At 43.7% G+C, this 288358-nt stretch overlaps 1 protein-coding gene across 1 annotated transcript; it reads left to right on the top strand.

The window, feature by feature from the left end:
* The first annotated feature begins 142476 nt into the window (after positions 1 to 142476).
* On the top strand, positions 142477 to 261582 carry LOC123394807. The gene is made up of 6 exons (XM_045089501.1): positions 142477 to 142511; positions 142596 to 143421; positions 164708 to 164905; positions 260332 to 260565; positions 261146 to 261254; positions 261458 to 261582. Exons 1-6 carry the CDS (start codon positions 142477 to 142479, stop codon positions 261580 to 261582), a joined length of 1527 nt encoding a protein of 508 aa, XP_044945436.1.
* The last annotated feature ends 26776 nt before the right edge of the window (positions 261583 to 288358 follow it).

Here is a 288358-nt window from a genome sequence, read left to right as displayed (position 1 = left end):
CATGCCCCATGAGGTCACAACTGCACCACCATGTGATCCCAACATGCCCCATGAGGTCACAGCTGCACAACCATGGGATCCCAACATGCCTCATGAGGTCACAACTGCACCACCATGAGATCCCACCCACGTTCCCTTCTCTCCTCCACAATTCAACATGCTCCTTGAACTTCATAAAAATCATGGGGAATGCAAGGACACGTGGTTGGCTCAGTCAGATGTTTAACTGACTCTTGATTTCGGCTCAGATCATGATGTCAGGATCGTGAGATCGAGCCCCGCGTCAGGCTCCATGCTCGGTGTGGAGCTTGCTTAAGATTCTCTCTCTCCCGCTTCCCTTCTCTCTCTAAAAAAAGAAAATCATGGTGAGTGCATTTTTAAAACTACTTGAATACATGTTTTTTAATGTTATTAATTCACAAATTCAGAGAAAGTGACTTAACTCATGAGGTGCCATGAGTCAAAAAGCAGAACTCTTGGGTGGGCAGACCTCTATCAGATTCTGTTATAGAGAAATAGAGAATCTGGGACCACAGTGTCCCGGACAGTGTTTGGTGTTAAAAACAGAGGCCAGCAAACACAGAGGATGCCGGCCCTCAAAGCACTTCTGTGACGTGTATGCGAGTGTTGAGAACCACATCGGAGATTTCGTGTGCGGGGGACTCCATCTTAAAAGGAAAGCCCAGGGCGACTTTGTATTTCCCTTTGTAATCAGCATTAAAGACATTTAAGAAGTATTAAATCGAGGTAGCTTTATTTAATGCTCAAGTCAGTCTAATCTCCTACCTGTCCACCTCCCACTGCCTTCTTCCAGCACATCCACTAGTAAGGATAATTCCTTTTAAATTAATTCCTCTGTGGGCACCATTTCTTTCCTTGATACCAATGCATCCTGCTCTGTGAGCTCTTAGACTCGAGAGCATTGTAATCAACGAAGGTACAATCAGCTCCACCCAGTGCAGAAATCGGATTATGTAGTGTGTGGAGGAGACTCTGCTCCCCTGAGCTGTGCTCTAGGAGCAAACTCAACAATGGGGACCCTTCTCTCATGTCCAGCCAGGGTATTTGTGGAGCCCGGAGAGGTTGGGACCTCGATTTGGGAGAGTCTGAGTAGAACTTCCCTGGGAGGGTGGGTCCGGGAGCCACCAGAGGGTTCTCCTGAGTGGCTGGGGTGCCTGTGGGAACAGAACACTTCTAGAGGGATCGCGACGCTGGGTCTGGAGGAACCACCCTTCCAGAGATCTCTTGTGGGCCATCTGCAGAATGTCCCAGTGTCAAATTCCTGTCTCCTACTGTCTTTATTCTGTGGCCCGGCCCTACCCTGGGGGACACCTTTCCTGGGGTCCTGTAATCTTAAGTGAAGGACAGTCAGTAACGCATATGTGCGGTGCCTTTCCGGAGTGGATATTTCTAGATTCTGTCTCCACAGCTTGTGACCCTCCATCTTACAGGGCTTATTCCAGGGGCCTCTGAGTCTCTGATCTCTTGGTGGCACCATCATCACCAGGGAAGCATTTCCTAAGGTCCTCTTGCCCAACACAGTCTTTACTTTTTCTTAGAGAAGAAATCACTGTTACATGATTTGATGAGCAGAACTTTCATCCGTGTCTTATAAGAGCGTGGTCTCACACTTTTATAAGAAAACATCAAAGAAGCTCCCAACAAAGGCCAACACTGGGCCTTACAAAAGCAGAGCAGAATCACGTTCTCCCTAGATGAGAACAACTCTGTTGTTAGAGACCACCCTTTTCCCCTGGTCATTCTCCCCCGGATCTTCTATCTGCTTCTCATCCACAACCCTCCATCCCGTTTCCTTGTTCCACCCGTCAGGGGGTGGCAGGGGCCAGCTGCATCCGTAAAAATGTCACACACGTCTCGAACAGAATCTTTCCTAGCTTAGCCCTCAGAGTTCCCAGAATACTCAAAAAGAGCGGAAGTCCAGCCCAACCTGATGATTTTGGAAAACCCAATTAAAAAATAAACTGTGATCTGGAGAAAGATGAAATGTATCCAGCAAACACTAATTCAGCTCTGTCACTGGTAAAAACAAAAGGATTCATGGTGAATCAAAATACCTCTTGCTACAGAAATTGTTATGTCTGCTTGGTTGAACATGGACTGACACCTTCTACAAAGTTTAATTGCCTCTATGGCTTGATCTCTGGGATTGGGTTTGCTGTTTGTTTTATCACAGCAGTAAGGTACACCGTGTATTCTCCTGGCCAGGCATATCTTGTTTCACCAGCTAATTGTTGAGATTGGGGAAAAGGTCAGCTAAGCTTATCTAAACACCGACTACAAATAAAAAATTTTTGAATGAGTTCTTTCCTACAAGATGGCATAAATCAAAATGCATACTAATTATAAAATATCTTAGTCTGCCTAATAATCTTGCCTGAGGAACTCACATTTCAAACATAATATTAAGGCCCTCATGACATTTTTATTCATGTTTTACAGATTAGAGAGTATGTGTATATATGTAATCTTATTTACTTTTAAACACCATTGCGGGGGGATCATTTGGAGATAGGTAATATTATTTTCTTGTTTTATTACAGATGGCAAAATTGTAGTTTAATCAAGGTACGTAACTGACTCACAAGCATTTAGCCGAAGTGGCAAAGCCTATCCTGAGTTCTTAGCTTGACCAGTGGATAGTTCGTGGACTCATAATGAGTGATACACACAAGAGAAACAGATGGGCTCTTGATATTGTATCTGAGGCTTGACCCCCCCTTTTCTTTACGGGCTGGAACAGCATTACATCACGCCCAAGGCATCAGGAGCCCATAAGCAGCACCGAGCGAGAACCCCAAGTTACAGAGAAAGCCCGAAGGTGCCATCCCCGCTGTGTATGTCTTCGTGGCACATAAGACCAGGAAACAAAGCAACGGTTTCGGCCACCTCGAGTATCGCGGCGCAGGAGGACGCAGATTCTCAAAACTAAGACTTTTTCCATCTCTTTTTTTGTTGCTCGAATTTAACAGATACAGAATTTGAAGGCATTCAGTGCAGAGATTAGAGACGGTCATCTTTGTATATTTTCTGAACGCCGCTCTTCCGCCCATGAAGCTGCCTGTGTCAGAGGTACACAGACGATTGGGTCTGCTCCCACTCCTTGGTTCAGTCACGGGAGGACGAGGCTTGTTCACCCTCTGTGCCAGTTCTGGTGGAACGTTGGCCTGACTGGGACGCCTGAGTGCTTCATTCAGTTAAGTGTCTGCCTTTGGCTCAGGTCATGATCTTAGGGTCCTGGGTTCAAGTCCCGCGTTGGGTTCAGCGGGGAGCCTGCTTCTCCCTCTGCCTGCTGCTCCCCTCACTCATTCTCACTCTCTAATCAATACACAAAATCTTAAAAAAAAAAAAAAAGTTGGCCTGATCCTGAGGGTAAAAATAGCTATCATTTGTTAGAAATTAAGCTCTGAGAAGCTTTGTGAGGACAGGGAGGTTTTTTGTTTTTGTTTTTGTTTTTTTCTGTTTTGTTTCCTTATATTGCCTCTAAAAGTGCCTGGTAGAAGATACGGTGGGGTATGTACGTTTTGGTTAGAGTAAATATCTAACTATCTGTCTATCTGCTCAAATCTGACCACCTTAATTTTAAGGGGCATGTATGGTGGAGATTTATTATTGCCCCTCATACTCATTCTCCCCATTCCTCCCTGTTCAGAAAGCCTTTCATTTTTATCAGGGCGCCTGACTATTCAGAAGAAACACTGCATTTCTTCCTTTCCCTGGCAGCCAGGTTCTGGACAGTGGATGGGACGGGGAATATCCTGCCCCCGTTCAGGCAGGTCTGCCTGCCGCCTTCCTGCTGCCGGGGGTGCCTGTGCGATGGCTGGAATGCCAGAGCCCATGACGGGGAGCCGCATGTGGGGGACAGTGGGGCAACTGCCCAGATAGTGTCTGGGATCCTGACAACCGCGGTGCTAGGAGCAGCCCCACAAAGCTGCCCTCTGGATTCTTTCACACTAGAAATAAATAAACCGATCCTGAATAAGCCACTGCTATTCGGGGTTTTTACCACTCCCAGGGAAAACAAATCCTAGTGCATACAAAGGAACCATCATACAGATTAGTGATGGGGAAATGAACACGTCTTTCCAAAATAGATTTATAAAGTTAGTGAACAGTTGGGCTAACACAGCATTTTATTTTATTAATATATTGTTAGTTTTGTGTTTCCTGAAAATAAGCCGAATGATGTGTTGCTCAGACTTGTAGTCAATGCCCGGGGGTCCCTAAGAAACCCAGTCACTCAACTGCATTGGATGGTGGAGGGCATCTACAGAGCACCTCAGCGCGTCTTCTCAATCTGACTCCTGCTTCAGAGCTTTACTCTTGGGTTTGGAGGAAATTCAGAAGACCAGGGCTGTGCTTTTTCAGAGCATGGCAACGGGCCATGCTACAGAATAATGATTTTTCCAGTAATCTGACATGCTTTGTGTGAGCAAACTGAACCCTACCCAGACTGCAAGAACCATCTCGACCCTAGTGACCCCATATGCTTCTGTTGCTCTATCTACCTTGTAATAATTCTTAAGGCCAGTATGGGATTGAAATTAATTTCATATATTTATTTATTTATTGCTTTCCAAAATTTTAATTTCTTACTCAATAAGCAACTTAGAATAAATTTATTAATTTTTTTTCCTTTGTATTATGTTATGTTAGTCACTATACGGTACTTCATTAGTTTTTGGTGTAGTGTTCCATGATTCATTGTTTGTGTAATTCCATTTAATTTAAGGTAAAACACCACAATAAATAAGTTTTTTCACCACCGCCTTTGTCATGATTTTCTTTCCTCCAATCACAAGGGGGTTGTTTCCCATCAGTACTTTTTCCTTGTTGAGAATTACTGGCTTCGTCTTGATATGTTCAGTTGTATCGTAGACTGCCTGTAGCTTCCTCCAGCTCAGCCTTTTCCTGTTTGAAGCAATCAAGCTCCTCCTCCCCATCTTCTCCATCCTTGTCACACGGGCTCCCTGTCCTCTGTTCCTCATGCTGACGAATCCACCATAACCGTCTCAGTAACCTGAGCCAGAAACCTGGGAGTTAGTCAAGACTTCGGGTTCTACATTCACTTGGTCAGCAACTCATCAGCGTCAACCCACCCGGCTCGCTTTTCATTTTTTGGCTGCTCCCTTATTTCATTCCTCATCACTTACCTGGACACAGCCTCCAATCTGAGCCCATGTCAGTCTCTACTCCAGCCTGCAGACCCAGAGTCCTGTCTACGATGGAAGTCGGGATTGTTCACCTCTTAACTCCGGAGCTGAGCAAGGCTGAGCAGAGGACCTGGCCATGGCCTCACTCTTTTGCCTCATCAACCAGCCTTCCTTTTGTAGCCTACACTTCTGTCTCTATGGCAGTGTGTAGCTGTGGCCAGCTGGGACATGGACTTTCAGCTTATTAGGTCTGCGGCCACCTCCATATGCTCATTTTTATGTGGATGGCCTTCAGAACTCTGCAGAATGGGATATTTGGGGACATTCTCTTGACCCCTGACCCTGGCTAGGTGTCAAGTATTAATTCATGGAATCTATTCAAGTAGACCGTGAGCAATATCTTAGCTGAGACCTCACTTCCCTCCGTCTCCAACATCGGTATCCGAGTGACATATAGAGAGCTCTTGAAAGTTAGTTGCTTGAGTGAATACGTACACCTCAATTCAAATCACCCAAGTCCCTTAAGACAGAGCCATGGATTATAAGAATAGGATTCTTCCTCTCCATTCTCCACTTATCTATTCAACTGCAGAAAATTAAAAAAAAAATGGTCCATGCAGATAGACTAACTCATTTCTAGAGAATATCTGCTTTTCTTAAACACATAGTGCCTTCAAGTTCTACCTGATATTTCTTCTCTCCAAAACCTGGAACAGGGCAACATTGAAACCGTGTTCTTTTTGTTGTTGTTTGTTTTGTTTTATTTAAAGCTTCTAGCTTTGTGTGCAGATAATTCACAGATAATTAAAAATTGAACATTAAAGAATTTCTTTCTTATGGTCCAACCACACATGGCATAACCAAAATTATTTTAACAGTTGATCAAGTACTACAAATCTAAAGAAAAGAGAGAGCGTGACTAATTCTATATTGAAAAGGAAGTGAAAAGGAGTATGAAAGGCGTTTATACTGCCTACTTTACACAATGTTATGTGTCAGACATTGTGTGGAGGTTCGCCAATGTTGAATTAAATCCTCTGAGACAACCTGTGAAGTAGTTATTATGGTGAAGTAGTTATTATTAGTAGCTAAGCTACAGTTTAACAACCAAATACAAGGAGTTTCGGAGAGATATACAACCGTGGAGACAGGCTTACTCTTTCCAGTTAGTCCCGGACCACAGAGCCATTGTCAGTCGTGGGGAGTCCTTCACATTAAAGCCGTGGTAGATGCTTGAGATCATAATTGTCTGTGAACATGTTTTTTCTTTAATTCCACTAGCTAAACCACTTGTTTTCATTTAGTCACGCAACCTTTTTAAACCTAAACTTTTTATTTCAGAAAAGCGTTGGCTCTACTGGAAAATGATGAGGGTTGGAGAATTCTCCCACACCCTCCACCACATTTCCCTCTAGTATTAGCATCTTCGCTCAGTGACGTATACTTGCCACAGTGAGCCAATATTGAACCGTTTTTATTAACTAAAGTCCACACTTTTTCTGTATTTCCTTCATTTTCACCTGATGTTCCTTTTTGGTTTGGGACCCCCATCCGGGACCCCACATTACATGGAGTCATCATGTCTAGTTGGGCTCCTCTCCGTGGTGATCATTTCTCAGACTTCCCTTCATCAGACGGCCTTGACTGCCTTGGTCAGTATTTCACAGAACATTCCTCATTTGGTATTCATCTGTTTTTCACACAGTTGGTATTTGTCTGCTTTTCACATAGCTCTTCCACCAGTGAAACACGAGGATAGAACCGAACGTGAAACGGGCAGCTTCCGTGTCCCCAGTACCCATGCTCGCATGTGCAGAGGAGCTTACATCGTGGACCTTCTGGAAGCCATACAGAATATAAAGACGGACAAACACTGTACCAGGGACTATTGTAGCTTGGCCCAGTAGGGACACGTTTCAGAGAGAGCCTGAGCAAGGGCGGGCGTAGGCAGTCAGCAGCCTTTTCCTTTCAAACACGTTAGGGCAACCATATGTGCTCAACAAGAAACATGACAGTTCCTCACAGCTGTTATCAATCCAAACACGCATTCGGACTTTTAAGTCCTTTCTTCTCCCATTTCTTATTACACGCCTATAATGCTACTGAACGTCAACGGCTGGGTGCTGAGTAAGAGAGCTCTTTTAATGTTCCATTGCTCTCAGTTTTAAACAACTCAGAATTTTTGAGTGCTGGTGATTGCCCTTTGGGTTTGGAATCTCCAGAAATGAGAGGTGAAGGAAATGTTCAAAGACTGTGGCAGTGAGTTCAGGATATCCTGCTTGTCATGAGGGTTTGGGGGACTCTATGGATTAATGGCTAGAACTCAAGGAAGAAGTAAAGTAGGGCGGTGTCACGCATGCTAGCAAGACAGAAGCTAACCTGCTCAATGGCAGAGAGCTGGCTTTCAATAAACATTTGCCGATTTGAAGACACAACTGCCCCGATTTTATAACAACAACAGCAAATAATAAGACAAACACTTATTGAAAACGTGCTATGGTTCAGTCTCTGTGCCAAGTGCCTTCCAGGTATGCTTTTCTTTAATCCTTATGAAACCGGTGCATGGCAGGTGCTGTAAGTTTTCCCATTTTAAAATGAGGAAGGGGAAGCTTGCAGAAGTGGAAATGACTTGCGGAAGGTCACACAGCCAGTAAGGAGTGAAGCTTCTGGGAGCCGCACTCCTTCCCAGAGAATATTGTTTACTCTCCAGGTAGGACCAAGGCAGCTGATCAAGAGCACAAACTAAGGGCGAGGGAAACTCCTTGGAAAATCTCACAGCACAGAGATGAACACTTCCTTCCAGCTCCAGAACTAGGGAGCCATACCGTTAGCCGAAAATGGCTCCGGAGCTTTACTCAGCTTCCAACATCACGATCCAAAGACCCAATTGACCTGCTTTTCACAGAACATGTGTGTCCCACCCCAAATCCTGGATTATTCTCTGTACACAGAGTCTTGAAATTTAACTGTTCTCAATTTTTGTAAAAGACAAACAAGACTTCTCATAACATTCCATCATTAGCTGAGTGTCTATTTTCTGACCCATTTTAAAGTCCGATGTGAGAGGATCAGATGCCTGGCAGGACAGCCCAAGGCTCTGAAGAACCCAAATCTTTCATGTCTTAGACTACAACCCAACCCATATTTGCTTGTCACACAGAAAATTGTATTTTCCATTTTCTGCTTGCTTAGCATAAACTGTTGGCTGGTTTTCACATCTCACTAGGGTTAATAATATTATTAACCTTGCAGTTCAGTCTTAATGGAATACAAAGGGTGGTAATTCTTACTACTATCAAAACCCTAAATTGATGGGCTCCGAATCTAGGCTACTTGAGTAATGGCCATCCCCACCCATAAAACTTGGAGAGCTGTTTTGCACACTGCAGCGGGTGAGCTGTGATAAGTGAGTTTCCACACTTGGAAACATTATGCAAATTTTAATAGCCAGTGCAATCATTTGTAATAAATTTGGCAAAACGAGATGCTCTTTGTTTAATATTCGAGTGCATTTAAAAAACCTGGCATCAACACAGGAGGAAAATTTGCTCTTGAGATTCAGTAGAGAGATTCAGTGTCACAAAATCATTCCAGAAATTTCAAAACGGTTTCTTTGTGTGCAATGCCAAGAAGTGCCTCCCTTTAAAACCTTCCTATGAAGCTTCATCCCAAGTCTCCTATATATTGTTTTAAGTTGCACAGACATCTCTATTGTCTGGACTGTTGGAGCTCAAAATTATGTTTCTTTTGAAGCACTACCAGTTACCTTCGGTGTTCTCTAGATCTTCCTATATGTGCCCATTTTTGTCAAATTGCCATTCGTAAGAGGAAGGTACAGGTTGTGCTTAGTTTTACAGTTCTGAGCTCGTAAAGATTAAACTGGGCTTCCTTTCTGAGAGCACAGACTGGCTGCTTTTGTTTTCTTCTTTCTGTCCTTCCCCATCCTTCATAATGCCCCGTCCTCCACAGAAGCCTCATGGCCCACATGGGTGAGGTCCTGTAGTCAAGCCTGAAATGTGCACTTTCCTCCTACTGTAGCTACACACACACACACACACACACACACACACACACACGAATCAATTTGCATTAAATAATTTAAAACCCAAAAGTGTGTTTGATTTAGCTACAGATGCTTTTTTTCTGGGCTTCTGAGTATAATCGGATATAGTGATCTGTTCAAGATAGAAACACTTTACAAAGAGGGAAAAAAGCAAATAATAGGCAAGACAGGGTACTAAAGTCAGCAGAGATGCGTGGAATCCAGCGTGGCCAGGCAGAGCGTGGCCCCGCAGAGAAGCAGGAGGGAAAGAACAGCACCCGCTCGTCACAGGAAGTTTGGCTCGACGGTGATGGGGACGGAGATTTCTCGTTTTTTCTGTTTTCTCAGTGAGATCAGGAACAGGACCATCAGCTGAGGCTAAGGAGAGAAGTTGGTGTTGAGGTTTAAGAAGAACAGGCCTGAACTAGTTTCTCTGGGCCTGTGAAAACAATTCTTAAAGGAAATATAGCGTGACTTCTGGGCAGTGCTAAGGATCTATTTAGAATTTGTGGTCATAAATGAAAAAGCAAAAGCACTCATCATCACGATGTATTTTTCTCAGTCCACATCAAGCTTTTCAGGTGCAGGCGCAAAGAATATGGAGAATTGGATTTAACCACTGTCGAGATTCTGCCAGGTAAATCTGGAAAAATCACAAGTTGGTACCATGGCATCCAAGTCTTGGGAGGAGGACACAGAAATAAAAAGTCAAACCAAAACCCTGAAGGCCCCAATACCAACAGAGACTATTAGAATTGGGGTACAATGGAGAGTGGTCAGGTTCAATTAATAAAAATACAGGATTCAAGTTAACTTGAATTTTCAAATAAAATAAATAATATTTTAGTATGATTGCTCCCCAAATGTTGTATGGACATGGTTATTTTTTTAAAAATTACCTGAAAATGTGTGTCTAATATTCAAATTTAACTGGGAATCCTGTATTTGATCTGAAGACTCTGGCCTAAGAGAAATTGAGTTGGGATGTCATTGTCTGAGAACCAAAGTCCTTACTGAGAGGACAGGCAGTGATCTGAACACTGGCTCCCAAGACGAAGGTGTAGGGGTGGCCTGGTCATGGCGGAGAGGCTTAGTGGAGTGCTAGGAGCACCCCAGGAATTAGAAGTCCAAGGCTGAGAATTTAACGGACAGGAAGAGTGAGAGATGAATCAGAAAATAGTCCTGCTTCTCATTTATTCTTAGAAAGCATGGGCTATGGGTTACGCGCCCCAGTGGCTCAGTGTGAGACTCTTGATTTTGGCTCAGGTGGTGATCTGGGGGTCCTGAGATCAAGTCCATACTCCCCACTGGACGTGGATTCTGCCCCAGATTCTTTGTCTCCCTCTGCCTGCTGCTATAAATAAAAAATAAAATAAAATAAAATAAAATAAAATATAAAATTGCAGGATATAAATGAGCAGATTTTATATTCTATAACATTTTTTGCACTAAATGGTTTCGTTCTTTGCTGACCTTGGCACCCTGTCACAGACTGCAATCAGGGTTTGTGTTTTAAGCAGACAGCACCTCCCCATTTTGTACAAGCATAGGCAGTTTGCTCAGGAGAAACTTGTCTCTCTCTCTGTGGCTTTAATCCAACAAAAGCATTTAGGATCCAACCACTGTGATTCCATACACGTCCTGCAGGCCCTTGTCCCACTGGAGCTCAAAGCTCAGATTTGGGAGACCGACGACAGACAGAGGACAGCAGGAAAGGTGCCGGTGACCCTTGGCGGAGTGTGGTTATTTGCGTTTTGGTGATTATTCGGTTGAGTAACCATTTACAGAAATAAATGGAAATGCCACGTGATCTCAGGAGCTGTGGGTGCCAGGGAGGGGGGCCTCTGTCCTTCAGTGTTCTTTTCTAAGCAAAAGTTGTCACTGAGATACACTTTCTGGATTCAAGCTAAGAATTCCAATCTTTCCTTTTATGTCACCAGTAGCTCAGTCCTCCCTTCCAGGGCGGTGCCGCACGGAAGCACCCACACCCAGTGCGGACCGGGAAAGGCCCGTCTTTGTTCCGTGGCCACTAACCCAGGACTCATCTGCGGTCCCAGGGAGATGAGAACCAGGAGCTCCAGGTGGTTCGGTGCCCCCAGGCCACGCCGGGGATTCCGCTCTGGTCTCCTTGTCTTGGAGGACAGCATGGAAAGTGTGTGTGTCCCTGTCCCACTGCCCCGCAGCCCCTCACCAGCCTCCGCGGGGTCCAGAGTTGCACCCCGCCAGCTGGCCTCGTGGTGTCGGTCTGCGGGGCCCCATCCTAGGCCCTGTGCCTGCTCCCTCCGCTGATAGACTGGGGGGCGTGGGGTGGGGTGGGGGGTGTGGGGGGTGGAGGGAGGGGTGGCCGGGCTGTGACCGGGGTGGGACTTGATCCCTCTGTGGTGCCTCTGGGTTGCTTGCAGGTGTATGTGTGTATGTTGGGGGGAGGGGCCCGTGTGCACCCCCGTCCGGACGGGGGTGCAACCTCACCGCAGCCATGGATCCTCGACCCCGGGGTGGGGGCGTCCCACGGGATGCTCTCAGAGCCGCGCTCCACGTCGAGCTGCACAGTGGAGCTCAGAAGCAGCATATGCTCCGTAGGAGAAATATTCTTATTCTTATGAGAATAAATGCCTGGAAGACAGTAAGGAGGGAAAGGAGAATGGAAAACCAAGCCCGGAAAGCCAGGCTTCTCTCCCCAGCCCTATTTTTAGATTTGAGTTGCTTATTAAGGAGCCGCGTTCCGCAAGCCCCGGCTGGGCGCTGTGAGCCCCATGCTGGCGCGCGCTCCCCCGTCTCGGCTCCCCCGGGTCCCACCGCTGCGACCAAGCTCTCAGGTGCCCGCCCCGCTTCCCGTTCCAGATGCGATTTCTGGGACTAAGTGTCCTATTCCTGAAAAACACGGAGTTATTTGATCTTCAGTCACTGCGTGGAACTGCCATATCTCGGAGGACATAAATCACTTAAAATTGGCTTTGACCATCAGCTGGAACCAAGCGGTGCTTCCTTCTGCTCACCCCCCATTTGGAGCTCACGTGTACTGTAATTAAGGCCATTATGGGCCACTTGGTTTGGGAGGAAAGGGGGAGACACTGAACAAGCGGTGAGTGAAGCGGCTGAAATTTCAGAACCGCTCCAGCAGCCGGCAGCTCTGGGACATTATCACCATTTTTTTTTTTAATATTTTATTTATTTGACACAGAGAGAGAGAGAGAACACAAACAGGAGGAGTGGCAGGCAGAGGGAGCGGGAGAAGCAGGCCTCTCCGCAGAGCAGGGAACCTGATGTGGGGCTCGATCCCAGGGCCCTGAGATCATGACCTGAGCCGAAGGCCGTCGCTCAACCAACAGAGCCACCTGGGGGCCCCTGACATTATCACCATTTTAAAGGATGCTTTATTCGCACGTTCCTCCTGACCATTCAAAGCGAGTTTCTCCCCTCAGGAGACCCATACCTGGTTTCCATTGATTTTACAAGTTACGAATACAGCCGCTTTCCAAAATCAGCACTTAGGCTTTGCTCAGTTTCATAGGGATCATCTGGAAATCAAGTACAAAGTTTACGCGTTTAATGGAAATTACGCTTGCAATAAGAGGCCACGACTTGGCCTTGTGTCCGTGGACAGATGCTTTGCTTCCCCCGCGTCCCTGTCCAGCTTCAGTTAATGTTTTCAGGAAGGTTGAGTGAGCAGGGTTAATTACTCCTGCTCCGAGCCAGGAGCTGCAGAGTCAGAAACCTGAGCCACGGTGTTCACAAATCACAAGAAATGAAAGGCAGACGCAGAAGACGCGGGAGCAAGGGGGGCCCAAGGACGCGCCAGCTCTCAGGAGGTGGAGGAGCCGCTTACCTTCCAGATTTGCTGCCACCTCCCAAACATCACCAAGACCACAAAATCCCTCTTCCCTTGTCAAGAATAGGCCCAAGATTTACAATTTGGGAAAATGGTGGTGTTTGATCCCCATTGTCTAGCATTCCGAGTTCACTAGGTAACCAAGTGGGAAATGTGTTCAGCATTTAGATAGGCATCGTACCTGCAAAGTCTTGAGTGGCTCTCTTTTTCATAAAGCGGGTCTTGCATGAAACAGGGTGGCTCGGAACCTCGCACAGAATGACTCTGACAGCCGGGCGTCGATTTCCAGTGAACCCAGAGAACACGCAATCGAGCTGCAGACTTCATCCGTTTGATTCAGGGGGTGAAGCAGTACCCTTGTAGGTTTCTGTATGACAGGGAGGGCGATAGCTGTGTGTGTGTGTGTGTGTGTGTGTGTGTGTGTGTGTGACTTATTACCCTCCGTATCACACTGCAAACTTGAGAGGGGATTTTACTCGTCCGTGAGCTCCCTGCTGCCCCGGGTCACTGGAGCAGCGACCCTGTGAAGCCCACTGAGGCTCTAGAGAGGTACATCTTAGCACATGTCTGTCAATATGCCAGCGTTTGGTTCTGTTTTCTGCAGGCACCCGCTGTGCACGGGATGACCATCCCCACGGCGATAATGTTCCAGAATTTTCTCACTCAGGCGGCCTTCACTTGTCCCCTGGGCCTCCTAAATCTGAGGCAGCAAGGCTCAGGTCCCCCAGGGAGGCCATTGGGGCCACTCTGGTGAGGCACCCACCCTACCCCGCCAGTGACCACTGTGTCCCCCATGTCCTCCCTTAAGTGACTGCGCATGTCCTCTTATTTTTCTCTCCTGATGGCTGAAGCGGACATCCTCTCTCCGCAGCCTTCACTCTAGATACTGGACTGAGGCTTCTGCACCCCTTAATGGCGGCAGCAGGCAAAGTGCGAGCTTTCCCGTGGTCGGATTTCAAACCTCTTCCACTGCGTTCGCAGCTCAGGAAGACATCTCTGCCGGAGCTCAGTTCTTCGTTTGGCTCAAATGGAGACCAGAGCTGCCTTCTGGGTGATGGTGAGAATTCCCGGGGTCCGACGCGGCCAGCGCTCAGTCCTAGCCGGACTTCAGTAGGTAAAATTAAAATTGGCTTTGACCATCAGCTGGAACCAAGCGGTGCTTCCTTCTGCACCTTCTGCACAGGAAGGGGAGGCCCCTTCCTGGGTGTCCACTCCCGAGTCCCATTTAACACCAGGATCAGCCTGGGCTGCCGAAACCAACTGCCACAGTCCTGGCGGCTTGAAACGACACACGTTTTTTCTCTCACAGATTGAAGCTAGAAGTCAAGTCAAGTCAAGGTGCCAACAGGCTCCAGACTTTTCTCTGAGGACTGCAGGGAAGAATTCCTTCTTGCTCTTTGAGCTTCTGCGGTGGTGGGCAATCCCCGGCCTCCTGCCGTCGGTCTCTGCCTCTGCCCTGACTGACCTTCTTCCCTATCTCTGGAAGGACACAAGTCATCAGATCTGGGACTCAAACTAACGCAGCATCATCTTGACTTCATTAATTACCTCTTCAAAGACCTTATTTCCAAGTGAGATCCCATTCTCAGGCTCCAGGTGGATATGAATTTTGGGGGAACAGTATTCAATGCACAAAAACACTATAGCTTTGGACAATTTTTTTTAGAAGGATAAGACATTAATTTTCCTTGAAAGGTCCAAAACACTTTCAAAGCATGTGTCTTTTATAAACACCTACCTTATAGATTTTTTCTGCAAAATACTCCGCTTGACATTTTCATCATTACGAAGGAACGGTGGCCTACGGTTGTTCTGATAGTACAGAACGTGTTTTGCACCTTTGTGCCGTCCAGCTGGCTTGCGGCACAGCTTTCCACCCAGTGTGGATGTGATTATCAGGTTACAAATCTGCGGGGAGGTTTTGAGACCATTCAAATCCTGTGATCTGCTCTATGCCCAGCCCTTTCAAAAGATACATTGTGTTCAAACTGTGTTCTAAGTACAAAAGATCTAAAGTTTGGCATTCCTGGTTTTTACTCCAAGACATACTTTTTTAAAAATAAAATTTTGAAGGGTTATGGACATTGGGGAGGGTATGTGCTTTGGTGAGTGCTGTGAAGTGTGTAAATCTGGCGATTCACAGACCTGTACCCCTGGGGATAAAAATATATGTTTATAAAAAATAAAAAAATTATTTAAAAAAATAAATAAATAAAAATAAAATTTTGAAAAAACCCAGCCGCTAAGTGGCTGTTTCAATATGAAGCAAGTTTAGTATTTATCATAAATTAGATTTTTTAAACTCTAAATAAGAAATATTTAAAATCAGAGCCATAGAATCTCAAGGATCAAATGGTCCCAGAGATAGTGACTCACATCCTCTCAGTTTACAGCTGGGGAAACTGCCGCGCATGAGGGTCAGGAGATGACTGTCGCATGATAGACAGCTGGTTACTTGCAGAAGCCACGTTACTGTTCAACCTCCAGTTGTGAGTCCCTCCCCCCATACCAATATCAGATCTGTAGGTTGCATTTTTAGAGAATTCTTCCAGATGGTATCACTGTCTTAAAAGTCTCCCCCAGTTCCAGACTTGGGATACTGATCATGCTTCTTGCTTCCTGATTTGTCACTTGGCAACGCCAATTTTTAACAGATACACTTGAATATAAAAGATTCAGAAACCATTTGGCTTACTTAATGATGATTCTTGTGTAGTCATAATACAAATCAATGCTGTGCCAGAAAAAAAGAGACTTGATACCGTATTAAAATATTTATTGAGCAATGCTCTAGGATGGGAATTTTGATGTTTGATTTCTAGATGAAGATGATCTAGAATGACTTCTCCAAGATTCACAGCCAGGGCTTATCAATCAGTCATTAAAACACTGCATGCTGAATTTAACAAGACGAGCAAGAACGTGTATAATGTTAGCCGAGATGGGAAATGTCAAGAAAGGATTCACATATTATCTGAGGCAACCACATAATTGTTGGAAGTATAGAAATAAATGTTAGGTTATGAAAGCATCAGGCAAGCTGAGTGCCCAGAAGTCATAGTTTGACCATAGCTCATTTAACTGATTCATTCAAAAGGCTTTTGGGGGTCTTACTCTTGTCTAGGCACTGTTGGGCACAAGGCATAGAGCAAAGAAGACATGATGTCCGCCATCAAATGGAGTGGATCCTTCTATCCTGATTTAGGATTTGATCGGCTCTGAAAAATTGATAATCCAACTCCACACATTAGTCTGCCAGAATGAGGAGCCTGCCACCTGGATTTCCATTTGGTGGACAGCCACAGGATAGAGGGTCCACGGGAAGGAAATCTGGACTACGGGTGAGGAAGCATGAGGAGGGAGTGTCTGGGCACATGAATGAGGAGAGCAGGACCTCTGCCATATTTGCAGGCAGATGACTTTAATGATGCTAATTTTTCTTAAATTGATGCCAGGATTGATTGAGACATAACAAGACCCAAATCTCAAAGAGCTATTTAAGAGCAGAAACTAAAAGGAGATTCTTTAAAGAACCCATTGTCCAGTTCACCACTGTGTTGTTTTCTATTGCTGTATGGGCAAAAACTTAGTAGCTCAGAACAGCACAAATTTACTAACTTTTTCCTTTGGCAGAAACAATAAGAAAATTACCTAATGACTTGTTCTAAGGAACAGAAGGCCCCCCCCAACTTGTGCCAGCGTCAACAAAATACTATTAACCACACCGGGGACACTAAATATACACAGATCCACACCCTTCTCATATTTCAAGTTCATTAAGTTACTTGAAAGTTCTAGAGATGCACTGAACACTGTTTCTACAATGGACAATGCTTCTGTTGGACACTTACGAAGTTCTAAGAGAGTAGATGTCATGTTAAGTGTTCTTAACACACACACACTCACACACACACGTATACACACATGCATACAGAGACACGTTCACAGACATAAACACACACAACCCATAGAAAGACACAGGAAAGATTTGGACGTGATGCATGTTTATTCCCTTGGCCATCGAGGTGATATCATGACTGCATGCGTTTGCCCAAACTCACCAAATTGTACACATTAAATATGTGCAGTGTTCTGTTTATACATTATAACTCAGTGAAGCTGTGTTTGGAGAAGCTTGTCATTGTCATAATTCTAGGATCATTAATTTCTGCTATCAAATACTCTTGTGTTTACATTCTCCCTTCACACAGTCCTCTCTGATTTATGCTTTTATCTGCTTTGACACTAATACACCTTCCATACCTTCCTCCCCCCAAAAGTTAGAAAACTCACCCATTTCCATGTGTTCTTATGAAAGAACATTTCCTCTGAGAAAACCACCCATTTGAGCTTGAATGAGAAAAAACTATTTAAGACACTCACTGGGGTCCACTAAAGCCTTTTTCACACCTCTCAGTCACTTTGATGATTTCTGATGGTGATATAGGTATGGGCTTTCATGAGATGTAGCTGCAGCATACCGCTGCTATTGCCTCTGGCCCCAGAGTCCCTGAGTTCAAATCCTACCCCAACAGACAAGCTGTGGAACTTCAAGTTATCCACGCTCTCAGGAAGAACACACGATCAACCTATTTGTTGCTATTATTTCTTCCATAGCTAGAAAGGTAAAGATGTGTGAGTCAGTAAGATAAATGTAGTTACCTTTCTAAAAGCAAAAACTTGTGTTGTTGGAGGTATTCTTAGCTTCAAAAATGTATCAAGTGAAATAAATCAAGCAGAGAAAGTCAATTATCATATGGTTTCACTTACTTGTGGAGCATAAGGAATAGCATGGAAGACACTAGGAGAAGGAAAGGAAAAGTGAATTGGGGGAAATCGGGGTGGGGGAGATGAACCATGAGAGACTGTGGGCTCTGAGAAACAAACAGGGTTTCGGAGGGGAGGGGAGTGGGGGTTGGGTGAGCCTGGTGATGGGTATTGAGGAGGGCACGGATTGCATGGAGCACTGGGTGTGGTGCATAAACAATGAATCTTGGAGCATTACATCAAAAACTAATGAGGTACTGTATGGTGACTGACATAACATAATTAAAAATATATCACATCTAGGAGCCTTGGCTTATCAGGCCTGTATTCTTCTGTACCTTGGGGGAAAACAGATAATGTTTCTCTTTCTTTAGATAGTAGCTTCTAAGTCTTGAATGGCTCAGGGGGTTATTTATAGACACACTCAGAGGATGATCCTAAGTTACCACTGAAGGGTGCTGAGATCAGACAAGACAAAAATTCTTCATAAAGACATTCTTGTACAATACAGGTGTGGAGTTCATGTCACTCTTCTCCTCTGTACAATGAGATGAGCAAATGTACCTATCTCTTAGAGAACTCATGAGGGTCAAGGGGCCAAGAAACATGAAGTTCATACCTTGACTCAGAGTATCTGCTCTTCCAGTGTTACCTGCTCCTATTACCAACATCCTCATCCTCAATGTCATCCTCATCCTCTCCATCATGCTCACCATTGCCATCTTTACTACCACCGACACCATCACCACCGCCATTACCATCATCACCAGCATCCTCAATCACCATCGTCACCATCATCGCCATCATCACCACGACCATCACCATCACTAACACCATCTCATCATCTAGCATTTGTTAGGCTTTCTTTCTGACTCCAAAGGTGTTCTCCTTTTCTCCAGGGAACTCCATGTTGACCCTCCGTCTTTAAGCACCACACAAATTCCTACAGCTCTGACTGCTATTCAGACCCCTTCTACCCATACCTCTGGCATCATCTCTCAATGATTATCCCCCAACAAAGCCATTTTGACCTTTTTTTTTTCCATTTTGACCTTTTATTCTCTTTTTTTATTCGCTCTGTCCCCCAAAATTGCATTCATCATAAACTTCAATGAGCTCATTTGTTAAAGGTATCTATTTTCAGTCTTTTCTCTTTTTCACTTACCAATAGGATATTCACTTTGGATATCCTACATGTAGAAAAATGTATTTCAGATAGATTTCAGTATTATTTCTCCAAACTAAAATTTTCAACCTGGGTTCACTGATTTCTGTTCATTAAGAAATGTAAGGAAAAAAAAAGAAATGTAAGACATAATGTAAGTGGTCACAGTGGAAAAGAGCCAGAATATTCTGTGAAGCTGTGTTAGGAAGATCTAAGGACATTCCTACTGGCCAGGACCATTGTCTCAGCCCATGGAAGAGAAATTGCAATGGTGAACAGTGAGAATCACGGAGTCAAACAAGACTCCTGGGACTACTGGGACAGGCTAGGCTTTGTTCCTAATCCATGGCAGTGACCCTTCAAGACTGGTAACAAAGGTATCAACAAACTTACTTTGTAAAGATTGGGAGTGGGACCAGGAAAGGGAGGCTGATGTCTCATTTCCTCTCAGTCTGCAGCTTACTGCTAGTGTAGCAGGCTGAACTCTCATCCCTTGCTGATACAGGGATGATTGGGTTTCCTGTGGGTCAAGTGGCCTTGGTGGGAAATGGACTGGCTTAGAATGTTTTTCCAGGGCTCCAGCAAGAGGATCATTTGTAGCAGGCCAGCAAAACCAGAACTAGGGGTCACTGGAAGAAGGCAAGTCAAGTGCAATGTTCTACATCAAGGAGATGTGCAATGGGGCCCCTTATAGAATCTCTGGAAACAAATCACACCATGCCACAAGACTGCAAGCAAGCAGATGCTGGCATAAAGATGGCCTCAGTGCCAGTCTGGGTTACCAGAGAAGCAGGGAGCACAGGAGAACACTACTTCCCTGTCTTCCCTCCCTCTTTTTAGTTTCAGCCTGGGAAAGGAGGAGGAGGGGCCAACCCACATTTCGTCTTTTCACCCTAAGGAATAGCATGGGTATTAGTCTGCTCCAGCTGCTATAACAAAATACCACAGACAAAATTTATGTCTCATAGACTGGAAGCTAGAAGTGCAGGGTCAGGTTGTCAGCAGGGCTGGTTTCTCCAGAGGCCTCTCTCCTTCCCTTGTAGATAGCTCCTTTCTCACTCTGTCCTCATATAGACTTTCTTCTGTGAACGAGCATCCCTGATGTCTCCTCCTCTTCTTATAGAGACGCTTGTCCTATAGGACTCCAGCTTTATGACCTCATTTAACCTTAATTCTCTCTTTAAAGACCCTATCTCCAATACAGTTATTTTGAGGGTTAGGATGTCAATTTATGAATTGGAGTGGGACACAATTCATCCCATAATATCACTTAAAGAACCGTCATAGACCTATCATGAGTAGTCCTTATAGTGAACTTGATTATAACACCAAATGATGACAGGGTATCAAGAAGGAGACTCATCCCAACTCTTAGACCCAAGTCACAGCACTTAGTGCCAACCCTCATATCCCCCATCCAAAAATACTCTGAACTTCCTTCTATTTATTTTACTTTCATGAAGATGGGACTGTGCCCACTGATTTAGTTCAATCAGGAGCAAGCTCTGGAGGGTGGGCGGCCACAGGCAAGGGTAGGAGAGTGGAACAGTTGCTGGGGACATCACGGGCAGTGACCATATGATTTGCTTAAACATTTAATATCATCTATGCCCTGTTTCATTCCTAAGTTGATTTGCACACAGGTTTCGTTGTCTAATTAGATCAGCTAGGGCATTGTGATGCTCTTCTCCTTAACTAAGCAGCTCTTGAATCTATCTGTAACGTCAACCAGTTTACTGTTTTTAATTTGTTCACCCGTGTTCAGAAGCAAGAAGTTACCTAAAGTTCTTTGGAAAGAACCGCTCTGCATAGAGGGACTTAAGTATTCTCTCTTTGAATAAAATCCCTGCAAGAGATGGTGATGCTAGTGTGGCAGTAAGCCTTTCGTCTTGTGATGCCCACAAGAAAGGACCAAATAAGGCCCTTGGCCCTGTCATCAGTGTGATTGTCATGGAGTCTTCGGAAGGCCCCAAGACCATAGGCCTGGAGCCCACCCATCAGCAAACTGTGCTCCCCACTCTGCCTCCTACTTTGTGCATGACAGGGAGAGGAGTGTGGCACTATCGTATAAGACTGATGAGTCCAAAAAGATCAAGGCTGAGTATGGAAGAAGAACCTCGGGCAATACCCACCTGCAGCTTGGAATCCAACACTCTCCAACGCAATGGCCCCTGTGTTCTGCAGGATCATGCGCTGCCTGTGGGCCCTCATGCAGGCATCTTCTGAAGCCCAGACCCAACCTTCTGTGTCCTAAAGAGCTGTGTGCACAGCTTCTGCCTCATTGCTTCTCTGCTTTGGCCATTCCTCAGCCTGAAGTGGTTTGTCCCCTTCCTGGTTACCTCTGGTCTCCTCCACAACCTCAGAGACCTGTTCCACAATGTGTGGCCCCAGGTGACCTCCCCAACCCTGCTGACTGAGGTGGAAACCCACCCTCCCATGGCTCCAGTGGCCCCTCGTCTCTCTCTGTTCTTGAAATCCTCTGGCTGACGCATCTGTGACCTCTAGTGACCTGAGAACCCTCACGGGCAGGGCGTGTCACACCTGTGCACCTGGAAGACTCTCTCGGGCTTGTGATGAACGTTCCAATAGTGGCCAAGACAAGATGTATCCGAAAGGCATCCTTGGAACTGAATGACTGAGCTGGTCCCTCGCCATGACGGCTGCATGGAAGAAGTAAGGACTAAGACCCAGCTCATGTTTAGCTGGACAATGAGAGCGTTTGTGAAACCCTCGTTCTATAATATTTTGAAACCCATTCCAGGAAGTCCCTTTGCTCGTTCCCCGGAGAGGTGCAGACATCATATGAGAGCAGGTGTGTCAGGGCTGCACAGAGCGCGCAGTGCCTCTGGACCACGCCTGTGGGCTATGCATGTGGAAGGACCACGGGTGGACAATTGGGAGAGTTCAGCTGCCTGTGGTATTCTGCAGGAATGAGCTTCACTTCCATGGACACATTCTGGCTTCTTCTGCTCTACAGCTGCACATGCTCCTATGGCTGGGTGACATTGTTTCCTCTAATTATAGAATTTTTATATAAATAGAGCTCAGCTGGTGGTTCAATTTGAGTTATAATGCTAGGATTTTTAACATGACTGTAGGAGTCTGGTACCAAAAAAAAAAAAAAAAAGTTTAAAATATTTCAGTGGAAATGCAGCTATCAAAGGAATAAGTTCATATACAAATATCGACAAGTCATTTTCTTGTCTAAGTGCAATCTTCTTTGGGAAAGGACAAAAGGTGTCCGGAGGTATCATTTTGCTGGCTTAATTGTGTGTGTTCTAGGTTTAAGGGCACTCTAACGCATCACTGGGAAGGATGGCCATGTCTCCCCCACTGTAACTGACCATCTGAATGCGTATGGGTCTGGAATGCCAAAAAGACCAGGCACCGGAGACAGAGGACACAATCTCTCCATTGTTACTTCCCACGAGGTAACTGGCCCGATCCTTCATCTAAAAAGTGGGATAACTGAATTGGGAACAATCTTTTTTCACTCTCAGATTTGAGTTCTCTCTCTATTTGGCTGGGACCAGAAATCTGCTTCCCATGCACATGCTGGTATTCAGTTGTACAAAACAGAGACTAAAAAAAAGTTAACCTAATTTTGACAACCAGAGCTGTCACATTCTCCATGCTGCTACAGCACACCAGAATGACAGTAGGAAAGCACCCCAGCCTGGTTGCTGATGTCATTTTCTGAATGGCCACACCCCACCCAACGTCGCTTCTGTCCAATCGACCCACCACACTGTTGCAGGTGATCTTTGCTTTTTCTTTTTAAATCGTGAAATATTTCAAATATGAAACATCATAGTCACCCACAAACCCAAGGACGTGGGCTCAATAAGTCTTCAAGTTTGGAAAGTTAGTGGTAGAGTCCTACCAGTTTTCTTAGAAGAAATAAAATAATAAAGAGCCATTAATACCCCTGTCCTTCTCTCCCACCTGTAATTCCCTCCAGGGTTTAAGATATATCACTCCAACACGTGTGCATGTTTACATACACACACATATGCATATGTAAAGTATGAACGATATATATTATATATGAACATATATATGAATATGCTTAGATCCATGATAGTGATTGTGATTATATAAACGCATATATTTATATAGACATATGTAGAGAATTCAAGACACTCTATAAATTTTTAAGCTTTTTTCTTTGTGATACCCAATAATTTATGAGCCGTGCATACAATAGAATACTTAATAGAAGAGAAAGTAAATAAAGAAGCGTAACACTTATCACCGGCGTGACTCAACAGATTTTATCTGGTTTTACAATTTACATTCCTTTTTCATTCCAGGACCCAAAACAGGGACACGCATTAAATTTAGTCGTCACGCCTTCGTACTTTCTTCAGTCCTCACAGGTTCTCAACATTCCTTGTGTATTAGTTTTAGATGTATAGCATATTGATTCAACCATACTAACTCAATACTTTTGAAAAGCAGCAATTTTATTTTTAAAGAACTTCCTTTGATTTGATTTGTTTGTTTCAAAATTGCTTACCAAAAGCCTGCGAGAAACCGAATTACTAACTGGGGGGAATTTTTTAATTTTCTCTCTCTCTCTTTTTTTTTGTTTTTCATAGTTTCTTAAGGTGGAAGCTTAGGGGTTTTCTTAAGATTTTATTTATTTATTTATTTGACAGAGAGTGACAGTGAGAGAGGGAACACAGGCAGGGGGAGTGGGAGAGGGAGAAGCAGGTTTGCTGCTGAGCAGGGAGCCCAATGCAGGGCTCGATCCCAAGACCCTGGAACCATGACCTGAGCCAAGGCGGACGCTTAATGGCAGAGCCACCCAGGCGCCCCCTTTCTTCTCTAATATGAGTAGTTTTTACTTTTGCATCAGAGCGTTCAACATCAGCTTGCCAGTGATCATTAGTCTCAGTTCCCCGTCCCTCATGTCTGCGTCAGATCTGAATTCAGCTTTGTTTATCGTTTGTCTCTTAGGAGCGCATGGCTCTTCTCTCTCCTTCTTGTTGTTTATGCTTCGTAGGTTTTGCTGGAAGATTCCTATGGTAGAAACTAGGAAATGGTTTCATGCTCAGAAATGGGCACATCTTTCCTTTTACTTGTTTTTTCCTGTGGCGTTTTGAGTTAATCTAGTCAAACAGTCTCTGCAAAAGACCAACTAAGAAGTGTTTTAAAACCCATGAGTTGTGAGTTCTCCGCCAACTCTGCCATTGTAGCTTGAAAGCAGCCTCTGACAAATAAGGGAGACGAGAGGGTGTGGCTGTGTCCCCAAAACGTCCATCACCAAGGGAGCAGTGGGCTGGGCATGGCTTCTGGCCTGTGGCTTATTGACCCCTGATTTACTTAGGGCTTGAGTTGGGTCTGAGGTTGTTCCATTAATTACCTTCCGCGCACGGCAGGTCTAAATTTTTGTAGCAATACCTTGTGTTTTGTATGGGGGTTGGTGTTCTAGAGGCTTCTCCTCATGTCTGCTCCCTATTCAGGTTTTAGGCTTCCTTTTCTCTGACAAAGGCTCTTGTATCTTTCCCAGCAGTATTTCACGAGTACTTTTGACCGTGGCTTGTGATCTCTTGGGGGTGGAAGTGGTTCTCTGATGTTCCGGCCAACCCTGTCTTAAAGGTGCTTGTGTTCCTGAAGCTCAGGGACAAAGACTTCATGAGTGGGTTTCCTCTGGTTGTATTCCTGTCCCCTTCGTCCAACTGCAACACTGTTGTGTTGCCTACCCCATGCCCAGTGGATCCAGACGTTTATTCCATGGGGAAAATGGGCAGCGGCATCCAGGGGGAGTTTGGTGCCCCTGCCACAGTGGCTTTCTTGGGACTCCCCAGTCTCTCCCCCAGCATGTGCTAGGGGTGTGTGGTAAAAAGCCTCTTGCCCCAATTGTCCCCTCCCCCAGAGGCTGCCTGCACTTGGCCTTCACCAGTTTATAGAAAGTTCTAGAGAAATTCTACCTACCAGGGTCCAGCCTCTTCTGACCCAGATCAACAACAACTAGAGTTTTGGGTCTTCCTAGAGGCACTGGTCTCTGCAAATCTGGGTTTATTTGGTTGCTCTGTGACCTTTGCTCTCTGATGGGTGCAACTTGATGTGGAGTTTGTATAATTGTAAAAATATGAGGGACATTTTTTCCAGCTCTTTACATCCCCAGATAGGAATCAGAACTGTCAAAACTTTAGTTTCACAGTTACAAGTAGATTTTTTTTTCCATCTAGATGTTTCGATATTGTAGGAGGTAGAGAGCTAAATTTTTGTTCCCTTATGGTTAATTTTTTTTCTTAGCACATTTTTTTCTTTTTAAAAAAATGGGCTTTTTAATGGTTTTTATAACTTACCTTCATGTTCTTAATGGTTTAAAGCCTATTTATTCAAACATACTTCAATTTGGTATTTTACAATTTCAGTCCTACAGGATTTTCATAGAGCTTACCATGGGTGTTGTAAAACTTGGAGACGGCACTTGTTTAATTGTCAGTCCTCAGATCCTCAATGGATAAAGCGTGCCTCCATTTAGTTTTGGCGTCCATTTGATTCTTCCAGATGGCTCAGCGGGATGACTGGCCTAGGACCAAGTTTTATATTAATCCCGCTAATTACATTTTCCTTCACCTCGTGTGTACAGTAAATTTGGACCCCTCACTCAGGCAAAATTCTGGCCTGGAATTTTCATTTCTCCAAGAGAACAGTACGCAGAGGCAAGGCAGGCACAAGCCATTCCCCATCTAGGTGGACAGGGTGTCCCAGCCCCCTGTCCCGGGCTTACGCCTCTGGCATCTTTGGTCTGTGCAGCGGCTTTAAACCTGCTTCCCCTCCGCGACCAGGCACCAGACACGAGGACGATGGCTGAGCCAGCTCTGGACACGTCTCCGCTTCTTTGTCCCATCGAGCTTCAAGGTCTTTGTGTCCTCGGTTCTTTCTCAGAAACACCCTCATTTAAAACTAGAAATGCAGGGGCGCCTGCGTGGCTCAATGGTTAAGTGTCTGCCGTCAGCTCGGTCGGGATCTCAGGGACCTGGAATGGATCCAGCGGGCACCGGACTCCACGGGACTCTGCTCCTCCCTCTGACCCTCCCCCCTCTCATGCGCGCTCTCTCAAATAAATAAATAAAATTTTAAAAGTACAATTTAAAAAAAAAAACCCACAGATACCACCTGGGTGACTCAGTCAGTTGGGTGTCCAACTCTTTATTTTGGTTTAGGTCACGATCTGGGGGTCCTGGGATCGAGCCCACCGCCCTGTGCTCCGCGGGGCGTCTGCTTGAGGATTCTCGCTCTTCTGTCCCTTCCCCCCACTCGCCCTCTCCCTGTCTTTCCCTAAAAATAAATGAAAGTAAATAAATCTTTAGAAAAATGGAAACACACATATGCATTACTTGGATTAAAAATCAAAACAAAACAAAAATCCCAAAAAACAAACTATCTCTAAAATGTTTCTGGCCAGACGCCGTGTTGCTCCGGACAGCCCACAGGAGGGCATCCCGGGGCCTCCCTCCCAGCCGCCGCGTTCTGGGGTCCAGCCTCTGCTTGCGCCCGTCGTCCCAGCGACCCACCGCGGGCGCTTCTGGTCCCCCACGTCCGTGTCACTTGCCGCAGCTTCCGAAGCTGCTCCCCGGCTGCTCCCGTCTGGGCGTCTGTGGCGCTGGAAGTCCTGATCTGGATGAGGCTCCCCGCCCGCCACGCGCGCAGGACGCCCCGGGCCGCCGCAGCCCCCCACCCTCCCGTGGGACCTGCACATCCCCACGCGTGCGGAGATGGGTTTCCAAGGCAACTCTCTGCCAGAGGCAACGTTTTCGGGGTGGGAGCGAGGGGGCCACTCTCTTCTGTCCTCTGACCTGGTCCCCAGCCCCATGACCCGGCCGCCCTGCCCCACACCCTGCCCGAGTCTGGCCGGACTCAGGGACAGGGACGGCGCCGGCCTTACTCGGGACTGCGCGGAGCCCGAAAACGCACAGCCGCAGTCGCGGCGCCCGTCCTGCTTCCCAGCGAACTCGCAAGAGAACCTTCTGCAGCCTCTAGGTAACCTGTGGTTTCTGTTTCTGCTGGGCAAAAGGCAGCACGAAATGTTCACCTTGACTTACGGAAGGCATGATAAAGCAGTTAAGAAGAAATGAAGACGTACTACCAGATAGAAATTGTTAGTATTAACCTGCAAACTGCAATCTTCTTACCTTTTTCCCAAAGTGTGCGATGATTTTGAAGTCATCGCCACCCTCTGCCTATCTTCCTTAAACCGTGGTTTGCATAAGGAAATCACATTCTTCTTTCCACAGCCAGGTATCCCTGCCGGACTCTTGTGTCTGCCTTTCTCGTTTCTACATTGGGTGGAGGAAGTGAAACATGGTGCGTTTCGCTAGGGATAGGAGCCGTCTCTCTGCAACCTCTGCAGGGCCCTCCCCAAAGTCACCAGGACTAATTGTCCCACCCCCAGGAGGCTGCAAATGGTCCCACCACAGCCTCCTCATTTTGTGCCATTCTCGTGCACACACGTATGGAGCTGCTGTCCCCAGAGTGCCTCGGACTGTCAGAGGCCTTCTCCACAAACCCACACCACTGGCCTCTGTTTATGAGCCATCCTTGTGCATCAGGGAAAGAATCTGACATCGTACCTGGGAGGCATCAGCTGACACCGCAGTCTCGAGCCGGTCTTGTAGGTGCTTCTGGACTGGGTTTAACATGCCTCCGCAGGGCAGGTCCAGTGAGTGTGGGACTCAACCAAGATGGGTTTCATGGGGGTGAGCTCATCCCCGAGATGTTCCGGCTGCCTTCGGGATGAGCTCCATTGGGCCTCAGGAATGACACGCTCCCATTCCAGGAGCGGAAGCACTGGAGAAGGAGGTACCCAGATAGGGTCTTGGTTGGTGCTTCATCTGTGGGGGTGAGGTATGTACCAGGCTGGAACAATGGCACGAACACTCACCCCAAATCTGCCCATGTCAGAAGTTTCCTGCTGGGACTTTTGCATTAAATCTGTAGATCAGTTCCGAGAGAATTTAAATCTCTCTTCTGTTGAATCTCTCAACCCACAAACACAATGTATGTCTATTTCTTTCAAGCTTCTTTGATTTTTTTCACCAGGCTCTGCAGTCTTCAACACAAAGATCTTGTATGTATTTAAGTGTGTATCTCACTGATTACTTTTTACTGAAACAAAATCAGCAACTAGTTGGAAAGAGTGACCAGAATTCTATCAACGTTAAAATCATTAAATCAAAACTGTAACAAGATTTCAAAACATCAGTTCTCCAGCCTGACTGTTCACAGTGGTCAGGACTTGTTCTAGATACCAGGGCTCAGGCTATACACTTAGATAATTGTGAGCTCTGAGTCCTGTATCAGTCTATCTCCCTGTCGTCGTCTATCATCTACCTACCAATCCATCATCTATTTGTACACCTGTTGTCGTCTTCTACCGCACATCTACTCGTCCCCCTACTGATTTATCCATCCATTTCCCGATCATCCATCTGTCTCCAACTTCAATCTTAAAAGCACTTTTATCGGTGGTTCCGGATGAATGAAGGGATAATTTGCATTTCATTCACTTATCTTCTGTCGCTGTTACTATTCTGCTTTCCCAAACCTTTACACCTCATCTAAATTATCAGTATGTACATTTTTCAAAAACACACACTTAATTGGAAAGTAAAGGTCATTCGCCTCCACATTTTGACAGCAGGGACCTTAGCTAAGTCAGCGTTAATGTTCTTTGAGTTCACAGGAAGATGCGTCCAGTGAGTGAATGCTTCTCCCGTGTTCAAGATCATGAACACAGTAGAAATGACACTGTAATTCAAATATGTAAACATTCACGGAGCTTTCATTTAGTAAGTAACTCTCTCGAATGAGACACTGTATCTTAAACAACATAAGATTAATTAGAAATAATAGAGACTGATTTTTTTGCGTGTTACACAGTGTATTCCTGATGGTCATGATTTCTTAAATCCTGGCAGAGATGTTACTAGTTCCGTTACTGAGGATCTACAACATGTGAATGTTGTATGAATGAAAGGAGGCTTACTATAGAGGAATAGGAAAGAGTAAAAAATAGATTCGTTAAAATCCAAAAGCTTCTGCACAGCAAAGGAAACAGTCAAAAAAACAAAGAGGTAACCCACGGAATGGGAGAAGATATTTGCAAATGACATTACAGACAAAAGGTTGATATCCAGGATCTATAATGAACTCCTCAAACTCAACACACACAAAACAGACAATCATATCAAAAAATGGGCAGAAGATATGGACAGACACTTCTCCAATGAAGACGTACAAATAGCTGTCAGACACATGAAAAAATGTTCATCATCACTAGCCGTCAGGGAGATTCAAATTAAAACTACATTGAAATATCACCTTAAACCAGTTAGAATGGCCAAAATTAGCAAGACAGGAAACAACATGTGTTGGAGGGGATGTGGAGAAAGGGGAACCCTCTTCCACTGTTGGTGGGAATGCAAGTTGGTGCAGCCTCTTTGTAGAACAGTGTGGAGATTCCTCAAGAAATTAAAAATAGAACTTCCCTATGACCCTGTCATTGCACTCCTGGGTATTTACCCCAAAGATACAGATGTAGTGAAAAGAAGGGCCTTCTGTACCCCAATGTTTATAGCAGCAATGGCCACAGTCGCCAAACTGTGGAAAGAACCAAGATGCCCTTCAGCAGATGAATGGATAAGGAAGATGTGGTCCATATACACTCTGGAGTATTATGCCTCCATCAGAAAGGATGAATCCCCAACTTTTGTAGCAACATGGATGGGACTGGAAGAGATGATGCTGAGTGAAATAAGTCAAGCAGAGAGAGTCAATTATCATATGGTTTCACTTATTTGTGGAGCATAACAAATAGCATGGAGGACAAGGGGAGTTAGAGAGAAGGGGGTTGGGGTAAATTGGAAGGGGAGGTGAGTCATGAGAGACTATGGACTCTGAAAAACAATCTGAGGGGTTTGAAGGGGCAGGGCGTGGGAGGTCGGGGTACTAGGTGGTGGGTATTATAGAGGGCACGGATTGCATGGAGCACTGGGTGTGGTGAAAAAATAATGATACTGTTATGCTGAAAATAAATAAATTTTTAAAAAATCCAGTAGGATTGAGAAGAGGAAAAACCATAATAGGCATGCTGAGAACATTCTTTTTTTTTTTTTTTTTTGAGTAAATTCCCTATCACCCAGTATAAAAAACTTCTTACACTGTTCCAATGTTTTCTTTTATAACCCATGCCAATGCAAATTGCAGTACATGCGTGACTTCATAACCCTCATTGTGGACAATACTGGAGCAAATTAAATTTGTATTACCACAGCCACCTCTCCTAAACTTCCTGATACTTTAGGAAATGGACTGAATCCTGGAAAAAAGCAGTTGCTCAAGATACATTGTGTGTGTGTGTGTGTGTGTGTGTGTGTGTGTGTTTTGTTTTGATTTATTTTGTTTTTGTTTTTTTCAGGTTAAAAACTAAACTATCTTTTGACAGAGAGAGCACAAGCAGGGGGAGCAGCAGGCAGAGGGAGAAGCGGACTCCCCACTGAGCAGGAAGCCCTGATGTGGGGCTCGATTCCAGGACTCTGGGATCATGACCTGAGCCAAGGGCTAGATGCTTGACTGACTGAGCCACCCAAGTGCCTAAAAGCTAAACTATCTTAAACTGAGAGAGGTATAGAGCTTTGTTTTCCTGGAGAACTCAGACATATTTTGATGCCTTCTAATTTAAAAATAAATGTTATATTACATTGTAAACTACTAACTTTATTATTCAGACATTGCCCGCCCTCTTCTAGATTTCTTAATTACAAACTTATGATCACCTATCAATTAAGCACTTCAAGTATAAGATGACTCTTTTTAGTAAAGAAACTGACCCTTGAACTACATCCACACTCCAGCACAAGTTTTGCAGTGGCGTCAAGGGATGCATGTAGGTAGGACTGTTTCTATGTGCTGGCATTGTGATTCCCTCAAGGCCAGCATGGTGCCATTAATTTTGACTTGCTAACCCCCAGCATCAGCTTCACAACTGACAGAAGATACTAAATTCTTATCTGTTGAGCGGAGCAAGCCCGGATGGGTGAAAACCAGCAGTCATTGGAGTCACACAGACATACACAAATGTCTGTACAAACAAAGCAGAAGTCAAGAGACAAGAACACAATGGTAGGGTATTCACAGAAGGTGGAGACAACAAATGATCAATAAAGGTTAGGAAGAGCTTGATGGAGGAAATGGCATTCTTACCTAACGTTGAATGTGTTCTGAGAGATAGAACAATAGGTTCTGACAACCTTGGAAAGAAAGAGTACAACAGAGACAGTTTTATTGATGGCTGTAGCTGAGAGGAAGTCGGCCAAGGGTCAGGGCCAGAAGAACCAAGCCGTGAAGAGGAACTGCAAGAAAAGGCAACTGGACTCAGCAGTGCTGAGATGCAAAGAGAGGTGATGGACGGAATTAATATGCTAGCACAAGTCTTCTCTGTTGCCTCCGACAGGTGGTCCTTGAGCACCCACTGCCAGCCTGGAGACAGGATGGAGAAAGGAAGCCTTCCACTCTGCCTACCGCATCACACAGTTTGGTGGGTGAGACAGGTGACCGGTCGTCTCTCAGTTGAGTCACATAAAGCTGCTGAAGCTGGGCATGGTAAGAGGCAGTTTGCATTTCTCAACATTCCCCGGGCTGGAAGGGCAAGAAGGGCAAGAAGAGGAGGGGCACCCAGGAGGCTCCACCCAGGAGGCTCCACCCAGGAGGCTCCACCCAGGAGGCTCCTGGCGGCCCAAGCAAGATGGGAAAGAGGGGCACAGAGAAGCATCTTTGTACAGAAGGTACATTCTCGACATAATCAGCAGGTCTTGGTAAGGTACATGAGAAGATGGGGTGCTTCAGAGCATGGGGCCTGAGAAACTTGGGGTGTCATTTGCTGGTGAGGAAAAGCCTGAAAAGGAGCGATTTGTGGCAAGAGAAAAGAATAACAATGCTACTGGAAACAGCTGGCCTCTCAGTTAAGACCTGCAAATCTGGACGGCTCTGGGTACTTGGCATGTTTTCTTCCTACAACCCCACTGCCATCTGAATTTTACAAAAAAGAAAACTGAGGTAAAATGAAGATAAGTAATTTGCTTAAGATCACACAGCCAATGAGTGGCGGAGTCAGGTGCTAACTCAGAAAGGCTGAGTGTGTTTTAGGAAATGACTACTTTGAGGTGCATGTGGGACGTGGAAGTGGAGAGGTCAGCTCAGCATGTAGATGTGGGTCAGGAGCTCAGAGATTATCTTCAGGGGAGGTAGGCAGTTGGAAATCTCTGGAATGAGTGAAGGTTAAGGACATGAGACAGGTGTTGTGGAGTCTTCTCCACAGCTTGAGACCTAAGGTCTCTCTCCACAGTGGGAAGGAAGGTGTTTAAGACCAGGGCAATTAGAAGCAACAGGCCCCTGCCCAGGGAAAGTTGAAGATGTAGGGTGTAATGGAGCTGGAGCCCACGGGCTGCAGAACACAGGGGTGGGCACCTGGGAGCCGTGATCTCTCGTGAGCATCTTGCAGAGACCTGCCTGTGCAGGGACGGACCATGAGCAGAGGAGCGCCTCCCCCCACGACCCCCTCCACGCTGCCTCGTCCACGAGTCTTGGCAACTGCGCCCTGTCTTCCACCGCAGGTGAGGTCACCTTGCAGATTCCTAAGGCTTTTAAAGCACCACGAACCTATTTATATAATATATTTATGCAAATAGTAAACATACTATATCATCAAGTGTAAGAGCATTCAAACAAATTCAATCTGACATTCCATTTCAAGGTGCACTTAAGGTGTCCTGACCCTTGTTTTTGAAAGCTACAAGTATTCATGACAGATAGTTCTCCTGGGTCAAGACACAAAGTTTAACTTATGGTCCTATCTTTATCGCCACAAGAAGAAGAAAAGCAATCATGGCAGAGTGGAGAAGAAGGGAAGTTATTTGAAATACTGGAAATGGAAAAAAATCCCTAACAGAACTTAGCATTATCAGCCTGCAGAGGTATGTAGGGGCCTCTGCGCAGGTGACCTCATGTGCTGGAGGAAAAATGGGATTGAGCTGTGTGTTAGGTGTCACCGATAATGAGTTTCCTCTCCCACACCAGCACTGGCCCTGGACCACGGGGACCACCGGCACATTGCACCATGGAGCCCCCCGGGCTCTGCTTTGTGATGTCACCTTGCCATATGGGACTCCCTGGTTCCTCCTCTTGGGCTGACAGGTGGAGCACGTGCCCGGCAACTCGTCTGCTGCCACAGGGGATCAGTTCTGGCCACCAGCACGGAACTAATGGAATTCAGTTTTGAGGTGACCACAGCTCTGTGCCAGCAATCTTCTTTCTCTCTCACTATTTGCCTAGCCGGAAGTCAAGAAATCCACAATTACAAAGGAGGGGGACACACCAGATGGCTGAATTATAGGAAGATGAGGCTGCCGGAGCTGTGCCAACCACAGCAGGAGCAAAATTGTGCCACACTATGGAGAGCTCTGATTTTTCTTACTGCAACATTGCCCATCATGAGCCAGGCAACTATAGTTTGAAGCTGCAAATTTGACCCTGTGATACTCTGCTACAGTAGCCAACACATGAGGGTATATGTCACTGTGTTATTGGGTCTTCCCTGTGCTATCATACTGCAACATTATATTATCACACAAACACACACAAAGCACTGATTACATTGATGTATATTACAGGACACACTTGACGGGCGGCCCAATTTTCAGTAGCTCTGCCTTGCCTCTCTGGTTTATGATTCTAAAAATACTCGAAAAGTTCCTTTAACGTTACCACCAAACACTGCATAAAGAAGGGAATCTATAAAACTGCTGGCAGGTTCATCAGTAATATCCATCATTCATTCATTCATTCATTCCACAAACATTCCTTGAATTTCAATCATGTGCATATGAAGACCCTAGAGAGGAATCCATGTACCCTGAGGGGATGACAACCACTTGTAATTACCATTATCATGGAACACAATAGCAGCACCAAGTATAAATAATTTGAGGGAAGGCAGAGAGGTAGTATTGTAGCCCGGAGTGGGTGGATGCAGGAAAGTCAGGACGTTTCCTGGAGGACATATTTTCCGAGCTGAGGTTTTAATGGTTGGGTGAGGGTAACCAAGCAAGAGAGTTAAGGAGACCCATGGAGCTGCTGGGAGCCCGGGACCCATGTGGGCAACAACCGGGGGTTCGATGCTGGGGTTGGAGATTTCCCGTAGGGCGGAGGAGGGAGGGCTGACAAGGTGACAGGAGGGCCAGATCAAACAGAAGGTGGGTTAGAAGCTTGATTGTTTTTATTTTATAAGCAAAATGAAGTCACCGGAGAAAAGGTTTGCCCGGGATTACAGCAACAGTAAGATAATGGACTTTCAACAGACTGTTCTGTCAGTGCGGAAGGAGGGAGAGAAGGAATGGCCCCGAATCAAGGAGAAGGTGTGAGCCACAGTCTGGGGCCAGGGGGCTGGAGAGCGAGCAGTTGTGAAAAACCCCAGAGGAGGGAAACCTACAGGAATCGTAGGTAGAAGGATGTAAGGAAGGATGAATGCCTCTCGGGTTCTGATACAAAGGTAGAAGAAGAAAATCACAATCATCCATAGTACACTCACCCTACAGCCACTACAAAGATCTGATAGGTAGCCCCTGCTGCAAGCATCCGAAAGCACAGAGAACAGCAATCCCTGGGGTGGTTCGCAATAACAACAGTTATTGCAATAACAACAGTCCTCAACCAACCGTCACTGTCTGTTACCAACAGCGGGTTTTCTAGGTTCAACGTCTGCCAGCCCCAGGAACCTCCCAGCAGCTGGTGGGCAAGAGCCCCAGTGTTTCAGCAGGACCAGCTCTCTGGTAAATGATCCTTAATAACAGGCCAGATAGTGGGATATTCTACAAAGTATTTTACTTTATTGAGGTACAAGATTCTCAGATTCCTTTGCTGAGAATTCTTGCTAACTGTTCATTATTTCTTTTATTATATCTAAGATGCAAGGAATTGTCTAAGTGACTTATGGTTTATAATTAGAAGCTATGATGAAAACTGCTCTAACATGATCCTGGGGCTCTCTCTTCAACGTGGAATTATTTCTATAAAAGTGTCAGTGGGTGATTATGTTGGCCTTCTCTCTAGAAACTACTTCTCCACTTACAGGACTGCTCAAATTTAATGGGAAGAATCCCTAAAGACCCAGCTCTGTTAATTAAATGAAATGAAACCATCTTACACCATGACTGTTGGGCATTCACTCACAGACTATCCAAAGGAGATAAGAATGAGAAGAATCAGCAGCCCATTGCATTTTAAGATCCAAAATAAAAAGAATTTTTAAAAAATATTTTATAATTCCCTTAATAAAAGTCTTAGGAATTTTTCTAAATTTTTACTTATCATATATAAAAATTAGCTCCCAGTATTATAAATGACAGCTCCCTATAAAAATTTGTATTATTATTTTCAGAAAGATAAGCACAGACCAATGTTAAACCTTTTCAGTGCTTCGCTGATTTCTGTAAAAGAGCACAAGAAAAATGGCTTCTCCCAAAGCAGCTTGTCTCTTGATAGCCCTCGAATGAGAAGAGTGGTTTACATGCAGGAATGCTGGGTGAAATAAGTCTAGCAGAGAGTTATCAATTATCATATGGCTTCTCTTACTTGTGGAACATAAGAAATACCGCAGGGGATGTGGAGGGGTGGAGAGGAGAAGGGAGTTGGGGGAACTCGGAGGGAGACGAACCATGCGACTGTGAACTCTGAGAAACAAACTGAGGGTTTTGAGCGGGGGGAGGAGGTTGGGGGTACCAGGTGGTGGGTATTCAGGAGGGCACGGATTGCATGGAGCACTGGGTGTGGTGCATAAACAATGAATCTTGGAACACTGAAAATAAAATAAAATTAAATTAGATTTAAAAAAATAATGAAAGGGAATAAAGAAGCCACATGCTCTGAGAAAAGTCTGCCTATTTAGACTACTATGTGTTTGATCTGATTACTTAGTCCTGTGATACTTGGCATTTTTATTTGTCAGGATTTAGGAAAACCAATAACCAGTTAGAGGAGGGTGAGTGTCAGGCCCTCAGCTACTTGCACATCTGTCATTTTCTCCCCTTCACCACTTGGTGTTGGGGTGAAAGGCAATGGGCTGGCCGGAGGCTCCATGGTTCGGGTCTCCCAGGGGGCTGCAGTGTTCTTCTCAAAGGGGTGCTGGGGATGGGGGAGTGGGATTTTTGTCCGGAGAAGGATTAAGATTGGAACTGTGATCGTCGTTGACAGTTGCCTCTGATGTGTCTTCTTCACGACTGAGAAACCCTCTCTCCCCACAGCTGGGTCATTTATTCCTCAGGATGCGCAAGAGAATGCAGACTTGTGCCCCCATCAAATTTTCAGATCCCACGAAGAATGATTTGTATCAGAAAGAACAAGAAAAGAAAATCACCAAGATTGCTTTTTTTTTTTTTTAAGATTTTATTTATTTGACAGAAATCACAAGTAGGCAGAGAGGCAGACAGAGGGGTTGGGGGGGGTGGTAAGCAGGCTCCCCGCTGAGCAGAGGGCCTGATGCGGGGCTCGATCCCAGGACCCTGGCATCATGACCTGAGTCGAAGGCAGAGGCTTTAACCCACCAAGCCACCCAGGCGCGCCCCACCAAGATTGCTTTTTTTTTTTTTTTTTAAAGATTTTATTTATTTATCAGAGAGAGGTGGGGGGGAGAGCGAGCACAGGCAGACAGAGTGGCAGGCAGAGGCAGAGGGAGAAGCAGGCTCCCCGCTGAGCAAGGAGCCCAATGTGGGACTCGATCCCAGGATGCCGGGATCATGACCCGAGCCGAAGGCAGCTGCTCAACCAACTGAGCCACCCAGGCGTCCCCCAAGATTGCTTTTAACCTGAGTCCGCCACCACGAGAAAATATTTATATGGACGCTTCTATCTTCTTACTTCCTGTTTGACAGCTCTGCAGACCTGCAAATAATTCTTCACTGTGTTTTCCTCCCTGGTTAGAGACTCGCCACAGGGGTGGAAAACCTCTTGTAGAAACCAAAGAGCTGAGCAGGTGCTGGGCAAATTTGGGGAGCAGTTCGGGTACCCATCCTTGCCTCTCTGTCGCGGGGCTTCAGCCATCTGAGAGCAGGTCCCAGAGAAATAGAACAAACTTCTTGGTGCGAGTTGTTTTGAACTAAGGAATCCACCAGCCATCGGAAGAGTTATTTTAGAGGATAAAAGAGAATAGAACACCATGGTCTAAGACTCTTAAAATTAACAAAAACGTGGACCTGTTACCCATATTTTAGAATTAAAGACATCAATTAGACTATTGTTACCCAGTTGGTGGCCAACTTGGATAAAAGGCTTTAAGAAATGAAATGCTGTATTTCCACAATAGAGACATTAAAACTCTGAAACCCACATATTCAAAATGGACTTTGACAAACAACCTTATGAAGTAATTCTATGCAGAATGGAATTTTTGTGCTTATTAAATATGAAAAAGAATTATGTTCTTGTCATTTTTTTTCTGACTTCAGCTCTTAAAACAGTCTCCTTATAAGGCTTTACTGCTTAGAATTTGATCTCCTTCTGCATCAACAGACCTGCCCTTGCCTGTCAAGAATTCCTCCAAGCAAACAGGAGAGCTTAACTTTTTCAAGACTTCTAGCATATTAGAGAGCATACGGTCTACTAAACATAGTATTTTTAATAATAATAATAATAGTAATAATAAGTTTCAGGCAGGTCTATGAAACCTGTGATATTCTGGCTCTAAAAATGTAAGGCTATTTGATTTTTGGTTCGTTTTGAATCTGCTGTGCTGTTGAGCATGAACTCCCAGGTACTAAGTTTTTGTTCTGGTTCCCATGAAATAGACCCAACTTCCTTAGGAGAGGTTTGCTCACCTCCTGCTTTCACAGAATAAATAACAAAGATTAAAGAAGCCATCTAGATAAAGGATTGTAACCCATCATCCGGGAAGGTTAATTCTCAACATGATAAAATGCTTTGTGGAAGATATTAAAGTAGGAAGCCTAGTTTCTCTCTATTTGGGAGATAAGAGGGAAATGGGAAGGAAGCAAGGCTTGTGGCCGTTGAGAAGAAAGAAGGTGGAGCTATGTAGAGAGGCCGTAGTTCCGCGAAGCAGCACAACAGGACAAAGGAAGTCAGATGAAGAGGCGAGGCGTCCTACGGAGGGAAGAGATGGAAAGGATGCCCACCCCTACCTGCACTGGTGAAACACGCCGATGGGGACCCAGAAGCTCTCATTCTTCAGAAACCACAGGAAATGTAAGTTCTAGAGTGCTACACACCAGGAAATACGGTCCCACCATTTAGTGGACAAAAATCCCAGACACCCGCCAACTGGAAACCAGAAACAAGATTTCCCATGATAAATCTAGAAGGTTTGATTAAAATCATATACAAAATGATAGCCCAATTTTGCATGGCACTTTAAAAGAGCCCATGACAAAGAAATCTCACGTTTTCTTTCTTTTTTTTTTTTTTAAGATTTTATTTATTTATTTGACAGACAGAAATCACAATTAGGCAGAGAGGCAGGCAGAGAGAGAGGAGGAAGCAGGCTCTCCACTAAGCAGATGGCCTGATGCGGGGCTCGATTCCAGGACCCTGGGATCATGACCTGAGCTGAAGGCAGAGGCTTTAACCCACTGAGCCACCCAGGTGCCCCACATGTTTTCTTTAAAGAGTCATGTTGATATGTTAGACAGGTGTCACAGGCATCAATTACCTGTATTTCTTTAAAGCCTCTTAAAGGACAAAATCAAGAAACATACGCAGGTTCAAAACTCATGGAAGTTGAGCTGAAATCAGTAAGAAGCTGTTGACTCACATGTACAAAGATCCGGCCCCACTCTCCTCCACGCCCCCACCCCCAGCAAAAACCTTATAATAAACAAGCACAGAACTAAGACATGAACCCCCTTCCCCCTCCTGGGTAACGCCGTGCAGTCCCCGTTAGCCACCTCAGGTGACAGAGTCCTTAAAATGGCCTGGTCCAAACTGAGCTGTATGTAAAATCCACACAAGATTTCAGAGACTTAGAGTGAATAAAATAATTGATATCCTGCGGAGCATAAGGAATAGCATGGAGGACATTAGGTGAAGGAAAGGAAAAGTGAGTTGAGGAAAATCGGAGGAGATGAACCATGAGAGACTGTGGACTCTGAGAAACAGACTGAGGGTTTGGACGGGAGGCAGTGGGGGGATGGGTGAGCCTGGTGGTGGGTACTGAGTTGGGCACGGATTGCAGGGAGCACTGGGTATGGTGCATAAATAATGACTCTTGGAACACTGAAATAATAAAATCAAGTTAATAAAAAACAATTAATATCCTATTAATTTTTAAATTTTGATGATATGCGGAAATGATAATATTTTAGATGTACCAATTTAAGTAAAGAATATTATTAATATGAATTTTGAATTTCTGAATGTAGTTACTAGAAAATGTAAAATCCCATCTGTGGCTCAGACGTGCTGGTTGAAAAACTTCTGAGACTTGCGGGGAAGGAGCTTGGCCTCTGTGCACCCCACATGGCCTCTTCACTGGGCTGAGAACATCAGGTTGGCTACTTCTATGAACTTTACTTTACCTTGAAGATCTGTTTTGCTCAACAAATTATTTTTATACAATTCCAGATTTTCAAAAATATCTTAAAATTGAAATATTCTCTAGAGTGTTCATGAGATGTGTATGACATTCATAGGCTACTATAACTTTGGGGTTAAAGAAACAGATTTCTGGCACCCTTGGAAAGCTGTACTCCCAAAGGTTACCACAATCCCGACCCCGTAAACATCAGTTCACACTGAGTTTTTGTTTTGTGTTGATCTTGTTTGCTTTGCTTTTACCTCATATGAATGGAATTATAGAGTATGTGATTTTATTCATGTGATCTTTTTCACTTAGTAATATATTTGAGAGCTTCCCATATTCTTCATTTACCAATAAATAATTTTTTTTTCTTTATCCAATAGTCCTCTGGGTATTAGTTTTTACTCACTCACTTGTTGGATAGTATCTCAGTTTTTTTCCTACTTTTTGACTCATAGGTATAAAGTTTCTATGAACATTTCAATAAATGCCTTTTAGAATACACTTACATTCATTTATATATATTTAAGAGTAGATTTATTCCAAGGTATCTTACGGGTTTTGGTGCTATTGTAAAGTGAATCGATTGTCTAACTTGGATGGGACTGGAGGAGATGATGCTGAGTGAAATAAGTCAAACAGAGAGAGTCAATTATCCATATAGTTTCACTTATTTGTGGAGCATAAGGAATAGCATGGAGGACATTAGGAGAAGGGAAAAAATGCAGGGAGAGAAACCGGAGTGGGAGACGAACCATGAGGCACTATGGACTCGGGGAAACAAATGGAGTTTTTAGAAGCGGGGGATGGGTGAGCCTGTGATGGGTATTAAGGAGGGCTCGGATCGCAGGGAGCGCGGGGTGTTACACGCAAACAATGAATCGTGGAACACTGCATCAAAAACTAATGATGTACTGTATGGTAATTAACATAACACAATTAAAAAAGTAGAATTTTTGGGTCAATTAATGCTAATATCATTTTTAATGGCAATTGCCAGACAGGTTTCCAAACAGCTTGAGTATTTCCCACTCCTGAGGGCACTAGCAAGAGCTCAAGCACTTACGATTCTTGCAAACATTTGTCTTTGTAATCATGGCCTTCTGGTGGTGTGGGGCTCTGACCCCTGTACCTTTAGCTTGCATTTCCCTAATGAGTATTGAAGCCAAACTGGTTTTTTTTTTTTAAATTTATTATTGTATTTTATCATTTATTTAGGTTTTCTTTATTTGTCCCAATGATATTCTGTGGTTTCCATTAATGAGATCTGCCACATTTTGCTTAAAATGAGCACCGTGTGTGGTGCATAAATAATGAATTCTGGAACACTGAAAAGGAATTTAAAAAATAAATAATTTTTTTTAAATTAAAAATAAATAAATAAAATGAATCAGTAAGTTTTTTAATATTTTTATTCAATTGAGAATATTATTTGAAATTTAAAATATTTATTTTTTCAATCATTTATTGATGAACTTCAAAATACACATTATTTGTATATGTTCACCTTGTAGCCTCTGGCTTTGCTAAATTTTCATATTGGTTTTAGCTGGTTTTAGATTATTTGGATATCTATGTGCATAGTCATATCATTTGAAAACAAAAGAAGTTTTGTTTATTTCTTTCTGATGTTTATACATTTTATTCTGTCCATGTTTGACTGCACTGGCTAAGATAACCTATACACGGTTGGGGTGCCTGGGTGGCACAGTCAGTTGAGCCTCTGGCTCTTGGTTTCAGCTCAGGTTGTGATCTCATGGTTATGAGATTGATAGAGGCCGCCTTGCGGGCTCTGTGTTCAGCAGGGACTTTGCTCAAGACTCTCCCCTCTCCCTCTGCTTCTCCCGCTCATGCTCTCCTTCTCTCTCAAATAAATAAATACATCTTTAAAAAAAAAAAAAAGATTACCTATACAAGGTTGAAGAAAATGAAGGATAGTGAACATTCTATTCATCAATTTAGGGAGAAAATTACTGAATATCTCATCATTAACTGTGATGTTAGCTCTAGATCTATTGGACATGACCCTGTATCAGATTTCTTATGCCTATTTTTTCTGAGAATTTTATGATGATTGGGTATTAAATTTTATCAACTTCCTTTTCTATATCTATTAAGATTAGTTTATACATCTTCTCTCTTATCCGTCCAGAAGGTGAATTATACTGATTAAATTTCAAATGCAGAACTAAGTTGCTATTCATGGAATAAACCTTGCTTGATCATGAATTGTTATCCTTTTAATTTATCCCTAGATCTGATTTGTTAATATTTTATTAAAAATTTTGCACCTATTCACAAGATATTAATCTGTAATTTTCTCTACTTACAATGTCCTTGTCAGATTTTGCTATGAAGCAAAATTTTGCATTATGAAATAAGTTAGGAATTGGCTCATATTTTCTTTCGAAACATTTTTTAATTAAAGAAGCAATATGGACACAGGAATATAGGGAGTTTTAAATTTCTTTTTGTGACATATTTTTTTTAAGATTTTATTTATTTATTTGGCAGACAGAGATCACAAGCAGGCAGAGAGGCAGGCAGAGAGAGGGGGAAACAGGCTCCCCACCGAACAGAAAGCCCGATGAAGGGTTCAATCTCAGGACCTTGGGATCATGACCAGAGCCAAAGGCAGAGGCTTTAACCCACTGAGCCACACAGGTGCTCCTTTTTTTTTGCCAAATTTTTGAAGAAAGAACTATGAACCAACTAGCCCTAGTTAATTTCTATAGAACAATAAAACACAATAGAATACAACTTCTTCTCAATTATACATGAGAACTTACAAAGATAAGCCATAATCTTGACTATAAAACAAGTCTCAATAAATTTTATAAGATCTGAGTCACATAAAATATCTTCTTTGGGGGTGACTGGGTAGCTCAGTGACTGACTGTTGATTTCAGCTGGGCAGTTGTGGGATCAAGCCCTGTGTGGGCTCCATGCTCAGTGTGGAGTTTGCTTGAGATTCTTTCTCCTTCCCTCTGTCCCTCCCCACACTCACATGGCACACACACTCTCTCTCTCAATAAGAGAAAATCATATATATATGTATATATACATACATATATATATATATATATATATATATATATATATGCTTTTCCAACATATTTGAAATCTCAATAACATACTCCAATGTGGTTCAAAGAAGTCTAAAGGGAAATTAGAAAGTATTTTAGTCTGAATGAAAGAAAAACCGAGGGACACCTGGTGGCTCAGTCGGTTAAGTGACTGTCTTCAGCTCAGGTCATGATCCCAGGGTCCTGGGATCAAGCCCCACATCAAGCTCCCTGCTCAGCAGGGAGTCTGCTTCTCCCTCCCCTCTGCCTGCCTCTCTGCCTACTTGTGCTCTGGATCTCTCTGCCAAATAAATAAATAAAATCTTAAAGAAAAGAAAAGAATAGAAAAGAAAAACTGAGGGGGTGGTGTGGCTCAGCCAGTTAAGAGCCTGTCTTCAGCTCAGTTCATGATGACAGGGTCCTGGAATCGAGCCCCAAATCGGGCTCCCTGCTCAGCAGATATTCTATGTCTCCCTCTCCCTCTGTAGCCCTCCCTGCTTGCACTCAATCTCTCTCTCAAATAATAAATAAATCTATAAAAAAGAATAAAAGAAAAATTGAATATACCAAAATTTGTAACATGCCACAAGTAACATTAGAAGAGAAAAAATAAGATTTCAAATCAATAATCTCAGTTTCCACTCTAAGAAATTAGAAGAATAAATCGAATGTAAGCTGGTTGAATAATGTACATGGAGGTGAAAATTAATGAAATGAAAAATAAAAAAAGGAAAAAAATCAAATGAAACCAAAGGTCGTTCTTGAAAAGATTAATAAAGATGATAAACCTCTAGCCAGACAGATGAGAAGGAAGAGAGCAAAGGAAGGTAGGAAAGAGAATACAAAAACACATTATCAATATTGGAAACCAGGAAGCTGACATCATAACAGATTCTACAGATGTAAAAATGATAGAATGAACATCTTAAGCTTATAACTTCATCAACTGAGATAAAATAAGCAAATACCTTTAAAGATAAACTCCAGAAATTTAACTTTAACCCACTGAGCCACCCAGGTGCTCCTTTCTTTTGCCAAATTTTTGAAGAAAGACTATGAACCAACTAGCCCGAGTTAATTTCTATAGAACAATAAAACACAACAGAATACACCTTCTTCTTGAGAAGAAATAAGAAGAAAAAAGATAGCCCTGTATCTTTTGAAGAAATTGAATTTGTCCTTAAAATTCTCCCCTACCCCCCAAAATTCTAACCCTGGTGTCTTCACTGGTGAAATCTACCCAACACATAGAAAACACAGAGAATCTTATGGGATCTACAGATAAAGTTACTAGAACTTCTATGTGAGTTCAGCAACAGATTAGAAAAATGAATACACAAAAATCAATAATATTTCTATACACTAGCAACAAAAAATATAAATTAAATTTAAAATACCATTTATAGAAGTGTTGCAAGTATAAAATACCCAGACATAAGTCCAATAAAGTAGTCTAGTCCAATGAAAACTACAAGTTATTGTGAGAAGGAAAGGAAATCCTACATAAATTAGAGGGCAAGCATGAGTGGATGCCAGCTGGAGTTCAGGGACCCGATGCAATTTTTAAATTTTTTTAAAATTTTTGAAATTTTTATTATTTTCTAAATAATAAGCTGTGTAAAATGTTGAGTTTGTTGCTAGCAGGCTTTTGGGCTAACAGGTTTCAGCCTGCAGCAAAGAAACAACCTGAAGGTTTGTTGGGGTATTTTAAAAATAATTAGGTGTGTGAAACTTTGAGTTTGGTGCTGGAGGGTTTCTGAGCAAACAGGTCTCAGCCTGCAGTGAAGACATAAGCTGCCTATGGGCCAATACTCAGAGGTCATTTTTGGTTCATTTAGGTAACAAAGACTCACTATGATGAAGATGTCTATTCTCCCAAACTATTCTGTGGATTCATCACAATCCCTATCAAAAGTCCAACAGGTTGATTGTAACAATTGTCAAGCTGATTATAAAATTCATATGGAAATGCAAAGGACTTACAGAAGTCATAAGTAATGTAGAGTAAAAAACAAAGCTATAGAACTTAAATTATCTCAGCTTCAAGCCTTATGGTAATTAGTAAAGTTGTTTTTTAAAATGTTATATGTTTATTGATTTTTATTTAGTTGATCACATACACATATCTGAAAATAGTTGCTTCAGCTCTGTACCCTCCTAGACTTCCATTCTACGACCATGTTTGCTTATATGCTTTGAAGCTCTGTGTAAGATACATGTCTATTTAGGATTACTACATCCTCTGGTTCAGTGTCTTCTACTTCTTGACTTAAGAGTCTTTGTCTGTTAGGAGTATGATCTCGGTAGCTATCTGATGAGATGTACTTTTCATTCCTTAAATTTTCACCCTGTGCTCTCATACAAACAGTGTATCTGCTGTGAGGGTCACATAGTTTGAGCTACACTTTTGTATCCAAATGAAAATGTGTGTCTGGGACTTGTGAATCCATTTGTGTTATACTTTATTCCCGATATGGTTAAGCTTCAGTTTGCTTTCTTGTTATTTGTTTCCAAACGGTCTCATCTCTTCTTTGTTCTTTTGATTTTTCTTCTTTCCAATTTAGAAAATACCTATTAAATTTTGCTTTATCTCTTCCTCAGCCTTTTTGTATCAATTTAGTACTAAATTGACTAGGGAAAAAAAACTGGCTATCTTCCTTGCCTATGAAAGCAACAGATAATTATAGGGAAAAACACATTAAAATACAGAGGGAAATGGATAGGTTTTAACAGTATTATTTCCTGAAAATAGGAGTTGGTTGAACTTTCAACAGTTTTGCATGATTCCCATATTTATCTCTTCAAATATCACTTCTGGCCTCCACTCTTCCTAGTCTTTTTTCCCTGGTATTCCAATCATCCAAATGTCCTGAAAGTATAGTTGTATGGCATTTCAGTCACAATGGGAGAACCATATCTTACTTCCTAGACATATGTGGAAATCCTTTCATATAAAATTGAAATAGGGTCTTACCTTATTTACTTCCCTAATACCTTATTTGAGCAGAGCAGATTAAATAATTCCTTTCAAAAGCCAACCTTTAGGATTTTTAGATGGTACTTTGAGAAAATGTCTATTTCTGTCAGCAGAATGATTCCTATTCTGGAACGTGCTGGAAGGAACCAGAAGCAAACTTCTTTGGGCATACTTAGAATTTTTGCATGATTCAAATCATTCAGAAAGATTTCAATATTCTAAGAAGAAAACAAAATGTCATTAATTATAAGGTTCATGGTCATGGGATTGGCATGATAGTTCATGATAGTAATATATTGTAAAAGCATAGAGGTATCAAACAATAGCATATATTTTTCATGCAATTTGAATGCTATAAAATAAGAGCATCCTGCCAGCAAATTTCACCAGTGTATCTTAAATAAGCCCTGCTTCTATTAATTTTGGGAATTATCACTGTGTCTCCATTTTCTTTGTAGCAAATGTCCATTTTTCATTGCTATTAAAGCTCCTTAGACAAAACCTCTTTTGTAACCAGAACATCAAGGCAACACTATCAAAGTAGACAAATAACATATATTGCAAAGTCCTGTTTTCAGGAAATAATACTGTTAAAACATAGCCATTTCCCCCTCTGTATTTTAATGTGTTTTCCCCTGTAATTATCTGTTGGCTTTCATAGGCAGGGAAAAATAGCCAGTTTTTTTCCTAGTCAATTTAGTAGTTGTGTTTTTTCCCCTTAAATCACTTATAAAGATGGTAGTCCCCACGATATAAAAGCTTAGAGTTCAAAAGTCGTCTTAACTTTAAATCGTTACTTTTGAGTTATTGGAGTGATTAGGTTGATGTATGTCTTTACCACAGTGAAAATCCTTTCAACTGTGCACAGGTCAGATGTGGTTTGTAGGAACATAATAGCGATTTCAGTCACCTGATTTTAGAAGTAGGTATTGAATTCCAGGAGCAGGAAGTTCTACTAATGGGATGACTTTAAAGAACAACACTATGATTGGCTTTTTTTCTCACTGCCAATGTATTACACTTCTAACACAAGAAAGTTGTAAAACACAGAGGCACAGAAGAAATATAAATGACAAAAGTCCTGCGTAAACCGCCATTCTAAGATAATTATTATGGTATATATCTATGGAGATTATACAAACTGTGGACACAAATGAACAGACTTTTTTGAATCTCTAAAAGAAGGAAAGACAGTGCAGGCCGCTTCCCCAGGGAAATGTGCTCTTCGCAGGGAAGAAAGTGTTCCAGAAAATGAGCAGCTTTTACAGAGTTGTATACTTTTTTTTTTTACATCTTGTAAAATCTCAAAAGATTATAGATTAACATATGGGTGAGAATCATGAGTTTAAACATCAAGGAATGCAGAGTAGCAGCACTGGTGGGTATCTCAAGGTCAGGGTGATTTTCCTATAGGCTACTCATTCACAAAGATGTACAATGCATGTGTGGCAGGACCATGAGGAAGTGGAGATGCAATGTGGGGGGTTTGGGGGGTAGGAAGGAAAAGAATAAATCAAAGAAGATGGAATCGGGAGGGAGACAAACCATAAGAGACTCGTAATATCACAAAACAAACTGAGGGTTGCCGGGGATGGGGGATCTGGAGAGGCGGGTGGGGTTATGGACATTGGGGAGGGTATATGCTATGGTGAGTGCTGTGAAGTGTGTAAACCTGGTAATTCACAGACCTGTACCCCTGGGGCTAATAACACATTATATGTTTATAAAAAAATAGAAAATATTTAAAATAAATAAATAAATAAAAATAAGACAGTTAAAAAAAAAGGCTTTTGCTTTAAGCAAAGTTTATGTATAGCCATGTTGACTTAGAAAGAAATCTAAAATGGCGTCCATTGTATATCAGGCATTTAGAGAAGCTTTATCTCATCAAAGCATAGATATACACATATTTTAGATGTCATACTCTACACATCACTTTGTAGCTGCTGTGTCCTCCTTTTGCAACTTATGAGGAGTGTTTTCCCATGTTGATAAGTCTTTTCCTTAGGATATTTGTAATGACTATTTTGAAATTTATCATATGCACATACCAAGTTGGTTTAACCAAATTCTTATTTTGGAACATCAGAGTTTGGCTATGATTTACCAAACCTTTGACATTTTCCATTCAAATCCCAAAGCTAAAACTGTTCATTAGAGAAAGTTAATAGTGTATTTTTAAGAACGAAACATAACACAAATAGTCTCCTTTTTCAAAATTCTCAATAATAATCATAAAGAATACTGAAAAAACAAAACCTAACAAAAACCCAATTTTAAAAATTAAACCAGTGGTACTCCTCAGGGACAATTTTTGATTTCCAGGGGATATTTGGCAATGACTGAAAACATTTTTGATGGTCACGAGAAGAGGGATACAAAGGCATCTAGGACATAGAAGCCAGGGATGATTCTAAACACACATAAATGCACGGGACAGACTCCCACAACCAAGAATTATTTCATCCAGAATATCAGTAAGCCTGGAGACTAAATCTTGTCCACATGTACAGAGACTGGTTTACATCCTCTCAGTGGCATGAACTTGCATCATAGCTGTGCTTGAGAAGTCACAGCTGCTGAAAATTCCCCACCAGTCTCGTCTACTGGGATCCACACCAGTGGGGGCAGAGGGTGGTTTGTAGCAGTGGTCAAAGTGTTGGATTTCTGAAAATGCAGATATGCCCATAGAAGCAGATTATCAAACTGGGGCTGAGAGAGAACCACTTTCCGAAGGCCTGTTCCTTGGGTAGATACTGTGGGAACCATGTCCTTCCCCAGCGCAACACCATTTCCACAAGGAAAATGAGGTAGAAATTCTTTCTGTTTTTCTGATCTGGGCTCAGCAAGATGTCATGACTTTGGCTTTTGAACCTAATGTGTATTTACAGTCTCTATCCTGTAGCACCCAATTTGCTTAAAATAGCTTGGTTTCCTGAACTGAAGGTATTCTAACCAAGACTTCTAAAGATTTAAATTTGACGCAAATGTTACGGCTTTCCTCCCCTAGCTTTCTGTCTATCCCATACTTTTCATTTTATTCTCAACGTCCAAGACATTTTCTCAGCTGCATGGATTTTATCTCTTTTGTGTAGCTCAAATTAAGCGGTGCTCACAGCAGATCGACACAAACCCAGCTCATCTTACTCTCCTCTTGTCTTTTAGAGCAGCTAATAACTTACTATTATTGCTTCCCTTCCAATTTAGCTCTCCATACAAAACCAGAACAATCATTTTCAAATGCAAATGAGAAGATGTTATCGCCCTGCTTAAAAACACACAAATGCTCCACTTACCGCTGTGAAATATCAAGCAGGAATCTGCGTGTGGCCTGCAAGACCCTGGTGGCCTTGCTCTCCACACACCTCCTCAAGGTTGGGTCCCCTGGCTTTCCCTGCAGACTTCCAATGCATGGTCCTCCTTCAGCTCCTCAAAAGGAAGTGCCACTCTTTCCTGCCCCGAGACATTAACACACAGTATTGGTTCTGATCCACTCAGCTTAATTCCTGCATTTCTTTTTTTTTTAAAGATTTTATTTATTTATTTATTTGACAGACAGAGATCACAAGTAGGCAGAGAGGCAGAGAGTGAGGAGGAAGCAGGCTCCCCGCTGAGCAGAGAGCCCGATGCAGGGCTTGATCCCAGGACCCTGGGATCATGACCTTAGCCGAAGGCAGACACTTTAACCCACTGAGCCACCCAGGAGCCCCTAATTCAGGCATTTCTTCTTCAGAGAAGCCGTCCCTGACACACTGTCCCACTGGGTTATGAGTCTTCATTTTCACAGGCCAGAGATTAGTATTTATCATATACACTTACCAGAATGATGAGAAGCATTTCTAGAGTCTATAAAGCTAATGCCTCTCCCTCATTCCAGATAAAATTATCTTTCTGTGCTGCAAAATCCATAGGTGTCTACCAAGAATCTATCTGCATTCCAAGTATACTAGAATGGCTAATTTTGAACTGGGATTTTGTAGCTTAAAAAAATAATTATACTCTTAACAAAAGTATAACTAAGCAAAAAAAAAAAGTATAACTAACCAATTACAGAGAGAGTATCATGGAGAATTGTCAAATATCAATACCTGTAGGTTGTAAGACTTTATTCCTATATTGATTTAGGGAATCAGAAAATAATACCTGTAGCTTATTAAATTACCACCTTACTAAAAGCATTCAGCAAGCTGTATTTTGATATTATCCTAGTGACTTTTTGAGTTTGGCACCAAAGGGCTTTTGCTGTAACTGTCCCAGTCTACCAAAAGAACTAAACAATGTAGGGCCAATATATAGAAGCCATCTTACCTCATTTATTTAAAAAAAAAAAAAAGCTATAAATATGCCTGTGCTAGTTTCTTTTTCCTTCTACTTCTTTAAAAGACATAATTATATCGTAGCAATTGTAGTAACATGCTATCAGGTTGTACATTTCTATGTACATACATATATCTATGTACAGATGTATTTAATACCAGTAGCACACAAAGAAAGGGAAGAATATATATGGGTTTATATATTTATATCTTCCTGGAGTTAAGTTAATATGAATCTAAAGAAGTTGCTGAAAAGTAAGCCTTAGAGCAGTCACTAAGAAAAAAATTCAAAAATACAGTAACAAAAATCATTAAAGGAATTAAATTATTGCCCTAAAAGTGTTCAGTTAATTCAAAAGAAAGCAATAAAGGAGGAAGAGAGGAACAACAACAACAATAAAAAAAGACTTGATGTACAGAAAACAAAAAAAAAAGGCAAACATAAACCAAAAATTATAACATTAAATGTAAATGCATGAAACAACCCAATCAAAAGTCAGAGATTGTTGTATCATACTAAATTAAAAAAAAAAATAAGGACCAACTAACCATCTACAGGAGACACATTTTAATTCAAAGACACAAATAGGCTTAAAACAAAGTGATGAGTATAGATATCCTATGCAAACAGCAACCATAAAAGATCTGGAGTACACAGAGGAAATAAATGTTAACCAAACAAAAAATATTGCTAGAGATAAAGAAGGAAATTTTATAGAGGAAAAAGGATCAAATCCATGAGTGAGATGTAACCACAGTAAACAGGTGTTTATAAAAGCAAAGTTGCCAAAATACATGAAACACAAAAAACAACAAAATGAAGGGAGAAATAAACAAGTCAACAATAACAGTTGGAAACTTTAATGCTTCACTTTCAATGACGGGCAGAAAAAGATAGGCAGAAGACCAAAACAGTAAACTAAATGGATCTGACCAACTTGTGTAGAACATTCTACTGAAACACAGCAAAACATACATTTTCTCAAGGGCACATGAAACATTCTCCAGGATAGACCTTTTTAAAACCATTAAGACAAGCGAAATAAATGTACATGATTGAAGTCATGCAAAGCGAATTCTCCAACCACAACTGAATGATATTAGAAATCAGTAACAGGAAAATATTGGGGAAATTTATACTTACATGGAAACTTAAGCAACACACAGTTAAATAACCAGTGGATCAAAGGGGAAAGAAAATCACAGGATGAATTAGAAAATATTGTCATAGGGATGAAACAAAGACACAACACACCAAATGTATGGAGCACTGCTAATGCAGGGCTTGGAGAGATATTTATAGCTGGAAACCCCAATATTTTAAAAAGATCTCAGGTGCCCACATGGCTCAGTCAGTTAAGCAGCCCACTCTTGATTTCGGCTCAGGTCATGATCTCTGGGTCCTGGGAAGGAGCTCCGTGTTGCACTCCTCACTCAGCAGAAGTCTGCTGGAGAGTCTGTCTTTCCCTCTCCCTCTGTCCCTCCCCCCCCCCCGATTCTCTCTCTGAAATTAATAAATCTTTAAAAAAAGAAGAAGAAGAAGTATCTCCAATCAATTACAAATATTTCCCCTGATGGCACCAGAAAAAGAATAGATATTATACGTGAAGAAGCAACAGGAAGGAAATAGTAAAGATTAGTCTGGAAGTGAGTGAAATAGAGAATATAAAAATAAACAAAATCAATGAAAGAAAAAGTCAGTTCTTTGAAAAGCATCAACAAATTGACAAGCCTTTAGTTAGACTGACCAGGGAAAGAGAGAGTGAAGACTCCAGTACTAAGAACAGAAATGAAAAAATGGGAAGGGGAAATCGTTACCAACCTTAGAGCAAATAAAAAGACTTAGCAAGAAAAGCTTTGAAGAGCTGAATGTGAACAAATCAGATTAACTGGATGAAACAGACAAATTTCTAGAAAGACAAAGAACACCAAAATTGACTCAAGAAAGACGTTTGAATGTGAATAGACCTACAAAAAGGGGTCGAAATAATAATTCTCTAGTGCCATATTTTCCAAAGTTCAGTCACTCTCTGACAGTGCCTCTCAGTTACTTCATTGTCTTGTTTTTAAAATTGAATTTCTTGCTTCAATAACCGTATGTTTCAACGAATTTTTTGTCACAACCAAAATCAGAAAGCCACTGTCTTCTGTCCTATAAATATAGTCAATGTAAAAATGAGTACATCAGAAGCCAAAAAGTGTGATTAAATTCTCTCAAATGTCCTTGCCTGCTGGAAACAGAGTCAAACCCAACTCTCGCACAGTGCCAAAGGGCCAGAATCCAGACTTGCCAGGTTTCCTGGATGATCCATTCCAGCCAATTGCTCAGGCTGCCTGTCATGGTCTATAAAGATAATGTGGCTGCTTCCTTTTCAACCACACAGTTTGAAGAAAATATCTCAGGTGGAACAGGACTCTTCCCTGAAAGTTTAGACATTATGGGAAGGTAAATCTGATGATGTCCATTGGGAAAACTAAACATTCTACAGATAAAACATTGAGCCATGATAATTCCTTTCTTGGTCACCACTCTGCTTTCTTGTGGTGCCCCCCACATCCATAAATTCTGAACCCAGACAAGGACAGATCCGTCACTGTGGTTGTTGTCTAGAGAAGATTTCAAGATGAAGGCTGCTCTTGCTGGTAGCTGAGAACAAAAGTGGTTATGCTGGCTAAGTTGAAAGCTAAAGACATGTCTCTCTCCTACTGATACAATTAGATAAGGCTAATGAAGGCAGAAAGAAAGTCGTAGAGGAAAAGAGATGTGTACATTCATCTCATAAAATCACATTTATTGATAATGCAAAGTCATATGTTAGTGAGGAGACTCTTCAAAAGAATATTAGGCCAGTCTGATGGCAAAGTAGGAGAAAAACCTAAGACAGCACTTCCTCTGGGCGCTCTGAGGCATCTTGCTTTTACACTCAGCTAAAGGATTCCAGGTCACTGACTGGTACCTGTGCAAGGTACAAAGGTTACAAATACGTCACTAACAGTTTCACATGGTAAAAGCAGAGTTTCTGTTGTTAGCATTCTGTTAGGAGTTGAACTGTATCCCCTCAAAAGATAGGTTGATATCCTAGTCATCTGGTACCTATGAATATGACCACATTTGGAAATAGGGTCTTTGAAGATATTACCAAGTTAAGATGCTGCCGTTCAGGTGGACAACTAACCAACATGACTGATGGCCTTAGAAGAAGAAGGAAATTTGGACACACACATGCACAGGAGAACACCATGTGAACACACACACACACACACACAGGGAAGACAGCACTGTGAAGATGCCAGTGGAGACCGGGGGAGGCAGTCACAAGCCAAGGAACGTCCATGTACCAGAAACTGCAAAAGGTAAGTCATGGTCGTCCCTGGAGTGTTCAGAGGGAACCTGCCCCTACAAAATGTCTTGATTTTATATTTCTTGCCTTTACGACTGTGAGGAGGTAATTTTCTATTTCAAGAATAATGTTTTTAAAAATTGGGGCATCTGGGTGGCTCAGTTAGTTGAGCATCTAGCTCTTGGCTTTGGCTCAGATTGTGATCTCACGGTCCTGGGATCCAGCCTTGCATCAGGCTCTGCACTCAGTGGAGAGTCTGCTGAAATTCTGTCTTTCCCTCTTCATCTGTCCTCCCCCCACAAATAAATAAATATTTTTAAAAAATAAAATAAAATAAAATAAATTTAAAAATTTCTAATTCCACATAAATTTTAGGATTATTTGTTCCAGCTCTTTGAAAAATACTGGTGGAATTTTGATCAGAATGGCATTAAAAGTATAGATTGCTCTAGGCAGTATAGACATTTTAACAATGTTTATTCTTCCAATCCAAGAGCATGGAATGGTCTTCCATCTTTTTGTGTCTTCTTCAATCTCTTTCATGAGTGTTCTGTAGTTCCTCGAGTATAGATCCTTTACTTCTTTGGTTAGGTCTATTTCCAGGTATCTTATAGTTCTTGGTACTATAGTAAATGGAATCAATTCTCTAATTTCCCTTTCTGTATTTTCATTGTTAGTGTATAAGAAAGCCACTGATTTCTGTACATTGACTTTGTATCCTGCCACGTTACTGAATTGCTGTATGAGTTCTAGTAGTTTGGGGGTGGAGTCTTTTGGTTTTCCATGTAAAGTATCATGTCATCTGTGAAGAGAGAGAGTTTGACTTCTTCATTGCCAATTTGGATACCTTTTATTTCTCTTTGTTGTCTGATTACTGTTGCTAGGACTTTTAATACTATGTTGAACGAGAGTGGTGAGAGTGGGCATCCTTCTCGTGTTCCTAATCTCAACGGGAAGGCTGTGAGCTTTTTCCCATTGAGGATGATATTTGCTGTGAGTCTTTCAAAGATAGATTTTATGAAGTTCAGGAATGTTCCCTCTACCCCTATACTTTGAAGCATTTTAATCAGGAACGGATGCTGGATTTTGTCAAATGCTTTTTTTCCATCAATTGAGAGGACCATGTGGTTCTTCTCTCTTCTCTTATTGATTTGTTCTATGACATTGATTGATTTGCGAATGTTGAACCATCCTTGTAACCCAGGGATGAATCCAACCTGGTCATGGTGGATAATCTTTTTAAAGTGCTGTTGGATCCTGTTTGCTAGGATCTTGTTGAGAATCTTAGCATCCATATTCATCAGTGATATTGGTCTGAAATTCTCCCTTTTGGTGTGGTCTTTGCCTGGTTTGGGGATCAGGGTAATGCTCACTTCATAAAAAGAGTCTGGAAGTTTTCCGTCTGCTTCAATTTTTCTGCTTCAGGAGAATAGGTGTTACTTCTTCTTTGAAAGTTTGGTAGAATTCCCCAGGGAATCCATCAGGTTCAGGGCTCTTGTTTTTTGGGAAGTTTTTGATCACTGCTTCAATCTCGTTACTAGATTGGTCTATTCAGGTTGTCAATTTCTTCCTGATTCAATTTTGGGAGTTTTTAGTATTCCAGGAAAGCATCCATTTCATCTAGGATTCTTAACTTATTTGCATATAACTGTTGATAATAACTTCTGATGATTGTTTCTACTTCCTTGGTGTTAGTTGTGATCTCTCCCTTTTCATTCATAATTTTATTAATTTGAGCTTTCTCTCTTTTCTTTTGAATGAGTGTGGCCAATGATTTATTGATGTTATTGATTCTTTCAAAAAACCAGCTTCTAGTTTCATTGATACGTTCTACTTTATCTCTAGTTTCTACCTCATTGATCTCTGCTCTAATCTTGATTATTTTCCTTCTTATGTGTGCAGTTGGTTTAATTTGTTGTTGATTCTCCAGTTCTTTAAGGTGTAGAGACAGCTGGTGTATTCTGGATTTTTCAATTTTTTTGAGGGAGGCTTGGATGGCTATGTATTTCCCCTTTAGGACCGCTTTTGCTGTATCCCATAGGTTTTTGTTTGTTTGTTTGCTTTTGTTTTGTTTTGTTTTTTCATTGTTTTTTGTTTGTTTGTTTGTTTTGTTTGTTTGTTTGTTTTTGCTTTTTGTTTTTTGTTTTCTTTTCTTCCCATAGGTTTTGGACCGAAGTGTCTTCATTCTCATTAGTTTCCATGAATTGTTTAAGTTCTTCTTTGATCTCCTGATTGACCGAAGCATTCTTAAGCAAGGCAGTCTTTAGCTTCCAGGTGTTCCTTCCAAACTTTTCCTTGTGATTGAGCTTCCAAACTTTTCCTTGTGTTCCTTCTAAACTTTTCCTTGTGATTGAGCTCCAGTTTCAAGATATGTCTCCAAAGGCAAAGGAAACAAAAGCGAAAATGAACTTTTGAGACCTCACCAAGATCAAAATCTGCGCAGCAAAAGAAACGGTCAACAAAACAAAGAGGCAACCCACAGAATGGGAGATGATATTTGCAAATGACAGTACAGACAAAAGGTTGATATCCAGGATTTATAAAGAACTTCTCAAACTCAACACACACAAAACAGAAAATGATATCAAAAAGTGGGCAGAAGATATGAAGAGACACTTCTCCAATGAAGACATACAAATGGCTAACAGACACATGAAAAAATGTTCATCATCACTAGCCATCAGGGAGATTCAAATTAAAACTACATTGAGATATCACCTTACACCAGTTAGAATGGCCAAAATTAGCAAGACAGGAAACAGCATGTGTTGGAGGGGATGTGGATAAAGGGGAACCCTCTTCCACTGTTGGTGGGAATGCAAGTTGGTGCAGCCACTTTGGAGAACAGTGTGGAGATTCCTCAAGAAATTAAAAATAGAGCTTCCCTATGACCCTGCCATTGCACTCCTGTGTATTTACCCCAAAGATACAGATGTAGTGAAAAGAAGGGCCCTCTGTACCTCAATGTTTATAGCAGCAATGGTCACGGTCGCCAAACTGTGGAAAGAACCAAGATGCCCTTCAACAGACGAATGGATAAGGAAGATGTGGTCCATACACACTATGGAGTATTATGCCTCCATCAGAAAGGATGAATCCCCAACTTTTGTAGCAACATGGACGGGACTGGAAGAGATTATGCTGAGTGAAATAAGTCAAGCAGAGAAAGTCAATTATCATAGGGTCTCACTTATTTGTCCAGTATAACAAATAACATGGAGGACAAGGGGAGATGCAGAGGAGAAGGGAGTTGAGGGAAATTGGAAGGGGAGGTGAACCATGAGAGACTATGGACTCTGAAAAACAATCTGAGGGGTTTGAAGAGGTGGGGGGGTGGGAGGTTGGGGTACCAGGTGGTGGGTATTAAGAAGGGCACGGATTGCATGGAGCACTGGGTGTGGGGCAAAAACAATGAATTCTGTTACGCTGAAAAGAAATAAAAAAAAATTTAATTTAATTTAAAAATATATTAAAATAAAAATTAAAACAAAAACAAATTTCTAAGCCACCCAGTTTGTGGTGTATCTTTTTCCGTCCTTTTGCTTTTGACCTATTTGTAACTTTTCATAAGCTTGCTAATTATTTGAGATACAAAACTTTAAATCTTTTTCAACCAGTCTTAACCTGTTCTTTTCATGTGGAGAAGAGGCATGTCCCAAAAGTCAAATTATTCTAAACACAAGCAAGTTCAAATCATGCAGTCCCTAATCTTTCTCTTTATCCCTTTTCTCTTTTACTTGTAAAGTTCCTTTAGAAGAAGCAAAGAGAGGGTTTTTCCACACCAAGATGGAGCTTCTCCTACTCTACATTCTAAAAAAATGATAGAATTTTAAAAAATCCCAAACTATGACCCACTGTCTCTAAAAACTATGAGAAATCCTTATAAGGTCAGACATGAATTGCTTGGAAAAACTGACTACTCCTTTGTGTATGATTATCTCCCCAAGGCTGAGGCAGTCGTAAGCAGAGGCTTCAAATTTGTCTTCTAAGATGCATCAGATGTTTTCAATGCAACCGTTATTTATGTCAATTGTTCTTGTCTCAGAAACTACGTTATTCTGTACACCCCCACATGTTACTTGATCCTAAAGCCAGCTTCTCACCAAGCGGGATGTGCATTAACAGTTTTGCTTTCTCTGTTGAATGCCAGGTGTGCTAGCTCTTAGCCAAAAGGCTGGGAAGCCATTGTTGAATACCACATATAACAAGTCACATCTTACTTTGTCTCTCATGTTCACTGCCCAGAGACCCAGATGACAGACAAACAGTAGATTTCAGCAAATCATGAACTCTAAGGAAGATTCATTCAGCTCCTGGGAAAAGTTGGTTTTTCTTGACTCCCAGGTTTTCAAAATAATCGACAGGGTTTAGAAAATGTTTAAAGAGAAAAGTTGAAATTCCAACAATTTAATGAATAGAAAACAAAAATTATATTTATAGCTTTCTCTCATATTAATGGTTTTAGAATAAATCCTATTCTCTAGATCATTTTTTAAATTGAACAAGAGTATCTAATTGCCTTGATTTTATAAATAACTAAAACAAAATAAGACAAAAGATTTGCTGTGAGGCAAAATGAGTGAAACTGAAATAAAATGATTCAAAAATTCTTAGGAAAAAAAGAATTATTTCTATTTCTCATATTATATTTCTATAATTATATCTCTGCTATGTCTATAAATCATTGCTACCTGATTTTCAAGATTTCCCTCCCTTGTGTCGTGTTTTCACTTGTGTCTCAATTATTGAAATGCAGGCCTTTTTGTTCTGGTTAGCTATCCTTTTTGACCTTATGGTTGTTCTTGTGAAGGATTTCTTCAGTACAGAAATAGACTTCATTCTCAAACAGGTGAAAATTGAAGCCTGAAATCTACTCATCATTAATAATTTCACATCCCATAAAACTGTTCTTTCCACCAACATACAGATAAATGGTTCAGCTCATCATAATTGTAGGAAGGTCACTCAAAGTGCCCAGTAAGATGAAGGAATTTTCTGGAAGAGTCGGGAAGGCAGACTTATCTCCAGCAGATAAACAGCAGGCAATAACTTGCTGGGGGAATACAATAAGGTATTGCAAAGATTAAGGTGTCCTGGATGACAGAGTAAAATGGCAAAAAAGATGTTGTATGCACCAGAACTTTCCCCAGAGCACATGTAAACACATACCAGTCATCAATGTGGCATGTTTTGTAGAACTCGTATATAATTAAGTACCATGGAAGTGGTATAAAGAGTGTAAATTTTGGAGGCAGAAACAGGTGCATCTGTATACTTTCATTCACTCTCTTTGCCTTAATTTCTCACATTCTGAGGTGAACACTCAGCTTGCACTGCCAAAGGAAATGGACCTGTAGACACTTGACAGAGTCAGGGAATTGTCTCTTCTAATGAGAGTTTCATTTTCCTTCTCCTTCTGACCTTGAAGAAGTGATATTTGTGTTGCCTCCACATTGGGAATAATAGAGAAAATGAAATCTTACTGTCACACGTCAAACCATCAGGCCTTCAGGATGTTCCTAAAACAACTTACATTGACGAAGTTGTTTTCCTCCTGTGATTAGTTGGGGTGTTTTGCACTAGTCAAAAAAGCATTCTTGATATTGATTTTCTTTTTTTTTAATTTCAAGAGAAGAACCAAGAGGCATGTGGGTATGCAGTTATATTTCCCAGTTGAGTCAAAGTAGTCAGGGAGGAAAGCTTGCTTTTGTTTATCAACAATTTTATTGACGTGTTCTAATAAAAGGAATGTATAACCAGAGAAGTATAGGCTTTGAGAGAGAGACGGGGTGTTGAACGGTTATCCCAGCTATTCCATTATCTCAGGACATATACATATTTATACCAAGTGGATGGGAATTCATCCTATTTTTAAAGACATTGACGGAAAGGAAAAGCGTCTACCATTTTCTGCTTTAATGTATTAATGTAGTATCTCATCGTTCTCAAAATAGATTTCTATCTCCCCAAACGAGATGTACAGATATTTAGATACATATATAATATGAATAAAATGAATATATATATGTGTGTGCATACATATTATGCATATAAAGTATGTAATATATATTAGATACATGATAGATATATGGATAGATAGATATAGGATAGATAGATACATATAGATACAGATGGTAGAGATGGAGAGAGAATGTGCCAAGTGTACATTACCATACCCACAGTCTTTTCTTCTTAAGGCTAAATTATTTCCTCCTTCAGCAATCTGCCTTTCTTCCCCATAAATGCATGAATAATTATTAGATCTCTTTCTCAAAATCTTTCAAGTTCTTCTTATCTTGCTTAAGCTGTGAAATCCTGATCCACTTTCATGCCTCAAAATCTACGTACATAAGTATGATCATGTGACTAAACAGAAGTAAAGTGAGGATAGCCTTTGAAATATATTCTGTGTTGTCATGAGGCAAGCTCACCATGGTTTCCACTCCCAAAGACCCTCTTTGTGGTTAGCCTGATCCCAGCCCCTCCTTTGAAAAGCACTGCCTTTTTCCTAGGCATTTTTCTGCTCTCTTCATGCAAAATCATTTCTCTCCATGCTTAAATGTGTAAGCCCCTATAAAGTGCTTCTGGGAGTGACAGCACATGATGAGTAGATGTAAATTCTATCAGTCATCATTGCGCTTGTTTGGTAATCTTTCTGCATGGCAATGTGCGGTTGTCATTCTTATTTTATCCTCCAGTGACTTACTCCTTGTCACCAATCTCAATCAATCTCCAGCCATACACAAAGAAACTCACAAAACTGGTAAGTTAATTGTATTATTTATAATCTATCCTCAGGAAGCATCCCAGTTAAAGCTCCCTAGAACTCCAATTAAATTTCTTGTTTTAAAAGATAACGAATAGCATGGAGGACATGGGGAGTTAGAGAAGAGAAGGGAGTTGGGGGAAATTGGAAGGGGAGGTGAACCATGAGAGACTATGGACTCTGAAAAACAATCTGAGGGGTTTGAAGGGGGGGAGTGAGAGGTTGGGGTACCAGGTGGTGGGTATTATAGAGGGCACGGATTGCATGGAGCACTGGGTGTGGTGAAAAAATAATGAATACTGTTATGCTGAAAATAAATTTTTAAAAAATTTTAAAAAATAAATATTTAGTAGAATTTGAAAAAAAAAAGATTTTATTTATTTATTTGACAGAGAGATCACAAGTAGGCAGAGAGGCAGGCAGAGCGGCAGAGAGGAAGAAGCAGGCTCCCTGCTGAGTAGAGAGCTCAGTGAAGGACTCCATCTGAGGACCCTGAGATCATGACCTGAGTCAAAGGCAGAGGTTTAACCCATTGAGCCATCCAGGCACCCTCTAATTAAATTTCTTCTATAACTCTTCAACCAACTATACATTTATGCAGTTTTATATTTTAAGAGAGACCGCGAGAAAGGGAATACAATCAGAGAGAGTGAGGAAGGCAAAAACAGACTTCCCACTGAGCAGGGAGCCCAGTGTGGGGCTTGATCTCAGGACCCTGGAATCATGACCTGAGCTGAAGGCAGACTGTTAATGACTGAGCCACCCAGGTAGTGCTAATTACAAAGTGGCAATTAGAAACAGAACTAGCTTGAACCAAATACTACCAGCATGAACTGCTTATTGTTAAGTCTGAAAAGAGCATAATTTGAGACTGGACAGCCAGAAGTGCACTCCAGTCACTACACTTGCCCTTCCCGTGGGAATGGCCGCCGTGGCACAACATGGTGTGAAACACTTGTTGGTGATGAGTTTGGGTGGAGAGATGGCAGAACCAGGAAACCAGAACAAGAGAAGCACTGAGATGACAGGGGAACAGGGCAGTCTACTCTGTGGCATGTAACATGGAAGCACGGTGTTGGCAGAGCACACTGACGAAGACACAGGAGGACAGTCAAGGCAATGTGAAGGTTGAGCAAGGTCATCAGATGGAAAGTAGCCAGCCCAGTGTAAGATCGTCACAGTCCAAGGTGTAGACAATGCCATCATGTGTGCTGTTTATGAGTCACAATTGGTGATCAGATAGAAAAAGACCAACCACCAGGAGTGGGACCAGAGTCAGCTTTAGAAATGGAAACATGAACAACAAATCCTGTGCTAACCATTCGGCTATTTTTCTTCCAGTTAGCCATTTTTCACCAAGTAAAGCCTGCTTCATGGCCCCAGAATGTTGATTGTCTTCTGAAACGTGCACTGAAAAGTTCTCTGTGGTCCTAAGGATAATATCAGATAGGAAAGAGCAGCGTGGTTCTAAGTGGTTCCACAGGCAAAAACACATTTCATCCTCACCACACATTTGTGAAAAACAGGAAACAGTCTTATTTCAGCTCACAGTTGGGGAAACTGAGGCATGGGAAATACAAATAACTTGTCCACATTTACACACACTGCTGAGTGCAAGAACTCACAAGGATTGAGACTCAGCTCGTAAGACCACTGGCTTTCCTTTAAGAAAAGAGTGATTTATCCATTCAGCAGCAGTCCCTCAGGCCCTGCTGCCCGCCATCCAGAGATCCAGTCAAGAATAAGATAACCCACTCTCTCAGGAGGCTTTCATCCAGACAGAACAATGAGGCAAGAGCCAGAATCATTCTGTGTTAGGACTGGGTATTTATATTTGTGCTTAATGATATGGTCACTCAATTAGCATTAGTTCAGTTGCTCCAGTATAATTCTTTTATACTGTCATTATTATACACACTCCAGAACCTCTTAAGAAGTTAAGGAGAAGTTCCTGGAGAGATGAACCTAATTAGCTGCATCCAAGACTGCGGTGCTGAGGCCTGGAAAGGCAGGTTAGCAGGTAGCAGTCAACCCCTAACCAAATGATAGACACTGTTACCCACAAAATCAGTTCCCATGGCATGTGTCCCATGTTACAGAAGTTTTCTCACGGAGGGTGCTTCTTTACTCCTCCTCTTTCTTGAGTCTGTGTTAGCAGAGGTTGCAGATAGGAATACTGAAATCTATGTGTGCACCGGTGGTCAGGTGGGGGCAAACACGCAGACAGTCTAGACATGGCACAGGCTGGCATGGGCTCCATCAGCACGACTCACTAATTGAGAAAGGGAGAGTGAGTGATCAAGATGCCGCCAAGAGGGAGAGCAGCTAGTGCCACAGAAAGGATCCGGAAGCACAGGTTTCTGGTGATGTCGACCATCAGCTTCAAGAAGCAGGTTGTCTCCTGGAAAATACCATCATCATTATTAAGTGTAACCCTGCATAGGCTTGAAACTCCACTGTGTTTCTCTATAACACAGCCTTTGATGCCATTATCAGTATATCCACTGGACGCAAAGAAAAGGTGAATGAACAGATTAGTTTGATAAACAATTGTCACATTTCTAGCTGCCATCAGAAATGCACATCAGAAAAGATTCTTTCCTCCTTGTTGGTGGAAACGCACAGTAAATAATGACCCTAATCAACAAATTAGTATCATGCTGGGATGATCAGGGGAGAAAATGGAAAACTTGGAGAAGTGGGAGTGCACAGGACAGACTCTGCTGCTCTTTTAAAGAAGGGGTGACAGGGAGGGTGGTCTGAGAAGGTGACATCTGAGCAAGGATCTGAAGGAAGCATGGAAGGGAGCCAGGCAGATGTCTGGGGAGAGAATGACAGGACAAGGGAACGGTCTGTGCCACGGTCTGAGAGATCCTATGCCTGACTTGGGAGAAGATCAGCAGGAAGCTCAGTGAGGCTGGTGTGGGGTGAGGCGGGGCGGAAGGGCTGAAACCAGGGTGCTGCGGGCCCTCCCGTCATGCGGGGCCCCCGTCCTGTTGCTCCCCATGGTGCATGAACTGTCGGAGGGAGGTAAGGGAGGAGTGATATCTGGCTGATCTTCTGTAAGGATCACGGAGTGCTGTGTTGAAGACAGAATGGGGGTTGGTGCAGGAAGGCTAGTGAGGAGATCATTTCAATTAGAAATTTCCAGGTCACTGAAAAACTTACCATTATTAAACACTCTCATTTGGTGTTCCAAACTGATGTATTCAAATATGGCACTAATTAGAGTCACCTGGGGATATCAGGACTCTGTCCACCCTACCAGCATCCACACCCTGCACAGAACCTTCTCTGATGTCCCTAAAATTGGCCCTTCAGTCCCACAAAAGGTGAGTTTCCATAGCTCGTTTCACCTGTCATGGCTCTCAGCCTCTCTCTTTCCTCTGGGGTGGGAGTGGGTGGCTTCCAGCCTCTCCTTCTCCGAATCTCTCTGTACAATAGGATTTTCTCCAAATCTCTCTGTACAATATGATTTTCTCTGAATCTCTCTGTACAATATGGTTTTCTTTCCAGGTCTCTGATCCCCGTGCCCCTGCCACCCTATTGCCCGTAACCCCACGGATCGCTCCTGGAAAGAATTTGGTGAGGAAGTTTGGGTAAGAGGGAGACTTTCCTCTTGGGTTTTTTCTGTCATGACTGTGGAAGTCAGAGGCTGTGATGGCTGGGTGGGGCTGCCCTGATCCTCGCTGGGGACTAGCGCGGCCAGCAGCCAGGCTCGAGAAGGTCAATAAAATCCATACATCTCCACCCACTCGTTTTTGCAAAACAGAACTGAATGTGAATTTGGAAATCTAATCAGATGCACAGACTAACGGCATAACACAGGTTCTTGATGAATAATGTACTAGACTATTGAAAACCTGTGAGTCTTGTTCAATCCTGCATTCGTCTCCCTTTCCCTCCAGAGGTATTTCCTGTTTTTCCTCCAAAACTCTGCTTTCTTGAATGCATGCTAACGTGATCTTCACCTCAAATCTCTTACAACCTAAATAAGCTCTGATTTTACTATTATAAAGATTATTCAGATACTTACCTATTCTGCTTAGGCTGTATGCATGGCACTGGTATACAATTCTCCTTTTGCCATTAAGAGGTTTTTCAAACAAGTCCACATAATTCTTCTGGTCCGAGACTTGGAAGGTCGATGTGATGAATAATTAAGCCTGTGTTAAGTCTTGCCTGGAAATAAAAGACAGATGGTTTGATATGAAACCTTCTTAATGGATGAGATACGCCTGGAAAAAAAAAAAAAAGGAACATTAAACTGAATTCGAAAGGTGGTTAGTTCATCTGAGTTTCTCTCCCTTGGGGCATCCCCCTCTGCATAGGGCATCTAGAAAGTGCCAAGGCAGCAGTGGCAAATGCTGCAAGTTGGGGAGTGGGTTTGCCTCTGGCTTTGCGTGTCCTGGAGCATCAGGTGCTAGACATCCCACACAAAAAGTCCCATACAAAGTTGCTCGAAACACACAGAGATGACCTCCATTCTGCTGGAGCGCCAGAGACGGTGATAGTAGGAATCATTCTGTTTTAAGGTAGGATATTGGATGTGTACTATGATTACTAAGGGGAAAAGTCATTAGTTGTTCAATTAGGAGAATTTCTTGTGGTTTTATGATCATTAGTTATGGGCAACAATTTAGGAAAAATTCCCAAACTCCAAAGAAAACATCTTTTATCTGATTCTGGTTTAATGCTGCCCTACACCTTAACTACAGCAACATCTGCTTTCATCCTCACCCTGGCAGCCCATTGGGTAGATTTGCTAATAATCTTTGAAAATTCTGTAATTTTTATAGTACTCTCCAGCTCAAAAACCTTGATGGCTCCCTATTTCAGAGCCAAATTTCTCTGCCTGGCTTTCAAAGCTTTGAAGAAAATAGGTCCTCCCAGCCGGCCCCATATTTGTTCTGCCCAAGGATGAATCAGCCACTCGGCCAAGACAGTCTCCTGGCTAGCTCATAAATATTCCACTCTTCTGGATATCTTGCCTCCATGATGCCTCTTTCCCTATTATGTAAACTATCTTTTCTTTCTCTCTGCTTTTCAAATGACTGGTGTAAATTAAAATTCTTTTAAGAACTAATTCTGTTTTTTCCTCTTTAAGTCAGTACAGGAAATGCTTAAAAGCCTGATGCTTGAAAATAAACAATCTGAAAATTACTTAATCTTTTTCAGGCTCAGTTTTTTCATCAGTAATATGGGGTTACTATTTCTACCTCACAGAACCATCAATGTTTTTCAATGAAATATACACACATGATTTAGCATAGTACCTGGTATGTGGTGTGTTCTTAACCAAGAACTTGGTGAGCATCCACTAGGGTAATTCTCATGTCACTGGATACCCTTGTCCTTCCTGAATGCTTGTTCATTGCTCTTTTTTGGAATTTATAGTTTCTATGTAAGAAATTGGTAAATGATTGCATATCACTAATACCACTGTTAAATCTACCATTGGGGTGTCCCAATTAGACCAAAAACCCTTTGAGGGGAAAAGAAACGATTATACTCTCCTGCTTCTCCACAGTATCTGGCACGATGATCACATTGAAGATGCTAAATAAGTAGAAACCATCACTTCATTATTCAGCCAGCCAAATGCACCAGCTACTCTCCCAGCACTGGAACAGAATGATGAGTAAATGCATTCCCTACCCTCAGGAGCTCAGTGAGAGTAGAAGAAGCAGACATATAATGCACAGGTATAAGAGAATGGGACAGTGCAGTGCAGAAACAGTTACTTCTCGAGTATTTCTCAAAATAAATAAATGTCATCTTATAAACATATTTTATTCATATTAGAACCAAATGGGTGATTCCTTATGTCAATGGTATGCTGGTTTGTAGTAGTGGCCAATTCCTATGCCGCAAGTCAGCCGTGGCCAACTGCAAGTGAACATTGTGATATTGCTGAACACGGAGCTTCAAGAGATGCACTAGACCATACAGAGCCTTGCCACTATGCATACATACAGGAGAAGAAAATAACCTTAGGAGTGTGGAAATGGAAAGATGTAGTAAAACAATTAAGAAGCAATGAGTTTTGAACATTTTTTATCTTCTAATATATGTATGTAGTTGATTAAATTATGCATAGTTTACTTGCATGATTGAGTTATGACTATATGTACAGGAGATGCAAATAACCTTAGGAGTGTGGAAATGGGGAAATGTAGTAAAATAATTAAGAAGCAATGAGTTTTGAACATTTATTATCTTCTAATATATGTATGTAGTTGATTAAATTATGCGTAGTTTACTTGTGTGATTGAGTTATGACTATATAACTTAATTCTAATAATGGCTGAGTTTAACAATTGAAAACTTTTGACAAACTATTTTATTTTTTTCTCTTTTTTTTAAATTTACTTTTAGGTTTATTTAGATTCAATTAGCCAACATATGGTACAGCCTCAGTTTTTGGTGGAGTTTTCAATGAAAATTTTAATAATCAATTCTTGCGAGTTTATAGGAGCTGGCATACCCCTGTTTGTAACCCATTTCCAGCTCTTAAAACTAGGGGGAAAGTCAGCATTTTGTTATTGGCTATAAAGTTGAGTTTTTACAAAATCCATTGTAGAGTAACACTTGGATGCCCAAACATCTGTGTGCAGTTGCTTTTATAAATATGGAATGGGTTTGAGGATAGAGGGTTCTAATTTTCTTTTTAGTCACTGGTATTTACCTACTTTGTGATTATTTACTGTGAAAAATTCCAAACACATACGTAAAGTTTTGTGGGAAACCTCCTGCTTCCATCACATGCCTTAACCCTTCCAACTCCGGGCCATTCAGCAGCACCTCTGCACTCCGCCTCTATGACCCCCCCACCTCCACACTGCACCATTTTCATATCTACGCTCCCGTCCACTATCTGCCCGTCTTCACATCATTCGGAAGAAAATGCATCAGTTCATGTGTAAGTAGGACAGAAGGTATCTAAGAGATACGGACTTCTTTAACATAACTGCAACACCATCATCACATTTAAAAAAACGTAATTTCTTAATAACATTGAGATTCTCTAATCCGTATTCAAAGCCCTGTCTCATATATGTCACGAATGGCCTTTACTTTTTTTTTTTTTATAATTTGTGTGAATTTGGATGCAATTGCCCATTATGCGTGATGGATAAATCTCTTTGAATTGGTAGAGTTTTCTCGGCAAATCATTTCCCCTTATAACATGTTTGCAAAGGAAATAAGATCAGCGGGTCCTGTAGCGTTTGCTAGAGATGAAATTTTGCTGCTTGCGTGCACGTGGTGTTATTTACATGTGATGTTGTGCTGTGTGTGTCCTCTGTGTAGATCACTGGATCTAGATGAACTTTGATCAGATTTGGGTTCCATTTTTATGGCAAGAGTGCTTCATCAGTGGCACTGCGCTGTTGAGAAGGTTCATGGGGTCTGATTCCCTTCTGTGTGATGTTCGCTGCTGTCGATACCCACTGACTGGGTGCACTAATCCCCCGCGCTACGAAACGGCCATATTTTAATTCCTATCACACTTTACTTAAGTATTAGCTGGAATGTTTTCTAAATAAAAACTTATCTCATCCACTATTTGGTTGGCCAATGGTACTATTCACTTGCGGAAGAAAGAGAAAATGTTTGTTTTGTTGTTTCTTCCCCTTTATTTACCTATTTTCAAAATAAGCTGGTCACTAGCATTCCAACAGTTACCAGTTCCAACTGAGGGAAGAAATCCTACAATCTTCCACCAGGATTTGCAAGGAATGGCAAGCTCATTTAGCTCAATACATATTTATACACCTACCTCAGTGCGAAGCCTACCAGTCCTTTCTAAATGACATGAGAAAGTTATGGGCATATTTTAGAAAGTCTTTTCTGCTTTACTGGATGATTTTCCCCATGACATTACTGTTTCCAACAGGATGAATAGCATAGGATTTTATCAAATGTAGCCTTGGAAATTACCTCATCCATATGCCTCATTCATTGTAAACTCAGGGAAATGAGGCCAGTTGAAATCAAGCCACCTGCCCAAAATGATCCCAACAATTGGTACCAGGCCTGATTCCAGAATTCTGGCTTCCTATTCCAGGAATCTGACTAAAAGAATTATTCTGTCAGGAATTCTGGTTAAAATCACTAGTAAGTACAAGGAAACAAATTTAACTGTCACACACTGTAGTCAAATTAAAATAAGCCATCATTCAAAAACCCATTCCAAATCAGACATCTTGGAACTAACGCATTTTCCCAAAGTAACTCGCATTCCACTGCTGTTTACGACTCAGGCTGGGCAAACAAATGGGGCTTGCCTCTAATTTAACACCAATACAGAGTCCTGTGTGTGCAGCGCCATGTAACAACTGCTTCCTTCTAGAAATCAATGAATATAAGAAAACTTTTATTTAAAATATTCTACTGCACCCTAGGAGCTTTCTGTGTGTTCCTTCATTTCATTTCTGCAACAATCCTGAGAGGTAGGCCGTGCCAGCCCCCTACTATCAAAAACATTTTGAGGGTCAGAAAAATAAGCTCAGAGAGGCACGGTAAGAGTTGGAGCTCAGACTGGAAACCAGGATGCCAAGAGCAGAATGTTTCCCGGCCATCTAGGCCTTCAGAGCTCCGTAGGGGAGTGGAGAGCCATCTGCTTGGCTACTGCTTCAGCCATAGGATGGAGGAGTTTCTCTCACTGTTCAGTCACTGAGAGTAATCTCGGCGAGTCATTGCATGCCCTGACAGAGAGGAGTTCTGCAAAGATTGGAGGGGGCAGAGGAGTGACTTTAGGCTCAAAATTGACTCAGGGGATTCATTGACAAAGTTGCACATGATTCAGCTGAAAAAAGGGTCCCAAGTTATGGAAGTGGTTATCAGCCAAGCAAGGGAGGGTTCTGATTCTCATTTCATAGGAAGCTAATTGTTTATGTGATGGAGACTGTGGTTGGCAAGCTCTGATGGCTCCCAGTGACCACTGTCTCCTGATACTCGTGCTCTGGTGTAACGCCCACTCAGTGAGGATGCGGAGGTCATATTGTTTCACTTCACATGGCAGAACTGATGGGACGTCATTTCCAAAATCAGAGTATAGGAAACATGTGGTGGGGGGGAGGGGCACTTGGGTGGCTCAGTGTGTTAAGCATCTCCCTATAGCTCAGGCCATAATCTCAGGGGTCCTGGGATGGAGCCCCATGATGGGCTCCTTGCTCAGCAGGGAGTCTACTTCTCCCTCTGACCCTCCCCACTTCCACTCATTCTCTCTCTCTCAAATAAATAAATAAAATCTTAAAAAAAAAAAAAGCATGTGGCTTCTATCTCTGGTGTGCTTTGTCTCGTTCTCAGATCACCCAAGCCCGATGAAGCTGCTGCCGCGTTGTAAGAGCAGCTTGTGAAGGTGCCCTCATGGGTGATGAAGTACTGAGGGCTCAGTGCAACAGCCTGAGAGAAGTTGAAGTTTGCTTGACCCATGGAATATCTTAGAAGATGATCCTTCAGCCCTAGTCAAGTGGCGATGACTAGATCCCTGGCTGCCATCTTGACTCCAACCTGGTGCGAGACTTCAGAACCAGAACTGCCCATCCAGCTATGCTACCCCCTGAATCCTGAGTCACAGAAACTGAGATGACACAAAGTTGTTGTTTAAGTTGCTAAATTTTAGAGTAATTTGTCAAACAGCAACAGACAACTAATTCAGTATCATTCTAATGTCTGTTCTTTATTAATGCACTTTGGGGTATATATGTGTAGTCATTTTAATTAGGAATGCAACTTTTTTTTTTTTTACCTTAAATAGGATGTTTTTTTTTTTTAAGTTATAATCTTTTAGCCCCTGAAAACATCAAAGTAAAAAAAAAAAAAAAAAAAGCATGTATAAGAAATATATCTCAGTGGCTGTCAACTGGGGGGGAGGTCTTTTGTCCCCAAAGACATTTGACAATGCCAATCTCTGGAGACACTTGGAATTCGTGTTACTGATCTAGTGGGTATAGAACAAAGATGTTTTTTGTCTACGGCCATACCACCCTGAACACGCCCAATCTCGTCTGATCTCGGAAGCTATGCAGGGTCAGGCCTGGTTAGTACTTGGATGGGAGACAAAGATGTTTTTAAACATCCTACAATGTACAGGATAGCCCCTAACACCAGAGAACTATCCAGCCAAAAATATCAGTAGATGTTGAACAATCTTAATATTTAACCACTGATATATATCTATTCAGAAAACGATTGTATTTACAAAACTGAAGCTTTATGATCATACACTGAAACCAAAGGAGACTAATATATATTTTCGACAATTTTTTTCATTTCTTCTCTTTCTATTGACAGTTTTTGTAAAATGAAAATGAAAATGTTTTAGTTACATAAAAGCAACTTTCTTTTCAGTAACATAAATGGCATTTGTTTTAATCTGTAAAGCAGTGGGCAACATTTTGGTATATTCGAGTTGCTAATTGTCCTTATTATCAGAGTCACATAGGTTGATATTTTGGAAAAATAATTGTTTGACATTGAATTTGGAACATCATGGATCACAAAACTGAACACTCACTGATAAAAATAACAGTCGGTACCCCAGTGTGTGGGAGACTCTAAATAAGTAAACCGAGAATGGATATTTATAGAAAGCCTACAGATGAAACACATTTATTATAGGCAAGTGGCTCCCATCATCCTTTCCTGAATGATGGATTGCCCTCAAGGACGGAGGATGCTGTCAGAGGGTAATGAAGATGGAGACCTTCTCAGACGTCTTACAGCCCATGAGACACATCCTCACAAATGCCGAATGAACAAGATTGTTGGGGTGAGAGCCACAGGAAATCCACAGGGTAGGGTCTACTCCCTTAGGAAGAGGCTTTTGGAGCTCTAAGCATGTTACATATGGAGAACAGATTATCTTAGGAAAGTAAGTGACTGTAGTAGAACTATCAAAATAGACAGACATCTCAGATCTGCAGAAGCCGCTGAAAGTAGAAAAATTCAAAACCGTATTTCTATCTGAGGTGTGATTTCCTCCAATAATACTGAATTTTTCCTTTGCTTGAAGCAGCAGCAATATCACTGAGTATCTGTAATATCCCAAATAAGGGCTTTGAGGAGAACTGTGGTGATTAACATAAAGGAAAGGGCCGTCTAGTGTAGCGCTCAGAGCCTTGAGGTGGCAGACCGCAGATCTGAACTTAAGTCTTAGCCCTGACACGCTAGCAGGTGCGTTTAGGTAGAAGGTAAAGTCTAAGTTAGATATAGCATAAAAAGGTAGTGCTGAAGTATAGGAAAAGTTCAAAATCGATTAGCTATTATTTTTATGATTTAAAAAATCTGATGCATTCTGGTGGCCGCTAGCCTCGTGTAGCTACTGAACACCAGAAATGCAGATTGTCTACACTGAAATGTACTGTGAGTGTGAAGTACAGACTAGATTTTCGAAGCCGTAGTACAGAGTGTGGAATGTAAAATATCCCCAGTATTTTTACATGGACCATACACTGTCATTTACATTTAGTGTTGTAAAAATTAATTTTACCTGGTTCTTTTTCCCTTTTTGAATGGGTCTGTTAGAAAATTTAAAATTCCATATGGCACCTCTATGGCATGCATTTTGTATCAAGTCATTTTATTGTATGATACTGTTGTATTGATTTCCAAAAAATCCGATGCATAATGTCATTCCTCTTCAGCATCCCCCTTGGAAACAGATGCTACCCCACAAGCAGCCCACAGCAATTTGGTGACTCCTCGCTTCCGTTTCTGTGTGCCACTGATGTTAGCCTTGAGGTAGGTGGAGGCCATGACGAGCTGTGACCCAGGGACAGAATTTGCTGAAAGATGCTGGGTCTCTCTGCTGAGTGTAATGTGGCAACAGCCTCAGGAACCCCATAAGCTCACACACAGACCCATTGCCCCTCCTTTTACATCATGACTTTTATAAGATGCTTTAACAAAAATATAGTACATTTCCTTTTTTAGTATTATAAGTAACACTGCATTATATGCAAATATATTAGGGTCTTTGTATTGTCCCACACATCAATATTACTTTATGTGAAAAGTTATAAAATACTAGAATTTAATAAGATTCTATGGTATATGATATCTGAACATACTATTACAAAATAAATAATGTTAGCTATGTAGCTATAAACAAATAAATTTATGAAAGTAGAAAAAGGTAAAATTCATTTTGAATTAAAAGAATTATTGGGGGGTTTCTGGGTGGCTCAGTGGGTTAAAGCCTCTGCCTTCAGCTCAGGTCATGATCCCAGGGTCCTGGGATTGAGCCCCGCATGGGGCTCCCCGGTCAGTGGGGATCTGCTTCTTCCTCTTACTCTCCTCTCTGCTCTCTCTTTCTCTCTCTCTCCCAAATAAATTAAAAAAAAAATTCTTTAAAAAATAAATAAAAATTTAAAAATTTAAATAAAAAAAATAAATAAATAAAGGATGACTATTCTATTACTGCTCTTGCAATGTACAGGTCGTGGACATATAACCCCCTGCCACCACCACTACACGGGAAAAGAAAGCTCTGATTTATTTTGTGCTCTTCAATTCCCTGCCTTGTTTTCAAAGGACGTTTCCTACAAAAGGAGATAGCCAGTAAAGGCAACGGGATTGCGAAAAAAACCCCGAAAACACAAGTGTTTATCTATTGTCTGTTATACAAGGTGATCCTTTCTGAATTCACAAAGTTGTACCTGTGACATCATATGAACCCCTTCGGTATTTGTGACTGAACTTCTAAGGTGTGAGATTTACACGAGCCGTCTATGCTGGATCATCTGTCTTCAGATTAGCTGGGTTCTCCCAAGTTTCCATTTCTGACTCCAGTAGTCTTATGCTTACTGTTTAGGGACTCAATGGTCACATTGTTTTCCTAAATAATGGTGGTATGTTTTCTATAACAAAAAATGTCTGAAAAATCTGAAATCAAATCTAAACCGCCTTCACGTCAATGCTCTAGATTCTCTGCAGAAATAGAATGGGCTTAGCAAAGAATGAGGGGCTCTTAGACCTGAATTCTGTCCTCAGATATCTTACATGGGCTATTATTGGCTTTCTTTTGCTTAGAGGCATTTTTTTTTATTTTAAAAGCTTACATAGAAACCAATATTCTTGTGCATGACTATGTTGTGTGTCATGAAGCACATATTATTCTAGCTACTCTGAGTAACAGACAAAACACTAGGCATGTTGTCCTTGCCATTATGGTTCTCTTTGAAGCTCCATCAGAATACTAGAGGAAATAACTTAATAATAAAGCCTGAGAAAGTAGTAGAGATCTTTCCATTACAGACAATAGCATTGGCCATGTGGAGTGGGCCGTAACCTCCCACCACGGGCAACAGATACTTTCCTATACAAAAGGAAGATTGTTAAAATAATTGCCCTGGGTTAGACATTTTTGGAATGCATTAGAAAAATGTCATCATCTTTTCATGGATCAAGTATAAAATATTACAGGCATTAATAAACTTTTATTGGGTATAGCAGTTACTTTTCCATGTCAATATTGATAGTGATGACGATTCTGGGCATTTAGTTTTCAGGACCAGGTTTAATTTCAAGATTATCAGACTTGTTGCAGAAAACCCAGATACTAAAACATAATTAGGGTTAATGCATGTTTGCACGAGGACAGATCGTGTATCTACACATAAATGGACCTGATGTTGTTCTGCTTTGGGATTGGAGCAACTGAGTCGGAACCAAGGTGTGAGCGTGAGGTGGCTGGTGTCCAAGCTCAAATCATCAGATTATCTGTGCCCCTGGGTAGAGATTGGCCGAGGGGTTGTTACAGAGAACCAAGGTTTTCTGACTTTGCTCATTTTTATTCTCTGTGGAATCCTTTTCTTGCCAACCCTGTAGTTCAATCTAAAATACTTCCTGTAAAACACTGAAACAGTTGGGAACTAAGATTGGGGAAGAGCCGTGTCTCAGCATCCGGAGCCAAGGAGAGGCTGAGATGACTCAGCGTTGTGTGCTGAGCATCGTCCCCAAGGAGAAAGCTCGGGAGCTAGCGCTGAGGAAGCCTCAAGACTTCTTGAGTGACCCAGTGCTGTGTAGGGATTACTGTATAATACCCTGAAGACGACCCTTCTGTATTGGCCCCGACATTGTTACTTACAACGGGTTACCACCATTAAGTCAAAGCCCACTGGCACTAAACTCAAATGTTACACATTATTTGTTTTCAGTAGACCCCAAATAGGCAGAATTTCAGCCATTTACAGCTTGCTTGCTTTGCATGCTCAGGAAACAGCTTGCAACACCGGCCAACTGTGGATAAGACAAATCTTGTGACAATAAAATACCTGCTTGCCTTCGGAGTTCTCTGACCAAGAGACTCCTCACCTAGCTGCAGCCACCATCATCTGGTTGTGTAAATGCCCACTGTCCGTGCCCCCTCTGCCCCCTGGGAGTTCCCTCACCTTCCTTCTTTTCTGTCCAGGGGTCCTGTGAAGCTGTCTCTAGAAAATTCTCCTCCTGGGAGGGACTTTCCTCATGTAGTCCTCTCCAAATGCCACTCAGTAAAGCTTGTCATACAATATTGTCATCTCACTGCCTTGCCTCTTCTTTGCCTTGGTTAGCCCTGAAATTTTCAAACTTACCACAGGGACCAATAAAACCTGTGCCAAGGGAGGAGCAAAGTTTGATGTAGAAAGACAATGCACCTGGGAGGACCTCTCCACTGGACCAAATTCTAGCAGCCAGGGAACAGGCAAGCAGGAAGACCCATCCAGGGGTGCTGGTCTGGAGGGAAGACAGTCCTCAAAGTGCATCCAGGACAGCCAGAGCGGACAGCTGATGACCCACGCCCATGTACCAGACCTCCACCCAATACTGGCTCTTTATCCAATGCCCACCACCGGGCTGGGATTTACACAGGATCCTGTAGAGGGCTGGGCAGGAAACTGAAATGTCAACTTACATTGTGATTATTGTTGGAAGAGAAGGCTCAAGGTAAAAATTAACTCAGTTCTAACAAACTAAGGAAAGTGTTATATGGCTTTTTCAGCTGAGCTGATGACCAGGTAAAATTCCACCTACTAGATCTGTTTTGAATTTTGATCTAATTAAGAAGAACTTTCATCACTTCTGCACGTGCTGGGCGGAGACAACCTGCAGATCAGTTTATCACTTCCAGCTGGCTTCCGTCTGCTGGCCCAACAGCTCTCACCGGTGATGATTGGTTATCATTTTCTTGTTTAGAGGGTTGGGCTGAAAATAGATCAAAGATGTGATACAATAAGTTGGCAATAAGTTATTTCAATAAAATATGCTGATTGAATTCATCTCTGTTAAAAATTTTCTCAAAATATTTATTGATGTTTCTCAAAAACTAGTGAGCAAAACAGCAGGACAGATGAATTCCTCGTGAAGCTTCTGAAGCTTTGGTTTCCTGGCCCTCACTTACAAAAGCCTCATTCAAGGGTCTGGGATGGGCTCCAGCAATTTCACATTAATCACTCCTGGTCTTTATCTTAAGAAAAAGACCTTTATCCCCCCAAACATGAGTATTCCCCAAATAGCATATTGCATCTAAAGTTAGGACATTATCGGATGGAGCGGTGCATTCTGCATCATGTGAGACTGACTCTAGGAGAAATGACCCCATGTAGCCCCTTCTCTGTCTGGTATTCAGAAGGCACAGAAGCTTGGGAAACAAAGACTGTCCTCTACTCTCCGGATGGAGAGACCGGATGACATCCAGGATTTCTAGAAGCTCAGATAAAATGATGGCTGAGAATTCCTGCCCTGTTTGGGAAGACAGCATACCTGCATGGGTTCGTTTGGGTTAACATGTCAGTTGCATGTTCTGTATGTGTGCAGGGGGTCAGACATCAAGGATGGCCTTCCAAATCTACTCAAAATTTAGTGAGTGTGGACCATCACTTAACTTTCCAGCTTTAAGTTTTTCATCTATGAAATGGGGGTAAAGTTACGTCCATCATGAAGACGTAGTAAGGATTCAAGGAGATAACATGAAGCATCTCCTCGAGTCTGACTCACAGTAAATGAGTCCAATCCACATGCCCCTGACTCTTACTTGTGCACGGGACAGATGACAAGAAGTGACAGCTTATTCCCCGACATTTTATGCAAGTGCCCAGTCGTGGGAATGATGGCAGTTAACCTCCAGCTGCCAAGAGTTTCAATGCGAAGAAACCCAAATGCCCATTGGGTGGTGAGTGGATCAACGGAGTGTGGTCCTCCCATTCGGTGGGATGTGCCCCAGCAACAAGGGGGAACGGACTACTGATCACGTGACCCCATGGCTTCATCCCAGCTGCATTCCATGAGGTGAGGAAAACCACACTCAAAAAAGCTACATACTGTGTGATTCCATTTCCACGACACGCTGGCAAGGGAAAACTACGGAGGGAGAGAACAGACCAGCTGCTGATTCTACAGGGAACCCTGGCGGGGTGGGAGAACTCTTCTGTATCTTCATTGTGGTAGTAGGTCCATGATTGTAAGCTTTTTCCAAAATTCATGAAATTGTACACTTCAAGAGGCAGCCCTCTGTTTCCATCAAAGCTACAGAGGGAGCGAACAGACCAGTTGCTGATTCTACAAGAAATAGCTTCCGAATGAAGTCTTTTTGTGTAATATTGATTAGTTTAATTAAAAGCACCAACATTGGCCATCACTTTCTCATCGAAAACATTAAATAACTGACACATAACGAAATATGTAATCCATCCAGCATCTTAATTATATAATGTATAAGGGGGCTAACTGCATTCTTTTAGCTTCTAGATTCTTTTCATTTTGACAAGAAAACCAATAAATTCCTTTTGATTTTTTTAAAAAGTGCCAAGATGATTCTAAGACAATTATATAAAGAAGTATTGGGAGGTTTATCGATTAGAATATTCATAGGTAAATTAAGCATTTTATTTTCTTTAAAGGTTATTATTTATTTATTTGACAGCGACACAGTGGGAAAGGGAACACAAACGTGGAAGAGGGAGAAGCAGACCTCCCGCTGAGCAGGGAGCCTGCCGGGGGCTCCATGCCCGGACCCTGGGATCATGACCTGAGCCTAAGGCAGATGCTTAACGACTGAGCCACCCAGGCGCCCCTAATTTAGTATTTTAAATTGGATTTGTTTATCTCAAGTTTTCTTGCCTTTCTCTCTCTCTCTCTCTTTCTTTCCTTCTGTCTTTCTCTTCTTTTGATTTTCTGCTTTCTATATTTTTGGCATGAAGCTTTGTTAACTGTATGTCACAAACTCCCTCTCCCCATGTGTAGCTTATATGCCCCTTCTTTTGAGGTGTTTCTTAATAAACTCTATTCATTTCAAGACTGCCTGTCTATGTTGTATCTACTCAACACAAAATACCACGCTCGTTATCTTTTTTAAAAAAGCGTGAAGAATTTAGGTCGCTTGCCTCCTGAATGACTTGGCCCTACTTGGTCGTATTCCAGAGGCACTTACTTTGCAGTATGATCACTACAAGATCAATTGATGAGGTTATGTTTTTTCCATCAGAGGGATCGAAACTTTTAGAAGCGTATTTAGAAAGCAAAGGGTTTTCAATGTACACATGTGACCCATTGATAGCTCTGCAGGTGAAAGGGGTCTTGTCGCTTTAGTCCATCAAGTAGTTTATGAATAAAAGCATCGAGACTTGCAGCGGTGAAAGACGACCCCAAGAGCACACATCGAGTGAGATTTGGGGCCACGCCTAGAGCCTGACCGCCTCGTCCCCATGGCAACTGGTCCCTGATTGACAATACAGGAGGGGTTACAGCCCTAGGGGTTTGCTATCTCTGTGTACTTCCTGGGCGGCTGCACCCCGGCATGCTCAGCCGAAGATGGGAGCTGGTCTGGTGAGGCCAAGGAAAGCCCTGGAGACTGAGGGACACACAGGTTCGTGGGGGGAGCTGACCTACAGGGAGGCCAGGAGCACAAGTCCGGCCGGAGTATCTGCGGCTGCACGCTAGCTGCCTAGCTGCGGTGAGCTTCTACAGCCCGGCGAGCTGGCCTAGAAACTGTCAGCTGTCCTTCCCCTCTTCCCACCGTGGTTGTCCTGAGGACATCAAGCCTTTCCCCTGGACGTCCTTCGTGATAAGGAAGACACTCTAGCATGGCCACTGCAGGATCCCCTGTCCTTGAGCACTGAACAACATGTCCTCGGCGGGAATGGAGAGGGAGGACGGGGTTTCTCCGTCTCCCAGCTAAGGGCTAACACAGGCACGCAGGGTGCCTGCACCAACTAGCTTCCAACATGTACCCTAGGCTTGGAAATCGTTCCCCAGGCAAAACAAAAACAAAAACAAGGATGCCTGGGTGGCTCAGTGGGTTAAAGTTTCTGCCTTCGGCTCAGGCCATGATCTCAGGGTCCTGGGTTGAGCCCCGCATCGAGCTCTCTGCTCAGTGGGGAGTCGGCTTCCCCCTCTCTCTCTGCTGCTTCCGATCTCTGTCTGTCAAATAAATAAACAAAATCTTAAAAAAAAAAAAAAAAACCTACATTCAACAGTAATTCCTAGGATACTCCATCTGCTAGTTGCAATCACCGTCATTAATGAGTCTCGGGTGTGGAAACATGACCCCTACCATAAGCACTCTGATTTCCTAAAAGGTAGAAAGTGGGCATTCCTGACTTTGGGCAGCTTTTGTAATAGATAGCATTACGTTGGCCATGAGTTGATTTATGAAGAACTTCCTGCTTGCAGCTCCATATATAATTTCTATCTGAAATACCCCAGCATCTTCAACCCAGCCTCTTATAATCCACTGAGATCCCAAGCCAAGGTCGGCACATTGCCAGGAGGATGTCTCCTTATAGGAAACTGCTGAGTCGGCCACCAGCCTCCTGAAGGAGGGTTGGTGTTATCCTCCCAAGCAAGCTATTCCCAGAAAGGCCTGGAGATCCCGGCCACATTCAGCTGTGATGAGAACTGTTTCTGTTTCACCACAAATGCAGGAATCAACATGCCCCAGGACCTTTGCACAAGCATGTGCTTCTTAGAGCAGACTTCTCTGTACAAAGAAATCTCTGTGTACACCAAGAATGACACTTCTTTTTGTTTTCCGGAATTTGCTGCTGACCAACTTTTCCCCAGTGCTCTGGTCAGCCTCCCATGGCCAGCAACACCACCCACTCTGGGAGGGTTAAGTCAAAGGGACTGAACCCGAGCAGGTGCATGTTTACAGGGTCATTTGGGGCAGGAGAAGCAGCTTTCGTGGGGTTCCCAGGTGCACATCTCAGGTCACCAAATTGTCTGTTTCTGTAGTAAATCAAGGAATTGTTAGCACTGCTGCTTCTCGTAGACTGGAACTGTTTCCACGGGATCAGCCACTGCTCAGGATTCCCAGGCTCCAGATCTGAGCGGCATGGCCAGCCTCTAACTCATACAAGCAGGGAAGGAGCTTTTGGCTTTCTCCGTGTAACTTTGCTCCAGCCCAGTCTCCCACCAGAGCCTCCAGTTGGCAGCACCAGAGATCAAAGTTAACAAGGAGGTGCGGTTCCGGGTTTGGTGTCCAACCTTGCTCTGGAAGCCTGCTGGAAGCCGGTGCCCGAGGCCACCCCAGCTGTGAGCCACACCCTTGAAAGGCTCCCAGCCCCATTGGGAGTTTCTTCTTCTCTACTCCAAGGACAAGAGGTCCTTTTCCAATGGTTTAGAGGCATAAACGTGACTTCTGACTACTTTGCACTTGATTCTCATAAAGTACTCTTATTCCTGTAAACTTAGAATAGATTCAAATAAAGCAAAATTTCCACTAAAGCATTACATTGGTGAAATTTAGAACCCCTTTAAAATGACTTCACAAAAGAAAATTTCTAATTTATTGAGTACACTATATTTTCATGGCAGAAAGCACTATAATTTCTACATGTGTATTTTACGCACATATTGCCCATAAATGTACAAGCTTTAACAAGCGGCTTATTTCTTTCCCAATTTTCCAGGGTGGAAAATGTTTTCTACTTCTACTCACCTTAAATGCTTCCTTTATTCTTTCTTCAACTGCTTCCAGTTGTGATTCTAGGTCCTTCTATACAAAAAGTATTGGTTATTTTAGCATGGAAAATATTTTCCAGACTTCTATTCTCCTGAAAGTTTTGCATTTCGTTTGAGTCCGAGACTTGGTGACGTTCCGTCGTGTCCCCTCTAAGGCTCATACTCAGTCTTGCTCTGCCTCTTCTTCAGGGGAAGAAACAAGAGGCCATTTGGTCATTTTCCTTCATGGCCACAGGAGAACCCACAGCCCGCTGTGCGGGTCTCTTTGCCAGGCCACAGGGCTCAAGACACCTTGGCAGAGTTCTCTGTGCAGCCCTGGAATGAGTTACTGCTGCTGGGGCAAAAGCACTTTAGATTACGGGTCTGATAAGTCTCGTTGGCCTCATTATGAAACCTAACGTGGGCTCATCTTCAAAGTTACTTTGCTGGTGTCACGCGGGCTTTTCTCACAGTGCTTCCTCCAAAGACAGAGCGAGAGCGGAGCCTGCGGGCTTGGTGCTCTTTGTTTCGAAAGCTGTGCTGTGCCGCTGGTGGTTCACCAGATAGTATTGGGGAGGTAGAGGACTGATAAGATCAAGGCAGCCTTCGGGGACAGGCCTGAGACACCAGGACTTGGAATTGCATAATTCTTGCTGCCACAGGTTTTATAGGACTCACCCAGATTGCCCTCCACCGAGGGGAGCCTCGGACGCACGTTCACACTCAGGCTAAATTGACAGAATATAACATGAAGTATAGCTTCAAGCCCATTAGCATTGTATTAACTCTGTCATCTCCAGGCTGTCACCTTTCTTCCCCTCTGCCTCCTGCCTCCTCTTTCTCTTCACTGTATTTCACTTTGCAACTCACAGGTTTTACTTCTACTTTTGACTTTTAGCCTCAGATACTGAGTTCACCTCCTGCCTCCCTGGAAAAAAAGGGTGGGGGGTGCTCTTGCACAAGCGTATTCAAATGGACCATAGCCCATTGCATTCAGTTTGATAAAACGCATTCGGCTTGAGCCATTCTATCTCACACATTGGCCATCTGAAGCCTGTCTTGGCAAAGCTGAGTTTGTGTGTTTCTGCTTGTTTCTTCTGGCTTTTGGCTGGAGGGTTTCCTCACTGTCCTCCCCTGCCACACACATCTTTAGAAGTGGCCAGTTTCCTTTCCAAACAAGACCCTTGGCAGGGACCAGGACCCCGTGCCTAGCAGACACTGGGCACTCAAAGCACATTGGTGGGGTGAGGTGAGGAGTGTATGCGGTGTTCCGTGCGGGGCAGGGTCAGCAGCACCTGGTCCTCATGGTCACATGGAAGAAAATCTGCTCTATCTGGGGTGTGGGTCTGCCCAGACCAGGGCTTCAGGGGTTTCATAGAAAAACCACCGGATCCTGAGCTGCATTAGCTACAAACCAGATTCCAGCCCCTGACTTAGCAAGCCCGGTAGAAAAAGCACTTCCCGCCACCGGTACCAATAAAGCTACCCATGGAAGAATTCTAACTGGCCCTGCTGGGCTCCTTCCCCCTCTGGATAGCTTTACCTTATCAAGGTGACGGGTTCAAAAGAGCCCGGTCCTCAGCTCCTTGCAGCCCTGGCATCAGAGCGGGACAAACCATCCTTCTACTGGACCCCAGCTGCGAGGTGGCGAGGTTGTCCAAAGAAACAGAGCTGCGGCCAAACAAAGCTCAGCGGCGAGCACATTCCTCGTTCTGGAAGCCCGTGCTCCCTGTGGTCTGAGATCCCTGTCCTCAGAGCCCCTCACTTGTGCCAAGCAGCACAGCCTCTCTTGGGGGCTCCTCCGTCAGCAGCCCCCCCCCCGCTTCCGTTAGCCTCTGCCCCTGTGCTTTTACTCATGTGCCCCCTGCACAGATGCAATGCCCGAGGACCCGAATCTTCTCTGGTCCCGAGTCTCCGGTCAAAACAGGTCTTTGCCAGGACACCTGCAGAAGAGGAAACTGTGCTTTACATGTGGGAATCTACTGAATGACCTCTAACTTGACAACGTGCTTTGTCACAGTGGGACACAGGGACTTAAAACACAGAAATGCAACAGCACTGAACTCCCAGGAGTAAGTTAAAAACAACAAACAAGCAAACAAAAAAAGCCAAACCTGAGTCCCAGTACTACGGGTTCTTGGTGCCTGCACCGCACGGGTCAACTCAGCCACGGACAGCCGGCCTTGAGCCTGCTTCCTGGCCCCAAGGCCAATGTTCATGATCACTTGTGTTTTCAGGAAGATCTAAGTCACTTCATCAAATTAATTTTGTCTTTCCTTTTTGGAAGAATTTTTTTTTATAATTCATTGTTGTGCTGACTTATGTTTTTCATTGTTTGCTAAGTGTCCACTGGGTCAATAGCCCTAAGTCCGAGGCTCTGGCTACAAATGAGAGAAGAGAAAGCTACTGCTTCAATCCTTAAGATTATAAATGACAGAAAAGCTAATTAAATGACCTGATTTTTTAAAATGTTTTTTAGAATATTCTACTTTGTACTAAGCTGAGCAGAGCGAGAAGCTAGCATCACAGTATGTAAAATTGTCCACGGAAAGAAGGAGTGGGGTCAGCAAGATATGCTGCAAATCCACACTGGTTCAGTGATTCGACCCTATGCAAATAAGCCCCTTACTCACTGACGGTGGCCTTGTGCCTGGCCGGAATTCAGGGCCCTGCACAAATGGCCCCCAGAAACTCTCTTACATTTGCAAAAAACAAAAAAAACCCTTTTATCTTAGCCTCTCAGATACAGGAGCCCTTGTCAACTTGATAGTTCTTCATGATGAGTTGCTGCTTTGGAGAAGGGATAATAAGCTTTGGATTAAATGTCCTAAGTGTTTTGGAAGATCTTATATGTATGCTATTTGCTTGTCCTGAATGAAAAATCCAGATGAGCTTTCCTGTCCTCCGGGAGCCACAGACCAATTTGGGTAAATTACCATCTGTCTTAAAATATAGAAGAAAAAGGGTGCCTGGGTGACTCAGCTGTTAATCATCTGCCTTTGGCTCAGGTCATGATCCCAGGGTCCTGGGCTGGAGCCCTGCATTAGGCTCCCTGCTCGGTGGGAAGCCTGCTTCTTCTTCCTCTCCCACTCTCCCTGCTTGTGTTCGCTCTCTCTCTCTCTCTGTGCAAATAAATAAATAAAATCTAAAAAAAATAAAATAAAATAAAAAAAAATAAAGAGAAAGAGCTAGGAGCAGACTGGACAATGGCCCCAGAGATAGCCAGGGTCTGGTCCTGGGTTCCATGAATGTCACCGTCTATGGAAAGTGGACTTCACAGGTATGACCAAAGATCTTGAGATAAGAAGATTATCTGGGCTATCTAGGTGGACTGAAAGGCCACCACAACCGTCTTCATAAAAGGAAGGCAGAAAGACACTTGTCTACAGAAGAGAAGAGAAGCAGGGGAGAAAGGCATATGATGTGGGGCCGTGAGTCAGGGAGTGAGAACGGCCTCCGTAAGACAGAAAATGCCAGGGATGGATTCTTCCCTAGAACCCCGGAAGGAATCAGCCCAACTGACACCTTGACTTTAGCCCCATGAGACTCCTTTTGGACTTCTGACCTCCAGAACTTTCAGAGAATAAATATGTACGGTGTAAGCCACCAAGTTCATGGTAATTTGTTGTAGTAGCCATAATAAGTTACTACAGGGACTTTTCATATAAAAGGAGCCCCCCACCCCCGCCCCGCCACTCTACCCCAGGAGAATGAACCGGAAAGTATTGCTGGGAAATCAACTCCAATTCATGACAAGGTTTTGGTCGTCAGAGAAGTAATTTATAGTTAAAAATTTGTCCTTGTATGGAGAGAGGTGGTAGGCTCTACACCAGGATGGAGACTTTTTAAAACAAGAATGGTGCTTTTTCATTTTCCAGTGTCAACATTAGGGAAGGATTCTGTACTTACTGAGCTGAACATTTCATAGTCATCCTGTCATCTAGAATGTCTGTCCACCACTCAGTGAGAGAGGCATTACAATCAGCCCGTTATCAGTAAGGAAATCGAAGCCATGAGAAGGCACAGAGCTTCTCAAGGTCACGTGGCATGGTGGACACTGCCTAGTGCTTTCCAGACCGCTCTTTGGCAATGAGCTTGGCAGACTGCCAAGCAGACAGCTCTCCATTGTTAATCCTCTTTGGGGATTGCCTGGACCAAAAAAAAAAAAAAAAAAGCCTCCTTCCAAGGGCAGCCACATCCCATGAATGACTGATAAGAGAGAAGAAAGTGGCAGCTTCCTCTCCCCAGCTCAGGACAATTTGAGGAATCAACCCATCTTTACAGCTTCCTATAGGGTCTATCAAGGACCTTCTTAGGAGGGCATCGCCGCTGAACTTCTCCCCTGCTCCAGTCCCGCCCTCTCCCTCTCATAGATGGCAGACCCCCAACAGTCTGTAATAAATGTCCTAGGCACAAATTTCTATCTCAGAGTCCACGTCCAAGAAAACCCAACCTACCAATGTTTGTTGCATGAATCATGAAGTCAGGATTCTCCTCCAACACCCGTACCCTTTCTGCTTTAATCTAGTGGTCCCTAATGGAGCACAGTCTATACATTTACAGGATAGAATCTTCATCTCCTACGTGGAGTGGGTAAGAGATGCTGGTGGCAGAAACCCTGGGCTGGGGAAGAAATCTGCGAATCAGCGTTCCTCTAGAAACTGGGAAACGCATCTTCCATCTCCCCTCCCTGCAGATGAATATGTGTTATTTGGACCCCGGCTGTACAGCTTAAATTAAAATCATGCTGAGTAGAGAGCACGTGCTCTCGGAAGAGGAATGCTCATCTTTCCCATAACTGCTCCATTTGCCCGCCCGTGGATGAATGAGACAGGCTGCCCCAGCTCAGGTACCAGTGGCAGCGAATGACCCAAGAATTATCCATCAGGAAGGAGTGGCCTCTGGGGACTGACAGCACGTTTGTTGAGGAGATGGAAAATGGCTCTGAAGCCGCGTACGTTTAAGGAGGTGCAGCTGCTAATTTGGGGCTTGCCTATAAGCCTGGTCAGTACACTAAGGGATTGGCTTCAAAGATCCAAGACTTTCACCCAGAACTTCCCAAACATGACATGATCAGCATTTCACCAAGACGGTGTTTTCCCAAAAGCTGTAGCAGGTGTTCCTCTTACTCTGATGAAGATGATGAGCTCTCAAAGGACCAGAATGACCTCATTACAAAAGCACTCCAAGATGGATGACTGTCCCATGGTAGAGGGGACAGCCAATGATGAAGCCAAAAATGAAGGCATCTTGCCTTGGCACAGCCATAGGAAACAAAATATATTATGACTTTTTTTTTTTTTTTAATGCTAGAAGCCTGTAGCTTATCTTAATAGACTTCCAAGAGCTGCTTTACATTTTGAATTGGAGTTTAAAACCTTCCTACCTAGCACCTCTCTAAACTTTTCCCCCAATACCTTTAAAGACACCAGAAAACTAATAAAAGACAAAGAGCCTCACAGCGCTGACAATGCAGATAGGCAGTCTAATGCCAAATGTCTGGGATGGAACAGTAACTTTTAGGCAGCCCAAGGCTCACTCCGTGACACCGAGAACGCCTTCCTAGACTTTCCTCACCTTGGAGTCATTTCCCACCCCTGCCACCTGTACCCAGTGGGAGACATCACAGGCCCTGGTCCCAGGTCTTTGCAGGGGAACAGAGTGGACAACCTGGCAGACAGTGAGAAGGAGAAGCCCAGAGGCGAGGACAGCGGGCAGGAGCGGTGACAGGAGCAGCTTTGGTGAGATGAGGCGGTACAGTCCCATGGAGCAGGGCCCGTATGCACCACGGCAGCTCTGAGAGGAGAATCACGGGGCCTCTCACGTAGGCAGAAAGCCAGGCCAAGTGTAACCCTCCTGTTAGTAAATACTAACTCTTGCCTGCAGGACTAAGTGAAGAAACTTCCCTCTGAAAATGGTGCACTGCAGTGTGTGGAAAAACCTCTAGACTAGTACCAGCCTCCTAAGGGGAAGGTCAAGGTCGACACAGCTGATGATCCCGAAGACGACAGCAGAACAAATGAAATACAAACAATAATTTTCAAGGTCTAAGATGAGTCACAAAAAGATAAATAACCCCAGTGTTTAAGGGAGCAATGCACTTAAAGAGACATTTCATGTGCAAATGACTGAGAAGCACATGGAAAATTCTCAACATGACTAGTACGGGGGAAACGCAAGTGAAAACCACAGTGAGCTGCCGCCTTACCCACTGAGAGGCTGAGCTCAACAAAGCAGATAATAACAAGAATTGGTGAGGACTTGGAGAAGTGGGAATCCTCAGACCTTACCGGCAGGAGAGCAAACAGGGGCTTTTGAACCCAGAGTCACTCCATGACCCAGCATTTCACTCCCATCTCTATATTCAAGCGAAATGAAAACATATGTCCGCATGAAAACTTGTACACAAGTGTTCACAGCAGTATTACTCATAGTAGCTAAAGAGTAGAAACCACCCAATGACCTTCAACGGTGCATGGATTTTAAAAAATAAGGCAGGGGCGCCTGAGTGGCTCAGTCAGTTAAATGTCGGCTTTCAGCTCCGGCCATGATCCCAGAGTCCTGGGATTCAGTCCGCATCAGGATCCCTGCTGCTCCCTCTCCCTCTCCCACTCCCCCTACTTGTGCTCGCTCTCTCTGTGTGTCAAAAAAAAAAAAAAAAATCTTAAAAATGAAATAAAATAAAATAAAATATATGGCATCTCCATAAAACAAAATATCTACTTGGCAACATAAAGGAATAAATTACTGACAAATGCTAGAACATGGAGGAGCCTTGGAAACATTACAGTAAGCCAAAGGACCAGTCACCAAAGTCAGAAAGACCGTGCACATTATGTGATTCCGTTCATGTGAAATGTCCAGAGTAAGCAAATCTAGAAAGTAGGTTAGTGTTGCTTAGGGCTGAGGACAGGGGGACCACTGAGGGAAAGAATGAGAACAAGATTTCTTCGGAGTGCTGAAAACATGCCAAGATTAGATTGTGGTCCTGGTTGCACGACTCAGGGACTGTGCTAAATGAAACATCGAATTGTACATTACAAACAGGTGAATTGTGTGGCATGTGAATTATAGCTCAACATTCCTGTTAAATCTGTGTGGGGGGAGGGAGAGAGAGAGAGAGTTCTGAACTGAAACAGATCCATGCATGCATAAAGGGGACCACAGCATTCCAGAGGGAAAAAAATGAAGAAAAGTCATGTCTTGGCAGATTTTATGTTATTCTTTTGAATTATAAAGATGAAGAAAATATCCAACAGGAATTTTGGAGGTCAGGGGTGGGTGGGAACACCAAAATGACCTTAAAATGTAGGTCTTGCCTCTGAAAACTTCTATATGTAATAAATGTGTCGAAAGTTACATTGTTGACTATTTTTTAATCAAAATGTATTTATCTACAAAGTATAAGTATTTTAAGTTAAAGACAATTGTTTTTATGAAAATAATTTGAGTCATCAGAGATCGGAAAGCAAAGATAAGCCAACAGGAGAGATGCTAGCTTTCCAAGATGGAGCTATGTCTAGCACTGAAGGTCCTTCAAGGCCAGCAGAGAGCCTGCTATCTTGTCAGAACCTGCTTCGTAATTCATAAGACCCAGAGAAAAATGAAAACACAGGGACTCTTGTTCAAAACTAAGAGTTTTTGGTTTTTTTTTTTTAAAGATTTTATTTATTTGACAGAGAGATAGAGAGAGACCACAAGTAGGCAGAGAGGCAGGCAGAGGGAGAGGGGGAAGCAGGCTCCCTGCTGAGCAGAGAGCCCGACGCAGGGCTCGATCCCAGGACCCTGAAACCAAGACCTGAGCTGAAGGCAGAGGTCTAAACCCACTGAGCCACCCAGATGCCCCCAAAACCAAGAGTTTTAAGACGGTGACAGCAGATCATTAGATAAAGCAGAAGGGTCCTTCTAAGCACAGGGTCCTGTGGCCTGCACAGGGCCACACACATCACCCAGTAAGCACTGTATACATGTTTGCATGATGATAGATAACTTCTAGAAAACCTTAATTCACTTATCCTTTATTCCCACTCAAAAGTTAACAATCACTATGATATAAGTATATTCTATTTTACCACTTTTTCCTGTTCCCCTTCCTTAAAAGTAAAATACTCATTTAATTAAAAAGTCCAAAACAATTAGAATGAACGATGATTCAAATTTATCCTCACTCAAATGTTTTTCCTGAGTTTCCTTTGATCAGGATTTTGACGCATGCAGGACGATCTGATAGACAATAGATGTTAGAGGTGTCAAGCCCTGCATCACGGTGAGGGTTCCATTGTATGCACAGCATCCGCACCCAACTCCCTCTCCCTCTCCTCCTTCGAGGTGTCTCTGGGACCAGTAGAGAGCCTGGGTCCTAGAGAAGCTCATGTAACACTTCCCAAATGAAACAGAATTCATCAGTTGCAACATGAAAATAGTAAACAGATAAACCGCAGTGGTTTATATTAGCAACTGCTGCGTGGAAAACACTAGTTGGAGGTCAGTTTACAACATGAAATGTGGGGACAGCCCTAGTGGACAGAGGCCCCCAAATAATCAACCATGAATCACCTCTTCCTCGTGTATGAAATATCCGTAACCATCAAATCTATACAGACAGAAAACACAGGGCTGGTTGCCTAGGGAAGGGAGAGAAGGGAAGTTGGGGCAGGGAATGGGAAAAACCGGGTTTCAGACCTGTCTTCACTGCAGCTGTCTGACTGGGCTTCAGGTTTCTTGCCTGTAAACTGAATGTCTTGTGTGACCGCTGCCCCACCTGTGACTCCAGGGGACAGAATCCCTACCTTCTGACAGCAGGGAGCAGTCTCACTGACAGCAGTCTCACTCCTTCCTGTGGTTCTCCAGCTAAGAGCTGGAGTAGATGGATGCCCACTCAAAACAGAACGGCCTCGAAGACACAGCCTTGCCAAGAGGTTATGCTGACCGTCTCTCAAGTGAACAGAACTTTGTTCCATTCTTGGCCTCCTAAGTATCAGTAACGACAGTCTTACAATAGTGTCAACATAAAAATGCAGGGAGGAGAGACTTTGAGCATTGACTTTTTTTAAGTGGTTTCTATGGACTAATTATACAAATTCCAGGAAGGATCAAAATTGTTCAATGCCTTAATTTTTCTTTCCTCTGCATGTGTAGACTGACACTGGTGATAATTGCTTCCAGGTGTTCTAAGTGCCACTGTCAAGGTTTGCCTCGAAGGCAGGCAAAAAACCACTGGGAACACACCAAAATATGAAGTTGGTTGGGTTGTTTCAGTTGATCGTCTTCTATTGTTACTGTATTACATTTTCAGTCTGAAGGGGTTCTTTCATGTTCCTAACAAATTGCTGCTTTCTTTTCTCTTTTTTAAAAAATTTTTCCTCATTTTGCCAGTTTTTTTTTTTAATTCAATTACTCAATATAGTCTTGAGATTTCAAAAAATCAGGTTGTAATTTTATGGCTCCTGATAAGAATACATTTGAATCAGAACAAAATAAACTCAACAAGAACTGGTACAAAGAGTCACCCAAAACTGGTGTTTTTATTCCACAGAGCTAATAGGAAATAGTTTAGTTTGTAGCTCTAGACCCCCTACCTCATCAGTGGCAGATGTTAGTGAAATATTCAGGGCGTTTATTACTGGTTGAATTGTGTCCCTCATGAAGACAATGCTTGTCTCAATGTACATGTGAATGTGACATTTTTTGGAAATAGGATCTCTGCGGATGTAATCAAATTAAGATGAGGTCATTAGCGTGGCTCTGATCCAATTGGCTGGTGTCCCTAGCAGAGGTAGAGGAGAGATGCAGATACGCAGGGGAGAAGAGGAGGGTAGATGTTGGAGCACTATGGCTACACGCCAAGGAATTCCAGGACTTGCTGGCAACACCAGAACTTTGGAGAGAGGCATGGGATAGGGTGTCCCTGGAGCCTTCAGAGAGAGAGAGCAGGACTCTGCTGACACCCTGTCTTTAGACTCCTTGCTTCCAGAACTCCAAGTGAATAAATTTCTATTAAAAGCCACCCTGCCTGTGATACTTTGTCAGGGCTACTGTAAGAAACTAATATCATTTTTCATTTCATTCAGAGGAAAAATTTAGTGTTGTGTAAAAATCTAAATATCATTTGGCTTATCATTTTTTAGTGCATTCCAGATATCAACAATGCCTCCCATTTATTGACTACCTTGTGGCAGGAACTGCATTGTTTCATGTAACAGTCAAGAAGACAAGGCTGCAAAACTAGCAAAAGCATTTATTTGGGGTCTTTGGGATTGTAATTGGGAGACACAGAATTTATCCCCAAATCTAACTTATTCTCTGATTTGTGAATTGGTAGCCCAGCATGGGGTGCAGATTTATAACAGCAAAAACCACAAGGTCAGTAAATTCTTTTGGAAAAAATCTGATGGGTGCTAACAGAGTTTAACTCACTAATACATGATTGGCTATTTAGCTAACAAGTGTTACAGTATCTCTGTTTCAGTCCAAAGTAGAAGGATGTGTTCCAGGAGGTGCAGAGGTGCAACTGAGAAGGTACAATTGACCCAAGTCAAAAGTTTCAGACATTCTAAAAATGGAAACAGAAGTGCATAAGCCCATCTTCCTCAGTATCCTCCAGATTTTGAATGACTCTTAACAATGCTTACTTCATTTTGAAATGAATCAGACAAAGCAGACTGTATAACAAAACTGTAACAGAGGACAAAGGACTATATGGAATCACAAGGGAACAATCCGAATCGAAGAAATAATAATTGAAAATATTTATGTATCCAACAGGGGAGTTCCCACATCCATAAAGCAGCTAGTAACAAACATAACAGAAGTGATAGTAATACAATAAGAGTGGGGGACTTTAACATCCCCTTTGCATCAATGGATAGATCATCCAAACCGAAAATCAACAAGGAAACAGTGACTTTGAACGACACACTGTACCAGAGCATTTAACAAATCTATTTGGAACATTCCATCATAAAGCAGCATAATACACATCTTTGCAAATGCACATGGCATGTTCTTTAGAATAGATTACATATTAACCCACAAAACCAGTCTCAACAAATTAAAAAAGATAAAAGTCATAGCATGCATCACTTTAAACCACAGTTACATGAAACTAGAATCAACGACAAGAAAAAATCTGCAAAGAACACAAACACATGGAGGTTACATAACATACACTAAACAATGAATAGATCAACCAAGAAATCAAAGAGGAAATTAAAAAATACATGGAGACAAATGAAAATGAAAACCCAGTGGTCCAAAATCTTTGGGTGCAGCAAAAGCAGCTCTAAGAGAAGGTTATAGTAACACAGGCCTACCTCAAGAAGCAAGAAAAATCTCAAATAAAGAATAACCTTACACCTAAAGAAGCTAGAAAATATAAAAGGAAGAACAAACAAAACTCAAAACTGGTAGAAGCAAGGAAATAATAAAGACTAAAGCAAAAATAAACGTTAGAGAAAATTAAAAGGAAACAACAATACATCAATGAAACCAGAAGCTGATTCTTTGAAAAGATCAACGAAATTAATAAACCTTTAGCCGACTCACTGAAGTGGGAGAGAGAAAGAGAGAGAGAGAGAGAGAATACAAACCAAACCAGAAATGAGAGATAAATAACAACCATCATCACAGATGTACAAGGACCACAAGAGAACATGAAGAATTATATGCTACCAAATTCCACAATCTACAAGAAATGGATCAATTCCTAGAACCATAACCTATCAAAACTGAAGCAGAAAGAAATAACGCATTTCAAGAAATGCGTTCCTCAAGAAATGTTCCTCAAGAAAGAAATCCCATCTGCAATCGCACCAAAAATAACAAGATGCCTAGGAATAAACCTAACCAAGGAGGTGAAAGACCTTTACTATGAAAACACAAAACACTGAAGAAAGTAACTGGAGAGGACACAAGGAATGGAAAGGCATTTTGTGTTCATGGATTAGGAGAAATATTGTTATAATGTCCACATGACTCAAAGCAACCTACACATTTAATTCAATCCCTCTCAAAATACCACCAGCATTTTTCACAGAGCTAGCACAAAGTATCCTAACATTTGAATGGAATCACAAGAGATGCTGAATAGCCAAAGCTCTTTTGAAAAAAAGGAACAAAGCTACAGGCATCACAAGTGCAGACATCAAGTTGTACTACAAAGCTGTAGACATTAGGGATGCCTGGCTGGTTCAGTCGGTAGAACATGTGACACTTGATCTCAGGTTTGTAAATTCGAGCCCCATGTTAGGTGTAGAGATTACCTAAAAATAAAATCTTAAAAAAAAAAAAGCTGTAGTAATTAAAACAGGATGGTACAGGCACAAGATTAGACACCTAGATCAACAGAACACAATAGAAAGCTCGGAAATAAATCCGAGATTATATGGTCAACTAATCTTCGACAAAGCAGGAAAGAATATCCATGTGAAAAAGACTGTCTTTTCAACAAATGATGCTGGGAAAACTAGACAGCAGCATGCAAAAGAATGAAACTGGACCAGTTTTTTTCTACCACACACAAAAATATCCTCACAATGAAATAAAGACTAAATGTGAGACCTGAAACCATAAAAGTTCTAGAAGAGAGCAAGAGAGCACAGGCAGTAATTTCTCTGACATCAGCTGTAGCAGCATTTTCCCAGCTATGCCTCCTGAGGCAAGAGAAATAAAAGCAAAAATAAACTACTGGGACTTCATCAAAATAAAAAGTTTCTGTGCAGCAAAGAAAACAGTTAACAAAACCAAAAGATAACCTACTGAATGGAAGAAGATATTTGCAAATGACATATCTGACAAAGGGTTAGTTCCAAAGTACTTAAAGAACGTATACAACTGAATACCAAAAAAAAAAAAAAAAAAAAAAAAAAACCAACCACCAAATAATCTAATTAAAAATGGGTAGAAAACATGAATAGACATTTCTCCAAAAAAGGTATACAGATGGGCTACAGACATATGAAAAGATGTTTAACTTCACTCATCATAGGAGAAATGCAAATCAAAACCACAACAAGATACCGCCTCTCACCTGTCAAAATGCTAAAATAAAAAACCCTAGAAACAACCAGTGTTGATGAGGATGTGGAGAAAAAGGAACCCTCATGCACCATTGGTGGGAATGAACACTGGTACAGCCACTGTGGGAAACAGTGCGGAGGTTCCTCAAAAGGTTTAAAATTGAATTACCAGATGATCCAGTAATTCCACTGCTGGGTGTTTACTCAAAGAATCTGTAAACACTGATCATAAAAACACATGCAGCTCTAAGTTCTTTCAGCATTATTTATAATAGCCAAATTACGGAGCAGTCCATGTGCCCATCTATAGAAGAATGGGTAAGAAAGAAGTGGCATATATATATTTTATACATATAAAGGATGAAATACATATATATTCTCTCTATATATAAAAGATGAAATCTTGCCATTTACAACAGCATGGATGGCTCTAGAAGATATAAGTCGGTCAGGAAAAGACAAATATCATACAATTTCACTCAGAAGAGGAATTCAAGAAACAAAACAAATGGACAAAGATGAACGAGACCACCCCCAAAAAACCGAACTCTTCAGTATACATAAAAAACTCACGGTGACCAGGGGGAGCAGTGGTAGGGGTTGGGGGAAACAGGTAAAAGGAATTAAGGGTGTACTTACCATGACGGGCACTAATATATGGCATTGCTGAATCACTATACTGTAGGTCTGAAACTAACATAGCACTATATGTTAATTACATGGAACTAAATTTGAAAAATGCATTCAGTACACCTGACCTGCTAAACATCACAGCTTAGTCCAGGCTACCTTGAATGTTCTGAGAACGTGTACATGAGCCTGTAGTTGGGCAAAATCATCCAACACAAAGCCTTACCGCTTCCATGTGCTCCCCAAATCACGGCTAAGTGGGCTCCCACAGGCTCTGCTTTAACCCAACGCCCACCCTTCTGTTTCTGAACCTCTGAAGATGTCAGTGGAACGCTCCGTCGTTACACTTTACAACCTAAGAGACAAGTAATGAAAATAATAGATTTTCCTTGGTAGCACACTGTGACTAACTTCAGTGGGATTTCTTGGCCATTGAACAAATTTTTAACCACATAAGGACTCATAAACCTAAGTGAAAGGTTATTTCACTTGAAAATAAAATCAACAATGCTTAATAAACTTGAATTTCAAATGAAGCCGTAATTGCTTTTTGCCGAGACTACTCTAGTAATTTAATACCCTACACCAATGCGGAACAAATAAATCTAAGAGTTTAAGCTTGGGATTAAGAAAGGGCTTTCCTCTCAGCAAGATTATTGTACAAACAGTCTTAGGGCAGTAATCAATAAGACGTATGCGCAGGCAGGAGCTCCGTCTCGGAAGCTGGACTTCCTTGGATCAAGATACTGGCCCCTGGCTCAGGGATCTTGAATAACTCACTGACCCTCCCTTGGGCCTGAGTTTCCTACTTTCTAAAATGAGGATGACAACTTGTACCTCCATTGGGTGGTGAGGCAGATGGTGTTAATACATTTAGTGCCTAGAACAGGGCCTGGCATGTACCTGCAGTAGTTAAGAGTTGAAGCTACTATTATCATTCAGATTATTATTTTTTTTTCAAATGCCTATTCTTTTTTTTTCTTTTTAAAGATTTTATTTATTTATTTGACAGTCAGAGATCACAAGTAGGCAGAGAGACAGGCAGAGAGAGAAGGGGAAGCAGGGTCCCTGCTGAGCAGAGAGCGGGATGTGGGGCTCAATCCCAGGACCCTGAGACCATGACCTGAGCTGAAGGCAGAGGCATTAACCCACTAAACCATCCAGGTGCCCCTCAAATGCCTATTCTTATCAATGCATTCTTTTCTGTATCCCCATTTAGAGAGAAGATTGAGGAATGAGCTGGGTTAGTCTCTACGGGGAGCCCCAGGGCATCCCCCGTTCATCCGTACCCCCCGGCTCCCGTGCCTGAGTAAACCAGGGAGTGAACCCAAGAGGTGTGGCCATCCCCCTGTCTCAGGAAGCCGGCTTACCCAGGGCTGGAGCCGCATGGCTTCACTGAGCTCAGTGTTGATTAATTGAATTGAGGGCTCTTAGGACAAAAGCCCAGAACTGGGCACCCAAAGACAAGAAATGGGGGTGGGGGTTGGCTGGCGCCTTCTCTTCAATTAACTATGTAATGCAGCGTCTTTGAGGAAACCTAGGTTTACATATCCTTAAATATCCATATGCTTATTTAATTTACGAAAGAGAATATAAGACGTACACTAAGTTCTTTCTCAACTATCAAGTGTTTCTGGTGTCTTTGATGTATGAGTCAATAAAAGCATTCATTTGGGCAATGGAGGGTACGCTAGGGAAGCAGGTTTCAGGAAGAGGTTAATGTTTATTGATCACTGCCGGGTGCTGGGCATTTGATACATTCTTTTTAAAATTCTGTATCAGCTTCTTATGCTAGGTTTCTTACACATTTTAAGGAAAGGGTGTGGATGCTCAGAGCAGTCCAGTAATTTGGCCCATATAACACAGCTAAGCAGAATGCGGGGTTCTGGTCCTGACCATCCTTCCCAGGCTCTCTGGCCTCCAGGAAGTCCAGCCCTACAGGGATCCACTCACTGCCCACCTGGGGCCCCATCCTCCAGCGGCTGGCTTGCCTAATCTTGCACATCCTTTACCTTTAAACTGCATCAGATTAACAGCCTTTGAGTGTTTCCAGGACCTCTGGAATTCCAGATAGATCTTTCCTTGCAGCAGCTCTGCTGTGTGTAGGGCAGCTCCAGCATCCTGGGAGGCGAGTTTCAACATCTTCCTCCTGCTGGGCCATCAAAATTCTCCGCACGCCTGATAAACCTGTTCGGTCCTTTCAGCGAAGCCTGCGGAGCTGGGAAACGAGTGGGTGAACCAAATGTGAGTTTCACTGGGTTTTCTTCTAAAGCAGTAAAGTGATTTGCTTATCTATTCAGATTTATCCCTAATTTCAATCCTGCTTTGCCTTTTTAAATTTTAGACAACGAGCAGCTAACAACACCTGCTTGCTTGCTTGTTTTTGTTTGTTTGTTTGGTTGGTTTTGGTTTTTTGTTTGTTTTGTTTTTTGTTATGTTTTGTTTTGGGGGGGGGGGTTTGGCCTCCTGGGGTTCCTTGGAGCCACCTTTCCAGCTGTAACAAGGAGTCAGATTTCGTCTCTCCCTGGGCTGCCTCCTAAAGCTCAGATGGCAGACAAGCCTGCTTCGCTCTCTATGCTGATGATCTCTCACGTTAAAGCTTCATTATTCCTTTTTGGCAGAAGAAGGCCTAAGATTGATACAGAATATCTAATCACGTTGAAAGAGGAACTATGGACCTTCATTTCTTAAAAATCTCCCTGGTAGCCTCGTGCACATGCATTCTTCCGAATGAACTTGACGCACCCAGGTCCTCTGCCATCATCAGAAAAATTGTAGAGATGAGATTTCAGGGCCAGCAGCCCTCAGGAGGCAGCGGTTGGGCAACAATTTTGTTCCAGTTTTCTGACGTGCTGGTCAGAATAGCAATGTCTTTGAGGGCTCACACTGGCGACTGCAGAGCCCAGCGCCAGTGAATGCAGCTGGGAGGTTCATTAGTGAACCAGCAGGACCAGAACAGAATTTCGTAAAGTAATTGCGAGGCTCTGAAGATATTTACAATTCCTTTTTTTCCCCCCCTCCAAGTTTTAAGATCAAAGCCGAGGCCTCTGAACTTCAGGAAAAGAAGGGCCAGAGTGGGGCCGAGCAGAGGGAGAACGGAAAATCCCAGATGACCTTCAGAGCAGAGGAAGGGCTGAACCGTGAACTGCGGGGTTGTCTTTTGTTTCTTTTTAATGTTATGTTAGTTACCTTACTGTACATTGGTAGTTTTTTGTTTGTTTGTTTGTTCTTTTAAAGATATTTGTTTTCTTTCTTTCTTTCTTTCTTTTTTTAAGAATTTATTGATTTGACAGAGAGTGAGGGAAGGAGAGAGAGCGCACGCAGGAGGAGCAGCAGAGGGAGAGGGGGAAGCAGTCTCCCTGCTCAGCAGGGAACCGGATACGGGACTCGATCCCAGTACCCTGAGATCATGATCTCAGCCAAAGGCAGAGGCTTAAACCACTGAGCCACCCAGGTGCCCCACACCATTAGTTTTTGATGTACTGTTCCAAGATTCACTGTTCGAGTTTAACACCCAGGGCTCCATGCGATGTGTGCCCTCTTTAATACCCATCGCCAGACTCACCCATCCCCCGACTCACCCATCCCCCACACTCCTACCCTTTGAAACCCCCAGTGGTTTCCTGGAGTGCATAGTTTCTCTTAATTCTGATTTTCTGAATTTCGATTGCCCTGGAGTCTGTGGTAATTCAGGAGCTGTTGGCCTCTCCTCTCACTGAAATTCCAGGCTGCCCTAGTGAAGATAGTTCAGTCACTGTTATGTAACAATTCCCAAGGAAATCATTGCCTGGTTGTTGAATTAATTGATATCCTGGAAGGCTTAGAGGGAACCCCTGTGGGTGACCATGTGGCTCTTTCTTAATGGGAAGAATAGAACATTACTAAGGGAAACATTATTTTTTCTCTTCTTTTTTGTTTATGAGTTAAGAGAAAAAAGGGGTGTTTGGGAGTTGTGGAATGGAAGAAACAGCACGTAACTGAATACAGTAATCGTGTTATTCGGGACAGGCGTACCCTGCAGTTATGTTTATTACTGCCTGACATGTGTTTCCACATGTTTTGGAGTCTGTTTTTGTAGGATCGTAGACAAGGATTATTATTATTATTATTGTTATCACCAAAGTGTTGAGAATATCCTTGAACTTGTTATGGCTGTACGAGCGCTGAAGTACACTCTGATTCTGGGTGACATTAATGGGCCTGGAAACTTGTGGTGGGCCCTGGAAAACCCATTCAAACTCTCATAGACTTCTTTAAAGAAACTTGGTGTTAACACTGAGAATGCACCAACAGACAGTCCAGCCAAAACCACAGGCTGGCGAGACATTCAAAGCCTCGGGCATGGCCTCCTAGAAACAGAAGAGGTCCTTCATGGGATCTCTTTGAAGAATCTAGAAGAAAAAGAGTGGTAAAAACATCTGTTTACTTGATGTGGTTGGTTAGCTTTGGAAAGATGATGTCATGAAGACTGGGCTTTGCTAACCTGATCAGTCACAGTTTATGTGTGACACACAACCCATGTTCAAATGACTAAAGAATTAGGGCCAGTATTGACCAAGGGCAACTCTTTCCTACTACTTAATGGAATGGCAACCCAAAATGGCACAACTTAAGGAAATCTATGAAGAAAAGAGGTTGGTTTTTTTTTGTTTGTTTGTTCGTTTGTTTTTTTTTTTTAATTGAAATATTTATTGAGATAACTGTGCATTCTGAGTGCCCTGCCTACCCCTTACCCCGTACCCCCTACACACAATGGTAACATCTTGGAAAGCTATGATGTGATATCACAATCAGGATATTGACATCAGTACAGCCTACCAATTTTACTGTGATTTCCCCAGTTTCACTCGTTTGTCTATGTGTGTGTTTAGCACTATACCATTTTATCACGTGAATATCCACCATCACAATCTGGATAGAGAAAAGTTCTGTATCACCTTCTTGCCAACCCCACCTCAGCCTTCCCTCCACCCAGTTCCCCCAGCCTTGGCAACCACTTATATGTTCTGCATTGTTAAATTTTTATTATTTCAAAAATGTTATATAAATGGAGTCATACCGTATGTAACCTTTTGTTTGTTTTTTCCCTCAATGTGATTCCTTAGAAGTTCATCCAAGCTGTTGGCATATCAATGTTTTTTTCCCTCCTATTGTGGAGTGGCAGTCTGTGATATGGGTGTACCAAAGTTGATTTAACATTCATCTCGGAAGGACATCTGGGTTATTCCCAGTTTTTGGTTATTACGAATAAAGTTATGGTGGACATTTGTAAAAGGTTTTTGGTGAGAACATAAGTTTTCATTTCTTTGGAATAAATTCCCACAGGTGCAATCACTGGACTCTATTATATTTGAGTGTTTGGTTTTATAAGACACCACTAGCCTGCGTTCAAGAGTGGCTGTACTGTTTTCCATCCCCAACAACAACTTGTGAGTAATCCAGTTTTTCCCCATTTTTGTCAACATTTGGTGTTATCTCTATATTTTTTCTCTACATTCATCTCGACCTCTATATTTTAGCCATCCTAATAGTTGTGTAGTGATAGGTCATTGTGGTTTTCATTTGAATGTCTCTGATGGCTAAGGATGTTGATCATCTTTGATCAACAACAAGAGAGTACCTACTCTCTTGCCATCTGTGTGTTTTCTGTGACAGAGGTCTATCACCATCTTACCCATTTTCTATTTGGATTGTTGTATTTTTCACTGTTGAGTTTGAGCGTTCTTTATATATTCTAGGTACTAGTCCTCTGTGAGACATGTGGTTTTCAGGGATTTTCTCTGAGTCTCTAACTTGTCTTTTCATTTTCTTCATATGTTATTTAGAGAATAAGTTTTTTAAATTTGATAAAGTCTAATTTAGCACTTTTTCTTTTTATGGACTGTGTTTTGGCAGCAAGTCTATGAACTCTTTGCCTAGATCCCCAAGTTTTCCTCCTACAGTTTGTGTAAGTTTTATAGCTTCAGAGTTTGCACTTAAGGCCATGATTCATTTTGAGTTAATTTTTGTATAAGGTGTAAGACTTAGTTGAAGTTCCATTTTTGTCCAAAGATGTTCAACTTCTCCAGCAACATTTGTTGAAAAGGTTATCTCTCATGTCCCCTCCATCAAATTGTCATGCATTTTGTCAAAAGTCAGTTGAGCATGTTTGCACATGTCTCTTTCTGGTCTTTATATTCTGTTCCATTGATCTATGAAAAGGGAATTTCTAAAATTGTTTTAGAACTTAAAAAAATCCAGTTAGTTTTGTTGTTTGTTTGGGGCCTTTGAACAAGCATACTGTGCACTTTTAGTTTCTCATAATTACTAATCGCTATATGAGTTTAGAAAATAAAGACACACATACATACCTCTCTATATAAAAGCATACATGTAAACACATACATCCGATATTTGATATATATAAATACACATTGTGTATATATATTTTTATTATAAAAAACTCCTTTGTATAAGTTACTAAAAGTAAAAACTCATCACATCATAAGTTATTATTAAAGATTTATGATTTCATAGTTAGAAATAACTTTTCCTATATTATCCTTAGAGTAACAAAAATCTAAGTTTAGATGTAACTTTCTGGAAATTGTGGTGTAAGATAGAGGAATCTATCTAGTATCTAACTCTAGGTGGTTTTCCAGAAACTATACTTTTTATAAATCATCTTTATTGTTTTGTTCATTTTCAGATTAGTACTAAAAATTCAGTAGAGTTATGTTTGGGAGAGTTGTAAAAGGCTCACAAAATGTTATTCATTACGTAAAGAATATCAGTTCAATGAGAATGCCACCAAATCCCAGTGTCCAAAGATTCACACAAGCGTTGTGAGAAATCCAAAAGAAATAGACGAGCCTATTCTCCCCTGGAAACAAGTACTCTTCTAAAAGTAGCCAGGTACAAACTGAGAGTCCCACACAACACAAAAGAAGGGCAAGTGTTGTATGACGCCTATGAACCAGTGTTGGAGAAGTTCAGCAGGCGGGACAGGTGATTCTGAACCAGGGTTAACCTCGGGACTCTGCTTACACAGTCAAAATGTTCAGCCTGGTTTTCAAAGCACCTGCAGGGTTTGAGTTGGCAGAGAGAAAGCAGTTGGCAGCTATCCCAAATGGATTTTGGGGGGCACCTGGGTGGCTCAGTGGGTTAAAGCCTCTGCCTTCGGCTCAGGTCAGGATCCCAGGGTCCTGGGATCAAGCCCTCCATCGGGCTCTCTGCTCAGCGGGGAGCCTGCTTCCCTTCCTCTCTCTCTGCCTGCCTCTCTGCCTACTTGTGATCTCCGTCTGTCAAATAAATAAATAAAATCTTAAAAACAAAACAAAAGCAAAACAAATGGATTTTGGAAGTGCGACATGAGCAGAGGCCGGAGCATGAAGATTTGAAGGATGCTTCGTAGGATAAGAGCCCAGTTTGATTAGAGCTAAAGGTGTATCAAGGGAAGTCGTAAAAGAGAGATTGGATAGTTGTCAGATGTGTTTAATGAATACCTACATGTCTAGAGTGGAGGCTTGTCGCTTTGAGCCAAAATCCTGATAGGAAACCCTTTGGGCAGGCAAGCAACCTAATTGAGTTATTAAGTAATACCCACTCTGTGCACTTTTCACTCAAACCTTCAGATGCAGAGAGTGGTGACTGCAGGTTAACTCTAAAGCTCTTGAGCATGAGTCCTGAGTCACTGTTAAAGACCCATTTCTAAATTTGAATCCCCTGGGGCAGGGTTCGAGAATGATCATCAGAACTCTCCAGACACATATTTGTTCTCTAGCAAAAGCAGCCAACTATTTAATCATCATTGCCACTTTGTATAATTTAGAGTTTAAAGTATGTATGCTTAACATTAACTGCCCCCCCCCCCAAAAAAAAGGTGAGGAGAAGGAAAGGAAAGAGAAAATAGTTTGGACATGAACTAGATATGCTGAATGGAAAAGTCACCCCCTGTGGGGAACCTGAGCCTCCTGGCAAAGGATATGAACACAGACTTGTTGGAAACTACTCAGAATTGCACTGCTCAGATAAGACAGTGTCCAGCGCCTGCACCATGTTGTCTGCTTTTTTCTTAATAAGAAAAGATGGGGAAAATGTCCTTGCATTGCTCTAGGAAAGATATCGCCACTCTCTCTGGGATTTTGTTGTGTATGTTGGTATCATAAACTTCACGTATGACATTTTTCATCCTGCTGGCTTTCTTTACTGTGTAAAGTTCATCATGCATATAAGACAGGATAGAAAATTGGAAACAAGTTAACACGACAAATATGTCATGTTCCCATGTTATGTGAAATAGAAACGTTCTTAGGCTCAGACATAAGTGTAAGGGATTTAGTCTGGGTTCTTAGCAGTCTACTAATACGTCAGTGTACAGTGCATCCTCTAAAGCCTGAACAAATTCCCCAGTACCTGTGGGGAACTGCCAGCCATAGATGTAACTACATTACTTTGTAGATGTAGAAATGATGCTCAAGTGTAAGTGGTGGTGCCTGGGTGGCTCAGTCTGTTAAACATCTGCCTTTGGTTCAGTCATGATCCCAGGGTCCTGGATGATCTCGGGGTCCTGGGATCAAGTCCTGTGTCCGCCTCCCTGCTCAGTGGGAACCTGCTTCTCCCTCTCTTTGCTTTCCATGCCCCCTGCTTGTGATCTCTCTCTCTCTCTCTCTCTCTCTCTGTGTCAAATAAATAAATAAAATCTTAGGGAAAAAAGATGCCAAAAGAGTTTCCCAGACCCAGATTCTGCCCAAGACTGGCCAATACTTTGAAAGGTCATGCTTGGGTCTCTGGGGGGCAGAACTCCTAGAAGCTGCTGAATGACGCAGAGAGGCGGGGACCCAGGTATGACAGGGCCACCGGCCACCGATGTGAGGCAGGAGGCCTGTGGGCAAAGGGCGGGGCAGTCGCCGCACACGTGAAGAGTTAAGAAACCCTGTTACAGCTGCTGACCCATTACTCAGTTGTGTTAAACAACTCGTTGAGCCCCACCAGGTGAATTAATGCTTCTTAAACTATTTTCTTCACAATCAGCATGTGCCTACATTTTAACGTATCCTAGAATGCCTCTACCTTTAGCAGCAGAATTTTATGTCTCTTGTACAAACCTTGGCGTCCTGCAGCGGTGGCCACAAGGTTGCCCATATTAGAATGCCACTGTATATAATCAACCTTTCTGCAGAAGCTCTGTTCCCTGTGCAACTGAAAAGGGTTTTTAATATCTCTAAGCATCTGTTGGGTATTTTCTCTTAAAAAAAAAAAAGAGCAAATTTCACACTTCCTCCTCAAATTCCTCCTCAAGTCGCACAATTTGTCTGTGGAATGCTACATAATCCTTGCTATTGCCTTATACCTGCTTTTAGCTGAGGCAATTTTTAACACACTGTTTTTGTGCTTTGTAAATCCTATTAACTAAGCAGTTTTTTGGGGGGGGGGTGTTTTTATAATAAAAGAAATGGTAGAGGTTAAATGTATTTATTTCTCTTTTCATATCTCCCATATTGGGGGTAAAGATGCTAGATGCTTCAATTAATGAAAATACTTTATTTTTTTAAAAAAATATTTTAAATAAGATAAAATCACTACAAGACTGATAAGTAAAAGGACAATACCGTAGGAGGTCTTGAAATTCTCCTGTTACTGTTTAAATAGGTTTTACCATAGCAAGATATTTTCTCACTTGATGGAGCTCGAATAAATTATCAACCGCTTAATTAAGGGATTGCGAGGCCTCTTCTTTTCTGCTTCATGGTAACTTCCATACAGCACAAAGGGCAAGTGGCAGCCTTCCTGCTTCCCTAGCGACGAGCAGGTGCAGAGGACCTAGCTTATCCCGTAGGCATATGGTGGGCTCTCCATCTTTTTCTTACCTCCCTATGCTCTTCTGACCCTGGCATCTATGGAAGTTTCAGCACTGGCGTTCTCTAAGACATCGGAAGATCTTCCACATAAAAGAAAGAGGAAACCATAATGTGCATCTTTTATCTCAGTAGGGGTGGGTAGTTTGTGTCTTTGTTTTAATAATGCAAACATGTCCCTCTTATTTTAACTGTAAATCGAAAAGACATCGTACTAAGTAAGAAATTAAGACTAAGCATCCAATCCAATATACTCTCCTGAAATGGAATCCCAGGAGATCCTTCTATGAGCAGAAGGAAAGAAAAGCATGGAAAAGCATCATTTGGTAGATGTGACACATTAGCTATTGGGAAATAAACATGCAAGAACTTCAGCCTATCATTTCAGAGTCAAGGGTAGCATCAATGTCTAATAAATCATGCAAAGCACAACCACATTTTTTGGGCAACAAAAGAATTCTACCAAAAACAAGGTTATCAGCAAGTGTCACATCTACTGTAGTGACTCTCATATGTCTTCCATTTCTATATTATTATATTCTTTCTAGTGACTTATAATTAAACTAAATTTTCCTCTGAACTGAGTACATAGTCTGGCTTGAAGGGGACAAAAAGGTATTATATTACATTATGACACATAATTCTGTTGTTGGTCTCTATCTTATCACATTATTACGCACCATAGACTTAAAAGTCTAAACAAATTCAATAAATTTCTATGTTCAGTTATATTTGGTAAAATATGCTGGTCTGAGTCGGAAACAATCAAGATAAATAAGCATGCATTTTCAAATGCCTAAATGTAGAAAGAGAGGGAGAAAAAGATATGGAACCTGGAAGATCGTCCTCGTGAAAAATAATAATGATGTAGGTGATGTTGAGACATATTCATAAGGAAAAAATAGGTATATGCATCGAAACTAGGAACTTGGACCCAAATATGATAGAGAGAAAAATGGTCTCTCCAAGATGTCCATGTCCTCGGCCCCAGAACCCGGGAGTATGTTAGCTCACTTGGCAAGAGGGCTTTGCAGATAGGACATATTGAAAAGGGAGCTTTATCCTGGAGTACACAGTTGGACCCAGTGTAGTCCCAAGGTCTTTATAATAGGGAGGCTGTGTTGTCAAGGTGAGAGGGGATGATGTCAAGAAGATAGGATGATGGAGGAAGGGCCGTGAACCAAGGAAGGCAGGCGGTTCTGGAAGCTGGAATAGATAAGGATATGGATTTTCATCCAAAGCCTTCAGACAGAATGCAGCCTGCCGATACCTCGGTTTTAGCCCCATGAGACCCACGTCAGATCTCTGACCTCTGGAACTGTGGGATAATATATTTGTGTTGTTTTAAGCCACAAGTTTGGGATACTTGGTTAGAGCAACCATGGGAAACTAACACATCCATCAAAATCACAACATGTACTGTCTGAGAAACAAATTACTGCTGGACTATATCCGTTGAAGAAACATGCTTTTCATTTAACAGCCGAAGAAAGGGACTTGTGGGAAAAGGCTCCTATGGAATTGTCTCTTAGTGACAATCCCAAACTTCCTCTCAGAGGGAGAAGAGAAAGGTGCTGCATCCTGTGGTGAGGGCAGGAGCCACCATGTTGCTGTGGAGGGAATACTCCTAGGGCCAAGTGGATGTCAACACCAGCCAGGCAGCTCCACACGGACAAGAAGGCAGTGAACCTCAGCCTCAGGGAAGCAACCTTCATGGTTTTAAGTGCTGGGAGTTCTTCTGTTGATAGCACCTGGTGTTTCTTGAGACCCACTCGGGCTCACCTTCCTGTCCATGTGACCTAGACCTAAGACAACTGGCCCTGGTCACCATGCTCGGCAGAGGTGTGGTGTGGGGCCCAAGCCCGCAGAACATTCAAGCCAATGATATTTAATTGCTACACTTTTGTTTGTGTCACTTTTCCTGATGTTGGATTGTTAAGAAGACTCCTCAAAAGTATTCGTGCCTCCTCAAAATTTGTATCTTGAAATCCTAATCCCAGTGCAATGGTATTAGGAGGCGGGGGCCTTTGGGAGGTGATTAGGTCATGAGAGTGGAGTCTTCAGGAATGGGATTTGGCCCTTATTCAAGTGGCCGCAGAGAACCAGCCAGCCTCCTTGGCCATGCGAGGACCCAAGAGGAAGGCTGCATCCTGGAAGAGGGGCCTCCGCCAACCATGCCAGCACCCTGATCTTGGACTTCTGGCCTCTAGAACTGTGCAGAGTACATTACTGTTGTTCATAAGCCACTCAGCCTGTGGCACTTTGCTAGAGCAGCCCAAATGGACGAGGACAGGAAGCCTATGGTCCTGGAGCTGGAAGTGACCATCCTGGCATCATCACGGAGGAGTCTGAGCTTTTCTGGAAATGAAGCCAATGCCGAAGAAAGCAGAGCAGAAAGGAAGAGGGTGGGACTGAGGGAAACCTGCGGATGCTGTCAGAGCCTCTGGGTGCCATCATGGCGGACCCTCATACTTCAGCTTTGTAGGCCGAAATACTTCCTCTTTATGCTTTGCACTCGACCCAGAGTCCTCCTTAGGAAGGAAACAACGCACATCTTCCCCTTTCCAATTATGCCCACACAAACGCACACATACCACTCCTGCTCAAATGGACATTCGTGCCTACAAAGGAAGCATTCGAGACAAGAGGTAAAATAAAAGTGCCTAAAAGGGTGAAGATCAGCAGCCACACTCTAAATGAATTCATAATGGGAAGGCTCTGGTATTAAGAGAATGAAAGTAAGCCAAGGGACGAGTTTGAAAGAAATCCAGATCTACCACCAACCTCCAAGAAAGGCAAAAAAAAAAAAAAAAAAAAAAAAAAAAAAAAAACCCACAGCAGAGAGCCCTGGCAGGGACAACTGGAGGGGTAACTCAGCTCTTATGTAACTGAGTAACTTCTACAGACCCAAAAAGTGGTTTCTTTTTATTTTCTGATTCACTGGAAGGTTCTCTGGGTTCCAGAGAGGACAGGGTGTCCTTACCCCCCTTTAGCAGGTGAGGAAATGACGTGTGGAGCTGTTGCATGTCCACGCTACTGATCTGGGACTGTTGGAAATTCAGCCGCCATACCTGGACCTGCATTCCTAACCCCAAGCCCCTTCCAAGACCCAAACTTAAATTCGAAACAGGTGAAGTTCTTTATGCCCAAACGGATTCCATCTGAATGGCAACTTCTTTTTTCTTTTCTTTTTTTTTTGGGGGGGGGGGTCATATAGCTGTACATGAGGCTTCTCTGGGAATATTTGGACCCTAAAGTTACTCTGAGTAGGAAATCTCTTGCAATCAATATTTAGAATGATGCAGTTCAGAATCAAATAAAAGTCTTCTGTTCAGTGTTTCCTTAATTCAATAAGTGCTGAGCTGTAAGTCAGTAGGAGACGTGGCTTGTTTCAAAATGGCAAGGAAGAGCATTCAGATTGCTTCTCACGGGGCACAGCGTGCAGACCAGACCATACGGCGGCCTCATCAAACCCATGCCTGGTATTACCTACCATGGCTCTTGAGTGGAATCTGCCGAGCTCTCCCACCTGGTTCCTGCCCCAGATTCCTCCGTTGATAGAGGATTAAAATGCAGAGACGCCTTGCTGACCCGAATACTGAGAATGTGTTCTGTGCAGGTTTTGTAAGAAGTGAGGGAAGCTCAATTTAGAAAGACTCCAGGAAAGGAGGTAAATTTTAGTCGTCTTTGCAGGAGACATAAAAGCATGACCCAAATTCATTAAGGAAACAATGAACAAACTTAAATGTCATGAACTTCAATGATTTTCTCTGTAGAATGGGGGTGATGAGGCCTCTCCTATTATTTTCCTCCCAGATGTTTGCTTTGAGTGCACAGTATTTTATAAGCTGAGAAGCGTGATATAAAGTTAGTGCTATCAGTGGTGTTGATATTCAAATGAGCCAATGTATAAAAACAGCAGACAGAGTCAAATGAATTTGCACAACCATCTTGGGCATAGTTGATCCTCTTTGAAGAAGAAGGCCATCTGTCCTCTTCACTGTGGACACAGTCCTCTTGAGGGGGACACTGCACCTTCTGGGCATGGGGTCTGTTGGTTAAGTATGCATGTAAAGAAAATTTCCTAACAAGAAGAATAAAAGGTGCAGAAGTTGATTAAAGTCTTGGATTCTTTTCCTGGCAGGAGTTAGAATAATTTATGCATCTTCCATCTAAAGTTTTCTGTCTGATTACATTGAGGAGAACAAAGTCCTTAAAGGCAATTACCATGGTAATAGACAAGAGACTGAAAACTGAAAATGCTGAAGGATGGGTAAGTCCATCTTCCTGTCACACAGCAGTTTTCGCTCTGTCTCTAGGTTTCCAAAGGAATATGAATTGGTAATCAGCATGTTTCATATTCATAATGCAATCAAAATGCATATTTGAATGAACGCCTCATTTAATAAACCAAGAAAATATTCATAACAGTTGTGGTGTAATTAGGGTATGCAGTTTTCATATTTTTATTGAGGTATAATTATGTATAGCAAAATGTGTGGATCTTAAGTGCACTCTCTGATGAGTGTTTAAAAATGTATATATCCACGGAACCAACATCCAATCAAGGGGCTGCAATGCCTTCCCCCTACAAAGTTCCTGCATGTGTCTCGATGTTGTATTTCCCTCCCACACCGAGGACAACCACCGTGCTGGGTTACAGTCCCACAGATTAGTCCTTGACTTTCATAACGATGAGAATATAGAGCACATACCCATGTTTGGCTTCCTTCACTCAACATAGGATTTTCTATATTCTCCCATGTGTGTGCATCCAGAGCACATCCCTTCCACGGCTGAGTAATATTCCATTATATGAATACACTATCATTTGCTTATTCATTCTCCTGTTAATAGACACTTGAGTTGTTTAAATTCCTTGCTATTGTGAATAAAGCTGCAGAAAGCACTATTATACAGATGTTGGTGTGGGTGTTTGTTTTCATTTCTGCTGGGAAATTATCTTAGAGTGGCACTGCTGGATCATAATGTAGATGGATATTGAATTTTATAAGAAACAACCAATTTTCCACACTGGTTGCACCATGTTACACTCTCCTTCCAGGAGGCGTCAGATATCCCATCACTACGTCCTCTCCAGCTTTTGGTGTTGGAAGTCAGGTAAATTTAAAACACTCTTGTTTCTGTATGGTAGTATCTCATTCTGGCTTAATCGGCATTTCCCTGATAACTAACAGTGTTAAAAGACATCTTTTCTTGTCTCTCTTTAGCAATGCTTATATCCTCATTTGTGAGGTATCTACCCAAGACTGTTGACAATTTTTAATTGGGTTGCTAATCTTTTGGTTTTGGTATGTACAGGTACTTCACATCATTTGGATTCAAGTCTTTGTCATGTAGAGATTGTGAATATTTCTCCTAGACACTGACTTGTCTTTTTAATTTTTTTTAAGTAGGCTCCATGCCCTGTGTAGAACCCAACACAGGGCCTGAGCTCATCATCCTGAGATCAAGACTCTGAGCTGAAATCAAGACTCTGACAACTCAACAGACGGGGCCACCCAGGCACCCCATTGTCTTCTTAATTTTTAACAAAGTCTTTCGTAGAGTAGAAATTTTTACTTTGATGCTCTAGTTTACCTTTCCTTCCCCCGTGGTTGGGTTAGTGCTTTTGCATTCTCTCTAAGAAATATTTGACTACACAAACCACAAAGATATTGCCCCCCCCTTTACAACCAGCTTTTAATTTTTGTCTGGAATCCACCCATGTCTGTCCATTTTCCTTTCTTTTTTGTTTTTTTTTTTTTAAGATTTTATTTAGATATTTGAGAAAGAGAGAACACCCAATGTGGGGCTCCATCCCAGGACCCCAAGATCACAACCTGAGCCAAACACAGACGCTTAACCAACTGAGCCACCCAGGCACTCCTGTGTCTGTCCATTTTCATGTTAGATATGGATCAAGTTTCAATTTTTGTAAACAGATTCCTAGTTGTTCTGGCATCATTTATTAGAAAGACTTCCCTCTCTGCATTGAATTACATTGGCACACTTGTCAAAATTAATTTTGCTACATATATGCAGATCTACTTATGGAGTCAGCTCAGTTTCATAGATCTGTCCACCCTTACGCCTGAATCACGTGGTCTTGATTATAGGGGAGCTTTATGGGGAGTCTTAAAATGAGGAATGTATGCAATCCAAATGTATTTGTCTCTCTCAAGAAACAAATTTCTCTCAAAGTCTTGGTATTTTGAGTTCCTTACCTTTCCTCATCAAATTTTTTTTGTTATTATCTCCAAAAAAAGTTTGTTGGGATTGTTATGCTATACGTTACAAGTTCCTCTTCCCTATATATACTTTCCAAGCTACTACATCAAAATGGGGGGTAAACCCAGTTCTCCAAGTGTGGTAGGGGGAGAACTGTGGTCCCCAAAATCTCTGTGGGAGATCTGCAAGGTGAAAACTTTTCTTAATCTGAAATTGGAAGGTAATGTAATCAAGATGTTGACTTAGATTGCTCCTGACTTCAGCCCCTCCCCAGGAGGCCAATTAGCATCTATCAAGAAACAAGACACCATTAAGAAAATTCCAGAACCTGGGAACCTCGACCAAGTCGAGGGTGTGCTCTAGCCTCACCCCCAGGTTCTGGAATTTTCCAGCTCCAAACCAGTGAGAAGGGTAAGAGGAGCCAGTACACTCTGACCACATGGTCCCTCCCCCAGGCCGGCACCGCAAGGTACCCAGAGACCTCCCCAGGTCTATGGTTTCTCCAGAAAGATGATGCTAGAAGATCTCACTCATATCTGGATATAAAAAACAGAACTCATAGAAATAGAGTGGGTTGATGATCATCAGAGGCAGGGGGTAGGAGGTAGGGGGCCAGGGAATGCATCAGAGTGGTATAAAAGTATAAAACTTTGTAGAAGATAAGTAAGTTCTAGGGATCACATGTGCATCACGGTAACTATAGTTAATGATACTGTATTACATATTTAAAAGTTGCTGAGAGCATATCTGAGACATTCTCATTTAAAAAAAATGTAATTGCGGGAGGTGATGGCGCTAACTCACCTTATTGTGGCAATCGTCTCACCATGTATACATTTGCCACGATATCGTGTTGTTTATCTTAAACTTTCATGTCACAACTTACATGACATATGGTTATTAACATAACTGACATGTCAGTTACATCCCGGTAAAGCTGGGGGGAAAATCCAAAGTCATTCTCTGCCTGCTTGTTCTCATTGTCTCTCATGAGTGTCCACAACAGAGAAAGTTCATTTTTTCTGGGTTCAGATCACTTTATAGTGAACCTTCAAGGAGTTTTTTGAGTTTGGGTGTAGGAACAAAGAAGACTATGCACAATTATTAGAAAAATCGATTCAAATTCCCACCCCCCCCCCCGCCCCCCGTCCAGCTGTATACCTATCACAGGCCAGATTTTCTTTATCTGTTTCTACAAAAATGGCATGTCACAACAGATTGAATATAGAAGCAGAAGAGGATCCAACGGACATTCTCATCACCTGCTCTATTCTGTCTGTTACAATATATTATTATTATGAAATAACTGTAAAATTCTTTTTAAGGAAACTTATTTTTTTAATGCATAGAAAACATGGAGAAAGTCAACCAGCTCTCATGCAGATGGGTTCCTCTGAAGTAAATTCCACTCCTACATAAAGTGACAACTCTACCTTTTCATTTGGAATCACCATCCTGCACAAAATTATATCCTTTTCCCAGACTCAGATGTTCAAAGTTATGTTCTTTATGGATCAAAAAAAGCTTTAAAAATGCTCTTAACATTTCATACAATCCAACTTCAACTTTATTCTAAAAAGGAAAATCTAAGCTATAATAACTATTCTCACACAAAAATGGTAATAGCCATTCTGGCATATGCATATCAGTATATTATAAGCTCATGTTTCCATGTCCCTTGAAAGGTTGATATTTTTCCAAGGATAGAACCATTTTCTTCACTAGGACTAGCACAGACAAGCAGGACTAGAACAGACAAGCACATTCTCGTGTAATCATGAGTAAAGAAAACTTTGGACCCAGGACATAGATAAAATGCAATGATGTATCTGACACATGCACTAAAAAACACAGCACCAAGAAGAAGGAGGGACACCCTCATGAAGGCTCTCCCTAGAAACCTCCTCTTGCCTACCTGGTGGCCTGTGTCAGGATGAGGATAATGGGATACCCCAGCACAGAGAAGAGTGCTTTCAGGACCTCAGGTTCTGGGGAACCCCTGACACAGCTCTTACAGATGGAAATGGTTATTGGGTCCTCAGGCAACACCCTTGGTGACGGACTTCCACCACTCTCCCCAGTAGCCCGCTCCATAGGTCAAAGCTTTCACTGACCAACTCAACTTCGTGGAACTAAATTAAATCTGCCTTTCTGTAACCTTCACTGCCATTCCCTTACAAGGAAAGGGAGAGAGGCAAGTAGCATGTTCTTGGGTTCCCTTCCCTACCAGGTGACCAGGGAGCAAAGCTGGAGGTGGCCTATATCATTCCTGGGTCAGCCACAGTCGGAACAGGGAAAAATCCATTAACCTATTTTCAGTGATAATGGACTCAGAATAACACTCTTGTCTTTGGAAGAGCAGATATTTAATGTGTCCTTCTGAATTAGAGTTCCAGCTTCTCAACAAATCTCAGAGTTCACACCACCCTCACCTGGGTCCCTCTTTGGGTTGGTTGAAGGAGATTTTGGAATAAAACCAACAATTTCATCAGTCATATTGGATAACTCCCGTGGCTGCCAATAGTTTGGCCTCAAAAGAATCATTCTTCTGAAAAAAGATGGAAGAAATGCTTAGGTGTTGCTGGATATCCTTCTTGAGTGAAGATGTTCCCTCCCAATGCTGTAGGTCCCCCCTTACTTCTGTACATAATGTTTAGAAATTGCCAGACACTTAAACATATGTGTGTGTGTGTGTGTGTGTGTGTGTGTGTGTGTGTGTGTATGCCTTTGGTAAGGCCCAGTGCATTGAGGCTGGAAGAGTGAGAGATTTACTGGCAGGAAAACACTCCTCTGGCATTTCTCACTAACAAAGCCATGCTGGATTCCCTTCAGTTTCCTTCCTTCACCTAAAAGTCCATGTAAGACGGTGTAAGTTGCCGAGTCCCTGCTGCTTATCCAACAGTAATGGCTGAGAGCCAGGGTGTGCCATGCTCTGTAATAGCCACAGAGGACAGAGATGTGAACAATGAGTAGGAAATACAAATAAATACAATGCCTCCCAACACTTGCACAGTGCTTCTAAGGGTGCCAGGCATTCCTCCAAGCACTTACAAATATTAATTCATTTGATCCTTGCAATTACTCTGGAAGGAGGAAATTGTGGCAGAGAGAGTCAAGGAATGTGCCCAAAACTCCACATCCAGTAAAGAAATGGAGTCTGCAATTTAATAGAGTGGCTTTCAGGTTTCTTTATTTATCTCCAACACAAAATCAGAAATACCTTCTACATCATGACTCAGCACACACACACACACACACACACACACACTCACACACACCCCACCCAGAAGGAGGGATAATTTTACAATAATACTTAATTTTTACTAAGTGTAACACATTCTCTTCCAGTGCATTCTAATTTTATTAAAAGTGTCTGTCACCATTCACTAAACTGATTCATGCGTCCCTCCCTCATACATGATAAGCTTACCGTTGAAAATCACCAGGTTTGCGGCAGGGTATGGGAGGGCAGTAAAGGCACCACCCCAGGTTAACAGCGATAACACACTGGAGGGGTGTGAAAGCTCCAAGGATGATGGTGGCAGTGAGGATAATAGAGAGACCTCTGTGTGCTGAGGACCACAAGGCCAGAGGGAGAGGCCAGGAAGAGCTTTCCAGGGGGTAGGAAGAGCCTTTGCACAGGCTCTGTGGCCCAGTGAGGAAGCAGCAGATGGCCAGGGGGCCATGAGGCAGAAGAAGCCAGCACTGGCCAGAAAAGGGGGGGCTTTGAGGCTGTGGTGAAGAGGCGGGGCCAGGGAGGAGACTGGGCAACGTGTTGGCATCAGTGAGGACATAAATTCATCAGTGGGAGGACCAAGGCAGAAACCAACCCTGAGCGCTGAGGCAGAAACCAACAAATCATCAGGGCAGGGAGTGCAGAAGGGCGAGACATAATCTAACCTGACCTTGCGTTTCATCTTGTGCTGCACTAGCCCTGGTTGGGAAGTCCTGTGGGCCTGGAATGCGGTGGTGGGTGCTGGTCATTGCCCCTCTCTGGCTGATGCTGGCTCCCAGCTGGCCTCCTGTCTGCAGGATGGGAACCATCTTGCTCTGAGGTCCCACATCGTCCTCCCTCTGGCAGGTAGAGGCTGCCAGCAGCCAGTGCCCAGCTGCCATGGCGTGTGGAAGGCTCACCTCCAGGCCTGATAGGCGAAGACTCCGTGGTGTGACTGCCGGACCCCGTTACACTTCGAATCGGAATCACTTCCTTATCTACCTTTCTTTCCTTACTCTGGATCCTGCTCCGCCCCCCCCCCCCCCCCCCCCCCCCCCGACCCGAGAGCGCTCCCTGAAGCCCTCTCCCAGCAAGCCCTGTCTCAGACTTCACTTCTCGGAAACCTGACTGGAAACACACAGAATAAACAGACGCAGCTGGTAAATCTAGACAGGAAATTGGCCCAATGGTACGGTCAGACACCATTCGGAATGTAATTAATATGCAGTCTTTTTACTTGAACTTCACATTGTGGGCCAGTATGACCTTTGAACTGTTACAGACCTAGGAATTTGCTAGGATCATTCGGGAGATACCAGAAATACCCCCTCTTTGTTCCCAAGGACCTTCCTCGCAAACTCCTCTCCCACAGCCCAGCATCCGCGGCTCCCCGTCATGCAGGCCCTTCCTCGGCACCGCTGCCTGGATGATTGCTCTCTGCTGCACCGAAGGCACACAGATTCTCTCTCCAGGTCTCCTGTGAGGGGACCTGGAGCCGGAATGGTGACAGGAAATCACGTCGGGGCTGGGTGGCTAAGAGAGATCAGAGAAGGCCACATGCTGGGCAGAGAGGGAGGTGGCTACAGGGACACAGAGATGCAGAGACTGCGGGGGCTGTGACTCCAGGAAGGGAAGGATGCTGTGGTTCCTGGTCCCTGATGTGGCCCCCAGGCCTACACTTCCTCACCTGCTAGGGCTTCAGAGATCTGCTTGGCTTTAACCACCCAAGGGATGTGCTGCCATTTTTAAACCAATTCTTTTATTTATTTATTTATTTATTTTAATTTTTTATTTTTTATAAACATATATTTTTATCCCCAGGGGTACAGGTCTGTGAATTACCAGGTTTACACACTTCACAGCACTCACCAAAGCACATACCCTCCCCAATGTCCATAATCCCACCCCGTTCTCCCAAACCCCCTCCCCCCAGCAACCCTCAGTTTGTTTTGTGAGATTAAGAGTCACTTATGGTTTGTCTTCCTCCCAATCCCATCTTGTTTCATTGATTCTTCTCCTACCCACTTAAGCCCCCATGTTGCATCACCACTTCCTCATATCAGGGAGATCATATGATAGTTGTCTTTCTCTGCTTGACTTATTTCGCTAAGCATGATACGCTCTAGTTCCATCCATGTTGTCGCAAATGGCAAGATTTCATTTCTTTTGATGGCTGCATAGTATTCCATTGTGTATATATACCACATCTTCTTGATCCATTCATCTGTTGATGGACATCTAGGTTCTTTCCATAGTTTGGCTATTGTGGACATTGCTGCTATAAACATTCGGGTGCATGTGTCCCTTTGGATCACTACATTTGTATCTTTAGGGTAAATACCCAATAGTGCAATTGCTGGGTCATAGGGCAGTTCTATTTTCAACATTTTGAGGAACCTCCATGCTGTTTTCCAGAGTGGCTGCACCAGCTTGCATTCCCACCAACAGTGTAGGAGGGTTCCCCTTTCTCCGCATCCTCGCCAGCATCTGTCATTTCCTGACTTGTTGATTTTTGCCATTCTGATTGGTGTGAGGTGATATCTCATTGTGGTTTTGATTTGTATTTCCCTGATGCCGAGTGATATGGAGCACTTTTTCATGTGTCTGTTGGCCATCTGGATGTCTTCTTTGCAGAAATGTCTGTTCATGTCCTCTGCCCATTTCTTGATTGGATTATTTGTTCTTTGGGTGTTGAGTTTGCTAAGTTCTTTATAGATTCTGGAAACTAGTCCTTTATCTGATATGTCGTTTGCAAATATCTTCTCCCATTCTGTCAGTTGTCTTTTGATTTTGTTAACTGTTTCCTTTGCTGTGCAAAAGCTTTTGATCTTGATGAAATCCCAATAGTTCATTTTTTCCCTTGCTTCCCTTGCCTTTTGCGTTGTTCCTAGGAAGATGTTGCTGTGGCAGAGGTCGAAGAGGTTGCTGCCCGTGTTCTCCTCAAGGATTTTGATGGATTCCTTTCGTATATTGAGGTCCTTCATACATTTTGAGTCTATTTTTGTGTGTGGTGTAAGGAAATGGTCCAATTTCATTTTTCTGCATGTGGCTGTCCAATTTTCCCAGCACCATTTATTGAAGAGGCTGTCTTTTTTCCATTGGACATTCTTTCCTGCTTTGTCGAAGATTAGTTGACCATAGATTTGAGGGTCTATTTCTGGGCTCTCTATTCTGTTCCATTGATCTATGTGTCTGTTTTTGTGCCAGTACCATGCTGTCTTGATGATGACAGCTTTGTAATAGAGCTTGAAGTCTGGAATTGTGATGCCACCAACGTTGGCTTTCTTTTTTAATATCCCTTTGGCTATTCAAGGTCTTTTCTGGTTCCATATAAATTTTAGCATTATTTGTTCCATTTCTTTGAAAAAGATGGATGGTACTTTGATAGGAATTGCATTAAATGTGTAGATTGCTTTAGGTAGCATAGACATTTTCACAATATTTATTCTTCCAATCCAGGAGCATGGAACATTTTTCCATTTCTTTGTGTCTTCCTCAATTTCTTTCATGAGTACTTTATAGTTTTCTGAGTATAGATTCTGTGTCTCTTTGGTTAGGTTTATTCCTAGGTATCTTATGGTTTTGGATGCAATTGTAAATGGGATTGACTCCTTAATATCTCTTTCTTCTGTCTTGCTGTTGGTGTAGAGAAATGCAACTGATTTCTGTGCATTGATTTTATATCCTGACACTTTACTGAATTCCTGTATAAGTTCTAGCAGTTTTGGAGTGGAGTCTTTTGGGTTTTCCACATATAGTATCATATCATCTGCGAAGAGTGATAATTTGACTTCTTCTTTGCCGATTTGGATGCCTTTAATTTCCTTTTGTTGTCTGATTGCTGAGGCTAGGACCTCTAGTACTATGTTGAATAACAGTGGTGATAATGGACATCCCTGCCGTGTTCCTGACCTTAGCGGAAAAATCTCCATTGAGAATGATATTTGCGGTGGGTTTTTCATAGATGGCTTTGATGATATTGAGGTATGTGCCCTCTATCCCTAACACCAAAGAAATACAAACTATTATAAGAACATACTATGAGCAACTCTACGGCAATAAATTTGACAATCTGGAAGAAATGGATGCATTCCTAGAAACATATAAACTACCACAACTGAACCAGGAAGAAATAGAAAGCCTGAACAGACCCATAACCAGTAAGGAGATTGAAACAGTCATTAAAAATCTCCAAACAAACAAAAGCCCAGGGCCAGATGGCTTCCTGGGGGAATTCTACCAAACATTTAAAGAAGAACTAATTCCTAGTCTCCTGAAACTGTTCCAAAAAGTAGAAATGGAAGGAAAACTTCCAAACTCATTTTATGAGGCCAGCATCACCTTGATCCCAAAACCAGACAAGGATCCCACCAAAAAAGAGAGCTATAGACCGATATCCTTGATGAACACAGATGCGAAAATACTCAACAAAATACTAGCCAATAGGTTTCAACAGTACATTAAAAAGATTATTCACCATGACCAAGTGGGATTTATTCCAGGGCTGCAAGGTTGGTTCAACATCCGCAAATCAGTCAATGTGATACAACACATCAATAAAAGAAAGAACAAGAACCATATGATACTCTCAATAGATGCTGAAAAAGCATTTGACAAAGTACAGCATCCCTTCCTGATCAAAACTCTTCAAAGTATAAACCAATTCTTGAATAATAGTGACAATAAGAATCAAAATGATCATAACACTTCACTAATAAAGATAGTTTAAAATATATATATTTTTGAGCAATGCACGGGGGAGGGGTGATGATCCCCTGCACAGCCGGAAATCTACATATAACTTTTGGCTCTCCAGTACTTAACTACAGATAGCCTACTGTTCGTTGGAAGCCTTACCAGTAACGTGAATACTCGATTAACATACAGTTTTCAGGTTATATGTACTATATACTGTATTCCTACAGTGCAAAGTAAGCTAGGGAAAGGAAAAATATTACTGATAAAATTTTAAGGAAAAGAAAATACATTTTCAGTCTTATAATGTATTTATAAAAAAATTGTGTAAGAGGACACACATAGTTCAAACTTGTGTTGTTCAAGGGCCAGTTGTAATCAAATATTAAATTGATTTAATATATCAGCTCATGTAGAAATATTTACATGGACATCAACATCAACATTTTCTCCTGCATCCAAACTGCAAAACTCATGGAGTTGACTTAATCAAGATTATATCACCTCAATGTCTATATGTTCTCTTGGGGTAAGAGATTAAGAAAGAATAATCCTATGATTCCTTTTCTGAATTAACTCAGGATACTGAGAATGGTCAAACATCCTTACTTCTTGGGTCAACAAGGGATGAATGAGGTCAAGCAATTTTATCAGTTATCTAAACCTAGAACGAATAATTAGGATGCTGATACGATGCAACCACATTCAACATGTTCTTACCACAGTCAAAGCTTAAGTGACTGGAGAGAAATATTCAGTGGTCACAGGTAAATTTAGAGGTAAAATGTTTCTTCTTGCATACTTAAAAAGAGCAGAGAAGAGGGGGAAATTGTCCAAGTAGCAAGACCTTGCACTATTAAACCCAGTTTCAGAGGTTCAGCCCCTGTTTCCAGGAAAGCTCAGAATGAACTTATTTGAATCTTAGTTCTTGCTGGGTCTTTTTATCCTATATCAAACGGAGGTGTTTGCCCAGTGGAGAATCCAACAATTCATCCTGATACACTTTAGATCACAGAAGGCTTCCCTGAATTTTCATTTAAAAAAAGTTTTTGAGAACTAAAAGAGCATTATTCCTGACTTGTTCATTCTCTCTTTGCTGAGAAAGAACAGGTTTAATTTCTGTTGACAGCTGGAGATGGATTCCATCCAGGTTCAAGTGCGTTACACAGTACAATCCATTATCTTTCAGACCTAGAGATTTCCCCAACGGAATCACAAAGCTACGCTTACAAGGCAACATATATTTTTAGTTAATTACTAAACTAGATCTTGATTCCTTGAACACTGTTATCTGGTGTTTTGTGAGCTATCCCCAAAATGACCTATCTCTCATTAATTCACAATGAACACTTGAAGCAATACCCTGGTGTGTTTAAATGGAATGGCTCTACTTACAAAAATAATGAGAATAGTCTTGTTATTTTTCTCCTAGTCCTTGACTTAATTTCTGTTATTCAGTTATTTTTAGGATTTAAAAAATATGTTGTAAGAAGTCTACCTCTCACAGTCCCGGCAGCTGGGACATCCAAGGTCAAGGCACCCCAGAGTCAGTGTCCAATTAGAGCCCGATTTCTGATTTGTAGCTGGCTTCTTCTTCTGTAAGGTCACATGGAGGAAGAGGTGTGAAGGCTCTCTGGGGCCTCTTATGAGGGCACTAATTCCACGAGGGCCCTACCTTCATGGCCTAATCTCTTCCTCAAGACCCCACCTCCAGATACCATCCTATGAGGTTTCACCATATGAAGGGGGAAGAGGAGAACAATGGGGTTGGGAGCACAGTCTATAGCATTTGTCATAGATTTTGAATATATTTCCTCAAGGTTGTCATTTGCCTTTTAATGTGGTTTATGGCTTTAATGGTACCTACATTTACATTTAGAATTGGTTAACATTTTCTTTTGTGACTTCTTCAATTTGGTTTTATACTTTGAAATCACATGAAGGATAAGATATCCATGTATACTTAGATTTAGTTAATTTTTAAAAAAATTTATTTAAGGAACATAATACCAGATAGTGGTAAAAATCTGAAGCACTATAGAAAGACATTACAAGGGAGAGTTAAAGTTCTATTTCCCTCTTCACATCACTGCCCTGAGCTTCCCACATCCATTCTGCAAAGATAACTATTCTCTACAGAAAATCTCTGAAGATTTTCTTTTAATGTACAAACTTCTTCTTCTTCTTTTTTTTAATATTTCTTTTACTTATTTGGCAGAGAGAGAGATCACAAATAGGCAGAGCAGTAGGCAGAGAGAGAGGGGGAAGCAGGCTCCCACCAAGCAGAGAGCCTGATGCGGGGCTCAATCCCAGGACCCTGAGATCACAACCCGAGCCAAAGGCAGAGGCTCAACCCACTGAGCTACCCAGGCTCCCCTAATGTACAAACTTCTTAATCTCATTATTTTCCTATCTATTGTTTCCATTGTAACTTAATAAGCTTAGTTGAAAATGCTAGATAATAGAATAAGAGAACTTCATCCTAATTCTCTTTGTCCATGAAACAATGTCTGGCATTCTTAGGTTTTCAGGTGTCCTCTAACAATTTCAAGCCAGCACCACTCCCTGCCTTGGTCTCCTTTCACCTTAATTTTGTGATGTGTTTTAGATCTTAATAAACAAGGATTTTCAAATTACCCCATTCTCTTATTTGCCTAAAATTATTTGTTAGTATTGACTTGAAAGGGATCTATTTTTATTTGATTTTATTTCCTTTCAGTGTTCCAAAATTCATTGTTTACGCACCACACTCAGCGCTCCATGCACTCTGTGCCCTCCTTAATGCCCACCACCAGGCTCGCCCAACCTCCCATTCCCCTCCTCTCCAAAACCCTCAGTTTGTTTCTCAGAGTGAAAGGGATTTTTTTGATAAGAAATTTATATCTATTTTCATTAGCATTCTACCTCTTTTCTTTTTACTTAGTGTATCTTCTCTTTTTTTTTCCCTCATGGAAATGACAAGTTCTATACGTCAATACATCAGTCCTTTCCAGTATGTATTTGCGGTTTCCCTTCTTGCCTAGATGGGAATATTGAGTGCGAACCCTGCACCTCTTCATATTCCCCTGACCATCTCTTTCCTTCTGAAGGGGCTTCCTGCCTTCACCACCAACTCTGCTGCACTCCCTGATGCTCCCTGAATCCCTGCGATGTCACTGAAATGCCACATCCCAAACCATGGATCCCGCCTGATGGGTGGCCCCTGACTAATGAAATCATCAATCCATCCTGGGGGTGCGGAGCAGTTACCTACCCACGGAGTGAACCTTGAGTGATGGGGAAAAGGAGATGAGAGGAAACGTTTCCGGGGTTTCCTCACCAACACCAGTGCTTCCTTCTGTGGATACACTTGAGATCCGATTCTTCTTAATGGCCAGTTCAGTGGCCCTGGCACCGGAGCTGCCTTGGATCCTCCAGCCAAGCCTCCGCCGAGCCTCCACCGAACTTCCGCCGAGCATCCACCGAGCCTCTGCGCAGCTCCCGGTGAAGCAGTGGCAGCAGGTGAATCACAGTGCTGCAGTGTGGCTCTACCTTCTTCGCCCCCCTTCTCTTTCTCCTCACTCTTCCTGCTTGGGCTTGCAGGTCTGCAGCATGAGGCTCTTCATGAGAAAATGTGGGCTAAGGTATTCGACACTGGAGGTTGTTCCAATAATAGTTCCCAGATCTAAGCCAGTTCACAGATCCAGAGTGCTCTAAGTGAAGGGGACAAAGTATCTGACATCACCAAGGCTGATGTGTCTAGAGTCATAGCTAAATATCCAACCAGCGAGAGACAACGACTAATGGTGAGCTCTGTGTGTAGCACCAACACTTGTGAGAACCAGCCACCTGCTTGCCGACAGACTGACTACCTTAGATCCCCTCTGCCTTGGAGGGAAAATGGTTTCTCCTTGAAACTATACTGAAGAAGTCACTTGTTCCAAGGGTATTCACCCACTGAGCACACTGCTCTCTCTCTCTTTATGGAAAACATAAATGAAAAATATTAACCAGAGAAGGAGTAGAAAACATTAACAGTCTAATATATGTGGACAAAAGATGCTAAAAATACAGCTGGTGAGATGATCAAATATTTAAGGATTCCACCATTCCTTATTTTATAAATAATGTAAGAGAGAAATTCATTTTATAAAACTAGTATGATTCTATAGAATAAAACAACGAAGAAGATCAAAAGGATTCTTGTACAAATATCAAGAAATGTGCTAATCTTTAGTGGACATGTAATGGTAAATGTATTATGTAAATCAAGGCCAGTGATAAATTCATTAAGCAGAAACAATGTAACTTTACCCCTCCCCCTTTTCCCAGGTTACCTGCCCCCCAGCATGGGGCACTTGTTCCCAGCAGCCCTCAGATCTCTAAACACCAATCCTATGAAACCCCATCAAGTGGTGAGGGAAATAGAAAGATGAATTAATGGAGGATTTTCCATACCTGCTTTGTGAGATCTTCTAAATCCAGTTCTTCACTGGTTTGGGTCTAAAGTGAGTCTTTTTTTTATGCTTGGGGCTACCCTGACTTATGCAGCTTATGGATGTGGGTAAGCGCATCCAGTTCTGTGGCTGTATTGGAAAATACACAAAATGTATACATTTGCTGCCTCATAGATGTAGCTGGAACAGTTTTCCTTCTCACTTTATTGTTGTTTATTTTATTTTCCCATTCTTTGCTAGCAGTAAATGACAAGATAATTCTTAAATAACTTTCAATATGTTGAAAGGATTTGGGCTGTCTTATATGGCTAAAATGCAAAATTAGAGAGGAATAAACAAATTCTGTAAATGTTTTGTAAATGATGTGTTTTCATTATAGGTATTCTGTCTTTCCGTTCCAAGAGGATGTCTTTCCAATTTGCTGGTCTTGGGATGCAGGTTCCATCAACTTTAGACACCAGGCCCTATGTGATAGTTGGTTTTAAATATTCATGGCAATGACCATGCAAGACCAGGAATGATTGGCTTGGGTCCTCCCCATTCTGCAGAGGATATGGCTGAGTACATCAGAATTGTAGATTTAAAATTGTGTGCTTGCCTAATTCATTCCCTTTAATCCTCTCATAAAAACGGACAGGAGATGAGGTCAGATAAACAAACAATTTACTGTTTCCAGACCATGAGCTACTGCTAGATGCTTTGCATACCCATTAAATATTTAATTATCACATTCCTAGGAGGTGGTGCAGTCAAGCACATCCATTTATAGCTGAGGTCCAGAGAGGTGAGACATTGCCCAAGGCTGCACAAACAGTCACGCAGTCAGTATGAGTGTGTATTTGTTTGACTCCAGAGCCCATGATCTTCTCCTACTATCCTTCCTCTCCAAGGTATTTGTACCCAACCTCGGCAAGCTCCCACTGTCCTGGCCACAGCCTCCATATCGGGCCCCCGAAGTAGAGTGCACAGGTTCTCCTTCACTTACAGCTCTCCTGCTTGGACCATCTCTTAGCTCTGTAACAACTTCACCTCTAATTTTGTCACCTTCTTGATCAGTCTCATGAAACTCTCCCCCTTCCCTGCTTCCTTTCTCTTTCTTGTTCTTCATCACAGTACTTTTCTGAAAGAAGAAATCAACTCCAACTGTGACAAAATGTAAGAATGGTGTTTCTGTTGGAGCGCCTGGTTGGCTCAGTTGGTTAGACATCCCACTTTTGGTTTTGGCTCAGGTCATGATCTCAGGGTTGTAAGATCAAACTCTGCAGCTGGGGTCTGTGCTGGGCTTGAAATTTTCTGTGGATTCTCTCTTTCACCCTCCTCCTCTCTCCCCAGCTCATGTGTACCACCTCCCTCAAAGAGAAAAACCAAAACAGTGTTACTCTTAAGGCTCTTTTGTTAAAAATAATTCCAAAGCCAGGCTGATGTGTGACTCCTTCTTCAGATGTCCCTGGAGGTCTCTGGACCAGAGCATCCAGGAAATACTTCAAACCTCTTTGGAACTTTCCACAAGATGGGCTTTGGGGTGAGCCAAGTGACAAGAACTTCTCAGAGGCAGAGAAACAAAAAAGAAAGAAAAGGAAAATAAATGTATAGCTTTAAGCTAATTTCCCCCCTGCACTGTCTCTGCCACACCTCTGCTCATTGCCTGACTCCTTCCCTCGCCATCACTCTATCTTCAGCCATCCCCCATCATCACTTTGCCTTCTTGCAGTGCTTCCTTCTTTCCACAGTTGTCTGTGGTTCTATGCAAGTTTTTCTCAGGAAATAATGGATATGTACTTCAGACACAAAAACACTAGCCCATCCATATTCGGACAAGAAGACCACAGTTTATCCCTACTGGGAGGGGGAACTATTCAAATACCTTGCAGAAAATCTAGCAAGTAAATGTTCGCTGATGATTATTTCTCCTAAATTGGCTCATGGCTATAGTGACTGAATGTTACATCTCCTTAATCAATTTCGTGTCTCACTCAGTTGTGAATCTCTCCTCATTGGCAACACTGAATGAGCATATGATGAATCCTTTTCTTTTCCATCATTCTGGGGCTGATCCTAGTCAACAGTAATTAAGTGAAAGCTGAGCGCCACCACTGCAGTACCAGATTCACAAAGGCACAGAGAGTTAATCATGAGCTACATTTTGAATTACAGCTGACTGGTGGCTCTATTATTCAGAGCACGGCGCTTACAACGCAAGTCAGGTTTTGATGCATTTTTGCATCGAAGTTAGGTCTTCATGCGTTTGATGTATGAAGGTATTTTTATATCTTCATGACTTCATATCGTAACTCCAAACAATCTCTCAAATGTGTATCATCTTGTCATGAAAGGACAATGTAAAAGTGTTACTGAATTTGCTATAGAAAGGACAAATCCAAGTGATTGCACAACTAGTGGTGATTTACATATAACGAGAGTCACTGCTCATTTTCCAATATGCAGTGACTTTTATTACCTTACTTAGACATGCTCTAGGTTCTTTGTGTTTTTCCTAAGGTAGGTTATAAGGAAGATTAATTATGATCATTTTGGTAGTTGTGGAGTATATGCTAACCTTTAAATAACTCCAAGTGAATTGAATGATTATATTGGGCTGTACATGTATGCTCAGATGACTTAGAAAATGCTGTTTAAAAACTTACAGCTATTACATTATATGATCAACTGGTTGGCCCTTCAAATTCGAAACTACTTCCAAAAAAACAAATCATATTCTTAGAAAAACAAAGGTCAGGAATATATTTCATACATAATTTCGGTTGACATAATCAAATGCATGTGCACATTCACACAACAGGAATCATGGCATCGGGAGTGGAAGGAGTACATATACCCGCAGAATAATTAAACCTCCGTGCACACACTTACCTTTCTGGAGTGGTCTCTCACGGAAGAGACCATCAAGGAACTATCTAAAAGGACAATGGCCATCCTGCACCTCTTCTCAGGAGTAAGCAGGGCAGATCATTCCTGCACATGGTTACACTTCCAGGGAGGTAGCATGAATGGCTAGGCAGCAATTCAAGTCTACCCTATGTTTATATTCCACTTGAGAATCAGTGGGCTTCCCGAGGCGTGGAAGCACTCGGGACAGGATGGGATGCTTCTCAGAGTTAGCTGCTGCTCGAGGTTTATGTAAGAGATGTTCTTCCACTCACATCTCTAGCTGAAGTAGGTTTTTGAGGCTTTTGAGAAAAAATACTCTGGAAAGAAGACAGTCCCTATTTCCAGGATTATTTGATATTAGGAGGCCACTTTACTGATGTAAGAGGTGTACAACAGGTATGAAAAGAATAGATCAGAAAGTGAGAGAAATAACCTATGGGAGTTTAATTGGAGTTTAATTGCTTGAATTAGTCACCTACTATGAAGACCAACGACTTCATTATTGGAATATACTTTTGCTTCAGGCCATTACCTAGCTCAACTAAATTCAATATTTACTTTTGCATGAGGTATGTTGTGTGAATATTTAATATCATAGCAGCTTTATCCCTGAAAATTGTGATTATTTCATTTGTGATCACCAGTGATGTTTTAGTTTTATATGTTACATTTTTCATTTATTTTGTTATCCATGGATACATGAAAAACTATTTTTACTTTATTTTCACATGATATATATTAAATGGAACATTTTAGATGTTCGTATTTTTTTTAGGGAGGAGGGGCAGAAGGAGAAGAAGAGAGAGAATCTTAAACAGGCTCCATGCCCAGCACAGAGCCCAATGTGGGGCTTAGATCTCACAACCCTGAGATCATGACTTGAGCTAAAATCAACATTTGGATGCTTCACCAACTGAGTCACCCGGGCACCCTGATGTTCCTATTCTTAATAATGGTTTTACTATTACTTCCCTACCCACATTATAACTTGATTTCCAGACCGGAGTTTTTAACCTGAAGTGAAAATGTCGTATTATACCATTTTGAAAGTACAAATAGTTAAAAACACAGGGAAAAAAGTATTAAGGAATATGTCCTCTAAAATATAATTTTTTACATTAGATATTATATATCACTACAAACTGTAACAGTCCTTCAAGTAATATATTAATTACATTTATTTTTTGTTTTGGCATAATTTTATTAGAATTTATTTCTGTATAAGTATTCCAGTCTACAAAATACTTACTCTTTTTTTTTTCACAGACATATCTTAAGCACAGAGTGCAGTGAGGTTTGATCCATGTACACACTTGTCGAGACAGAACATTTTCATTACCCTCCTCCTAATTCTCTTATAATTCTTTCCGTTCCCACCCTGTCGGTTCCCATCCCTCTTGGACAACCACTGTTTTGAATTGTGTCATCAAGACTTTGCTCATTCTTGAACTTTAATAAATGAAATCATGCAGAGTGCGCTGTTTCTATGTCTGGCTTCTTTTGCTCATGGTCCTTGAGATTCATTCATGCTGTTGTTTCTAACAATATTTCCTGCCTTTTGTTGTTGTTGTTAATTGGTGAATAGTATCCCATTGTATGAATAGACCGAGGCTTTTTATTAATTCTCCAGTTGATGGACCGATGGTCTTTTCCAGTTTTTGCTGGTTATAGGCAAAGCTATTACAACAAGCATTCTTGTTCAAGAATTTTTGAGTATTTCTTTTTTCTTTGTTAAATACCTAGGAGTGGGGTTGTAGGATCGATCCTAGGGTTGGTATACATTTAAATTTATTAGGAACTGCCAAACTGCTTTCTAATGTAACACTTTATACGTATAAAACTTCCAATTTCTCTGCACCACTTCAACCTGGTGTTAGCCTCGGACTTTAGTGGTACGAAACGCTATTTTATTGTGGATGTAATTTCTTATTTATCTCACTGAACATCTTTTCATGTGCTTAGTGATCATTTCTATAGATTTCTGAAGCAGCTGTTTGACTATTTTTCCTATCTTTCTTGGAGTTGTTTTCTCTTTTTTATTAATGTATAAGAATTCTCTATGAATTCTGGATCCAAGACCTTTCTCAAATACACATATTGTACATATTTTCTCTTGTTCTTAGTAGTGACTTTTGATGATAAAATTGTTTTAAGATAATATCCGTTTGTCAATGTTTTCTTCTTATCTGGACTACTTGTGTGGCCTACAAATGGTCGCTTTCACCAAAGTCCTAAATATACACTCGTCTTCTCTTCTGTCAGATCTATGGTGCTAATTTGGGTGTGTGACTTGTGGTGTGTTCCCAGTGAAAGGAATCTTTTAATATTAAAAACTGCCTTTCATCTTCTCTAGGAATGTTCCTAATCTTGAATTCTATTTTTTTTGTGTGATTTTAATATAATTATACCAGTTTCCTTATACTTACTTTGGCATAGCACATACTTTTTCATCTTTACATGTGAGACTTTATATTTAAGTGATTTCAGTGATTTTTTTGTTCAGCATGTAGTTGGATCTTACTTTTCTTTCTCTGATCTTCCAATCTCTGCCTTTTAAATGTTTATTCTATTTATGTTTAAGGCATTTTTTTTTATATGATTGGGCATAGTTCTACCACTTTTCAACTTACTTTCAATTTGCTTCATCTGGTTTGTATTCCAGTGTTCCTCTCTTCTTGTCTTTCTTTGCTGTTAGAATTAGAACTATGATCTAATATGTCTACTGGCTTTTTAGTTATACCTTGGAATTTTTTTTAGGAATTAAAATTATGCATTTTTAAATTTATCACTCTCTAACCCTAACAAATATTTCTTCATTAAAATATGCATTTTTGGGCGCCTGGGTGGCTCAGTGGGTTAAGCCGCTGCCTTCGGCTCAGGTCATGATCTCAGGGTCCTGGGATCGAGGCCCGCGTCGGGCTCTCTGCTCAGCGGGGAGCCTGCTTCCCTCTCTCTCTCTGCCTGCCTCTCTGTCTACTTGTGATCTCTCTCTGTCAAATAAATAAATAAAATCTTTCAAAATAAATAAATAAATAAATATGCATTTTTTATTTATCACTCTCTAGCCCTAATAAATATGTCTTCACATAGAATATAAAAGCTTACAAGGTATAACTTAATCTTTCCATTTATATTCTCACTGGTTTCATAATTCATTTTCCTTGCTTATTTTTTGCTATTATTATAAATTTTATAAAGTATATACAAGCATATCTGGGAGATACTGCATGTTCAGTTCTAGACCACTGCAATAAAGTGAATGCTATAATAAAGTGAGTCAAATGAATGTTTTGGTTATACATATTTTTCATATATGAAAGTTATATTTATACTGTAGTCTATTAAGTATGAAATAGCATTGTCTCCAAAAAGACAATGTACATACCTTAAGTCAAAAAGTTTATTGCTTTATTGCTAAAATATGCTAACCATCCCCTGAGTGTTCTGCAAGTTGTAATCTTCTATCACAGGTCACCATAACAAATATATTAATAATTTAAAAAGCTTGAAATATTGTGAAAAGTACAAAAATGTGACAGAGACACAAAATGAGTGAATGCTGTTGGGAAAATGGCACTGATAGACTTGCTTGATGCAGGGTTGCCCAAACTTTCCATTTGCAAAAAATGCAGTATCTGTGAAGCACAACAAAGCAAAGCACAATTAAATGAGAGATGCCTATACTATAAATTCCATGTTATAATGTCATTATCTTTGCTTTAAATATTTAGGGACTTTTGGTAATTAAGATCTGAATTTTCATCTGATATTATTTTCCTTCAACCTTAAAAGCTTCCATTATCAGATCACCTGGCAATTAATTCTTTCAGATCTTATTTAACCTAAAAGTATTTCACACTTGCATTTTCCTTTTATAGAGTTCTTAGTTAATGTGTGTGTGTGTGTGTGTGTGAGTGTGTTTTGCTCCAGTGCAACGACATTGTCCTATTTATTATCTTCTCACCTCTAATTGTTTCTTACAAGAAGAATTCATGTCACAATTCATGCTATGATTCCACAAGTTAGTTAAATTCAGTTCATTCTTTAAATCTTCTTCCTTTTTCAGTTTGGATTTCTACTGTCCTGTCTTAATTTCAGTGATCATTTTTCTACCATTTGGAATATACCATTAGGTCTATTACATTAATTTTTTTTAAAAAGATTTTATTTATTTATTTGACAGAGAGATCACGAATAGGCAGAGCAGCAGGCAGAGAGAGAGAGGGGGAAACAGGCTCCCTGCTGAGCAGAGACCCAGATGCAGGGCTTGATCCCAGGACCCTGAGATCATGACCTGAGCCGAAGGCAGAGGCTTAACTCACTGAGCCAGCCAGGTTCATTAATTTTCACATTAATTTTTATTGAAATACCTTACTTCTCAGTTCTGGAATTTCCAGTTGATTTTTTTTTTCATAGTTTCAATTTCTTGTACAAACTCTCTGTTTACTTGTCTTGATGATGTTTTTCTTTATATATCTGACACTATTTCTAGTAGTTATTTTTGAGCCATAGTCTTCTACATGTAACATCTGGATACTATCAACTTCTATTGACTGCTTTTTCTCTTAATTATGGGTCACGTTTTCTTGTTTCTTCGAATGTCTAACACTTTTTAAATTTTATGTTGGACTTTGGAAATGACACATTGTAGATATTGTGGACTGTGTATCTTTCTCTAAAAAGAGTTGATTTTCACTTCAGAAGGCAATGAAGTTACTGGCCAATCCCTTTCACATTCAGCAGGCTTTATATGTTAGCTTGCATGAGTTTCAGTTTCTCTTTTAGTCATAAGGAGAACCCTTTAGACCTGGCATATAGTTTTATCCTGAAGGTGGGGCCTTTTTGGGAGACTCCCTCTAGCATGGTGGAACTCAAACTTTAAATCTTATTTTTCCAGAGATGAGCAGCAGCCAAATTTTTTGCTCTGCTCTTTTAGTTTTTCAGATGTTGCTTTATGCCATCTCCACACATGGGCAGTCCAGGGTTCAGTCAAACGTTGGACGATATTTATACTCAGAGTTGGGACTTCTCCTGCGATTCTCCCATTGCATCTCTTTCACCTGTCAGCTGTTTCAGCAGTCCCAAACTCAACATTTTCTGACACCTCAACAGTAAGACTGTGGCTTCCTCTTTAGGTTCTAGCTGCCAGAGCACATGCTGTGGAGTGCCTTCGGGTGAAAAATTGGATACAGGTGGCCTTCCCAGTGTGTTTCCTTCTTTAAGGAGATAGGTCTGTCCCCTAGCTCGTGCTTGGTGATTCTGGCCCCTCTCTAGCATTTCAGATAGTCGTGGATGTGAGTGTACAGATCTCCTGTGTTGCTCACTACGGTCTGCAGAGGCTTATTCCAACATACCCATTCTTTCTTGTAGAAATTGGAACTTTTAGGTATGATTTTAAGACATCATTCAAGGTAGAGCCATTTAACTTTTATCGTTTCTTAAACTCATATATAATATGTACCAAACAGATAGCAAAAACTGGTTTAAAGGTAATTTTAATGTACACAGATATATTTTCAAGTCAGAAAGTATTTCTCTGATGCTTAGTGATGTTGGGCATCTTCTCATGTGTCTGGAGCTATAGGATATGATACTCAGTGTACTGAGTTTGTCAGAGAAAGACAAATACCACAAGATTTCACTCACTGGTGAAATCCAAGAAAAAAAACAATGGAGGATAGGGAAAAAAGAGACAGAGCCAGCGGCAGAGCCCAGCGGCGGAGAACAAACTGATGGTTTCAGAAGGGAAGTGCGCAGGGGATGAGGAAACAGGTGATGGGGATGAATGAGTGAGCTTGTCATGACGGAACCATTGAATCACAGTATTTCACCCCGGAACTGATACTAGACTGTATGTTAACTAACTGAAATTTAAATAAAAACTTAAAATCATTAAATAGATTGAATCACAATGACAATGATTTTTTTTTCTAAAAAACTGTTTTTCATTAACCTTATGCTAAAATTAGTATCCAAGTAATAATTCTTGTCAATCATGATATTGGCCAATATTATTTTTATCTTTAGAAATAAAATAAAAGAACTCTAAAAGCAATCCTTATGCTGATTGGGAAGGCTGCCAATAGGGAAAATCCGATTCATAAATAAAAACAAACTACTGGTAAGCAACTCACAGTATCATTGATTTGCTCACAATTGAATCAGATAGTTTACCCCAGACTTTTGTGAAATTTACCCCAGATTTGTGGGTGCAAGAAGATGCAAATGATAGTACAAAATATGTATGATCACTAGTATTTATTTTTTAAATATCATTTGTGTACTGATTCTATAAATTCTCAGATAAGTTTAAGACAGATGCTTTACATTTTCTAAAAATATTCTTTATGAGACTTGGAGAGTGCTTACTTTTGAAAACAGTTTCACAATAAATCCTGTATCTATATAATGGAAAGATACCATGAAAATATGTCAAGCTTAGTTGGTAGGCTAAAATACAAGGTAAGGTCTAGATGTTTATCACATGTGAATTTTCTAAGAATAAATGTAATAAAACTAGATCTGTTGCCAGTTGACTGTTCTGGACTCAAAGGATAACAGTGCATTAATTTTATGGTGTCATACTTAGAATTTTAATACAAATAGCACTTTCATAAAATGGTGTGGTTCTTTTATTATTTGCTTATTTGTGGTGTTCATGCTTATTGGGGGGTGTTTCAAGCATATTGAAATATTAAAACCTAATCAGAAGTCATCTTCTTCAATTCATAACAACCCATCCTATATCTTGTGCTTCAAAATTACCAACTCACTAGATAATATGTTACATTTAAAATGGCTCTCATACACAAAAGTTCTGCCTTACAGTGAACCACAGTTTATCTTCCATTAGTGTTAGTTTATTGTTTTTAGTTTTATACCATTAAAGCTTCTCATAAAGCTGCTTTCCCACATTAGCCCAGAGTTCAGGGTCGGTTCCTAATAGATGCTCATTATTTGAATGAATAGTAAAATCACAAGCCTGAAAATATTTTTAAATAGTTCTTTAATTGTATAAATAATAAGCCAAGATGTTTTTATTTCCCCCTTAAACCCTGTGCCACTGTCGTCCCAGGGGGTGAGGACAAGAACAAGGAGAGCATTGATTGTTTTTACTCTCAAAGTTGATCTTCTTAACTTTTTTTAGCAAGTCAATAATTGTAAGAGGCAGGCTTTGCCAAAAGAGAAGAGAGTATTGTGAATTTCCCTATGTCCCTTGGGATGGATGCTGTAGCTTGCCAATTTCTCCAACACTTTGTTCTTGTTCCTTGCTAACTCAATAAACATCGATTTCATCTGGGCATGTGGTCAGCTCACACTCTGGGAAGGTGGACTCCAGGAGGGGATCACAGTGGATTTTACCATTACAGTGACCCCAGTTCTCTTCCTGCGATTGGCTTGGAGATGAGTAGATGGCCCCGTTTCTGCCAGTGTACGTAGGGAGAATTCTGCTGTGCATGCGAGGAGCAGATTTGCAACTTAATAAAAGACAGAATGTTCCAAGAGGAAATCCTTCTGTGCCCATGTCCTCCTTAGTCCACATTCTGTCATATGAGGAGGATATGACGTCTAGAGTTGCAGTGGTTAAGGTGTACCGTAGAGGTGACTGTCTTAGGGAAGTATAGTCAGGTTGCCAAGGACAATACTGCAGAGGGTTATGCATCCCTGGGAAGCTTGAGAACATCAAGGAGCCACCTCCTGACTCCAGACTTCCTGTTGGGTAAGGTAACTAACGATCTTGATTTTTGTGTCATGGAGAATCAGGAATCCTCTTCCTTAAAGGCAAAAGCTATTCTAACGACTACCATACTTTTTGACACACCTAGAAGTAGGGTTGGTCTGGGTGCAGACTTAAAACTTTTATCTAATTCCAAGGACAGAGAAAAGGACCATATGATGTCTGGGAAGTAGAAAGCCCAAATCAACAGTGCTGGGCAGGTAAGCAAGGGGAGAGAAGATTCAACTTTTGAACAATCTCCCAGCCCCCAAGTTATGTGGCAGGGGTAGGACTCAGTATTCCCTGCATGCCTCTGAGAGTCTGGGGTCCTAGGGGCAGCTGAGGTGAGAGCTAGCCATCTTGCCTGGGACTACCAGGGAAAGTCATCCCACCAGAGACGTGGAAACAAGTCAGGGAGAGATGATCGACCAGGCTGACTTCAAGTTAGACCCTCCATCAGCAAATGCTGATGGAGTGCCCGGAGTGGGCCTATCCCAGAAGTGACTAGCCCAGTGAGCAGGCTCACAGAAGTGTTTATTTACATGGCTCTGCAGTCCCTCCTGTCTCCTGCCTAATTTACTTCCCCTCAGGCCACTTCAAATTTGGGGAAGGACAGGGCAGATCCTGAAAATGGGGCTGTGACCTAACACCTGGGACCTCAGAGCTGGGATTACATAAGGGGGCCCTTCAGGGAAGGAATTAAATTAATGGCTGCATTGTACTCAGTGGGCTTTCTCCTCTCTGCCCACCAGGGAGGGAGCCTGTGAAGAAGCTCAGAACACTTGCAGGGAAACATGGAGGGGAGATTCTCTGCGCAGTGGAGTGCAGGGGAGCCATTGTGTGGCTCTGCTGGCTCCCCACAGTAAAGTGTGTAGCTTTGAGATTCTGACTCTCAGGCTCTTCTGTAGGTGCGCTCTTCACTGATCTTACTCACTGGATGCCATTTCTAAAATCCCACTGTTTCCAAAATCTTTGGAATTCACTTTTTCATTAAGCACTGTGTGAAATAGAACAATCTGAGAACAGCCCCTGATCCAACAGTCCCTCTGGGGAGGGGGCACGGGTTTCCACTCAATGATCAATCAATTAGGAAACAGGAAAGCTTCCAACTGGTTAAGAGAAACAGGGCAACTCAAAGAATAACAGGATTACATGTGTGTTACAGTAAAAAATACTATTAATGAGTAAACAAGATCATGACTGTGGACCTTCCAGCTGTCTGAACAACTTAAGAAGATGTGATTCCTTCCCTAGACTTTTGCATTTTGCTTGTATGAGAATTTGTTTATGAGTCCTGGGCTAATGATCAAAAAGAAGATAAACAAGCACAAGTAATCATCCTATAAATGTTTAATAAAAAATGTTAAACATCCCTACAGTTTATTATCCAACAATGACTATGCTAAAAGATTGAGTGGAACCAGTCCTCACGCCTGCCTTTGCTTCTGTCCCTGTATTTGATGAGAACGACAACCTCCTAGTGGTTCAGCATGTCTTCATGTGAATCCCTATGGTTGCTGGCTTTTTAGTATCTGCAGCCCATTCTGGGCTCTGAAAGGTGCCTAAGCACCAGCCTAAGCACAAAGATCATTTTAAAATTCCGTTTTGTACTTTTGTTTAGATGTGATTCACTCAAATGCTGAATGGACCCCCAAAGAAGCAAAGAACTGAATATAGTTTGGGTAAAGAATACTTCACCTACAGCAAGCAAAAACATTCTAGAAGGATCCAAATGAAAGAAGACGTCTGATGGGCAATGTGTGAATCATTGGAATAATCTCGTTCTGTTATGTGCTCACATTTGTGGTTTCTAATGTCACACTATACAACTCCTTTATCTCTTAAATTTCCCTACAAAATACCATTAAGAGAGGGTAAGGAAGACTAATGGATATTTTTTCCGACACCATCAACATAGAATTAGCAAAAGGGAGCTATCCTTAGATTTGTAAACTTTCGTCCAGGACCGATAAAACTCAGCACACTTGAAAGGACTAAATATAATTATATTTTGCCTCCATGTAAGAAAACCAAAGAGATCATTGTAACTGGAGAGCTAATTGCAAACTCTGTATCTTAAGAATAGACACTTTGCTCTGTAATGAAACAATATAAAACAATTTGAATCCACACTGAGCAACCTCCAAGCCTGATCAGTATTTTTTATATTTTAGTTCAGATATTTTAATATTAATATCTTTAAAATTTCAAAGTATTTTCTTTTAAAGATGAGCCTTCCATTTGCTGTCTCTGGAGGAAAATATATTTAGAAGTGAAGAGCAGCCTACCACAGCAGGGAAGACAGATTTTTTTTTTCATGTATTAGTTATTAGACTGTAATGCAATAATGAGAGTCTAGGTTTAAGATTGCCTTTTTATTCCTGCAGCCTGCTGAGCATGAAAATGTCTTCAGCACTTCCCAGTAACAATGTAAATATAGCCTGTCTAGATAGGGTTGGCACGTAAACCGTAGCTGGCCATTTGGGGGTTATTTAATCTAAGGCAATTGGCCCCGTGAACCCAGCAGTCTCCCCCCGCCCGTGGACCTAGGCACCACCTGGCACTGTAGTGGGAGCCGATAAAAGTGCATTTCAGGTGGCATTAGTGCCAGAGAAAGCAGATTTTGTGTCCTTCAGCGGGGTTTCATTGATTCTTCATTTGAAATATCATTTCTTGCCGGGACAGTATTTTCTTTAACTAGTTTTTATAGTAAAATGTACTCACTTATCTGTATACGTATACGTTCTGTTTAGAAGAAAAACAACCCGTGTTTGGAAATCTTTATCCTTATTGATATACACTATCCTGTATTTTCTATAATCTATCAGCACATTTTTACAGATTATAAACGTATATTATAAATGTAGGTCCCATTTATAATAATGATCCACAAAAGAAGCCTGGAGGCCGGTCATTCATTCTGATGAATTACTGAAAAGCTGTCCTTTCAAAATGTCTTTGACTTAACCCTCCAACACCTGAAGTATTCTGTGATAACGGCGCCTTCCTATTTTATAAAGGTCCTCGGGGTGGAAGTAGCTGTGGGTGGAGGAGGGACTTCAAGAAGATTCCCAGGTAAGAGGATGAGTGTCAGTGTTCCAGGTAATGGAAGTGGTGGGTGGTGATTGGGTGATCATGGATATGTTGAAAAAGGTAAACTGAGGCACATTTTTTTTAAATAATTGAGCAACTATAATTTCTAATCAGGCAATGCCAAACCAGAAGTGGTTAGGAGGCTCTACCTACAGGTGCTAGGGGCTTCTTCTTTATAGAGAAGATACAGAAGCAAAGCAATGGTTTGATAGGCTACAGCCTAATTGGGGGCCTTATTTGGGAAAGCCTGGTTGACTGCCGTTGGCTGTTCAGAAGTTTCACTTTCTCAGATTTGAGTGCAGTGACTCTGATGTTGGTTTTGGTCTGGTTAGATCAGCTACCAAAGAACCAACCCAGTCTAAGGGCCTCCTACCTCAAACAGAGCTTAGGGGATGGGCGCTGTCTGAGGCAGAGGAGAAGTAGGGGGGCCCTCCAGGCAGTCTTGTAGCTTAATCTATCTGGAACCTAAATCAGAAGTTATAAAGGGGCTAAGAGGGTCAGGAGGTGGTTTTCTTATGTAGATGGTGGGGCAGAACAGGTCAGATTTCTGTGCTGGGTGGAACAATTGTGGGATGGATCTGAGCAGGCAACAAGGCAGGCTAGAGAGTCTAAAGCCCTGAGGCAATAGAATGGGCTGTGGAGGACGAGGAAGCTTGAGAAAAATCGAAATACAGTTGCAGGAATGGTGGCTATTTGGATGGGGGCACGTGACCGAGTGGGGAGCAGAGGACAAGCCTCTAGCTTGGTGAGATGCCACCAACTGTGGTAGGCATGATTTTGAGTTCAGTTTTCCACTTGCCACCTGGAGCTGGAGCACCATTTGGGAGGGAAGTGCCTAATAATTTAGAGGTGAAGATATTTAAATGTATCACATGTCGCAACACCCTATGTGCTATTTAAAACATTTACTTGGGGTTCTTCTTGAGATCTTCTATTTAAGAGCAGAACTGCCTTCATTTGTAATGGGGAATCTCTAACACAGTTTACAGACATGAGGCTCGTAATATTTGGAATGACGTTTACAAGTATTATTATTTTTTTAAAATGCTAGCTATAACAAACACATTTCAACTACCAAAATAATCCTCTTTTAAGCTATTGTTTTTCATCTTTCTTCCTTCAAGTTTGGTATCCAAGCATGCCTGGCTGTTAGAGTGACCACACATAGAGTTGACCCATTCCCCTCTATCCTACTCTGCTTTCTTACTGTCAAGTTCTCATCCATGGTTCAGATGTAGAAAGGACGAGATTTCAAGACTTTAAGACTTCATAAATCCGGAGAATTTTCATTGCCTGGTGTTGTTTTGCCTCTGATGTAGGACTAGGAACTATGATACTGAACGCCATTTTCTCTTGAGAAAACCAACCCCAAATTGTGCTTTCCCCCAGACACTCTCTTCTCCTGGACCTAGTCATTCTCCAGCTCTTTCTTCAGTGTCTTATCTCGTATGTGCTCTTACCTTTGCTCTGCTAGGTGAGTGGGACTGGTAGTGATAGGTCCTCAATGTTGCATGAAAATCTTAACCATTTTTGGATTTGGAAGCACTGTGAGGTTAAGAAAAAAGTACATAGTGTTAATAGCAAACATTTATGTACATGTAACCTCTTCAGGGCTTGGGCAGCATTTCTGTCAAATCAAGTTCTGATTAAAGTAATCCACTAGCATTATTTGTCAATTGTACTCTTCTTCTCAAAGAATGAAGTGACCTTATGTCCTCATCCATTCAATCATTCATTCATCTGGCGCGTATTAATTAAGTACTTACTATGTGTTTTGCAAATTTCAAGTAAGAGAGGTAGATATAACAGCGAACAAAAGAACAAAGTCCCCTGCCCTTAATGAATTTACCTTCTCACAAGGGAAGACAGGTCATATGAACACAAAAAGATTAGTGTGTGCCCAGTAAATTGCCACAGCATAGCACAGAAACACTCATTCTGCCTTGAAACCTAAGGAAATAGTACTCGTAATCAAGTGCTTCCATACAATTGAACAAACTTCTTTTGAGCATAGTCACTTGTTCTTATTGAATAAAAGTGACGACCACCGCCCCCCCCATCTAAAAAAAAAAGATTAAAATCCATCCTGTTACCCAGTCCAGGGTTTTATGAACATATCAGAAAGATCCTTAGGGTAACTGCCACACTCATCTTACTTCACAGATACACAACCTGAGGCTCAGGGATGTTTATGGCTTCTTTGAACTTTCGCAGCTGATTTCAGGGATGAGGCAAAATCCAGCACCTTAAGAAAGTTATTATAAGAACATTGACAATTATTACAACAGTGTGGCATAACACAAGCCGTGAATTTATTTATTTTCAAACTTAAATATAAAAGCACGAATCAAGCAGTGGCAGTGGCTTAAAATCTTCAGCTAAGTTATCTAAACTGAGTGAATTCAGAAGTGGGCAAAATTATTCATAAAGTATGTCAACCGTTTTCAGAGAGACCATTTCTTGTTCCTCAGTTTTAGAGTGACTCAATTATTAATTTATTATTCTTTCATTGACCACTTTAAGGGACACCTTAAAGGATGTAAAAATAAAAGTCTGGTATCGAAGTGATCCACTTATGCTTGCTAAGTAAGCTTCCTTTTCCTGTACCTCCCTAGGCAACAAATCCTGAGCACACATCCCTGTACAATGAATCATTGCTTTTTAGATCATATTCTCTGAGCAAGAGCAGAGAAATCGATATCTCGTTACAAGATTGTAGACGTGCTGGAAACTGATTAGTCATTAACCTGTTCTCACCCCCACCCCCCATGAAGGGAGTCCCAGTGTCTCAGTGGATTTTGAAAAATAAGTACCAGAATCAAACTTTGGAACGGCAGCAGGAATTTGTGAAGGCTCTGTTCCAAAGACACTTAGGCCACCTTCCCATACATTCAGGACCATAAATCCCAGTAAATCACCTGAAACCAGATTTTAAGAATGATTTTGTGAAATATTTATCATAATTTTGTCACTTGAGAAATGCTTTATCAAGTAAGTCAGGGAAGGAGGATCTTTCAAAGACAGGTAGAGATCATGCCTCAGTAGATGGGAATGAACATGAATATATTAATGTCACATTCAGCTACTTTCCTGACGCTCTAGACACTGAAGTGCAAAAAAAGTTCCTTAGTGAGCTGGAGGAGTCCAGGAGCCTTCCAGGAGCCATAAGCTGGCTTGGTTGTGTGCTTTCTGTACTCACAGACTCTAGTTCAATAAAAATGTAAATGTTATCTGGGTACACAAAACATATTTCATGGTGATAATGAATCTGTTGACATACTGTTCATACTTTATTATATAAATTGTAGCGATGTATTTGCCAGAGAGGAACGCATACACAGGGAGATTCTCTGTGCTCAGCTCTACAATATGCTCCGGGCTGGCACACGTCTGTGTCTGTCCTTGGCACGGTTTGCTCGCCTGCCTTTATTGAATCAATCAGAGCACTGTGACATTGGGAGGAGGACAGCAGTGTCCTTATTGACTGAGCTAATCGGACTGGATTTGGAATAGGGACTGGAAGATGGGTTATTTTTAAAGCCAAAGCCATTGGTTCCACCGCCTGTCAAGCAGCACGACTGTTTACCAGATTTATGACTCCGTGTGCCCGTGTGTAGGTGAAAGACGGTCAGCGCAGGAAGCGATAGGTGGATGGCGGCCCCCGGCAGAGGAGCCTGCCTGCTTGTCCTCAAGCCCGGGCCCCAAGGGCTCTGCACGCAGGCCTAGACGGAGTGGCATTTAGTGTCACCAGCCCCCAGGACCGACTCTCGGATCGCGGGGCCCAGGGAAAAATGGAAAGGCGTGACCCCTCCCTCAAAAATCACCAAGAATTTCAAGATGGTGACAGCAGAACCTTACATCAAGTGTGCCCCCCCCCCCACCCCATGCAACTACAGGGGTCTCACACCCTCCCGCCTGCCCCGCCTGCTGGGTTCCGGGGATGGGGGGCTGCCCTCTAGCGGTCAAAACAAATTTCTCCTTCCTAATGCTTTTCTTTTATACACTTTCTGGGGCCCAGTTAGAGCTTCCACGGTAGTTTCTTTGCGCGTTTTGTCACAAATGCATTGAAATGGAGTTAAATTACGGGAGGACCTCTTTCCTCACCATACCCTACCCTTGGTGTAGCAGCCCTGTTGTCCAAAGATAGGAAATGAACCTGCGGACGCCCTGGGGTCCCTTTGGTGCAAAAACCTATACTTCAGGCTTTGTGCTAAAGAGCATTTTTCATGCCACGTCATCCCTCCGTTATTACTTTGTTTTCTTCTTTTCTTTCAAAGTACAAACTGTTGTGGACTTTTAAAAAAGCATAGTTGGTGCAGTATATTCTAAAACACCTAGAGAACAGCTATAATAACACATCGGTTCACATTTCATTTTGTCTCAAACATAAAGTACTGACAGAGATCCCAATAAAAATATGCATCAAAACTAAAACAAAACAAAAAAAATCTCCGGGAAGTCTGGCATAGCCCGGTTTTCACATTCAATTCCTTCCATGACCTTTGTCTATGATGATAAAATTTAAATTGGACGGAGGAGCAGGGGATGCATGTTGATTTTTAATCGTGTTTTGTATTTTGTAGTCCTACTTTTCAAGGCACATTGGGAATTCCTAGAAGAGTCCCAGGAGGGCCCAGTCCGTTTTTCTAAAAATTTATTAATTTACTATTTTTATTCCCCTCTCTGGACATCTGGCACATGGTAGGCACAAAAATAAATGTGTCTTGAATAAATTAATGAAAAAATATGATAAAAAATGTCAGAAGGGTCAAAGTGCAAAATTCAGTCCATTGCAGTCTTTCTGATTATATTTTACCATTGGATTTAACAAAATCCCCTAAAAATCTTGTAACAACCCCCTTTACCATATGGAGCATATATACGTGGTATAGACACTGGGAGTTAAAAATACCCCACTCCCACACTAGAAAGAAAAAGAAAATAATTAAACATTTACTTTTCTCTCACAGTCTTTCAGTTCTTTTTGCCCATAAATCTAAATGACAGATTATTTACTTCTTCTTCCTTGAGTGAGTGAAGGAAGATGTTTATCAATACAAGCGGAGAAGCAGCAGCAAGCATTGGAGGGAGGAGGGCTAATTAGTATGTTGCTTCAGCACCAAAGACTGGGAATGCACAGCTCTGCCCAACTGGGAAAGACCTGGGGCCCAGAGAGAGGAAAACAGGATCCCCACGGCACAAACTGCCTAGCCTGCCCCTGGACCGCCTGTCCTTAGGAGAGATCAGGGTCTGGCCATTTTAAGTCTAGTCCATCAATGCCCTCACTGCAACTTGCTCTCAGGACCACCGCAAACCTAACATTCCCGGTCCAAAAGAAAGAACCAAGCCCCGTGGGCGGGTTTGGGGTCGCCCCAAAGGCTCAACTTGGCATTCCTCGGGTTGCAGTCTACATAGGGGTGGTTTGAGAGCGGAGGTGCAGGAGATAGACAACTAACCCGACCTAGAACAGAGTTTCGTTCTCCCCCCGGGGCGGGAGCATATCATCAGCTGGTGACGCAAACAGGAGACATTCAGGGGAGACTTTCTCCACCCATTGTCTCCTTCACTTGTCTTCTCGGGGTCTCCGGGAGGAGGAAAGGCCAGGGACCAGGTGAAGCGTGGTAGGGCAGGACCCCAGGCTCAGGAGCGGCGTTCGGGACGTGCCCCTGAGCCCAGCCTCTGTTCGCCGCCCTTCTCCGGGCCCCCATTCCCAGCTCAGCCCAGCCCTCCCGCGGCCGGTGGAGAGCTGAGCCTTTCGCTGGCCCCCCGGGGCAGAGCAGGCATTAACTGCTGCTAACCGCCCCCCGCCTCCCGCGGCTCCTGCTCCCCCTTCCAGCGGGGTCTGGGTACTGCGGTGCCGGGTCCCACCCAGCTCGCACGCCCCCGCTGGCGCAGGGGACAGGAGAGCCCGGGCGGGCAGCGGGGCAGTTCGGGAAGGTTTCTGAGGTTGGCGGTGCCAGGTAGGGTCTACTGGAGGGGACCACGAGTGCTTAGGGACGAGCCCCCGGGCTGTGTTCGGCGGCGTGAGAGAGGAGGGTCGCCCTGCCTCGGGATCCTTAGGCTTTGAAAGAAGTGGGATATGCGGGTCTTTGCGCGGGACAACACTAGAATAGGAGGAAACCTCCAGAAGGGCGGAGGTTTCCCTCCTTTGGGGGAAAGCCGAAGCGCTCCTCCATCCTTCAGGGCGAGGGACAGAGGTCGTGACTCTCAGGCGTGTGGGGAAGGGACACCGTCCTTGCCCGCGTCTGCCCCCACGTGGCTCCAGCGCTGTCTCTGCCTGCCAAGGTGGTTGTCCCCAAGGAGGGTGCGATCTCCGAGCGGACCCCGCCCGCGCCAGCACCCAGCAACCCGGGCGCGCCCTCGCTGCCATCCCCGCCAGGCAGAAGGGGCTCGGCGGGACCGTGCGGGCTAGAAGGGCGCCCCCTGAACCTCCAGTAAGCAACACCTTGGCCCTCTGGACATCCCAAAGTGTGACAAGCTGACTGTGTCGGTTGCCAGTGAAGCCGCCTACCCAAGGACGTGGCGGGGTACAGCCCTCAGGCATCCCCGCCTCGCTCCTCCATTGCGCATTTGGGGCACTTCTCGGCTAAGCGGACTCCTGGCGCCCCAGCGCCTCTTGGCCCCCCCCGAGAAGTCCCCTGCCCTCAGTGGGAGTGGGAGGAGCGTGGGCACCCCACCCGCGCTGTGCCAAGAGCAGGAAGGGGGGGAACCCCGACCCGCTCAGGGGGGAGGGGAGGAGAACCCCTCCTCGGCGCTCCCAGATGGTGAAAAGGAGGAAGTTCCTGCTGTCCTCTGGGTAGGGGGGACTAGAGCGGGGGGAGTCCCCTCCCGCCGCGCGCCGAGCTAGCGCCGGGGAGTGCGGGTGCACCCCCTCCCGCAGCCCTTGGGAGGCCGCGGCCCCCCTCCCGCCGCGCTCCGAGCTCGTGGAGAGGAGGTTAGGCGCCCCCGCAGCCTCGGAGCGAGGTGGGACATGTGTGCGTTGCGGGGGGGCAGGCAGCGGGAACCCCAGGCCGCGCTCCGCCAGTGGCGAGGAGGTGGGCCACGCCGAGGCTGAGCGTGGGAGGGCGGAAGGAGGGGACGTCCGGGCTGGGGCGCGGCCGGCGCCCACCCCCGCCCCCTGCTCCCCGCACCCCTCCCCTCCGCGGCCGCGGGCCGCCCCCCAGCGCGTGGCCGGGCCGTCGGGGGGGCGGCGGCGGTGGGCGGAGGCCGGGCTGCGCGCCGCGCGGTGGGGGAGAGGCGGGCCGAGGGCCCCGGTCGCACCCGCCCCCTCCCGCGCGCCGGCGGCAGCGGCGGCGCCGGGAGCAGCCCCTGAGGCCGCCGCCCGGCCCCCGCCCGCGCGTCAGCGCGCCCAGCCCGGGGCGCCGAGCTCCGCCCGCGCCGGAGGCCCCTGCGCGCAGCTCCGAGCGCGGCAGCCCGGCCGGCCGAGGCGGCGCGGGGGTGGGACGCGGGCGGCGCAGCCCCGGCCGGGCGCCCCGCGAGCCGGCCCGATGTGGCGGGAGGCGATGCGGCGCCGCCGCTACCTGCGGGACCGCGCCGAGGCGGCGGCGGCGGCGGCGGGCGGCGGCGACGGGCTGCAGCGGTCCCGGGACTGGCTCTACGAGTCCTACTACTGCATGAGCCAGCAGCACCCGCTCATCGTCTTCCTGCTGCTCATCGTCATGGGCGCCTGCCTCGCCCTGCTCGCCGTCTTCTTCGCGCTCCGGCTGGTGAGTGGCCTCCCCGCGCGACCTGCCCCGCGCCTCCCGGGTCCCGACACCGCAGGGACCCAGCCCGGCGAGCCGCGTCCCGCCGGGGGCTGGCGCCTCGGCCCGCGGCTCCCGGCCTTCCCTGCCCGCCCGCGGCCGGCCCGGCTCGCCTGGGCTGCGGGCGAGAGAAAAGTTTCCCCGGAAGGTTCTGCCCAAAATAAAGTTGCCGGGGTGCTCCCCAGGTGGACGGCCGGGGCGTGTGCCTGCCCCGGCCCCGCGCCCCCGCTGGCCGAGCCCGCCGCGCCGACCTCCCGGCGCCGCTGCCCGCAGCATCTGCCCCCGGAGCGCCCAGCGGGCTGCTTCTCGAGGCCCCTGCACGGCCCGGAGCGGGCGGTTTAGTTTAGATGGTTCGGGAACTCTCCGGAGCTGCCTTCGGAAGGTGGTTAATGGCGAGGGAAATGGAAAAAAAAAAAGAAGAAGAAGAAGAAAAAAAAGGGATATTATTATACACCTTTGCCTTGCAGCCCGTGTGTCTTTCTTGCCATAGCCCGAAGGAGATGGGGTGTTGACCTGTTGTGAGCCCCCATCTGTAGGTAGCAAGCACTGACGGACCCCTGATTTCCCGTTTCTAGAGGGGTAGTTCATCGTGTTTACTGTTTTGTGCGGGCTATTAAAGCGGCTTTCATCACTGGGAGCCTAATGCAACTCAACAGCTGATGCCAGTTTTGCCAATTGATATTTTTCGAGCAGGAATCCTTGGCTCGCTCCCTTGGGCGGAGAGGGAAAATCTGTAGATGGCGGTAAACTTCCTGTTACCGACCGTTCTGGTTGTGCGGGGCAAACTTTTGCACCGCCTGTGGTGATGATTATGTATGTGCTGCCTGTGCCAGGCGTCGCTTCTCCAGGGAGGTATTTTTGGTCATCGGTTGATCTGGGGATGTCTCTACTGAGTGATAGTTTTTAAGCTTAGACTCTAAGCATGCACCTGTAGTCGTGTCCACCGAGCAAAGAAGTGGTTGTCGGTTTTTGTTTCACCGGGTCTGGCAAATAGCTGTCCTTCGTGTTTGGCAGTTTGTTTCTGATATCCTGAGCCAGATGGTGCGCAATTATTATGCATGGGAAAACTTGTTATCATCATAGGGTTCTTTAAAAAGTAAAAAAGTTCCCCCCCCCCCCACACTACTCAAGAAGTGCTGTCTTCGGATGGCGTTCAGTGAGAATAAAGAGTAGAAGGTAGGAGATGAGGATGCCACAGACGGAGAACTGGTTCTTAACACATGGTTTATAGGCTTTACTTATAAAGCAGAGAGCACCCCTGGATCCTGTTTTCTGGGTGTGATTTCAAGGCAGTCCTTACACCCTTGTAATTAGCCTCGAATGCTCCCTGGAATGGCATCTTGATCTCCACCACTTTTAAGACTGGAAACTCGGTCTCTAAAAGCATCTTCTTTTCATTTCTGTGCTTGCAGGGAAGAAAACATGTCAGTTTTCCCCTGGAAATCTGTTCTCCCAGGACATTGCTGCTTGTGATTCTGTTGAATCTGTAATTCAAACCGTTCTAGCTTGTTCTCTTCCAAATGGAAAAGGAGGAGCAGGTGACGGCCTATTTATAGCACCATTAATATATTTAAAGACAAGGGCGAAGTTCGCATCTCCCGGACACACACCACTTTATTTTCTGTGATACAGATCTCTAACTTCTTCAGCTGTGCTGATGGCGATGTTCTCGAAGAGGTCTGTCTGGGGTTCCGAGTACTCCAGCCAGAGCACCCTTCTCTGAGTTGATTCGAGCTTTGGATTTGTCTTTCCTTATACAATTCTTTTATGTTCCGCTTCACGGGGTGTCAAGTACTGAGTGGTATCCTTGTAAAAGTTTATCCAGATCTCTTTACTTTTTCTTGAGAAATCAGAATTTCCCACACTATCTTGGCATCCAGCTAGACTGTTTCAAGCACCAGGGAGGCACTCCCCGAGGCGTGGCTGTAGCCCAGAAGGATGGCCAGAGGCCACAGAATGGACTCTTACTTGCTGTACCTGGTCCACAGACTGACTGCTGGGTCCATCTTTTGAGGTGAAGAGCTATGCAGAAATGTTCCAGAATCGGGGAGTATGCCTGGGGCTGGTGTAGAGTCTCCCTTCAGGTGGGACCTGGGACTGCAGGGCCCAGTGGGAGGTTGAGAACACTTTCCTCGGATACTGGATGTTGGGAAGGACTGGGACAGTTCTGAGCTCTGGACAGCTCATTTCTCTCTTGCTTTTAGTAATATCATAAACAGCAGTTCTACTGTCCGAAAAATACTCTCCATTCACACAGTCAAAGATGGAGTATTGAAAGATGGGGTGGTGTGCACAGGTAGAGCTGTGTTCTCACTGAGTGGGGTGAGCTCATGTCTCAGGCCGACCAGAGCTGGGCTACCTCTGGAAGATGGAAATAGTCGATTGGGGCCGGGCCAGGGTTCCACCTTCGAGCACTTTACTAGAATAGCTGGGCTCTGATGTAATTCAGGAGCTCGGCGGATCTATTTTTGCTGCCAGAAATCTTGGACAGATTTCTTCTTTCCCATGAATCTGCCTGATTTTGGTTTCTAATAGACTTCCACCAGTTCTTATAGTAGAAAAAGTCTGGCAATCTTAACGCTCATCCGTCCTCTCCTAGAACATTTGGATCACAAAATGGTCTCGGCATCGTCCAAGTACATAGTGATGTTCTGCTGTATGTAATTGCCTTTGTATGAAGTGCTTTGATACAGCTGTTCAAAAAGAAAGCAGTAAGTTTTGTCTTGACTTACTGTCTCCCTGACATTATTCACAAACCCATTCCCTTCATTTCTATGTAGGATGAGTCCATGAATCTCTATCAGTTAGTCTTGAAGTTAAAGTAGTTCTTGAAGTATTTTTATTATAGTATCAAAATAAATTCTGAATTGAAACTTTATCTCACTTAAGTGTTTTCTACATAAAAAGCTATTAATTAGTTGTTTTTTTTTAAAGCTATTCAATAGCTTTAATCCCATATTTGTCAGGAAATATCTAGACGTGAAATAAACAGGACACCTGATAGGATGTCTTGAATTTTAACATTTTGTTTAATAATATGAAAAATATTTTCTCTTGCTTTTCATGGACATTTTAATGATAATACAGGGCATGATGGGCAAAAAAGACTTGACACCTGGAATCATAAACTTGGAACTAATGAAACCAGACTTTAAGTTCTAAGTCTTAGGAGCTCACTTCATTTTTCAGGACTGATTCTCATTGCTAAGTGCATGGAAACCATCCATCAGAATTAAGTCCTGTCTCATTTATTATGTCCAAAATCAGCATGCTTTTCTCAAAATTAGCCTGCCATTGTTAGGAAATTGACATGAATTTTTCAGTTTGTCAAAATACAAGCTGCCTCTGACCAGATTTGTTTTAGGTAAAATTTATGATTAGAAATAGTTAATATTTCAACTGGAATGGAAAACTTTTACTCTCATAAATTTTAAATAGTCAGATATTGCAATAAAATAGATTTTTTTTGGCTTGAGTATGATATTGCAATCTATAGAAACATATGTACTTTGATTAAATATGTAAATGCATGATTTGAACTGGGAATATGATCTCCTTTCTTGCTTTTACATGATTTGGTGAGGTAGGTCTTTCAAACAATAACCATAAGTGCTTGTCATTCCAAATCGATTTTCTAGCATTGGGTGTTTTTTCTAGGAACAGATATATCAGTGTTTCTTTTAGCTATACATGGAAAAAGAATTTTAATCCTTCCAAAACAAACAAACCCAGTCATTGTACAGGGAAATTGGTTTTATCTTTCCAGACAATATTTCAGCGCCCCCAGTGGGTGGAAGGACATCCGTAGGGACAAACTCAATCCTTCACCCTTTCCTTGGAGGGTGAGGGCTGGAGAAGGCAACGGAATGTTCTGGGATCCTCCTTGAGAGGTGCAGGAAATTCTGTGCATACTTCCTCTAGTCTCATAATTCTGGGGATGCATGGGAAGTAGTGCCTGTTCTTAGGAATGGGAATAGAGGTAGCTAAAGATACACCTTCTGGCGGATTTCTGTGCATGCAGGAAAATCTTACATGGCAGGTGTTTGTAATTGCAACCAGTAATTCACAAGTCATTTTAGTTATGATTTAACTGTTGTTTAAACAAAAGATAAGGGAAAAACTGTAATTTTCTGCAGGAACGGTGGTTGCCATTTAGATGGCTAACAAGAAAGGCTCTGGAAGCCTCCTTGGGGTATTAAAATGCATAATTAAACATCTGCATGGTACCTAGTCTTCTCCCTTTAAAAAGGCAGAGAGGGTAATGGTTGAGAGCGTCTATCTCCATTGACCCTTTAGCTTTGTCCCTTTCCCTGTCTGTGATCTTTGGCAAATTGTTTAACTCTCTGTGCCTCCGTTTCCTTGTATGTAAAATAGAATGGTACCTGCCTTCTTAGGCAGTGGTCCAAATCAGTCCATGTGAAGCACTTAAGGGTTATGCCTGGCGCGGAACGTACCCCCAGGAGCTGCTGTCCCTAGCGGGTCTTTTTTTCTTGCATTTTTATCATTGCTGTGAAGGAACATGTCACACAGCCTTCAAGCTGGGAGGGCGCTCATTCTAGATGAGGACACCGAGCGAGACCCAGAGAAGTGAGGTCCTTTCTTCAAGGTCTCCCAGGTGCAGTGCTCTGGCCGGATGTAAGGCGCTTGGGTTTTCATTGGGAGCTGTACTGGACATGGGTGCAGATCTGGAATTCCCAGCCCCCGACCCGGCACGAGAGCAGTTTCCCCATTGGGAGATCATCCTGAGGTGAGTGTCCTCAGCCATCATTCTGTGTGATGGCGTTACATACACGTCACCGCTTTTCTGCTTTCATGTTAAATCTCGGTAGAGATGCTTCCTGATGAGGAGCTCAGTGAGGTGGGTGTCATTTATTTTCATTATGCTGAATATTCCCAGCGTCTTTCCCATTAAGCGGAGGATTTGTCTGTGGCCATGCTTTGATGTCTGAGAAGTCACTGGCATAAATCCTGTGGCGCGTAAAATCATTCCCGATTGATCCACGTGTGAAATCTACGGATTCTTCCTGATATTTTTACGTTACTCTATTTGAGAGGTGATAATACTGTTAGCGCGGATCTGTTACTCTGTTAAAGGTATCTGATGGCGGGATTATATCACTTTGATGTGTTTGATCAGTAATGGCTGGTGGTAGAGTTCACACTGGGTGTCTGTGAATGATCCGCTCGTCCTTTCTAGAACTCGAGAGTGGCATCAGCAGGCACCGTTCGTTGGACTTCCCTCCCTCTCCTTCACTGCCATTTACTGAGCGCCTCCTGGGCCAGCTCTGGGACTGGTGGCCCCCTGGGTAGTGCTCCCGCCAGAAGTGGCTCATTTCCGATGCACTGATGTCATCCTTCCATTCCTGTCTCCCTCCCCAGGATAACCTCTGAGCCTGGATGTCAGGGGTTGAGAGCACCTGCCCCTGACCCCCTCCAGCTCCACAGTGTCCCTGTGGCGGCCCCCCCCCCCCAGAGACCTCTTCCTCCCTGAGTGCTTACTCAGCTTCTCCGTCTTGAGCTTCAACAGTCTCGCCTTTGCTGCACGTTCCCACCCCTGCGGGTTTCTGCCTCTGACGCCCGCAAGTGCTAGAACACTGTGACATCATCTCACCACCGCTTTACCGTCATCGGACGTCCGTCCAGCATAGTCTTGTGAGCTTGACTTCTCTCCTCCACTCGCTGTTAGTTCTTTCCGGGCCCCCCGAGAGCCCCCCATCTTAACGAGGCACTAGCCGTGGCCGAGGCGCGTGGTGAGTGGATGTGGAATTTATGGGGTGGGTCTGGTTTCCTTCGCAGCTGCTGTTGCCATCGCGCAGCCTACAGGTTCCCAGTGCAGAACTCTGCTGATGGACCTGGATTGGGGTCTGCTCTGGCACATAGTGTATGTTCCTGACAGATTAATTTACCTGCTGCAGGCTCAGATGCTTTATCCAGGAGACAGTACGAGGAGCATAGGCAGGCTTGGGAGCTCTGGGGGCGTTGAGAAGGTGGAGAAGGTTGGATCCTTTGAACGTTGAGCACATTGCCAGGCGCACATGCACCCAAAGCCAGTGTAGGTCACCGTTGTCAGTATCTTTGTACCACAGATGGTTTTCCTTGTTGAGGTCTCCTTAGATGTAGTTCTGGCTGAAAACCACAGGAAGACTAGGATTCTTCAATCTGGGTTTGAAGGAGCACGGCATGTGTTTCTAACAATCTGAGAAACGTTGTGCATAAACTTTGAATTACTAACCATAGATGGAGAAGCACAGTTTAATTAAAAGTCACAATTTGACACAAGTTTTTTTTTTTTTTTAAATTTTCTAGTGCTAAAACTCATGCCACATTCACCTGCTGCCCTCATGTTTCCCAATTTTGTTAGCTTTGGGTAATGGTATATAAAATTACCAAGAGTAATTAGATATTTACAATGTGATTTCTTGGTTTTAAACCAGGAAATTGACACACCCCTAGGAATTCTGGCTTGCAACCCCCAGGTGCATTTAGGAGGAGAGAAAAGGATTGTTGGGTCAGCTCAGGTGTTTTGTATTTTGACTAAATTGAGGGGTGGATAATGTTGCTTCTTTGCCCTCTTTGTATAAGGATATGATTAAAAAAAAAAAAAAAAACCATAAGGAAGGGAAAGAGGAGACGTTCTGAAAAAAACTTCCTGAGTCTAGCCATTGCTGGCAGCCCTGTAAATAATTTTGTTGTTGTTGTTCCTACCTTTTACTTGGGCTTACACTTCTGACCCTAGAAGCCATACTCAGGGGAGAGAGTGACGGAAGCAGTAATGGGAACCATGACCTGAGAAGGCATTGTGAGCAAAAGCCAACTGGTTTTCTAACTTTGCCCAGGTCTCTGGAACAATGGTATGGTCCAAGATAGAATTAGAGTATGGACCTAGGTCGATGCTCTTACGGTTACGGAAGGCCCCTTGTATCTTAGAATTGAACCACATCACTTTTAAAAAACTTGGTGCTAGGAATGGGAATTGTCAATTATTAACACAATTAAAACATATTCAATGAATAATTTACTGTATTTGAAGCATGCAGACATAAAGTACAATAGCTTCTTTTTAGAACAGTGAAAGTCCTGGGATTTCTCAAGACGGTCATTGCCTGAGAGAATCCTATGAATGAATCAAATCTCTGTGGTCACCACCTGCAGGAGGTTGCTGGTGGGGAGGTCGTGGATCAGCGCTTTTGGGACCGGCTGTTGACCGCAGAGGTCTCCTACCCATTCCCATAATGTCCTTTACTGCAGCTACAAAAAGCCAGAGCTCCAAGGCTCTGTCTCTTATTTCTCCGTTCCCACCCCCCAAGACCGAATTATCCTTGTGTGTGTTTTAAATGTCTGTATTATTATTTTGTAAAGCTGTATAAAAAATAAGGGGCACAGTGAGATTTCAAGCTGCTAACGATCTGCGGACATTATAAAGGAAACATTTCAGACTAGTTCACTACTAGAACCAATAATGATGTTACTTACATATTCAGAGAATAAAGGTATCAGGTGAATACTAACAAAAGAGGTAAGAGTTTTAGACGTTTGGTGGATCAGATGTCTAATCCTTTCCCGTCAGTGGCTTGCAGTTAAGTCAAGCATACAATAGCCATGTTCATCAGAATTGAATGTTAAGTATACAAAACGGGATTTGACCAATTTGATTGCTCTTTGATTTTTTTCTTTTTTTAGATTTTATTAATTTATTTGACAGACAAGTAGGCAGAGAGGCAGGCAGAGAGAGAGAGAGAGGAGGAAGCAGGCTCCCCATTCAGCGGAGAGCCTGATGCGGGGCTCGATTCCAGGACCCTGGGATCATGACCCGAGCTGAAGGCAGAGGCTTTAACCCAGTGAGCCACCCAGGTGCCCCTGTTCTTTGGTTTTTAAGCAGGATTCTCATCAGTCTCTCTCTGGATTCCTTATTTATTTATGTTAAAATAAACACCCATGAACCCAGTCCAAACTAAAATATGTCCAGTAACATAGTTTAGTCCGTATGTTGCCTCCTGTCCCGTTCCCTTGCCTGCCTGGGGCTTTTTTGTTCATTTTATCATATACATACATGCATATGTACATACAAATACATATTATATATATTACTGCATGTGTATGGTGTGAGGTAGTGATGGGATCATTTACATTTTTCTCCTTAAGGTGAATGAATTTTATTAACTGCATTTAGCTATTTCCCCACATTTGTCATATATCAAATTTCCATATATGAGTGATTTGTTATGTGTTCTCTTTTGTTCCATTGGTTAATTTTTGTTTGTTTTTATCCCCGAGTATTGCGTGTGTACACACACACACACACACACACACCCCTCTATAATTACTAAAGCTTTATAACCCGTCTTTAGATTAAGCAGGGCAAGTAACATTCAGCTCCCTCAAATGTTTCCTGGTTACTCTTGACCTTTTTTCTTCTCTACAAACTTTATAGTCATCATTTGTCAACCTCCAAGGGAAAAACTCAACTGGGATTTTGTTAGTGTCATATTGAATCTATTGATTCATTAATTAGAATCGATATTTTATGATGTTAAATTTTTCTGCCCATGAACAATGGAGCATCTCCCTATTCATCTATGTGTTTTAGTGAAGTTTTACAGTTTATATATGTCATTCTGCAACTTGCTATCTTATGCTTTTTATAAGTGAAATGTACATTCATGTTTCCTGTGTAGATAATCATATCACCTGAAGTAACGAGAGTTTTATTTTCTTTTTCCTAGTACAAAGACCGTAAGTTTCTATTTCTTATATTATTTTGTGGGCTAAGAACTCTAAAATTATATTGACAGAATTGGTGATCATGAGTATCCTTGCCTTCTTCCTAATTTTAAAGAGAGTCTCTTCATAGTTTATTTAGGATAATAATGGTTTTGTAGATCTCCTTTGAGATTTCCTTTTGATACATTTTACACAAAAAGTTTAAATGTGATTGGGTGCTGAATTTACTAAATTGAAGTGATTGTATATGCTTTTTAAGTTGTTTTTTAATCCTTCTATGTAATGAATAATAGTTATAGATTTTCTAGTATTTAACAATTTTTACGTTCCCGAGGCAAACCACATTTTCATGACATCTCATAAAATTTTGGATGGGATGTGCTAACATTTCAATTAAGGGTTTTGCAAATACATTTTTTTGTGAAGTGAGTTTGGAATATTCCTTCATCAAACTATCATTTTTTAAAAAACATTTTATTTATTTATTTGACAGAGAGAGAGATCACAAGTAGGCAGAGAGGCAGGCAGAGAAAGAGGAGGAAGCAGGCTCCCTGCTGAGCAGAGAGCCCGGTGCGGGGCTCGATCCCAGGACCCTGAGATCATGACCTGAGCCGAAGGCAGAGGCTTTAACCCACTGAGCCACCCAGGCGCCCCAAACTGTTTCATTTTTTTAAAAGTTTTGATAGCCTTATAAAATAAATCAGGAACCATGTCTTCTTTTTCAGTTTTCTGTAAGAGTTTAAGAGTTTTGGGCACATTGGAAAGAGTTGATAGAGTTTGCTGGGAAACTACTTGGGCTTCTTGCTTTCTCTGTAAGGAGAGTTAAAAACTTCCATTTCGGTATTGTTGATATTAAACGGATTGTTCAGTATTTCTATTTCTTGAGTCAGTTTCAATAAGATACTTCTAGGAATTTTTGTTTTTCATCCAAATTGCCAAATTTAATGGTATGCATTGATAATACTGTTCTCATTTACATATATTCTGTCTTTGGTTTTTATTTATAACATTGTTGCTTTCTTTTTTTACCTTTCTTAATGCCATCATATGTCTGTTCTGTCTTACCCTTTCCGAGAGCCGTGCCCTGTCCTTGCTGATCTGCCGGGGAGAGATGACACAGGGGACACTGAGTCTCCAGACAGGCCGTTCCAGGGTCCCTGACCCCGGGGGCTGAGAACGGATTCTTCATTAGACCCAGACTCTCGTCCTGGAAATCGTCCCCTTGTGTGCTGTGTTCTCTGACCTCTGAACCTTCCCTGTTGATCATGCCCTTGAACCCATCTGGGAATCTTCCCCACTGGGGACTGAGCAATCGCCTCTGCCCATTGCCTGTCAGAGACAGAGAACCCAGAACTTCCTGGAAGCCTAGAGCAGTCGTAGGGCAGGCCGGTATTTCTCCTGGAAACAAGCATCTCTCCAGGGGTATCAGCTTCTCACCTGTGTCATTTCAGGCGTGTGCATCCAGGTGTCTGTCCGCGGCCATCGTCCTTCTTCCCAAGACACGCTTGCTAGATTTGCTGATCCTCTGCCTTCTCAACCCATTTCTCTCCCTCCCACGCCCTTGCCCTTTCTCAGCCGGCACCTGCCCAGACCCTGTTTGAGTGACACACTCTCTGGTCCTCTCTTCCATGTGGCGTTCTGTCTAGTTGAGGAGATTTCCTGGCACCGCACTCTTCACTGGGCTGTACTCGGAGACCCTCCGTCCGTCCGCTGTTCAGCACTGGGCGTGGTCCCCCCACAAGGCTGCGTTGTCATCCTCTCTCACCCTGGAACCCAGGCTGAATCACTTCCCTCTCACGGCCTCGCAGAGCTGTACGGTTCTGGACTGTGTTGCTTCCGCTTCTTTCCTCCTTCTAAGCAGGAGGAGGTTTTTCTCCTTTTCTGATCTCGTGTGTGTGCTGTGCTGCGTGAACACATGCGGCCAACAGCAGCGAACACACACTGGTCACATTTTGTTCAATGACCTCGTCCGGAGTAGCGGTCTACACACATTGGCCAGGGACGAGATCGGACACACTGCCTATTTTTTTCCAATGACGTTTTATTCAGTATAGCCTGGCCATCATTTCCAGGCCGTGGAAACACCTTTCTGTGGCCATGTCTCTGGTCCAGCCACAGAGTTAAATGGTGAGACTGAGACCGCGCGACCAAAATTAAGCCTCAAGTACTGATGACGTAGCTCCTTACGAAGACAGTTCACTGAGCCCTGCTCTAGACTTAGAATTCTGTTAGGGCATCGCTTGCCTTCCAAGAGAAATGAGAAACCCGTGTTGGGCCTTTGCTAACTTGGTTGCCATTTTTCAGTCTCTGGTGACAGTGTCCTTGCCTTTCCCGCCGGCTGGCCGCAGTCAAAGCCGTCACATTAGGTTTTGTCATGCACTAATTTTTTTGTTGTCAGTGAAGATGTTATAGGCTTTGATGGGCTTACAAACCCCAACTTTGGCCCAACACACCAGGGGATTATTTCTTGTGCACACATCCTGGCCAGGAGGGAGCTTCTGCTCAACTCAGCTTCTGCTCAGCCCCGGGGAGCTGGGGCTGCAGGCGTCCTTCTCACGGCAAGCACTTTTGTTAATCATTGCGCCACAGAAAGGGCCGTGCGGTGTGGCCTCACACGGGCATTTCCATGGCCCGGCCAGGGGGCACCCCCGGAATTCTGCTGGTGTTTCATTGGCCAAAGCATGGTTACTTCGAACTTCCGAGGAGGTCAGAAAGCGCTTCCCAGGAGGAACCTGGAAGGAGGCAGTAGCGGGTGTTTCCGAAGCTCTCCACCATCCCACCTTCCTTTGCTCTCTCTGGGCTGCTTTTGTTGCTGTCCTTTGTGCTTGTTTTGTTGTTGTAGCTTCTGAAGGCGGATATGCAGAGTTCCTTCCTTCCAGCTTGCTTGTTTCAGTGGAAAGCTGGTCGCCCGCAGGGAGCATTAGGAACCAGCAGAGTCGCGCAAGGAGAGCTGAGGACCTGAGCGCCTGCGTCCACCCGAGAAGGCCTCCTGGTGGGGGGGTTCCCGAGAGCGGTTACCCTTGCGTGGCACCCACCTGTGCGAGCCCGTAGCCCAGTGCCTGGTGAGGGCCCAGGTCTGGGCTGCACACAGATCCCTGGAGAGTCAGGGCAGGCTGGGGTCCCCCAGGCTCTTCCTCGTGTATCTCCGGCCATCTGTGACCAGCAGGCTACCCTTCCTGGGGGCTGCTTTGCTTCCACCTCCCACATCTCAGGCGAGCACCCCCGATGCCAGCGCCTGTCTAGGAGCATCCAGGGAAGGGGGATGCTGGGAAGTAGCTTTAGTCAATGTGACGATAGAATGATCCAACATAGTCGACTGCTTGTGTCCTGGGCACCATGTACACCGCTGTGAACTCTGTTTTACTTCTGGATAGAGAAGGCAGCAGCAGGATCACGCTTCCACCTAACGTGATACAACTCTTCTCTGTGCAATGGAAAACAGGCCAGCCATCTCCCTAAAAGAGGATGCAGAGGGCCACTTTGTCCACTCTAGTGATGTCCGTTTCTCATCTAAGGACTGTGTCGTTTAAACATCCCTTTTCTTCCAGACTTGAGTATAGAAGCTACTCATACAGTACTCGTGCATCTCATGTTATAGCAAAAGCAGCAGCAGCAGAAGAATTGCATGATATGCACACACACATGCACACACACACATGCACATGCAAATACATTCATACCAGCCCAAGGAAGAAATAGTCACGGCTCCTGCCATGTTCTCCAGCTGATCACGGGGATGCGGCTCGTATTCTAACGTCCTCCTGCTGCCCATTCCGTATTCCCTTTGCCCTGTGCAAGCACCTTATCTGATTCCATTTCCTTGGCAGGTGGGGTGTAAACAGTTGCTTCACCTGGTACTTTGCATATAGACTGTACTTGTGAGACATGTCCGAGAACTTTTATCACTGGATACGGGAGCAGACGAGAAACACTACAACGTCCATTCTGTCATGCTCTGGCCTTCCCTGCCCGCATTGTGCTCGAGCAGCCCAGTTTGTCTCGGTAGTGTCCATCAGTCACCCGGCCGTACTAAAAGCTCTTCTCTACCCACTGGTTCAGTGACATTAGTCGCTTAGAGCGGCCAGATAGCAATCTCTGTGTCCAATTTAATGGAGACATTATTGAGTTCCCTGGTGGAGGCTGTCCTCCTTTGGCAACTAAGCCCTCAAAACTGGAACAACCTACAATTATAGGATTGAGAATGGGAGTTTACAGGAGTGGACGGCCACTCCTGCTTCCACTCCCCGATTCCCAGACCTGTGTGGATCCTGGCGGTGGCAGAGTCCGTGTCTTGCCTTGGTGGCTGTTCCCAAGCATCTCTTTTGTCCCAGGGGGTATCTTCAAGCCTCCCTGGTGTCGCCCCTAGGCTGGTACCCTCACTGAGTCTTTAGAAGCTCATTCTCTCCTTCCATGAAGGAAGCTGCTTTAGGGCGAGGAGGAGCAGGGTTAGGTCAGTGAATTCCAAGAGCATAAGCTCATCGTCATGCATCATTTGCTGTAAATGAATGTTTCTGTCAGAAGCCATGCTCTGTGAAATACCTTGCGAGTGGAGAGCTCATGGGGAAAGTCCATAGATGGTGCTTTGGGTGGAAGCATTACGGACAGGAAAGCAAACCCGTGTCCAAAGTAGGTTCAGTTGAAGTGAAAATAAATGTCTGTGCCATCCATCAGTTGTAATCGACCCGCCATGGCTGGCTGGCTGGTCCTCCAGAGGGTGGCACACTTAAGGGGCTTGAAGTTACAGTGCTTCCCTTGTCTTCTTTTGGGTGGCCCTCAGTGTATTCTGCAGAACCAGGCATCACCCAGACCTGCATTTGTATTTCCTCAGGCAGCAGGTCATAGGGAGCTCTGCATGAGGATGTAGATGTAGCTTGAGGGGGACAGGGCAGGTGGTGTGGCCGTACCAGTGCCTTTGCGTACCGGTGATGTTTGCTCCTACAGCTTACTTGTGCCGTCAGAGTCTACCTGAGCCCTAGCTCATGCAGCCCCCCTCCGTCTGCTGGTGGGGTGCTGCTGTGCATGTCCACTTCATGGCTAGGGGGTCACCAGACAGTTCCATACACATGAGCAGGTTGGACTGCGGGGAGACTTGGTGATGGTCCATGATCAGTGTTCAGTCCCTTTTGAGGTTGGTAATGAGTCAGCAACTGTTTCTCAAAAGGAGAGTATCTGTAGAATCACGGAGAATTCTTAGTAAAGGACTAGTTTGGATGGAGAAGCGGGTTCTTTCAGGGAAATCTGTGAAGCCAAACTTGGCTAGTCACCGTAGGTGACCAAGATGGAGGAACTCGATGGAGATGTTTCTGGGAAACCAATACTTCTGTGTAACTGCTACCACTGTGCTTCTGCGGCTGCGTGTCTGCTGGACCACTGTTCCCCAGTGGCTAGAAGTTGGGCAGAGGAGCAGGAGAGTATGAGGTGGGGCATTGAGGACAAGCTGAAGCCTTGCTTGACCCTCTGTGGCTGCCCATCATCCTGTCCGACTTTGAAGACTTTCGGTGAGGACTTGTTTCATTTCCACCTTCTAGATCTGGTACAGATTCCTCTTCCATTCCTCCCCCCCACCCCCAGTTTAGAGTTACGCTTTTTGTGTTACAAATATGTGATTATTTTTAACTTATGTTTTTGTTACAAACTGCTAATTTAAAATTGTGATCATGGAACATGGGTCTCTGTGATACCTCTTCTTTGACACTTTTTGCAAGTTTTCATAAATATTCCATGTGCACATGAGATATTATTCTTCCTAAGGATGAGTGTGGAATTCCTTATTTACCAATAGGTCATTTATTAATTATTACATTCAAATATTTTGCATCTTCTTAATTTTGTTTGTTTTTACTTTTGTTTGCTTGACCGATCAATACCTGGATGGAGATGATGAAATCTGCTCTCGGTAAATTAATTTACTTCTCCCCCTAGGTCTGTACATTTTTGCTTTATATATTTTGAGACCATTTTATGAGTTCATAGATGCTTAAAGTTATTTTCATTGCCTTGGAATTGAGCATTTTATCATTTTATCTTTACCCTTGAAGTTTTTAGTTTTTACTTAATGCATATTTCACTTGTCTTTTTAAGCCTGGAAGTTAGACATTCATTATTATAATTTCAGATAGACAGTGTATGTTTGGTTGTGCCAATGTATTTACCATTATATTTGTTCACCGCCTTCTTCCAATTCATACAGTCCTTTTAGGATTATATAATTTTTTAGAAGTTCTTTTAAAGCAGGTTTCTCAATGGTAGATCCTGTTTTAAAAATAATTTTTAAAAAATGTTTGCATTTTTGCTCTTATTACCAAAAAAAGCACACGTTTTCTTGGTGATATAAGGTTGACTGTTTTTTTCCTTCAATAATTTGTCTTCACTGCCTTGCACTGTTGAAATTTCTGCTCTCATGCGAACTGTTCTTCTTTGTGGGCAGTCCTTCCTTTCTCTTTATCCACTCAGGATTTTTTCTTTTATCTCTAATATTTTGCATTTTTACCATCATAGATATATGTATGTATTTCTTTTTGCTTACCTGGCTGGAGTTGGTTTTTCATTAGTGCTAATTAGTACTAGACATCCTCAAGTGATCTGTCTTTAGATATTTTATGTCTTCAAGTCTCTTCATTTTGTCAACTTGGGAACTCCAATCAGACATGTTAATACCTTCTTATTCATCTTATTCTATTCTCTGTGTCTTAGGCTTTTTATAATTTTTATCTCTTACATATTATAAAGAAATATGTATATTCTTTTGTTGCATTGTAAATAAACTCTTTGGTTGAATCTTCTAGTTCACTGATTTTCTTTTTAACCCTTGCTTTTTTCTGTTTTCTGTCTCTATTTTTTTCAGTGGTTGAACTTTTATTGACATGATTATATTGATCAGCTTTACAGGTTCCATTTTCTATGTGTTTGTACCTGATCGATTTCTGTTGTATGAGCATCCTTGAAAGTACGTCCTTTATTCCTTTAAATGTGTCAAATACAGCTATTTGGTATTCTCTGGCTGTCACTTTCAGGGTCTACAGTCCCTGAGAATCTAAACCATTTTTTATTTCCTTGGACACTCGTTCTTGGTGACTGATCATTTTTGGCGAATTTTTTTAAAGATGTTGACTGATTTTAATTGCTTGGAATACTGTGATTCTAAGTGGGAAAGCTTTTGCCTAAGAATAGTTAGCTGCTCTTTCCAAGATAGCTGTGATGTACCCCAGCTGAGGTTTACTCTGGCTCCCTTTGTCCACACTCGCTGTCCTGTAGATCTACACACTGCTGAGGTTCTCAGCTTCGGCATCTCCTGGGCACCTGTTGTCTACAGGGCAAGGCTGGTTCTCATTCCTCCCAGCTGCCCCTGGCTTTTGTGGTATAGACTTCCTGTCTACATACCTACCCCTGCTAAGGGTTTAGCACTCATATTTTCTGTTTCTCTGTTTTGTTTTTTGTTTTTTTATGGGGATGGGTAGGGAAGTGAGTTGGAGATCTTGTCTACCACTTGTAGAAACTAGCAGTCCCTTTAGGAATATTATTTGGAGTCTAGTTGTAGAAAGGAGAGTTCTTTAAAGTTTGATGCCCCATGGGAACCATTTCTTATGTAAAACACACTTATTTCATGTTTTTATCCATATTCTTAAAATGTGAGTGAAAATGCTGGCCTGTGTAATAGGAACTGAGAATAAGTAAATATGGTCAAGACCATATTTTTAAAATAAACACAAAAAATTATAGATATGTGTAAGAAAAACCAGTCTGCACCTGCTTAGAAAGATGTATCTTCCACTATTTACAGCTGCATAAGGGACTTGTTAAGTGCAGACAGAATTATGGCCTAAGGTCTGCTTCCTTTTGCTAGATGTCATTTGACTGCATTTATGTGGGTCTGTTTTATTCTGTTGATCTATTGGTCTGTTCTTCTGCCAGGACCATCCCTGTCTTGATTACTGTAGTTTTATAGCAAAATTCAAAGTCCAGTAGGGTCAGTGCTCCAAATTTTTTCTTGTTCTTCCATATTGTTTGCTGTTCTGGGTGCTTTGTCTCCCCGTGTAAGCTTTAGAATCCATGTGTCGATATCTACAAAATAACTTGCTGAGGTTTTAATTGGGATTGCATTGACTCTACAGACTAATTTGGAAAGAATTTATATCTTGACCATACTATCTTCCTGTCCATGAGCATGAAGTATCTCTCCATTTATTGAGGTCTTTGATTTATTTCACCACAATTTTATAGAAATATTTAATCAGAATTTTTGTTTATTCCTTTCATACCTCATGATAAAATGGAGTAGGACTCTATATGTGGAAAAGAATGAAAAATACATTTTCTATTATATCACACACATACATATATTATATATGAATGAATGAAAGTATGTATCTTTAGTCAAATGTTTATCACAGCTAAAAGCTCATTTATTTTTGCCCTGTGACAACCCTTCAAAATGATTTGTGGTGATCAATTATGATTTAGAGTGCAAAATGGGCACCATTCCAATAATGAACGGTCAGACCAGCCTTGGTGAGAAAGTATTGAGATTTGAAGGAAAAAAGGCCATGATGGCCCTCATGGTAATAATTTCTGTTGTTTTTGGTACACCTGTATGTACCCAGTGCCCACTAGCCTTGTGGTATCCGTGTTGCTTTTTACATGAAGAGACAGGTTTAGGGAAGCTCAGTGCTCAACCCGAGTCACACGGAAGTAAGTGGAGATGGGACCTACCTTCAGTCCGTTGGACTTCAAAGTATTTTTTAATAGAAAAGCAGTGTTTTGCACGAGACTGGCCTTTACCATATAAATGAAAAGTAGTACTGATTAACAAAAAAAAAAAAAAAAAAAAAAAAAAAAAAAAAAAAAAAAGAAAAAAATGCACATAGAAAAGAATGAAAATATAATCTGTTGCTCTATGGAAAAGCCTCTAAGAAACCAAAGAGCTGTCACAGAACACATGAAAGCGATGGGTACTTAATAGGCCTCGCAATTAGAAACCCTCCAAAATTACTAGAAAATGCATTGAAAAGGAAAGGATAAGATGTTCCCAGGGAACAAGCAAGAGGGACCTGTTATCATTACATAGATGATGCCATGCTCACGATCTCCCTATGAAAAGGCATTTTCACTTGATCTTAGCCAAAAGGCCGAGAAGCGATGAAAAGGCATTTTCATACATTCCATTTAGTTTGCATTGTAAGGTATTTTTTAAAAACATTTTTAAAGGCATTTGAATACATTTTAGTAGCCATAAGGGCATTTTTCTACATTTCACTTAGTTTGTGTCATATGGAGAATTTTTTTTTTTATTTATTTAAAGCATGTTTTAAAGGCATTTGAGTACTACTAATAAAGGCATTTTCATATGTTTCATGTAGTTTGTGTTGTATGGTGAAGTTTTGTTTCCACCAAGGGAGGTGGGGTTGGGCTGCATAAACAGATTTCATTGAGATTGACAGTGTTTTTAATGTTTTAGTTCATTTTATTTTAAGCTATGCTGTTTGTTTTATGCTACAAATTTTGGAAACTGAAGTAGCTCCGAAGAAAACAGCCACGGGGTGTGCCTCTGTGGCTTTGTCCGTGGTCCTGTCCGCTGGGAGTGGACCAGGGCAGGGAAGGAAGCTTGTGGTGCAGGCACGGTAGGCCTTCCCGCATTTCATTTACTTCCCCTGGTCGGGGGAGACACATGATGCCAGCAGCAAGACTGGGAAGGATTGTGGCTCGTAAGCTTATACACTCTTTAATGAATGCTCTACTGTTTTTTTTTTCTTGATGCCCTATAAAAGATGCTATTTTGTGGAGAAGTCCTTATTAAAACTTGTTTGGAGTTTGAGTTCCAAAGGCAAATGCAGACTCAGCTGCTGGCTGCCCTCTTTCAGAAGAGCCGGACTCTCCCGTGGGCTCGGGTTGGGCAGTGTTTGGGGCCGGCAGCCTCGGGAGCAGCAGCGGGCTGGGCCAAAGCCCCGGGCCAGCTGGGAGCCCGGCTTGCCCCCGGGAGGCTGGGGGATGCGGGTGAAGCGAGAGGTCCTCCACCGTGCAGGGTCCAGCTCTTCCGGTTGCGCACCTGCCCCTGGGACACCACATCGGCTCCCAGGGATCGTGGCGTGTGACTTAGGAGCCGTGGAAGTCCCTTTCCTCCCTCAAGATGGACTCAGAATTATAGTTTACAACTGCGTTAGCATCAACATGTGTGTGCCCTTTGACCCCAAGAGCTTATGTTTTTTTGTTTTGATTTTAAAAGACATTAAAACACATTTGTGGACTCTTAGAAGCACTAGGGGATCCAGACACTGTGTCTGCTCTGCTGCATGGGGAAGTCACCTTCAGCCCAGACAAGGCACTTCTTGGCGATGGGGACCCCAAAATTAAAGAAAAAAAAAACGTATATGTGATAGAGACTCCAGTATTTAAGACCCGAAACAGTATCAGGTGTATCTGTCCTGGAGCCAGCATCACGGGACCTTGTCCCGTCTTTGTCTTATTCCCGTTAGAGCCGCTCCGAGACGGGGGCAGGGAGAGGCCAGGCGACGCTTCCCGACGCTGCTTTCCGATCCCTTCCGTGGCTTCACGTGCTAAGTTTCGCTTCACAGTCATGTCTATTTTCACATCATTTTCGGTCTCTCTGGAGACACGAGGGCCAGTGAAGTCGACGATTGTTTCTCCCCGGCCAGGGTTGATGGAGTGAGTGACCGGTCATGCAGGACAACGGCCGTCCCGGCGACCTAGGGGCGAGCTCTGTGTCCACAGTTCAGTCCTTTAGGGGCAGTTTAAGTGAGATTTCCCGGCTCTGTGCGTATAGCAGGTGGTGGGGATCTCAGGCTGGATGTCCCCAGAGGACATGCGGCCACGACCCCGAGCCCATTTATTTGTGGGGTTGCAGCGTGGGGGGCCCTCGCCGCTGTGGCACCGCCGAGACCCTTTGCCCTCATTGCGGTGTGGCCGAGGGTGTGGGTGCGACTCGGCACCTGATCAGGGGCGAAGACAGCCGTGCCGGGGGAGTGAGAACTCCCCACTGGCTCCTCCTGTCTCCCGCCAGCTCTGGAAACGCACATGCCTTCGGCCCCTTGGTCTCGCTCGCCATCTGCTGCGGGGACCCCAGCCGCCCCCCTGCCCCCCTCCCCAGCTGCACCAGCCGTGGAGACTCATTTTCATTCTTGGGGTTTCTTTTTCCTCACCTGTGGAATCGCGCAGACACCGTGCCCCCCACGGGGGTGTGGTAAGTACATGACGTGGTTGTGTGTTGTTCTGTGTTGCGGTCACCGTGGTGGTCGTCTCTCCCCCAGGCGTCTGGAGGCGCGTGTGATGGTGGCGGAGAAGGGGAAGCGCGGTCAGCTGAGCCCTGCGGGCGGGCTCAGGGCCCTTTCCTTGCCCCGATGTTAATCCAGAGTCTGGGAGCGATTTGGCGGATCTGCTGTGCCTCCCCGTGTCCCCGGGGTTAGGGGTTTGGTATCGGGGGAGGCGGGAGCTGGAGCTGCCGATGGCGTGGCGTGAGCCCCGTACCCCCGGGCACAGGGGAAGAGCTCGCCGGGCTCTGGGATTTGAAAGAAGCGCCCCACAAATCCCGGATCTCACCGTCTCTGCTCTTCTGAAGCCTCCCGGGAAGTTCTTAGGGTTCTGCCCGGCTGGGTTCTTGGATTGAGGTGCGTCGGTAGCTCCCCGTGTTCAGATGAGGGATGGAGACCTTCGGTGGCTTCCAGCCCACAGGGGGTGCTGTGCGTGGCCTCCTGGGAAGGCTTTGCCAAAGCGAGAGGCTGAATCCATGCCATGGTAGCGCAAGGAAGCACCACGTCTGCCGCACTGAGCGGACATTGCATAGAATGGAAATAGGGTTCCTTTTGTGCGTGTGGGCTAGAAAGGGATGGAGGGAGCGGAGCCTTACTGTGTGCAGAAGTGGACCTCAGAAAATGCATCGGGGGCGAATGCTGCTTGCTCATTTTCTGTTTGCCGCTGGAGCACCGGACAAGTGGGGAGGTCCGCCAGCAAAACGGCACATTCTTCTAAGTGTTTCCTGCTCTCTCATGCCTACACTTAGTACTTGATGACCCTTTTCTCTTAACCTGCGATCTTGTTAAAACATTAATTGTCATGCATTAAAATAAATGCTCATCACTTGAGAGACTCAGACCATTTTTAGATTTTTAAATAAAACATTTCAAACCCATTTGGAAGCCTTAATTTTCTAAGGCAAGGGCATTTCTAGTCCTCTGATTCAGGCAGTGAAGTTGCTGGTCTTATTTTTACCCTGATAGTAAATATTCTTACACTCACTTTTGAATAAAATCCATTTCTCCATTTATCAGGGAAAATCTAAATTTGACGGTGTTGCTGTTTTGCATAATTTAAATATACAATACTGGGTTATTTCTATAGAGAAACATAGTAATTTAATGGGAAATTTAAATTTTCAGACGTTCAGACCCTTCTACTTCTGGAATAATTTTTACAGTTCAATCTATTTGACATTGATTCATGTTGATGACATTTGAGGACATGAACTGTGGGTATCACATGTTGCTAAATTGTGCCTTTGCAATATTTTCCTTCCTCTTAGGAAGTCGAAGACCACGTGGCATTTTTAATAACGGTCCCGACAGCCCTGGCGATTTTCTTCGCAATATTCATCCTCGTGTGCATCGAGTCCGTGTTTAAGAAGCTGCTCCGTCTTTTTTCCTTGGTGATATGGCTGTGTCTCGTGGCCATGGGGTACCTGTTCATGTGCTTTGGAGGCACCGTCTCTCCCTGGGACCAGGTATGGTGTTAAAATGCTTTTTGTGTTTCCTTTATGTGGTTTGATTGATGACATACTTGGTTCTGCAAACCTGACCCTAAACTGGAAACAGGAGACCTGTGGCCGAGAAGAAGGTCTTTCGAATTAGCCGCGTTAGTGTGGCTTTATGGCTGAAGTCAGTCCACACCTGCTTGGACTTCTCAGATCTGCCAGCAGCCAGGGTGCGGGCCCGGGTCTTACCTTGTCACTTGGTTGAGATGGCCGGGTCCAGCTGTACTCCTCGTGCTGACTTGGCTGCATGGTGTCCTGGTTTCTGAGTTCTCTGTTATTCCAGGATCCGTCTGGGATCAGAGCCGTACCTGTCAGTCTCAGACACTGGTTTTTGCCTTGGACTCTTTGTCCATTACCAGATCTTCCTCCTCACATACAGACTTCTCTGACACTGATTTTACATCAGTCTGATTTTGTCATATCAGTAGGATGGTTTCATGCACCTACTGGAAACCCATGGTTCTTCATGTTGACCCTGGGAGGTTCTTGGCTCAGGAAGTCGCCACCTGGAGGCTGTTAGCTCTTTAGGACTCACCGCTGTGTGCTGCCAGGTGGATGCACACTCTGGACTGCCTGAGGAAGCTCTGGGTTGTCTCCGGGGCAGGGCTGGGCTGCAGGCATGGTATACAAGCTGCCAGCTTTGAGCTCGTAATCAAAGCCTCGAGGTTCTGCAGCCATCCAGGAAGAGAGTGCATTGGGCACTGAGCGGGCTGTCACAGCGTTGGTCGGACATCAGAGTGAGGGGTGAGTAGGAAAGGAACAGGGGCCAGAAGCGGGTAGAGGAGAAAGCATTAGGAGACCAAGACCAGTAGGGAGAATTCCTGTTGAGGCCAGAGGAGAGGAGAGATTGAAGAGGGCAGCGGACAGAAGGGCTCAAATACCAGGGCGGGGGGAGAGCGTCGCCACTCTGCCATTGTTGGAGAGAGCCCTGGGTGAGGTTTCCAGCAGATTCTGTTAGGAAGTGTGACAGGGTTCTGCCTCATGGCCTCAGCCAAGCCATCATCCCGTTTTGGCCTCAGTTTCTCTTACAAAGGGAGAGGCTTGGACTAAGTCAACAACACTTGGTCTCTCTGGCTCCGAAGGACACTGTTGTGGATGCAAGAGATGGTGGTGCTGCTGTCCCTTTCTGCTGCTCCCCTGGTCAGGGAGGCTCCCAGGCCAGGGTCTCCGTCACTGTCCCCTTCAGGGCCCTGGCAGGGCTGGGTATGCATCCCAGGCTCCCAGCAGCTTCCTGGCCCCACCTCCCCTCTGTCTGCACGCCGTGCTCTGGCCTCACGCGCACATGGGACAGAACCGGGGTGCCGGCCAACAGTGGGACCCACCCAGCGGCCTGGGTGTGCACCCACGCCACCTCCTTTAACAGTGTGACTTTATGAGAGGCCTCACTGTCTGGAAGGGAAGGATCCTCTGTTTGTTCTTTAGTTTTCCTTTGGTTCCGAGTTCTCTGAGCGCGTTTCTCCGTATGAATCTCAGAATCAGCTCATCATGTCCAGTGAAAACTCCTGTTGAGATCTGGAGTTTTATCTTAATGTATTATATCATATAGCATATAAAATATATTGTAATACCTTTATAATATGTGATATATTTATAATATAAATTATAATTGTATAGTATATATACAGTTATATAATATGTTAATAATATGGGATTTCTTAGTTTTTGCTTTGAATGATATGAAGTGTCTAGAAAATAATAAAAGGATACTATAAAAGCACCCAGAGATTTGCTATCCTATTGTATTGAGACTTTCCATGGAATGATGTGGTCTGTCTGTCCAGTAAGTACGATTTTCTTTTATGTCTGAACACTTTTTTTTTTCCTGCATCAAATCAGTAGTCATTTTACTTGGACTTGTTCTTAGATACCTAACTTTTTTTGTTGTTGTTTTATAAAAGGGATTTTTTTTCTAATTACCTTTTCTATTTGGTCAATGTTGATGCGTAGGAATACTGTTGATTTTTATGGTAACCTGTATTCAGCAATCTCAGGGAATTCTTACTAGCTCTGTTAATCAATCTGAGGGTCTCAGTTTATCTATACAGACCCTGTTATCATCTTAAGATAATTCAAGAGAATCTTTTTCTCCCTTTCAAGTCCTTGAGTCCATCCATTTGCATGCATTGTATTTTCTAATTGTGTCCCCCAGGACTTGTCATGCAGAACCGTAGTTTCCAACTGCAGCATCTGTAACTTCACCCGTCAGGTTTCCTCTGTTTTCGCGATTACAATTTTAGTAGAACTGATCGTCAGGAGGAGGACCGAGGAGGACCTGCGACGGCTCTGGAAGGTTCTCCTCCTACGTGTTCTGTGGCTCCCATGTGACCCTGTAGACCTTGTCAGAGCAGCCTTCCCCGCCTCCTGGTGCCCCCCACCTGGCGACACCCCTGACCCTGCTGCAGGTGTTCCATCGCACGTGTGATGAGTGACCGTCCCCCGTTCTAGGACGGACACGTCTGGGGGTGGCATGCCTGTCTTCGAGCGCTCTGCCGAGAGCGGGCTCGCTCCGTGTTTCCGTAGATGTGCGGCTCTAGTTCTTCTGCAGATTTGTTGTTGGATTTTCTTCTTCTTTTTTTGTTTTCGGGTCCACTTGTTCTGCTTTTTACCTTTTGGCTTTTTGGCCTTCATTTGGTTTTACTGCTGCTGTCCACCTGCTTTAAAAAACAAATCTCTTGGAGTATCTTCCCTCTGTTTCCTCAGTGATCCATCTCCCCCAGGCGCCCAGTTCGCGGGTTACATGTCTCAGGGTTGGTTCTTCTTGTGCTTGGATGTTCTTGTTTCCAGGCTTCTGCTGAGTCGGGACAGTCTCACCTCCTCCTCCCCACGTGATCTTCCCCCCTTCCCCGCCCCACTGGCCCTGGGCTCTGGCTGCCTTCCTGTGCCTCCCGGGCGCTGGGCAGAGTTAGCTTCTATGTGGAGCCTGGGCCCTGCCGGCATGGCCCAGCTCGCAGCCTGCAGCACAGCCGTGTCTGGTCCAAGCTCGGGAAAGGCCCCAGCCAGGCCCGGGGGTCGCAGCTCTCTTTTGGCCACTGTGCCTAAGCTGGGGTCTTGGTCATGTGTCTCCCTCTCACACGCCTTGCCAGGAGAGGGACACTCGGGCCTTCTCTGGGGTTTGAAATCCTTCCTCAAACCTTCAGAGCAGTGATTTAAAATGAAATTATTCGGTCCCGTTACCCAAAGCCTCGCCTCTGTCAATACCAGCACCACCGATGTCGGCCCCTCAGGGAGCACTAGCCTTCATGGAGCACGGCAAGAGGTTCCCTGTGCCGGAGGAGGAGGAGTGCTCAAGAGAGGGCTCCCACGGGCAGGGGTGAGTTCACCATCCTGCCTCGAGGAGGTGTGGGAGTGAGCCTGCATAGACGGAAGGCACAGTCCCCATGGGGCCGCTCCCTGCTGACCCCCGCTGCCCTGGGGTTTGCTGACTTGTTGGAGGGACTCCCAGAACTCAGGGCAGGCTGTCATAGTTGTGGTTCGTGTCAAGGAACGAGGACAGACCGACATCAGCCAAGGGAAGCGTCCAGGAAAACTACCATGTCCGGAGCTTCGTGTCCTCTGCCTGCGGAGTCACGGATGGCACTGCCCTCAGCTGCTCAGCGTCCCATGAGACACCGAGTATCACCAACTGGGGCATCCGGGCTGAGCCTCTGTGTCTGGGGGTTTTGCTGGGACTCGGTCTCCTGCACCTGGCAGGGCTGACTTCAGCCTGCAGCCTGGCGCTGCATCCGAGAGCCCCAGCCTGCAGCCCTCCTAGACACCGCTGGCCCCGCGTGGCCCCGAAGACGCCCCTGCTGGATCATGTGTAGACTCTGCTGGCCCAAGCCCGCGGGCCACGGAGACCTTCTGGGGCTGGAGAGATGCTGGAGCCCAGGGCAAAGGGCAAGCCTCTCTCCGGGTGAGATGTCCCTTCTCCGCCCAGATGATCCGAACATAGAGCCTCGTCATCAGAGTCTCCAGGGTCGAGCTCAGAATACCCCCGGCTCGCATGCAGTTGTAAGGATGGGCCCAGGCCCTGCCCTGTGTGCCCTTCCTGCCAGACCCTCACCGATTCCCGCGTGGCTCCCTGGGGGGGCACTGTCACACCCCTGCTTTACAAGAAACAAAGATGCAGGGTGACAAGGACCTTGCTCACAGCTGAGCGGCTGGCGCACTGGGGAGCACCTTACCTGACGCCAGAGGCCTCCCTCCCGGGACACAGGGCTCCTCTGCTGGGAGCCATGTCACGTCTAGATGGGATGGTAGCCCATGTCTAGAAACAAACCCGACGGTCCCACCTGCTGGGGCCGTCCTGCTGTCATCAGTGGGGAGCAGCCAGCGTGGTTGCTGGATGTCCTGCTGCATGAGCAGGGCGGCTCCCACCGGAAATCCTCCTCCAGCCCCCATGTCAGGGGCGCCAGGTCTGAGACACCCTGGCGTGGTCCAGTGTCCTGCCTCAGTGATGCCTTTTAGCCAGCCTGAGGAGGAGGAGTCGTGCCACGGCTGGTCTGTCTTGATCAGGCACGAGGACTGATTGGGCAGCATCCGGCCTGAGGAGGTCCGGGGGGCAGAGGGTGGCGGGCACCCAGGAGGGTCAGTGGCGCGGTGTGGACGGAGGCGTGGGGAATCCCGCAGCAGGGAAGAGAGGAGGCCTGCGGCAGTGTGCCCTCCAGCCCCGACGGGGCCCGAGTCTCCCTGCCCACCTTCTTTTGACGTGGTCTTCCACCCGGTCAGGCCTCTCTGCATGTCCCCTTCCACCCGTGCTGCTGGCTGCCCGCCCATGGACGTTCGTCCCACGCAGCTGCCTCCTGGATGAAAAGGACTGAAAGACGGTCTGTTCTTGGTGGTTCCAGCAACTCCGAGGGAAATCGGCGGGACATCGCTGGGTCTGTGGCTCTGGTTGCTTCACTGTGTTTTAGATGGAAGACCCGTGCGCGCGCCTCGGGCCCGGGCTGGTTTGCCAGCACGCCCTGCGCCGGGCTCCGGCTTTCCCATTGGTAAGCGGGTAGGCGAGAAGGGCAGTGCTGTTGCTGTTTCCCGTCTTATTTTCCTGAGTGGTTTAAAAATACTGGAGCAGTGTTGAACCGAATGTTCGTGGAGGCTTATATAAGAGATTTGTTTTCTCTGTTCTGTTAGGCAAAGTGGGATCCTTTCATTTTTTTTTTAAGAAACCAGTGGCCTCGAGTACAGGGCGAATCGCTCCCTCTTCAGCACATGCCTTTGCAGTTTCGTAGCGTAGCTGTGGTCCCTCTGTCCCTGTACCAGAGCCTCTGGGACACGGGCCTTCCTGAGAGGTCAGCCCCAGAAGAAGAGGCTTAGTGAGGTTCACAGAGAGTGTCTCTGGGCTTTAGGGCCGGAAGTCTGACATCGAGGTATGGGTAAAACCATTCTCCCTCTGCAGGTTCCAGGGGAGGACGCTTCCTGCCTCTTCCAGCCACATGCAGCTTCTGGCAGTCCTTGGTGTTCCTGGGCGTGTAGACATACCGTTCAGTCACACTCCATTCTTGTCCGCGTGTCCCTTCTCTTCTTGTAAGGACACCCATCCATCGTACTGGACGTAGGGCTTCTCGTGGTGATGCTGTCCTCAACTGCTGGCAACTGCTAAGACCCTGTTTCCAAGTATGATCATACTCAAAGGTACAGGGCTGGAGGGTAGGACTTGAAAATACCCTTTTTGGGGGATGCAGCTCAACTCATGACGGCTCTGATCTCACGGGATCCCTCGGGAAGATGCACTGTTCCCTCTGTGGGTTGCAAGAAGCCACCTCCGTCCTGCGTGGCCTGGTGCTCGGGTGTCTGCTCACCCTTCTTGGAGTCCCCTAACCGCTTTGATGTCAGCCGACACAGGCTGCACATCCACCACGGACTCAAACGGATGCGCTGGAACCCAGCATGTCGGGAATTAGGTACTTTCCAGTGTGTGAATATCCCGTTAAAACAAACCCACTCACGAACACAAAGAGAACTTAATCCGACGATCGCGTAGCCATGTAAACAGCATCGCGAATGACTGTTCGGGCCTTAGCTAGGAACACCTCTGCCCGTCGGAATCACGGAAGTGCTTCTTTTGGGCTCCGGCATTAATGACATCAAGAGGTTTTGCCTGATGTGTTTTCCTAGTGCTTTGGTTTACTTGGTGAAACCCAAGCTTTTAGATGTTTTATGTAATGAATTTCTGGCAAGAATGAATGCATTTCACCTCCGCTGACAGCCCTGACTTAGGAGCCTCCCTCCTGGACGAGAATATCATTGAGAAGGTGGCAGGAGGGCGGTCCCCCACATGGCTGGCTCCTAGGCAGACAGACGCCCAGCTTGGCTAAGCGAGGACAAGACAGCTGAGTCGCATTTGCATTTGTCTCCTGTTTCCTGCCCCCCCCCCATCCTAACAGCTCACTGAATAGAGTTAAATGAGGGCTTCCATTCCTGACAGCCCCATGGCAGCCTTGGCACAGGGACCATGCTGAAGTCATTGTATAGATTTGTTAAATTGCCACCAACTTGAAAGGCTAGTAATTTGCTCCAGGAAGAAGACCGCTCCTTGGTCGCATTACTTAAAAGGACACCAGACATTCAGCACGTGCCCGCGTGTTTGCTTACAAAAGCAGGACATCAGTGTGCAAACATCTGTTTTTTTTTTTTTTTTAATTTTTACTGAAAGCAGGACAAATGATCAGAAAGAACGGCTTCTCGTAGGCTGCGAGAATTGGTTTGCTTTTCCTCCAGTGCAGTCCTTTGGAATGCTGCTAAAGAATTTCCTTACCATCAGGAGACCCAGTAGCATGTGAACAGAAAGAGAAATCCAGCTCGGGGAGATCGCACCTCAGGACCGGAATGAAGCTCCCATCTCTAAGCTTTTGTGCACCAGTGAGGCTTCTTAGGGGCATTGTACACTCACTATGGAAAAGGACACACCTGAGAAGAATGAAAACATTACACCAATAATTGTCTCCGTATAGCAGCAAAAGATGAGGGTTTTTCTAACAATGTATTGTTTTAATGGCAGAGGATGTACTGACAAAATGGGAATTTTAAGGAAGCACATCGCCACTGGACCTAGCCTGAAGTGTAGGTGTTTTCAGATCCTGCACATTTCTGGCGGCTGTGTGCGGAGGTGGTGTTTCTGTCTTCTCCCTACTGTTAGTTCCCAGCCGGAGTGAGGGGACCATCACCCTGGCTGTGCCGTGCTCTGGGAACTTACCGCAACCCTCTCTGGGTGTCCCCAGCCAGAGCCCCGATCTTGCCCGAATAGACCCTTCTGCCGGGGTTGCACAACAATCTCTCTGCCTCGTCCTCTCTCTCTCCTCCTGTGCTTTTCTTTGAGGAGCACAGACCTGGGTCCTGAAGATGGGCATTTTAATTAGACTCGTGTCTGGAGATGAAGCACGCACCGCCCTTCTCATTTCTGCATTTCTGGAATATCTCCCCCACTCGCGCCACATCACTGTACATTTCACAGACCGAGCGGTCTTGGGAACATGTTTGTTCAGGGCTCCGTTTCCAGCATGCAGCTGGGGTCGCCTGTGTGGGGATCCCAGTGCAGAGAGTCGTGCAGATACTGAACGCACATACACGTCCCCTGCCTGTCGGCTCGCCTCCTCCGCTTTCATAGTGATAGAAAATACTTCTTCCCTGTGCCGGGCAGCAGTCAGTGACTTTATCCATAACTTATTTGATCTCTACCCCGCTCTGAAGTAAGTACCGTTATTGCTTGCAATTTGCAGGTGAGAACATGAGCACCCAGAGAGGTTAAGCATCTTGCCCAAAGTCACACAGCAGACAGACAGACAGACAGAATCTGAAGGTAGCATTCTGGCACCAGGATCACCGTGCGTCATGGTTCTGTGCTCCTCGCTATTGGGAAGGTGGGGTGTTTCCTGTCCTGCCTCGGCAAATCACAGGATGATTGTGACGAGGAAGGGACATATTTGGAAATTCTGAATTGTTCTGTCTGAGCCCCTTTTGGGGTTCAGTGTTATTTGGAAAAACCTCATAGAGAGGAAGTCAGTACTTAGAGATGCCATAAAGTTGATCAGATCATTGTTTCAAGTTGTCAGCAGATACTCCCCGTTGAAGAGCGTAGGTGTCTCATTCCTCAGAGGAATCAACAAGAGAAACGGGACATACTTGACTCGAGGAGTAAATGTCCATGTGCATATATGAGCCAGTGTTATCGTCTGGGAATTAGTGACTGCTTTTATGCTGAGGTTAACATTGCTTCCTTATAGATTCCTTGTAATTTCACTTCTTTCTGCTGGTTTTCTCTTCTGGTCCATTCTTAGTCCCTGTGTACCTGCACAGAGGCCCTTTCCTCCTTTTATGAAAAACCCTCTGACTCCAAGGGCCCTGGGAGGGCATTTGCCAGGATGCCAGCTCAGGGCTCAGAGGCCCGTCCAGCCTGGGACAGTTTCCCCCTGAGCTGCACGGGCTCTGGGTTCCATCTGTGACCTTATTTGAAGTCTGCGTAGGATGGCTCTCGTGCTCCTGGTTGGCGGGGTGGGGGGTGGCCACCGTCACGAGGAGGCCGGCGCTGTGTGTAGAGCTTAGGGCATCTGGAAGCACCACCTGGAGAAGTCATCGTGACGTTGAAAGAAGTCATGACTGCAATCTGGAATTTGTCGTGTTTTCGTGAAAGAGCTGGAATTTTAGGAGGCAGGAAGAATGTTCTGTGGACTTCCAGAACATCTGCTACTGACTCGGTTTAAATGGAGACACCTTGGCTGTTGGCTGTGTGAGAGCTTGCCGCGTTCAGTGTTTGTGAATGACTTTGGGAGAGGTTGTGTTTGTAATGGAACGCCAGGTATCTTGCACTTGTAATCAAGTGGGACATGATTGTTAGATCCAGAGGAACGCGGGGACCTGTGCGTCACGCAACCTGTCCGTGTCAGGTGGGGGCCATGTGCGGGCCCATGCGTGCCTGCTGGGGCGCTGCCAGCACGGCGGGGAGTGAATCCTGGACTCCAGGCCAGAGCAGCAAGTTCTCAGGAGAAAATAAATCCAGAGTTTAAATTATTTCCTATTAAGAGTTGCTTAGCAACACCTCACTTAGCTTCCCCAGCATGCAGTATGTCAGATTTCCTCTTCTCAGCCAGTAATCCTGTCCTCACCCGACTCAAGGAGGGGAGCGAGGTGTGTACCCCCAGTCCAAGTAAGAGGTCTGCATGGAGACTCTACAGTAAACTTTTAGATTCGGGATGGACAAATAATTGGGGCAAACAGGTGAATACTGTATTTTCCATCATCAGCGTGAAATTTTTCCTTTCATTCCATATTTCTAGTGCTTTATGACTGTGTGTGTGTGTGTGTGTGTGTGTGTGTGTGTGTTTATCTTCTGAATGTAATTTTCTTATTTGTAGAGGGGACTGAAGTATTTTCAGGTCCTCCAGGTACTGATGGACTGTGTGCCTTGTCCACTGGGTCACCGGTCCCCTCCGCCTGGGGCTTTGTGGATCTCTCTGTTTCTAACCCCCAGCCCAGCAGCCAGAGTGGTGGATGCACAGGGGCAGGCAGGGTACCAGTCGTGCTGGGAAAGGTTGATGATGTGCTGGCTGAGGAACAAGGGGGAGGTGGCGGGGGGAGGAGAGAGGAGGAAGGATCCATTTCTGCCTAAAGATGATCTAGTTAGTATTTTCAAGCCCTGCTCTGGCCCAATGGAGTATTTCTTCTAGGTTTTTCTGTCCAAAGGTTTGTGTTCCCTGCTGGGGATGATAGCAAGAATAAAATATTTCCCCGAGATTCACATCATTTTCTTTTTAGGCGTTATGACCTCAGAATGGAGTTTCTAATCATTTCCACATCTCAGCTTCACCACCATAAAATAGGGGCATTTCTCTCTGCTTCCGGGGTGTGCCCAGATGCCCTTCCCTCCGTGAGAGCCACAGCTGCCAGGACTGGCTGTCACCCTCCAGAATGCACTTGGGAGTCATGGCTCCTTGTGGCTGCTGTAAAGCTTGTAGGCCACATGCAAGGCTGTCCCCGGGAACTCTCCAGAGCATTAAGGAGAGGACATTCGCCAGGAAGGGTGAGCTGACTTCGGTCCCAGGGGAACGTGCAGCTTGGGGCAATTTGCAGAGTTCGGTGCCGTATCAGTGTCTCAGGTACCACGGACTGAGTGGCTTGGGATAGTACACCTGTCTCGCCCTCCAGTTCTAGAGGCCACAGGTTCAAAATCAAGGTGTGCAGGGCCACGCTCGCTCTGGCATCAGAGGAGAGCTCTTCCTCGCGTCTTGCCAGCTTCTCGTGGTAGGCTGGCCATCAGGGTCATCCCTCTGATTGCCGTTACATAGCCAGCCTCTGCCTCTGTCCTCACGTGGTCCCCCCCGGGTCCGTCTGTCTTCATGCTGCTGTTTTGCTGTAGGGACGTTGGTCATCCTGGGGGCTAGCCTACTCCGGCATGACCTCAGCTTCACCAGTTACATCTGCAGTGACCCCGTTTCCAGATAAGCCCACATTCTGGGGTACTGGGGTTAGGACTTCAACATAACTTTTTTTTTTCCTTTCCTTTTCTCTCTCTCTCTCTCTCTCTCTCTCTATCTCGGCATGGGCACACGATTTAACCCATCCAAAGTGCGAGGGAACTCAGATGAGAGAAGCTGTGGGTCTTATCTCTGCTTGCTCATGGTGGACGTAAAACATACATTACCTCGTCCGTGCTCACAGCTGCGGCGTGAGACATGGACCCTGTGCAAAAATGTGCATGCGGGGCCCCTGGTTCAAGGTTCAATGTTAGGGACTTCAAGACGGTCTCTCCAGGGTTGTCAGACCCACTGCAGTTCCCTCTAAGTGAGGGTCCTGTGTGTCCACACAGGTGCACGTGCTGGCACCTGGGGCTGGGGGGGCTGCGAGGTGGTCTCCGTTTTGAAGGCTCAGAGATGCAGCTGTGGGTGGGAGGTTGATGGTGTTGAGACTGCGAGCTCTTCCTGCCCCCGGCTTTGCTGCAGGGAGGGGTGATGCTGGTGAGACTCAAGCATCCTTCCGGTGTGGGGAGTGGTCCACACCTCCGAGGAAGTCAGTGAGAAAAGAAGTTGGGAGAAATTAGGAGAGATTTTGAAAGGGTCACTTATCACTGCTGGGGGCAGGGGAGACCCAAAAGCCCAGGGAGGAAAAAAAAAAAAACAACACCAAAAACCCAGAACAGCACAGAAAACTGTTCTAAGCCAAAGGTGGAGTCTTTTGGCCAAATAAATGTTTTTGCTCTGCCACCCATGATTGATGACTGCTTTCATTCGGTTGTTCAAATTCAGCTTTTGTTTTAAAGAGCAGCGTTCGTTCTTGTGGTTCTGTTAATATATACCAGTCTCTCTGAGTACAGATTGTGTTACATTTATTTTGTCATAAGCTGGTTTAATAATTTTGCTGTCTAGTAAATTCAGAGCTGAGATTAATAAGCATACTTGTAAAATCATCCGTGTGATAATTCTACTCCAAGGAGGATGGCGTTTCGAATGCCCCGTTCTAAACACCAGTGAAGTAATTGGGACTAGTTTACTCTCCTACCTTAACTGACAAATACAGTAAATGATGCTTTTGAGACACCGGCTAAGGGATACTCCACGGAAGTGACCCCAAAGGAAGGGAAATAAAAGCGGGGGTTGTATGATTGCCCCAGCGTCCTGCCTCAAAAGCGCCTCCAGCCCCAGCACAGGGAGGCAGGACCCAAGCAGAGCTCAGTGGTTTCATGAAGTTGAAGAAACGGAGTTCAGAGTTTGGGGAGGTAAATGCATGGGAATTCTCAGGTTGGGAAACCAAAGAGGAAAGATGAGAGAGTGACACTGAGAGAGAGAAAGCTCTGGAGACTTGTGGGCGGTCCTGTGAAGTCTCCATTAAGCACCAGTTAGCCCATGCAGTGAAAGGAACCTACAGTGTCCCAGAGCCTCCAAGAAGGAGGGGGCCCTCCGAACCAGGTATCACTGCATACCGAGGAATGATTCTTGGTCCCGGGCTGGGGAGAGCAAGGTGCCCGTGACAGAGGAACATTTCCTAATGTAAAGGGAATCTGTTGATCAAGACCGAGCAGTTTCAAATGCTGTGTACCTCGTAGGAGATTCAAAATAGGTGACATGAAGATCCACAGCCTTACTCCAAGTTCGCACCACTCTTCAAAGCTGGCGGGACAGTAAGAAAGTCAATAAAGATAGAGGAGATTTTGCAGGTTCTTTCAAACAGGGGGGTCTGATTGATGTTCCTAGAATACTCCATTGAACAAGGCAGACCTGATGTTCCCTCCAACAAACACACACTGAGCATTTTTCGAGATAGACCACATTCTTGACTGTGAAATCCCCTTGGAGTGCGAGCGGATTACTATCGTACAAAGTTTGTCCTTTCACCATGATGGCTTCGATAGAAGTCAGTAACGCAAGGGAATTTGGAAGCTCTGCCAGTAACTGGAAACCAAACAACACATTTCTAAATAGCCCATGACTCTGAGAAGAAATTACAAGGGGATCAGAGAGTATGTTGGACAGAGTGACATGAAAATGGGATACCTCCCAACTTGGGGGATGTGCCCTAAATGGGGTTTGAGGGAGCTTATCATATTGACTATTTATACTACAAAAGATGAAGGGCTCAAACCAGTCACTTAGGTTTTCACCTTCAGAAACTAGAAGAGGTAGTAGAAATTAGAAGAAATGGAATTAAACAAAGGAGCAGAAAACAATGAAGTTGTAGACAGAAAGACAACAGAGAAAAGTCAAAGTCAATGAGACTAAACTGTTTTTTTTTCCTTAAATTTATTTGACAGACAGAGATCACAAGTAGGCAGAGAGGCAGGCAGAGAGAGAGGGGAAAGCAGACTCCCTGCTGAGCAGAGAGTCCGATGCGGGGCTCGATCCCAGGACCCTGAGATCATGACCTGAGCCGTACGCAGAGGCTTTAACCCACTGAGCCACCCAGGTGCCCCCTAAACTGGTTCTTTAAGATGGTCAATAAAAGTGATAAAACTAACCAGACTGATAAGAAATAATGAAATAAGATGAAATTTCCAACTTTAGGAATATGAGAGGGATAGTCACTCTAAGTCCTACAGTGTTTAAAAGGTAAAGAAATGTTATGAACAGCTTTTTTGCCAACAAATCCCACAATCTAGATAAAGGGGAAAAATTCCTTGAAAAGCAAACTAACAGAGTACGTCGAAGAAGGAAAGGACAGCCTGAAGAGCCCTTTGTGTCTAAATAATTTGAGTATGTAGTTAATATCTTTCCACAAAGAAAACTTGGGTTCGTATGTCTCTCCTGGTGAGTTCTTACCAAAATTTTAGGATAAAATAAATCCAATACCACACTGATTCTTCCACAAAATAGAAGAGGGAACATTTCCTGTGTCATGTCATGAAGTCACCGTTACTCTGATACCCAAACCAAAGACCTTACGAGGAAAGAAAACTAAGACTAAAACAGTCATGAAAAAGAAAATAAAGTATATATTATATGTGTATATATATATATATATGCATATATTTTATAGGTAAAATATAGTATGACAAAATGAAGTTTATCTCAAGAATTCAAAGTTGGCTTAACATTAACAAAATCAGTGGTGTGATTTGTCACATGAATGTGATTTCCGTCAACATTGGTGCTCTCATATCTGGAGATGCAGAAGGGGCATTTGCTACACTTCGACACCTGTTCATGGTCTCTCAGCAGGCTAGGATATAAGGAACCACCTCAAACTGATTCAGGGCAACTGTGAAAAAGTATAGCATTGTTCCTGATCGTGAAAGATTCAGCGCCATCCCCCTGTGATCCCGAGTAAGATCAGGGTCGATCCCTCCCACTATGGTGGTCTCCTCAACACTGTACAGACATCCTTGCTAGTGTAGACAGTGAGAAGAAGCACAAAAGACTTGCAGACTAGAAGATAAGACTTCGGGTGACTGTGTCTGCATATGTGCGTGCACGTGTCACTGTCCCTTACGGTAGCCTGAAGCCACATGTGGACACGAGCGCTTCCATTTTGGGGGTTGAGAGATGCTCCCAAGTGTAAACACTTACTTTTAAACACCTACTATGAAAACAGGAATGTAAACTATTTTATTAATAGTTTTTAAAACTCATTCCATGATAAAATGATAATATTTGGGGAAAAGGAGGTTAAATATGAAAAATATATGTTGTTGGGTGCCTGGGTGGCTCAGTGGGTTAAGCCGCTGCCTTCGGCTCAGGTCATGATCTCAGGGTCCTGGGATCGAGTTCCGCATCGGGCTCGCTGCTCGGCAGGGAGCCTGTTTCCCTCTCTCTCTCTCTGCTTGCCTCTCCGTCTACTTGTGATTTCTCTCTGTCAAATAAATAAATAAAATCTTAAAAAAAAAAAAAGAAAGAAAAAGAAAAATATATGTTGTTAAAATCGAATTACCTACTTTTAATGTGACTGCTAAAAACCTTAATATTATGCACGTGGCCTGCATTCTGTGTGCATGGAATATTGATGTGTATTGAAAATCCTGTGGAACCTGAAAACACTACTGGAGCTAGTAAGTGGCTTTAGTGAGGTTACAGTTTACAGGGCTGAGATACAGAAATACATTGTATTCCTGTATATTAGAACTGTCCAATCAGAAAATTTTAAAAAAATGCCATTCAGCACAGCATCAAAAATATAAAATACTTAGGAATAAATTTGCATAAATGTGTATAACTGTTCTAGAAAACTGAAACATTGTTGACAGAAATTAAAGAATACGTAGAGAGAGGTACAGTCTGTTCATGGGCCCAAAGACTTGATGTTCTTGTTGCCAGCCTTGCCCAAGTCACCCGCTGTAGCTCTGGTGGGATCCCAGTGAAAATTCCAGCAAGCTTGTTTATAGGGAGTCACGAGCAGATTCTAGCATGTAGATGGACATGTGAAACCCCTAGGATAGTCAAAACAGATTTGAGAAAGCAGAGCGTGGAGAGGTTACCCTACTGGATTCGGGACATCTGATCAAACTACAGTAATCTGCATAGTGTAACCACACACGCTTAGGCCAGTGGGATTCAGTAACTTGTCCAGAAATAGTCCCACACGTATACATGGTCAGTTTATATTTTTGACTGTGTTCAGGCCAGTTCAGTGGGGAAAGTGTAAACTTTTCAACAGTAGCTGCTGAAAACTTTGCCTATCTGTGTGCAAAAAAAAGTGAACTTTCACCCAGAGCTCATGCAGTGCATAAAAATGAACTGAAAATGGATTGTAGACTTAAAATATAGTTCTAAACTGTGACATTTGTAGAAAAAAACATGAAAGGAGATCTTGGTACCCTTGAATTAAATTGTGACCTATTAAAGGGAAAAAAATTGGTAGGATTTGATCAAAATTAAAAAGCTTTTAAAAAATTAATTTTTTTTTTATTAAAAGCTTTTATTACTCAAAGGCACTGTGAAGAAAGTGACCAGGGACAAAACACGCGTCATACCTGACAGGACTTGTACTTCCGGTGTATAAACAGATCCTTACAACCCAATTTTACCTACTTTTTAAAAGACTTTATTTTTATTTTTTGAAGTAATCTCACAGCCAATGTGGGGCTCAAACTCATAACCCTGAGATCAAGAGTTACATGCCCCATCAACCGATTCTGCCAGGCGCCCTCACTCATTATACCTCAATAAAGGTGTGAAAATGGTGTGTGTGGGTTTTCAGCATGCAAAGAATTTTCACATAGTCCATTTCACATTGTTGATACAGAGATTTTATGATTTGTCAAAAACATGTGGCAGGTCTAAGGGGAGAAGCCACTGCTTCTTCCCTCTTTCCTTGCATTCACACGTGTTGGTTTGCCAGGTTTGGCCATGTCCCCTCCTTGCCTTTATAATGGTTAAGGGAGAGGGGGGATCCTTAAGGAGATAAAAGTCATTCTAAGAGATTGGCAGTATTTCCATTTTTATCAAGTCTGAGGAGGAGACGATTCCTTGAGTAAAGACCGATTACCTATTAAACTTTTTAAAAGATGGGCAGATCAATTGCTGAATCATTTGAAATTCAATTTCTGTTCATCCTGTTTTTTAAAAAAATATTTTCCACTTTTTGGAAAGATTTTATTTATTTATTGGAGACAGAGATGGAAGCCAAGAGAGCAGGAGCAGGGAGGGGAGGGAGGAGCAGGACCCCCGCTGAGCAGGGAGTCCACCCTGGGGCTTGATCCCAGGGCTCTGGAATTGGAACCTGAGCTGAAGGCAGATGCTTAACTGAGCCACCCAGGTCCCCCAAGAATGTTCCCCATTGAACGTGATATACACATACAAAATGCCTAGGTCATCATCTGTATTTTCTGTCACGCTCTTGCTATGCCAACATCACTTTTATTACTTTCTACCCCCCAACTGGGGATATTGCTGAAGAACTAACTATGCCGAGAGGCATAAAAACACAGATGCATCACTCTGTAAGTTGTGAAACAATGAAGTGACATTCCCTTCTGAGAGAGAGACAGAGTTATTTTCTCATAGGAGGGAAATAAATGGGAGTATATTATAAAATAAAAAAATAATCAAGTTTCACTTTGTCCTTTTAGCTCAGACGTGGGTCAGCAGACCAAGGGGTCGGAGGGAGAGCTCCCCAAGACCCTGTCTTGTGCGGTAGAGGGGAGTCAGCGTGGGGTCAGCTGGGGTAGACTGTTCGGCAGGTGGAAAAATGAATATACGCAGTAATAAGTGAACAAAAAAAAGAAATTGATTACCTTACAGAAAAAAAAAATCAGATGCCTCCTCCATTCCAGATAAATTCTAGGTGGATTAAAATCTGAAGAAGGCACATGATTAGGGTTTTCATAAAAATGTAGAGGGAAAGCTCTTCATAACCGTGTTACAGAGAACCTGTGAAATAAGCCACGGGAAGCAGCAAACAGACAACAAAAAATGCAGAGCACTGTGTGAAAGGAACGTGATGAAGAGCCGTAGAAGGGAGGGCCCATCCCCGTTGCCAGGACTGCTCTGTACACCCACAGGAGACGGTCTTGCTCGTGTGCCCGAGGAGGCACGAGGACACATCAGCGGGGAGCAGCTAAATCAGTTACGCTGTCTTCTCTGAATGGAAGGTTAAGTAAGAATCAAATGGACAAAAGCACATCTACATAAGTCAACACCGGTAAATCTTAAAAGCACAGTGTTGAGTAAATCAGGAAGTTTCAAAATTATGCTGATAATGTATCTGTCTAGATTTTGAATACTTTGGAGCACAATTAGATGAAAACATGGATGAGAAAGGGTAACCTGCTGATCTTCGCCTCCTAGTGTTTTCCTGGGGAAGGAGGACCGAGGATGTGAAAGGGAGATTTTCGCCCTGACTTCCCCAGCGCCTGTGTGTTTCCTAGAGATGCATCATACCTGTGAAAGTCTAGAATCGCAGGCCAGTTCGGCATCCTGCGCAGTGCACAAGGGAATTTGTGGGTGGCTGTCCGGTTATCTGTTGTACTTTTAAAAACTCTGATTTCCCTGTTTTTAGTGTATTTTTTTTTTCTAAACTGTTAGAGTCAAATTTTTTTATATTAAAAGGAAATCAGGGGTACTGAATATAACTCTGCCTTTGCTGGCTGGCTTTGAGAATCCAGCCCCGTTACGTGCCTTGCAGCGGAGGGCCACCCCTCCCTGCCCCGCCACCGCTCCCCCTGCGCAGCCTCTGTTGTGATGTTCACCGTCACGAAAAATCAACCCTCCTTTCCCCGAGCTTCCCAAATGTGTGTTAGTGTTCCTAGTTTTAATAAGACGTATTCTATTTTTGAAACCTAGAAAAACATCTTCCAGCGCTCTACCCGTGGCAGGGAATTTAAGACTGAATGATGATGGGGTTTGGTCCCTGGGATCTGCATTTAACAATGAATGAAAATCCAGTCAAATGCTCAAAGATTATGCTCACTTATAATAAATAACTAAAAGGTGACATTATTACATTTACTTGGAATAAATACTTGGAGGATTAGTGGCCATAATCCTTAAATCCTATAAAGCGGTTCTTATTGTAGTTAAATATTTATTGTTTCTGTTGGTTCCCAGCTATTCTAAAAAAATAAACAACAACCCAAAACCACACAAACCACACTATTGAAAAATATATAATGGGAATGATTAAAAGGAAGGCATCTGGGCCTGGGAATATGCATTCTCCTGAGTGTGGCCTGCTTGTATCTTCTAACACCTTTTCCTGCCGACCCACGTTGATGGCAGTGACATCACGAGTGTACAGACATCCAATAAAATAGACTGATCAAAATCCTGCCACTCTCTTCCTCCCGTTGCCTTCTGCACATCTTCTCTGAAAGCACCCGGGGCAGTCTGAGTGCAGGGACACCGTGCGGCACGTTGAAGGGACTGAGCCAGCATCTCCTGCTTGGAGTGCCATGGCAGCTTCCTGCCGCATGCATCTCTGAGGAGGACGAAGCTCAGAATCTAGACGGGATAATCACTGCTTAACTCCTTGGCTTGTTGGAAGTGCGAAGTCACCAAGACTGAGGAGGAGACAGATGGGTGTCGCAGGCTTTGAGAATGAGCACAGACTCCCAGGGCTGTCTTTTGAACTCAAAGTGGAAACTTGCCTTTATCATTTGGAGGACATCTATGTGCTGGTCTCTGGTGTGGCCTCTGGTTACTTGGGAGTGTCACAGTGGGGGGAGTAGAGCACAGAGTCCCTAGACCTTATGGGGGAGGAGTAGGGTCCTATAAAGGTGTACTCCAGTATCATGATTATCGGGAGCAAATGGTTTCAGCTAGGGTCTCTTGGGTGTCTGTCTTGTGGGAGGTCTGCATGGGTCCAGAATATTCTTTTATTGCTTTCTAGGATGATCTGATTGTGGGGAATTTATTTTTACCCAAAATGCCAATTAATGATTTTATTGCTACTCAGAGAATGCTCCTGTCTGCTAACCAAATACCTTTCTGAGGGGGCTAGGTTACCTGGGAACCCTGTGCACTTGCGTGTGTGTCGGAGGTCAGACCAGAACCGGGTGGGTTATGGCTCTCCTTGGGTATTTATTTCAGGCCTCAAGAGAGTTGCACAGCGAGGTCACTGTTTTTGGCAGGTTATGTTGGGCAAAAGTCGGGCTCTGCCACTTGGAGATCTTGGGGGATCACTGTCAGCATCTGGCTAATACTCAAGTCAACCAGCTTAAGGTCAACCAATTTAAAAGTGGTTTGGGGGAGAGGATGAAAGCTTTTGCGATGAGAGCATTTTCCCCTCCGCTGGAGGAGAACCTAGGCTTGCTTCAGCTGGCATCTTCTTTTCCGGATGGCCCTTCACTCATTATCCAGACGTGTCCCAGAGTGAGAACCTGTCCCTTTGTCAGATGGTGTCATTGGAATTGCCCGCAGACCTGGAGTCTGGCCAGCAGGACGGCGGAGCGCGGAAGGACGCTCATTTCTAAGCGCTGGAAACACTCCCATTGCAGATAAGCTGTTAATTAATTAAATGAATAACTTTTCCTTAAGAGTCTAAAAAGATTTCTAACTGATTCCAGTTGGGGGAAAAAAAAAAAAAGACCATAGGACTGTTTGGAGAATGTGTCTGCTGCTAATGGAACAGCTAAGATTTCTTTCAGATTTTCAGGATAGGAGGTCGTGCGTGTGTGGTCAGCGGCAGGGACGGTGCCTGCAGAAGCTCCGGCCTCACTCCTAACCCTGAGGGGCTCGAGCCCAACACAATTAAATGGAGAGTGTGGGCACCCACACCTGTTAGATATGAACTGTATCCTTAGGTTGACAGGTATTTTTTTTCTGCACAAGAAATAAAGTGACTTAGTAAAGGTAAATTTCTGTAGATGAAGGCCGCTGTTGAAATTTTAGGAGCTCTTGGAAATCTCTCTGCTTCTCGCTGTTTCTCACTTCAGTTCAACTAGTAGTTATTTGTAGTTAACTTGTGTCTGTCGTTGTAGGTGCCGCTTCTAGGCCGTGCTGTTAGGGCATAGGGAGGAGAAGAGGGAAACCCTCTGGTCTCTCGTGGAGCTTACAGTCCAGCCTGGCAAAGAGCGGACGTAACATGCATCACATCACTCAGTTACAGATGGTTTGGGGCATAGCAAGTATTAACTGGGAAGGGAGGGGAATGAGATGACGGAGGGTGAGTGCCAGTGGGCTTGCAGTCGTCAGCGGGATGGCGAGGGGCTGTCTCCCGGAGAGCTGCCAAGGAGAAGACCTGAGGGGTCACCTGGTGGTTTGGGGACAGCAGCCGGCACACGTGCTAGAACGAGAGCCAGGAACACCCGACTCCAAGTCTGGCTTTACCGCTCACTCGCTGTGACTGCTTTAGTTTCTTTGAGCCTCGGTTTCTTCTTCTGTAAAATAGGTACAGTACACTTCACAGGTCAGTTTCCAGAGATGATGAGTGATAAAGTGTCTGCTGCAGCGATCAGGGGTTCTGGTAGGAGCCGCAGTGAGGATTTTGAAGGAAGTGCTGCTGTGCGGGGCTCTGGGGCTCTGCGGGGCTCCCCGCCCCCCCTGTTCAGCACCACGGGGAGCTCCCGGTGGGGGAGGTGCTGCAGGGCCCCTGGGCTTAGCAGTTCCCTCTGCCGGCTCACCCAGGAGCCCTGGAGGGGGTCAGGTCTCCATTTCCCCTCTTTCATCTCCATCAATGCTATAAAACGTACTAATGCCTGGATACCGTGAGCACATTTGTTGCTGGCCTGACCACACAGGGAAAGCAGAATTGTGGAGAGATCCTGGTCTCTTGGTAGTTTCTTTTATATAGTCTCATTATTAGCCTCTTAGAAAGAACTGTAGGTACTGACTTAAAATGCTTCTGAACACATAGAATATACGTATATTGTATGTATTGAAGCCTCAGCGATGTCACATTTTCTTCATGAAAAGACTCATAAACCATTAGGTTTCCACGGAATTAAATGAAATAATTCTGTCTGCTATGAACGAGAAGGTGTCACTGAGGGAGAAGTTCCTGGGCAGAGATGTCAGTCTGATTGTGAGAGAGACAGTGGAGGAAGAAGGCACAGCACTTCCTGTCCTGAGGAGGGTGAGGGAGAAGTGAGTAAGCGAACGCCCGTCCGGGCACACGTGCGCTCGGGCTACAGACTTTGCATCTGGGGAAGACGAGAAGCAGGAGGCGCTCAGGTGGGCACGAAGGAGTGTCGTGCCGTCCAGGTGTCCAGGTGTCCGGGAGGCAGGCGATGGTGTGGCGCTCACGAGAAAGGCTAGTGTCAAGGTAGGGGATGTGAGCGTCATCATGGTGGAATCCAGGGCTGATGGACAGGATGGGGAGACCCCCCAGGAAGGGCGGGAGAGGTAGGGGAGGTCTCAGCCTGCTGTGAGCATGTGGAATGCCCTGGCCACAGGTGGAGAAACTTTGCAACCAGAGACTGTGCACAGGTGTCAGAAAGTAGGACTGAAGCTTTCTGCCAGGGACCAACTTCCCAGCTACACACGGCGAATCCATTCTAGAGATCAGCTCTACAAAGGTAGCACTTGTAGGTGACAGTACTGAATGCAGCTCTCGGAAACTCTGGTGAAGAGGCTGAGTATCAGGCTGGGTCGCCTGGGTGGCTCAGTGGGTTAAGCTTCTAATTTCAGCTCAGGTCATGATCCCAGGGTCATGAGACCGAGCCCCGCTTCAGGCTCCCTGCTCAGCGAGGCATCTGCTTTTCCCTCTCTCTCTTCTTCTCCCTCTGCCCTTCCCCCCTCAAATAAGTAAATAAAATCATTTTTTAAAAAAGAGGGAAAGTATCATGTTGAGTGGCAGTACCGCAAGAAAGGTGTTGCAAGCGGACACTTGGAGGTGACAAATACGTTATCTTGATCATGGTGCGGCTTTCACAGGTGGATGTGTATCTCTCAACACATCAGTTCTACACATTAAATATTCTGGTTTTTGTATAAATAAAGCCATTTTTTTAAGAGAGAAAAGAAATATAAATAATAAGTTCACTTACTTAGTCTAGGCTGTGCAAAATTTGAAATGAAACAGAAAGAACATCTATCCTGTCGAGATGAGATTCCCATTGTGCTTGGCTTTTTTATTTACTTGAAAACAAGCCCCATGTAGAGATGGCATTAGAATCATTCAGTAAAGGATGTTCTTGGTTTTCTTTCACAGGAAGATAGATGATTCATTGAAGAAATGTACTTTGTGGGCACAGTTCTTATGATTATGCTCCAAAATGTTTAATTACGGGAGCTTTTTAAGTACTTTTTTTCTAAGCTACTTTTAAAATCTTTTCATTTGGCTTTTCTGAGTTGAAGCATGGATTTTAAAAGAGGAGTCATTATCGGAGCCTATTTTAACTTGGACATCTCGGAGTTAATCCTTTCACACTGTGCATGCAAATCACATTCTTCTTGTCCTCCTGTGTCCTATTCAGCGTGTCCTCCAGAGTTGCCCCAAACACTGCTGTTGGGTTAAATGGGGGAATATAGTCCCAGCTCCATCAGTGCAGATCAGATGTGCCCGCAGCCCTTGCCTGTGAGAAATTTCTTAATCAGAGATAGAGAGGAATGTGGGAAGTTAGAGATGTGATTCCAAATGTCAAACCAAAACAAAACAGAATTTCGGATTAAAAAAAATCAATGCATATTAACTGAAATCTGTCAGATGAGCCAGAAAAACAGAAGTGTTACCCCAGAAGCCTGGGAAGAAGAGACAGGCCCTCTCAGGGCTGGGGAGGGCATAGAGCCCCCTGGAGTGACCACACATCTCTCCAGTCCAGTCTCTTCCTGTGAGGCTCCATTGCCCTTGCTATCACGGGACTGGTGAGGGACCAGATCACAGGGACCCGCTCAGGCTGCCTGCCCAGGCGGCAGTAAAACCCCTAGACTCAGCCAAAAGCTGTTTGCTTCTGGAGGTTATGAGCCCGTCGAATCTGAGTGAGGGTGTGGAGGACAGGACGTTTCCGGAGGCACAGTTCTATTAGGAGAGGGGTTTCAGATGTCCTCAACAGAGTCAAGGGACTGAGGCTCACACCCACCTTGATAGCACGAGGCTCTGGGGTTTGGAGGTGAGGCTTCCAGCGATGTCCCCAAGAGCCATTTCATGTCTGGGGCACAGGAGACAGGGAAGTGGAATTGCGTCACTGGGCATGCTTGCTACCTACTTTTCAAACGGCTGAACTTTCTAAACTACCTCCGGTAATTATTTCTTTGTACAGATACATACATATACCTGGATATATATGGATTTTTTTTTACAGTGTCAGGATTAATACTAATTTTATCTGCATATAAAGATTGCTTTATTTATTTTGGGCCCATTCTCCTGCCTCTAACTGCTTTCCCTTGTTGCGTTGTCTACCCTGTTCGTGACCATACTTCGTAGTTGCGGTGGCAGTGGGCACCTGTGTCGTGTTCCTCACTTCCGTACGACTCTCTCCAGACATTCCTCACTGAGTGAGGTCTAGGCATGAGGACTAAGACTTTTATTTACATAATTACATTTAATGTTAAGTAAGTATCTATTGATTCCTCTTTGACCCAGTGTTTTTATAAAAAATTGTCAGTGGGCCTGTGCTGTCTGTGGAACTTAATCATTTTCTTCAGATTTAAGGAGAGTGATAAAATTTGGAGTCAAAGGATATTGATGTACAATTTAAGGATTAAATTTTTTTATAAATCAGTTGTGAACAATGGATTATTAAATTAAATGTTGACTTCCTAGTATAAAACTGCAAGAATAAAAAGTAAAGTTCTCCAGCTAAAAAAAAAATTGAATTATGTTAAATGCCTTTTTGACATTTTTGGAAATGGATTCTATAATCCTTTAATATAATTACTTATATTTAAGGATTTTGATTGCCCACTGTCGTCTCTTGCATCATACAGTGCTGCGTTCATCTGCTTCTCCATAAACTTTTGTCCCGGATTCCAGCACATCTGGTACCAAAATCGTAACCCCAGGTTAAATGCATGCTATTGCCTTTGCCAGGCATACCCTTTCATATCCTTTTATTTTTAATCTCTCTGGGATATTTTATGAGTTTCTTTTATATAGAATTGAATCATTGTTTTTGAGCATGAAGTATTTTTTAATAGGTTAGAGCCATTTCTATTATGTTTTAAAGATTTATTTCAGAGAAAGCGAGAGAGAGAGCACGAGCAGGAGGGGCAGAGGGAGGGAGAATCTCGAGCAGACTCTGCACTGAGCTCAGAGCCATTTGCATTATTATGTTTGGCAGTTTTGGTCTCGGTTCTGCCCTATAGACGCACATGAGTAAACCCAGGTCCGTACATGTGTACACGGCACAAGCACCCAGTTTCCCATGTGGTCTCTTTGTGTTTTCTTTCCTTCTTTCTCTCTCAACTTTCTTTCTTTTTGGAGGGGAGATGGCTTTTTGGGGCCGTCAGAATGACCCTAGTTTGTCTTGTTCCCTTATGTGCGTACTCAATTTCAACACCTTAGTTCCCTCTTTCTTCTGTCTCTGGGTTTCCCACCCTGAAAAGCAACCACAGCCTCTGGACTTTAAGGCTCCTCCTTGAATTCTTTTTTTTTTTTTTTCTTTTTTAAAGATGCATTTATTTATTTTGGAGAGAGAGAGGGAATGAAGCAGACTCCTTGCTGAGCCGCAATCCTGACTCGGGGCTCGATCCCAGGACTCCGGGATCACAACCGGAGCGGAAGGCAGACGCTTAACCTACTGAGCTCTTAAGGATGCTGTTTCTGCCACCTGTTTACTTGTCCTCAGGTGATGGATGGATGTCTTCACCTTGAGAGCACAGCTCACTCCCTTGGCGCAGTCCCTCTGCCGTCCAGTCCCTGCGCTGACAGGAACCGTGCTCGGTGCCCACTGCCAGCCCCTCGTCAGAGGCTCCCCAGGCCCCCAGGCTTGTTCTTGGGGAGACTCCTCCAGAAGCGCTCGTGGGAACAAAAGCGCGGGGCCCCGCTGCATCTCCCGCTCTCGCCGGTCCCCCCCATCACCCCCGTTGTTCCATCGCCCTCATTCCGGCCCCCAGTGTCTCTGGCCTGGTTTGTCCTTTCCGTAAAAGTTCCAGCCATTGGCTGTGGCTGTTTCTGCCTCCAGAGAGGAGGGGGCTTGTAGAGTAATTGCTAACGTAGGGACCCCTCCGTTCTCAGGGCCCCTGCGGAGACAAAGAGGGAGATGCCCGTCTAAGCGGTCGCCAGTGCCGTGCTGCTCTAGCGTGGTTTCTGGGTCTGCCATCTCCAGACCCACTACCAGTCTCCACTGATTGTTATGTTTTGCTTTCTTTTCTTGGCCTGTTTTTCTGCTGGTAGAATCTTCCACTCCAGCAGGCCTGCAGCTGGGGGAAGGGGGGCGATGTCACCATTCTGTGAGGCGGCAACAGCCAGGCTACCTGCCCGAGGGGGCGCGCAAGCTGTGCGGAGCCTGTGGGAAAGGGGCACCCCGTGGCCAGGGTGTAAGGTGCTGTCACGGAGCCAGACCTGGAACAAAATATCCTGCGTCTGGCCAAAAGGGGTGGCTGGAGGCAAAATCGGGAGTGAAGTGCCCAGAAGGCCAGAGCAGAGCTGGGGAGCCTGGTGGGGAGACGAGTCGGGGCAGACGGCCTGGGCCTTCCGAAGCTTTTCCGGAGGGCCTGGGGCTCCCGCAGAAGGCAGCTGGGAGGCTGGAGAGCTTTCCTGAGAGGGATCCCTCCGGAGGCCTGTCCCCTGCTGGGGGCGACGCTCCCTCCTGAAGTCCCCCACTCACCCATGCACCCTGTGTCCGGCCGGGGAGTATCTGGAGCTTTGCTTTACCCGGAGGCCTCCGGACCCGGAGACCAGGACAGGGCCTTCTGCTCGCTGCCTCCCACAGCTGCGGATTTCAGTTTCCACGGGGATTGCAAATTCTGTCCTACCCGCCTCACTGGCCTCGTCATGAGAATACATCAGAGGTGCAGGAGAATGCCGTGGCCAGGCCCAAATCAGGCGGTGCTGTCTGTTCTCTTTCCTCGTTCGGGTGACTGACGAGGAGCGCCTCACCCCAGGGCCTCCTGGGCGGCCTTTCTCGCATGTCGCTGTGTCTGGTTGGAGCCACAGCCCGGGCCAGTCTGGGGCTGCAGGTTGAGCACATCCATTCGTTACTGATGATCTTTTCAAGTTCAGAAACTCACCGAACAAATGGAAGGCACACTTTCTAACCAGAAACACTGAAACGCGTTCGTGTTAAAATGCTGCCCCACAGTCACCTTCCGAAAACAGCCAGCTGGATGTACCGTCTTGACGGGCCCATTCCTGTTCAAGAAGGCGGTTTGCGTGTATTTCAAAATGTGCGGAATGAATTTCCCATCAGTTCCTACTTTGCTGCCTTGTCCGAGCAGGTCTCCAACTATCGCTTCCAGACCTGGCTCAGCATTTCTGTTCTCACATCATCTGGCAGAAGCTTCTGCAGGAGAGCTCGCCAGTCATGCTGTGCTCTGAGACGGTGTTTTGTTACAGAAGCTGTAATAGAGGACACGTGCATTCCCACGCAGCGCAGAAAATGAAATTCACGGGTACATTGCCTTGCAGAGCTGACCCTAGGCCTGTTTTGGAAGTTTCTGTTGGACGTTTACCTCTGCACGGACATGTCCTTGAGCTCATATTCTGTCTTTAGTTTGGTAGCTTGCCTTTCCACGTGTATTTAAAATTGTTCGTTAACTTAATTTCCTGTACAGATGGCCTCTTCTTGTTAGATATTAAGTTACTCAGAATTTTCCCATTATTATTATGCTCTGATACTCTGCTACCCCATAAGAAGCAGTTTCTGTGCTTCTTATAGTCATCTCTTGGTATGGATTGCAAAAAGTGAAATTGCTGGTCCAAATGAGAATTTATGAGTTCCAGAGTACACTTCCAAACAGCTTTGCAAGGACAATTTAATCTGTTTTTCTTCTCTCTCTCTCGCTCGCTTTTTTTTTTTTTTTGTATCCACAAAGTCTTTAATCTTACCTGCCATCTTTCCTAGGTCCTGTTTGTGTGACAAATAATGTAATGAGTAGTCATTTGAGGCTAAGGCAGATGAATAAAGTTAGTGATTACAGCTGTGACTTCCACTGTTGTCCCTGCGGACGTTCTGGTGGTGTCCTGTTAGCAGAGAGAGGCCCCACCTGTCCTGCCTCAGTAAGGCAGACTGAGACCCAAAGGTCCCCCTGAAATGGGCGGGCCACGATTCGATGCTGTTCTGCTGGCGCTGGTCACTCAGCTGGTGGAGTGACGCTTCTCTGTACGCTCAGAGAGCGGCCTCTAGGAAATGCCATGATACCATTCGTTATGTGGGATTAAAATAATATAAGTGCCTATTCAATTAAGCATAATCATGAATCTATTTGATATATACATTTTATGAGTCATTGCATTATGGAAATCAGGATGGCTGTTCCAGCAGCCACATGCCCAGGTTGTATGGGGTTCCCTTGCTGATAGACTGACCTTCTTACTGGAAAGCTGGTGACAGCCCCCGGGAGGGAGGGGGAAGAGGCTTTCTGCACTCAGGATCTTCAGTTTAAAAACCACCCAAGATTCTGTATTTGTGTGTCTGCGTATATATCTATGTATATGTATATACATACAAACATAAAATATATATATTTTAAAGATTTATTTATTTTAGAGAGAGAGTGAGATAGAACTGGGGAAGGGGCCGAGGGAGAGAGTGAATGTCAGACTCCCCGCTGAGCACAGAGCCCTACATAGGGATCCATCCCAGGACTCTGAGATCATGAGCTGAGCCGAAATCGAGTCTGACGCTTCAGCGACTGAGCCACCCAGGCACTCCTGTATGTATCTATTTCTGTTTATTTCTATACAACTCCAATGGCATGTCCTTCACCCACTCTGTCATTTGTCCTTTCTATTCCTACCTTGTGTCATACACAAGGCAGTGTCGAGGGGAACCAGGAAAATACTGGTTTATATTTTAAGGCTTTTCTTCAGGGGGTGCCTGGGTGGCTCAGTCCATGAAGTGTCTGCCTTTGGCTCAGGCATGATCTTAGGGTCCTGGGACTGAGTCCAGCATCCAGCTCCCTGCTCAGTGGGGAGTCTGCTTCTGCCCTCCCCTCTGTTCCTGTTCTCTCTCTGGCTCGCTTGCTCTCTCAAATAAATGAAAAAAAAATTAATGAAAAAAAAAAAAAGCTTTTCTTTGTGTTTGTTAACCGTTTCAAAGTGTCTCCCCAAAAATATCGTTTAAGAACAGCTGCTACCTTGAGCAACAGGGTCATTTATACCCTGGGTTGAGTCAACAAAGGCTTGTATAATTTCTTTGCATTGTAAACGCCCAGAATCAAGTCTATCCAGACAGAATTCCTGAAGGTTCTGGCAGGTTTGATATTGGTGTGATCACAGCTGTTACTATCAGCGTTCCCCTTTCTTGGCTGCCCTGAGGCTCTGATCTGTTAGATTGTTCTTGAACTGAACCTGAGTTTTTTTGAGTTTATGAGAAAAAGAAAAACAGTAATTAATTTAAACTTGAACTTGTATTGGAATTTGTTGAATGTCTTATAAATCATCATCACTTTTCCCCATCTGTATAACTGATTACAAATGTTTGTTTTTGCAAAGGAAAAAAAGATTTATAATAAACAGAATTTAAAAGCTAAAAAGAGTTATCATATTTAATATTCTATGTAATATGGAGTGTGTTTTACAAATAACATAATTTATAAAACTTATGTTTCATATAAATATATAAAACACATTTTCTAAGTTAATGTAATATAACTTAAAACATCTATCTTATGTATTGTATTGGATAATGTGTGTTATATATAACTTAGGAATATATGTTTATAATGTTTACATGTAATGCTTACAAACATTTATAATTGTACTAATATTATACTTATATTGTTACATAAGTATATTTTATAATAGTATACGCAAGTTACATTTAATATTTAAGTTATATAAATGATTAAGACAATTTTATTAAAAGTTACATTTAAGATAAATAACAGTTCTGGCTACTACTTGCATCCTGAGTTGATAAGTGCTTGAGATGAAATATTTTATAGTTTCTGTGGGAAAGAGAGGAATCCCCTTGTAATAGCATTTGCTGGGAACTTACTATTTAAAGTGTATAAAATAATGAAATTCACACTCATCTTAATTGGAACATTAATCATTAGCTTAAATTGAAAACAGAACTCAAAGATGTTTATTTTTTAAGCAAGTCAGTTTTCTAAGTTATCAATTCTGATACTGATTTGAATGAAATGAATTTCCCTTGAAGAGTTGTATGTCTTTAGGGTTTCAGTGTATACTAATGATCTCTTCCATGCACAGATTGGAGGAGACTGAATAGAAATGGTTTAATGTGCCTGGAAAAATTGGGAGTTTTTGCTCCAGAGAATGCAAATATGTTTAACTTACCGAAGTGAGCCATTCAAAATGAAAGCGTGTACACTCCATAAACCATGGATGGCATCAGCAATATGAATAATATATGAAATATTATTGTAATTAGGCTCAAAGAAATAGTCTGCTTGCTGTGATTTTCAAAATTTAAATATTAATAGTATATGGGACCATTGTCTATTCCTGCTATAATTTTAGATGTGACTCTTTTTTTTTTTTTTTTTTAAGAGGGGGAGAGAGAGAGAGGAAGAGAGAGGAGAGAGGAGGTTGGGAGCAGAGGGAGAGGGAAAGAGAATCTTCAGTAGGCTCCACAGTCAGGACAGAAGCTGACAAGGGGCTCGATCTCACAGTCCTGAGACCATAACTTGAGCTGAAATCAAGTCTGATGTCTAACCAACTGAGCAACCCTGGTGCCCTGTGACTCACATTCTCTTCACTGTAGGAAAAAAGTCTTAGTTCTCAGTACAACCATAAGTTGTTGCACTGTGGGTAATCGATGAGATGTCCATGGTCCCGGGTGCAGTAATCGGCTGTTTTCTGTGATAATCTGCATTTTGCCCAGCACATCTGAATAATAAATTTAATATCTTTTCCCTTTATGCTGAAATCTGATGCGACTCCATAGTCTAATCAGATTTCTAAAAGGGATGAGTTTATTCTTTTAATTTAGTAATATGTGTGTTCTGTGAGGGAACCTTTTAATTGCAGTATACTCAGGCATGTGAAACGGTGATCTCCACGTACGGTACCTGCACTGAAAACATTAACCAGTCCTGGGACTTGCTGGAGATTCTCAGGCCCCACCCCAGAGCAAGGGAATCAGGAGCCCTGGGGGGGCCCAGCAGCCCGTGCGGCTTTCCCAAGCTCTCCAGGTGGTTCTGAGGCCCTGGACGGCTGGAGAACCTTACCCTGGACGGTGGATTGTTTTCGTGCAACAGCCCTGCTTGAAATTGACTTGACTCCTCTCGTGCAGTGAGGTTTCCTAATGCTAGGAAATAGGTTGTCCTTGGAGTTTTGGACAAAGACCTGGCATATCAGCTAATTTGGTAGTGTGACCAACCATCCCAGACTTGAGTGGTTTAAAACAGCCCTGTGGTCTCAGTGGGACAGTTCTTCTGCTCTTGGCTGGCTTCCCTTAGGCGTCTGTGACCGGCTGCCGGTCATCTGGGGGCTGGCTGGTTTGGAACGCCTTCAGCTGTGGTGCCTGGTCTGTCCTCTTCACCGTCTTCCTTCCTCCAGTAAGATGCTCTGAGCTCTTTCTTGGAGAGCCTAGAGAAGGGGCAGGAGCAGGACCTCAGAGTCAGCCCAGGACCCCTTCTGCCATTTGCTCTTGACCACCCAGACTCAAGGCCAGCTCTGCTTCCTTCACATCAAAGCCTTCTGAATGTTCTCTGAGGTTGAGAAGTAGGGCACAGTGGGTTATAGAGAACAGAGCTGTTCAAAGGCACTGGTCACGCCTATGAGCAGTGATCGGTGAGAATACCATGCTTGCAAAGGCCAAATAAACCTCAAAAACAGAGAAAAATTTTTTTTAAACAGCTAAGTAAAAACAAGCAAATTTCCTGGATAGCCGATGTGATTTATAGAATGGACTTTGCTTAATAACAGCCTGCATGCTCTCAGAGTCCACTGGCTTCACACAAGACTGATGATATCCTCCGGAGGCTGAGAGAGCCATGGATAGTCATGGATAGTCGTGGATAGTCGTGGATAGACGTGGATAGTCGTGGATAGACGTGGATAGTCGTGGATAGATGTGGGGAACGCAGAGTACTCACTTTTGGTCTCCTCCTGCACATTTCAAGAGTGTTTGTGGTAAGGAAAAGAGTAGAAAAAGAGTAGGAGAAAAGAAAAAAAGAAGTATGTGGTGATTAATAGTCTTGGACCAAAATATAATATGGCCCTTTATCATACTTCCAGTAAGTGGGCTGGTTTTGAATAGCTCATGTTACACTTTATTCATGGCAGTAATCAACTGTTGTGTATATTAGTGTTACATAACCAGAAAGAAGTGTTTGCCTTGCATTTCCAGATCATTTGCTAATACGCAGCTAAAGCAGTGATTAACAAACAATGATCAGATGTATTTAGGACATAATTTCTATGTGCAGAGACACTCATTCTTTTCCTGTATATGTTTATGGAAAATGAGACACATATTCTGTGGTATTGTCTCCTCACTTAGGAGCTTTCTGGCTCACAGCTTCTCCCTGATTGCACCTGCACACATTAAATGACTCTTCTGTTTGGATCGTCCATCTCTAAGATTTGTGTAAGAAAAAATCTGTGCCCACAGGGAGCTGGGTAAGATTCAGTGCGGATAATCCGATTGTCCAATAATTATAGAGCGATCTCAGAAGGCTAGATGTTATGGCAAAGAATGGCCATCTAACGCTTGCCAGTACACAACGCAGAGCAAATATAGGTCATTTTGGAAAGAGTTAGGCAGAGTGATGTGCAGAGAGCCCAACATGAGCTGTTCAGGTCAAAGGAATTAGACCTGATGCCCGAGCTGTGGATCGAGAGCCAGGCCGAGATGACCGGGCTGTGGCTGAAGCCCCACTGCGGGGGGCTGGCCCAGATCGCTTTGAGTGGTGCGTCAGTCAGCCATCACCGCAGTGATGCTGAAGCAAATTTATCCCAAGCTGGGTGGCTTAAATTATGGAGATTGTGTTTTTCACTCAGGCCTGTGGATTGGCTGGCTTTTGGCTCCTGTCAGCTGGTCCCCACTCCAGGCCGCAGGTGCCTTCAGACCTGCCCCACACACATGTACATCTTCATGGATCAGGAGCTTCTTAGCATTTGCTCACGGCGGATCCTCAGAGCACAGGGACCAAGCTTAATATTTAAGCACTCTTGAAGCCACTGCTACCGTCATGTCTGCTAAAGGTCGATCAGCCAAATGAGTCGTGTGGCCAAGCCCAGCACCACCGGGGCCACAGGTGTCCACTGCCCACGGGGAACATGGAGCAGAGTCACCATTTGCAGACCCGCAGTCCACACCATTCCAAGCGGGGCAGGAAATCGCGGGGGTAAACGTACACATGTTAATGCAAAATTTATTGCCGTTTCTCATTCTAAATGTTTACCTCAAACTCTTAGCTCATGGTTTGGAGACTGTGAGATTTATGTGTGTGTCTGTGTTTTTTCCCCCCCTAGCATAATTAGCCTCCAAGCAGGTGGTCTTTCTTAGTAGCAGCAATTTTGAAATGGCTACATTTTTTTCTAAGAATAGTATTGGCAACATTCTAGTTGAGATTAGCCTGTGTTCTTGATTTGACCTCAAAATAGGATGGGCTACAGTTACTGTTGCGTTTATTTGGGAATAGATAAATTTGAAACATGGCATGTAGCAGTAACAACTGAAATAACCTAAATGTATTGTCCTTAGCCATTTAAGAGGTAATTGTGTATTTGCAAAAATGGTAGTATAATTCCATTCACCTACTGGGCTAAAATTATATTTAGCACAATTGATAAGCAGGGACCCTTTATATATAGTGCTAAGAAACCTAGAAGCACCTACTTGGCTCTTTTACTATAAAATATAATTTATATATATATATATATGTATATATATATATATATACATATATATATATATATAGACTATAGAGCTGTAAGAATTTTGTTCTTTTAGCTTAAAAATATAAGTAATTAGCTTTAACAAAATTAAGACCCTTGAGTTAGTCTTTAGATGTTGATACTTATCAGTGTCCCAGAAGCACGATATTAATTAAGTAATAAGGTAATGATTGGCATGTTCCTTAAGAGCACCTTCAAAACGGAAGTATCAAGAAGGGCGATTTAACCAGAGGTTCTCTTGGGGTGGTGGTTTTCCTTTTTGTACATTAAATGTGTTACTCTTGCTCAGATTAAATTTTAATTTTTTTGTTGTGGACATGGCGTCTTATCCATGCCTGTGAACTTCTGATAGCACGAGGTAGTCATTCTCATAACGTCCCTCGTGTCTTTCTCCTCAGAAGGGCATGAAGAGGAGGTCCCAGCCAGAAAGGAGATGGGTCGGGGGATGGTCTGGAAAGGCGACAGGCATTTGAAGCGTTGTCTTCTGCATCGCCCCATCTGTGAAAATTAGGTTCCACTGCATTCAGGAGGAGAAACCATCCCAAACAGCAGTTGCTCATATAGGAGGGGCGTTTGTCTTGGTCACACCTCAGAGAAGTCCCGAGTTAGGAGTCCAGGGTTGGAAAGGGGGATCGCGAGGCCCCCGGAGACGTGGCTCCTGACTGCCCACGCGTTCTCGGCCGGCAGCTGCTCTCTGGGCCATGACAGTGCTCCCGGCTGGCGGAAGGTCTTCCTCCTGTGCGGAGGGTCTTACTGGAGATAGGGGCTTAGTATCCAGACGACCACTTGATAGCCAAAGCTGCCCAACGTCCCTCAGCCATCGGGGCCTCAAGGAGAGAGCCCCTCCCGCCTGTTAGAACGGCCTCCTCCAAAAGACAAGAGATGACAAGTGTTGGCGAGGATGGGAAGGAACGTTTAGAACCCTTGTACGCTGCTGGCGGAATGCAAGCTGGGGCAGCCGCTGTGGAAAACAGCACAGAGGCCCGTCACAAAATTAAAAATAGAACCACCATATGATCCGGTAACTTCACCTCTGGGTATATAGCCAAAGAAAATGAAAACAAAATGAGGATCTCAGAGAAGATGTCTGTACTCACTACAGCATTAGTCACGGTGGTCAGCATTTGGAGGCAAAGGAAGAGTCCATCTGTGGATGAATGGATAAAGAACACGGGATTATATGTACAAAATGTGTGTGTATTTGTAGACACACAATGGAGTTTTATCAGCCATGAGAAAGGAGGAAATGTTACCCTTTGCAACATGGATAGACCTTGAGGGCATTCTTCTAAGTAAGATAAGTCAGCCAGGAAAGGACAAATACTGCATATCATTTTTATCTAGATCTAAAAAAAATAGTCTTGACTCTTTTTTGTCAAAGAATTTGATTAAAAAAGACAAATTCATAGAAGCAAAGTAGAAGACTGGTTGCCAGGGTCTGGGAGGTGGTGAGGACATAGGGAGAAGTTGACTGAAGAGGACAAACTTTGGGAGGCCTGAGTGGCTCATTCGGTTAAACCTCTGATTTTGGCTCAGGTCATGATCCCAGGGTCCTGAGATCAAGTCCCACATGGGGCTCCCTCCTCAGTGGGGAGTCTGTTTCTGCCTCTGCTGGCTGTTCCCTGCTTGTGCTCGCTTGCTCTCTCTCTCTCTCTTCTCTCTGACAAGTAAATAAATAAAATCTTAAAAAAAAAAAAAAAAAGTACAGGGGCACCCAGGTGGCTCAGTGGGTTAAAGCCTCTGCCTTTAGCTCAGGTCATGATCCCAGGGTCCTGGGATCGAGTTCCGCACTGGGCTCTCTGCTCAGTGGGGAGCCTGCTTCCTTCTCTCTGCCTACTTGTGATCTCTGTCTGTGAAATAAATAAAATCTTTAAAAAAAAAAAAAGTACAAACTTTCAGCTATAAGATGCACACGATCAAGTATCTCATGTAGAACATGGTGACTGTAGGTGGTAACAGTATGGCATACCCGAGATTTCCTGAGAGAGTAGAATTTAAATTTTCTCATTAAAAATAAAGATAAGCAGCTGAAGTGTTAGGTATGTTATGAACTAGTTGGGGGAGCCCTTGTGTCGTGTGTATGTATATCAGATTGTCACAATAGACACTTTCAGTATCTTCTATTTAATATATCAGTTAGACCTTAACAAGCCTGTAGAACAAAACCACAACGAGGACTCTTACTGGGGGAAACCATACATTCCCACGCGCCTCTCACTGGCTGAATGACCGCATCCATCTAAAACGGAAGTGGATAATGGAGTCCTTTGGCTGGTTTAGCAAAGAAGTGGGCTTTCATTACCCCTACTGGGGGCAGCTGGCAAAAGCTGTGTGTTCAGTTTGTCCTCAGAGGACTTTCTGAGAATGTTGTTACGGTCCTGCACTCTGATACACCAAATAGCAACCTTTTAATTGTATTCACTGTAGCATAATAACTCAGTGTAATATTTTGCCTTTCTGTAGCTTTTTTTATTTTTAATCTTATAAGATGCCTTGAAGCATGATTGTGTTTCCACATATGTGCCTTTGGCACCTCTTAAGGTAAGATAGAGCTTCCAAACTAATCAAATCTTGTTTTTAAAAAGAGCTAGGGATTAAGTTTGAGGGATCCCTTAGTGTGTAGCTCTGTATGGGAAAATATAACTGGGGTTTCTGAAAAATTCCCTTGCCCTTTTGGACTGGGGATTGGTGAGCTAAATCTTTAAGGTTCTCTGTGTTGTGAATTTTTTTAAGTAATGGATGCTGGTTATGCTTTCCAGAAGCAACTCAAAAAAATGTTTCCAGTGTTGTGTTTAAATTCACATTGGAAACATTATTGGGTTGCTAATGAAAAATGATTTCTATTAAGGTCTCCTGTTTTAGCACCTATGATACGAAGGCACATTCAACATCCATAATTGCCACATCGTCAAGATCTCCCAGAGAAGGAAAGGCAGTGACAGGCGAGGTCACTGGCTTATGTAAGATCTGGACCGCAGATGGGAAGTAAGGATGGGTAGTTGGGTGAAGATCCTCTTGGTCAATTATGGCTTCCACGCATCTGATGGTGGTTTGCTGCTCTTCACGGTTTCTCTTGTAAATAGAGTGCGTCGCCTACTAGACGGAGCAGCGTGGGACTGTGCATAAGACACCGCCTGCGTGTTCGATTAAGGCTAATGTGTTTTAATTACCAGCAGCCTAAGAACCAAACAGTGCATCTTAGTGCATCTAACGTTATTATTTTCAAGTAGCAGTTGAGTAACACTTGGAAGAGAGTCATGAATCTCTCGGGCTAATTAATGGAAATGTTTAAAAAGTACTGGCAGATGAAAGTAACAAACATGTCATCCCCAAATTGTGTTTTCCAGCTACTGATTGATAATACTAGATCAGTCGCCAAGTTTTAATTTCTCGATTAAATGGCATGGCCCGTATTGCAGTTTTAGTCACATTTACTGAAGTTAATAACGAATGTATCCAATGTTTCAGATCTCTCATAGGAAATATTTTCCCTCAATATTAAAAATAATACAGATGGTCAAACATAGCTACAAAAAACCCCCCAAATTATTGGACATTCTATTTTAATGACAGCTTATGACTCTGATAATAACTGGTGGAAGTTCTTCCCAAGAATACCTAAAAAATTTTGACTTGCCTTTTGCATCATCAACTTGGTGAAGTTGGTGAATATAATTCCGTGTGTTTTAAATATTTGCTTTGCTCTCATTTCAGTTTTTAGAATCAGGCAGGTGACTGTGGTATAAATGGCCATTGTCTGTGAAGCGGCATTCTCTATTTGAATTCCATGTATGGGGTGGATTAGAAAAGAACTTTATTTACTTTTTTTTTTTAAGATTTTATTTATTGGACAGAGAGGGAACACAAGCAGGGGGAGTGGGAGAGAGAGAAGCAGGCTCTCTGCTGAGTGGAGAACCTGATGCGGGGCTTGAACCCAGGACCCTGGGATCACAACCGGAGCCAGGGTCAGACTTTTAAGAGGCAGACTTTTAACTATTGAGCCACCCAGGCACCCCGAGGTAAGAACTTTCAGTGCATGTTTCTGTACCTGCTGCCCGGCTCCTGGCGGCGTGGAACCAGCTGAGGGGGGCTGCAGCCGTCCAGGGTCCAGGGGTTGGGGGGACGGGGCAGTTGGCGACCTGCACAGCAGTGGGCAGTAGGTCTGGGGGGGGGGGGGGGGTGCCCAGGTTTGTCAGAGGGCAGTGTGTAACCCCGGGCTTTGTGATAGTCATACAGGGTTGGGATGCCCATGAAATTGCAGTCACAGCTCAGTTTTCTTTTGAGTTGGCTGGTGTTTACCTTAGAGTCAGTAAAAGCAGTATGTTTTAATAAAAAAAAAAATTATCCAAATAAACATGCTTCTATAATTTGTCTTTGCCACCCCACACTTCTGTTGATGCCTACTGCATGCCACTGTTTTGGTTTTTCCCTATCTTCTGGACTATCAAAATCTTTTAAAATCTGGATGCTGTCCTCACATCCTCACTAACACTACTCTGTGTGCCATGGTCCCAGGAAGTGTTTATTACCATGTCTCTTATCCCGCCCCCATTTTACAGTTGGGGGGACCGAGGCCCAAAGAAAGGTTGCATAACCTTCCCGGTATCCACTGCTCTTTATTGATGGGTCCCAAATATAGAGCCAGAGCTACTTCTGAGCCCAGTTCCGGAGCGCTGGCATTTCAGCATGAAGCTGTGCCATCGCACTCTATCCATCACGTGGATGGCCAGGAGCTGGGAGCCTGGCACAGAGCAAATGGGCGCTGCCCACAAAGGGAGTGAGCCAAGCATGTAACTCTCTCTATTTTAGCATGGTAGGTAGAGGAAAATTCTTTACGCCTCTCTCCCCCTCGCCCGCCCCCAAACCTATGGGGATTCAAAGGTGGAAGCGACCGTATTGGGTTGAAGGATTACGGCTATTCCATGGAGACTGTGCGTTCAAAGGCAGGACAGGGTTACCAGGAGGAAGGACTCACGGAGGGAGTGACAGCAAGAACTAAGCCACAGAGGAACATGGAATGGGGCGGGGGGCCCTTCAGTCTGCATTTAGGCTGCTCTACTCTAGTGCGTCTTAGAGGAAGTGGAGAAAGACCTGTATTTTATTCAGAAGACACAGAGAAGCCACGGGAAATTTTAAGTAGAGAAATGATATGTTTGGGTGGTTTTTTAGGAAATTCTACAAAGTCTCCCTTCACTGTGTTTTAGTTTTATACCTGGTACTGATTACTTCCTGACAATGTCCTCCGTATTTTGTGGTTGCTGTCTGCCTCCCCCCGTGCAAGGCAAGCTCTTAGGGTCCCTTGGTTGGGTTACAAAGGCTTGCTTTCCTCTGCAGCGGTAGGAGACGGGGACAGAGAGGGCCAGCTCCCTTGGGCAGGGACACTGATCGGAGGGCCTCTGAGGTGCTCTTCGTCATGCCTAAATGTGTCGTCAGAGAAGCTGCCGACCTTACACTGGATGTAAGTGGGTCCCAGCAGCCGTAATGGCCAAGTGACCAGCGTAGGTGGTGTGAACAGGATAGTGCCGGATGTAAGAGCTTGAAGGCGTATCGAGTCGACAGGACTGACTACATCTAGGATCCTGGGTATCCCTTCGGATGTCAAAGAAGTAGCCCCAGGTTTGCAATCTTTTCCCGCAGAGCCCCTTCCTGGTACAGGTTTCCCCTTCCGTGTCTTTCCTGTCGCCAGTGGCACAGGTCGGGCACCTTGGGGTCCTGCTCGCTGGGTCTTTTTCTCTCACAGTCCCACGGACAGGCTGCCGCCCTTGGACCACTGGCTTCCTTTCTCCTGTCCCCAGACGCCTCCCCTTGGCCATTCGCTAAGTGTGTGCTGCCTCAGGACCAGCTACTGGGACAGGCACAGCCGAAAGGGCACACATTATGACTGGGACAGAGTCCATGCGAATGCAGACACTTGGGGTTTTCCGATGGAAGCTACCTCGATCCCCTTATTAGCACGTTTTTCTTTTCTATTGAGGTGTAACTCACATGCTGCCAAGGTCAGGAGGTGGCTCAATGGCTTCGTGTGACGGCATGCGCGTGCAGGCGTGGATCCTGACCTAGAGACGCGTGCCGGTTCCGAATGATTGTAGGGACCGTTCTCTTCCTCTTGGCTTGGGATGGGCGGGAGGGGCCTGGCTGCCCTCTGGCTGGCCCACTGGAGTGTCCGTGGAGAGAGAGGCCCCCCACCCCAGAAAGGGCTTCCAGCTCCTGCTTGTCGGAGGGACACCGGGTTCCGGCTGAGGAGGTCCTGGGCACCTGGGCAGTCCTCACTGCAAAAGTCTCTGCACCGAAACAACTGCATTCTAGCCCTGGATCTGCCCCCAGTAGATGAGTTTCTGCCTTTGAAAAATAATTTTTTCTGCCTCTGTGAGCTAAGAAGCCTGGTTATGTATAATGAATAGGAATAGAACATTTTACAACGAAATTCTTTATTATTAGTGGTATGGGACGGATGTGTAGCTGCCAGTGCTTTGAATGCTCATTTTAGCCCGACTTTATTTTATTTTTTTCTGGGTAAAATCATCAAGCTATGCCTTTACGTTTTTTCTTCAGAGGTGACTCCATGTGGTGTCCTATGTGAGATCATTTTCTTTCTCTCAGGACAGTCTTGGTCTTGTTAGTACAGAGCGACTCATCGTTACGGAGCATTTCCTGCAGCCCAGAGCATTCTAAAACCTCACGCCCGTGACCTCCCTCAGCTCAGCAGCTCTAACGAGACAGCTTGTGTCGGCGCTCTCTCTTTACAGCTGAACCTGGGTCGTGGGGTGGTCACGGCTCGCCAAGGTCACACGGCCTTGTGGCAGAGCCCGTATTAGAGCCGGCCTAGAGGTACCAGAGCTGGGCCCTCACCACTGTCCCACCACCTCTCCTCGCACAAGGAAGTCACCAGCAATGGGGACATTTGCACACTGGCTGCAAGAACCCAGCCTTTAAGGGGGCCGATGAATTCAGCCTGAACAGCTCAAGTGTCTCTCGAGTCCTGTTTCCTTGGCAGAGATGTACGTGGTCGCGTCCGCATCCTTCAGAGTTGAATCAGGGCCAGCTGTGTTTGAGGAATGGAAAGTCATAATGATGGGTGGTACCTGTGGGGGTCCCTGCTGTGGGCCCATCCCATTCCGGTGAAGCATCTTCCTTCCATGACTCCCCGCGGGCACCCTGTGGGGCAGGGACTGGTGTGGAGGTGAGGACCCTCGGGCACAGGGAGCTGAGGGAAGTCACTCAAAGGCCCGCTAGTTCGCAGGGACACCAGGCTGCTAACTGGAGAGTGACTTTGGACTTACGCTCTCAACTACTGGGCCGTATTGTCTCATAAGACAAAACAAGACAACGTGCTTTCCAGGGAGCAGAACGCTTGGATGCAGGTAACCCCTGAACTGTCAGCCAGATTTTATTAGAGCTTAGACCCCTCGCAGTCACCGTTTCCCTGTGTCACAGAATGTTCAGGGAACTTTGGTCATCACACCTGCCAGGGATGGCCATGGAGAAGCACCCTCACGCCGTCGATGGGGGCCGTTTTGGAAGGGAAGGTCCCACTAACCCATCTGCAGAGGCCTGGCTGTGCGTTGATCGGGGTTTGACAACTCAGATCTCTGCCCTCAGGAAAGAATTCTGTGATTCAGCAGTGTTTCTGGATAAACAAATTCCGTTTCCATTGGGGAAGAAAGAAATCATTGATGGGCTCTTTCTAACAAAAATATGTTGACTTTCTGCAAGAGCGTTCCATCATTCCATCCCATTACATTAAAAACTCCTTGAGACAACCATCTTATTCATCTTTCTTCAGCCGCTCGGAGAGCATATGATTGAATAAATCATGACTCTCTGGATGGCTCTTTACTGATGTTTGCTTCAGCATCTGAAAGCGGCTTTTCTAAAAGTTTTTCTCAATATTACAGTGGTGAAATGACAGTGCTAATTACTAATAGAGAAGCTGTGCATTAGCAAAAATATTGCTTCTTTTTGAGAGTAATATTTTAAAATATTTTTGAGAGTAATACTACTGCTTGTAAACCACAGTTCCAAAACATGAACAGTTGGGTGAACTTCCCATTTTCTTGCAATATTATGGAAATATCCGTGAGCGATCTGGGGGTGGTGGTGAGGACCGTGAGGGTCACGATGGAAATGCCATCTCAGTTTGGTCATAAATAGGCCTGAACCTACATACAAACAAATCAGCCAACAGGCTTCTGAAGAGGGTGCTAGAGAAAGACCAGCTTCTGAAGGAGTAGGAAGACAACAGCGTTGGAAGGGGGACTGGACAGGACGCGAGAGACTGATAGGAAATGGTGTATGAGGATCTTCATGAGTAAGTCCTGGTGGGGCTCTGTCTGAGGACGGGACACCATGGACAGAGCGTCCCTTGCTGGGTCAGAGCACACCTAGTGGGGAGACGCTCTGTAGGAGAAGGAAAGCATCCTTAAATAATTTTGCCAGATTTCACACCAATTTGACTACCAAATGGTAGATCAAATATATTCATTCTTATGGCCTTTGCAAGTATGATTTTGCAATTGCTTTTCAGATTGGATGCAGTGCTATTTTTCCGCTTTCCTGTTATAAAATTTGCCTCTTTTGGAAAACACCAATAACAAAAGATTGTTAATTGAAAAAGGAAGGAGTTCATAGGATAGTAAGTGGAAAGCTGCGGGTCTGAATTTATATCTGGTTGCTGAACTAAAAACCTCCTATTTATCTGTGAATCTGGACGTTAGCATAAAAATCAAGGACCTAGAAGCCATGAATTCAGAGTCTGTTGCAGAAACTCAATTACTTTGTGACTTGAGGCCAGCCATTTAAACTTCTCATGCCTTAAACAAATTCATTTGAAACCAAATGCTAAACTGACTGCTTAAATAAATAACACCTTTCAAAGAATGTCTGGATATTTCATGTCCAGGAAAGGGTACGTAAATCTTAAACAGCCTTGTAATTCAGCGCAGGGCTGAGTCAGCCCACAGTATTTGAATATGTCGTGTTGTCCCTACCAGGGAAAGGCAGCAAGGGAGGCAGACGTCCCTTCTTCTTGGCTTCCCCTATACAAGTAAGAAATGACCGAATGGTCATTTTCATGACTTCTTTTGCATTATCTGGGAATTTTGTAGCATTAATTTATATCTTGATTATTTCAAGAGTAATGTATGCTTTGTTTTAAAAAGATTTTATTTATTTAAGAGAGAGAGAGAGGGCATGTGTGAGTGGGCTGCGGGAGGAGGGGCAGAGGGAGAGAGGGAATCTCAGGGCAGCTCCGCACAGGGCCCCATCCCACAATCCTGAAGATTATGACCTGAGCTGAAGCCAAGAGTCAGGCCCCCCACTGAGCAAGCCACCCGGGAGCCCCGTAATGTATTCTTTTTGAAGAAAAATTAGAAGCCCACCAGAAGGCAGAGATTTAAAAAAAAGGACCAAGGAGCCAACCATCCATTCATAACTGCTATTAACTTTTGAGACCCAGATTCTGTGCTTCTGCTGTACAATAAATTTGTGTTCTTGCCCATTTATTACACATATACAAAAATGTGATCATAAACTTCTTCTGATCTTCGTTCTGTTTGTAATAGTGAGCCTCTCAAGGATATCCCAACAGCGATGGCCGCACACTGTACCATCCCACGTGCCGTATCTTCCGTCTTCCCTTCCTCTAAGCGCTATTCCTATTTTTTTTTAAAGATTTTATTTATTTATTTGACAGAGGTCACAAGTAGGCAGAGAGGCAGGCAGAGAGAGAGAGAGGAGGAAGCAGGCTCCCTGCCGAGTAGAGAGCCTGATGTGGGGCTTGATTCTAGGACCCTGGGACCATGACCCGAGCCGAAGGCAGAGTCCCACTGAGCCACCCAGGCGCCCCATATTTTTTATTTCATATTTAAAATATTTCATATTTTAAGCTTTGACTTTCATTTCATTTTCCCTATTATGACTTTTGACAATTCAAATCCTTAATTATTATTCTATTTATATATGTTTCTTTTCCTGTTCATTTCAGTTTATTCTTCCTGAATCACTTGAGGAATATTTTTTCCTAAATTCCTTCATAAGTCTTAATGACACTCTATAACATCTACCCATTAATTTGGGAATAACAACAGGTTCACAGTAATTAGTTGCATAAGAACACGATGTGGATTTTTTTGTTTTGTTTTGTTTTGTTTTTTATTTTTTGAATAGACTCCACACCCAGCTCTGAGCCAATGTAGGACTTGAACTCACAACCATGAGATCAAGAGTCAGATGCTGCACCAGCTCAGCCACCCAGGCCTTCCCATAATGTGGCTTTTTATTAATTTTTAAGTTCATTTTTATTCTGACCCTTGATAAGGCTTCACAGTATTCTACCAATACTTCCTGAATATTTGCATTCTGTGTATTTCCAGATACATCTTAGCCTTAAAATTTGCATGAGGAAGTTTTACTCGAGTTTTCTTTATCATTATATACAGACACACACACAGGCTTGTGTGTGTGTGTGTGTGCGCGCGCGCGTGCGCGTGTGTTTGTGATTGGCCAATTTAATGCTACTGACTTTAATACTTGTTCAATAGCTTTGTTGGTCTTTTATAAACAGAGATAATTCTTCATCTACCTTCTGATAGTTGTATCTCATAATTTTGTCACCTCGCAGTTTGGCTGGACCTCGGAGAACCATATAAATAACACAACAGCTTGTGGTGACGGTAATACATGCGCCTCTCGAATTTCACTGAATGTCACGAGGACGTGTGGTGAGCGCAGTTCAGTGTGCGGATCCTTTGGTGCATTATTTTCTCCCTGAGGGCTCACTTCTGGTTTCTGCCTCTCAGTCTCTTACTTTCTAGTTTGTGTTTTGCTGCTTTTTAACATTTTTATCCGCAGTTTCATAGACTGTGTATTTTCATGAATGGTCCCGAAAGCACAAAGCAGATATAGTCTATTGTGTTTACGTGATAATATGGCCCCTTCCTTTCTTCCTTCCTTCTTTTACTAAGTGGCCATCTCAGCTTTACTGTAGCCGTGTTCTCAAGGAGGAGGTGATTCTCTGCGAGGGGCCCCGCAGTTGTTAGCTGTATTTCGGTGTCCATTGTGTAGAGCAGCTTTGTCTCACATTTCACGGCAACTACCTTTAATACCCATAGTCTAAAGGCCCTGGTGGGTCAGTTTGCTAATTAAAGTTACTCTCTTAGTTACACCTTTAACGTTGTGTTTGGAATGAGTTAGGCCCATTGACTTGTTGCGTTACCAAGAACCAAAAGTAATTTGAGGATATAAATGGATTTAGTCCTTAGACATTTGCCGTTTATGCTCATGGTAACAAACGTGCTGTGGGGGCGCCTGGCTGGCTCAGTCGTTGGAGTGTGCGACTCTTGATCTTGGGGTCATGAGTTGGAGCCCCACGTTGAGGGTATTAAATTTTTTTAAAAAGGTGTCTGTGTGTGTGTGTGTGTGTGTGTGAGAGAGAGAGAGAGAGAGAAAAGAAAGGGAGGGAATATGGCATTTTTTCAACAGTAGGTTTTCTATTTGTCAGTGTCCCATTTCTCGCTCATTATCTTCTGGATAATTTTTATAAGTTGCATGATTATTTTCTATATTTCTATAGCTTCTATGTCTTTGTTAATGACTTCTCTTTTAGTGCTTTTATGGCCAGAGAACACACTTTACATATTTTATATAATTTAGATTCATTTAAGTTTATGAGGTATGTCTTAAAGAACATGTTCTGTTTTGATGGACACTCCACAAGTTATTGAAATAATGTATATTCCACCTTTGCTGAATAGAATGCCTTATAAAAAATTAGAATACATTGATTGGGTTTTTTTCGGTCTTTTCCTCATTACTGATTTCTCTCTACTTATACGAATTATTAAGAGGGAAGTGTTAAGAGTTTTTACCTACCTAGTTTGGGTTCATCTACTTTGATAAAGGTAAATATATTTTGGCTTTACGTATTTTGATGCTGTGTTGCTAGGTACATGCATATTACAGTTTCTTATGCCTTCATTATGAATTGATCCATTATCATTACGTGATGTCCTTCTCTGTTCTTGGTGATGTTCCTTATTGTGAAGTAGACGTTGTCTGGTAAAATGCAGCTACTCTAGATTTTTCCCCTTAGGGTTCATGTTGTACTTCTGCTTCCATTTTCCTCATTTTGTCTCTGTCTTTGTATTTAAGTTGGGTTTCCTGTAGACAGAGGATGTTGGCTGTTGTTTTTTAATCCAGCAGGACTATCTGTCTGTTAATTGATATGTTTATTTACCTTTTATGTAATTATCGATAAAGTTAAAGACTTTAATCTTACAAGCTGCTTACTATTTGCTCCATCTGTTCTTTTGTTATTAAAATCTTTATCTGCCTGCTTTTGTGATTGAATATTATTTTATTCTGTTTTTATATCCTTCTTCTTTATATCTTATAAATTTTTACTGGATGTCCTTACTTACATTTTACCTTTAAGTAACATTATACCACGTCACAAGTATTATGGTGCCTATAAGAGTATATTCCTAAACTCCCTCCCATTTCTTGTGCTAGTTTTCATTTATTTTTAGCTACAAATTCAGTTTTTTGCTACTATTTTTCCTTGATATTATATTTTAGAATGATTCTTTTAACAAAGGAAAAATGCAGGTTTTTTTTTTAACATTTACTTTTATTTTAATAATTTCTGGAGATTTTCCTTTCTTTGTGTGGATCCAGGTTTCTGTACTGTAGGTAATGAACCTTCTAATTTTAATTTGTTTGAAAAAAAAGTCCTTATTTTTTTCTTCACTTTTAGAAACATCTTCTCTGAGTATAGATTCTGGTGTGACACTTTTCTTTCAACATTCTAAAATGTCAATCCGTTGTTTTCTTTTTTTATTTTATTTATTTATTTGACAGACAGAGATCACAGTATGCAGAGAGGCAGGCAGAGAGAGAGAGGAGGAGCCTGCCACCCAGGCACCCCAATCCATTGTTTTCTATCTTAAGTAGTTTCTAAGGAAAAGTTGGCTGTAATTCCTTTTTTTGTTCTTTCCTTTGTAATATTTTTTCACTTTCCCTGGAGAGCTTCAAGATTTTTTCTTTGTTTTTGGATTTCAGCAGTTTGAAAATAGTATGTCAAGATTTTTTTGTTTTGTTTTGCATTTGTCCTGAGGTCTGTGGATCTCTGGTTTGATGTGTTTCACTAGTTGTGGAGAAATTTGCTGCCATAGTTTCTTATGTTGCATTCTCTCTTCTCCTTTGGGATTCTTACCACATACATGTTAGTGGCTGTCTGCTCTTCCTTCACAGCCTGCGATGCACAGTTCTGTTCTGTCCCCTCTTTCTGCTTGTATTCATGTCTAGTTAATTTCTGTCAATCTCTCATCAGTTTCATACCTACCGAAGCTGTTTTGAGTCCACTGAAGACTTCTTTATCTACTGAAGACTTCCTTTATCTCTGTCTTCATATTTTTATTTCTAGGATTCCCATTTTACTCCTCCTTATGACAGCTCCCACACTGCTGAAATCCTGTCTATGTTCATGTGCATTGCCTACCCTCTATGGTATTTAATACATTAATTGTAGGTATTTTACGTTCCTTTTCTGGATCATGTATATATTTGGATTTTTGGCTTGCTTTGTCTCTTTTTGATGTATTTTCCTTTGGATTTTTGTGTGTCCCATCATTTTTGACCAAATGTTAGACTTCCCAAGTAGGACAATAGATATGGAGATAGTTAGAACTTATGTCTGGAAATGGGGTATGCCACTAATATGGGCAGTCGACTTGTTCTTGTCAGGAGTTGTGCTGGGTTTGGGTTTTGTCTTGTGACTTCATTGCACCACTGGTTTTTAAGTCTTTACCTTGTCCTTAGTCTGTGTTCTGATTGGCAGAGAGCTTTTTCCAGTGTTTTTGCTCTACCCTCAGCTTTAGGCCTTTCCCATGCTCCCAGTACCCCAGGGAGACTTCTCTTCTCATTCTTATGTACTCTGCTTTTCACTCTTACTTATTCTCTTTTCTCTTTTCACTTCTCTTTTCACTCTTACTTATTACTCGGTGCTTGCAAACCTGGTAATGGGATCCGAGGAGAGGAGTCCTCTGCTGTACTGGACCTGCCTCAGGAGTAGGCAGGCTCTGTGTGCATGGTCCTGCACGGCACTAGCATTAGCAGAGTTCTTGTGATCTGGACCCAGAATGCTTTCCTGCCTCTCCCACGCCCACCAAAGAATCTTTAAAGAAGTATTCTGGGGGCGACAAGGAATGCTGCCTTATCTCAGTGGCTTGAGGCTTCTGCATCGTAGAGGAAAAGGTCAGACTTAGCTGTCTCCATGGTTCTCACAACCCAGTAACAAGGCAGACGATACATAGAAGAAAACAAAGAAATAGTGGAATGAAGGAGAACATTGACAGTGCTTGCTGTGAACAATATTAGCAGGTGCTATGGTGGGGGTCCTGGAGCACTATTAGACATGGAGGACCAGGACCTCCTTGAAGGGATGAAAAGGGAGCTGAAACCCAAAGGCTGAAAAGGAGCCAGACACATTAAGAGTTTGGTTGTGGCAGTTTGGGGCAGGAGTTTGGGAGAAAACATCCCAGGTAGAGAACATATCAAAGAACCCGGGAATCGGGACTAGGAGTCTGGACAGGGAGGCCTGCTGAGCCAGGCAGGAGGCACAAGCAGGACAGACCCTGCAGGTCACCACCGGAAGAAGCTGACTGTCCTCTCAGTGCATTGGGAAGTGGCTGGTTTGTTGTAAAAGTAGACTGTGCCAACCACAGTCCCCACGGGACAGTGTGACACACTCACACGGGCTGACTGAGAAGCCATTAAGGAAGGTGGTATTTGCCAGTTTAGGCAAGAGAAACCAACTGTGGTGGTAAAACACTGAGGGCGGACATGACCAGGAACTGTTACCACCTGAGCCTGAAATGGGAAGGTGGGCCCAGCAGCCCCAGACCCAGGTCACATGTGTTCCGGGAGAGTCTCCTAGGGAGCGCTGGCTTTTACTGGAGGGGGCTGTCCTGTGCTGACCTGGCAGGGTGAGCTCTCCCACCTCCTGTCTGTGCTTCCATGTGGTCAACATGACAAGAAGCCAAAATAGACCCAGTTCCCCAGACACCAGCCTTTTGGACACATGGGAAAATAGGGAAGGACAGAGCATGGTTGTGGAGAGAGATCAGGTGTGCTGCGCTGAGAGGGATAGGGATGGAATTACCTTTTCCAGAGGTCACGTCACTGGTGGCAGGAAGGCGCAGATGCGACGTTGAGGGATGAGCGCGGTGAGGTCCCTCCCAGCACATGGAGGAGAGATGTGGGTCTGTGGGTAGTGGTGGCAGAAAAGGCCAGTGGAGCTGAGCTGTGTGTTTAGGGTGGAGTGAGCCGCTCCCGCAGGGTGAGGCTGGTCCAGAGCATCCTGCAGGCTTATGTAACAGGGTGGAAGCCAGCACTTTCCTGAAGTGGGGAAGACTGTGGTGGGACCAGGTGTGTGGTAAAACCTTAGCATTCTGGAGATCTTGGGTCTGAGGAAGTGTTGAGACAACAACAGACAGTAGTGTTAGTTGACATCCTACATCTTCTGATAGATACATTCTTCTAATATTAAGCCTTCTGATAGGTAGATAACGTGTCTCATGAGAACCTATCTTTGAAGTTCATTGTCTTCACTCTTCACAACCCAGTGGTAACACCAGAGAGGAGCAAGCATGAAGGGAATAGAAGATGCTTGCCGATTGTACATGTGATGAAGGATGGATCCTGGATTATACAAGGACTCGTGGACCTCAGTGGCCAAAACCCAGAAACAATCCCATTTAAAGAAGATGGGTCGGGAAACTGAATAGACATTCTGCAGAGAAGACATATAGAGGGCCAAAACAGACACAGGGAAAGATGCTCAGGATCACCCATTATTAGGCAAATGCAAATAAAAATCTGGAGAGTATAATGCTAAGTGAAATAAGATAGAGAAAGACAAATACCATATGATTTCACTTATGTGTAGAATCCAAGCAACAACAACAACAAAAGAGCAAACAAACAAAAAATAGTAAAAGACCCATAAGTACAGAGAACAAACTGATGGTTGCCATAGGGGGGAGACGGGTAAGATGGGCAAACAGGAGTGGGTGATACAGGCTTCTGGTCATGGACTGAATCGGTCACAGCATTAAAAGGCATAACATAGGGAAGACAGTCAGTAGCATAGCAATAGCATTGTACGGTGACAGATGGTAGCCACTCTTGTGGTGAGCACAGCATACAGACTTGGCACAACTAGACTGTATGCCTGAAACTAATGTAACACTGTGTGACAACTATACGTCATTAAAACACACACACACACACACACACACACACACACACAATGACATATCATCTCATGCCTGTTAGAAAGGCTCTCATCAAAAAGGTAAGAAATAACCAGTGTTGGGGAGGAATTGGAGAAACGGAGCCCTTGTGCCCTGTTGGTGGGAATGTGAACTGATGCAGCCACTGTGGACAATGGTAGGGAGTTTCCTTAGAAATTAGAAATGGAAATACCATCTGATCTGGAAGTACGACTTCTGGGCCTATATCCAAAGGAAATCACAATCTTCCCCACCCCATTTATTTATTTATTTAAATTTTATTTTATTTTTTCAGTGTTCCAAGATTCATTGTTTATGCACCACACCCAGTGCTCCATGCAATCCGTGCCCTCCCTAATACCCACCACCAGGCTCACCCATATCCCACCCCCTCCCTTCTAAAACCCTCAGTTTGTTTCTCAGAGTCCACAGTCTCTCATGGTTCATCTCCCCCTCTGATATCCCCCTGCTCACTTTTCCTTTCCTTCTCCGAATGTCCTCCATGTTATCCTTATGCTCCACAAGTAAGTGAAACCATATGATAATTGACTCTCTCTGCTTGACTTATTTCACGCAGCATAATCTCCAGTCTCATCTATGCTGATACAAAAGTTGAGTGTTCATCCTTTCTGATGGAGGCATAATACTCCATAGTATATATGGACCACATCTTCTTTATCCTTTTGTCAGTGAAGGGCATCTTGGCTCTTTCCACAGTTTGGCAACCGTGGCCATTGCTTCTATGAACACTGGGGTACAGATGGCCCTTCTTTTCACCACATCTGTATCTTTGGGGTAAGTATCTAGTAGTGTAATTGCAGAGTCATAGGGAAGCTCTACTTTTCATTTCTTAAGCAATCTCTACACTGCTTTCCAAAGTGGCTGTACCAACTTACATTCCCACCAACAGTGTAAGAGGATTCCCCTTTCTCCACATCCTCGCCAATACTTGCTGTTTCCTGTCCTGTTAATTTTTGGCCATTGTAACTGGTGTAAGGTAGTATCTCAATGTGGTTTTGATTTGAATTTCTCTGTTGGCTAATGATGATGAACATTTTTTCATGTGTCTGTTAGCCATTAGTATGTCTTCATTGGAGGAGTGTCTGTCTGTTCCCTGTCTTCTGCCCATTTTTTGACATGATTGTCTGTTTTTTGAATGTTATGTTTGAGGAGTTCTTTATAGATCTTAGCTATCACAATCTTGAAGAGATATCTGCACTCCTGTGTTCATTGCAGCATTATTCACAGTAGTCATGATATGGCAACAACCTAAATGTCCCTCTGTGGATAGGTGGATAAAGATAAAATGGAATTTAATTCAGCCAGGAGAAAGAGGAAGTCCTGTCATTTGTGACACCATGGATGGACCTTGAGGGCATTGTGAAAGTGACATAAGTCATACACAGGAAGCCAAATACCATAGGATCTCACACGTGGAAGCTTAAAAAAACCAACTCTTAGACACAGAGCCTAGATTGGCAGCTGCTGTGGGTGGGGGTGGGGAAAATGGGGAGATGTTGGTCAAAGCGTCCCAACTTCTAGCGATAAGGTGAGTAAATTGTGAAGAGCTAATGGACACATGGTGATTATAGTTAATAGTCCTGTATATTCAAAGGTTGGTAAAAGAACGGATCTTATTCTGCATTTTGTCTATTGTAAATGATGCTGCCATAAACATAAGGATCACATGCCTTAAAGGAGAAAAAAGAGTGGATCTTAAATGCTCTCAGCATGGAAGAGACATGATAGGTATGAGAGGTGAGAGGGGGCAGCTGGCACCACTGGGGCCGTCATTCTGTGGCATCATTCTGCGGCCACATCCACACATGCCTTAAAGGCACACGCCGGTGTATGTCAAGTGTCTCAACAAAGCTGGAAAAGAAGAACCACCACAGCTTACACAGCTTATACTGATCACTACGAGACCAGGAAAGTTAAAAAATACTTTCTGAAAACCATAAAACTTTAGCTCTGCAGATCATTTCTCCAGATGCGATTTCTCTGGCAAAGCTCATGGTAGATTTAACATCACGTCTCGCTTTCCGGCATTTCTCCCACGTCCTTCTATGTTTCCTCGAGAAAGACGATGGGTCATAAAAGCTGTGGGACCTGTTCACAGTGAAGGCTGTGTTTCTCTCAAAGAAGTCCCGGTGAAAAGAGACAGCTGAGTCAGGAGGCAGTGGATATTGAATTATTTTTCAGAAAATTGAAGTGATTTGATATTCCTTAATCCCAGCCTAAATTCTCATATGCCGTGCTTTCATTATATGCTTTAGCACATTAACTATATGATTCTGGAACTTTCAGTTTGAAAGAAATGGTATATGGGAGGATGTGTTTGTTTATACTGCACCTGCTGAATTTTCGGTGTGGAAGGAGGGGTGTTCTGGAAGGAGAGGCTCTCTTCCGTGGTTCTCTCCCTGCAGGCGGTAGGTTACCCGGCGCAGGTGCGGCAAGCCCTCCTCCTGATGGCCATTTGTCACCTTCCAGACAGGAACGTGGCTCCTGCTCTAACCCAGCATGTCAGCCTCGTGCCAGAGACAGCATGGGCTGTTTGCAAAGGCACATGTAGTTTTTCTTTATAGAGCTTTTAGAGATTTGATCTTATCTTCAGTTTACAGTTCTTGCTTTTTAGATAAAATGCCTTTGCCGAAAGCACTGTTTGAGGTCTAATGAGAAGTCAGGGCTGCAGTCTGCAGTGCTGAAGCCAGTCTCCGTGTGGAGCGAACCGACCTGTGTGGTCGTGCCCAGAACCTGTCTTGTTTCCCATGTTGCTGATCCCTCAAAACCTAGTGATTTCGCAAAGCACTGAAACAGTTGCGTCCATTATGCGCATACATGCCAGGGAGCAGCGGTTGCTTTTTGTGAATGGACCTGATGTTAATTTCAGGGCTTTCAGCCCACCTTATTCAGCCTTTTACCCTACAGGGCTCCATTAAAAATAACCAGAAGGAATTTCGTGACTGATCAACTTAGTGAATGAAAATAAAATGCTAGCTGGTACGGGCAGCTTGCTGGGGCGGTGTGGTGGTGTTTCGGTGATTTTATGCCTTGGCCTTATCAGCCTGACGAGCCCAGGACCTGCGCCACCCACCTGGGCGGTAGGACGCTATGGAGTTGTAAGTCATCTGTGAGTGCCTGTGTCTCCTCTCCAGGTGAGGAGGGCTGTCCTGTGGGTGGGCTCGCTGTCTGACGGGCTGGACTCTTGCAAGCCTATTTGAGTGATACTAGGATGATTAACAAAGATCCTGTGTCTCCCAAAGTAGAAAGCTGCAAACAGCCATGTAACTAACTTCGGCATGGCTCTTAGCCAGCACATACAATTTGAGTGGCATCAAAGAAGTAGGAATCCACATACATGCGCTGCTGGTTTTCCCTTCACTTTCCTCCCTGTGCACCCTTCTATACCTGTGTTTATACCTGTCTGAGTGTCTATGCGTAATCTTAATAACCACAGAGTGTATTTGAACATACTAGGCACTTAGATAGTTGTTGAATGAATGGTATGTCTTTATTGCTTAATAAATATTTATTGAACTGTTTCAAAGAAATGGAAACGTTTGGTACAGCATAATTATTTCATCATCTAATATTTTAGGGTAAGGATAATCTTCAAGGTAAACAAAAGCATCTCTGTTTGTACAGCATTATTAAACATAATTCACTCTGATAATGTTATTTTAAAGGGAGAATCCCCAGCCTGAAATACATGTCCTTCCAAAAGTATGTTTGTTTTTCGCTGATGACACACTGGAATCAGCTATAGGGATAGCAGATCTCATATGACATCTTGGGGGTTGTAAGGAAACACTCAGCTCTCTGTAGGAGCGAGGCCACACATAGGACATTCGGCAGCATTCTGCCGTCTCCTTCAAGGGGGCAGATGCTTTTCATTTTCATTTGATATTCTAGGGTGTCATTTATGTAATAAATAAGATGCCACTAGATTTAATAATTATGTGGGCTTATGGAATTAAATATTTATCTTTTATTTTATAAATTCATTTCTAAGAAATACTATAGAAGTGTCAGGGTTTGGATGATTAAAACGTAGCAGAAACCACAGCTGGATGTGCGAGGCGTCCTTGGTAACGTACTTGGAGTCTGAAGGAGTTTTATGACATTATACACTTTGTTCCTGAAGATGTCCCATGTGTTGATACTTCCAGGGGTCCATCTTCAGCACAAGGACATTCAGGACAAAAGGACAACTTTCTGTAAAGGGGTACATTTGAGAGAGCGACAAGATTTGTAAAGAAAACCTGGTGTCTCCGAGACACTGGATTGGCTCATCCATCACATCCACGATTCGAGCCACAATCTCACGATTCAGTGAATCTGTTCCATCAGTGAGATTCAACTTATATATTTCTAAGATGGTACAATTACTATAGGAAGCTAGTTGGTTTTTGTTTTTTTTGTTTGTTTGTTTGTTTGTTTGTTTTTGGATAAGAAAGTAGTTTTAAATGAAGTTCAAAGAGTCACAACTTAAGTTGAATCAGTTCTTAAGCTGTCAATATGTGTATTTTCCCCTGTGATTTAGAAATGGTAGAAGATGCGAAATTCTAAAAGGTACTGAGCTGCTGGAAGGCTGTGCTTGAAGAATGTATTGCTTATGCAGTTCCTCAGAGAACATGCCAGCATTTCAGGGATTGAGGACTGTAATACATCTCAAGGAAGAGTGCCATCCATCTTAGAAAGACCAATTGCATTTTCAGTTATTATTTGAAATACAGGAAACATTTCAAGAATGTCATGCTAGAATGTAATAGGGTCTTCACTCTTTAAGGTAATGGGGTTTGAAAGTTCCTTTGCAGTAGAGACATTCTGAGCTGCTCCCTACATGGCTGCAGTGCTGATGTACACGGAGCCCAAGGAGGCGGCCCAGGATGTGGGTGCCGGGCAGGAGGGGAAGGTGGCAGCTAGCAGGTGCTGCAGACTTCTGGCCCCGCCCACTACCTCATGTGCCAACACCAAAGACACACTTCCTCCTTCCTTCCCTCTCTCCTGCGGGAGCCTTCCTGCTCATCTTTTCTGCTCAGAATCTGGGTCACATGCAAGGTACAATTCAGTTGTCTTTTAGTCCGTTTAGCCTTACTGATCTGAAGTGTCCTACTGTTGGCTAATAATCACTATTGCTATTAGTACGTAACTAAGCAATTTATAAGTAGTTTTACACAGAACTCATGGATCACTTAAATGTTGGTAGGGCAGATTTTATCTGTCATCAGTGAGGAGACCCAGGTTCTAAGAAGTTGAATGATATTCCTGTAAGCCACTTTTCGGCCATCTGTTCTTGGATGAAATATTCCTCCACTTGACAAAACATGGTTTTAAATCAACAGTGATTTCCTAAACTTGTGGTCCACATGTATGCTACTGAATTGAAAACATGACAGTTAATAACGCATTGAGAAGTCTTCCAAGTGACCAGTAAAAAAATAAATCTGCTGCTTTCAAGGTTTATTTATGATCCACGAACACCCCCAATTAGAAAATGTACTGGGAAGAAGTAAGCCAGTTTGCAAGTCTACAAAACTACAGAGTTTTTAGAGGAAGAAACTCCATGACAACCTTTGTCATCCACAACCTTTGGAAAGAAAATCACGCAATGTTTCAATGTATGATTGACCTAAAGAAGTCATGGGCAGCAAGTCCGTTGAGTAAAGGAAGAGCTGTAGCATCCTTCTGGGGAGGGACTCAGGCCCTGCGCCCTCCCTTGCACTTCCTGAAAGGTAACTGCTTCAGAGAACAAGACTTTCCTCCTCTTCCTCCTAACAGTCACTCTCAGCAGATAAATGTGTCTTATTTCCCTGGAAAGTTCTAGGCTGCCGGAGAACTCCCCCACCATCTCCACCTCTCTGTCCCCCCATCCTGAGCCTTCCTGCCCATCATGACCTTTGAACCTATGGTGAGTCTCTTATCTTGGGCTGACTCTAACTCCTGGTCAGCTTTCAGACTTCTCAGCTGTCCAGTGATAGGACTTTCTGCTTACTTTCCTTCCTCCCAGAATCTCCCTCTCTACTGGATCTCCTGCAGGATGCCAACGTGCCCTTTCTACATCTTACAAAGCAACACTCTTGACCCTCTTTCCCATGGACTAGCATCCTATCCCTCTCTATTTGTAAGAACTCTCCTTGAAAGCATTGTCTGTGCTCTCTGGTCACGATTTTCCCTGTACCCCGCATTCTTCCAGAGCAGACGAGACCAGGACTAAGTAAGAGTAGCCAGAGGAGAACAGAGGTCCCAGGGTCAGCCCATTTGGGGGAACTGCTCTTGATACGGTCACCTTGTCAAGGTCACAGTAATCTCCATGTTGCTAAATCCAGCGGCCAGTTGTCAGTCTCCGTTTTACCTGCATGTTAGTGTGTCCCTTTCTCCCTCTGAAACTTGGTAGACTTGGCTACACACACATTCAGAACTTCATAAGTCTTAAAAGTAACGCAGACCCATGATAAATAGTTCTACGAACAAACTAGTTGGCTGGGGAAATGCTAGAAACACTGGAGCATTGAAAGATTAATGGTTTTGAAATATAGAGGCCATTTCTTTCTTTTTTTTTTTAAATTTCTTTTCAGTGTACCAGAATTCATTGTTTATGCACCACACCCAGTGCTCCATGCAATCCCTGCCCTCCTTAATACCCACCACCTGGTTCCCCCACCCTCCCACCCCCTGCCCTTTCAAAACCCTCAGATTGTTTTTCAGAGTCCATAGTCTCTCATGGTTCATCTCCCCCTCTGATTTCCCTCAATTCCCTTCTCCTCTCCATCTCCCCATGTCCAACATGGGGAGATGGAGCTATTTGTTATGCTCCACAAATCTGTGAAACCATATGATAATTGACTCTCTCTGCTTCACTTATTTCACTCAGCATAATCTCTTCCAGTCCCGTCCATGTTGCTACACAAGTTGGGTATTCATCCTTTCTGATGGAGGCATCATACTCCATAGTGTATATGGACCACATCTTCCTATCCATTCGTCCGTTGAAGGGCATCTTGGTTCTTTCCACAGTTTGGCGACCGTGGCCATTGCTGCTATAAACATTGGGGTACAGATGGCCCTTCTTTTCACGACATCTGTATCTTTGGGGTAAATACCCAGTAGTGCAATTGCAGGGTCATAGGGAAGCTCTATTTTTAATTTCTTGAGGAATCTCCACACCGTTCTCCAAAGAGGCTGCCGCATCAGTAAAAAGAGACCAAAACCCCCAAAGAGGAAGAGACAAAGACAAGAATTTAAAATACATAGCATAAATGTAAATGAAAAAATTAAGCTCTGCCTCACCAGTAACGAACAAATTCAAACTAACATGTACGGAATAGGACATTTTCAAAACAGAAAGAATAGTGATGCAGAAGCAAAGCTGGCATGTTTATGTACCCTCCGTGGGGCGTAGGTGGCCACTCAACCATGGGAGGGATTTCTCTCTAAGTCTTAAAATGTGCATCTTCTTCGACATATAAACTGTCTGCAAATGGGCAAAAGATGTAACTGAGCCTTCATAAGAGCATAGAGAAATGCTGGGTTCAAAAATGTCTATTGGTACCTCAGTAAAAATCATGAAATGAGGCTTTATTATTATCCTAATTATGATATGTCATCACAAAATTATAGCATAATCCCAATTTTGTTCTTTAATTTATCTTGGGGAAAAAAAATGGAAGGATACGTATCCAGACAATACAAGGAGTGATCTGGGAGCGTTAGAGATCTTATATTGATTTATTTGCTCGTCTGAATCGTCCCTGTTTTCTTTAGTGCGTATCTAGTAGTATGAATAAAAATAATAACATTATAAAAATATAACATTTTATTTGTGAAGGGAGTTATGTAACTAAGAGTTCTAGTTTTCAGTTGAAATCTGAAGTGATAATGAGCACTGGGTGTTGTATCCAACTGATGAATCACTACGTTCTACCTCTGAAACTAATAATACGGTAGACGTTAATTATATTGAGTTTAAATAAGAAATTTAACTTAAGGTGAAAATGTCTGTGACTTCTTTTTCATGAAGAGCACACAGGACTGAGAGGAAGCTGGTGAATTACCAGGGGTACGTTGGATGTTCAGGGTATGTTCCCCCGGACTGTATCCGTTCATAGTGGTGCTTTTATAAATTTTAAAGATTTTAAAATTTAAAAACATTTTAAAGAAATGCTGTAATAACCCAAGTTTATATATGTGCACACACATGTACACACACGAATATGCACACATTTGTGTGATCTCATGGGTTCCCAGTGCCAACCTGCGGAGGGACATGTAGATTATAAATACTCAGGATTCTCCCAGGATAGAAAACTTAGGCTATCCTAAATGTGGTGCTTTCTTGAATTGCCTTGGCTCTTCCTACCCAAGGGTGTCTAGGGGAATAATGTTCACACTTTGGGACCCAGTGTAGCAAACCCAGACTCTCGCCTGGTAACCTAAGATGGACACTTGACAGATGTAGAGCTGGAGGCTTACGATGCCTTTCTGATTTTCTTGATTTCTGTGCTTTTTGATTGACTTTTGAAGACAGGCTTGACATTTCATTTAATCAGGGTAAATACTTTAAGGATGGAAGTGCTAAAATTTATCATTCTTAATGGGAAGAGATATTACTTCCGAGAGAAGGGAATCTGATGCGTGATTGGAGGTTCATTATTACTTTAAGAATAAGTAGGCGTTTTCATAGACTAAAATACACATAACTGATATGAGCTTTCTTCCCCTTACAACTGGTGGGAGTTGTGTAATTTGAATTGCTTCTCTGAGAGCTGTCCTTTTATTCTGTGGATGCCATTGTTTATATCTTTCACAAGTTCCTTTCTCTGGCATTACATGGCATTATTTTCAAATGGGAATATTTAACTGCTCGCAGTTCACTTCCAGCAGACTTTGGTCTGCCCTATCCACGCCACACCTGTGGGTTGAATCGGAAACTGTAGGTGCGGGGCTCTGCTAGCTGCCCAGAAGTAAAGTAGCCGTGTTGAAGGGAGTTTCAGATTAGACAACAGGAACAATGAGGCATATACACAGAGATGGTACGGTTCTCTGCTGACGTGATTGTCTCAAGCTGAAAGAAAAAAAACAAATGGAAAGAAGAGAAATGTCCTTATAGGGGATTGTCGCCTACCTTTGAGAGGCTCTTGCTGACGGTCTGTGTACATATATGTATCTGTGCATATATATGTGCATGTATGTATAAAGCGTCCCTTTGTGGGTGGGATTGCATGGCAAATGCCTAAGTGTCTTAAACCTGTGTGAACGCAGATGCATTAGGTAACTATTCCAAAGGCTGACCTGAACAGGTGTGTCACCTCCACAGGTGTTTAGAGAAGGCACATTAATCTGGTTACTCATCACAGTCACCTGAAGTCTGTCTGCATTAAATAATAAGACCATTAAATAAGATACAGGTAAGAGATGGAAAGTTTTCAAATGAAATGTACACAGTTGAGGATATGGTTGGAGGGAATGGATGACGCTATTGGGGTTTTCTTTGTAATTGGAAGGCTGGTGAGACTGTTACAAAATGAGCTTAATTATGTCAAGTGGGAGCCCAGGAAGTACAAAATTAAATAAAGGGAAATGCCTGGATATAGATTAACAGAGGGCAGCTGAGCGTTTTCCTCAGTTTATCAATAAAAATTATCTTTAATAACTAGAACTATAGGATGTTCAAGATGGATTCTTACAGATCCATGTTGGCTATGAAGATAATACAATTTGAAAAGATATTCTGTATCTTCCATTTAGCTTGTTTTTGTAAGATGAGTCAGAAACTAATAAAAACAGTAATTACATAAAGCTGATTTTTGGTGAATCTCCTAAGGGAGCAGATTACCTCAATATTATTTTCACCTTATTGATTGGCTCTTTTTCTTTTTCTGCATCATATGCAAAAAAATGTCTCACTAATTTTGGTATATAATTTATAAAATAGGCCAATGACATCTAGGACTAAAATACATATTAAAATCATTGCTTTATGTAACAAAGAAGCTGTATAGCCCCTAATGGTGTTGTTGGCCTCCTACTTTTAATTAACTTTCTGTATTATTAATTTTCATCTCTCTTTAATGATCACTAATTTCCATTTGGGATAATTTTAGAACATGCATTCTAGAGGCACAAAAATAATTGAACAAGTTATTTTGTTTTCTTCCCTTATCCATGTAGCGCTTCTGTGGAGAACCGTTCCTATGCGTGAACCTGTGCCCCAGCCGTGCCTTCAGCCCTGTGCTTCTCTAGTGCTCATGGTGTAGTACAAGCAGGATCCCCCTTGTTACTGAGGCTGCTGCCAGTGGGGCTCCAGGGGCCAATTTCCATGGGTCACGGTGCAAGAAGCGTAGTGGGGTGCCTCCTGAGATTGACACCTGTCGCCAAGGGAAGGAAGCGGACTGGGCCGCAGGGGGTGGACTGTATTGAGGGCCCAGCGAGAACCCAGGTGCCCTGAAGGGATCCCAGAGGCTCGAGTGGTCCCCCAAGCTGGGTGAGAAGACTGTCTTGATACCCATGACAGCCAGCCACAGAGTTGATCAGTTGCATCCCGGCAGCCCAGGGCAGGTGGTTCTGCTCAGGGGTGTGGTCCAGGACAAGTGATGAGTCCTCAGTCCTGAGGGGGATTTGGATTCCCAGCGCACAGCGGCCACTACAGTTGGGATTAGGCTCTCTACTAGCAAGTCACAGTTTTTTCTGTGATCCTGCCTTCTGCCTTCTTGCTCAAGATGGAGGCCCAAGGTCCTCAAGTCTGTACCCTTGTCTCTTCCTCTTCTGTGACTCTCTTACCTCAGGTTCTCTTTATTTCTCAAACTGAAATATTACCCAGGCTTCCAGCTGCTTCCCCTTGGCTCCTGCCATCCAGGTCACTGGTGTGGGGTGTTCTTTCTAAAGCCCATATGCCATTGTATTCCCCTCCTACTGGGAGGCTCTCATCTAGTCTAGACTTCTGTCCAAAGCTTATGCCTCTCCTTAACTCTCCACTCCAACCCCACACCTTCCACCCCCTCCACACCCCTCTTTGATACGGCTCTTCTTGCAGTATTCTTCCTGCTGCTCAGAACTGAGACAGCTGTCCCTCACATAAGCTCAGGTGTCATGTTGCAAACCCGTCCTAGGGAGCAAGGCCTGGATCCAGCATCTGGGGACGCCTCCTTGCCTGGCAGATGGTGTGGGTTCAGAAGACAAAAGTGGGGCAGACACTCTTGATTTCATTTTGGGAATTACCCAAGCACAGAGATGGTATGAGGTCCCATTTTATTTTATTTTATTTTTAATTTAAATCCAATTAGCCAACTTACAGTAGAACATCATTAGTTTCAGATGTAGTATTCAATAATTTATCAGTTGCATATAACACCCAGTGCTCATCACATTACGTGCTCTCCTTAATGAAGTCAAAATTAAGCACATGGGAACCAGTTGTATAGGTTTCCAGTGAAATGTGAATTACTTGGAAAGCTACCAAGGTGTCAAGTAACAGAGCTCAGCAGTGTTAAGAATACAAAGAATAAAGAAACAGACTTCATTTTGATCAGTTGTATTGGTAGCTTTGACTAAATTTTAGACAGTGAGAGAAGACAGTGGATGGAAATGTTGATTCTGTCCTTCTAAACCATGCTTTTCTGGGAGAACACTGGGCCTGAGGCTCTCTTGTTGATGTGCCTGAGCTAACCTGCATCAAAACCTAGTCTGCCATTAACTGCTTCTATGCCATCTGTCCCACCTCAGGCTTCCCTGCTCTCTCTTTGGGGAAACGTTCCCTGTTTCTCTGCTGTCGCTTCCTTTATACTGCTTCTCACTCAAACCTTCCTACCCTTAAAATAAATAAACCTTCATACCCCCAAACAAAACTTAGACAAATCCGTGTTTTAGTTTGATCTAGTTTGTAAGCTGTGTTTAGGCCCACACGTATATGTGTTTCCAGTAGCCCAGGCATTACACCTGTATAATGTTAAATGAATATGCTCTTATTAAAAGGAGTTATATCTGGCACCTGGGGGGCTCAGCCAGTTAAATGTCTGCCTTTAGCTCAGGTCAGGATCCCAGGGTCCTGGGATGGAGCCCCCCATCGGGCTCCCTGCTTGGTAGAGAGCCTGCTTCTCTCTCTGCCTCTGCCCTGCTCGTGCTCTCTCGCCCTCTCTCTCAAATAAATAAAATCTTTAAGAATAAATAAATAAAAGGAGTTACATTGACTTTGTGGGAACTTCTACCTCTTATTCATTGGCACTGGGAAGCTCATATAGTTCTGTTACAGGAATCTCACATTTATTTATTTGGAAGAATAAATAAATGTGTTTTATTTATTAAATGTGTTTCCATGAACTCTTAAGATAGGGTAAGTTAATTATTTTAGAAATGAATACTATAACAGCCCTTAATACCTGAAAATCTATTATGTTCCTAGGAATTTAACTAAACACATTGGCAAAAGAGGATAGTTACTTTTAAATGAAATGACCTAAACTGAATATGTTTATGATTTTTAAAAAATTTCTGAGTAGGATAATATCTGTTGAATTTTGTTTTGAGTTCAGTCAGTCCCATTTTGATTAAACCTGGAAAAGTCATACTGTACCTTTTAAATATTTCTGGAATGTGAAGATTTTGACATTCTTATTTAAAAATAGTTCTTGAAATAGTTATTATTTCTTCATCTTAAGAATATATTTGGAAGCTGTTTCAAGGAATTATTTTAGCCAGTCTGTGAAAAGTTTTCATTCATTTCAGAAAAAAGAAAAATTATGTAAAAGGTAGACTGAATTAATCAAAACAGTTTTCTCTCCCAACTACCCAAATGTGTATCCATTCTCTGTGGGGTAACCCCTGGGAGATGCCAGGCGCACTGTGAGACGGTAAAGGACTGCCGTCCTTGTTGCCACAGACAGAATCCAAGGTTAAACCATAGATGGGATCTTTGAAATTTTAAAATGAAAGATTAGAACAATCGAGGTTGTCTCAGTAGACTTTTATGAGTTTTCATCAAATGTGTGATTCTGAATGCAAAAAGAAAATGCAAAAGCTCATGCTTTCAAAAAAGGAGAAATGAAGTCACTAAGATATAGGTGATGACTTAAAAGTTACTTTTCCAGTGCATTCATACATTAACTCTGAAAGATAGATAGACAGACAGACAGACAGACAGAAAGAAAGAAAGAAATAGGTGACTGAGGTAGACAGATGAGGTGATGGGTAAGTAGGTAGATAAGTGATAGATGGATATGTAGGTAGATAGATGATAGGTAAGAGGTGGGTGATCGATAGTTTAGTGGGCTGATATTACAACACTGCAGGTAGCACACAACCGTAATCCCCACCCCAAATCGTCAAGGCACATAGAGGATGGACGAGTGGACATGGACAGCAGATATGCACACCCTTCATGCTTGGCTGGTTTTCTTTCCATACTTGTGTGTTTCAACAGTATAATTTGACTTGAACTTTTGAGATAGCCTATTTAAAATGGTGAGTAATGTATGATAATTCCTGCTGATGATTCATTTAATATCCTCGGTTTCAAAACTCCCATCAGAGATGATGAGGGAGGAGATAGAAAAATTCTTTATTTTCCCTACTTGCCTTCTTTGTAACCCTTTTAATACCACCTTTTGTAGATTGCTTAGCAATCTACAAATATTAGGAAACTCAGAGTAGTCCGGTGTACTGATCTGTGCTAATAAATATTAAAATCGAAATGAAATAGACATTAATAAAATATATGTTGCCTCAGCAGAATTAAAGGATGATCAGATAGTCATTTGAGAAATTTAGAAAAATAGGAAATATTTTTAAGAAGGCTCTAGTGTCAAGGCTCTATTGTCTAGGGTTGAATGGGTTTTTTTTCTTCTTCTATATATATTTTTTTAATTCAGAGAGAGTGTGCACATGTGAGCAGGGGTTGGGGAGGAGCAGGGCAAGAGGGAGAAGGAGAATCTTAAGCAGCTTCCATGCTTAGTGTGTAGCCTGACAGAGGGCTCGATCCCAGGGCCCTGAAATCATGACCTGGGCTGAAGTCAAGAGTCGAATGCTTACTGACTGAGTCACTGAGGTGCCAAAATGGTTTCTATAACGTTTAACATATTGTATAATAGGAAAAGAAAAGTTTTCCAATTCATTTCTATGATTTGACATCATCATAACATTCTAACCTTAAAGATAACACAAAAAATAGAGCTATTGAAAAATCTCATGGCTGTCAAAGAAAAATCTTATGGTAAATACTGGCAAATTTAATCCAATAGTGTATTGAAACTGTTATATTAATAGTGGCTAACACTTATGTAGATGGTACTATGTTCCAGGTACTATTTTAAGTTCTTTTTTTTTTAAGATTTTATTTATTTATTTGGCAGAGAGAGATCACAAGTAGGCAGAGAGAGAGAGGGGGAAGCAGGCTCCCTGCTGAGCAGAGAGCCCGATGTGGGACTCGATCCCAGGACCCTGAGATCATGGCCTGAGCTGAAGGCAGAGGCTTAACCCACTGAGCCACCAAGGTGCCCCTATTTTAAGTTCTTATGTTATTTTATTAACTAGAACATAAACTTATAATGTCTTTTTCTATTTTGCTAATTGGTATAACCACAGAACCTAGAACTGTGCCTTGCACAAAACAGACACTCATTAAATTTGTTGAATAAATCAATTAATAATTTTCACAATGACAATAGGAGATTGACCCTATTAATATTCCCATTTTACATAAAAGGATATAATGGGCCCATAAAGATGAAGGAATTTGCCAGGGTCACACATACCGTGCCCAGCAATGTAGTTTTTTGTTTGTTTGTTTTGAGTGTAGGGAAGGTTTGTCATTATAAAATCTAATAATATTATTTAACATTTTAATCTATTGAAAATAAAATTTTTGATATTTGTTTAAAAACAAGTCAATTGCAACTCATAGGGGGAGGTACTCTAAAATAAAAAGCAAAAGGAAAACTTTCCTTAACATTTTATAAAAATAACTGAAGCTCAGCCTCCAGATTCTTACAGGTGTAACATTAGAGGGATTCCCATCAAGACAGACACCAGGGAAAGATTTATGCTGTCAGTTGTGTTGGGTAACATTGTACTTAACCAAACATTAGTTGAACAGGGGGAGAAATTGAAGTATACATATAGGAAAGGATAAGGAAGAATGATCATTAATTGTGGCTTTTATACATTGACCTTGATAGACAGTAGGTTGGTGACTACAGATAGGTTATTCTCTAAGCTTTAACATCTAATCTCTCTGTTTAGGCTATTAGTACTAATAGCCTTCACAAATTTGTTGTTAAAGTAAGTGAGATAGCGCATGGAAGGAGTCTCCTTTGCAATAGTTGACAAAGACTAAACACTCACTAAATGCTACTCATTTTTACTATTACCTCCTGAGAAACCAAAGACACACAGTTGAAACCCAGTAGCATTAATGGAAAGACTCCATGAGTCAGTGAGTTATGGTTTCATATGTAAAGCTTGAGTGCTTTCTAATATACAAGTAAAAATAGTTATCACATATAATGAGACAGTAACACTATTTATAATAATACTAGTATATCCAGGAATATGCTATCCTATTAACACAATAATATGCCTAAGGATAAACATAAGGAGAAATCTCTTGGAAGAAAACTATAAAACTTAAGGGAGTATGGTAAGAGAAGATATTGATTCATCAAGAGGTAGCATGTTCTCATATATAAAGACACAGAATTCTAAAAGAAAAAAAAAGTCAAGTACTCATAATCTTGACTCTCACCCAAAATTACCACTAAGCATGGAAAAATTAATGGTGTGTCACTAACTTTAATATGGTCTTCCACACTTAAAAGAGAATAACCAGGAAAATTATATAAAGAAGATCCAGAGATGGTGACTTGTGTTTTTCTGATAGTGGAATGTGTGAAAGTTGTAATAATTAAAAGATTAGGCTACTGGAATAAAAATAGACAAACGGATAGAACAGAAATAGATAGTCACAAGCATACATGTGTCATTTCACATCAGTGGTAAATGAATTGAGTCTTCAGAAAAAGTGTTAGCTAATCATTTGGGGATAAAAACAGGAAATTACAATTTCTGGTGTCAGTGTTCTCATTTAGATATCACATAATATAAATTTCTCCACATGTCCCTCCCAAAATATTCACATCTATAACTATCCCCAAAACTTAAGTATCTCCTGCAAACAGAAATTCACAAATGCCTATGTAATTTGTTTGTTGGGACTCTCATATACTAACTATCATTGGTGCCAGATGTGGGAGCCAGGAAGAGGGCAGGAGAGGATGGTGGCAGTGCCCGGTGGGGCGGGTGGGGTGGGGGGGCGGGAGTACATATCATCATCCTCAGAGAGAGAAACACCCTTTCATAACTGGTCTGAACTTTGATGCGTCAAAACACTGACTTATGCAGAATTTAAAGAGATGACTTGAAAGTTCACAAGAGCAGGGTGGCTTTATTGGAGAGAGGGAAAGGGTATTCCTTGGATGCAAAGTGATAGAAATGAAAAATGAATGTAGAAATTAAAGGCTTGAAGAAACCAGGGAATGAGAAATCAGAACCGTTTTATTCTGGTAGTGAGAATACTTAAGATACATTTTCTTAGGAACTTCCAAACATAAAATACAATGTAGTATTATTAACTATTAACTGTAGTTATATAACTATGTAACTATTAACTATAGTCACCATGCTGTACAATATACCCCAGATCTTATTTGTCTTTTAACTGGAAGTCTGTAACCTTTGACCTCCATCTCTCCGTCTCTGCACTCCTAACCCTCTGCCTCTAGGTAACCAGCATTGTAGTTTCTGTTTCAGTGAGTTTGGCTTTTTTTTTTTTTAGCTTCTTCATAAAAGTGAGATCATATAGTATTTGTCTTATGTGTTATATATGTCTTGTATGTCTTAGAGTATGATTTCTTTCTTTAGCATAATGCCCTCATGTTGTTGCAAACAGCAGAATTTACTTGTTTCTCATGGCTGAATAATATTCCATTATATATATTTCATCTTTGTTGATGAACACTTAGGTTGTTTCCACATCTTGTGAATAATGCTGCAATGAACATGGGAGTGCAGATATCTCTTCAAAATCCTGTTTTCATTTCTTTTGGATATATAAACCCAGAAGTGGGCTTGATGTATCTAGTACTTACATTTTAAATTCTTTTTGGTGAACCTTTGTTATGTTTTCCATAGTGGAAACAAATGTAGAGCATAATGGCTACACCAGTTTACGTTCTCACCAACAGTGCCCAAGGGTTGGAGGTGTTAACTGACACTATGGTGGTAATCATTTTGCAATATATAAGTAAGTCAAAGTAACACATTGTACGTCTTAAGCTTGTATAGTGTTATATGACAATTATATCTCAATAGAGCTAGAAAAAAAATAAAATATGAATTAAAAAAATCAGAACCCACTGTATTCTTTCCCAAGGAGCCAATGATTAAGGAAATTATATTTTACTATTTCAAAATAAAGAAGTACCCTTCATTCTTGCCTACATACATATGTTGTAGTTTTTTTTTAAATTTTTTTTTAAAGGCTTTATTTATTTGAGACAGAGAGAGCATGAGTGGTGGGGAGTGGCAGAGGGAGAGGAAGAAGCAGATTCCCAGCTGAGCAAGGAGCCCAATGTGGGGCTCGATCCTAGGACTCTGAGATCATCAACTGAGCCGAAGATGAATGCTTAAGACTGAGCCACCCAGGTGCTCCAGATATAATATTGTTTGCTCAGCTAAATAAGAACATGGCGGGTAATATCGATATCTGTATAATATCTATACATGGGCATTAGCCAAGAGACCATGATGAAAGAAGAAGTGAAAAGGATTAGGGAGAAAGACTAGGCATAAAAGATAGGCAGAGAAGTTTTAACATGCATATAACAGCAGTCCCTGAAGCCAAAAGCAGTGTGATGATATAGACCCAATATTTAAAAACTAAAATATAAGAATTTTTTGGAAATTAATGAAATCCTGAATCTATACATTAGATGGTTGACCATGTACCTGAGAAGGATCATCTAAATTGGTCAATACTGCTAGAGTAATCTACTAGATTCTAAAGATCAGAACATACCCTCACTGTGTCCATACTAAAAGATCCATCACTTTTAAGAAGAAAAATCAGATTGACATTAGAATTCTCTATGTTGACATACCATGCAAGACTGCAGTGGAGCAAACATTTATGAAATTTAAGGATGTGTTTTTATATGAGCTTGTAGTTTTATACCCAGCCAAACTGTCTTTGAAAGGCCCAAGTCATACGGTACTTAGGAATCCTTCCTGAGGAAGCAGTATTCCTCAGTGGGTTGTTTCATGATGACATATGGAGCTTGTTCCAGAAAGTAACCTGCTGCACCACTTACTTTTGCGAACCGAACATGCTTACAAAACAACAAAATGTTGACTGAACTAAACAGTGTCCCCAGTGAAATAATTCATTTAATTCTGGCACAAATTTCTTATTTTACATTGTACTAGTTGCCAGTCAGTAGAGCACACTGTTCATGGCACTGTGTTAAAGGATGAGATTCACCCAGGAGATTATGACTGGGACATGTAGGCAACAGAACTGATGATATGTACTAAATATGTTGAAGTTTGCTGAGTAGCCATGACCTCTGGAAGCACAGGTGAACATACACAGGTGTTTTCTAAGACATATGTGTTCTAGAAAACAACCACAATAATAGAGACATCATCTGTTTCCAAACTTTATGGATACTCTGTAGATCTAAGAGTAACCAGAACATGAAGACAAATAGGAGGCCGCAGTATGTGGAAATGTGAAAAGATTCAAGTAGTATGGCTTAAAAGTGGATTGGATTTTGACAGATACTGAGCAGGTGAAACTTTCACGAACTCCTTTGGGTGGTGTAACTTGCAGTAACTTACTGCTTGGAAACTTCCAAGTAAGTCTAATACAGATCCACCTGTGTAGCCTACTACTCAGCAGTTCCACTCAGTTTATCTCAAAAGTATATTCATCAAAAGATATGCAGAAAAATGATTGTAGCAACCCTTGGTGGTAATATCCTAAATCTGGAACTGACCCACATGTCTACTTATAGGAAGATGATTAAGCCAGTTGTGGTATATTTATACAATGGGGTGATTGACAGCCTGGAGAATTCTGGCGCCATAGTGATTACACTCAACAATACAGATCAGTCCTACCACTGTAATGCTGATCAGAAGGAACCAAACATTAAAGGATGTATGTGGTAGGAGGCCTTTCAGATGAAGATTAAAAGGAGCCAAAATTGATTTCTGGCCTTTGGAGTCAGGGTGGTGGTTACTTCTGTCGATACAGTTGCTGGTTGGGGGAGGAGGGGCACAAGGATACTTTCTGAGATGCACGAATTATTCTCTTTCTTGTTCTGGGTTCTGGTTGTATAACATTGTTTGCTTCTTATAGTCCTTGATGTGGTGCAATTAGCAATTTTGTACTTTTGTGTGGGCATCACTCTTTAACTTTCGAAAGGTTTGCTATTGTGAAGAAAGAGAAAAGAGAAAAAATAAAATTAATCCTTGATTGTTGCTTAGGTTAATCAACGGTAGTCAAGAGTAAAATTTAAAGCACCTAAACCAGTAAGGAAAAGAAGGACTAGGGCTGTGTGTGTGTGTGTGTGTGTGTGTGTGTGTGATGTGTAGCAGTGAGCACTGCAACAAAAATACATACCTTTATAAATAACAAAGAAAATCATGAAAAAACAAAAACATCCATATAGAGAAGCACAGTAAATATAATGTGTTATACACAGTAAGATTAATATAAACGGTTTGACCAAGTTATAACCTTGCAGTCATATCAGTGAATACAAATGGGCTTAACCTACTTACATTTTTGAAAAACGTATTGGCTCACAAAATAAAACACAACTCCTCTCTTGTTATGAGAGATGTACTTCCAACAGCTCAGAAGGCGGAAGGGTGGGAGCTCTTCCACTGTCTCCTGCTGTGTCCCCTTGATGTGCCTGTCACTGTGGGATATGTTGTTAGGCACTTACTTGCCCTGAGGTTCAAAGCTTATTGTGTATATTTCCTGCCCCTGTGCTAGAATCAGCCATTTCTCCAAGCTAGAACAATTTGACAACCAAAATAAATAAACAGTATGAAATACATTTATAAATCCCCACTTATTTAATAAGTGGGGAAGGATAGTCACATCTCCCATGCAGATGATTTCTACAGCATTTATGTAGATACACTGCCTTCAGGGAGGAAGAGCATATTCTCACCCCTCGGGTGTGGGCTATACAAAGTAACTTCCTGCCAGAGGGCAATATGGAGAGTTTTGGGAATAGAGTAGTTTTGCAATGGAGAAAACTGACAGACATGACCTTGACCAAATGATCAAGGTCAACATCAAAAGATAAGCCATGTGGATGGAACCTACCCATGATATGTTGTGATGGGAATGGCACTTCACCTCTGTGGTCTTCCTGCCAACACACATAACCCCAGGAAAATCATGAGAAAATACCAGACCAATTTCAGCCAAGAGACAGTCTATAAAATGCCTTATCAGTAGTCTTCAAATCCCTCAAATTCATCAGAAACAGGAAAATGTCTGAGTAACTGTCACTGTAAGGGGACATGAGAACATAATATGATATCATGGTTGGGCTCCTGGAACAGGAAGGGGCATTAGGTGAAGACTAAGACAATTTGAGTGAACTCTGGATGTTAATGAACAATATTATAAAATATTGGCCTATTAAGCAAAACAAATATGCCAATCTGTTAAAAGATGCTAATAGTAGGTGAACCTGTGTGTGAGCTATGTGGGAACTCTGTAATATCTCTACTATTTTTCCATAGATAAAAAACTGTCCTAAGAAAATAGTTGATTAAAAATTTTACAAAGGGGAGGAGGCAAAGGTAAAACCAGTTAAAGGCAGATAGTGAATAAGGAGAGGATATTATCAAGATAGGAGTCCAGGTAGGATAGCAAAGGAACCCTCTTATGAAGCAAAAACTCTTCATTGATGAGGAGGGGATGCAAAACAGACACAGACAGACATAAAATAAGATCCAATCCAGGTAATCAGTGAAGTAGATCTTAGAGTTCTGAATTAAATGCGACACCCTATTATAGAGAACTTATTTTCATCTGAAGTGTGTCATCAGTGAAAATCCCTGGATATTCCTTTTTCTGTTGTTTTGAATATTATTCCTAGAAGTACAGTTGCAGATCCTAGCAAACAGGATCCAACAGCACATTAAAAAGATTATCCACCATGACCAGGTGGGATTCATCCCTGGGCTACAATGATGGTTCAACATTTGCAAATCAATCAATGTGATAGAACAAATTAATATGAGAAGGGAGAAGAACCACATGGTCCTCTCAATCGATGCAGAAAAAGCATTTGACAAAATCCAGCACCCGTTCCTGATTAAAATGCTTCAAAGTATAGGGATAGAGGGAACATTCCTGAACTTCATAAAATCTATCTATGAAAGACCCACAGCAAATATCATCCTCAATGGGGAAAAGCTTGCAGCCTTCACTTTGAGATCAGGAACACGGCAAGGATGTCCACTCTCACCACTCTTGTTCAACATAGTATTAGAAGTCTTAGCAACAGCAATCAGACAATAAAGAGAAATAAAAGGTATCCAAATTGGCAATGAAGAAGTCAAACTCTCTCTCTTCGCAGATGACATGATTCTTTATATGGAGAACCCAAAGGACTCCACCCCCAAACTACTAGAACTCATACAGCAATTCAGCAACGTGGCAAGATACAAAGTCAATGTGCAGAAATCAGTGGCTTTATTATACACTAACAATGAAAATACAGAAAGGGAAATTAGAGAATCGATTCCATTTACTATAGCACCAAGAACCATAAGATACCTGGGAATGAACCTGACCAAAGAGGTAAAGGATCTGTATTTGAGGAACTACAGAACACTCATGAAAGAAATTGAAGAAGACACAAAAAGATGGAAGACCATTCCATGCTCTTGGATCGGAAGAATAAACATTGTTAAAATGTCGATACTGCCTAGAGCAATCTATACTTTTAATGCCATTACGATCAAAATTCCACCAGTATTCTTCAAAGACCTGGAGCAAATAATCCAAAAATTTGTATGGAACCAGAATAGACCCCGAATCACTAAGGAAATGTTGAAAAAAATAAAATTGGGGGCATCACGTTACCTGATTTCAAGCTTTATTACAAAGCTATGGTCACCAAGACAGCATGGTACTGGCATAAAAACAGACACATAGACCAGTGGAACAGAGTAGAGAGCCCAGATATGGACTCTCAACCCTATGGGCAATTAGTCTTCGACAAAACAGGAGAAAATATACAGTGGAAAAAAGACAGTCTCTTCAATAAATGGTGCTATATGTAGAAGAATGAAACTCGACCATTCTCTTACACCATACACAAAGATAAATTCAAAATGGATAAAAGACCTCAACGTGAGACAGGAATCCATCAGAATCCTAGAGGAGAACATAGGCAGTAATCTCTTCGATCTCAGCCACAGCAACTTCTTTCAAGATATGTCTCCAAAGGCAAAGGAAACAAAAGCGAAAATAAACTTTTGGGACTTCATCAAAATCAAAAGCTTCTGCACAGCAAAGGAAACAGTCAACAAAACAAAGAGGCAACACATGGAATGGGAGAAGATATTTGCAAATGACAGTACAGACAAAAGGTTGATATCCAGGATCTATAATGAACTCCTCAAACTCAACACACACAAAACAGGCAATCATAAAAAAATGGGCAGAAGATATGAACAGAGACTTCTCCAATGAAGACATACAAATGGCTATCAGACACATGAAAAAATGTTCATCATCACTAGCCATCAGGGAGATTCAAATTAAAACTACATTGAGATATCACCTTACACCAGTTAGAATGGCCAAAATTAGCAAGACAGGAAACAACATGTGTTGGAGAGGATGTGGAGAAAGGGGAACCCTCTTCCACTGTTGGTGGGAATGCAAGTTGGTGCAGCCTCTTTGGAGAACAGTGTGGAGATTCCTCAAGAAATTAAAAATAGAACTTCCCTATGACCCTGAAATTGCACTCCTGGGTATTTACCCCAAAGATACAGATGTCGTGTAAAGAAGGGCCATCTGTACCCCAATGTTTATAGCAGCAATGGCCACAGTCACCAAACTATGGAAAGAACCAAGATGCCCTTCAACGGACGAATGGATAAGGAAGATGTGGTCCATATACACTATGGAGTATTATGCCTCCATCAGAAAGGACGAATACCCAACTTTTGTAGCAACATGGACGGGACTGGAAGAGATTATGCTGAGTGAAATAAGTCAAGCAGAGAGAGTCAATTATCATATGGTTTCACTTATTTGTGGAGCATAACAAATAGCATGGAGGACATGGGGAGTTAGAGAGGAGAAGGGAGTTGAGGGAAATTGGAAGGGGAGGTGAACCATGAGAGACTATGGACTCTAAAATACAATCTGAGGGGTTTGAATTAGCAGGTGGTTGGGAGATTGGGGTACCAGGTGGTGGGTATTATAGAGGGCATGGATTGCATGGAGCACTGGGTGTGGTGAAAAAATAATGAATACTGTTATACCAAAAATAAATAAAAAATAAATATTTTAAAAAGCCAAAAAAAAAAAAATAGAAGTATAGTTGCAAAAGTAAACTTAAATTGGAAAGGCAGATAAAAATCAAACCCTCAAATGAGCCAAAATACATGTCATATTGGTAACAACACAAAAAGGCAAATTAATACAAGTAACTTATAAATAGCTCAATGGGTGTATGATCTTTATGGAAAACTCCAAGAATGGAAAGATAAGAAACACATCCTGGAACACCCTTGGCCTGTTTTTGGCAATTGTATTGATATAATAATTCTGAAAATACCATTAAGAGTGTGTACTTTTTAAAAAATATATATAATTAATTTATTTTCAGCATAACAGTATTCATTATTTTTGCACCACACCCAGTGCTCCATGCAATCCGTGCCCTCTATAATACCCACCACCAGGCTCACCCAACCTCCCACCCCCCGCCCCTCCCAGACCCCTCAGATTGTTTTACAGAGTCCATAGTCTCTCATGATTCACCTCCCCTTCCAATTTCCCCCAACTCCTGAGGGGCGCCTGGGTGGCTCAGTTGGTTAAGCGTCTGGCTCATGGTTTAGGCTCAGGCCATGATCTCCTGGTCGTGGGATCAAGCCCTGCATGGGGCTCTGTGTTCAGGGAGGAGTCTGCTTGAGATTCTTTCTCCCTTTCCCTCCCACTTTCTCTCTCTCTTTCTCTCTCTCAAATAAGGAAATAAATTTTTTCTTTTAAAGAGTGTGTATTGAGGGAGGGAATAAATATATTGATATGTTAGGAACCAAAGTTATTGCTAGAGAAGGAGATACATATATACATAGAACAAAGTGAGGAAAAACAGTATGTTAGTGGATCCAAACTGGAAGAATTTCTATGAACACATGATTTGTACTCTGTATTTATAGATGTATCTCTTAGCTGTGCTTTCAGAAAGTGACCAGAAATAAATGGACTAATGATCACACCTGGTATGCACTTCTGGTTCGTAAGGCATGTTTGCCTTAAAGAGCCCAGGATCCATGGAGAAATTCTTGATCCTAGGTCTGAGCTGGAATTGTATTGTTTGAAAACTACCAACATGTGCTTAGTTAATAAGTGAATATGTTTTTTTTCTTTTCTTTTCTTTTTTAATTTCTTTTCAGTGTTCTGGAATTCATTGTTTATGCACCATACCCAGTGCTCCATGCAATTCGTGCCCTCCTTAATACCCACCACCCGGCTCACCCAACCTCCTACCCCTCTCCCCTCCAAAACCCTCAGTTTGTTTCTCAGAGTCCATAGTCTCTCATGGTTCATGTCCCCCTCCAATTTCCCCCAACTCCCTTCTCCTCTCCATCTCCCCATGTCCTCCGTGTTATTCCTTATGCTCCACAAATAAGTGAAACCATATGATAGTTGACTCTCTCTGCTTGACTTATTTCACTCAGCATCATCTCTTCCAGTCCCGTCCATGTTGCTACAAAAGTTGGGTATTCATCCTTTCTGATGGAGGCATGGTACTTCATAGTGTATATGGACCACATCTTCCTTATCCATTCATCTGTTAAAGGGCATTTTGGTTCTTTCCTCAGTTTGTCAACTGTGGTCATTGCTTCTATGAACATTGAGGTACAGATGGCCCTTCTTTTCACTACATCTGTATCTTTGGGGTAAATACCCAGTAGTGCAATTGCAGGGTCATAGGGAGGCTCTATTTTTAATTTCTTAAGGAATCTCCACTCTGTTTTTCAAAGTGGCGGTACCAACTTGCATTCCCACCAACAGTATAAGAAGGTTCTCCTTTCTCCACATCCTCTCTAACACATGCTGCTTACTGTCTTGCTAATTTTGGCCATTCGAATTGGTATAAGGTGGTATCTCAATGTGGTTTTGATTTGAATCCCCCTAATGGCTAGTGATGATGAACGTTGTCCTCATGTGTCTGTTAGCCATTTGTATGTCTTGTTTGGAGAAGTGTCTGTTCATGTCTTCTGCCTATTTTTTGACATGACTGTCTGTTTTTTTGAGTGTTGAGTCTGAGGAGTTCTTTATAGATCATGGATATCAGCTCTTTGTGGTGTCATTTGTGAATATCTTCTCCCATTCTGTGGGTTGCCTCTTTGTTTTGTTGACTGTTTCCTTTGCTGTGCAGAAGCTTTTGATCTTGATGAAGTCCCAAAAGTTGATTTTCGCTTTTGTTTTCTTTGCTTTTGGAGACATATCTTGAAAGAAGTTGCTGTGGCTGATGTTGAAGAGGTTAGTGCCTATGTTCTCTGCTAGGATTCTGACGGATTCCTGTCTCATGTTGAGATCTTTTATCCATTTCGAGTTTATCTTTGTGTATTGTGTAGGAGAATGGTCGAGTTTCATTCTTCTATAGATAGCCGTCCATTTTCCCCAGCACCATTTATTGAAGAGACCATCTTTTTTCCACTGTATGTTTTTTCCTGCTTTGTCGAAGATTAGTTGACCATAAGGTTGAGGGTCCTTATCTAGGCTCTCTACTCTATTGCACTCGTCTGTGTGTCTGTTTTTGTGCCAGTACCATGCTGTCTTGGTGATCACAGCTTTGTAGTAAAGCTTGAAATCAGGCAACATGATGCCCCCAATTTTGTTTTTCTTTTTTAACATTTCCTTAGCTATTTGGGGTCTCTTCTGATTCCATACAAATTTTAGGATTGTTTGCTCCATCTCTTTGAAAAATGCTGGTGGAATTTTGATCGGAATGGCATTGAAAGTATAGATTGCTCTAGACAGTATAGGAATTTTACCAATATTTATTCTTCCGATCCATGAGCATGGAATGGTCTTCCATCTTTTTGTGTCTTCTTCAATTTCTTTCATGAGTGTTGTGTAGTTCCTCATGTACAGATCCTTTACTTCTTTGGTTAGGTTTATTCCCAGATATCTTATGGTTCTTGGTTCTTGGTTCTTAGTAAATGGAATCAGTTCTCTAATTTCCCTTTCGGTATTTTCTTTGTTAGTACATAAGAAAGGAACTGATTTCTGTACATTGATTTTTTATCCTGTTACATTACTGAATTGTTGTATGAGTTTCAGTAGTTTGGGGGTAGAGTCTTTTGGGTCTTCCATATAAAGTACCATATCTTATGCAAAGAGAGAGAGTTTGACTTCTTCATTGTCAATTTGAATACCTTTTATTTCTCTTTGTTGTCTGATTGCTGTTGCTAGGACTTCTAATATTATGTTGAACAAGAGTGGTGAGTGTGGGCATCCTTGTCGTGTTCCTGATTTCAAAGAGAAGGCTGCAAGCTTTTCTTCAAGGATATAGTCTGAGTTAGTTGAGAGACTTAGTTGAAATTATGAATTTAAGAAATTGACTTTTAAGAAATTTTACTTGTATGCGTACTCTTTTAGAAAACTTTGAACATTTTTATTTTTGATTCACAAGTACTAGCTACATTTGAATTTTTTTTTTTTTTAAGTGAGCATCTCCATTTTCTTCCCTTATGGGACTTCCTGCTGAGGATCTTGATGTGATATTTTGTTTTAATGCTTTTATCTGTTTCCATGTGGAGAAATGAATGTACTTGCTGGTATCACAGTTGGGGGGTTCCTTGGTGGTCCCGACCATCCATACACACACAATACAAGTTCAGGGGAAACATGAAAGTATGGAGAAAAATTTCAAAAAAATTAGCAATTGTGAGCCATAAAATGATGTTATTATTCAGCAAAAGAAATTACTTCATTAAGATATCAGTGCTTGTGGGTCAGAATGATGGATTCTTTTTAAATGTCAACTAAAATTGTATGCTTTTCAATAATGTGAACTGGTTTGAGAAGAAATTGAGAATTTTGAGGTAGATTAGAAGTTAAGAATAATTGTTAGGAAATGCAGTAGATGCTGAGAGACATTGGGGGGTGATGGTGACATCAAGGACAAAAATCTATACCTCCTCACCCAGAGAGGGTGAGGTCTATTTTCCTTTCATCCAGTAGCCAAACAACTTGATATTCTCTTCCACAAGAAAACAAAATGGTGCAGTCCAAGAGACCGTGGGCCTTGCCAGCTCTAGTCCTCGAGGCCAAGCAGGGTTAAATGCTGGCTCCAAGCAGAGAGGGTCCAGTCTCTTCAACAGTCTTGGATTGCCCCCCAGCTCTCAGGATCGGTCCTCTAGCTTGAAGGGGACAGGCGTGGGGCATTAGTCCTAATGTTGTAACACTTGGACTTCACACTGAATGATAGCCTTACCCAGACACAGACAGTCCCTTCCTAAATTGGGGGTCACCCCTCAGTGGGTGCAACATGCTCCACCATGGAGGGGCCCCCCAGGGAGGAAGCCAGCCACAGCCACACTTGTAACTGGACCTGGAGACAGGACCAGGGTGTTGGATGAATGAGAAGCCTCTCCGCATTTCTGGTGTTTACATTAAGATTACAGAACAGAGGGCGAATTTACATTTCTTGATAGCCAGCCATAACCACTAGAAATAACAACAACAACAAATTAACCATGTCATCCTTGCTCAAGACCACCCACCGCACTTGGAGTCGATCTGCCCTCCTTCTGCCCAGCCACACACTCTGCTGTTTACTTTGTGGCAGCCCCCAGATAAAGGCTGGGCAGCGTCGGAGCTTGTTCCCCACCACAGCCCCAAGGGTGAGGCTGGGCAAAAGCCCCTGCCATGGGCCTTCTCATCTCCCCTTCTGACTCCAGCCTGATCCTTTGGCCTCCATCACCGATGTGGTTCCCAGAAAGCTACTGGAGAGGCTGACGATACAGGAAACTGAGTGTGGAGGCCGTTCCCATGCCAGCAGGTCACATACTGTTCGGTGGTCATGCTCATGGGACCCATAGTCTGACAGGTCCTTTTCTTATGGGATTCGCCCATTCATTTCCCCAGCAGCTTCTGAGAGGCTTTTCAGGAAGAGTCAGTGCTGCTGGTTCTCAACTGGCTTTTCCCCATACATGGTGATATATTTCATGCTTGACGTCGTGAGAATGGTCCCGAGCACTTGGGAGTCAAGAAACCAGAGTCATTTTCCATGAAAGGTCTGTTCTGTTCCGGCTTGGCCCTCATTGTCCCCTCTCCCTGGAGGATCCTTCACTAGGAAAAAGCTGTCCCCTTTCTGGGTTTTGGTAGCACTCCCTGAGTATCACCTAGAAGCATTAGTCCCCGCCTCTCAGAGCAGCCTGCTGTCTGGGCCCTGTGGAGCCAGACTCCATTCCTTTTGCTCTCTGCTGAATGCTGTGTGGGGCACAAAGCCAGACACACTGGCTTTGCGCCCCACATGAGGGCACTGTGACAGGTGTGCAACCGGGCACTGTGACAGGTGTGCATGAGGGCACTGTGACAGGTGTGCATCTGGGCACTGTGACAGGTGTGCATCTGGGCACTGTGACAGGAGTGCATGAGGGCACTGTGACAGGTGTGCATCTGGGCACTGTGACAGGTGTGCATGAGGGCACTGTGACAGGTGTGCATCTGGACATTGTGACAGGTGTGCATCGGGGCACTGTGACGGGTGTGCATCGGGGCACTGTGACGGGTGTGCATCTGGACATTGTGACAGGTGTGCATGAAGGCACTGTGACAGGTGTGCATCTGGGCACTGTGACAGGTGTGCATCTGGGCACTGTGACAGGTGTGCATCTGGGCACTGTGACAGGTGTGCATGAGGGCACTGTGACAGGTGTGCATGAGGGCACTGTGACAGGTGTTCAGTAGGACACAGCGACAGGTGTTCAGTAGGACACAGCGACAGGTGTGCACATGGGCACGGTGAGAGGCGTGCATGAGGGCAGCGTGACAGGTGCGTACCTGGCTGAGCAGTGGAATAAAGACTGACCTTGAAAACAACTGTAACTTAAGCGGGTGAGAACAGCATGAGGAAAACGGGGTGTTTTGGAAGCGCACACATGGACCTTGCCTATGTGTGCCCTGGACGGACTAAACCATGAGAAAATAACAGGCAAGTTTAGCCCAAGTGTGGGCTGTGCCCACAGGAGCTCTGCTTCTGTGTGGAGCTCTGCCTCAGTTCCCTCAGCTTCTGGGCTGACAGCCACCCTTGGGAAGCTTCTGGAGGCACGACGGGCCTGGGCATGGTGACTCGGGGCCCCTCACCTCGCTGCATCCCTATGCTATTCCAGGCGTGCGGGACCTGCGTCTGTGGGTTCAAGGAACCCAATCGTGACACGACAGAGTTGAAGTCAGTCATGCATCAACACCAGGAAAACACATCTAAACGGGCCCAAACACGAAACTCAAAGACGAAATGTTACAGACTCAAGAAGCAGATACTTCTTGAAGTTAAACCTATTGTGACCCTTTTAACATAGACATTGAACTGTTGAAACTTCCAGAGTAGGAACTTGCCCATTTTTGTTCACTTCGCCTGGCTCTCTAGAATATACAGCCTATGTGGACGGGAATGCCATATCCTTATTAATATTAGGTGGTCACAGTGCAGTGATCACTTCGGGAATAATCAGTGTACATCAGAAAAAAATGCAAGACTTGCTTATTTTGGGGGGGACTACAGAGGAATGCAGAGCCTGGTAAGACGTGTATGTACATTGCTACTGGTTTTTACGATACTGGAGATGGAATCGTGTTCCTTTAAATAACATGGTACATGTCATGAAAGAGGGACCTAAGCCCCAGACTTCATAATCCCGAGGCTTTAATGTAACACTTAGCCGGACCACATCCTTGGCAAGCCCCAGTGCCCCACGGACATGGGAGAGGGCTGTTGGCGCGGTACCGCGCGGGGCTGGAGGAGCCCGGGTGACCGCGGGGCTGCGGGGCCGCGTGCGGGGCTGCGGAGGGAAGTTGTGTAACGCAGGAACCGGACGCCCCGCTGAGCCAACGCAAACACTGAAATAGTTCATTTCTGCAGCTCAGGGACATGCGCTCTTCCGTCGAGACTTTCCCCTTTCAGAAGGAGAGAAAAGCGAACAAAGGCATTTAGAACTTGCCGGGTCTTTGTGGATCTCGGCCCGTGGGACACACGCCGCTCCCCTGGGGCTCATTTTGGCGGGTGTTGACGATGCAAGTATACAGCGGAGTCCCCAGACCGTGTTGGTTTTTAGATGAATAATTCACTCGTTTCCTTGCTTGAGTTTTTCTCGTGGGAGCCACTGGCCTTTCAGATTAAATAAATAAAATGTTTCAAAAGACTGGAGGCATGAATATTCATCAAGACCAAAACAGTGAACATAAATAAAAGCACTTTTATATAACATTTACTTTTTTTTTTATAAGGACCTTACTTTGTAGATCTTTGTTTTGTGTGTGTGTGTGTGTTTTTTTCTTCTGTACTTCTGAGATGATAGTCCAAGTGATTTTCCGGGACACCGTTTCTTCCACAGCCTACCCGTCCCTGAGGTGCCGATACTCGTCTTCAGCTTCCTCTGTTCAATAGTCCCCTTTCCTTAAATAGAAATAAAGTAGTACTTGCTTGTGGCGCAGTCCACGAGCCGTAGAGGCTACCTCGTAAGGTATCAGGCTCTCAATATTAAGTGTCTAAAACACTGGAGGAATGACAAGAGAAAAGTAAATAAAACAAAATAAAACACGGTTACGTACCCTGAAAAACATAGCTCCTTCATACACATTAAGTATGCCAGGGTATTTGTAGGTGTCTTTATATATGTGCCAGGGATTTAAAGGTTAAGAACATACATGCTAACTGCTGGGAACACAAATAATGAAGATCCACTTTTCCTGCTTCCTTTGGGGATGGAGGAAAGAGTAGAAGAACAGAAGGAAAAAGATAATCACAAATTCAGCCTGTGGTTATGTTTGCCCAAACTACTGGTTTAGAAGGAGCCAGTGCTGTTGTATTTGATTGATTAACTCTGTTTTGGAGTTGTTGGGGTATCTTATTTAAGTTATCCCTGAGTGTTGCTGTCTGTTTGATAAGCACTGGCTACTCCAGGTTGTATCTGTTTGTCTTTGAACATGACCACATAGTACATGCTAATTTAATTGCAGTATACGGTGTAATTTAAATCTGAATGGCAATGAGAGCGAAGTTACTCCAGCCGCAGCAGGAAACTTAAATCTGGGATGCACTGTCCGTGACTGCATCCATGCAGTCAATGCGTGGGGTTGACCATTCGGGTCCCCTCCAAACCGGGGCCCCTGAGACGTGAAAATGTCCATGGAGTCACTTGTGAAAGTCTGAGTTCAGAAAGGAGAAAGCTGTTTATCACCTTCAGAAAAAAATAATTTAAGAAAATCATCAAAGAGTACTTTATTTTCTCCTAATCATGTGAGTAGAGAAAATAAGTAGACATAGTCTAATAAATAATAAACATTATTTTGCATGATTGCTTCCAAATGAACTTGCTCTTTTTTTTCCTTTGCATTTGATGAGAAAAATCATTTTTAAGAAAAAGGGCTCCTGGTGTTGAAACAAGCTGTTTGGATAAGACAGATGGATTCTCAAGGTTCTTTTTATTTTGAATAACATGGAGCCCCATGCACTGAGGGGGCGCTCACCTGCTTTGTTAACCTTCAAGGATTATGGCAAAATAATGTTGTTACTCTTTTTTTTTTTTGTTAAGCTATAGCAGACGATTATGGCTGTTTTTATGCTGTCTTAGGACTTTGGCAAAATACTTAGCCCTTCAGCACCTTGATTTTTCCAGTTGTAAAATAAGAAAATACTTGCCAGTAAATCTTGTTCGTAATGGGTATTGAGCTAGATAAAATGTCAGTTTTAGGTTAGATAATGCTCTTTCTGTATACTCAGGGACATTTCTGGCAACACACCCACTCTTTCCCATTTCTTCTGGTGTTTCTAAAGACCTTGTCATGCAATTTGTAGACGTTGGGAAGCCTGGACATTCTGGTAATTGTCTTAGAAGTGATACTTAACAATTATATTGCCGTGAGTTAACATTCTGCTGGAGCCTGCAACAACTTCCAGGAGTCCCAAAGGAAATGACCTATATTTTAGGTCTTCGTTACAGTAGCAAATCATTTCTGATATGAATTTTTACCTTACTTGGGTTTCCGCTCTGAATGATGAATAGCAAGCAAGCCATAGATCCAAGTGGCTTCTGGAGTAATGACATATTTCCTGTGTCACACTCATCAGTCTGCCAGTTGCTGAATTTGTCTGGTCTCACAACCCTCCTGGACTAAACAGGTAGGTAGACTGTAGACTGTGGGTTCCGTCCAGGTCTGCTACGCGTGTCTTCGGTCAGACCTGTTTAAAAGACATGTGTTTTTCTGGACCGTGGCCATCTCGTTGTGGAAGACCAGAACTCCAAGGAGGCTGGCAGAAATGTGAATTGAGGCCTCTTAAAGCCTCAGTTCTGAACTGGTTTGCTGTCAGCCTATACTCCATTGCTCGAAGGAAGTCACGTGGCCATGTTCAAAGTCAGTAAGCTAGGGAGGTTTCTCCACCTGTTCTTCTCCATGGCGAGAGCTAGAGACAAGGAAGAATTGCAGGTAGATAACCATATTGTACTCTTTCTGACACATTAGGAGACTGTGCCTAAGTGAGGGACATTAGGAATGCTTTGTGTTCTCATTTTTGTCTTGGCCAAGAAATCCCTATCCAAAACAAGTCTTTACAGAATGTGATAGATGCTCTGAGAAACAGGAAAGGAAGGGGGAACACGATACTATTTTTTCAGGCCCAAGAGACACTTTCACAATGCAGAGAGTAGCCCACATTCAGACATAGTCTTTGGATAATTACTGGTGGAAAGTTTTCCGATTTTTAACTCTAAACATACCAGACTTGCAGACGGACTCTGCCATCATCATGTGACTATGAGGAGAGCAGGGAAGGAGGTATGGGAAATAAATGAGCACGTTTGAGAATTGGCCTTCCATCCAAGTAATTTCAATGTCTTAAGAACAGGGCTTGTCTGTGTCTTCTCCATAATAGGTAATAAATTACCTTGTACAGTAAAAGTAACTCCTGGGGGATACATGCATATGAATGATGAGTGAAGAAAGGGAGATGACACACATAGGTAGATGAGGACCCAAAACCAAACAGGGAGTCAGGAGGAAAAGAAGGGACCGAGGGAAGGAAACCACATCAGTCACTACCCACCACTAAGTGCTGCTCAGGGCTCAGAACAGACAGAGGGCTAGGGAGAGAACAAGCTGCCTTTGTTCCCTTAGGATATCAGGTTTTTACATCCTACTATTCTTTTTTTTTTCCCAAGCTTTTTAAAATTTATGCTCTACCTCCTACTTATTTTAAATGAAAAAAGGCACAGAGAGAGTCATTGTTTCTCCTCTGATTCCATCAGTCTCCCTAAGTCTGAATAACATTTCCGAAGAAGAATGAGCGGTACGTGGTGATTCATGATTTCATCAGTACTCTCTGCAGCCCAGGCTTTCCATCAAAGAGCATTATATGTAGCCTCTCACTTCAAAACATAACATTTAAAGAAATGTTTTCATATTCTGTACTGAGGGCGTTGATACTTGGGAAATCGTCTTAGCTGAAGGTGACTGTAGAAGAAATGTAAACTCTTTTCTATTATCAAGTCCTCAAGGTGTCCTGAGTTTTATTCTAAATGATGGTCGTAAAGGATGTTTTGGGAATAGTATGAAGTTAATTTCCAAGAATTTCTAAGAATTTTTTCATTATAAGAATTTTTTCATTATAATATCTCGTATTAAACAAGAGATACTAATTGATGACTTGATTGGATAATTCAGATTTTGCCTGGGACACAAGAGAGCACATGGCAGAATGGGGTAACGACCACACAGAGGAAGGTGTGGGACATGCTCCAGGCTGTCAGTAATTGTGGACCTGGTCCTTTTTGCTTACTTAGTAGAAATGATGCTGGAAATAAATATATATTTTTTAAACCTAGTCCTTATTTTAAAATCAAATTGGTCCGGAGGCCTCAAGAAATAAGATGTAGTAACCAGGTCAAAGATGAGTAATTATTTGTCACAGTTCACTGTCTAATTGATGAATTCAGGAACTACTTAGCACCAGACTTGCAAGAGGCAGAGACGAATACAGTTCCTTCATCTCGTGATCTATCTGGTTGGAGTGTTGGAAATTCCCTTCAATGACCACCACCCCATGGAGAGTGACCGACCATTGAACTCATGGATAGCCCTTCAGATCCATGTAGGCCCCATGCATATCACCTGGGAACAGGACTACAGTAGAGAGTCATATCTAAATGCAAGGCATGGCCCAAGAGTGTGGGTCATGAGTTTTCAGGTGAGGTGGGGCCCAGATGTGAGGCCCACACTTAGGGTAGCAGACATCTGTGCTCTGCCCAGCAAAGGACAATTCAGGGATATTGTTGATTCAGGGATACCAGGAAGCATAGAAGAGGCCTGAGTCTCTGACACCGCATGACAGGTCAGCCAAGACAAGTAATGAACTGGAGGGAACAGGGAAGATGGTGCATATACCCAGGCAGGGGACATCAGACACTTACAGGTTAGTGAATGCAGAGCACACTGCCGATGCTAAGAAGTGGGTTTAATTTTCATTCCTTGCTCTAAAATGGTTTGGGGTTTCATTAAGATAAACAACTTCTGCACAGCAAAGGAAATAGTCAACAAAACAAAGAAGTCACCCACGGAATGGGAGAAGATATTCACAAATAACACTACAGACAAAGGGCTGATCTCCAAGATTTACAAAGAACTCCTCAAACTCAACACTCAAAAAACCCATGTTAAAAAATGGGCAGAAGACATGAACAGACACTTTTCCAAATAAGACATGCAAATAGCTAACAGACACATGAAAAAATGTTCATCATCATTAGCCATCAGGGAGATTCAAATCAAAACCACATTGAGATACTACCTTACACCAGTTAGAATGGCCAAAATTAACAAGACAGGAAACAACGTGTGTTGGAGAGGATGTGGAGAAAGGGGAACCCTCTTAAATTGTTGGTGGGAATGCATGTTGGTGTAGCTACTTTGGGAAACTGTGGAGATTCCTTAAGAAATTAAAAATAGAGCCTCCCTATGACTCTGCAATTGCACTACTGGGTATTTACCCCAAAGATACAGATGTAGTGAAAAGAAGGGCCATCTGTACCCAAATGTTCATAGCAGCAATGGCTACAATTGCGAAATGGTAGTAAGAGCCAAGATGCCCTTCAACAGATGAATGGATAAAGATGATGTGGTTCATATATACTATGGAGTGTTATGCCTCCATCAGAAAGGATGAATACCCAACTTGTGCATCAGCATAGATGAGACTGGAGGAGATTATGCTGAGTGAAATAAGTCAAGCAGAGAGAGTCAATTATCATAGGGTTTCACTTATTTGTGGAGCATAAGGAATTATGTGGAGGTCATTAGCAAAAGGAAAGGAAAAGTGAATTGGAGGAATCAGAGGGGGAGATGACCTATGAGAGACTGTGGACTCTGAGAAGCAAACTGAGGGTTTGGGAGGGGAGCGGGGTGGGATATGGGTGAGCCTGGCGTTGGGTATTAAGGAGGGCACGGATTGCATGGAGCACTGGCTGTGGTGCATAAACAATCTTGGAACACTGAAAAAATAAAATTAAATTTTAAAAAATGGTTTTAATTATCGACAGCATTGTGTGTCTTTTAATGAAGAGTCTATAGCTGTGATGCTGTGCTCCCCTGTTATCTTTGTTACTACTCAGGGCTTGAGCTAGCTGGAATGGAAATGGGGGTCATCCTGCATGCCGCCATGTGGTGGTGGGAGTCATGTGTCTGCAGAGCGCCCTTGATTTACACCTTACAGAGCAGATTGCATGTGTCATTGCACCTGAAATGTTTCATTCCTTCCTTCTGCAAATATTTGTTGAGGTCTTTTATGGGACAGGTACTGTTCTTGGTTGTAGGGAACCATCCATGCAGAGCCTTTGTCCCCATGGAGTCTACATTTATATGGGAGAAGACAGAAAATAAGGATTAGAAAAACATAAAAGTAAGCACTCCAATTCCAATAATGTTATGAAGAATTTAAAGCAAGGTGATTAGCTAGAGAATGAATGGGGTATATTTTAGATAGGGGATCAGTGGATTCTCTCCGGGGAGGTAGTGTGGTAATGGAAGAACACTTGGAGCAGAACAGAAAGTGCAAAGGCCCTGAGGTTCAAGGACCAGTGAGAGGGCCAGTATGGAGGGACTGTATGGATGTCGGTGATGGAGTTGCTGAGATAGAAGATTGGAGGCACCAGCCAGACCAGACATGAGGAACTCTTACTAAGGGAACATGATGGGGACTTTGCATATTTCTTCAGTGTTAGAGAAAGCTGATGGTAGGATATACATAGAGGGGGAGTGACATGGTCATTTTGGACATGTTAGAAGATCACTTTAGTTTGCATGACTTGTTAGCAAACAGCTCCATCATGTTTCATGATTATCATTCCTGTTTTGTGGGACAAACATTAAAGGTCTGATTTTGTCGCAACTTTGATATCTGTAATACAATATTGCTACTCAGTGACAGTGCCTGCCATGCCTTGGATACCCAGAACTTCTTCCAACCGCAAGTCTGTACCCTTTGACAAAGATCCCCCCCCCCCATTTACCACCATCTTACCTACCATCCTACTGTTTGTACAAGTTTGGCTTTTTTAGATTCCCCATCTAAGTGATGTCATACGTATAAGTACATCATCAGTGTCTTCTCTTTTGGACTTCTCTCATTTTGCATAATGCCTTCATGGTCCATTCATGTTTTTGCAAAGGGCAGGATTTCTTTCTTTCTCGTGGCTGAATAATATTCCACTTTGGGGGTATGTATATATACACATCTTATCTTTATCCATTCATCCATTGATGGACACTTAGATTGTTTCTGTATCTTGATATTATGAATAATACTGCAAATAACTTGGAGGTTTTCAGTATCCTGTTTTCCTTTCCTGTGTTTATGTACCCAGAAGTATAACTATATTATTATATGTAAAAGTATGCCATCTACATGTTGTACACCTTAAGCTCACACGATGTTATGTGCAAATTATTTCTTAATTGTAAAAGAATCACTTTGACTTTTGCATGGAAAACTCATGCTAGGGGTCACTGGTGTAGGGAGAGAGGGCATTCAGGATGATGTTGCGGGAATCCAAGATGATCATATGAATTGGACTAGAGTTGCAGCCACAGATGGAAAGGGACAGGTGGATTCAGGATGTCTTCTGGGCATCAAGAGAATGAGGAAGAGAAAACTAGTAAGAATAACTCTTAGGTATGGAGACTAGAGTTAATTAAATGGGATGGGAAAGAATAGGAGGACAAGGGTTGGAGGTTGGGAAGATCAAATATGTGTAATTGAGAATTGCATACTTGAGCCTGTTCTGATAAGCCAGAGTCTCTGTTATGCTTTCCCATAAATAGTACTAGTGACAGTTTGACTCTCCTGTTTGTGTAATCCACTGTGGTGCACAAGCATGAAATTCAGGATAAGATCTTAGAACTAAGCCAGTGGACTCAATCTGCAGCCCCATGTGAAGTCTTGTGAGGCTTGAAGCCAGAGTGATTGAAAAGAGAATGGAATCTGAGAAAGTTCCAGAAGCATCTGGAAGCGTCCATGACATGAGCTGGGCTGAATTCTACCTGGGTCAGACATCTAGACCACCTTGCGAAGCAGACTCGGGCTGTCCTTCCCTTGATTTGTTCTAGTGGAAAATCCTCTCTCTTTGAGCTGGGGAGAGGTGGCTTCTTAACTGATACAAGAGCTGAGGTGTGATGGGATTTTAGTGGTTTTGTCCAGGCATATACATGGCACTTACACAGGAATTATACACATGTATGTGTGTGTATGTGTATGTGTATATGTTTCTCTATATGTGTATACACATACACATGTAAATATAGATACAGATGTGCAGGTGCACACCCCTCCCCACTGGGGGGACCTGGGAGAGAAAGAGGGGAAAGGGAAGGAAGACACACCTGAGAAAGAAGGTAATCTTAGCCATAGAAGGCTGGATGTACACGGATGGCTTCACTAAACATCGGTATGACTGACAGTCCCCAATTAAAGAAAAAAACTGTTTACACAGTTGCGATATTTGTACTAAGAAATGTAACAGTGACAAAGTAATCCTTATAGAAAGTATGATCAATGAACAAGATAAGAAAATGCTAATCTCAATGAAAAGCTAAGTATCATTTTGTACATCAACAAATCAACAAAAGGAAAGAGAGAGAGGCAAACCAAGAACAAATTCTCAACTAGAGAGAACACACGGGATGGGTAAGACAGGTGATGGGGATGAAGGCGTGCACCTGTCATGGTGAGGATGGATAGAAGTGCCGAGTCACTACCTTGTGCACCCGAAACTAATATTACCCTATCTGTTAACTCTACTGGAATTTGAATCAAAACTTAAAAAATGTTAAAGCATATTTCTGGCTAAATATCTTTCTAATTGTTTCCAGAAAAGTAAATGCTTTTAATTAGTAAGTGGTATAGATGTTCTCAAAGCCAGCAATCCTTTGAGATGGAAGTAGCATTCAGAAAGAAAATTTTTATTCAAATGTAGGATTTACTTACAGAATGCTCAATCACTATATTCAAGAATTCTCTCTTTTCCTTTGGCAATTTTTACTAAAATTTGGCATTTCTAGTTCTGAAACGCCAAGATACAATGTTAAAGGAACTACAATTCATGCTTTATTCAAGAAGGTATAATTTCTCTGGTTTTAGTGAAATCTTTCTTTGAAAATTGAGCTACTACTTTAAACCCTGCTATTTTTGATGTCTCAGAGATTTGTTGGAAAGAAGGGTGATTTGAGGAGCTCAGCTTCTGATTATAAAATACTTACATTCACTGGAATGTTGTTTTTCTCTTAACATTATTAGCATAAAAAATAGAAAAATTTCTCAGATGATGTATTTTCAACAGAACCATGGTGATTTACATGAGTAATCCTGATTATCTTGCTGATTATGCTTGCTTATTATGCCTTCTCAGGGAGATTGGAATAGACAACAGAGCTTCATGGTGACATTAGAGCTGGGGTACAATTTGGAAGGAAAAACTACGCGCTCCATCTTTCAGCTACTGTTGGCATGTCTGGGGACATCCCATTTGCCATTGAACTCTGAAACAAACGGGAATCACACAGTGAAGCCACAGACTTCACACCAGGGACCTGGGCCGTGAGAGATCAGATTTACATGGAGTCTGGTTAGGGCCATTTCTGTCTATCCTATCCTTGCTTAAGTCTTCTCCACGTTTGCAGTAATTTTCTGTTTAAAAAAAGGGGAAAAAGTCATGTTTATGACATATTTCTGATTCATAAACTAAACAATTTGATGTTGCAGATGCTTAGTCTCTGTCCCGCATGTGGGAATGGAGCATGAAATGGATAGTGCATGGAAAGTGCTTGAGATCTAAATTCTGGTCTTAAATTCTGCGTTTTGATTTGTGCCCCCTAGAAGAGCAGAATTACTTCAAAGTTTGACCATGAGCAGATGTTTTCAGAGAGGAAGCCAGGCAGGGGCGTTGTGGGCAGAGCGCCCAGGAACAAGCATCTCTTCCAGGACTCCAGAAACAACCCTGAAGCCTGGATCATGGAGAAGAAGTGAGTGGATGCAGTATAGGGGAGGTGGCCTCGGGAGGCCACATCCTAGGACAGGGGGCTATTGCCAGGACCTGGGAGTGAATGAAATGGGGGTGAGCTGGAAAACGTTGTTGGAGAGATGATACGAATTTGTATCTGAAGTGGGTCTAGAAAGAGGTGAGATTTCAAGAGGCCAAGAAGAGGAAGGAGGACATCCTGAGAACGGGGAGTGGCAGATGTGGAGTGGAAGGCCCCACACTCCCGGGGATGCACCCCACGCTCATAGACGTGGCTCCTGAGCAGGGTAGGGTGTGGGTGTGTGTGGAGAGTCCGGTCAGGGGAGTGTCCTGACCTCCAGGCTGTGCGGTTTCGACTTTATTCTGTGACCATGAGAACCCTTGAAGAGAAGAGTTCTGAGCCACGGGGTAAGCCAGAGGAAATGTTTGTCCAAGGAAGGAACTAATTGAACCTGTGCACTCAGAATCATGATTCTAGCAGCTGTGTGTTGGCTGGATTAGGGAAAGGGGAATGTTGCAGAAAGGGAGATCCGTGAGAATATTGCCGCGGCTGGATAAGGGGCTCCTGCCTTGCCCTGAACGATCACCAGTAAGGAAATGCTAAGTAATCTGGTGCCTCTATTACTAATGGAATATTTTGTCATTGGTAAAAAAGTAAATCATATATATTCGTATCTATAGACTTGGAAGGATGCCCATCATGTCTAATTCAGTGATAAAAAGCAAATTGCAGAGTAATGCATATAAAGGCATCTAATTTATCCATCAGTAAAACCGTGTGTGTGCGTGCGTAAGAGAGAGAGAGAGCAAGCGAGCTTGGTATCAGTCAGGACCACATAAGCTGTGCTTGAGGTCCTAGGGGCTTACTGCCACAAAGGATTATGACTCATTCAAATGAACACAGGTCCATGTGGGTCAGCTGCAGGAATCTACCTCTCACACGAGACCATGTCTGGGAGAATCCCCTGTGTCATGTTTCCATGATTGCCAGAGAGGGGGAGGGGGATTTGGTAAGTTGTGCACTAATTTCCACCCATAAGACACCTATGACCTCTTTCCACACTGCATTTGGCAAAGCCAGTCAGATGTCCTCATCTGATTTGGAAGAAAATGCTCAATGCTTTCTAGAAGGAAGAAAGTTGGAAATATTTGGTAATGAGAATGGGGCAGAGTAGGCAAGAACAAAGAAGGCTCTACACTCTGGTTCCCTTTTTGGGAGACGGGGAGAAGAAAAAGTGACAGAAAAATAGGGAAGCATATTTCTTAACATATGGAAAAGTAAGGAGCCAGCCCAGTGGAAGTAAGTGTGGAGAGGAGCAGACAAGCAGATGCAGTTCGCTGGAGTCCTAAAGTAAGAAGACGCTGTTTTTGAGTGTGGATGGGAAGAATTGTCAAAGGTGACGCATAAAGCTTTGCACCTGGGTTGTTGGGGCATGAAGACCTCATGGGTAGAATTGCCTTAGTCTGTCAGAGGAGTGGGTTTAAGAACATAGAAGCTCTTCTTTTGTTTGAAAGTTATGGAGCAGGGGCCCCTAGGTGGCTCAGTTGGCTGGGCGTCTGACTCTATTTCAGCTCAGGTCATGAGCTCAAGGTCGTGAGTTCAAGTCCCACATCAGGCTCTTCACTCAGTGGGGAGCCTGCTTGAGATTCTTTCTCCTTCTCTCTGTCCCTTCCGCACCCCACACTCATATGTGCTCTTTCTGTCTCTAAAATAAGTAAAAATCTTTGAAAAAAATTATGGGCTTGAGGTTCAAGTAGACTGGTGGGAAGATGTGTAGGTCTTGCAAAAGGCAAATGGTGGGCTAAGTTAAGAGAAACCCTTCAGTTGGTTTTATTGGGAGGAGTACTGCCGCTTCGGATACTGTGCCAATCCACGTTTCTGGACAGGGTCTCCATCATCAGATCAGTGGTTCCTCTTTCTTCAGCCTCTGGACAGAGGTACCTTCAAGGGGAATCAGTCATGGGAATGTCCCCATGGTAACATGGAAACCCAAGTGCCTGCATTCGCCTTTTTGGAGCTTTTAACCCACACATTCTTTAGACGTGCCAAATCCATTTTGGTTTTACATATGGCCCTATTTGAGGTTGCTTTGGAAAGAAGGCTAAAAAAAAATAAATAAGTAGAGCCCTCTGGGAATCATAAGAAGTGAAGACTATTCCCCTGTGGGACTTGAAACCACACTTGACTTTCTTCTTTCCTGTCCAGCCTCTGGGCTGCCCAGGTGCCCCGAGCTCAGCTCCTGAAATACTACCACTAAAATTCAAAACTTGATTTAATACAACTTGTTTAATTGACCTTTAAAAAATTCATTTTGTCATCTAAAAATGAACATTTAGCAGGAGCAACTGTATTTGGAAAACAGAATGTCTGTTCTCCATTTGGTTACTGCAGATAAGCCCTCCACGTGCTTCCTTTTCAAAGCTCAAAATGTCTGCGGAAGTGTATATTAATTGAAGTAATGTGAGAGCTTTAGAGCTGTCCAAAATTAAGCTGTTCAGAAGTTATGATAATTTTCAAAGAACTGCTACAGGTTTTGCATTGGAAGAAAAATGTGTAGTTGTAAAAGAGAGACTCTTTGTTGTAATTGTAAATTCTGATACCTGAAAATATTCCTTTAATGCCTCTTGAAGGATATAGGATCTTGCATTAATGTTGTGTCTAGAAATTAGTATCTTAATTGGAAATATTTGGTGGCTCTTAGGGATTCCAGAGTCAATTTATTTTTCTCAGTAAACCATGACAATGTAATGGTTGTTTTTCTCATTCCTAAAAGCAACTTTTTCTCTAGTTTCATGGCTGTCAATCAAGGTGATCTTACCCCCTGGGAAACGTGTGACAATGTCTGGAGATATTTCAGCAGTCGGCACAACTTTGAAGAGGGGGATGCCAATGGTGTTATTGGGGAAAGGCTAGAGATGTTTCCACACCTCCTACACTACACAGGGCAGTGTCCATTCCAAAGAACTGTCTAGCCCCCAGTGTCAACAGGGTTGAGTTGGAGAAACCCTGCTTCCCAGAATCTGTACCCCTGAAAGAATTCAAGAAATTAAACATGTTTTAGCTCCTGATGGGCCAGTATTTAATGTAACTGTCTTCTCTGATGATTTTGCTAAATGTTCATTGTATGTTATTTTTTTACCAAAACCCACACTGTAAACATAAACCAAAAGTTAAATGTACAGAAATAAAGGGAATATGAGCCTATCTTTGAAATGTGAGTAGTTTTGTAATGATGATTAAAAATTGGTCCTGGGCTGCCTGGGTGGCTCAGTGGGTTAAGCATCTGCTTTGGCTCAGGTCATGATCTCAGGGTCCTGGGGTCAAGCCCCGCATCAGGCTCCCTGCTCAGCGGATAGCCTGCTTTCCCCCCTCTCTCTTCCTGTCTCTCTGCCTACTTGTGTTCTCTGTCTCTGTCAAATAAATAAATAAAATCTTTTAAAAATAACTGGTCCTGCTTGCTCAAAGAATCCAGTATTGGAGCCAAGACAATGGGGCACTTTCTGTGGTTGTCTTGGCAGGAGGGAAGATGCTTGCTGTCTTTCCGTGTCATTCTTGTAGAAGTGGTTCGTGGGCACTTGTGTCTTCTGTTAGGCCTTCAGCTTTGTGAAATTTCCATCAAGGGAGAGAAATATTGCCAACTCGTTACTGAGAACATGTGAAGAATTAAACCCATGGATTCCTGTTTGGGCTTTGACACTGACTACTTGGGAACTTTGGCCAAGTTCCCCATTTCTCTGGGTCAGCGATAGCACTTTTAGAGAACAGGAGGCAGTGAACAGCCCCCTCTTAGAGCTCTTGTCAAGACTAGATGAGATCACGCATCCGAGAGCAGGGAAGGGGCCTGTATACAGAGGGCCCCCATAAATGTATGTCCTAGTTCTTACCAGTTTTAAAATCTGATTTAGGGGTCTAAGAACTCATTCTGTATATTCTCTTCTTGGGAAGATGGGGGGAGAGGACCTCCCCCATCTGCCCATGTAGCTTGGCACCTGCCTCAGAAAACTTCCTCCCGAGAGCTGCCCAGTTTCTTTCCATCTATCTAGGTGTTTTGGCAGAATAACCGTCTAACATAATTTTTTCCCATCCCATCTATAGAATAGAAATAGAATGCTAAATAACAAGACTTGACTAAAAACATCTTTATAATCTTTTTAAAGAGGTAAAATTTTAAAAAAATACATATTTACCAGAAAAATAGTGTGGCCATGGTGATCCTTTTGCCTGTGTGTTTTGACCTGAGGTCCCTCAGGACTAGGCTGAATTGGGAGGAGATGGGCGTGAAACGGTTGGTCCATGCCCAGCCTAGGCTCCCCAGAGAGGATTCCTACACGCATTTCCCCACTCCTGGCGGGATTCTCTTCGGCTGTCATTCTGAGACCCCTGAACTTGCAGGATCTAAGAGAAGAGGATGTGGAGACCACACCCCATTGTCTTGCTAGAGTGGGGCTGGGTACCCTTTCTCTCAGGCAACATCAGCTGTGAAGCAATGGCTGAGCCACGTGACCGTCTCTTCTCCAAGCTGTCAAGTGCCTGAGATCCAGGATCCTGCCTTCATCCTCCGCCTCCAGGGCCTCACTGATTCCTCCGAGAAGTTCCATACATGCTCCTCTGATGAGCAGAGGAGTCCCCTAGAGTAAAGGAAGGAGCATGTTTGGGAGATCCAAATTTCCTTTTAGGTCATGCCCCCTGATCTTTCATACGCTCTTTTGTCTGTGATGGTTGTACGCATAGAGCTTGCACAGTGAAATGATGACTGTAACTTTTTCTTGTAATACATGGTGCGGACCCCCATGTCTATGCAAGAGGGGGAATGAGCGTGAGTCTGGTGTCCTTCCAGACCTCACACTCTTCAGATCCACCAGGAGCAGAGCCCATGTCCTCCTTGTGAACACATATCTTGGCTCACCACAGAACACCTGGCATGGTGTCTCCAAGTCCTTCCAGCTGTGCTAGGATTTGGGGTTCCTTGGGAAGCACGGATCACTCTACTGCGGGATGAGCTCTTCCCTTCACTTCTCTTCTTGAGTGAAGAGCCATGCGGCAGAGCTCGCCCGATGCTGCTCTTCTATTCCCCTGACCTCGGCTCTTTTCCCACTTGGTTTATCACCTTTTCATCCTTCTCCATGTTCTTCCATCTCTGCTGCTTTTGTGATGAAAATGGCCTGTTTTATTACCTACTAAACCATTTTATTTTCCATTCCAAAAACTTTCTCTGGGTTTTCATATTGATTTTTTTCTTTAATCACAGTGATATTCAGGTAACATAAATTAGCCATTTTTAAAGTACTGGGTGGCATTTAGTACATTCATGGTGGTGTGCTACCAACACTTGCATCTAGCTCCAGAAAGCTTGTCATCACCCAAGAGGGAACTCTGGCCCTATCAGTAGTTACTTCCCAGTTCCCCTTTACAGCCTCTGCCAACCTCCACTTTGCTTTCTGTCTCTGTAGATTTATTTATTCTCGAAAGCTCACAGAAATGCAACTTTGTGGTAGGGGGCCTTCTGCCCTAGCTGCATTCACTTAGCATAATGTTTCGGAGGTTCCTCTGGGTGAAAACATGTATCTGTACTTCCTTTCTCCAGCTGACGAGTACTCCCCTGCCTGCGTGTGCCCCAGGCGGCTAATCCCTTCCTCCACTGGTGGACATTCATGTTGTTAACACCTTTTACTTACTGTGAATACTGCTCTTAGGAACATGTGTGCACATGCATTGTTTGAGCACCTGATTTCATTTCATTAGGGCAGAGACTTGAGAAAGGAGTCGCTGGGTCATATAGTAATTGCGTGTTTCACTTTTTGAGAAACTGTCAAACTGTTCAGTTTTCCTAACAGCTGAACCATCCCTAAGCTGTTCATTTTGTTTGTTACATGCCCTCTGGGTCTCTACTTTCCCCAGCAACCCTGGACAGCCCCTGCCCATCTTCCACAGGTCTCAGGAAACACCTGGAGACAGAACTCAGGAATGCAGACGTGTGTGCTGCAGCGAGGAGACGAAATCTGGGGTGTTTCGGACGCTCCTTGCTTCCAGATCCCGAAAGTGTGCGGTTACCTAATGTCTGCCGTGGTTTGGGTCTCAAACCTGGAAATCCCCACATTTTGAAAAAGAACGATTTTTCTCCATCACCGTGTTAGTCCTTCCTTGTTATCCCTTGGGTTTAACATGTTGTCTTGTTTTATCGTCATCCTGCTTTCTAAATGGGTATAGTTCACGGTGTCTGCTGCAGCCTTTAATGGGAAGGAGAGGGAAGCCCCGGGGAATGGGGACTCTCGGTGACTCTCGCTGTTCTTTTCCCATAGGTGTCATTCTTCCTCTTCATCATCTTCGTGGTGTACACCATGCTCCCCTTCAACATGCGAGATGCCATCATCGCCAGCGTGCTCACCTCCTCCTCCCACACCATCGTGCTGAGCGTCTGCCTCTCTGCGACCCCGGGGGCCAAGGAGCACCTGGTCTGGCAGGTGGGTGCGCCTCACCTCTGCCCGCCCTCACCACCCCACCCTGCGTGCCGGGGGGCTGTGTGCTGGTTCAGGGTGCGACTCTCCGTACCTGGCAGGGGCTTTCGCTCTGCTTTCTGGTGTGGACTCTCGTGTTTCTCATGGGCAGCCGGCCACACCGCATGCATCCGCGGCCCCAACACTTAGCAATCAGCGTCAGTGAAAATGAGGAATGGTGCTTCCATTTTGCTGATTGCTGAGCCGGTGGTGTGATTGTGAGGCTTACAAGCTATTCTGACTATTTTAGCACTTTTATTTTTAGAGTGAAAATAACTTACACAATTAAATTCGTAAGTCTCCCCCCACTTCTCTCTACCTTCCTATGTGAAACCCCTTCTTTACAGAGGAGAAACGACTGCTCCATTTCCTAATTTTCTGGCAGGTCCATGGGCATGATAAAGGTCTTTAAAATGCCAAGACAGCGAATTTAGCTTTGCTAATAAATGGCATTTCAAAGAAGCCATTGTACTTAATTAGTCTAAGTCATTTAGAAAGGGATTTGATTTCCTGCTGTGGACACCCGTACCCTCATCTGCATGCGGGGGTCACTGGTTTGAAGTTATTCCCGAGTTCCTTTTTTCACCCGGAACAGGTATATTTAATTTTGCTCGATTAGACTCAGACATTGAAGAAACTCAGCGGCGGTGTAAAAACGCCGCAGGCGCTGACAGAATTGGTGAACGAACAGCCCTGCCATTGGAAGGGGAATCTCAGACCTGGGTCAGGTGAGCCCGGGGTGTGGTCTGAGAACGCAGTTTGTGGTTCAGTTGAGGGAATGTCTTATTTGGAGTCTTGAAGTGGAACTGGAGGCTTATCCTTGGGTGTCTAACAATCCCCCTGAGTTGGAAAGCTTTCTAGGGATCCCTTTTCTCAACATTCCTCTCCTGGATCTCCTAAGACAGCTTTCAGGAAGCCCTGTGTTTGTGAGACGCCCTTTGCTGGCTCCGCGGGATCCTGAGCGCCGTGCAGTGCGGGTCACGCACTTCTACGCGGAGCACCGTGGGGGGCACAGGGGTGGGCTCGGATGGGGAGGCCAGCCGCGTCATGTCATGAATTTCCCGTGGGCTTCCCTGCGGCCGAGCAGAGCAGCCTGTAGCCTCGGGGACTCAGAGGGAGACTGGTCAGGAACAAATCAAATGGAAGTCGGAGGGTGGTGGTTTCTGAAGAGAAGAAACAGTGCAGCTGTGCCTGGGGGCTGGTGGGGAACGTGTTCCTTCCTGCAAGAGCCCCGCGTCGGCTTTGTCTGCAGGATGGTAGAGCTCCCCTTGAAGCTCATCCTTGAAGGCGGGGCCATTTCTCCTTTCTCTAGTAAATTCACTTTGCCACTCTCGTGGTGACGGGCCTGGGGCTGGGTCTGTATTTGCGGGAGGCAGGAGCGGGTGAGCTGCTCCGCCAGCTGGCGAAGATCGCAGGGGAAGCCCTCGCTCGCGGGTGCAGGGGCACTCGAGCACATTTTCCGGGCTTGGACACCTTCCTGGTTTTAGGCTCTCCTGGAAGACATCTCTTGAACTTGTACTTGTCTCTTCTGCCCCTTCATGAATAACTAGTGTCTGCGGGGCAGGTGCAATAGAAAAAATATTCTGGGAAATGAGGATTAAGATACATGCCTGTGAGGATTAAATGGGGTTTAAAAAAAGTGGGGGGGGGGGATAAGTGCTTTGTAAAGACCCTGGTTTTTTTCTAGGTCATTACATACTGTAGTGAGTTTTTTTTTTTTTAAAGGCATTTTTAGTTTCTTCCATTAGTTAGAAAAAATTGGGAAAGAATGCAGTCTTAAATATTTAATTACTCAATTTTCAAAACACACAAAGGAAAATAATTCTTATCAGTGGCCAGCCAGAGATGGGATAATTCTGGAATGGCCGAAAGAAGACAAGTTTTTCATTCCAAATTATTTCATAGAAGAACAACACGAAAGGAGCAGAACAATGGAATGTCAGTGTTTCTTTGCTTCAGAAGTAATTTCACAGTGATTCCGAGATTCAGGAAAGGCAGGAGTTGCTGATAGATTTAAAATGGAAGGTCCAGTGGTAAATGTCAGAGTCATGAGGAAAAGCTCTCTAATACCGTGGTCAGGTGTAGGACATACAGCCTACAAGTAGCACTGGCTTATAATGTGAGAAGAACACTTCCTTGAGTTCTGTTTTGTTTTATTTCATTTTATTTTATAAAGAGAGAGAGAGGGATTGAGAGCCCGAGCGGGGGAGGAGGGGAAGAGGGAGAGAGAGAATCTTAAGCAGGCTTCATACCAGGACGGAGCTAAGTACAGCCCTGAGATCATGACCGGAGCTGAAATGAAGAATCAGATGCTTAACAGACCGAACTATCCAGACCCCCACTGAGTTCTGTCTATGAACCTTGTGCCTAACTTAGAATACTGTAGACTAAGTGGTTGTATTTCTGCAGTATGATTGTTTAAAGCAAAGTTACAACAAATGAAAGACTGGTTTCCTGTGAAGAGGTTTTCCTGTGGGTGATGGCCGGTATTAGCCTGCCTTCCAAGCCATCCATGAAGGAATGCATACTATTTAGCATGGATCCGTATTAAGAATATTTGTTTCCCTTTATTTCCTGAACATTGGCAATCCATCCATAGCTTGTAATGTTTCTCTGTTAACCAAAATGCTGACATCACAGAACACCCTCTTCCCTTCCATGTTGACTAACAGAGTTCATGATTCTCAGAAAACTTATTTTCCCAGCATTGACTTGAAGTGGAATTCAGCCTCAGGCTGTGCTATATCACTGAACTGAGGAAATTTAGTTAAAACCTGAAAATCGTGAATGGTAATTTCTAATGCATTTAAACATAAAGTATAATTAATCCCTACCAGCTTTTTAAACTTTACTTTGATAGACAATCACAGACCTACCAATAAGCTCCAAATCTAGTATAATTTTCTTTCCCTAATCTGTTGGAAGATGGGTTGCCAATCCGATGTCCCCTCACCCTTTAATGCTCCAGGCTGCATTTCCTACACACCGTTCTACCTAACCGTAATGCAGCTGACAAAACTGGGAAATCCACATCACTTTGCTCTGCCATTCAGACTCTTCCAGGTTTCCCAATAACGTCCTTTACAGAAAAGAACCCGGATCAGAATCCTGCAATGTCGCAGCGGGTTCTCAAGCCTCTTGGGTCTCCTTCAGTCTGGAGCGACTCCTTAATCTTCCCTTGGCTTTCAAGGTCTTAACGCTCTTGAAGGTTACAGACGTTATTTTGTCAGATGTCCTCCAGTCTGAGTCTGACATTTCCTCACAAATAGATTCGGGCTGTGCCTCTCCGGCAGGAGTCGCGGAAGTGACGCTGTTCCCGTCGTGTCCTGTCAGGGCCGCATTATTTATGCTGGTATCAGTGTGACGTGCTGTCTGCCAGACTTTCCCACTTGGGGATTTCTCTTTGTTACTAGGAAATAGTTTGTGGAGAGGTACTTTGATACCAGGCAATATCCCATTTTATTTACTTGCTGGTATCTCCACCGTCTGTCTGTTCCATACAGTGGCTTATCAGCCGTGGCCGTCCCTGTTTCTTTTGATGCCTGTGTGGGCTCCAACTTGTTCTGTGGATACTCCTTCAGGCTGGGCTCTCTACCCTTTTGTGATGTGTCCCCCTCACTCTTGGAACACTTCCTTGCTCTCTGACACAACAAGATGTTCCAGGTTCATCTCCTGCTTTCCCTGTCCTGGCCCTGAAGTCCATCATCTCTCCAGGGAGCCTTGGGTCTCTTTCATGAAGAATGGCACTTCGGAGCAAGATCTGGGCTTCAGGTGTTTCCATTCCCACTGGGGTGTCAGTACTCCAAGCAAGGAGCGCACGCGTCTACACCTACATCTACTGTTATCTGTCATTCCATATTAAATACCATGACCTCACACTGCTGTTTCTAACCCACTGTGGATTCCATGCCAGTTTTCTCCTTTTCCACTGTGACTCTTTGGCTAATACATGATCCTTAATGTATTAACTTACTGGATCAATCCCAGTATGATCCAGTCTCCTCTCTCAGTTCCCACCCCTACTGCCACACAGGTGTCTTCTCACTTAGCCCAAATTCCCTTCCGTTCACACATGCCCCCTTCCCTGGTTCAGACTCTGACGCTCCATCCGTGTGAGGTCCCCTCCCCGAGCTGGGGCTCTGTCCCCTATGTTCTCCCCATGGCAGACCCTCCTGGGACCCAACCCGGCTTTATCACTGTGGGTGAGTTTAGCTTCCCTGGTCCCCTGTAGGTGCAGGTGTCTCTCGCTCTGCCCGACGGCTGAGGACTGAGTTATTCAGGAGAGAAGGACGGGTGTCTGGGTGGGTCAGGCGGTTGGGGTCTGACGCTTTGGTTCAGTCATGATCTCAGGGTGGTAACATCAAGCCCTGTTCAGGCTTCATGCTGCATGGAGCGTCTGCTTAAGCTTCTCTCGGCCCCTCGCCCTCTGCCCCTCCCCCGCTGCTCACGCACTTGCAATCTCTCTCCCCCCACCCACGGAGATTAAATATCGGGGCGTCTGGCTGGCTCAGTTGGTTAAGCAACTGCCTTCGGCTCAGGTCACAGTCCTGGAGTCCTGGGATCAAATCCCACCTCGGGCTGCATGCTGAGTGGGGAGTCTGCTTCTTCCTCTGACCCTCTCCCTTCTCACGCTCTCTCTCTCTCTCGTTCTCTCTCAAATAAATAAATAAAATCTTAAAAAAAAAAGAAATTAAATAAGTAACTAAATAAAATGAAAATGTTCCATTCGGGAGAGAAGGAAAAGGACAAGAAGCGCAGGAGGAGAGGCCGGGGCGAGGCAGTGGGCGCGAAGGAGCAGGTTTTGAGCCGCGTTTACTGGTCGGGGAGGAAGACATCCTTCTGAGCGGCTTGCTGTGATCTCTTGTCCTAGTCCCTCAGCGTATCTTATAACGCCTTCATTGTTGTTTTCTCTTTTTTTTCCCTCGTTTTATTTTTTTTTTTCATTTATTTTCAGCGTAACAGTATTCACTGTTTTTGCACCACACCCAGTGCTCCATGCAATCCGTGCTCTCTCTAATACCCACCACCAGGCTCCCCCAACCTCCCACCCCCCGCCCCTCCAAAAAAACCTCAGGTTGTTTTTCAGAGTCCACAGTCTCTCGTGGTTCACCTCCCCCTTCCAATCTCCCTCAACTCCCTTCTCCTCATCTTTGTTTTCTTAACTGGGTTAAAAGGACAGTTTTTCTGGAATCTGGGATAATCCTTAAATATCAGGAAACTTAAAGAAGAGCCATTTTATGTGTTCTGTGTAAGAAGAATGTATTTTTATTTTTTAAAGATTTATTTACTCTAGAGAGAACAGAGGGGCAGAGGGAGAGGGAGAAGATCTCAAGAAGACTTGTTGCTAAGCGAGGAGCCCGACACAGGGCTACATCTCACAGCCCTGCGATCGTGACCTGAGCAGAAATTTAGAGTTGGGACGCTGAACCCGACTGAGCCACCCAGTCACCTGCCTGAGAAGAATGTACCCTTATTGACCAATCCTGAATTTCGTGTGAGCACCGAAAGTCCTTAGCAATTCGTGGTTAACTAGAAAATCAGAAGTTTCCTCGCATCAGTAGGCTAGCATGCATGTGACTCTGAGAGCAGCGAGGAGTCCTTTTTGTTTATGGCTGTGTCGAGGCAGAGGGAGACTGAGGTTAGGGAAAGAGCCTGAAACCGCCCCACTTGTGCTGTGGTGTTGCCTCCTGCCTGAGCCCGGGGTGAGGGTGACACTCCGTTCTGACCCACGACTGGAGGCTGAGCAGGAACCTCGCCTCCCAGATGAGGGCAGCTGGTCCATTGCTCAGGAGACGTGGTCCAGCGTGCAAGCTGTACGTCCTAGATGCACCTGTGGTCTGCTCGCTGTTTACCTGCCAGCCCCCCTGCCAGCAGGGTGCTGAACCGCCCTCAAGGAGTTGGCAGATGGCCCTGCTTATATATCACGATTATGTTGTCTACTTGAAGCTTACTTACTTTCCTTGTATTTTCATTTCCCTGGTTCTCATACCACATTCTGGCTTTTCATGTCCTGTCTCTTATTTTCCCATAAAACAAGGAGGACCTTGAATGTGGACTGACGGACACAAGCCAGTTACATGGGAATCCATATTCATCAAAGGAGATAAGCTAAGGAGCGCTTATGGATTTTCTAGCGGGGTTACTCATATTTCTGATAAAGGTTACAGAATTCTTTTATGCAGTGGATACTTTGGTATATTTATGATACAATTTGAAAAACAATTTTAGTTTGGACCTAAAGTGGAAAACAAAACCTGTCATCTATGGCAAGAGTGTAATCAGCATTCATGCCGCTTTGTTACGTAACCAGTTCCTCTTCAGCATAATTCAGGAGCTGTATATTAGAGTCTGGAATTAAATTGCATTTAGGATCTAATCTGAGAAGCTCAAAAGGAAAACAGCAGGTTACCAGCTGCCCAGGCTCCTGCTCTGGGGGAGACTAACAGTGGAGAATTCGGATCTCCCTCGCTACCGTTCTGTCTCTGGAGAAGTGGAGGATGTTAATATTTTCCACAAAAGGGAAGAAAGGAGACTGTATCACTCTTCATTTCGTGCGCATCTAGCTATCCATTGAGTAGATCCATATCTCGTTGTAGCAAGCTATGGCTTATGGGTCCTACAGGCACTGTGATTTGGAAGGAGTCAGGGTAAGCAAGGAAAGGAGGTAAAAATAGGAAAGTGTCTGACGGGACGGAATCCTGAAGCGAATATAAAGCACCCCGCATTCTTCTCTCCTTGTTCCCTCCTTGTCCTTCCGCCAGCCCCACAGAAACCCCTGCCTCTCCTTTAAGTGGCAGGAGCTTCACACCATCATCCCACCAGAGAGAGTCTGGTGGAACGGGTGGACGACAACAACACAATTCACACTTTCCTGCAGGCCATCCTATCACTTTAGAAACACTCTGGCACTTTCTAGAATGAAACTGCAAGAATGCTCAACAGAGAACTTCCTGTTAAAATTAATCATTGTACTGTGATGGTGGAATGAGACCTAGGTTTGTTTTTCAACATTAGGCTGTTTTGAGGAGGGTCTAGAAGGAAAAGGGGTAAAGGGAACCCCTATTATACCATGAGTTTTGTCTTGGATATTTGATTACAAGAGCAGAAAAACAGAAGGATTTCTTGAAAAAGGAACAAATGCTGGTCCCCCTCCCCCACCGCCTTTAGCTATCTGTATCCTCTCCTGGGTTCCGTCATCGGAGCTCTGTGCACTCTGTTCATTCAAAGCATTGGATTCATATCAAATATGATACATCACAGATCAGCATACAGGTTGATTGAGTAGCACACTCATTGGTTGTTATCTTGGTGGGTGGTTTTCCTCATGTGTTTTCCAACCCAGGCAACCGTGTTCCACTGTATACAAAGATTGGAGGCTCTGTGCATTCCAAATGTTTACTGTTGAAGATAATTTGTGAAAGGTACTGATTGTAATTATTTATTAATCCATTGGTAATTGCTCTTTAAAACCCCTAGAAGACAATAAAAAAATCAGCACCCTTAGCGTAAGTCACACAGGACTCCTTTTATTTGCAGGATGAATGGTGGATCTGCTGACTTACATGAACTTGAGAGGAAAATATATCTACAGCTTGACTTGAGCAAGAATTTCATCATGGTTCTAAGGGATCTCTTTAAAAAGTAGACAGAATCCCAATGATTTGGTGGAGTGGCGAGAGGATGTACACATAGTCACTGGGAGACGGGGCTGGAGATGTTTGTAGTTCTTTGTTAGGGCAGCAAACATGATGAAATGAGTAATAAGTGAAAAGGAGTTACCTGGGCCAGGTGCATGGCTAGTGGTCAGAACGGTCAGGTAGTACTAATAACGATGGCTTGGTGATACACCTACAGCCTTTTGAGTATGTTTGTGGAGTGCATTAGACTGGGCAGGCTGGGAACAGAGAGAGGAGACATACTGTCTGTTTTTACGACAGTAGTCACAGATGCCGTCTCGAAGAATAACATGCATTGATTTTTGCCTCTCCTCGGAGATGGTGGGATCTTGCTCACCAGACACTGGGTTCATCATTTTTTATTCTTCTTTTGATCCTTTTCAAGCAGCTCACGAGTGTTTTGACATGGCATATGTGCAGGGTGGTGGACAGAGCAAGAGCTTTGGCCTCAGATGGACTCAGAATTCTATTGTTCCCGCTTTATAGCTGTGTGTGGTGAACATGGAGGTTCACCAGAGACCCCTCAAGAAAAAGACTTGCTGTCCGCTTCCTGGGAGCATTGTGGGCAACCCTGATTTTCAGTCCTTAGACTCTTTAAGGCTGTCTCAGCTGCACAGAGCTGCCAGCTCAAGGTTATGTCTTTTCAAGGGTGGCCTCCATCCATGACTGTTTGAGGTGGGCACATGGACTCTATCCAGTCTGGACCACCACAGGGCATTGCTGGTGGCCACGTCTACTCTGGAGTTGCTGTGGGTTTCTCTTAATGTTGTCAGGCCTGCATCACAGTTCAGTTTCTGCCTCTGCTTAGTTTCCAGATTTCTTCCTTCCCTGCAGCCATTGATCCAAATGCCACTCCCTAGTAAACACTGAGCTCTGTCTCAGAATGTGCTCCAGGCCAGCCTGCAACACTGCATGAACTTGGGCTGATACTTCAGTTTACTGTTTTCTCTATTGTAAAATGGCAGCAGTAACAAGGACTTCCCTGGACAGTTGCTGGCCGTGGTGCTGATTTAGTGAACTAGCATGTCTGGAGAGCCCGTCATCAAGCAGGGCTGGTACTTAACCCGTCAATAAATGGTAGACAAGAACAGCCTCATGATGTATTTTACTAAGTTTAAATGACTTTTACAAAAACTAAGAGTGATGGGACATAAAAATATTTTGGGAAATGTGTCAATAAGCAAAGTCCCAAATGGCCTGTGGAGTTGAGTCAGGCAAGAGTTGGATTGTACATGAGAAAACCCGTCAGAACACAGATCTGGCTTGGTTGACCATCCCATCCTGTGCCCACTCAGGACTTAAGGCAGTGAGCGTCATCTTGCTCCCAGCAGCTCTAGTTCAAGAGGAACTAGAAGCCCCTCCACTAACAAGTGGAGTTTGAAGTTTTGCTAATGCTGGAAGATCTCAGCTCCTGTAGGTTAATGGAATACCTGGTTTTGGAAACCACTGAAGCAGAGTTCATCGCTTGTCAAGAGTGAGAGGGAGAAGTACAAGAGGAGGCATTTATAGGGTCACTTTGAACAGGACATCTTGGACGTCTGTGCCATCGTTTTTCTCTGGAATGTCTTGTTCTCTGGAGAAGCCTGCACTTGTTCCCCAGGCAACCCTGGGGATTGCACTTTGTCCCACTCAGACCAGCCATGGGGTATAAGGTGGTATAGGGTGGATCTGGCCATCCTGTGTGTCTGTGGTCAGAGGAACATGTACTCATACAGCTCTGCATCTTCGTTTCCCTTGTGCCCCCTCCAGCTGAGATACTATATTGGTTTCCCAGGGAAGCTGTAACAAATTACCACCAACTTGGGTGCTAAAAACAACAGCATTTTCTAAACTATGAAATGTATTCTCTCACAGAAGTCAAAGCCAAGGCTTTGGCAGAGTTGGTTCCCTCTAGAGGCTCTGAGGAAGAATGCGTTCATGCCTTTCTCTCTAGCTTCTGGCTGTTGCTAGCCTTTTCTAGGCATGGTGTGGGGCTTCGAAATTCCATTCTGTGTGTCTGTCTTCAGATGGCCTTCTTCCCTTTTTGTCTCTGCATCTCCTCCCCTTATGTCTCTTACAGAGACACTGGTCATTGTCTTTAGAGCCCTACTGAATCCAGGATGAGCTCACACAACATTCTTAGAGTGATTACATCTGCTAAGACCCTTATTTCAAAAGTCATATTCTGAGGTTCCCAGTGGGGGAGATTTGGGGGCTTCTGTCCAGCCCACTAGAGATACCAGCATCCACAACTAGACTGCAGCTCCACTCCACTCCTGCACAGACTGGTGCAGACCTTCCCTGTAGGTAGTCTCCGAGCCAGTGGCCATGGGGTTGTTCCCCTTCTCTTGCCTCCTCAGATACAACTAAGCTCTGTGGTGCACGGCATAGCAAGATACCTCATTGGAAGCTATTCTTGGTAACATATATGAAAGCAAAGCAAAACTAGGAGAATTTAGAGTGAGGAAATATCAGGAAATTCCACCCTTGTTTAAACAAAGCTATCATCCACTGTCCCATTTAAAAATAGGTGATATGGTCACATTTTTTAAAAAAGTAGAAGGAAAGGTTTCAAAAGGTTTTCAGTGAATACACTTCTTCCAACAACTTGTGAATTCTTTCATTACTTATAGTGACTTTTCATTTGATCTTGTTACGTTTTCCAGATATATAATCACATCATTTTCAAGTGAATTTCCAATTTTTGAGGTTTAATTTATTTTTCCAATTGCTTTGTCTAGTACCTCCAGAAAAAAATGAACATTAAAATGGTGGTAAGAGACACAGTTACCTGTGTTTTGTTTGTTTGCTTTTTATCTAGTAGGATTGATGTTTTTTGTCTTTTAAGTAGTATGTTGGCATTTGGGTTAAGTAAGTTTTACAATTTGAAGGAAGTAACCATCTGTTCCTACTAGAGAGGTCTTATTTTCTCCTTTTCCATTTTGTTTTTCTTTAAGGAATGGATCTTGAATGTATTAAAAGATAGTTTTGTCACTGTTGGACACAGGATTGTATGATTTCTCCCATTGTATAATATTGAACATTCTTGACTTTTTTTGGATTAACTCAGTAGGTCATATTATTTATCTATCCGATGCTTATTTCCTTTGGCCAATAACTTATGAAAGATTTTACATTTATTTTGACTGTAATAAGAGCAAATGGACAGCGCTTGCCTTGGGCTGTGTGCTCTACTCATGTATCAGTGCATTTCGTCTCAAAGGTTCCTATAGATAACACTAGATTAGATCAGATGCTGTTCCTTTTCTTTCCTATGAAAATTCTTCTGTTTAGATTTACTTTCTCTTCTATAGTTTGTTTCTGTCAAATATATTTTCTTATAAATACAGTCTCTTTCACACAAGCTTTCAGTGATTTTTCATAGTGTTGAGTAATCTCTGGTCATGGTTTCAATTACTTCTGTATCTGTGTTTGCTTCTCCTTCTCCCTGGTTACTTTCTTATTGTTGAGATTTTCCCTTTCTCTGTTAATTCCAGATTCATCTCTCTAATATTTTGTTTATTTTGTTTTTTTTATTTCTACAAGGAATGTAATGTGGATATATTTATTATTTTTATTAATTTGGGGTGTTTTTTTTAGTTCAGTTTTTTTCTTTGTTTGATTTCTTCCAGTTTTTTTTTTTTTTAACTTCTAATTTCTTATGTTAGATCCTTGAGCCATTTTTTTCTCTTTTTTCTTTTTTTTTTTTTAAATTTTATTTACTTTATTTATCAGAAAGACAGCGAATGAGCAAGAGAGCACTAGAAGGGGGAGCGGCAGGCAGAGGAGGAGGCAGGCTCTCCTGCTGAGCAGAGAGCCCGATGCGGGGCTCCATTCCAAGACTCTGAGAACATTACCTGAGCCGAAGGCTAACTAAGTCCCCCAGGTGCCCCTGTCTTGTTCCTTTATATTTTATACAAGTATGGACCAGCTATAAATTTTCCTCTAAAATCTGCTTTAGCTCTATGCCTTATATCTTTATATGTACCTATCATCATAATTTTCTAGATATTTTGCAGATTCAGTCTATTTTTCAACATAGAGAAACTTTATTGCCCCCCCCAACTGAATCCCTAGGGATGGAGGATTTTTCTTTTCTGTTTTTATTAGTAATTTTAGGTTTGGTTTGGTTTGGGGTTTTGTTTGTTAGTTTGTTTTTGCATTAAGATCAGACAATTTTCTATGTTATTTCTACATTGTGGATTGTCTTGAAGCCATCGTTCGGTAGTCTATGGCCAGCCTGAAGTTTTATTATTTTCCTTTACAACAGAATTGATCGTTCTACCTGGATGCTCACTGGACCCCCCCCCCCTTTTTTTTTTAAGTCTAGCAAGAAGTTACTGTGATTTGAAGTTTTATTGATATTTTTGGCTTCAGTCTCCATTTTCCAGAATCCTTTTAATCTGAACACTGTTCACTGTGAATGCTAATTGTTCTTGGGGTGCCTGGCTGGCTCAGTCAGTAGAGCATGCATCTCTCATTCTTGGGGTTGTAGGTTTGAGCCCCAAATTGGGTGTAGAGATGACTTAAAAATAAAAATCTTAAAGAAATGAGTGCTGATTGCTCTCAGCGTCAACACAAGAGCACACTGAGCACAGGTGGAGGTGGGTCACTGCACTATGTGACACCCCAGAGAACACACTTGCTGTAGCCTCTGGAGATGCCAACTGGCAGAACCCCCACACCTCGAAGCAGGGGAGCTTCCCACAGTGTGTCCAGTGAGATCATCCCTTCTGGAGACTAACCTCCTGAACATACTGAATGCAGGAGGCTCCCACTGACATTCCTACAATTGCAAACCAGGGACTTGGCCTTCACACATTATGGTGGGTCCCTCACCCTGGATAGGTACCTCTCTACTTCCTTTCTGACATCTGCATGCTCCTCCATGAGGGCCCTCTTATGGTGTCTTTCCTTGGCTTCCTACCGCTGAGCCCTGTATGCTTTTACGTAGCCCTCACACCTGCTTGGAGTTTGGAGGTTCTATTGATTTTCTAATTTTGTTGAAAATATAAATTACGTGTATATTTCCCATGCTCTTTGGTGTTATGAATAGTTTCTAGGAAAAGATGAAATGTTATCTTGTGGGTCAAAATGGAAGTATTTAGTTTTTAACTTTTTTTTAAAGATTTTATTTATTTATTTTACAGAGATCACATGTAGGCAGAGAGGCAGGCAGAGAGAGAGAGAGAGGAGGAAGCAGGCTCCCTGCTGAGCAGAGAGCCCATGTGGGGCTCGATCCCAGGACCCTGGGATCATGACCCAAGCCAAAGGAAGAGGCTTTAAAACCCACTGAGCCACCTGGGTGCCCCAGTTTTTAACCTTTTCTTTGGTTTCTTTAAAATGTCACCTTCTGTGTCATGTCTGAGCCTGAAACACTAGATCAGGATGGTAACCAAAGACGGGAAGGGGAAGAAAAGAATAGAGACTAACTAAAGTTTATTACCATATGGAATATATTTCTAAGATTCCTAGCCACAAGTTGTATCAGTCAGCTTAGGCTGCTATAACAAAACACCACAGACGGAGTGGTTTAAACAACAGATATTGATTCTCTCACAGTTCTGGAGGTTGGGAGTCTGAGATCAGGGTGTCAGAATGTTTGGGCTCTAGAAAGAGCCACCTTTCTGCTGTGTTCTCGCGTGGGAGGGAGGGAAGGTACAGGGAGAACGGGAGAGGAGACAGGATGAGAACAAGTGTCTGTGCTCTCGCATCTCTTCTTATAAGGACACTAAAATTGAAGCAGATCAGGGCTCCACCCTTATAATGTCATTAACCTGAATTCCTTCCTTTACTCCAAACACAGTCATTTCCACGTATGGATTTGAGGGGGCTACCGTGCAGTCCAGCAGCTACCTTGCCTGGTTTACTAGGTTTGCAGGTCTGAGTCTCAGCACAGTGTGAAGGACTCAGCTGCAAGTCTTAAGCTCTAGCCCCTGAGCACTCCTGTTCTCTGTTTCTCTTTTTAAATTGCTCTGCCAGGAGGCAGGCAGACCGATGCAGAACAGAGGGACAGTCCATGTGGCAAAGCGGTCCCTGTCCTGGGCCACAGTGTGACCAGTGGGCATCCCTGGCCTGAGGCAGGGGCTGTGACTGTGGGAGGCTCCTCCCTGATTCCCGTGCCTCCTAAGAACCCCACGCTTTGCTCTCGCTCCCTCCCCCAAGAACCATCGTGCTGTGCTTCAGTAGGCTGATTTGTCTGTGTCTCCTTCTGTTGCACGTTGCTGGGGTTTTTGAGATGAGCTTCTGATGTTGGTGGCAAGAACTAAAGCTTTTCAATATGTTTATCTGTCCCGGCACCAAGGGTACATGGCGTTAACTGGATGTGTGCGTGAGAAAGCATGAGAGGGACGGAATGAATGGGCGTGAACACGCATACCCACATGTGGAGGCGCAGCCTGCCTCTCGGTGCCTTTGATATCACCAAGTGAGGAGAATAACAGGTGGTTCCTCCTTGTTGCACCGTCTGCAGTCACGATGCTGAATGTGATGTCCGTGCATTGGTGGCATCCATTCGAGGGAAGCAGGGGGAGTGACCGCAGCCCCAATAGCCTCCACCCTCTGCACTTGCGTTCTCAAGATCGGTCAGATCTTCACATGGAGTTCGAATTCCTTCCTGAGCTCTTCCCACCTACAGTGTTATAGAAGAATCAGAAGAAAGATACAAAGATGGCTGAAGAACTGGAAACCGAATATAGAAAGAGACGTTCAAGGACATGAAATGACTTGGGGTGGACAGAAAAAGGAGACAAAATTCACGGGCTCCGGTGATGATAACATGATACATAGAAGAGTCCCGCAGCCCCTGTGAGCTTAGTCTCTGCATGTAGCGATCATCTTATTTTGGATGTTTAGGCAGAGGAGGGTCACCAAATTCCTTTCCTATTTCATACAGAAATGGAGACATTTTCAAAAGTCCTGAAGACACAGAGATGAGCTGCCTTACACATGGCTCAGAAGGTTTTGTCCACGAAGAACCTAGTGCTGCTCTGGGTTATGCTTCGACGTAAACCTCTGGCTTAAGACGATGAACAGGTCGAAGACGGCTGTCCTTGATGGAGTGCATAGCGGCCTCTCTGCAGCAGAGCTGGGCTCCCCTTTGGAAGGCCTTCCTGGCTTTCCCTGCCGAAGAGAACCCAGAATCGGGCAGTTCTACTCATCAGGAACTGCAAGTCCGCGACGCAGGGAAACACATTTCCACTCTCAGCCTCATCACTTCCGGGCACACCTGGCGGTTGTGGAACGGAGATTATGGATGGATGTGGACGAGTCCCAGCAGAAGCCTCCCCTGGGGAGTGGGGTGCTGCCTCCTCCTGCCGGCCCGCACAAGCCCTGCAGAGTTGGTTCAGCAGTAACTGGTGCAGTTGATTACCCTTCGACTTACCTCCCTTGAAGAACCTTCTCAGACGGCCCTAGGGCCCGGGACATCGAGGCAGGAACCCTGCAGTGCCTCCTTGCTGGTCATTGCCTGGCGTTCTCAGTTCTTTATGTTGCACAGCCTGCTGTGTGTCGAGCCTTTCGGGATACTTCCCTCAACCGGAGTTAGCCTTTACCAACCCATCTAACAGTCTGGCGGCCTTTTGAGGAATTTGGTCAGGTTTTTTATTAGAAGGAAGGTTTCATGCTGATCTAAATATTTTAGAGCAAGAACTGTCACTTCTAAATAAAACTTTTAAAAGCAAACATATCGGGCACCTGAGTGTCTCACTGGTTAAGCATCTGCCTTCGGCTCCGGTCATGATCCCAGGGTCCTGGGACCGAGCCTTGCGTCAGACTCCCTCCCTGGCGGGGAGCCTGCTTCTCCCTCGGCACCCTCCCCCCGCCCCAGGTCATGCTTGCACATGAGCACTCTCTCTTCTCTCTCTCTCCAAAATAAATAAAATCTTTAAAATAAATAAATAAAAGTAAGCATAAGAAGTCCATGGTTCCTTCATTTCCTTCCCCTTAACTCTGTCTCTTACAGAATTTAAGGAATCTTGTGGGTTTCTATAAAAAGGCTAGGTTTGTTTTTTTTTTTTTTTTAACATTTTTATTTATTTGACAGAGAGAAATCACAACTAGGCAGAGAGGCAGGCAGAGAGAGAGAGGAAGAAGCAGGCTCCCTGCCAAGCAGGAAGCCCGATGCGGGGCTCGATCCCAGGACTCTGGGATCATGACTTGAGCCTAAGGCAGAGGCCTAACCCACTGAGCCACCCAGGTACCCCAAGGCTAGGTTTCTGTCTTGGGGGTAGAGTACATTCTTGCCTCAAACTTTATAGATTATTTCAAGCTTACCTTTTGGACCACTTAAGTTTCTCATTTCTTACTTAGCATGTTTTTAAAATCTAATATTTTCTAATGTCCACAGACTCAAAGATATTTCCATTTTATCGCAGGCCTCTTGGCCCCCCCTGTGCACGATGTACGGTCCATTTTGACGATCTCTGGCTCCAGATCCCCGGAATTACTTCTCTGAAATAGAAGTTCGCTCGTTGCCTCCACTTCGGCCGCCACGGCCAGTTCGAACGAAGCATCCCCCAAACTCAGCTCCTTCTTGTTCTGCAACCTTGCGAATGGCTCCGCCATCGGCTGGCTTCCCGGCCTGTAGGTTGGGACCCGTCTTGCCCCCCTCCTCTCGCCCTGCTAGAGACCAGCTTTCTGGTCGTTGTCCTTCCTTCAAGGCCTAGTCTCCTTCCCGCCCTCGACCCTGCTGCCCCGGCTGGGGTCCGATGGACGCATTCCTTGCTGCTTGGGGAGCTGCAGGAATACCAGGCCTGGCTCGAGGCCGGATGCTCGGCTCTCCCAGGGACATCCTGAAGCTCAGGTCTGCCTTCATCATCCTTTATTCCCTGCAGAACGAGTCACCCAGCTGTCTTGGGGGCGGCACGGGAGGCCCCTACGATGTGCCCCTTATCCACACCCTTCCCTCCGGGGACTCTGAGCTCAGCAGATGCTGAACCACAAGCCGGCGCCTGACTCTGCTTTGCCTCTGTCGTGTCCTCCCTGTGGAGCTTCCCACCATTGTCACCTGGACACTGCTTGCGAGCCAGCCTAGGTGTCTCGCCCTCTGGCACGTGAACCTGCCCCAGGAGCCCACGTGCGAGCTCTGGGAGTGGAGCCGCAGTGCTCTTCTCCCCTGGAGCCCGCCACTCTCCCCGGCTCCTGCGCTGCCTGGGCACCCCTCGTAGAAACGGCCTTGTCTTTGCTCTCTGGGCCACGGCGGGCGCACAGGTGCTCTCTGCGTGTGTGAGGTACGGGTCTGTCTACCCCGGTGAACCTCGTGCCGTGGCTCTCGGAAAGCCTATGGGGGTGCTGCAGGAGCAAAGACAGAAGTTAAATACTTCGGTGAAATATTTTCCTGCCGAATCCCCCAGAACTAAAAGGCATGCTTTCCCTTGTCAAAGTCACTGTGATGTGTCATGGAAAGAGCTTTAATTTTCGAGTCACAAAGACTGGAGCTCAAATCCCCGTTTGTGCATGAATTGGTTGTAGGAATTTGAGTGAGTGATTTCACTTCTCCCACCCATCTGTGGACTTATCTGTAAAAGAGGGCCAGTGGCAGAAGTGGACAGAGGATTAGGGCTCGGGCGTCCGTAATTCCTAGCTGAGCGCTTGGCCCACATCAAGTGTCCAGTAAATGGCAGCCACTCAAGAGCTTGTGGCTTTCTGGGGTTTTTCTTTCTGTAGCATATTTTTTTGTTGTTGTTGTTATTTTTCAGTAACATGCAACATAACTTTTAAACTTAGGAGAGAGCATCCTGAGGCATGTAAAACGGGTGAAAACACGGCACATCCAGTGAAGTATGCCGTCAAGATTTCTTGGAGCAGCAAGTGGGCGAGTCGTGTGACCCTTAAGGGAAACCGCGTCATATCGCATCAGGCAGATCAACAGTTAAATGTGTACAACTGTGGAGACTCATGATGGGGCGTGGGAGGGGCACGTAGGAAGTAGTTCTCAAAACCCATTTCTTTAACGGTAATAATAACTTTAATTGTATTATTTTTGCAGATCACGTTACAGTTTTAATAAATCTGTTCTCATAAATTTAGATAGCTTACCAAATTAATGTCAGTTGCACGTTCATGAATCTATCTAGAGACGTACTTTGAGTAACTGCTACATTCCAGTCCTTTCTAAGGGTGACCAAAAAGACTCGCCTTACAATGGTAGTAACAAAGACTTCAAGCACTGTAGTGTCTGCTGGGGAACTTTCAGGAACACAGAACGCGTAACAGTTTACAAAGGGAGATGATTGTTCCCTCTGCAGTCGAGTTAGTCCAGCGCTGTCCACAGCCCAGACTCTGCAGCGAGAAGGCGGGCGGGCTTGCGAATGATAGCACAGCTCGCTGGTCAGTCAAGTGTGAGATTGCCAGTGGGGCTTACGGGGGAGTCCGTGAGCCAGGAAGAAAGACTTGGCTGTGATCTTGAACAGGGGTTCACGGTCTTTTGCTGGGAAGAACCACAGAGGAAATATTTTTGGATTTTCGGGCCATCTGGTCTCTGAGGCAAGTGCTCAGCTCTACTCGCCGTAGCGCACGAACTCCTGTGAGCAACACACAAGCACATGCATGTGTCTGGCCAGGTGCCAATAAAACTTTATTGCAGAATCAGACATTGGCCAGACTGGACCTACTGGCCTGTCCTACAATAACAACTAGAAATCTTGTCTTCCCTCTAATAACTTACACCCCACAATAGCCTTTAAAAATTCTTTAAATGAAATATAACTTCTCTCTGAAATTTAGGCAACTTCCAAAGCACTCATTTTCTTCTAGAAATAGATCTCCATCTTATTCGGGGGGGCCTCAGACAATGGCTCCCTGTGTCACATCCCTGGTGAATGTGAGGTTGGTTTGTATTTAATTGGTCTCAATGCCTCCACTCTGGCCATAGGACTCAGGGTTCCTCCCCTTCCCACCTCCAGTTTCTCTTGTGCCCTGAGCGTGTCTTGATGTCTTTGCTGGATTTTAAAGCAGATGCTTCGGATTTCCCGTAACACAGTCACATTTGTCAACACCGTGGAACTGGCTGGGAGGTTGAGGCACACGTGCCATCCATTCTTCAGCCCGGGGGTGGGGGTACTGCCTAACAATTCCCCAAAGAGCAAATGAAGGAGCAGAATGAAAAATTCCCAGGATATGGTGGTCAGCACTTCGCACTACTTGTGCCACGGCTGGGGTCTGTTTTAAAAAGACAGACAGCGTCGGTGCGATAAGCCCGAACACTTTACTAAAAGATGGTTGATTCCTAACCTGCCTCCTGTGCTCCCAGGGCAGCTTCTCCTTCTGTGTGGTCCACATGGAGGGAGGGATGAAGGGAGATGAGAGAGCCTTCTCAGGAGAAAAGGCCCTTAAGGATGCTCAGCCCGTCCACTGGCGCCTTGCCAGCGATCTAGCAATTCAGCGCTCTGGCTTCTCCGTCTGTGCTGAGAAGCCCCTCACCCCGCCAGGGCTGCCTTATGCCCATGGGTGCATGTTTGTAGTCCGCTCTCGGGACCGGAGCGCACGATACTGTAACAGAGCACACAGTACTGTACTGGTGCGCACGACACCGTACCGGTGTGCAGGATACCGTACCGGAGCACACAGTACTGTACTGGTGTGCACGACACCGTACCGGTGTGCAGGATACTGTACCGGAGCACACAGTACTGTACTGGTGTGCACGACACCGTACCGGTGTGCAGGATACCGTACCGGAGCGCACGACCTGTACCGTACCGAAGCGCACGACACCGTACCGGAGCGCACGACACCGTACCGGAGCGCACGACACCATTGCATCACCCCGCGGCCGCGTGATCCTTTCCATTTGCTGCTATTCTCATTTCTCTCCCGTGAACCAACCAGCAAGTGCTTCTCAGCAATTTCAGCTTCTGCCCCAGCCCACTCCCCCCTGGGGTCTTCATAAACCATTGGGATATTTTGTTTCAAACTCTCTGAAAATGTAGCCTACAGGGTTTTTCATGGTCGGCCCAAAGCTGGCAGCTAAAAATAAAATTTTAGCTGACTGGCAGCATGAGAAGTGCCCAGATCAGCAGATGGTGCGAAATGCAGTTGTAAAATGAAAATATATTCAGGAAAATACAAAACGCTTCCATGTATTAAAGGTCTGGTGGGAACACAGGCTCTTGGAAGGCGCAGGGGAGTGTGAGTTTGGGGCATTCTGGAAGCAGAGGGTGTCTGTCTCTGAGAGGCACTGGAGGTCCTGCCCCCGTCTTCAGGGCAGGAGAGAGAACTGTGGCCTGTGGCCAGGACGACGGCGCCCCCTGGGGGACGTCCCCAATGGAGCAGGGAGAGCCACCACACCCAGCGACCCCCGTGTCCCTGTGCCAGGAAGTCTTCAGACGCCCTTTGCAGGGTCATCCCGCTCTCCCTGCCCCATGTTTTAAAATCAGAGGCTTGCTTGGGGGGGAGACCGAGATAGTGCTGAGAGCAGCCGCCGCAGGCAAGGTCGGAGACGTGAGTCTGCAGCAGATAGCGAGCGGGACGGAAGTAGCATGAAAGCCAAGTGCAGTTTTGTCCAAATTAGAAAGTGGGACAGATCGCGGACGGTCAGATTCGGTTTTTTGAACGCATGGAAGGCAGAAGGTGAGCCACTGTCTGCAGCAAGGGAGCAGCAGGATGTGACAGTCTCCTGAAGAAGAAGCCTGTTTAGGGATTTTAGTTGGCTTCAGATTGCTGGGTGAGTGCGTCCCAAGAGCAGAATTATCCTGTCTCCAGGAAGACGGTGTGATGCAGAGCCGCATAAAACAAAAGGAAGTGATGGAGTTCACAGTGACCCCTTTGTCTGTATCTTTTATGATGACATGCATTTCCAGAAAACAGGTTGATCATGGCTAATGCATGAGCATTTACTCATGAATTGACATTGAGTTAACTAACGTCTCTTTTCCCAGGCATTTTCCGTACCTCAACTCGGGGTGACCTCTGGCTACAGTGGAGAGGCCCCTGAGGCCGGGAGAGGCGGCGGGTGTTTCGGGTTGTTCAGCCTGTGACAGCGGGTCTAGGACTTAGGTCCGGGCAGCCTGACTGCAGAGCCCACACCCCTAACCACAGTGGGAGGCCATGGGTACACTCCCTCCCTCTCACGGTGACCATTCATTCAATGCGAGATAGAGGTTTCCCAGAGTCACATAATAAAAGTCAAATTTAGATGATTTTCTTGACTTTTAATGGCAGACTGAGAAGGAATTAAACTTTTGGCACAGGGTCAGTAGCGAGATGTGCTGGATTATAATTTAAAGCCAAGTTGGGGGAGACTTACAGCAAGAATGGGGTTTCCAAAGTCGCTGGTGGAACCATTCCCACTGCTGGTGATGGGTTACGGGTGTGAAGCAGGAATATCGGTCCAGAGTCACCTTTCCTGGGAAGGCAATAAAAAAATAGGACAGGAGCAAGAACAAAGGAGGGGGCATGACCGAGGAAGCTGGGGACATGGGCTCTGGGCCAGCTCACCGTGAGCCAGGAGCCCTGTGAACCTGCTGCCGTCCCCGTGTGAATGCCCTCATCTGTCAAATGAGGGGTTTGGAGAGAATGATCTCGAGGTCTTTCCCTTCTCTGTCCCTTCGTGACAAAGTGCAGAGCACCGCTGTAAAAACTGCTGTGGGAAACACTGAAAGGGAAAAGGATCATGGCCCGTGGAGAGGTGAAAGTTTCCGGAAATGGAATGGTAGAGTGGGGTACTCCGGATGGAGAGGTGCCGGGCAAATTCAGTTGGAAGTATGGACCGTGTGGCCCCAACCGACCAGACATGGACTCTTGTTGTGCTTCCAGATGCAGGCAAAATCACTCGCGAGTTCTCTCTCTTCTTGTTTTCGGCATTTGCTTTTTAATGAAAAGGGATAAAACAGCTCAAGAAGAACTATAATCCGTTTACCTGCGTGACCCTTGGAAAATCTGGAAAACTTTATGTGAAGCGAGTGTGGTAAGAGAAAGCAAAGAAGCAGGGCACAAGAAGCCGACACAGGGCTCCCAGGGCCCCGTCCCAGGGGCCACCGCGTGGACCTCTCCATGAGGCTGTCCTGAGGTTTTCGTCCAGTGGCTGTTGCCAGACTGTAGGCTTCATGGCCACATGCCATTTCACAGTTTATTGGTTTAGATCTTAAGTGATTCAGTTATGTAAGTGGGAAGCAGAAATAACATAATTCTTTAAAATGCAGATTCCACACAAAACAAATACGGCATAAATCCCTCAGCTGTCCTAAGATCGTTTCCCCCCAAGATTGCCAACTTGCTTATCTTTGCAAAGAACCAGATTTCATGTTTCTTGGTTTTTCTCTATCATTTTCCTCATTTTAATTTCATTAATTTCTCTTCTCTACCTTTATCTCTTTGCCTCTGCTTGCTTTATGTTCAATTTGCTCTTTTTTCTCTACTTTCCCAAAGGAAAGCTTATGTTTACTAATATTAGATCTATTTTTCTAAACATGCAAATTCAGGTGCAACCATTTTCCCTCTAAACGCTGCTTTTGGTTTGCATCTCACAAATTTTGACGGATGGGTTTTTCATCTTCCTTTTTGTTCAGGGTATTTTAAGATTTCCTTTGAGATTTCTTCTTGGACTGAAAGATTATCTCTAATATATATTGTTTAATTTCCAAATATTTGGAGGATCTTCTGGCTATTTTTCCTGCTACTGGTTTCTGGTTGGTTAATTCTTTTGTGGCCTGGGAACACACATTGTATGATTTCCACTCTTCCACATTTGTTAAGGTTAGTTTTAGGTCCAGAATGTGTGATCCATTGTGGTGAATTTTCCATGCATTTTTGAGAAGAATGTACTCTGATATCGTGAGGTGGAGTGCCGTTTCGGGGTCGGGTTGATGGATCGTGCCGTGTGCAGGTCCTTTAAACCCTTATGTCCGTTCTGCCTGCTTCATTTCTTAGCTACTGAGAGAGGGACACGAAGTTTGACTATATTTCATGGATTTGTCTGTTCTTTCAGTTCTGTCAGTTTTTATCTTATGTATTTTGACTCTCTGTTGTGAGGGAGCATACACATTTAGGATTATTATGCGTTCTTGGAGAACTGACCTTTTTTCCATTATGTAATGCCGTCTTGATCTTTGATAATTTTTCCTGTTCTGAAGTCTTAATTTACCAAAATTAATATGGTTATGACAGCCATTTTGGGGTCTTAATAGGTGTTTGAGTCCACTTTTTCTCCATGGAGACAGAACTAGTAGTGAATATATTTATTTATATTGTGTTTATCCCCAACACAGTTACCGATGGCCCTCTACACAACATCTCAGAGGTTTCAGGAGTAGGCTCTTGCTTGTAAAATAGCTGCTTCTTCTCCGCAGAAAGCCATCTGAAAGTCAACTTGTGATTCAGAGACAGAGAAACAAATCTCTCTCCATTTAGACCTGAAGCAAGTGACTGGCTGGTGCTTCACTCACGGTTTTCCCGTGCCCTCGGCAGGTGTGGGTCCCTTCCCTGTGACAAGGAGCAGCCCCCAACACTCATTTTTGCTTGTTAGAGAAGGGTCCTACTACAGAACCAGCAGGGACTTAGCTAGTGGTGAGCAGGCAGCACGGGTTTCCTATGGCTGCTGTAAAGAATTACCACAGCGTTTTGTGGCTTAGGACAACACAGATTTGTGGTTCTTATAGTGCTGTAGGTCAAAAGTAAGAAATTGGTCTCACTGGGCGTTAGAATCAAGGTGTGGGCAGGGCGGTATCCTTGGGAAGGGTCTGTAGAGACTCCCCTCTTCCCTCCTGCTTTTCGTGTTCCTGTCATTCCAGCCTTTTCCTTCCTCAACGTGCGTGTTCAATCAGCCTCTCTGATCTCCCCCCTTTCCACCTGCACAATGCCCCATTTAGGTGTTTACCCACCCCAGCGCCATCCAGGATGAGTATTCCCATGCCCAGATCAGTAATTGAATCACCTGCCAAGTCCCCTCTACCCTGTGGGCTTGTATTTGTGGGTTCAGATGTCTTGGTGTGGGGCCCCCCCGCCCCCCCACCACGGAGGCTGTCCCCCTTCTCTCCAGTATCACCTGCTACACGCACTGCTCTGCTCTGGAAAGGAGGGTAAGTAGGGTGAGGGCAACAGAGTCCGGGAAGCATCCAGGGACGCCCCTCCACGGGAAGACAAGAGAAGGGCTCATCACACAGAAATGAAAAAGAAATGACAATCCAGGTGAATCCCAGGTGCCTTGGAGCTGGGAACGGATTCCCACAGAGAGAACACCGCGCGATCCCTGAGCATCTGAATTCGCCGTATCATCGACGGGACTGTCTGCTGGAGGTGCCCCCGGCTCCGGGGTCTGCTGGCTTCAGCTGGGTTCAGACGCACCCCAGCACTGGCGGAAGTTTGGGTGACACATGGGAAAGGGAAGCCAATCATACTTTTTCTTCCCTTCCCTGTGAACCTCAACGTTGCCCGGCTTCTCCCCTCCTCATGGTACCAGCCCCTGGTGGTCAGAGCCCAGTGTGGTTCTTCTGCACAGTAACCTGGGGCTCTGCTACGGCATTCACCTCGCGTCCCTTTCTCTCCAGCTGGGGGACAGGGCCCAGGGGTTTCGGGGGCTTGCTCCTGGGTCGGTCTTACCTTTGCTTCTCTACCTTGGCCTCCAGTTTTCCTCTCTTCCTGGGCCTTGGCAAATATGTAGTGGGTACCTGTAGGCTAGCAACGAAAAAATTCCCCCTCAAAAACCTAGGGGGCTCAAAGCAACATTTCTCACCTGTTCTCTCACAGATTCCTGTAGAACGTGGCCTGAACGCAAATCTTCAGGCTTTGCTGGCGACGGAAACTCAAGCCCACCTGGTGGCCATATGGCAAGCTTCCAGATTCCTTGTCCACTGCTTGGGGGGTCTCGACAGCCCCCAGTTTTTTTTTTCTTCCTGAGCTCTTGGGCTGGTGGACCTCATGCAGTTTCCTTGGCTGACGTGGCCGCTCTCCCCCAGGGCAGCTCACAATATGGCCACTATCTTCTTTTGGAGCTCAGGTCAGAGGACAGGCCAAAAGCCAACCAGGATGTGCAAGCAGTATACCAGGCAAAAGCCAACCATCTTTGTACCCCCCCCCTCTTGGGAAGTGAACATCTCTGACCTGTCCATTTTTTTTTTTTTTTTTGCCCACACTGGTCCACTGCGGCACAGTTCCTCGCGTTCCCGGCCACAACCCGAGGGGAACACGGGGTATCAGGCATGTGGTGAGGCCAGCCAGCGGAGGGTAGCACGGGGCCGGCATCCCCGCGAGGCAGCCGTCCCCTTCCCGAAGACACGGGTCCCCTGCCGCCCCACAATGTCCTCATGTGTTCCCGTGAGGCCCCACTGAATTTTGGCTACCGCAGTTTCAGTCCGTCCTCGAGATCGCGAGGCCTCCTTGCCCTTCCTCGCATTCCCACATGGGAACAAAAAGTAAAGCTGAGAGGTTGGGGAAAGTCCTCGCCCCTTCGCGTCCGGGAGAGCCACGGGCCCCTGGGGGGAAATGTTTCGCTGGCCGCCACGGAGGCAGAGGGAACCAACTCCCAAATGGCAGTTCTGGACGGTCTTTCGCAGAAGTTGCTAGAGAGTAAAAACAACTGGCGGGACCTGCACCCCCCGCCCTCAATGCTCGGGCCCCCTGCGGGTTTCCTCAAAACGATGGCTTTCGCGTTTGTCCAGGAGCCTGACTCTGCAAGCCCATGAGTCTGATTTCCGCCGGGCCTGACCCGGGGCGGTCCCCGCCCCCAAATTCCCTTACTAATCACTTCCTCTGGTTATTTGTTCATATCCGTCTCCTACCCTGCCCATCCCTTGAGCTCTATGGGGTCACGAGATGGGGATTTGCCTTGTGGCAGGGGGCTACCTCTGTGCACACCAGTCCGCTGCCGCCTTTTAGCTCTGCTGCAAGGAGCTGCCTTCTGTATGACCCCCCCCCCGCCTTCCTCGGCCCATGGGGGAGGGCTGAGCTTGGGCGGCCTAGAACAGGACACAGAGCTGAGCCCCGCCCCCCAGGGCTTCCTGATGTGTGTTGTTGTCAAATGTCCCTTCAGAGATTCTGGTTGACTCTTCTCATCCTCAGTGAGCTCTGGATCTAGTGGGGAGGACAAACAGATGCTGGGGTGACGGACGTGGTGCTCTGCATGGAGCTGGGGCGGTGCTGGGAGACAGGAGCGCAGGAGCCCGGCTGTGAAGGTTTCCTGGAGCAGACCCTGGTTCAGGTGGTGCCTCCTTGTCTCCCCTGTGTGAGGGCAGGTGACAGCAGGTGCGTGCTCCTGGGGAGACCCAGAGCCTGCAGGGGGCCCCTGGTTCTAACCCTTAAGCCCAAAGCTATTCCCCAGGACTTTCTGACCAGTCTCCAAAACGAGACGGCATCCGAGCTCACCTGCCTTCTTGTTCCTGCATCACCGGGGTGCCCCTGGCCCCCCAGCCTGATCAGCTGCATCTTAAGCCGTCCCTTGAGTAGCACCACCCAGCTGCCCTTTTCCTAAATTCGCAGGAATGAGGTTTCCTAAAGTGGAGGAACCTCCCTCTGGGACCCCCGACAGCTGAAATGAAACCCACCCAGGTTTGACTGACACCTGCCTGTCTCCCTGGTGCAAGGAGCAGCTGATGGAAAGTGTTAGCTTTCTCGCAGAGTGCCAGGTCGAAAAACACATCACCTTTGGCATGCAAGATAATATTTCTAAGTTAGGAAGACAGTTTTGTCTGGAAGGTTCAAATATTAACAACTCAAGTTTGCCTAAAGGAATGACTTCTTCATATATTAATTTTTGCTCCAGGATAAAGACAGGGAAAAGATCAGTATCTACTCATAGCAATCACAACGAATCTACTTTGTTTGTTTTTTTAAAGGTTTTATTTATTTATTGGACAGACAGACATCACAAGTAGGCAGAGAGGCAGGCTGGGGGTCGGGGAGCAGGTTCCCTGCTGAGCAGAGAGCCCGATGTGGGGTTCTATCCCAGGACCCTGAGATCATGACCTGAGCCGAAGGCAGAGGCTTAAACCACTGAGTCACCCCAGGTCGGGTTTAGTAGTTATTTTATTTATATTGTTTTAGTGGCGGTCCAAAATATTTTACCATTTCATACTTAATAAAATATATGTTAATCAATTGGTTAAAAACCCCCCCCATAAACCATAAATGATTGCTTATGGTTATTTATATAAAGTGTTATATTTTAGATTTATCTCGCTTATTAAATAGTCTGTTCTCACCATTGCCTCCTTGCATTTCTGTATCTTTGAAATCATTTGCCATCCTTCTATAAGAAGTATAAAACTTCAATATTCCCCTACATCAATCACCCTTATTAGAAACTTTTGTTTTGTTGTTTGTTTTTAATGTAAATGTAACTATTTTATCCTCATTCTTAAAAAGGTTAGTTTCAATGCTTATATTGAAAATATACCCCCCATTTTCTCCAGCATTTTGACAGATTTTATTATGTTGACCTATGGTTCATTTATTGTTGGGAATCTTATGTTAAACATTTATGTCTTTATAGCTGTTCTGTCTTTTCCTTCTTAAAGACCTTTCCTTTATCTTTTGATATTCTGCAGTGTCACTGGATCAGTCTAAGTGTATAGTTATTAAATTTATTCTGTTGGCATATTCCATGTTTCCTTTATATGTACAGTCGTGTTTTTATCAGTGTCTGAAAATTTTGTCAAGCAAATATTGAATTTAATTATTGTGATCATATTCATTATCTCTAGTCTAACTGAACTACAAGTGTATTGTATATGATTAATATTCTAATATTATTCTCTATGTCTTTAATGCTCTCTAATAATTTAATTATTTAATTTGGGTAATTTCTCTTTAATTTAATTTAATTCTCTATAATAATTTCCATCTTCTGTGGTGTAGATACATATATGTATATATTATCAGATCTAAAGTCTTCATCTGCATTTCATCTGCTGAGAGTCTCATAAACTGTTTACAGATTGAAATGGAGAGTAGCAAAGGATAAAATTCAAGAAGTGTAGAGTCTTTCAAAGATACAGGAGACAAGATTAGTTTTTTTCCTGAATAACTTAACAATCATTATTATTAGTCTGTTTGCTTTAGAATTTTTAAAAAACTCGTATGCTGTACAATTACCTGAATTTTTCACTTGAGAGGAAATTCCTCTTATCTTTCCAATTGGGGCTCATTAATTGTTTTCTTTTTACAAAGATAAATAAAACATGACATCTTTATAAAGCTTCAAAATTTAGTTAGGAAATGTAAAGTAATACTCAGCCCATAAAAAG

Source organism: Mustela putorius, unplaced genomic scaffold (assembly GCF_011764305.1).
Source record: "Mustela putorius furo isolate JIRA1106 unplaced genomic scaffold, ASM1176430v1.1 tig00000107_pilon_pilon_pilon, whole genome shotgun sequence".
NCBI classification, from domain to species: domain Eukaryota; kingdom Metazoa; phylum Chordata; class Mammalia; order Carnivora; family Mustelidae; genus Mustela; species Mustela putorius.
This window is presented reverse-complemented; position numbering and strand designations above follow the sequence as displayed.

Coding starts and splice junctions, on each gene's coding strand:
- LOC123394807 (XM_045089501.1), top strand. CDS start 142,477: ATGGTGAAAAGGAGGAAGTTCCTGCTGTCCTCTGG. Junction 143,422..164,707: donor TCTTCTTCGCGCTCCGGCTG/GTGAGTGGCCTC, acceptor CCTTCCTCTTAG/GAAGTCGAAGACCACGTGGC. Junction 164,906..260,331: donor CCGTCTCTCCCTGGGACCAG/GTATGGTGTTAA, acceptor CTTTTCCCATAG/GTGTCATTCTTCCTCTTCAT.